This window comes from Saccopteryx bilineata, chromosome 9 (genome assembly GCF_036850765.1).
Source record: "Saccopteryx bilineata isolate mSacBil1 chromosome 9, mSacBil1_pri_phased_curated, whole genome shotgun sequence".
Classification (NCBI taxonomy): domain Eukaryota; kingdom Metazoa; phylum Chordata; class Mammalia; order Chiroptera; family Emballonuridae; genus Saccopteryx; species Saccopteryx bilineata.
This window is the reverse complement of record NC_089498.1, coordinates 15,586,182-15,874,539: the sequence shown is the minus strand read 5'-3', so window position 1 is coordinate 15,874,539 and position 288,358 is coordinate 15,586,182. Positions and strand designations below refer to the sequence as shown.

Sequence of the window (288,358 nt, the reverse complement as noted above, 5' to 3'; positions counted from 1 at the left end):
GCAAGCCCCCACCCGTGCCCGCGGGAGCTCTCATTTCTCCTCTACATGGATGCAAAATTGGCATAGATTCCATAATACACCCAGGTTTTAATAAAAAAAATACTGTACAGTGTGTCTGTAAAGTCATGGTGTACTTTTGACCGGTCACAGGAAAGCAACAAAAGACGATAGAAATGTGAAATCTGCACCAAATAAAAGGAAAGCCCTCCCAGTTTCTGTAGGATGAGGTGGCAGCATGTGCGCATGCGCACAGGTGATGATGTAAGAACGTGTATACGGCGGAGCAGCCCACGGCCATGCCAGTCAAGATGTGGACGGTACAGAGGAAAGTTCAGTGTGTTCTGTGGCTCGCTAAATTCGAATCCGTGACCAAAGTGCAACATGAATGTTGGCACGTTTATAACAAAGTGTCACCACATAGGAATAACATTACTCGGTGGGATAAGCAGTTGAAGGAAACCGGCAGTTTGGTGGAGAAACCCCGTTCTGGGAGGTCATCAGTCAGTGATGAGTCTCTAGCAGGCGTCCCCAAACTACGGCCCGCGGGCCGCATCTGGCCCCCCTCTGCACTTCCGGAAGGGGCACCTCTTTTATTGGTGGTCAGTGAGAGGAGCACTGTATGTGGAGGCCCTCCAACGGTCTGAGGGACAGTGAACTGGCCCCCTGTGTAAAAAGTTTGGGGACCCCTGCTAGAGGCTGTACGGGATAGCTACCTAAGGAGCCCTAAAAAATCTGTGTGAGCCCACATCGAACTGCACTGAATAGGTTTGAAACTGGGAGGGTTTTCCTTTTATTTCCTTTACAGACACACTGTATATTGGATAAATGAATACATAAATAAGTAAATACTGGGTCTCAAGAATTGAGTAAAACTGATATAAGAAAGTGCCTCAAGTTTACCCTGCAATTCTCTGTGCTCCCTGGCATATTGCTGTGTGTGTGTGTGTGTGTGCGTGCGTGTGCGCGGGCATGCATGCATGACCCAGTCTGTAAACATTGGATAGACCTTACTCCATTTGACCCTCACAACAATCTTGTGTACTGGGCACGTATTATCTGCACTTCACAGCAGAGGAAATGGAGGACTAGGGTGTTAAGTGAGTTGCTTAGACCTAGGCTGGCAAGGAGGTGAAAACCTCCTTCGGCCGCCAGACCAGGAGGAGCACAGGCTACAGCGTGGCTCCACTAGGCGCCCTCTCCGGGGAAATGGCCTCTAAGGACCAGAAGTCTCCGGGGAGGGGGTGTGCAGTCAGGCCTGTGTTTCAGAAAGATCCTTGTGGTGACTGCAAAGAAAGGATCAGAGAAGACCGAACTGGGGATGGGGCCGACAGCGGGGAGGCTGCCGAGACAGGTGCCCTGGCTGGGCTGGGAGAGAGGACCAAACCCAGCAGCTCCCACAGAGGAACTGGCAGGACCCGGGGTCACTGTCTGGCAAATGAGGACAGAAGGACGAATGTCCCGAGTGTGACTCCAAGGTTTCTGATCTGGAGAAAGGTCTAGCGAGGGGAGGGGTGCGCTCTCGGTGCATTGACCAATGACAAGCGAGAGGAAGATAGTGCCCACCAGCAGGGAGGGGTGCAGAGCAGCAGGTGATGGGACAGGCTGGTCCAGGCCTCGACGAGATGGGGCGGGGCCTAGTGATTTTTGTGGAGGCATAAAGGGGACATAAAGGGGCATGAAACTGGCACAAACTACACTAGGCTCTTACCTCCAGGAGGCAAGGTCACAGGCTTACTACTTATCCAGACAAGCATTTCTTTGTGCCACGGACTTTCAGATCAGGATCTGGTCTATCTGTTCTATTTCCTCTGTTTCCTAATTGGTGAAAGAACCACCACAGGTAATGGCCCTTCCATTTTGTCCTAGAATAGTTTGCCTTTCTCCTTTCCTGTTTGATAAGTAGAGATTATCTAACTAAAACAGTCATTTGTCCAATTGATGCTGGCTAGCTGGAAGCCCACAGAACAACAGGAATGCGAGCATCACTGTCCTTGGGGTCAAGGTGACCGTTGTGCCAGAATTCACCTGCAAGCATTTCAGTGCTGCCAAGCCAGGACTTGTCTCAGGATTCATGAAGCAATTATGCCACAGTAAGAAGACAAGATCAGTGAGAACTGAGATCTGCAGATTATAAAAGAAGGCTACACTGTACCTCTTCTACCTATCTCAGGAACGGTCCAACTTCTTGGCACAAAACTGGGACTGGTATGTGTTGGAAGACAGCCCAAATCAGAGAAGTATTATGCGAACCTTGCACTGGGATAGAAGGACTTTGGGCTTGAGAAGAGTGTGCTCCTCCCTCCTCTGAGCCAGGGTTAGGGTGTCACCAGTGGGCATCCAGAAGACTAAGTAAGAAATATGTCTGAGACTTTATGAGCCAAGGGCATCCCTGTTTCAAAAACAAAAACAGGTTTATTATTCTTATTGATGTTTTTTAATGACTTCAGAAGTACTAGGGGAGAAATAAAAATAAATAAGTAAATCCATTAGAGTGATAAATGATTATATGATCCTAAGTAACACACCTAATATACAAGAGACTTGCTTACGATAAATCTGATCTCAACATACTCTGCAATGACACGAGCTACTGTGGGGAACATGGCAACCCAGAAATCTCGCTGCTCAGCCTGTCATCTCTCTCTGATGAATGGGGGGTCTTATGGGAAAATTTCCATTAATACTCAAGAGGGCAAATAACATCAATCATTTCTGTCCCTCAGAGAAAATATTCAAATATAACAATTTTCAGGTAGAAATATTTGAATTTAGAAAAATAATAAAATTTTTTAAAATAATATGATACTTCATTAGACTGGCAGTAGCCAAGAATTCTGAGTCACTCTTCTCACTGTTGAACATGCAGCAGTCCAACAGAATCAAATTAGCTTTATTTTTAATCAAGGTGAAGAAAGCTGTAGAAATGTAGGTATTAACTCAGTCAAAGGATATATATATATATATATATATATATATATATATATATATATATATATATATATTAGTTAATGAGAGGTGGGGAGGCAGAGACAGACTTCCACATGCACCCCAATGGGAATCTACCCAATAAGTCCCTACTGGGCAATGCTCTGCCCATCTAGGACTGCTGTCTGTTGCTCTGCAACCAAACTATTTTAATGCCTGAGGCAAGGCACGAAGCCATCCTCAGTGCCCAGGGCCAACTTGCTTGAATCATTCAAACTATGGCTGTGAGAGGGGAAGAGAGAGAGAGGACAGAGAGGGGGGAGAGGAAGAGGAGGAGGAGGAGGAGGAGGAGGAGGAGGAGGAGGAGAAGGAGAAGGAGAAGAAGGAGAAGGAGAAGGAGGAGAAGGAGAAGGAGAAGAAGAAGAAGAAGAAGAAGAAGAAGAAGAAGAAGAAGAAGAAGAAGAAGAAAGAAGAAGAGGAAGAGGAAGAGGAAGATGGGGGTAGGGTAGAGAAGCAGATAGTCACTTCTTCTGTGTGTCCTGATTGGGAATCAAACCTGGCACTTCAATACACCAGGCCAATGCTCTACTGAGTCAACTGGCCAGGGCTAAAGAATACTTTCTTGAGGTGGTGGCTAATGAGGAATGAACATGTTGTTGATGAGCGTCTTTTATTTATAAACAGCTCAGCTCCTCCTCCAGGACTCATGCTGCATCTGATTTGCAGTTTTAAATCAGAAAATAAACAAGAAAGCTCTTTGTAAATGAAACTTTCATGCAACTTGAAGGTAGTGATCATGATGTTTGTAGTAGAAAGAGTAGCTGCAGCAGTAGTGGTAGTAATAACAATAATGGTTGTAGTGGTAGTCAGATAAGTAATAATAATAATAATAATAATAATAGGAGTGATGGTAACAATACAAGTAGAAGCTTATACAGTATTATAGAAACGGGGCTGAGAAGACTAGGTGGGTACCTTCTAGCTTTCCCCTTTCATTGTGTAGATTACGAAACTGATGTTAGGAGAGAACAAAGGGTTTACATAAGGTCTTACAATAGGCAGACGGTACACCCAGGAATGGAATTGAAATAAAATAGAACACAAGTCTGTAGGTCTACAATTCTCCAAGCTGTTCAAGAAGTAGGCAATCTGGAACTCTTGGCAGTCTTTGTAGAACATCAAGACATATTAGCATAGTTATGTCCTCACATAAACCAAGAATAGTCCTAGCAAAAAACAAAAAAGCAAAAAACATAAAACAAAAATACCACCATTCTGCTCTTTCTCCTTTGCCTACAGTGCATTCATTAAAGGGGGGAATTGGGACACTAAAGTAAGCCTAATTGACAATTTTTGAATCTTTACATTAATACTTATTTCCTTAATGTGCACTTATTTTGGATATTTTTAGGAGCTCATAGGACAATGAGTTGTAGAATATCTAAACAAGAGTATCGTGAGAAGTTGCAGTTAGGTGGGTTTTGCATATGTCAAAAGAGATCTTAAGTGTTCCATACATGCATCCAATAGAAGATATATTTCAGCTTGGTTCCAATTTTAAAATTACTCTTTAAGTCAAAGTTTTGGCACTGTGGCTGGGAGAGGAACCCAGAGCTCTGAAACGTGAGACAGAAACCTGTAAGACAGAGAAGAGAGGACAAACGTTTCCCAGGATGACTGGAGGGCGGCAATCTCATCCGCGAGCACATTAGAGCGAAGCAAAGCCCCCTTTGCAATGTAATGGACAAAGGGGGGTTTTACAAGAGCTCGGAGACAGGACTTAAACACAAGTTTGATTGGAGAAGTCAACCACTTACAGCACCAACTGACATGGCTGAGATCTCCCTGGAAAACACGGAAGGGAATCCTCAGAAGATGAACAACCCAAGAAGATCAATCCTCAGACTTCTGTTTAAAGCAAGTCCACAGTAAAGATGGGTTAGAGATCAGTATTAGAAACGCCCAGGCTTCCATCTGCAGTGTGCTGTATGTAATTATCCTCCCGTTGACGGTGCATTATATAGTGTCTGGTTCTCATTCCAGACTGCGGCTCGATCATTTTCAGCTAACCCTGCCATCTCTATGAAGGCTTGAATTTAAACATTCCTCTAGTGATGTTCACAGACAGGGAGTTAGGTTTAAGTGAACCTTCATTGACCATCAAAATCAAGCTTCATGTGAACAGACTGTAAGCATTGGACTGACAAGATGTTCAGGGATTCCATCCTAAATGTATAATAACACAATAACACAGCATTTGCCAGTAGATAAGCAATGGCAGATGTAAATATTTAAGGGGGGAAAAAAAGGAGAAAACAAAAAATAAATAAATTTACTATTTTCCTTGGTAATTTCTGTAGGGAAAGTATCACCATGATTCCATATTAACTCTTGGATCCCAGGAGCTGAGAGTTAGGGGACAAGATCATTTGGAGATAAAGTTTTAGATTATCAAAATACCTTCCTCCTACCCTCACATTATGGCTGCCTCTCTCCCCTCTCCAACGCTCCATGACCCTCCACTCCTTCCCTCTTCTTCGCCCCCACTCACTCCCTGAGCCACTGCCTCCTAGCTTGGCTTGCTCACCTGATCACCATGTCCCATCTCCTGTCGAGAGTCAGACTGCACTAGAACAAGTGCTGCTCTCATGCTTTTGAAAAGAAAGAAAAAAAAAAGAGAGGCACCAGCACACCTATTACTTCTAAAGATAAGTCCTGCATTGAAGTGTTTGAGTCGAGATTTTCTTTGCAGCCTTGCCAAATTAAGAGAGGTCACATTGCATCTGGTTTTAATGAGTAGAACAGGTAGACAGAGGAGAGGGGCCGCCATTGCAAGGTGTGCTGGGGCTGCCTACAAAGACTTCGGCAGTGACTTTTTTTTGTGGCTCACAAACAATGATGATGGAGCCAATTCGAGGACTGTAATTCAGCCCCCGGCTCTGTAGGAGGCTACAGTGGAAGCCTCGTGCTCAGAGCTAAAGACACTACTTGGCCTCGAGAAATGGCCCCCCTACCCCCCTAACCCCCCCAAGCTGAAACCCCTGGGGACTCGGGGTGTATAATTTAAGCACTAATATAAGCTAAGAGGAAAAGCAACAATACCAGTGCTCCCATAATGGAAAGATCATTATTTTTAGGTTTGTATAGAGAGCAGAGCTGGCAGCTGTGAGGGAAAATGTACCCTTTGAAAAGAACCTACCATTGTTATATTTAAACTGTTGGGATACAGCTTTTGACTTGGAGGCAATTGTAATATGCTGAGAATTGGCCCCATGCACAGTCACAGGCTTAATGGTTTTGAAGGTGGCAATACACAAACAAAGAAAGGTGAGGAGCCCGGGGCGAAGGCGTGTTCTGTGACCCATTATTTCTTTTGCCTGCTAAAGAATTTGTAACCATATTCAGAGCTGATGGAGAATGATAATGCCACCTTTTTTAATTTAAAAAAATTTTTTGCTCATAAATATTTACCTGTGTTTCTTGAGGCAAGGTAATGGGGGTTAAGTACTTGGTCAAACAGGCTTTATTTAATATACTAGATCTGCTACGTACTATGTGGCTTACGGATAAATTACTAACCTTTCTCAGTTTCCAGTTATTTATCCCAGAGTTGTAAAATGGAGAGAAAAACAACATCTGTGTCAGAGAAACGGTGAATAATGTTTTACTCACTCTGCACTGACGTACTGGCAGCTCCTCTGTCTGGCAGTGGGCAAAGGGGTGGGGACACAACAGTGAACAAGACAGACACAAGATCTCTGCCCTGTCAGAACCTTAAAATCAAGTGAATCAACTACAATAATGCACTGTGCCACCGAGCAAAATGTGGGGCAGAAAGTAGGTACTTCATTCATGTTAGCCTGTGTTCGATGGCACAGCGCACCGGAGGGGCTGCTGGCTGTGGGGTGAGTGGGAGACAAGTGGGCCACCCCCGGGGGCGCCTCTTTGGCATAAAGATTACACTGAGCTGACTGTCTTTAAGAAAGAGTAGTCACAGGAGAAACTGAAAACTGAATATGTTACCCTTTTGTAAGGGACATTTCGATGGATGAGGGGATCTCTCCATTTGTACCACATTCCCGTCCCCAGAAGAGGAGGGTAACTCATCTCTAGGGCTCTCTTCTCAATGGAGAAGGCAAGCGCTCAGATCCGTACCACAGCCCCACCTTTGTCCACCATGCCTTTCCTGGTAACCTCCCGGAACCAGCCTCCCTCTCCCCCTAGCGAACATCTCTCGTCTGTAGCTGAAGAAGGTATGGAAGGTTGTGATTGGCCCATTTCAAAGAGTAGTTTCCTTGCACATCTTCCTTGCATGCAGGAGGAATACATGTTTTTACTACAGGGTCTCAACCTGAGAAGGGTAGAGGGGTAATTATCCTTCCTGCCCTATGGGGGTTAGGTTCACTAGGCTATATGCTAGTTCCAGCACAAATGAATGACTTGGATAGGGGTGGAGAGGGAGGTGTTTTAAACATCTTGGACTTTGTTTTCTCATCTGCAAATCAGAGATAGTAGTAACACCTCCCTCCCAGGGCTGGAGTAAAGACAAAATGAGATTAACTCCCAGTTCCTGGATTCCTGGATTCAGGAGAAGTGTGAGAGTCAGAAACCCAGCAGACAGAGAAACTGACAAAGTGATAATGCCCAGAGAGGACTTAAAACCTTACTCTGGGTAACCAATTCTGGCCTCAGTCCCACTCGGTTACCCTTCATTAACACCTGCAATATTCCAGGCATCCCACTGCGGGTCGTGGAGGAGGCAGAAGTGAAGAGCATAGTTTCCCAGTCTATGGCCTGGGGGGAGAGGTTCTCTCATGAGACAGAGTGGTGAGAAGCGGACCTCTAAGGGTGAGAGAGTCCAGTGAGTGCCGTGGGACAGATCCCAGTGATGGCTGTGGGGTGCCATGGGGATGCAGTCAGAGCTAATCCCAGGAAGGATGTCTGCCTTGGTGGTGACCAGACCCCTAGAGCACTGAGTATACCGTAAACACAATGCACTGTCATTCTGCAGTCATGGATGCCTACCTGGAAAGACACCCACTGCTCCATCTGAGCCCCACACTAAACAGGGGGACGGGATGAAAATATATATAAGATCAAGGCAGTCCACTAGATACCAGGCATGGGGCCAGGTGCATTCAACATTATCTCCCTTGACCTTCCAACAAATCTCTGAAGGAGATGCCTTTGTATTCCGTTCTAAAGGTGAGAAAACTAAGATTGAGAAGGTCTAGTTTACTTAAGTGAGATCAAACAATCAGTAAAAGACAATACAGTAGGTGTACCCCTAGGTCTTATTGACTCAAATGTTCTGTTTCCTCTTATACCATGATGCTTTTTACTAGTCATGTATAGATCACAGTTTTCCTTCGGGGGAAAAAGCAAGTTAAGGAAGGCAGAACCAGTTCGATGAATTGATTCAAAGTGTCATCCAAGTGCAATGCACTATTTATTGTCAAAGGTCCAAAAGAAATACTGGATTTATCCAGGCAAAGGAATTTACCAAAGAAAGTGAGGTCTGTTCCAGGGCTAGCAGTCAAGTTATTTCTGTCTGTTGATTTTGCCTCATCCCTTTATAGGACATAATCTACTGTGACCGTATGCAGTAGATTTCTAAAGGGCATGAGTATAAACCCTGACATTGAGTAGGGACCCAGAACATGTTCTTGAAATCATTATGATGGTTAATGAGCGTATTAAAATGGTCATATTATCTAGAACTATCTATGAACTGAAATATAATTGGGTCAGCTGGTAGACATTAAAAGGAAATATAGATTCGGGGAAAGACTCAAGGTAACTAAGCAGTGTGTGGTCAAGGATCAGAGTCTTAAAGGAGGAGGCTGAGTTGTCCTTTGAGAGGTCAACTTATGAAATTCATGACATTAGCATATTAGTCATCTGAAGCAGTTTTCTTTATGAACCAGATTTATCCCAACTCAAAGGCGAGAATAGATGTGCTTAGAAATTCAGTCAAAGCTTGGCAGAATGTAAGAAAATCCTGTAGGCTGATCAATGGTACTATTAAATCTGATGAAAGAGTATGCTTTTTTATTTTTTTTAAATGAGAGGGGATTTCTGCATCCCAGGAGAATAATGGTGGAACGACACTTGGCCTGTGTTGAGTCAGACCTCTCCAGGGTAAGAGATGCTGCATAGAGCACATACTCATGTTCTGGCCCCAGGGAGAGGTCAAGAGGTGTCTCCACTACCACAGGATACATTTCTCAATACCACTCTTTGTTTTCTGCTCTCATTGCTATTCAGAATGAAATAATTAAAAAGCCTGATGTGGATTACTTAGAATTACACATGTATATATTCTGATCACTTGCCAGGTATAACTTGCAAATATATACTGATATAATTGTAAATTAATAGGTTGGCCTCTGAATTCTACCTTGATCTCTTGTAATTTGGGGTCACTGTGAGTCAGTCTCAAGGGGCCACTTACTTTTCAGTGCTCTGACATACTTGTTTCTGAACCCATACTGCTGAGTGAAGACCCTAAGTCATGGAGATTATATAAGGCCAGAGATAGCTTGTCTGAACATCTGGCCAGCACTTCCAGATGAAGGCTCTATTTCAGCACATGGTGAGTACTGAAACAACCCACATTTTTTTTTTTAATGTAGAAAGTTATTCCTTGAGCCTTAGTCTGGAAGACATTGCAGATAGCTCTTTTTTTTTTGGATGCTGTTTGCTATGTAATAGCCATTACTAACATCACCTAGGTTAGCAGGTACAGAAATCAGTAAAACAGAAGCACTGCCCATTAAGTAGTAAGCCAGATGGAGGAAACCATTCATGTACTCCAATTCACTTACGATTGCATTTCTCCATTCATTCATGTAGCCATTGAAAATAGACATACATCGGGTGTCTACAACATGCCAGACTCTACAACTATACTACAGGTATAAAAACAGACAAGTTCAGCCTTCCCTGTTCCATAAAGAAAGAAACATCTAGCATGTGAGATGCTGACCGGTGCTGTGGAAAATGGTAAACCAGGGAAAGTCGGGAAGAGAGTGCTGGGCTGGGAGCAGGATCAGCTGTGGTCACTATTTTACACAGAGTGCTAACAGGGAGCTTCCATAGTGAGGGGACGTCTGAGCTAAGTCCTAAAGGAAGTAAAGGGAGAAGAGTATTGCTGGGAAAAGAAAATACCAAATATCAGGGCTCCCTGAGCATGGCTGAGGGGCCACACGGGTGAGGCGACAGAGGAGGAATGCAAGGAGGTCACTTCGAAGGGCTCGCGGGGGCAGGATGCTGTAGAACATGGTCGGTCATGACACAGACTCCAGCTTTCCTTCAGGTAAAAGGGAAGCTAGGCGGAGGGGCGGAAGTAGGGGAGCGATGTGATCTGACATTTTACAAAGATTACTTGAGCTGCTGGGCGGAGACCAGGCTGTTGCAAAGCCAGGGAGAATGCAAAGGGACCGCAGGAAATGGCATGCAATGCTGGGAGCATCGATCCAACCCGGCAATTCAGGAATGATGAGTCCACGTGGAGAAATCTGTATCCGTCTCACAGGCCCGGCCCACAGGCCAGGGATGACTCCTTTCTGTTAGAGGGCTGGCCTTCAAGAGGAAAAGGAAAAAATATATAGTGGTGTGTGACCTCTGGAAAGAGCACTGGTCGAGCACTGCCTGCACGCCACCTGAGGCTGACTAATTTACCGCTCTAAACAAGGAATGAATAAAACAGGGTCAAGACTTTGTCCAGTACACAGAAGAAAAATCAGCTGACTCCCTTTTGACCCCCACTGTTCCTGAGCCCACTCTAGTCAGGGGCAGATATAAAGGCCCTCAAGTGGCGATGAGAAGACAGAGATTCCCAAGCGCTCTTGACTAGCCAAGAAGCGGAGAAGGAGAGAAAGAAACAGGAAACTGGAGTGTCCTTCTTGGAGCCACATGTGTGTCTTTCTCCAAAGGTTGAAATGGAGGCATCACTACCGTCTTTGGGAGAGAAAGGAGGTAGCATTGATGAGGATGCTGGCAGAGGCCACGGGGCCAGCTAAGAAACCAACATCTGTAAATACCGTGGCGGAGGGGAGGGCTGCAGGGCTGGCAGAGGCGGCTGTGAGGTGAGGAGGACGGCGAAAGCGCCGCTGTGCTCAAGCCGGGACTCCGAGGACTACGGACACACTCCCTCAGTGCCCACTACCATTCCGCAGAGAAGACAGATGCTGCAACAGGAGGTTCACAGGGGCAGAGAGAGCAGGGTGACAAGTTGAGCAGATGCTGACAGGAGTTGGCAGACGTGAAATGCGGAGCACGACAGAAAGGTGGCGGAGGTAGGCGGGCGTCTCAGCCCCTCTCCGCAAGCGGGTAGATGATCACACCTCTGCACGAGACGCCTTCCTCTCGGACCAAGCGGAGAAAGTCGAAAGGAGGTGGGGACTTAGCTATTTGTTAAAGTAGCAGAAGGGACACGTGCTCCCTGCTCTCCCCAGGGCTTGCTGTTTCCGCTGTCACTCACAGGGCACTAGAATAGACGCACGAGGAGATCGTGCTGTGGCAATGCCAGCTCCCACCAGGACTGGCAGACGGGAAGGGGCAAAGGCGCTATGGGATCACTCCGCCGCACAGGGACCTGGGGCCTTAGACAAGCTGCAGCGACGTAGAGGATGAACGGGCCTTGCAGTGGCTGGAAAACAAGGACGCAAGCCCGCTTATGCCAGGAGAGCAGAACCCAGGTCTCCTGGGAAGAAAGAGGCCGGGAAAGGAGACACGCGGGGGGTGGGGGGCTGCTATAAATCCCCTCTTCCACCAGGCAATCTAGCTGACGGCCACGCGCAAGCTCAGGGCTGGACGCAGGGGGGCCCAGAACACCCTGCGCTCTCACCTGCAGCGGCATGTCCGACCCCACTGGAGCAGGGAGTGAAGAGGGAGAGCGGCAGATAGGCTGTCCGAGCTCTGAGGAAGTGGCCCACACAGCCTGCAAAGAGCATCTTCTCTCTCTTCTCTTTTCTTTTTCTTCTACTTCTTCCTTTTTGTTCCCTCCAGGTAATGAAGGAAACGGTGGTCAAAACACCGTCTGATGGGTGAGCACATGGAACACAGACTCCAGCGACCACACACTGACCAACAACACAGAATTTGCAAAAGCAATTTAGAAAATCACCAAGTGAACAAGTAAACAAACAACAAGGAACCCCCCCAACAAGCAGATGCAGCAAACTGCGGGAGGGGGAGCGTCTGACTCTTCGAGTTGGCACGTTGCATTATTCAGAATGTCCAGTTACAACAAAAAATTACGAGGCATGCAAAGATATGAGAAACAAATGACCGTTTCACATATCAAAAAAAAATTAATAGGACCTAGAATGTGTGCAGTTTTTCCCCAAACTAATATAGGTAAATGAACAAGTAGGCTGTGCTAAAGCCCTATAATGTAACATTACTCAGCATTAAAAGGAAATGAACTATGAAGCCACCAAAAAAAAAAAAAAAATAGATAAATCTAAATACATATTACCAGGTAAAAGAAGCCAGTTTGAAAGGGCTATATATTATATGAATCTAACTAGGTAATATTCTGTAAAAGTAAAACTATAGAGACAGTAAAAACAAAACAAAAAAAAACCAGTGGTAGCTTGGGTTTGGGGTCTTGTGTGAGAGGGGTCGAGCTGAGCAGGTGGAGAATTTCATGGAGTAATGGAAGTCTTCTGCACGATACTGCAACAGGGGATACGAGACCCTGTGCATTCACCAGAACCAAGGGAACTGTGCAGCACAGAGCGCACCTTAATATCTGTAAAATTTAACAGTATCATTTAGGGGCTTGGGGGATCCTAGAATCTCACCATTTTACAAATACAGGAAATAACCTCACTGAGGGGGTGGAAGGGAAGGATGGAGCCTGAGTAACCCTGGAAGTGAGTGGAGTCTATGAGATGCAGGCAAAGGGGGCTATACACCAGCTCTGGACTCTCATCGATCAAGGTGTCCTTCATGGGGGAGGGGTTGTTAGTTCTCACACCACTGTGCATGTGCCCTGGTTAAGTAAGGAACAGTTAAGTAAGTGATGGGGAAGGGTGGCCCCCACGTTCACTGTTGACCAGAGGCTACACAGAAGGAAGGGGAAGAAGGTAGAACATTCTATGTGGTAACAGGTGACAGCTGAAGATAGTATAAATTCATGTTTAGTTTAATATAGATATAGATGGTAATAGATAGACATATTTATACACTCATGTATATATATTCCCCTACTCTTCCAGCTGTGAGGGCCTAGAAGCAACACCACCCCGTGACAATGAGCACACACAGCTCTCAGATCTTGGTTTCTAACACCATTCACCAACAACAGGAAAAAGGACTCCCTAGCAAATGGATTACTCTAGGACCGGGGCAGAAAATATACAAGATGACCTTGGGGTGTCTTGTAGTACCAGATAGTAATGAAGCGCTAAACTAAAATATCAACAATGGGGCCACATGAAACACCTTCCAGTAACCAAAGCTTGGACCAATTAGAGCAACAAAATAAAGTAGTATTGGGTTAATATTCTTAGTAGGAAGTAAACAACAATGGGTCCATACTGATACAAAAATAAATCATTAAATAAATAAATCAATGTGAGAGAACAGACAAATCTCCCATGAAAAAAGTGTTCCAAACAATTAGTATAGCTATTGCACACACAAGGAGGTGGAGCACAAGCCCCCACCCCTCCAGCATGGGCTGTGCGCAGCGGCCTCCGCCCAGAGATGGCAGCACGGAGGTGGAGCACAAGCCCCCACCCCTCCAGCACGGGCTGTGCACAGCGGCCTCCATCCAGAGACGGCAGCACGGAGGTGGAGCACAAGCCCCCGCCCCTCCAGCACGGGCTGTGCACAGCGGCCTCCACCCAGAGAGGGCAGCACGTAGAGGACAGCGTCCAGCATCACCCGACAGTGGAGAAGCCAGACAAGCACCATCTTAGCCAGGGGACTGAAATGAACGACGACAGTGATGAGTGATCCTGAGACCATGTGGCCTTGACGGGATGTGATGAAAATGGCACTTTACCTACATAGTCTTCCTCCTGCAAACACATAACCCCAGTCTAACCATGAGAAAAACATCAGCCAATTCTCAACTGAGGGGCCTGTCAGAACGTGTCTGAAGAGTACTTTTCAAAAATGTTAAGATCACCAGAAACAAGGAAAGTCTAAGCAGCTGTGGCAGCCAAGAGGAGCCTAAGGAGAAACAGGAACTAGATATATTGATAGTATGGTATCCTTAGTAACCCTGGGGCACATAGAAGACACTAGGCAAAAACAGGACATCTGAATAAAGTGTCGATTTTTGTTAAGAGTAACACATCAATATTGCTTTGTTAATTGTCATAAATGTACCAGCCTAATGCAGGACATTCATATTAAGAGACATTGGGTGTGGGGTATACAGAAACTCTGAATGCCTATCTTTACAAATTTAGGGTAAATTTAAAACTGTTCTAAAATAAAAAGTTTATTTAAAAAAAAAGAATAATGACTAAAATCATGTCACATTTCCCTAAAATGTTTTTCCTATTTCAGATACAATTAGAATTATTTTATATGCACTTACCTGTTTTTTCAACTACTTTATATATATGCATTTCTCCTTGTTATTAAAAACCTTTTATTTAATGCATTGCAATAGCAGCAAAAATTATAGGCAAAAAGTACCATTATTTATTCAATCTCTATTACTGCACATTTAAAGTGTTCTAAAACATCTCCCACACAGTAGACTATTTCTTAAGAACTCAGTATCGGTGGGTTCCGCCCCTCTCTTATTTTCAAGGATGAGTATCAGAGATGTGGCCATTTCAAGGGCAAAGAGTAGGGATCAGCAGTCGATGCTGAACACAAGGCTTCTCACATTTTCACATACGTCAGACTAGCCAACATACCTTGGTAGCTCACATGCAGATTCTGATTCAGTGGATCTGGAGTAGGGTTGGAGATTCTGCCTTTGCAACAAGTTACCAGGTGATGCAGCTGCTGCTGGGCCACAGACTACACTCTGAATGGCCGGGCTGTAAAGATCACTCACTGTACCTGGAGTTAGGTGAGCTGGATTGTCTGTTTTACCACTTCTTTCATGTGACCTTCAAAAATCACATGCCATCTAAGAAACACCCCCCCCCCCCGCCCACACACACACCTTGTTCCACCCTGCTTCTTTGGCTCTTGCAAATTGGCATGAATGTGAAAGTTCTCCATGATCCATAAAATGCCTAGTATAAGTTAGTTTGAGCTCACTCTTTCTCTTCCACAGCAGTAAGCCCCCCACAATCCACCTTTTCAAAAAAGTACCTCAATGAAAAAAATGGCAATATTAGCAACTAAGACATGCATGAAATATCTGCAGTGCCGTTAGGATTCTTACAGTCCGCGTTGCCAGGAGTCAGACCGTTTAATCTTCATTAAGACCAATATCATCAACAGGGAAGAAGTTAGGAGACATAAGTGGCAATAAAATCTGAGTCTTGTTTTCAAGGAAATTGACATTCTTAGCAGAGCTGGGCAGGGAGGGGTCGTTAGGAGTGGTGGAATCATCACTAAGCAAGAGCAAGTCAATCACATGGAAGACGGCAGGCGAACCTCGTGTTCTCCCAGAAACGATGCTCTCAGCAGCACATTTCCCATCGGGGCCACCGCAACACACTCCACAAAATGGACAGGCATGCTGGGGTTTGGGTTTCCGTTCCTGGGAGTGAGCATCAAGTCGTCAAGTAATGAGATCCAAGAGATGTAGGTTTAATGCAGACAGATCCATCAGAACCCCACAATAAAGGAAAACCCACTTGATTGCATTTAATTGACTGGAAATTAATCAAGTAAAGTACAATTTTATCTTATTGTAAAGACTTTGACAGATAGATGGAAGGGTGAATGGGTAAATGGGTTAATAAGTAAATGAAAAAAGAAGTGAATGAATAAGTAAAGGAGAGAGTGAATAAGGGTTGGACAGACCAAATCCATTTCAAATTTGGTGAATAATGCGATTCCATTTTTAACATGGCAGAAACCCCATTGAACCTAAGGTTCTAACTAGTACATGAAGAACACTAAAGCTATTGCAAAGCAGAAAAATCAAATGCATCTACATGCAAATTGTGAAATTGGGAAAGGAGAGAGAGAAATGAGCAGTCGGGTCTGAAAAAATCTGTGAGGGCAGGAACCAAACCTATCTGTCCACGGCTGCATGGCCAGCACCACACACAGTTCCTAACTCACAATGAGTGCTTGATAAATATTGTTAAGCGAATGAATGAATGAATGAATGAGCAGGTAATTGCAGAAACTGTGCTAAGACTTTAGAGTGTATGAGAATCACCCTGGCCTGGTAGCTCGGCTAGTCCCGAAGTACAGAGATTGATGGTTCGATCCCCAGTCAGGACACATACAGGAACACATCGATATTCTTGTCTCTCTCTCTCTCCCCCCCCCTTCCTCTCTTGCTAAAATCAATCAATAAATAAAAAATTTTAAGTGTATGAGAATCACTTGTGGAGTATGTGCGAAGGCTCCGTTTCCAGAAAGGATAGATAACTCTGCCATTTCCAGAAAGGATAACGCTGTAGGTTTAGGGTACGTCCAAGGTATTTACTTCTTTGATAACAGTCCCTAGATGACTCAGATAGAGGTGAGCCTCATCGAGAAACCCCAGCCCATTTTGTATAAGTTGTTATTTCTGGGTGGCCCCAAAGAGGTACCAGACATGCCACGTGACATTCTGATGTGCACAGGTGAGTAGCTCACTACTGAAACCTCACCTTTGCTGGGTCATTGGTTGAGCAGATCATTAATTCTGTAAATTACAAGTTACATTTCCAAATATACTGGATGTGCAAAGATTGCTATTCTCTCCCTTTCCCGAGACATCAGTTAGTACAGTTGGTCTTAACCTTGGACCGACATCAGAAGCACCTTGGCTGTTAAGAAGACCAATGCCTGAGGCGTACCACAAGCCAGCTAATCACAAATCTGGACACAGCGCTCAGGGGTCAATATGAAGGACAGGAGTCCTCATGACAACCGCTTGAAGGCCCCGCCTCTGCATCCACACCATCTTCCGTGAAGTTTCACATCGCCCCCTTATCTCTTTCCCCACCGCACGTTTCTAAAGCCTGCTGGAGTCAAAACATTTTTTTTTTTTTTTTCATTTTTCTGAAGCTGGAAACAGGGAGAGACAGTCAGACAGACTCCCGCATGCGCCCGACCGGGATCCACCCGGCACGCCCACCAGGGGCGACGCTCTGCCCACCAGGGGGCGATGCTCTGCCCATCCTGGGCGTCGCCATATTGCGACCAGAGCCACTCTAGCGCCTGAGGCAGAGGCCACAGAGCCATCCCCAGCGCCCGGGTCATCTTTGCTCCAATGGAGCCTCGGCTGCGGGAGGGGAGGAGAGAGACAGAGAGGAAAGCGCGGCGGAGGGGTGGAGAAGCAAATAGGCGCTTCTCCTGTGTGCCCTGGCCGGAATCGAACCCGGGTCCTCCGCACGCTAGGCCGACGCTCTATCGCTGAGCCAACCGGCCAGGGCTGGAGTCAAAACATTTTATGTCCTGACTTCTCATTAAAAACAAGGGAAAAGCCCACTGCATTAAAATGAACCGGGGCATAAATAAACTGGGAGAGAAGCCATTTTTGAAAACGCAGTTTCATGTCATTGGCTTTTATTTAGTAATTTCGTTTGGCCAGGCCACTGGTATGTACTGTGGTCATGAAGCTTGGATCTAGGAGTGGGGAAGGTTTTGCGACTCCAGTAAGTGACCTCTGTCTCACTAGCCTGCCCTCGAAATGACCTCAGGTGGGAAGGGAGCGTTCACAAACTCATGACCTCTCTTCATTACTTAAACACAGGTCTGTGCCTTATAGGTGTCCTGTCTTGTTCTGTAACGCATGTGAGGAAAGTTTAAACGAATCTGATATATCAGGGAAACACATCGGAAGTAGGTGAAGACAATGAAAGGAAGGGAGACAAGGGCACAGCCACATAATGAAGGTAAAAACATCAGTCCATGTCACCATCTGCAGTTCCCAGGCCTCCCCGAGGCTCCCGGGGTCTCCCCAGCCTGCCCAGAGCTCTCAGCTTGCCTGGTCTCCTCCTAATTCTATCTTGTTGGCCACGCCCCTCCCCACAAACCCCACCCCCGTGCCCAGTTCCCCGCCCCCACAGTGTTCCTCCAGCTTCAGCTCCTACCACAATCTCCTGGAGGGGCTCCCCCGCCTGAGGGCTTCATTCAGCAGGTCTGGGGTGGGCTTGGTGCATTTCCTCATCCCACAAGTTCTCAGTGATGCGGACCCTGCTGGACTGCACCCTGAAACCCACTGTTCACCCGGTTTCCTATTATCACGTGTGCTCTTGGGATCATGACAAAATATTTCTCCTGCCTTGCAAGACCTTGTAGCTCTGGTTTCTCTCTCTCTCTCTCTCTCTCTCTCTCTCTCTCTTTCTTTCTTTTCTTTCTTTCTTTCTTTCTTTCTTTCTTTCTTTCTTTCTTTCTTTCTTTCTTTCTTTCTTTCTTTCTTTCTTGTTGGGTCTGTATAAGAGCATTGTCTCCTTGGTCTCCAGCTCCTACTGCAGTGTGGCCTTCACCTAGTTTCTCAAAGAAGCCAAGCTCCCTTCTGCTATGAGCACATGCAGTCTCCTCTCACCATTAACCTAGTCACCTAAGCTCCGCCCCACCTCCATCTCCCATCTCCAGCACCCTTTTGTCCTGTTCACTCAACTCATGTGTCATTTCAGGGAGAAATCCTTTAGCTTAAATCGGGTTTTATATTTTGTACTCCCACCAAACCCTATTCTTTTCCTCTGAAACCCTTATCTCAGCTGGTGATTAAATATTCATGAGTGGGATACATGGATTAATGTCTTTCTCCTCCGCTAGACTCCAAACCCCCAGAGTGGGGGAGCCATGTTTGGTTTTTCTTTTGCACTGATTTATCCTTAGGCCCTAGCACACTACTCAGGCAGAGGAAAACCATTTGCTTCTAATGGTTTAAGACTGCATACACTTGCAAGGAAATCAATTTGTTCAAAATCATTACAACCATTTTTGATCCTTAAAGCTGGGGTGGAAGTGGAGAGTGACCCAAAATCCTGGTCCGCCAGAAGTAACAAAACCATGTGTTGATGTCATCCCAGCTGCAAACCCAATCTTCGGAGTCAGGGCTCCTGTCTGTCACTCAGTTCCCAGGTTGGGCCAGGGAAAGACTTCCAGAACATGCCATGGTGGTGACAGGCGGACAGAATGTATATTCTGCGTGGACATTGCTGATAGCTGATGGTCTGGCTTCATCCAGAGTTCGCGGCTCATTCCTGGAGGAATAGATGGACTCTATATACTCTAGGCCTTATTCCAATAATAGTGTTTCTGCCAAACCTTTGAAAAACCCTGGACATAAACAGTGTGTTTAAGACTTTACTCCCTGGCAAGTTACCGGAGAGCGGCTTGGGTGGGTTCCATGAAAGAAACGGAGAGCTGCATAAGCGAGCCCCGACGGGAAACCTGAGCTGTGGCTACGCTTCCCGGCGCCTCCTGGGACAGCCAGGGCTCTAGCTAGGGTTATTGTAATTCTCACTTTCAGACCTCCCTGATCTGCAAGCCTAAGGCTTTCAGGCTACACATTTGTTACAGGGAACAGTCACGGAAGCACAAAGATTCATGTGATGCTCAGAACGGAAGTTGAGCATGGATCAGCGTGAGCAGAGTTCAAATCCCACCCGTGCCGACAGCCCGCTGCGTCCCCTTGAGCGGATCAGGGAAACCCTCTCTAACCAACAGTGTCCTCAACTGGAAATGGTAGAGGGATTTTTTTAAAAACAATTAGAGGTAAATAAGATAATATGTGTAAAATGTCCAGCTTATAAAGTACAATAAATGCTACTTATGTTGCCCTCATGACTTCTGATTCTAATCAGCTATTATTTGAAGAAACCTAAAGGCTGACATACTGTCCCAAAGGAACGCCGCAGGAATCTTCACTTGTGAAGCAAAGCGGATTTGAAGCCGAGCCAAGCCTGGCTACCGGCCTTTGTTCTTGTTCCCTCCGATGCCTTGAGAAAAGCCCAACGGACGCTCTCTGAAAACACCAGAATAGAAGAAAGTGATTCCCCAGGGCCCAGTGGGATGATGGGGCCTCAGCAAACCAGGATGCCTGTGGCTCCCGGTCAGGCGGTGGCCGGGCAGGCACCCGGTGGCCAGGCAGGCACCCGGTCCCACCCCGGAGGAGGCTTTTGTTCACATCCGAGTCCCGCAACAAGAGTGCTCATGATCACCTTGTAATGCCGGTATTCACCCGGCTCGCTCCGCTGCCAGGTCCTCTCCCAGTGGTTTCTGCAAACAGTTTTCAGTTTGTCAGCTCATTTTTCACTTGCAGCATCTAATTCTGGAAGTGGCCCATGGTCTTGGGCTGCCCCCAACTCCGATGCAGGCACAAAGCGATGGCGAAGGCTCCTGCATGCGCAGTGCTGCTTGGAGCACCGGCGTCAGAAGTACTCCCTGCGCACCGGGAGACACAGTCTGGACCTGACTCTGCCTCCGAAGGGGCTGGAATGGCATGCGGGTAGCTGCAGAGCCCACCGAGGGGCCAGGGGTGTGGAGAGCCTTCGGAAATGAACTGGAGCTGCAGCCTCTGAGGTCAAGGCAGGCGGCAACGCAGACGGAGGTCGGGCAGATGCTGGACACAGGCAGCAAAGGGCCCGTTCTGGTCCGGGGCTCTTCCCGCCACCATCAGCCACAAGAAACAGGCACAAGAGGATAGACACGGAAGGGCTGGCGCGGTCAGATCACGTTTATGAAATGCCACCCTCACGCTGGCTTCATGAAGGGTGAAGAGACGATAACGTGGACACAAGGAAACAAAATACCAGTTACGATATTTCAAAGTATTTTTTTGAAGTAATCCAGATTAACAAATTTTTTTAAATATAATACATAATATGTCATTAGATATAATTTATACAGTATAATATACATTTATAAAGTATATGTAAATACATTCATTTATTTTATATCAACATATAAAATAGAATACATAGTCACAAATAATTGTGTGTAAATATAATCACAAATAATTATATATAATATACATGTATATGCAATTAAAATATATAAATATGTATTATTTCCAAAAATATATATTGATGTATATTTTTTTCTTATGTGAACATTGTAACCACTGCCTAACCATGCATACACGCGTGTGCACGCACGCAGCTCAGACAGAGAAATCACAGTGAGGATGGAGAAAGGTCATTGAATTGAGGAGGCGAGTCTAAGGAAAAATCAATTGGATGTGGGGAGAAATGGGGGAAAGAGCAGGTTTTCTGTTTTCCTGTTGTAGTGTGTCTGAGTGGATAAAGGAATCATCACGCGGGAAGCTTTACACAAACACCCTTCCCTCCAGCGTCTTGGTTTTGCCATTCGTAAGATTTTGTTTAAGCTTTATGAGATCGGAAGGCAGGACACATGGGGGCAGACGGACAATGCACACCCTCTGTGGCCACCAACACCATGCCCAGGTGGCCTTCTGGTCAGCAAGCAGCAGCTGCAGTTTGGAAGGAAGTTGGTGATTTGAATTTTCAGCATGAAGCTCTACATGCAAATATTTCAAGCCCAGGGTTGATGCTTCAGGGCTTGCTGCATCTTTGAATACTAAGATCAGTACACTTCATGAGTCCATAACCTGGGATGATAAATCTAGCCTCTCAGTGTGCCCAGGCTATTGATATGGAAAGTCAACCAAAGACACTATTTTTCAAAATGTTAGGTTCTCTGCAACATGAATCCATGAGCTGGTTCTATGTCCTCAATTTTTTTTAAGTTGTGTCAGCCTTCATTTCCTTAACTCTAAATGGGGTTATTAATACTGATCTCATCAAACTTTAGTAAGGATAGAATGAGAGTGAGATAAATGACCACCTTACTGTTTAATAGAGAGAGAGGCTCACTTGGCCCTGGCCTGGTAGCTCAGTGAGTTAGAGCATCATGCCGACATGACAAGGTTGTGGGTTTGATTCCTGATCAGGGCACATATAGGAACCAACCAATGATGGCATGAATAAGTAAAATAAGTCCAAGAAGTCAGGGTTTCTTTCTCTCTCTCTCTCTCTGTTTCTCTCCTTTTCTCTCTCTCTCTAAAATTATCAATTAAAAAATCAGAGAGAGGCTTACTTGAAGTTACCCTTTCCATTCTTCTGTTTAAAGGATACAGCCTCATGTCATGAAATACATGATAATTTGGAGTCAAATACACCTGGAGCTTATCTTACAAACTTGAGTAATTTAAGTTCCCTAAAGCCTCAATTTTCTCATCTGTAAAATGGAGCTAAAAAAAATAGCTACTCTACATGGGGGATGAAGTACACACAGGCCATAATCTGTTTTCATTTACCCTTGTTCCACACACGGTCTCAATAAATTGTATCAGCTTTTACTGAATGAGCCCTAACAGGGAGCAGAGCACTGTGAAAGCCAATCCAGGAGAGAGAAAAAAATGGGGACATTCTCTCTTTAACTAAGTTAAATGGTGATGAATGTGTGTGTGTGTGTGTGTGGGGGGGGGTATTGTGTGGGGAAGATGGAGGGCTAAGTGCTAAATCACTGGGAAAGAAACAATATCTACAAATGTTTCTTCTATTACATAACAAGGTTATAACACTTCAATTAACAGCAAACAATTTACTGCAGCATTGATCAAATACTATGTGGCGGACACAGTACTAGGTTTGGAAGGAAACAGAAGAAAATATTGATACATGCTCTCGCCAGCTGTCCATGTAAAGTACCCCACAAGCAAATTAGAGTAAGGGGTCGAATCAGCCTTCAGGCGATGGCAAAAGCACAGTCATGGCCACGCACAGAACCTGTTTCTCAGCTTGCTTGCTTTTCCTTACGTGACCAATTCTTGGCCTTTGCAGGGAGATAATTCCTCAGTGAGGAATAAGCCAACGATTTCGGCTGTTGTAAAGAACTGCATCACAGGAGTAACAGAAGATTACGCTCATGCTCAGAGACCCAGAAAGACCTTGAACATCTCTAAAACATGGGACTCCGTCGAGGAAATCAGAAGGCATTTTCTATTTCTACCCAAACTTGAATATTTTTCATCTGGAGTTATTTCTATACTGTCAGCAGAAAAAAATCTTCGCATGCGGTTGTGTATTTATGAGTGAGTTTTATCTCTAAACAGATTTGTAACTAAAAACAGAAATATCTTTTATGGAAGACAGCTGGTTGGGAGATTGAAGATACACATGGAGCTGGGGGGGGTGTGTGTGTGACTCGAGTTAAACATTTCTAGACACAGAACGTCTGTGACTATTAGGAATCTTTTAACTGCTGACCTAAAAAATATCTAACCCCCACCCGTTTCCCAGGATAGAGTTCAGCCTCTATGGCGTTTGAAAGACAGAAAACATCTCTTGGAAAGCCTAGTCACACAGCTATAACTCTTCAAAATCTGAGAATCCTAGATAACCTATACATTCTATGTGAACACGAAATTCCTAAATATGAAGTTCCATTTATGAGATTCAGAAAAAAAAAATTACCAGCCAAATTAGACCAACTCTGGGTTCCCTTTCTCCCTCTTGGAATACAAAAAAGATGCGCTTCTGAAATTTCGGATTGGATCTCCGACTTTCGAGCATCTGTCACACGTTTGTGCTGGGGGGGGGGGGTGCGCTATAATTGCAATGGAACTATTCTTGCCTTTATTTTCCGAAGGGCACTGGCAAACGTGAATTTTCCAACCTTTTTATTGAGGCTGGGTGAAACCTTTTGAGTTTGGTAAACCAATCTCCAAACTGGATTTAGGACACCAATGACCAAACCATCCCCAGTTATTATTATTATTGTTGTTTTTTGCCGCGTCCAGGAGATGTTAATATACATGAGCAGAACTCAGACTGGCTTCCTCGGAGGCTGTGGCCACTGCCCTGGGAACATGGGTGGGAGGGGGGTTGAGGACAATCACTGTCATGAGGGGAGATCCATGCTCCCACTCAGGAGTCACAAGTGTTCTAAACCGACTTAATTTTCGGAACCATCGGAATTAGACCAAGGTAAAAAAAAAAATGGCTATACTCACTGATTTTAACCGTAAACCCAAAGTAGCAATCATCAGGGTTGGCAGATGCAGGAGAAATTAATTAATTATTGCAAAGTCCATTTCCCAAACTTCCTCTGGTTTAGCTGGGTGTTTCTCCTCATTCCATTATTAAAACTGACTTACACGTGGTCATTTGTTTGGAAACAGACTGTATGTCCCTCTCCAGTATGGAACCCGATATTAATTGCCAAAAGTTAAAGGTTATGTAAAATACATATAATAAAAATAAAACACACAAAACTTTGCTAGATATTTTTGTTTCCTGCAGACTCTCAGCCTGATGCCTACTCCCCTTTTGTGGTTATTGTGTAAAGTGGGGTTAGAAAATTTCAATAGATATTAAATCCAAATTACCAATAAAGTCATTGAATGGACTGATCAAGTACTGAACAAGTTATACTTCTGCACCTTGTAATATTTATTGTCATGCACTCAGAGTACCCTGAACAGTCCTCCTCTATACTCTCAGTGGTTTATATTCTATGCTTTGGGAAATCCTTCCCCACTGGACAGCTGCTCCTACAAGGTAGAACCTGTATCACTTGATAAGGCTCACATTTTCGTTGCTTATCGATTATTAGCACCTGGAATGGACAAAGTTTAGATTCTTTCTTGATCTCTTTTCTGCCCATCAACCCTGCCTGCCTCTTCTTCATTCTAGAATTCAGACATAGGGTGACACATTCCCTTTCTCTTGCATATATCCACCCGTTTACATATATTACTTCTATAAGCTAGGACTACCTCCACTTAACGGAAGTTCTCACTCCCCAAAACATGCCTTTGTCCACTTAGACAACTTTCACTCACCCACTAAGACTCAAAAAACAGAGCAGTGATTTTCAACCATCAGTCTATAGACTGGTCAGCCAAAAAAATCATGCTGGTCCACGAAAGAGTCAGCCACCTTGATGTTGTATGAAGATTATAGAGAACCGCCACGAAGTTTCTGGTGAATCAGCAGGTGAAAAACAATACGTCAGAGAACAAGTTGATCACAGATATTAAACATGCTCTACTTTGAGGACACTAATAATCAGAAAGGCTTTTGTAAAGTTATAAAAATAGCAGTATTAGAGTGATTATTTAAGCAGTTTGAAAAAACATAAAAATGAAAGTAATGACAATATCCATAGATAGAAGACTAGCTAAACAACCATATCTCCATAAAATATGTTAAAGTAGTTAAAAATAATGGAGTTATCTATATACTCACATGGGAAGATAGCCACCTTATCTATGTAATTTATTGAGTGCCTCCTTGCTATTTACCAGAATTCATTCATTCATTGAATCTTCATAAAATCATCAAGTGGCAACAGTGCTACCCCATATTATAGATGAAGAACTTAGGACATAGAAAAGTGAGGTTCTTTTCCCAAAGTCATCTTGTTAGGATTGAGCCAAGATTTAACCCTAAGTTTTTTTTTTCCTTTTTTTATACATTTATTTATTTATTTATTTATTCTAAAATTGTTATTGACTTTATTGGGGTGAGCTTGGTTAATAAAATTATACTAGTTTCAGGTATGTGATTCTACAACACATCATCTGTATGTTGTATTGTGTGTGCACCACCCCAACTAAAGTCTCCCTCCATCACCACTGATCCCCCCTCTCCCCTCCTCGACCTCCCCTACCCCCTTGCCCTCCACTAATAACCCTAGTGTTGTCTGTGTCTATGAGGTTTACTTTTCCTTTGCTTAACCCCTTCACCACGTTCACCCCACCTCACTCCCATCTCCTCCTCCCCTCTGACGGTTCTCTGTATCTGTGAGACTGTTTCGATTTTGTTTGTTAGTTTATTTTGCTCATTAGCAAATGAAATCATATAGCACTTGTCTTTCTCTGCCTGGCTTATTTCACTTAGCATAATTCTCTGCAGGTCCATCCATGCTGTCTCAAAGGGTAATATTTCCTTCTTTTTCTGGATGAGTAATATTCTATTGTGTAAATGTACCACAGTTTTACTATCCACTCATCTACTGATGGGCACTGGGGCTGCTTCCAAAACTTGATTATTGTAAATAATGCTGCAATAAACCTAGGAGTACATATATTTTTCAAATTAGTGTTTAGGGCTTCTTTGGATATATTCACAGAAGTGGACAATCTATTGAATGGGAGAACATATTTGCCAATAATATAGCTGATAAGAGGTTAATATTTAAAGTTTATAAAGAACTTATAAAACTCAACAATGCCGCTCCCCAAAATACAATCCAATTAAAAAATGGGCAAAGGACCTCAAGGACACTTCTCCAAAGAGGACATACAGATAGCCAATAGACATATAAAACGATGCTCAACATTACTAATCATCAGAAAAACGCAAATTAAACCCACAATGAGATATCACCTCGCATCTGTCAAAATAGCTATCATCAATAAATTAATAAACTACAAGTGCTAATGAGTATATGGAGAAAAGGGAACCCTCCTGCACTGTTGGTGAGAATGCAGACTGGTGCAGCCACTGTGGAAAGCGGTATGGTATTTCCTCAAAACATTAAAAATGGAACTGCCTTTTGACCCAGTGATTCCACTTCTGGGAATTTAACCATAAGAATGTTAATGCCTTGGAAAGATCTTTTAACATCTGAGACTGCACTGTAAGTCTTGAAGAATATGCCTCCAATTGTTAACTTGACTGCCCTTGGAGGAAGTAGCAGATTCACAAGGTCATCTCCCATCCCCAGCAGAGAATACGGTGTTGTCGCTGCCTAGTGGGCTGGTGCCATTAAGCTCTCCTCAGAGGGTGGGAGACTAAGAGGGGACATTTCCATTCATGCTCTGGGTCCAGTACCAGGCTCAGAATGCTACTAAGTGAGCCCCAATGTCCAGGTGTTGTGACTCACCCCGCCGCCGGACTGGACCTCACCCCCATTGCCTCTGAATCTCACTCGGGCTTAGCAGCTTCCAGTCATGGCTCCTCGCCACGCCCCACCTCCTTGACCTCCTCGGCCCGGCAGTTCCTGTACCTAGCTCACCTAGCTCTGTTCCTGTTTACCTCTTCTAAGATTTGGGATTCTTCTTAAGGCTACCTGAACATCAGAGCTCAACTTATCCCTCCTTGTTGTGGTGGGTGTACTTTTCTTTCCAGAGTAACGCCGAGAATGCACCACTGCCCCCAAGCTAGCACGGGCAGGGCCGAAGGTGGCTGCAGCCTGTGGTTTCCACCTTTGGGTACCATCTGTCGTCTCAAGGTGAAGCACAGAGAAATGTTCTTGGGAGCTGTCGGCACGTCACTGAGGCAGGGGCTGGCTTACTGTCAAATACATTTATAACCACAACTGGAGAGTCCCTCTGATCATCTTTCTTTGAGAGCGAAAGCCCTGGGCAGTATGACAAGTATTGTGAAATACCACCCCCCTCCTGACAACATAATTATTATTATAGTTGTTATTATTCCACGGAGGTTTATTTGCAAACTTTAAATGGCTACTGTTTTTATCTGGTTTCTTGCCAGATACCAGGTGCTCCTCTCTCTGTCTCGGTTCATAAATATCAACTGGAAATCAGGCTGCCCTTCTGTGAGCGTTTCCGTGTAACACAAAGTGACAAAGATGACGGAACATCGAGGGACGGACCCACAGCAACGAGACGGGCATCCCTGCTGGGTCTGCTGATATGGGGCGGAGACTGCTATGGTCTCCACAGTCGGAATCTCTCATCTCCACAAGGAAACATCAAGGGGAACCCCATGAGCCTGTTTCAGACCCCGAGGTATTAAGACGTCATGCGATTTAACCAAAGGTCATCAGTAAGTGGCAGGGCCATGATTCAGATGTACAGTGTTCCTGACCTAAAACCCCCACAGATTGTCTCATTCCAGCTTCTGAGGCCACACCGCAGAGCTGTTTGGTAACCTCCCATCATTGAAAGGCATCCCTTGGACAAATTTGAACGCTCAGAAAATTGCTGTCTAATGTGTGGGTGGTGGCCACCACAAAGGGGTGGGGACTTCTGGGTAGGAGTTCGCTTTCCTCCTCCCTAATGACAGCTCAGCATGCTGGCAGCCCCCAAACCTCAGCCCTGGGCCGCATCAGCACACAGCCGGGGGACGTCTTCCAGGGAAGATGTTTATTTTCAGTGACCCTTCCTCTCCCACGACTTATTATTATTTTTTATGGTTTAAGTGTTAACAATCACCATCCACACGAAATCTTCCAGCTGCTTCTAGAGCTCTTTGGAGACCGAGGTCTGAAAGCCAACGTCTCCCCTGTATTGTTGGATTGTTGGAGGCACTCTCTGAGGGGAGAGACGGAGGCGAGGCTGGGAGGGACCAGGCGGGGAACGCCCAAGCCCAGGATGCCCCTGGACCCTCGGTGGCTGAGGGGTGATCGGCAGACACACAGAGTCCTTGTTGCTCCGCTCTTGTTTTCTTACTGGGCCTCTTTGTGGATTTGAGAACTTGCTTTCAAGTGATTTTCTTTTCTTTTCTTTTTTTTTCTTTTTTTTTTTTTTTTTGTATTTTTCTGAAGCTGGAAACGGGGAGAGACAGTCAGACAGACTCCCGCATGCGCCCGATCGGGATCCACCCGGCACGCCCACCAAGGGGTGATGCTCTGCCCACCAGGGGGCGATGCTCTGCCCCTCCGGGGCGTTGCTCTGCCGCGACCAGAGCCACTCTAGCGCCTGGGGCAGAGGCCAAGGAGCCATCCCCAGCGCCCGGGCCATCTTTGCTCCAATGGAGCCTTGGCTGCGGGAGGGGAAGAGAGACAGAGAGGAAGGAGGGGAGGGGTGGAGAAGCAAATGGGCGCTTCTCCTGTGTGCCCTGGCTGGGAATCGACCCGGGACTTCTGCACGCCAGGCCGACGCTCTACCACTGAACTAACCAGGGCTTGATTTTCTTTTCTTGCAAGGCAAGGGGCTCCACGCTTTGTATCAGGAGCTGAAACTTTTAACCGGATGAGAAGGCAACGAGACCGACTAGATGCATCTCAAGTGCGTGGTGTTCCATTATGCACTTTTTAAAAACTTTTCTTTTTTTTGAGCTAAAAATCGCATAACGTGAAATTCGCCATTTTAACCACTGTAAAGCTCAGTGCAATGGCTTCATTTTCAGAGTACTCAGAGTGTTGTGCGACCATCCCGACTCGTTTCAGAATATTTCCATCACGTCTTCTCACCAAGTCCCATCAGTCATACACGGGACAGAGGAGAAGCGGGGGTCTCAGAGACCCGGAGCGACAGAGACCACAGAGGTGCGGGCTGGGGAACTGCGCTCTACGTACCAGGGGGCCCCACTTCAGAACTCGGTTGAGCCTATCGCCGGAGGGCTGCTCACAGTCAGGCCTGCCGACACATGGAGACATTTAAGTGTCACCAAAAGCTGTGACTCACTTCTCACAAGCAACCCAGAAAATCAGATGGCGAAGAAATGGGTGGTGGCGATCAAGATTAAAAGCCTATTAGGAAAAAATTAGAGAGGAACCAGGAGATTGCAGTGTACAGCTTAGGATGGAGGCTGGGTGTTATGACCTCAGTGTAAATGGAACAGAGGGTATAAATGAAACACACACACACACACACACACACACACACACATGCGCGCACGCGCACGCTAAAAATATGAGTTCCTACCCGAAAGTCTACGTGTATGTTGGATTGGTACCTCACTATCTTGATTTCAGTCCTGTCTCTACAAGACGCTTCAGTACATCACCATGGTGGATAACTGTAGTCTACACTGTTACCTAGGTATCAGTAGCTTAGCCACCACACTAAGCAGCTCGTGTAGGGCAAGCCTGGTTAGTATAGTTGGAAACCATGAGGAAGGACGGTACAAGAATGAGAAAAGGGCATGCCAGACATGTGATTAGCCCTGGCAGAGATGAAATCAGACCGAAAAGACAGACAGCAGGTGAGACCCAGAGATGGACGGTTCTGGTCTTCTGAAGCAGGGAGGGCTTCCGGCAGAATTTTAGAAGAGAAGGAATACTGAGCAGCCTTTGAGGTCACACCCAGGGCTCTCATTCCTTGCGCAGCCAGCTTCCCCGATACTTCCCCTCTCTCGGTATTCATGTTTTCTCAAGATGCTTGTCCTGTATGGCAGAGTCTGGACCACATGGGCTCCCAGAGTAACACTCATGTCCTCTTCTCACCGAGTTGGAGGTGAGAACTGAATGTGGTCTTCCAGAAAGCCTATGCCTCCCTTTCAATCTAGGGGACTGGCTTCAATGTCTGAGGTAGAGCGTCTTCCTTCTCACTACTGGTCCATTCATACCCTGGGGTTCTCATTCTCCCAGTTTAAGTTGGTTTGGGGGTCGCAGGTGTGCAGTTGAGCCCCTCCATCTGAGCCCTCCTCATCAACTCTGCTTCCTCAATGACTCAGCTTTAATTACATATACCCCCTTTTAATCCGCTATCCTGCCGGAGTTTTCCCACTCGAAAGAAAATACTCAAAAGCATTGCCTTGAAGAATGAACACAGTAATAATGTCAGTTCTCCTCATAAGGATCTATAGGTTTAATGCAATTCCTGTGAGAATTCCAGCAAGACTTTTTTTCCCTGTAGACATGGACAAAGTTATTGTAAAATTTACACGGAAAGACAAAGGACTTAGAACAGGTCAACGGTTTTGAAGAAGAAGAACAAAGGCGTCCCCCCCACATGGCTGTAAGTGCTATTGTGCAACCACAGTGATGGAAACAGTATGGTGTGTACCGCCAGAGAGGGAGAGATGCACAGCAATGGGTCAGAGCAGACACCCAGCGGTGTGTACGGCCAGAGAGGGAGAGATGCACAGCAATGGGTCAGAGCAGACACCCAGCGGTGTGTACCGCCAGAGAGGGAGAGATGCACAGCAATGGGTCAGAGCAGACACCCAGCGGTGTGTACAGCCAGAGAGGGAGAGATGCACAGCAATGGGTCAGAGCAGACACCCAGCGGTGTGTACGGCCAGAGAGGGAGAGATGCACAGCAATGGAACAGAGCAGACACCCAGCGGTGTGTACGGCCAGAGAGGGAGAGATGCACAGCAATGGGTCAGAGCAGACACCCAGCGGTGTGTATGGCCAGAGAGGGAGAGATGCACAGCAATGGATCAGAGCAGACACCCAGCGGTGTGTACAGCCAGAGAGGGAGAGATGCACAGCAATGGAACAGAGCAGACACCCAGCGGTGTGTACGGCCAGAGAGGGAGAGATGCACAGCAATGGGTCAGAGCAGACACCCAGCGGTGTGTATGGCCAGAGAGGGAGAGATGCACAGCAATGGATCAGAGCAGACACCCAGCGGTGTGTACAGCCAGAGAGGGAGAGATGCACAGCAATGGAACAGAGCAGACACCCAGCGGTGTGTACAGCCAGAGAGGGAGAGATGCACAGCAATGGAACAGAGCAGACACCCAGCGGTGTGTACGGCCAGAGAGGGAGAGATGCACAGCAATGGAACAGAGCAGACACCCAGCGGTGTGTACGGCCAGAGAGGGAGAGATGCACAGCAATGGGACACAGCAGACACCCAGCGGTGTGTACAGCCAGAGAGGGAGAGATGCACAGCAATGGGTCAGAGCAGACACCCAGCGGTGTGTACGGCCAGAGAGGGAGAGATGCACAGCAATGGATCAGAGCAGACACCCAGCGGTGTGTACAGCCAGAGAGGGAGAGATGCACAGCAATGGGTCAGAGCAGACACCCAGCGGTGTGTACGGCCAGAGAGGGAGAGATGCACAGCAATGGGTCAGAGCAGACACCCAGCGGTGTGTACGGCCAGAGAGGGAGAGATGCACAGCAATGGAACAGAGCAGACACCCAGCGGTGTGTACGGCCAGAGAGGGAGAGATGCACAGCAATGGAACAGAGCAGACACCCAGCGGTGTGTACGGCCAGAGAGGGAGAGATGCACAGTAATGGAACAGAGCAGACACCCAGGTCTGGACTCCTGAAAATATACCCAAGTGATTTTTGACAAAAGCCCAAAAAGATATCCTTTCCAAAAAGTTACACTGGAGCAATTGGACATCCCCAGGCAAACCAAGCAAACACATACACAAACAAACAAAAAACCCCACCTTTACCTAAAACTTACAACTTGTCCGCAAATCAACTGGAAACACATCATAAACTTAAATGAAAAATGTAAAACTTTAAAACTTCTAGAAAAACAGAATAAACTCATCAGGATCTGGGGCTACACACATACACACACACACACACACTCACAAAAGGAATGTGTAGACTCATCACTAAACGTGTGACCCATACCAGGAAAATACATTACTTTGGGCCTCAGAAGGTTTTTAAACTGGCTCAGTGAAAGACCTTAATAAGAAGATACAAAGACAAGCTGCAGGCTGGGAGGAAATACTTGCAAACCACATATGTGGCAGAGGGTTGATTTCCAGACTATAAGGAGAACCCTTGAATCTCAACAGAAAAAAAAAAAGGAAAACACTAACAAAACAATTCAATTAGAAAATGCACAAAAATCATGAAGAGTCGTTTCACCAAAAAGACTATATTGATGCCACGTAAGCACCCGAGAAGATGCTCAATGTCACCAGCCATCAGGGAAACGCAAGTTAAAACCACAGCGAGATATCACTACAACCGCGCAAAATGACTAAAATAAAAAAAATCGGTAAAATACCAAACACCAACAACAATAAAGAGGAACTGAATCTCTCATCCCTTGCTGGTGGGAGTGAAAAACAGGACTGCCACTCTGAAGAACAGTGTGGCTGTTTCCTGTGAATGAAACATGCAACTATTCTATAACTCAGAAGTCACACTTTGGCATTTACCCTAGAGAGTTAACACTTACACTCACACACAAACCTGTACGTGAATGTTCCGAGAAGCTTTTAGTCACAGTAGGCAAATCTTATAAGCAACCCAAATGTTCTTCCACAGGTGAATGGTTAAGTAAACTGTGGTACGTATGTACTAACTAGTACACAAGAATAAACAAATGATGAACAATTCAAACACATAAAATGTTGGATGGCTCTTAGGGGGTTAAATAGTATACAATTCCACTTTTATAGCATTCATGGTATAACAAAATTAGAGAGATGGAGAAGAGGTGTGAGATGCCGGGCCCTAGGATTGGGATGAGGGAGTTGGGGGGTGTGGCTACAAAGGTATAGCGCAAAGAAGGCTTATGATAGTGGAGCAGTTCTGTACCTTGATTTAATTGTGGTGATAGTGACACAAATCTACACATATGACAAAACTGTATATAGTCATATACATACACACAAATATGCAACTGATGAGAACTGCCCAAGTCCTGTGAATTGTACCAATTTCCTGATACTGACATTGTACATAGTTATATACCAAATGTCACCCTTGGAGGAAATGGGGCAAAGGCTGTATGAAACCTTCCCGTATATTATTTTATAACTTCCTATGAGCCCCTCATTATTTCAAAATTAAAAGTAAAAAATAAAAATTTCCTTGTGCATATAGTATCTCTGCAAATGGTCCTCCTTCTTTTTCACGTGAAAAAGAGCCTACGTTTGCCCTACACGCTCTGTCTCTCATTAATTCTATTCCCTTACAACCTCCCTCCTCTCCTACCAATATATTCTAATTATTTTCCTTGAGGTTTCTGGTAATGGTCTGGTCTCTTCTTGGTCTCCCAGAGAGACTTGATCATGTGATGAATACTCACCCAACTCTGTCCTTAGAACACTAATTAGATTAGAGATATTTGGGCAGGGAAGTGGGTATCTGAGTCGGTTATTCAAATACATTTCTAAAATGTGGAGTGAAACAACTTGCTTTGCTGCTAAGTTTCTGAGAGCCCTAAATAAGATCATTTACTCTACATCTGTAAGAACCTGAAGAAACCCCCGCCTTTCTTCATAAGCTTTCTTTAAGGAGGGCAAATTTCATAGAACTGCTGTTCCCTACGAGGCCCCTTTTGGAAATGCTGCTATGTGGGTCTATAGTCTCCGTCCACAGCCCCACCCACCCACACGCACTCACACACCGTTCTGTTTATGTCTTCTTCCTCCGACCTCTCTGTGTCTTCAGGAGTCGTGTTATCTGTTGTATCGATGTCGTCCTGAAGCCTCATTACGGAGTATTTCTTCCTTGCCACCTCCCACCCTGCTTCCCCAAGGACGATCCTGCTGTGTCATGAGATTCAGTCTTCTGGAGGTACATCATGCTGTCCCGCCTGCCCTCTCCCGATGCCCACTTCCACGGTCTCATCTCTCTCCATGGGGCACCTTTCAAATTTATCTCAGTCAGACGTTGCCTAATTGCCACATCTCCAATCAACAACTGGGCGTTTCCGCTGGGCGTTGTGAAAGCAGCTCCAGACGGGCTTGTCCAATGACGAACTGAAGTTTCCAGACCCTCGTGGATATGGGCTGAACGTCTGCGTCCCCCACAGACTCCTGCATCGAAGCCCTACCCCTCAATGTGATGGTGTCTGAATGGGAGGCGCGTTGGGATAGAATTAGGTTTAGATGAGGTCCTGATGGTGGGACCCTCCCCCCCTCGATGGGATCAGTGTCCTTCAAAGAAGAGGAAAGTGACCTCTCTGCCATGAGAGGACACAAGAAGAAAGCAGCCCCCTTCAAGCAGGAAATGGAACCTCACCAAGAAACGCATCTGCTGGAACCTGGGTCTCAGACTTGCCAACCTCCAGAACTGCGAGACATAAATGCCTGTGGTTTGAGACTGCTGTGGTATTTTGCTACAGTAGCCTGAGCTGACAAAGACACTGGTTGTTTCCTCATTTCGGGAAAGGCCACCTCCCCCAACTCACTCACCAAACTGAGATACATGAAGGTAGTTCTAGACCCCTACTGCCCTCCTCTCCAAATCACAGTATTAGAGTTAGCGTTTAAAGAATGTTAGTACCTTCTGTACAAATAGGTCATATATACACACTCCCTGAAGGAAAATGTGCTTTAGATGTTGAGTGCATATTGAAACCAAAGTAATGGACATATATCATCAACCCATCTGCCAGACATCAAAATCCAGTCTTTCCCTTAACCATTCTACCTGCTTCAAATTCTTCTTTCTGACCACCTCTACTACTCATTCTCTTTTTTCCGTTTTCCCTGCCATTCCCCCCTGGCTTCTTTCTGAAACACCACAGTCTCCTTAGCCGGCTTTCACTTCCAATGTGTCCCTTCTCTCGTCAGTATTTCACATCACCTCCAGATTTTCATCATCTTCAGGAACATTTATTGGCTCCCACTCAATACTGAATTAAGTTTACAATTTTTCAGCTTATGATTTTAACATTATGTACGATATGTCTCTAGCAGTATATGTAAAATTGTACTATTTCTCTTTAAAAAAAAAAATCAAGCCCTCCCTTTTCTAACTCCTTATTTATGTCTATGCCTTTGGTTTAGACATTGGCCTTCTGCTATCAGAGTCTCCGGATTGGAAACCCTGGACCCTGGTCCCAGGGCAGTCTCTATCTCACTTAACATCTTTTTAACAAGTTATATAAAATCACCTAAAGAACTGTCCATAACATATGTGGGCAGGAAAGCAAATGGGAGAGAGTCTGACAGCAAGGAGGACGGGAGTGAACTCAGGCCACTGCCCACATTCCTGTCCGGAGAGAACCCCAGAGGACGGGCGGGAGGACAGCTGTCCTGATACAAGCGGACACGGGCGAGCGGGTCGCAGGTCACAGTGTGTGTTAAAAAACAAGGTTTTAGGCCCTGGCCGGTTGGCTCAGCGGTAGAGCGTCGGCCTAGCGTGCGGAGGACCCGGGTTCGATTCCCGGCCAGGGCACATAGGAGAAGCGCCCATTTGCTTCTCCACCCCTCCGCCGCGCTTTCCTCTCTGTCTCTCTCTTCCCCTCCCGCAGCCGAGGCTCCATTGGAGCAAAGATGGCCCGGGCGCTGGGGATGGCTCTGTGGCCTCTGCCTCAGGCGCTAGAGTGGCTCTGGTCGCAATATGGCGACGCCCAGGATGGGCAGAGCATCGCCCCCTGGTGGGCAGAGCCTCGCCCCATGGTGGGCATGCCGGGTGGATCCCGGTCGGGCGCATGCGGGAGTCTGTCTGTCTCTCCCTGTTTCCAGCTTCAGAAAAATGAAAAAAAAAAAAAAACCCCAAAAAAACAAAACAAAAAAAAAAACAAGGTTTACACACGTAGGGGAATGAAGAGTGACGTTCCTACATCACCCAGCCTGAGACACGAGCCAGGGAGAACTGCCTTTGCTCATCTCCCACATCTCCTATCGATGACGGCGTGACTGTCCCAGTGCTGCCCAAGCCCTGATTCTAGGAGTGCCACTGCCCGCTGACGCCACAGACACAAAAGGGACATCGGAAGGAAAACGTAAAACCAATGGCTGGTTACACTGTCCTGCCCCATCGCTGGATTTCCTACGGACTTGAGTCTCCTCGTCAGTAAATTGAGGCCACTGAATAAAGTTATGGAGTAGGGTCACCTTTGCTTTATTTTTTTTTAAAGATTTTATTTATTCATTATAGAGAGGGGAGAGAGAGAGAGAGAAAGAGAGAGAGAGAGAGAGAGAAGGGGGGAGGAGCAGAAAGCATCAACTCCCATATGTGCCTTGACCAGGCAAGCCCAGGGTTTTGAACCAGCAACCTCAGCATTTCCAGGTTGACACTTTATCCACTGCGCCACCACAGGTCAGGCTCACCTTTGCTTTAATATTCTCTGGGTGTTCTGCGTGTGGACCAGCTGTGATGAAAGCTTCTTGCCAGTGTGGCTTTCACCAGCCGGGTCTCAGAGAACCATGGACCACTTCCAGCACGAGCAGGATGGCCCTGTGCAGCCTCCGTAGATCACCTGCCTCTGTCCGAGCATCCCTTGGACAGACAGGCCACCTGTCTTGGTTTCTATTGCAGGGTCAGCTCCCTAAGATGGAGATCAATGGTGCAGGAACTTCAGTAATGAGAACCCTTGGGATCCAACCTGCGGAGGATAGGGAAGGAGGCAGGAGTGGACAGATGGAGAAGTCAAGGGCAACACAGTCTCAACCAAGGACTCAAATGACTTCATAAGGAGCTCTGAGACTCGATGGCCTTCTAGAGTTGTCTTAGCTGGAACAGAGAGATGGGCTTTGGAACCCTGTCAACCAGGCGTCACATGAAGCTGCCCCAAGTTGAGCAAAGCCGTTCCCTTCAGCCCACACACGTCTTGAGGTAGACGGACCGCAGAGGGTTAACTGGCAATGATACTTTCAGTAGCTGGATAAGCTTTTCCTTCCTTAAAGGAGGTCGGCTGGCCCACCGCACGATGGATTCGGTGCCCAGGTAAAGCACAGGGTCCGGATATCACGAATGCTGAGCAAAGAAGCAGGAAGGCTTTGTGCTGGCAGAGGCCTCGGAGAGTGGTCAGAATGCCTTCTGACTGTGTGGAGAATAATCTGGCACTAGTTATGGCTGTTTACAAATTCCGCAATGGGCTAAGTGTCGCTGACATGGGAGAGGCATTTACTGGTGGGCCTGTAACCCCTTCCTCTCGGTCTTCCGTTGCCTGGTGAACTTTATTATCTGAGTCTCAATCCACCCTCTGGCCAGAACACAGCATTTTCACTCCCGTCTAAATGAGGTACTTACTCATGGTTTTTGGAGATGGATTGCTTGAAACAGGTTGAGTCATATAAGGTTGACTTGATGGGAAAACAGTTTGATGGAAAACCTGAGTGAAAGAGATGAACTTCTGAATGAGCGGATGGGCATATTTGAGGGAAGACAGAAGCTTCCGTCTAGTTCTCCTGAGTTCTTCCCCCCTTGCCCTCTGTTGCAATCTCCAGGAGGAGGATGAGGTTAACACAGTAACTTTGGCTGGGAAGCAGGCAGGAAAGTAAAATAGAGCACCCCAGTGTGAAAAGGGATCGATCTCGTCCACAAGTGCACCATGTGCGGCCCCATCTCCACTCTCTGCACGTGTACCTACTTCTCACCATTTGTGATTCCTTAGCCTCCACTCTGGTCTCCTGAAAACCCTACCTATCCCTCCTTGTCCAAGAGAACTCCCCCAGATCACTCTGTCTTTGACGATCTCTGTGGTTCTAAAACAATTTAATACTCGCTGTCTGAATAACAGAACCTGAGTTAAGAAAAATGTATTGATCACACATTGTGTGTGGGGAGTACGTTATGACTTCACAATGAAAGAAAAATGGCCCAAACTTAGTTCTCCTCTCAAGAAGTTTGTTTCCCTTCTTAAGATAACTTCACAGCAGTATGATATAGTAGCTGTTATCACAGAAGATAAAAGAGGTGTTCAGAACAGATGTATGGTAATGCTCACTAATTTTTTAAATAAATGAATACACGAATAAAGAGGTTTGTGTTTCAGCAAACCATGCAGGGTGGATGGATAAGGTTATGATGCAGCAAGACCAGGTGGAGGGTGTTTCCTGAATTGAGGTCCTGAATGAGGAGAGTGGCAGAGAAGTCAGAGAGTTACCTGGATAGGCAAAAACATAGTCCCCAGGACACACACAGCCCCCCAGGACACACACAGCCCCTCAGGACACACACACAGCCCCCCAGGACACACACACAGCCCTCAGGACACACACAGCCCCTCAGGACACACACACAGCCCCCCAGGACACACACACAGCCCCTCAGGACACACACAGCCCCCCAGGACACACACAGCCCCCCAGGACACACAAAGCCCCTCAGGACACACACAGCCCCTCAGGACACACACACACAGCCCCCCAGGACACACACACAGCCCCTCAGGACACATACAGCCCCCCAGGACACACACAGCCCCTCAGGACACACACAGCCCCTCAGGATACACACACAGCCCCACAGGACACACACACAGCCCCCCAGGACACACACAGCCCCTCAGGACACACACAGCCCCCCAGGACACACACAGCCCCCCAGGACACACACACAGCCCTTCAGGACACACACAGCCCCCCAGGACACACACAGCCCCCCAGGACACACACAGCCCCTCAGGACACACACACAGCCCCCCAGGACACACACCAGCCCCTCAGGACACACACAGCCCCTCATGACACACACAGCCCCTCCCAGGGATCCGCTGTCGCAACACGTGGGATCAATGAATGAATGAAGACAGGTCTGCAGCTTGTCACATCCAGAGTAATAAATCCACAAATTTAAGAAGCGTTTATTTTCTTTGTCTTACTATTTTAAGTTTTCCTCTTTAATCATCACATTCTCCCTTTTTCCCAATTTGTAGCAAATGCATTTATAATTCCATTTAAATAATAAAGCATTTTTTTACACAGTGCATATTTTCACATTTAGAATAATACCTCAGTTGTTTACCCCAAACATATTTATATTAAGACATTTGGGGGCCCTGGCTAATGGCTCAGTACATAGAGCATCAGCCTGGTGTATGAACATCCCAGGTTCGATTCCCAGTCAGGGCACACAGGAGAAGCAACCATCTGTTTCTACTCCTCTCCTTCTCCCCCTTCTTTCCCTCTTCACCTCCCATAGCCAGTGGCTCAATTGGTTCATGCATTGGCCCCAGGCACTGAGAATAGCTCAGCTGGTCCAAGCATCAGCCCCATACAGGGTTTGTTGGGTGGATCTCAGGTGGGGTGCATGTGAAAATTTGTTTTTCTATCTCCCTTTTTCACACTTAAAAGAAAAACAAAGAAAGAAAGACATTTGGGGAGTAAATTTGAGTCTGCCAGCTATCAACATATATTAAAGCTGAATTTCAGCAGTGTACTAATGAAATAAAAGAGACTAAAATCTGAGTTGTTAAATTGCCATGCTTGGTTCAGAAATGACCAACTGAGGAAGTAAAGGGTTTCTGTTAAACTCAGGGCTCCGGCATTAAGCACCTCATTTATTGCCGATTGGATGTATACACAAAGTTTTGAATTTTGGATTTAGAAAAATGATGTCTCTGACCCATCCGCCAGCCACACAGGCACCCTCTCACCAGGCGCAAGCTGTCACCAGGCAGCTCATCTGTCCCTGCGCACCGTGCTTTTTCACTCTTTGTGCTTTTATTCATGGGTTTCTTCAGTGATAAATGTCTTCTGTAACACTTCTTTCCAGGTTCCTTAACTCCCAGATTTTCACTGTGAGGATTAGCCACTGTCTCCTCAGTGTAGCATGCATCATAAATAATATGTGTCATTACTAATGGTTGGCACAAAGGATGTGTCTATCGTAAACATCTACAGAATTCAGTATGCAGAGTCCACAAGAGAAAATAAAAGACCAGGAAAAGAAATGCATACGTAAAATCTAAGTAAATGTACACTTCAGATTTTTGCATTTCATTGCATATAAATGTTTACATATAAAAGACATTGCAAATAAATATTAAATGCTGGTTAATAGTACACACTGAAGTAGTTAGGGGAACTGGACAGGTGTCTACCATTTACTTGGAAGGGCTTTAAAAACCCAGATGGATCTTGGTGTATAGAGCAGTGGATAAAGGAATAGACACGTGACGTCTAAAACAAATAAAATGTTCAGGTGTGTGGGCGCTGACTGTAAAAGTCCTTCAACCTGGCTACATAGTTGAAAATTTTTATAATAAAATGTTGGGAAGAAAAAAAAAATCAAGGCGGAAAGGAAAGATTACCAAAGAACATATAAATGCAAAGTAATCAGTATAATCCCTCCTGACTCCGAGAATCAGCATTAACTCACTTTTTCCCCCCATTAACTTATTTTTAAGTATCCATTATGCTTTGCATAACAGTGTTCTGCCACAACATAGATAGAAGAGAACCTTTGTCAGATATTTCCACGTGAGAAAGAAACCAGTCAAGGTCACCCAGGCGGTCCCTTTCTTTATGTACACTCACCCAAATATTCATGCATCCATCTGAGATGACACTACAACTCATAAATGGAGAGGTCGAGGATGGTGTGTGTGTTCTTGAGGTAGGAGCAGGGCGTCCTGTGGAAGCGACCAGCCCGGGATTAGCAGCGGGGTCGCAGGGAGCTCTGGCCAGCAGCCCCTGCATGGTTCCAGTGCGGTCTTTCATTTATTAGGATTTCAAAAAAAATACATTAAGGACACGTTTAAGGGGTGAGAGTGAGGCTTTGGAAATCACATATATCCTTCGTCAGACTTTTGAGGTTGGTGCAGACTAATAAATAAAGGGCCGGGTTGACTAGATTTAAGGGAGGTGGAGAAAGCAGCAAGGAAGACCGGGGCTTGAGGCCAGAGTCAGCCAGGCCCTTGGGAAAAGCCCCTCATTCACAAGCTAATTCACTTTCTTTATGACCTAAGGGTACTAGAAACTCTCCATAATTTAACTGGCTCATCTGTAAAATGGAGCAACGGGCTCTACATGGGACTGTTGGTATGGTCTTCCTGCTGAACACGAACGTGGCCGACTGAATCTCCCGGTTTGTACCTGACGCCTCCTCACAGTTCACTACAGTAACAGCAGGAGCCTCCAAGAGGCACTGGCTGAAAAGGCAAAGAAGAACAAAGGAGAAAATTAAAGAAGAAAATAAATGAAAACACAGGTCTGGAATACAGAAGTAGATGGGGCAGTCAAAACTGACTTCACAGGAAGGGAAAGAGGTGGGAGAGCCGACAAAAGCAGCCCTGTTGCCTCTGAGAACTGGACCAAAGCTCTGACGTCAGACACTCCGGTGTCTCAGGAGGCAGAGTGAGGTGAAAGAGCGAAGTGTCTCTTTTCTGTCTTTGTGAGGTTGCTCAAGATCCTCTGGTCCCTTCCTACACTCCTTGGGACCAGGGGGCCATCATGCCCCAACAGCGAGGAGACTGAATTTATTGCCTGATTCACAAGCTAGGGAAAGCGAACCAGAAACTCCAGCCTCCAGGCCAGAAGGCGCAGAGGACGGTTTAAATGAGTCAGCATATTAAAAAGAAAAGAAAGAGATTAAGTGAACGTCTACTGACCAAAAGGTGAGAGTCCAACTCAAAGCCTGTTGTCATGTTTGACTCCTGAAATTTTGGTGAGACGCCTTAGAATTATGGCACATGTGAGGGTTCTTTACTGAGGAAACAGAATAGAATGGGAAGAAAATAGATTCAGACACAAGTGGAATCTGGAGAGACAGACGGAGGGACACACACACACACACACTCACACACAGAGAAATATTACATATATGAAGCTTTTTAGGACTGGGCAGAGAGGGAGATGAAATGTTTGACAAGGGGAAGTGGCTATAAAAGTACTGAGTCTCATCTTCATGCCAGGAAGTCAATAGAGGGAATCTAAAAATGAAAAAAGACCTATGAGAATGAGCATCTTATTGAGAAATAGGAAGGTAAATACTCGGTGAAAACAGCCAAGGGGTCTGACAGCAGCGGTTAGAAGTGTCAGGACAGGGAGGGTTTGAGACTGGCACAGTGGGCTTTGGAACTGGTGTTACAGAATTCTGTGATTTTAAAAAATGCACATAATTTACTTTTCCACATGCCTTCGGGCTTATTGATAACGTAGGCTACTGCACCTGGGAGCAGCGAGTCCTAGCGGTCAAGACGCAAGCTCCCAGCCAGGCTGTCTGCAGCCTTACTTAGTCAGTCTGGCTCAACCTCTTACAAACTGTGTGGCCTGAGGCACCTTACTTACACTCACTGCCCTAATCCTCCTGACTGTAAAATGAAGACAATTTCATAATAAAACAAAGGATTTATTTTGTAGCTTTGTTGTGGGGATTAAAGAATTAGTAAATTTCAGCAGATTGGGACTGTTTCCAGCCAGTAGGAAAAGTTCAATAAACTACAGCATCACTGCTACTCAGAGCCATTGAAGAATGAGGCTTATATGTGAACATACATAGTCAATAACAAAAGGATACTAAAGTCCGTATTGAGAAGCTGGTGAAATCTACAGTGCTCACAAAAATTAGAGGATCAGGGAATGTGCAGATACTCCAGTGCTTTCAGCCTTTTGTCTAGTGCATTTTCACCAATGAAATAAAAGCTGGTTTTGCATCTCATTTGCATAATTGAACAACTTTCTTTGACTTGTCGTTTGCTTTTCTGATGTTCTTGTTTAATTAAAAAAATCAAATGCTTTTTTTTAATCACTTTCATATTCATTTTGAAACATCTCCTAATTTTTGTGAGCAGTGTGTGTGTATATATATATATATATATATATATATATATATACACATATTTTTTAAATAGGAGAATCCTAGAAATAACAGCAGCAACAAAAGAGTGATTTTTTCTCTTAGTTAAGTTTTCTGTACTTCAATTTTTTTATTGCAAACATCTCATTATTAAAATAAAAATAAAAACATGATTTTAAAACACAAATAAGCTTTGGAAGGTAAGTCTGGCTGTCACAGGGAGAAATGATAAGACAATTAAATGAGAAGTGGTAACATCTGGCCCATCCTGACAAGATACTGGATTTGTCAAAGGTGATGCTCTGAAAGCAAGGTGACTTAACTAGTTTTGTCCAATCTGGGCTCCAGTTGTGACCTGGGGTCCTGGCTACACATATACCCATCTCTGCCAGTATTTGAAGAAATTCCTTTATTCATATGCATGTGCAACAATGATAAATCGTTTAGCCGAAAATGACTTAAACCATTCGTCATAAGCATTGCTATGTACCAGTGTTTGATAGGTAGTAAAGAATTTAAAAATATTTATTGATTGAACTGATGAAAAAATTGGAACAAGAACTACATACAACTTACTATGTCATTATCTCAAGTGTAATTATGTAAAGCAACCCACATGAGTTGCTGATTGTACTCCTGATGTAAATGTTCAATTCCCTACTCATTAGGGAAGTATTCAACCGCATCAACAACCATTATCACGGGGCAACTGTATCTGTTTTGAAGTTTCTTTGGAACTTTTTCCCTTGTGCTGCCCAAGTTCTGCTGATGTGCTTCTATTTACTCTCCTAGGTTCCTTTTCATACTGATCTGTGTCTTCACACTGACCACTCTCGTTTCAGAGTCCTTGTTACAATGCTCTGCATCAAATCCCTGGTTCTTGCTATTCCCATTAATGTTCACTTTATGTAACTTGTAATCTGAAAGCTGTCTTGTTTCATGTTTTAACACTGTTTCTCATATAGTAGGAGCACCATGGCTATTAGTTGAATAGATAAATTAATGAAGACACTGTAGAAGATAAACAACGTTCACTGATCTTCCAAGCGAAAGGGCTGGATGAGATGGTTACCTAGTCCTGATTCAGCTCAGAGATGCTGTAGTCATGTGTCTAATGGATCTTTTCACAAGAATGTTGGCCTCTCTCGGCTTTCCTTAACTTGCTTTCAACTGTTTCAAAGAACATGGGTCTGGGCCCCAGTCGGTTGGCTCAGTGGATAGAGCATCATTTGGTGTGTGGACAGCCTGGGTTCCATCCCTGGTCAGGTACACATGAGGAGCGACTACGGGCTTCTCATCCTCTCTCTCTTCCTTCTCTCTCTCTCTCCCCCTCTCACAGCCAGTGGCTTGATTGGTTCGAGCATCAGCCTGGGCCCTGAGGATAGCTCAGTTGATTTGAGCATCGGCTCCAGATGGGGTTGCTGGGTGCCAGGATCCCGGCTGGGATACATATGGGAATCTGTCTCTTTATCTCCCCACCTCTCACTGAAAAAAATGCATCAAAAAATAAATCAAGGGCCTTAAAACCAAATGCTTATGGGCCCTGGCTGGATTGCTCAGTGGATAGAGCATCATCCTACATGCCGAGGTCGCGGGTTCAATCCCCCATCAGGGCCACATGTGAGAAGCAACCAATGAGTGCACAACAAAGTGGAACAACAAATAGGTGCTTCTCTCTCTCTCTCTCTTTCTCTCTCTCTCTCTCTTTCTCAAATCAATGAGAAAAAATCAAATCAAATCCTTCTGGACCAAAGGTGTGGCAGAAAGAGTGTAGGTGTGGCAGAGTCGGACAGATGGGTTCTTCTGATCATGGTGCTGCCGGTCACTAATTGTAAAACAGAGGCAACCCAGATCCATTCTGGGGGCCTCAACTTTTACCTTCTCCAAAAGAGAACAGCAAGGTGCACATGACCTAGGGAAAGCACTGACTATGTGTTTGCTGGATGAAGGGACTCAACAGAGACCTCTACAAGAGAACCCATCCACATTGAGCGACCTAAGTGTTCACCATCTTCTCCCTCGCCTGTTACAATCAGGTATGTCAATAGAATGATAGCCAGGATGATGATTCCTCTGGCTGAAAAAAAATATGCACTACAACAAATCTTTTATTTAAAGGAATGAAACTGCATGACTTTTCTCTTTTCCGCAGAATTTAAATGGAAAAGAACAAGTGAAACGAGACAAGCAATTTATTAATCCATTTCACAGTGGGCCCATATTACATTATCTTTAAGGTCCTTTAACAAACAAAAATTAATTTCTAGGCACATAAGTTGTTGGCACATTGATAGACTCCTTAATTACAGGGTCTTTGGTTTAGAAAATAATGATTGATCATTTTAGACTGTATTTCACTTAGTTATGGATGAGACTCGGAATATTTGCACAGAGAAATTATTTCAAAATTATTATGATTAATAAGTGTTATAGACTGGGTGTCTGCGTTAGTGCAAAATCTGAGACAGTGAAAATAATTTCTGAGCGTCTCTGGAAGGGCTGTTCTGAAGTCGACAACGGGAAATTGGGAAAATAAATTGTGCTTCTGTTTATTTATTCCGCAAATATTTACTTGACGCTTTCTAAATACTGAAGCCTGTGGTAGAGATTAGAGATACAAAGTTATAGGAGACAATGACTCCTGCTCCCCAAGAAAAATGACTGTGGAATGGAGGAGACGAAATCTCACCCAGATAACGGCGACCCGGGACAGAGGCGCCACGGGCGAGTGCAGAGGGGAGTCTCCACGTGCAGATGTCTGATACGCTACACAAAGAAATAGCACCTCTCAGATGAGATGACACCAGCTGGAGAGAGAGAGAGAGAGAGAGAGATAAGGAGGGGCTTCCTGGGCAGGCGAGGGCAGGGACGACACGCCAGTCTGCTGAGAGAGCATGAGCAAAGGAGGTACGATGTGCTGAGGCCCCTTCCAGGGGCTCGGCTGTGGGGTGAAGGGTACCCATGCGTGAATGACAAGGATGAGAGTGGGGAGGTGAACTGTCCCCTGTTGGTTTGTACACAGCAAGGAGAGACGTCACCGTCACGTTTTAAAGAGACCACTGTGGTGTCAACGTGGAGGCTGAAGAGGGCTGAAATGACTCCATGAGGCTTTTTTGAAAAATTCTGTGGATACAGGGGAAGGAAAGGTTAAGGCTGGGGTCCAGAATGGCAATGGGAGGCAGAAAAGATAAGCTGACCCACAGGTTTCTGACTTAGGGTACCGCTTGTAGGGTAAAGGAGCGAGGCCATTCACGGAGGTACGGAACTCAGGAAGATGTAAGTTTCATGGTCTAGAGCAGGGGTCTCAAACTCGCGGCCCACGGGCCGCATGCGACCCGCCGAACAATTTTGTGCGGCCCGCAGACTAATCCACGAAGTTCAAAATATTTTGGATAAAATTAAGTAAGCCTAGGGGCCTACTTGTATTTTTCATTTCTCTAGCATCCTAGCTAGATATTAGCTTAGTTAACAGCAGTTGTGATGCGAACTACAGTTTCTGGTCATTTTGTGACACTGAGTAAACTGCATGTACGATCGTGCTTGTTGTACTGATTTTTTTGTTTGTTTGTTTTCAACTGTAGTGAGAAAAATGTTGCGTAACAGTTGCCTTTTGTAGACCTAGTGCAGCCCGCCGAACAGCTGTGATCTTGCTCTGCGGCCCACATGCTGAGTTGAGTTTGAGACCCCTGGTCTAGAGAGAATTCAAAGAAACAAGCAAGAAAAGATCACAGAGATCTACATGAATAAATGCTTGTTCATGAGAGATACCATTCTAACGAGATGTGGCAAACTATTAGGCAGAGATGAGACTTGGTTTTCAATGTAGGGACCCAGGCTCTTTCAACCCTCTCGCTCTACAATGTAGCCTGGCCGATGGCGTGCCCGGGGAGGCAGACTCACGGCAGTTTCTGTGGTGGTTGTTCCGCTTTGGGAGTCATCGTATATAATAAACAGGGAGACTCCTACGCTTTGGGAGTCATCGTATATAATAAACAGGGAGAGAGACTCCTACTCGATTTACAAGAGAAGGCTATCAGAATCTGGTCTGGACAGAGGTTAGGAAATACTCAGAAACCCATGGCTCCAGATGGGTTACCAGATGATGTTGATGTGTCATTACATAGGAATAAAATTACCGGAGAGTGAAAGCTAACCCCAGGGTGACCCGATATGCCTTCCACCTTCGTACCACGGGGGGATCCTTGATGTAGGGGTCTGATCCTATTTTCTCTGTCCCTTGTTTGTTTCATCTGCATTAGCTCTCGTGGTGGGATAGTTCAAAGGAGGCAGCGGTGATCACCAAGATGTCACTGGGTGGCCATCTAGGTGGAGGTGCACCAGGACAAATGAACTGACAATACGTTTAACTTCTATGTGAATGGACAGTGTGAAATGGCATTGTTCCAGGAACTGAAGAAAAAAAGAAAAAGCAAATGTTCTGAGAAGCGAATATAACACCCTGGACAGACTGAGACCATTTACTTCCAACTTTAGACCAAATCACTGGAGAAGAGCCTTGTGACCTAGGACCCCATCAAAATGGGCCGGAACACTGGCTCGGCCACTTGCTACCTACAGGACTGGGACAAATGCTCAGTTTTCTGACGCTCATTCATTCATGGAAGCAGGAAGAAACAGTGTTCATGTATCGGTCAGTAATGAAATGAAAAAGTGAATTCACCTTTTACAGGTGAGAAACATGAGGTGCAAAGAGAGATTAAAGGGGGTCAAGCCTGGACTTGACTCCAAGTCTCCTGATGGTCACCACAAGAGTTTTCTGTAGGAGTTGGTAAAGGAGGACATTACTGAGTGTCAGTGGGCCATGGGACTATCAACTTGATTTGGGTTCTCTGGAATCACATCAGCATTTTCCTTCTGTTCTCAGATCTATTTAGGGTTGTGGGGCTTCAAGGCTAACGTGGGCGGATATATTTGAGTAATTTATCAACACTCCACTTTGCTTAAGCTGTTCAGCTCTGGCCTGAGGGAGTCAAAACCACGAGCCTTGCTCACCAATGAAGTCCATCAATCATTCCATCCATCCTTGTCCCCAAACCACAGAGAAGGGGCTGGAGTAGCTAAAGGGATGTGTGCTATTATTTAGGGGATGGCCAGCCCATAAATATGGTCATTTAAGATGCATGGCTTTTCTAAAAGGAATTGTTTGGTAATAAAGAGGAGTAATGATTATCAGGGCAAGAACCATGATGTCGCCGATTGAAAATAAAGTATGCTTTTTATTAAGTCTCCATTCTATGGGGCAGAAAGGGAAATAAATAATAATGCAAAGCTGGGACCTGAGATAATACCACTAAGGGTGGTTTAATGGCCCGACTTTGAAACGAAGACCCAGTTCTAGAGAGAGTCAAACACGCGGGTGAAATCAGAACGAGTTTTCAAGCCCTCCACCGGCCTCACACACGATGCTTCTTTATTTCCTGAATTTGAAGCGCAAGATGGACACTTTCATTTCTTCCTTTCCTTTTGTCTTATCTCGCTTGATTTTATTTTAAGAAGTACTGAGCCATTGTTTGGCTCAAATAAATCCTCTGATTCATTAGGAGTCATTGAGATTTTATAATATGGTGTTTAAAATAATACCATAATTAACATTCCTTATGCTCAGTGTTTTTATTCTCTGGTAATCTCTCTTTTGTCTCACCTCTGCACACTGCCTTGAAGCTAGCACAGTCAACCAACTGTGATATATATATATATATATATAGATATATAAAATATAGACATACATACATATGTGTGTGTACATACATACATAAATACACATATATGTGTGTGCATATATATGTGTATGTGTGTATATGTGTGCGTGTATTCACACACACACACAATTTTACATATATGTAATTTTGCTGGTAGGTTACCTAGGCTAGATTCTGACTGCATTTACTTTGTAGGTCACTACAATGTCATAGTCCTGCTGAAGTCTTTAGTGAACTGTGCTTTTGTGCCAAGAGAAAGGTACCTCTCCTATCCTTAAAAAAGAATCTCATTTTTACTATCTTGATGAATTTATAAATCAGGCTTTAAGGTTTTATTAACTGTCAGGTAACAGTAAATTAAAATCTCATTCACAGCTGCTTCATTAATTTCATTTTTTTTCTTTTACCAATAAACGCATCCACATTTCTTGATACATCTGAATGTGTCCTATAAATATATATTAATAATGAATCCCCAGCAAGAAATGTAATGCATTGTTGTGTAAAGCGTATTATAATGACAAGTATTTTTAAAGTGTGTGTTTAATACATAATTCAAATTATCAAAATGTGGGAGTACAAATCACAGAAGAGTTGAGAAATGAACTTTTCAAATTTGTCTATGTAAATTTCTAGCGAGGATCTTTCTATTTTTCTTGTGAATGTGTGGGATGGAATAATGACTTGATAGACATCCACACATACTAATGGTTTATGAGCGCGTCTTCCTGAATGCAATGCAAAGATATTTTTTCTTCTTCTTTAAATTGCTTCCCTGGCTCCGGGGGAAGTGCCACAGCTTGTGTTTACCTGACAGGATATCCTGATGCTCTACCTGGTTTTCCTCTTGGTCCCACGAGCAGTTCAAATACTGGATAGGCTGGGTCATTATTTTTCACTTTTGTGTGATTTGGACTGAGAGCTGAAGAACTGGGGATTTAGACTAAAGAACCAAAGAAGCAGACACATCAAGCTTCCCTCTCTCCCTGGATGCAGCAGCGCCAAATATTTATCCTGAGGGTGTCGGCAGGATTGTTAGCAGGGAACGGGGCTGACGCGGGCTCCGCCGAGTCAACCATGTTCACTCGGTCTTGTCGCAGAGGATTCATTGTGAACCTCTGAGCCCAACTTGAGAAAGAACATTTGACCACTGACCGATCCGAAGCGTCCTGAGGTGAACGAGAAAGCCTCAGAGGTAACGAGTGCCCTGCTACCGGAGGTGTTCACGCAGCGGCAGGGAGCGCCCGTGGACAGGGACGGCAGTGTGCCCCTGGTGACCAGGAAGGGTTCTTTCAGCGTGCCACCGTCTGATTCTGTCCCTCGGCCGCAGGCTTCTGAGGGAAACCGAGAGTGCTTGCGGACTCTTCCCTTGGCAGGCCGAGCCAGTTTTGGCCACCTGGGCCGGTTTAAGTCTCTGTGAAATGAATTCCAAGTCGGGTATCTCAAGAGCTCAGAGCCCTGAAGCTCGAGACGCTTCTAGACATGTTCTGGCAAAGATGTATCAAGTCAAAGAAATGTGTGGCGAAGGACAGAGAGTAAAAATTATTTAATTCAAGTTACACAGTAAATCGAGGTAGGCCTTGTGATGGGTTGACTTGTGTCCCCAGAAATGCAGATGCTGAAGTCCTAACCTCCAGGACCTCAGACTGTGACCTTACTTGGAACTAGGGTCCTAACGGGTGTAATTAGTTAAGAGGAAGCCAGTGGGGTGGGCCCTAGTCCAACCCCACTGGAGTGCATGTTGAAGAAGAGGGCGGGGCGGGCAGAGCTCAGACACAAGGGAGAGAGGCACACTGGGGGCTTTCCACGCAAAGATGGGAGCTGGGCTGCAGCAACCCAGGGAACCGCTGGAAGCGAAGAGGAAGGCCCGAGATTCTCACCTTGAGCCGTCAGGGGAGCGTGGCTTTGCGACACTGTGACATCAAACCTCTCTCTCCTAGAATATGCCCAGTTCACACCCACGTCCTAAGACTGACCATGGAAGGGCAGACTTCCTTCACATCTAAAACGATATCCTCTCCCAGATGTGTGGCCACCTCCTTGAAAGCAAATGCTGTGAATTAAAACCCTTCCAGGAGACGAAGGACGAAGCCGGTCCTTGCTCCTTGCCTTGTCCCCGTGGCAGATGTTGCCAGGTTACCACACTGTGGGTCCTCCTGTCTACAGAAACCCCTCAGCCGGGAGGTGAGCAAACGCAGTGGCCTCTGAGGCCTGGCTCTCACAGGACTCTTGTTTGGCTTTTGATGTGCAAAACACTTTGACGCTTTCATACCTAATCCCTTCCTGTGATCGATTCTGGAACACGGGCCAACAGTTTCTCTGTTATAAATAAAAAAATTGCCGCATTTGTAGAGAAATTAATTGGACTGCTTAAGATCACACGGGGAATTAATGACAGAGCAGGGACCAATGCGTTGGTATTTGGTGCCAAGTCACTTTGTCTAGTAGATGCCTGTACGTGCTTCACTTCTCTCCTCTAAAGCTCCTCGTGCTTCCTGTGCTACGGGACTCTCAAGTGTCTATGACGTCTGCCTTGGCAAGGGTTAACTATTTTGGCCTTATTGTCTTCTGGTGTGGAGCTAGGACTTACATAGTGAATGAAATGTGAGTGGAAATGATTTTTATGTTCATATCTAAGTTACTGTGTAGTCCCAACATGCACCATCCCTCTGGCACAAGACTGGCAATATTCTCAGCAGAAAATTCTCTCTCGGCTTGAGTTCTGACGTGAAAGGGTCCTGGGGCTGGCCACATCTAATGTGTCGTGGTCATGCAGAGTGGATGGGAATAATAGTTGGTTGTAAACTATTGAAATTGGAGGGCACTTCCTTTTGGCATACTGTAATGTAAGCTGCCTGATTAACACGGATTTCAAAGAAGGTATTTTCTCCACTGTCCCTGGAGGGAAGATTTTAGTGTTGTTCAAAAATCAATACAGTAAAAAGAAATACTGAATTCTTTTATGCAGACTTTTAATTTATGATGTGCTCTCTTATGTGATTACAGATAAATACCTACCTGTGATGACTATAGGTGTGATAAAACCTAAAACTTATTGAAAATCTACAATGGGATTTTTTTTTTTTTATTAAGTGAGAGGCAGGGAGGCAGAGAGACAGACTCCCACATGTGCCCCAACTGGGATCCACCCATCAAGACCCCTATGAGGCAATGCTCTGCCCATCTGGGACCCCTGCTCTATTGCTCAGTAACCAAGCTAATTCAGCACCTGAGATGAGGCCATAGAGCCATCTTCTGTACCTGGGGCCAACTTGCTGAAATCATTTGAGTCATGGCTGCGGGAGGGGAAGAGAGAGGGGGTGGGGAGAAGGTGGAGGGGTGGAGAAGCAGATGGTCACTTCTCCTGTGTGCCCTGACTGGGAATCAAACCTGAGACTTTCACACGCTGGGCCAATGCTCTACCTCTGAGCCAACTGGCCAGGGCTACAATGGGACTTCTTATTTTTGGCACGTTATACCTCTTTTTCTCTAACACCCTCGTGTCGACCTGAGCTGTGGTGTGGGGGATTACAGAAGTGTCGACACTCTTGTCCTTCCTGCATCGCGCCTTCTCAGTGTGACACAACAGGTCTTCCGTGTAAATGTAAGAGCTAGTAAACAACTGTTCTTGTTTTCTTTTAATATTTTCTTCACTTTGAAATGTGAAAATTAGATCTCAAAGAAAGCAAGAAGCCTACTTAATGTTTCTTACTTTGTGAGAGAGGCAGAGCTGGAGCCCAGTACTCTCTGTATTAGTGTCGGCATAACTGACCACCTCAGAGGAGAGGCTCTCGTGGGAAATGTTCGGTCAGGGCTATCTCCTCTCATGTGTAACAGCATCCATCTGGAGTTCCTCCAGGTCTAGCATGTTGAATTGCTCCCACTTGGCACGCGTGCGCGCGCGCACACACACACTACAAAAATTTAATTATGAGCTATTTTCATGATTGGTATCGTTAGAACCTAAATCACAGACTCATTCTGAGATATGTGGAGAAGGAGCCTGGCACCTGAAAGTCAACACGGGGTGTCTAGTCGAGGACCGCGGCGCGGTGAGTTCCCCGCCGTGAAGGTCCCTGTGAAGATAACTGTCAGCACGCGGAACCGTTCGGAGGGAAACCAGGCACACTCAGAGGGAGGACCAGCTGCGGCAGGTAATACCTGGTGGAACTCCCGGAGGGTCCCGTGGGTGACCCCGCAGTTTTCAGAGCTCCTTATCTGTGAATGTGGCACTGGTGGAGCTGTTCCGGGTGCTGACTGTCAGCCACTCAGAGGGGAGAGGAGCTCTAGAGCCTGTGGTTTTATAGTGGCATCAATTACGGGGTCACCAAAGAAAGCGGACTTGCCTCCCTGGAAGGCTGCAAAATCGACCACGAGGCGAGCGTCCGATGCATCAGCGGCCATCACGGTGCACGTGAGGTGGGGGACAGCGGAGGGGTGAGGGCGCCTGTCCCCTCACAAGCAGGACTTGTGAAAAACAGGAGCGAGCCGGAAAAGGCGCCCGAGATCAAGCACACAAGTTGTACAACATAAATCACTGTTATGTTTCTTTTTTTCTTCTTTTTCATTTTTTTGGCATCCGTATTAAGCTACTTCAACAACAATGAAAAGAAAGTGACAAAGAAAGCTCGTAACAACCAGAAGAGAGAAAGGAAAAGTTTAGGGAAGAAGTGGGAAGGTGTTTGCGGTGTAGGAACAACGTGGACAAGCGTGCGTGTGGGTGACGGGCAGGTGACCCGGACTGGATGTGAGGGGGGCTGGCCAGGCGTGAGGAAGGACTGGCAAACTTCCGTACGGTTAGGTCTGTCTGACGGCCTGCCAACTACACCCACTCGCCTTCGCACCCCTTCTTGCTAAAATCACAGTTCTGCCGAGGTAACCCGGTGCGGAGGACCCGGGCAACGCGATACAATGAAGAAAGGGGCGTCTGCAGGAAGCCGTTCTGCCCCACAGAACGGACTCCACACTCTAATGAAGCTCCCCCACATCCCCTAAGTAGAACGCTAATGACTGAGGCCCTTTGACTCTCTCTCTCTCTGAACATTTTAAAGCTACGCTACAGTGCTTGATAATTCATTATCTTTCATTTGATTTCCTTTCATGGCATAGAAATAAGGGGTCCCATATGCAATTCTCGGAAGCGATGTGTTTCAGGAATTGAACCCAGCAGAGCGAAGGAGACTGTTTTAAAGAGAAAGCTCCCCGGAGAGTTCAGCATTTAGGTGCACATGTATGCTCACACCCACATGTAAGCATATGTACCCACACACTCACGTGTGTAACACTCATGACATGGTGACACGTTTCCAGGGAAGCCAACCCACAACACCTCAAAAATGAGGACTACCAAACTTTAAAATAAAGTAAGTATGTGGTCAATTACATAGGGAGAAAAAAAACAAACACACATACACAAGCCCTTAAAAAAAAAAAAAGCAATTCGGAAGAGCAACAGAACAGAAAGTAGTAGTTAATTATGATTTATAAACTTATTAACTTGCTAAGCATTGTAACGAAGCAAAGAACAAATTTAATTTTAAATAGCATTAAAGTAGCAAAGTTGCCCAGATGAAAACATGAGCCAAGAAAATGCATTTAAAGACTGAGAAATCACAATTTTTTTAGGAAACAGACCAAATGTCATCTTTTAATTCTGCTTTCATCCATTTAACATGAACACAAGTAGAACTAATACAAAATAATAATGATGCAACATTTCCTAGATAATTGCTATTGCATGAAATAACATGTGTATTTTTCTTTCTTTGACACAAGTTGCATATTATTTGCAAAAACAAATTACCATGGCAGTTTATAGTTTTGAACTCTAATATTCGTTGTATACCTACTTTGTTCAAATCATGGCCTAATACTCTACAGATCATGCATGTACTATTTAGCAGAAGAAAGCACCACCTTCTCTACTTGGGAAGCAAGAAAAACATTAAAATAATATAGAATTGTTGATATTATAGAAATCGCCTTCATAATATGTCATCACAGAGGTGACTCTGTTATATTTGATAACATAATATTATACTTTGGTTGAGTTGTAACTCTGAACTTCGCTGTTTTGCCCACTTAATGTGAAGTAAGAGGAAAGTTGTAGTGAAAAACAAATCACAACGTACTTCCTCAGCTACACCCCCACGTCCGAGTGCTTTAGCATCTGGGAAGCGACTCTATTCCTACACCGACCACTCCAGTTTTAACATGGATTGATTGTCAGAGATAAAGAGGAATAACAGCATGTGTCTCTATACTAAAAAGTTTTAAGGAGCTAAAATCTTAACAGTCCCTTACCCTTTTTTAAATGATGAACAAATTTCTTTCTACAAAGCCCTCACTTTTTAGGTTTCTTTTTCTCTGAGCTCCGCAGGAAGAGTTCATCTGTCCCCTCAGTGAATCTAGTGCTTTTTCTAATATATGTAATACAATTGCATGTGTGTTGAACACATATTCTATGTCAGGTGCCATGTAAAATGTTTTACAGAGACTATGTAATTCCTCAAAATATCCACTCACTGATGGCAGAACTGAACAGTAGAGGGTTTAAGAAACCTTCCTAAACACATCAGGCTCAACTGGTGGAGCTGGAATGGATCTCAAGTGCAATGGAGAGAAACAGCCCAGGAAATAGAGAATGCTAGTGGTTAGAAGGTAGAGGAGCTATTTTATAAATGGTGGTCAAGGAACGCTTCATAATACGGTGATATAATTCCAGGCGAAGGATCAGTTATTGCAAAGGCCAGGAAGCATGACAATATGAACTAGGTAAAAGAAAAACCAACAAGAGCAGATAGTCGCAGACAAGGACAGAGCAGCAGCAAGATGAGGGACATGCCCATCAGAGTCCGAAGAATGCATTAAAACCTTTGGATTATGTACACTACTGGTTGCCAGTCAATACGATCTAGTTTGTTTCAAGAATAAAGACTTGATCTTGACCCTACATGAGACACTCCACTCCTTGTGTCATTGATATAGAATCTTCATCAGATAAACAATCGGGCTGGTAATGAATTCCTTGACCTCTGAAAATCTGATTTTTTGTTTCTTATGTAGATTCATGTTAGTATAAAAATCGATTCTTTAATGACTTGATAAAATAATTCATTTTCAACCAAGATCAATAAAGTCCTGAGAGACAGGTAACCTCAGACTAGTCCTAGATACACTTCACTATGCTCAGGACTGTGATTTCTGGGGTAATTTACCATGCTAGAGAAGGAGGAGAAATCAGTCAGACCTCTGGGTTCAAACCCCAGACCCTCCATCCACTTGGGCATGAGATGACTGGCCACCTACTTGCAGACGGTCCCACTCCCCTTCTTTGTTCTTCTTGATTTTGTCTTCATTATCCTCGCAATGACCTCGTCCTCAAAGAGACTGAGCCCGCCACAGCGCCACGATCCGAATTATCTACCTATAATCACATTCTGGCAGTCTCATTTACCTTGCCAACTGAATGGTTTCGGTGTGTGTCGGTCCAAAATCTAGAGGAATCCACAGTGAGGATCTGGGGGAGCTTCTGGGAAAGTTTCCCTTGATCTTAAAGCAACACAAATCGGGAACGTTCCCTAAGACCAGTGTCCAGAAAAGGGAGCCGGCTGCTTGTGCCAGGCTGCTGTGTTTGGGCAAGTTACGAGTGAAGGGTGGCAAACTGTGAAACTGGCAGAAACCTGGTCAGCTGGGATGACGGTGAAGTACACTGTCTGGGAGTTGACAAGGCAAAGCCACATGAAGATGGGTTTTCTGTTTGTTGCAACTGAAAGCCAACTAGGTAACAAAATTCACGAGACAGGTGACCTCGTTTCATCCACATCCTCGTTTCAGTGAGCCCTACGGACCCTGCCAGTCGAGCTGGGCACAATGGCGGTCAGGTTTCCTCACCCTGCTGAGCCTGAACTGACGGGTTTGCAAAGGGGTGTTACTAACACTGACCTCACCATCTTGCTATGGAGATTAGGGGATTATTATCATTAATCTTGAGCTTTGGAAAAACTTTAGGAAATCACCTGAGAGATAGCTGTTGTCTAAGTGGAAAAGTTCATTGGATGTCTCTGGCCAGGAAAAAAAATGGTTCCCATTCCAGCTTTGGTCATTGAATGATGACCTCTCTTCAGAAGATCAACCCTATGTGAGAATGTGTAAAATGTAGATAAGTTTTCGTTTTTACCCAGAAGAAAGTGAGTCTCCCATTGTGGTGTCATGAAAAGAACATAGTTTGGAAATCTGGAGTCCAGATGGCTCTGTGATTTATTGCTCTGTGACTTGGGGAAAGAACATCATTTCTCTTGATTTACCGAGAAAATAGAAGCGATATCAGCAGAGCAATTCCACCTGCGTCCATCACCGAGTGTACCAAAGTCCCTGCATCTCTGGCCACAAGGGCGTGTCTTTCCTCTGGTTGTGATGTGTGGACTCAGCTTACTGCCCAGGCCTGGGCCCTCCATCACCGAGCCAGGGATATCTCCTTTACTGCTATCTTCTTTCTTTCTTGCATTATCAAGTTTCCCTCATTTACTCTCTTACTTCTACTATCACACAGAAACACTCTCACATCCACCATCTCACCAGCGCTCCCTTTGTCCCGTAACCTCCTTCACCTACTGCCCCGTATCTCAGTTTCCCTCTCCAGCAGAAAGCCCAGAACGAGGTGCACATCCACTGTCCTCACTTCTCTTCCCATCCCCCGGTACCAATGCCAGTGAGGCCCTGAAGCAGACCTCTCCTCTGGAGCCACGCCAGTCCCCAAATACCACGGCCATGCGATAGTCCTCATTGGATGAATCAAATGGGCAGCAGTCGACACAAACCCTCTTCATCTTTAGAAAGTTAACTTAGCTTCTGGTATGACACCCATTCCGTTCTCGTTCTATGACACCGGTCATACCCTGTCAGTTTCCTTTTCTTGCTTTCCCTCATCTTTCCCCTCTCTAAGTACTGAAGCTCCGGGACTGGTTCTTGGAGCTCTTACCTTCTGCTGAGTCCCCATGTTGTCTCATCTAGGGCTTTGAATGGTAAACTCAGGTGTTTATTTGCCTCCTTGACTAAACACCTCAGAATTCATTCATCCCAGACCAAAGTCCTGATTCCCTTCCAGCCCGCCTCCACGCTGGCTCCTCCCACAAACTCCTGTCAGTCGACAGTGATTTATCTGAACAGTGCCCTGCGCACCAGCCCCACTGCCAGGACCCTGTCCTCTTCCGTCCTCCCATCCCCTTTCCATACGCAAAGCCTGATGGCTTCATCTCGGAAATATTTTAAATTGAAACGTTCCTCATGTTCCCTGCTTCTATCTCTGAGACCAAGCCACTGATTCCTCACCTGATTCTGTTTTGCCTACTCTGCCAAGAGCTTTTTATCTCTTTCCATAAAAAAAAAAAAAAAAGCCAGAGTCCTGAAAATTGTCTACAAGACTCTGAGCTCCTCTCTTCTAATTTTCCTTTCCTATTGGAGTCATACTTATTCCCCCTTTTTTCTTTCTAGAAGAAACCAAGTCCCCCCAGGACCTTTGCATCTGCTGTGCTCGCTGGCTGAATGATTATCTCCAGTTACCGGCCCCTCTTTCCTCGGGCCGCTACTCAAATACCATCTTTTCCAACATACAAAAAAGAATCCCTCATTAATTGTGCTCTAGTCCCTTATTTTGTTTTGTTTTCTCCAAAGGTATTTCATCAACTATCACACTACAGGGAAGGCAAAAGGAGGTTTACAGTTGTTGGTAAGGAACAATACGTAACACAGGAATCAACAGTAATACAAAAAGAAACTCTTAATTTGTGTACTCACAATTATAGACCTATTTTGCCTACCGTTGTGTATGCTTATTTTTCATATATGTTTGTTTCTAGTATGTCCTCCCCCTGTCCCTCCACCTTATAATATAAGCAACACGAGATAGCAGTTGGGATGATTTTATTCACCGCTGTGCCTTCAATGTCACTGCCTCTCCAGGACTGCCCCCCGGAAGAGTACAGGACTGTTTGTCCTACTCATCTATGGTCACACAGACCATTCACACATATACGCATACCATATAAGTATGGATTGAGCATTCATGTCCACTTCCTTCTTTTCTTTTCCTCCACATGCATGTACCTTTGTTTGTTTTTCTGTTCATTTACCTTAGAGAGTGAAGCCCTGGTAATACACTTCATTCTGTATTCTAATTGTTGCCCTTGACGTGAAAGCCGAACCATCTCCACACATTATCCTAAGGTTGTCAAGAAGGAGTCTCTTAATGGTTTCTTCAAACAGACGGGTCACGCCGCACTTCCCCAGCTGTCTATCACTGGACATTTAGGCTACTTCCGTTCCTTTTGTCATTAACAGCACGATAAGCATTTGTACCAAATGGTTTTTTACTATTTCGAGTGCTTTCCCTCTAACTGGGTAAAGACGGAAGGGGCGGGCGGGTGAGTTTTCTGAGTGAGGGTTTAAAGGCTGTTTCCATAGCCTCAGGTGGGCTAAACCTGCTGGTACTCTAGCACTGGGTCTCCTCGGCCAGCCTTTGACTTTCCACTAATATGAATATATTGCCTTGGTGAACTCTTTTCTTGTATTGTTAATCAATTTATTCTTATTAATTCTCTACTCCTGGTTGTTTTTAGAAATACATGTTTTAGTCTTATTTCCAATGCTCCAGAAATATGGCAATTAAAACACACAACGTTTTTCTTGATGTAGCTGGATGGACCGCTCTTATTCATTTGCTCGGGGAGGCCCACATGTTTTTCATATGGAAAAACGCAGGATGCGAAGTCATCTTGCTATTTTCGGTACCTTCCTGCTTCTAGAACTTAACCATTTCCCTCCGCCATTACCTGCTGTGCTTTCCATTTTCCTAATCAATTCATACGAGGGCCGCGTTGCTGAAAAGTGGTTTTCACAATAGGGCTGTAGGCTTCCCGTTGTCCCCACATGAACAAACACACCCTATGTTGTCTTGGGAAGAGCAGGGACTTGAGGTTTGTTGCACACGGATGTGAACACCAGCTCTAACACATGCTAACTCTGGGACCTTAGGCAGGTCCCTGAGCGAGCCTGCTGCACTCAGCTTGTTCACCTACAAGAAAAGTAGAAGGAACAGCATGCATCTCATCGGGCTGGGGGGGCAAGCCTGAGTGAGAACTGAATGGGAACGGGACACAGAGTTCTTGCAAAACCCTAGAGCTAGTTGCTCTCTTTTCCTTTGTCCAATCACTGATAGACTACTCCTCTTTGCCAACTATTCCAGTTAGCTGTTGTGGCTGCAGGGGCCAGCCCAAAAGGAAGATTAAGTCTACCCTGTTTAAACCCGAAGAACCGTGTGAACTGCTTTTGCCAATACAATGCGGATATTGTGATGAGTGTCCTGTAGGCAGAAGAAGCGTGGCCAATCATGTCCGGTTGTACTCTAGGCTGGGGAAACCAAAAAAGACTGCCCCGTGAGCACAGGTCCCAGGGTGAAGGTGACAGAGGGGAGAGCGTGGCTGGCCTTCAATGGACGCGTAGCATATGAGAGAGCAGTGAACCCCTACTTTCTGAGTCACTAGAATTGCGGGACATTTATCAATATTATCACAGTTTAATCTAGCCCACCCTGACCACCTCCCAACTCCCAAAAAGATGCACCTAGAGTATGTCTAGGTGAAAATAAACGTAAAAGTTATGAACACCAAAAGCCTTGTTTAATTAGAACCTAAGTATGACGATGGCTCTTGATGAGATTTATTAAAATTATTTATAGATGCTACTTGCCCCCTAAGAGGTCATAATCCGTTATTTCAGCATTTGTTTTTCTAAACAATCTCTTTGCCATTCATTCACACAAGGGGAAGATGTGCTCTGACCTGGAAACATGAAAGAGATGTCAAAAAATGTCCTTCCGCCAAAAGGGCACAGAGCAAAGAGAGATTTTTCTCATTGTAAACCCATCATATTCTGCATATATCCCATAGTGACTAGCTCACTGCAGTGTCTGTTATTGTAGAAGGACAAAAAGCAATCCCACAAGCTATTTTAGTTTTCCTAATGGAAAAACTAGATGGTGCAGATGAGGGAGTTATTAGAAAAATAAGTCTTAGCTTTTCTATAAAAGCATCCAAAATGGGCTGCCCACCTTGGCCAGTCCATCAGCACTGTGAAGGTGTACATTAACAGACAGGACCTCGAATAAAAATCTCTCTCACATATATATATATCAATTTCCCCCCCTAGAAAGCACTGGAAGGAGGAGAGCCAGAAGATACCTGAAGTTGAATAAATGTGTTTCAGCCCCATTTTTGATGGGCCCTGTTTCCAATGACAGATCGAAGCCCTCGTATTGCCCCACAGAGCCCTCCAACCTGCTTTCTCTCCTTCCTGCCTGGGCACTGTGGGTCCTCATCTCCACCCTCAATTTCTGGGTTTTGTTTTTTTTTTTGTATTTTTCCAAAGCTGGAAACGGGGAGAGACAGTCAGACAGATTCCCACATGCACCCAACTGGGATCCACCCGGCACGCCCACCAGGGGCGATGCTCTGCCCCTCCGGGGCGTCACTCTGCCGCAACCAGAGCCACTCTAGTGCCTGGGGCAGAGGCCAAGGAGCCATCCCCAGTGCCTGGGCCATCTTTGCTCCAATGGAGCCTCGGCTGCGGGAGGGGAAGAGAGAGACAGAGAGGAAGGGGGGGTGGAGAAGCAAATGGGCGCCTCTCCTATGTGCCCTGGCTGGGAATCGAACCCGGGTCCCCCCGCATGCCAGGCCGACGCTCTACTGCTGAGCCAACCGACCAGGGCCTCAATTTCTGTTTTTGATGGTGTGCTTCTCTGTCCCAGATCCTTGCGCTTTCTTCTTCTTTTGTTGAAGGTTTTAATTGTGGTAAACGACAGGCAGGATAACACTTGCCACATTAATCATCTCTCGCCGATGGAAGTGTCCAGTGCAGAAGTGGTAAGAACCACTGAGCACTCTTGCCGCTGGGCAGCCACCCCTCTCCAGAACTCACTCTTCTTGCAAAACCGAAACTCTGTGCCGCCCGTTAAATTACAACATCCCATCTCCCTCCCCTCACTCCTGCGAATCACCACCACCACCCCCTTCTGTTTCCATGAGTTTGGCTACTCTGGATGCTAAGCTGTGGATCAGACCAAGCCAGAGCTCTTTTATTTTATTATCTTTCTAAACCTGAGAAGCAGGCCGAGTTCCCATAACTTAAGTCATCACCAACCCTGCCCATACTCCTGCCAGATTCCCATTCTTTGGAACACTGCTTTTTGTGAAAATAATTTTTTCCTGGTCTAATTGGTTGTGTAAGTGATCGGTTGGTCAGAGCTAAGCATATATTACTTGGGAGTACCTAAGAACACATGCTGGACGTGCCACGTGTATGGAGGGGCCGATATATACTATGACTCTGCAGGAGGTGGAGCCTGCAGTCTTTTCATATGTAAGCAAGAAAGCGCCTTGTCAAGGACAGTCTACCTCGGACATGGGAAATGCCTCGACAATCTTAGGGAGTGCATCTCAATAGGCTTTCTTAAAGAAGATGCACACGGCGTGCAAAAAGATAAACGGACTATATCCATGCTGCCACCACCTAAAAAGTAGTGTCACCACAGGGACTTGAACATAGCTCACTTGCTGCTCTGGAGGAAGAAAGTTTATGTTGCACGATTTAACATACTCCTGTTGTTAGCACCGGGCTTCATGCAGGATAGAGGGACAGAATGGTGTGTTACTGTTCACAAACCTTTTGTAGCTGATCAAGAAGTATCATTTTGCTAATTTCACTTTAACTTTCATAAAATCACCATGTAGAGTTGAAAGACAGGGTCAAAGCTGGCTTTCTAAGAAGGTGGGGAAATGAATTGAAACTGATTAATCTGAAGGCATGAACAAGGCTTCTCTCTCAGCATGATTATGGTGAAATCCATTTCTCTGGGTGAGGCAATGGAGAGGAGTAGCTTTATATAATTTACTGGCAGATCAGCAGTCTTAAGACAGCCTATTACATTGAGTAGATAAAGTTTATTGGTTACTCTCCATATGCCAGACCCTGTACTAAGCACTTAAGTGGATTATCATTTTTAATATATATGATGGGCCCATGAGGTAGGAATTATAATTACCCCCAGTTGGGTCAAGAGGAAATTAGGTTCAGAGAGGTGAAGACACTTACTAAACTCACATACCTAGTAAATAATGGAGCTTGGATCAGCAGTCTGACCTGAGTTGGCTCACAACCACTAGAGGCTACAACCTTAACACCTTTGCCTCCTACGTCTCAGCAGGCATTAAGCTGGCATCCGGCTGGAAGAAAATTCAGGTGGGAATACGAACTGTTCAGCCTAGGACCGACTTCAATAAAGCCATCTCAAAGGGATTAAAGCACAGTTAACAGAAGCCGTGGCAGGACCACCAGCATCAGTGTAATAGCTTCTCACCTTTCACGTGCCTACCAGTCAAAGAGGAGACAAGGAAAGCACACCACGATGCGGTGGAGTCAACACAGTCAGGTTATGACTTCCTAGGAAGACGGAAGATTGAATCTACCTATACTGCAATGTATCCACAAATCTTAGAAAGAAAGAGAGAGAGAGAGAGAGAGAGAGAGAGAGAGAGAGAGAGAGAGAGAGGAAGGAAGGAAGGAAGGAAGGAAGGAAGGAAGGAAGGGCGGGCCCTGGCCGGTTGGCTCAGTGGTAGAGCGTTGGCCTGGCGTGCGGGAGTCCCAGGTTTGATTCCCGGCCAGGGCACTCAGGAGAGATGCCCATCTGCTTCTCCACCCCTCCCCCTCTCCTTCCTCTCTGTCTCTCTCTTCCCCTCCCACAGCCAGGGCTCCATTGGAGCAAAGATGGCTTGGGTGCTGAGGATGGCTCTGTGGCCTCTGCCTCAGGTGCTAGAATGGCTCTGGTTGCAGCAGAGCGACACCCCAGATGGGCAGAGCATCGCCCCCTGGTGGGCATGCCGGGTGGATCCCGGTCGGGCGCATGCGGGAGTCTGTCTGACTGCTTCCCCGTTTCCAACTTCAGAAAAATAAAAAATAAAAAATAAAAAAAAGAAGGAAGGAAGGAAGGAAGGAAAGAAGGAAAGAAGGAAAGAAGGAAAGAAACAAAGAAAAAGAAAGAAATACTTAGAAGTAAATGATGCTCAAAACCTGACTGTGTCAAAGACATTCACTCTACGTCCAAAACCCGTGTTGTCCTCCACCTTTCTCAACTCCCTTCCAAGAGGGCCATGCGTAAATTCTGACCAATGGACTTGGCAGAGATTTAGGAGCTCATGTACAACCCCTTACCTATTCTCTTTTTCTCCTGCAAGGACATACACATTTCAATGGTAGAGTCAAAGACAGAGCGTCTTAGGTTGTTGCTGCAAAGAGGGCATCTTCTGAATAATATCCCATTGTGTATATACTATATCTTCTTTATCCACTCACCTACGGATTGATGAACACTTGGGTCGTTTCCATGTCTTGACTATTGTGAACGGTGCTACAAAGACTGTGGGAGTAATCCTGTTTTCATTTCCTTTGGGTATAGACCCAGAAGTGGGAGTGCTGCGTTATTTGGTAGTTCTATATTTAATTTTTCAAGGAACCTCCATACTGTTTTTCATAGTGAAGGTGCCAATTTACATTCCCACCAACAGCGCCTAAGGGTTCCCTTTACTCCGCATGCCTGTGGAATCTAAGTAGAACGGTGGTTATCGGGGGCTGCATGTGGGGAAGATGGGCAGATGTAGGACAAAGCATATACGCTCCCAGTTATAGGATGAATAAATTCTGGGGACCTAATGTACAACATGGTGATTATAGTTAATAATACTGTGTTATATATATATACTTGAAAGTTGCCAAGAAAGTAGATCTTAAATGTTCTCGCCACACACACACACACACACACACACACACACACACAAAGAAAGAAATGATCATTATGTACAGTGATGGAGGTGCTAGCTATCCTGTGGTGGTAATCACAGGACAATATATAAGTGTGTTCAAGCCAACACGTTGTACTCCTTAAACGTATACAATGTTATATACCAATTGTTTCCATAAAGTGGGAAAAAAATAAAATTAAAAAAGGAGATTGTCTCTATAGAACCATTCAAGCACATTAAACTTTAATGTGATATTCTGCGTCATTCATGGTTAATTTGTTACCACAGCACTGTATAACCTATCTTGATAAACACAGGGTCGCAGGATCACCTAAGAAGCATGCAAAAAATACAGAGTACATGCCCACACTCCAGTCTACTAAATCAAACATCTAAAGATGGAGCATGAACCTCTGTCCTTACAAAGCTAAGATAGTCTCATGATTAGCAGTTTTGAAAACCACTGTTAGAAACAGTGTTAGGGCTAGTCTCACTCAGCCTTCCAATCCGTTTCTTCTCCAAACCCTACTGTTACAGACATTAAAAAAAAAAGAAGAGAAGAAAAAAGAAAAGAAAGGAAAAGAAAAGAAGAGAAGAGAAGAGATAAAGAAAAGAAAAGAAAAGAAAAGAAAAGAAAAGAAAAGAAAAGAGCCCTGGCCGGTTGGCTCAGCGGTAGAGCGTCGGCCTGGCGTGCGTGGGAACCGGGTTCAATTCCCGGCCAGGGCACATAGGAGAAGCGCCCCTTTGCTTCTCCACCTCCGCCCCCTCCTTCCTCTCTGTCTCTCTCTTCCCCTCCCGCAGCCAAGGCTCCATTGGAGCAAAGATGGCCCGGGCGCTGGGGATGGCTCCTTGGCCTCTGCCCCAGGTGCTAGAGTGGCTCTGGTCGTGGCAGAGCGATGCCCCGGAGGGGCAGAGCATCGCCCCCTGGTGGGCAGAGCATTGCCCCTGGTGGGCGTGCCGGGTGGATCCTGGTCGGGCGCATGCGGGCGTCTGTCTGACTATCTCTCCCCGTTTCTAGCTTCAGAAAAATACAAAAAAAAAAAAAAAAAAAGAAAAGAAAAGAAAAGAAAAGAAAAGAAAAAAGAAAAGAAATCCACAAACACTGAAGCGAAGCCTCGGGCGTCCTAGCACAGCCTCACGAGGAGCATGGGTTGGACTACCAGCTTTCCTATTTACTACTGTGTGGCTTTGGGAACATTATTTAGCTCCTCTGAACCTACTTATTCTCATCTGGAAATCAGAACCAAAAAGAGCATCTGCTTCTAGGGTGACAGAAATATAAATATGATCGTCTTGACTGAAGTGTTGGGATAAATGTATATACATTTGCCAAACCTTGAAATCCTATAGCTAAAATACATGCGTCTCATTGAATGTAAGTTTTACAGTAAATAATAATAATAATAATAATAATACAAGTACCTGCTTGGCAGAGGTCTTGTGAGTATAAAATCAGATAACCACAGTGTTAGCGCGGTGTCTGGCATCTTTTGGGTATCTAGTTACTATTAGAAAATAGTAGCTATGATTATGTTTATATGATGTTTTATGTATTATTTACTATGTATCATTAGCAGAATATCTTCCAAAGTTAAACATGCCTAAAGCCATGGTAGATTTGGAAAGCTGGAAGGAAAACTCAGACTATTTTAGACTGGAAATTGTGTTCTCAACATGCATCTCTTCATGTTTTAAGTACACAAATTCTCTGTACCATAAATACTTCAAAAAGCAAATTTCATACTTACTCTGCAAGTTTCTTATAGAATATTTTGGATTCATGCCTCAGCTTATCCATGACTCATAATTTGCAAATGGTGCATGCTCAAACACACAATATACACTTTGTTATGCCTTTGTTGTAATTAATCAAGCAAAAAATGAATATTATATTTCCTAATGACAGTTTTGTGCCCGCAAAGAAATACCTTGCCACAGTGTTACTATATCTACATGGTTACCTGAGTCGAAATTCACAATCATTAGTTCTAATTTCAAGCTTTAATTGCTATAGGCAATAATAAAAGAATTTTTTTTTTAAAAAAAGAGAAAATACACTTTCCATAGGTATTCCCTTTAAGAAATGCAATGCAGGATAATGCTAGGTGACACTCAGAGGACACCAGGATAAAGAATACCTAGCACTTCAAATGTGGTTTCAGAGAGAGAGATTAAGCTGCTCCACATTTTAATCTGCTGGAACCCAAGAAAATTCAGTTAACAATAGCAGACTTTATAAATAAGGCAGAAGTGTTTGTTGTAGGAGATGTGTGAAATGTAACAGACTCCTCTGTCAGGGGGACCCCGGAACACAGGTACGGAACTTCTACGCCGTGCCGTGTCCTGTGCTAGGAATTCTGGGGAGGCAGACAAGGAGAAACGTGAGATTGATTCCTCTCCTGAGAAATGGATACTTTGTGTTGGGAACACTGTCTGCCGTGGTTGGGGCTTTGATAAGTCACCAGTCTCCTGTCTCCAGAACTCAGAACAATAATAGCAACAATAACAACAACAACAAGCTCTGAGATGAGAAACCTTAAAATATAGTCCATGATACAGACAATCATCACAAAAAGCCAATGACTCCTGGGCGACAGAATGTTTGGCTGTGGCGAAATGGCTTATATTAACATACTTGAAGAAAAGTGTGGCTTATCAAGAGGGCGGGAGAAGCAGGGTTGAGAGCAGTTTACATTGTGTCCCAGTCAGGGGTGGGGGAGAGAGAGGCCAGATGCTCCCATGAGTGCCTTGTTCCCCTTTGACGGGGCTCATCCTGTCACAGGCATGGTTGGGAGTCTGAGCCATTAACATTAACCACTTCCATCAGCCCTGAGCTCTCCTTCTTCATTAGTAAGGCTCCTCCAAGTCTGTAATTATACATTCCCAGCACGTGCACATGTGCTTAGACGTCTCATTGTTACTAACTTTATTAACATGTTTAGTTTTACTATGAGTAGTTCATATAAGTTGGCTTTCTTACGAGAAGACAGTAAACACATGTTAAGTATCTGCTATTTCCTGTTTGTAATTTTTTTGTATAATCTTCTTAACAGTCCCAAAAGCTAGCTATCATTATCTTGTAATGATGTGTCACCCAAATGTCTTCTCCTCCTTGAGTTTATAAACTGCAGAGAAAAGTACTATCTCACTGATAACAACTCAGATTCTTAATTCACTACCCTCCCCAAAATACCCAGTGTTACAAAGGTGTTATCAAATAGTATAAAACTGAATGAATGCATCTGGCAAGAAAATAGAGGACTTACACTATGTCTATACAGAAACAAATCCTCACTTGTCACAGCTTTTCTCCATAGGCACCTCTTAGATGTTTTTTAAAAGATTTTATTTATTGAATTTAGAGAGAGGAGAGAGAGAGAAAGGGGAGGGAATAGCAGGAAGCATCAACTCATGGTAGTTACTTCTCGTATGTGCCTTGACCGGCATACTCAGCATTCCAGGTTGACGCTCTATCCACTGCGCCACCACAGGCCAGGCATGCACCTGCTAGAATTGATGCCCGCGGTACCACCTGAAGTTGTGAGATGTAGCAGCCTTCCCCAATTAAGAGCTATAAAGTAAATAAGTCACGGGAATCTAACATACAGCACGGAGAATATTGTCAATGGTATTATAATAACCTGGTGGGGTGACAGATGGCTGCTAGTCACATCACGGTGATCACATCGTAAGGTATATAAATGTAGAATCACTCTGTTGTATACCTGAAACTAATATACTAGGGTGTCAACTGTGCTTCAATAAAAAGAAAAGTGAGGGAAAAACCTGCCTTGACTCTGACTCCCCATTTTTCATTCCTCAACCCATCAAGGTGCTCAGTCACAGCAAAAAATTCTCCCCGAGCTACGGTGTCCTTGAAAAGGCAATTTGGGAGCCATTTTTCTCCACTTGAGCATTTTCTTGCTGCTCACCATCCATTCCCTGTATTATTTATTTCTTCAGAACACATGCAGGGCTCCTCTTAGGGAGAAATTCCGGTGAGCACAGTTGTCTTCATTGCTTTACAAGCAGGTGGGATTGTGAGCTTCTGTTTTGTCCGGATCGCCTCCACTTCACATTCCGATAACTCAAGTGTTAGGAAAATTACAATGAACGCTCTCATCAATCATCATTGCTGGGATGCAGACAAGACGGAATTCTTGGACTTGCAAAGCTGAAAGAAGGGGCAGTGTGCTCTTCAAAGTGAGATTACCCTGTAAAGCTACGTGCAGACCTCCCTGTTGGCATCTCTAGTGATCACGCCGTCACCTGCAGTTTCTTCCCACTTGCATGGGAAAAGAAAGCCGACAAACACGGGGGCAAATTCACTAATACAAGAAAGCGGGTGATTTCGCATCTAATTTTGTGATGTAGGGGACAACTTCCGTAGGAGCCGGAGAGGGAACCCAGGAATCAGAGAAATGACAGAGACTTCATACTGGCAGTGGGTCTGGAAAGACGGCTGGAGAAGGTACGACACGTGACAAGGACATCGTGTTTGGGGGGGGGGGCAGGCACAAGCACTGTTGACATGCTTTCCACGCGGTGACCCCACTGAGGCTGCAGGTCTGTCTGCAGCAGCTCATCCAACCTGGGTCTGTAAGCGCTCTTGGGGGAAGAGATGATCTCTATCAAAACTGCTTAAAATCATTTGCTTTGGGATACTTGTTTAATTTAATTATTCTTGATGTGATGATGCTCTCCTCAAATCTTCTTGCTACCTTTGATCTCTCCATTCCCATTCAAGTTGTTCATCATACCTAAGTCCTCCTGATTTCTTTTTGAGATGTCTGTGAGTCACACACATAAACTGACCTGTTCTCGTGTAATTGTGAGGCAGCTGTTCCTATGAGGGGTGCGGTGGCCGCGGGACCAAATTGATTCGTCAGAGAAAGAATCACACAGATAAATCTGAAGTTGAAATTACAATCTCTACAACCAGCAGTGTGTAGCTAGATGCATAGAAATTAGAACATTTCAACCACAGGGCATCATCTTTTCCCAAAATAAATCAGGCTTAAGCCTAGGAGTATTTTATGTTATGTCTGTCCTTTGATTTCTTCTCCTCTCCTCTCCTTTCCTTCTTTCTTATTTTCTTCTGCCCCACCCTCTCTGTAAACAGAGATAACTGGTTTGTGGTCTCACACACACACATGGGCTTGAGTTGTAGTATCTGCATCACAAAAAGGTTACTTCACCTCCCAGACTCACAGCTCCCTCAAGTGCAACATGGGATGGATACCATCCCCCACTCAGGATGGCTGTGCGGGTTAAATAAAATAACGCACATGAAGTGCAAAATGTCTAGCAGATGGAATACGTACCTTTTAGACAGTAGCTATTCTGCAAATAGTACCTATTATCGGACTGTTAATAGTAATTGTAGCAGTAGTGATAGTAGTAAGAGTAGCTTTACAATTAGTAGAAACAAACTCTTGTCCAAGGCATATTTTATTCGACTAGACTTGTTACAATTTCCATTACAACGTCCACTTAGAGGAGATGGTGGCAGTCCTATGATACCCTCTCGCACCCTCAGCGGAAACAGCACAATCCCTGTCAGAGGGACGCCTGGCCTGACTTCCCTATTCCTGAAGTGACCCAACACTCTTTATTGTGAGGGGCCCAAGATCTAATGGCAGACACCTCTCTGGCCAGATACCCTACAGACCTCGAAGAATGTTCTCCCCCTCCCTGCAGTTTCCATCCATTAGTTCTAGTCTTCTACCCAAGCAAAGTAAACCTAATCACTCTTCTTCATGACAGCCCTTTAGATATTTGAACAAAGTGACTATGACACTCATCCCCGCCCTGCCTAGAGTATTCTCTGCTCAGAACTATATATCTTCACACCGCTTCTCCATGTGGCTTGCATTCCAAGCTCTGCAATGTCCTGCATGCCAACGCGACGCCCAGGACTGAAAACCACGGCACAGTCTGCGGCCGAACACGGAGGGCAGAGAACCCCTGTGCTCTCCTGGTCAAAGGCTCCAATCTCACATATATGAGGATTACGAGACTTAAATGAGTCTATTCATAAAGTGCTTAGAATGCTGCTCGACTCATGTAAGCAGTAAATGAACACTAGTTACTGTTATTTTATCCTCGCATGCATTGGTCCAATCCATTTGCCAAGGGCCATGTGACAGGTTCTGGGGAAACATATGATGTATAAAATATGTCCCTTATCCTTAAAGCAACAAGCACCTTGGAAGAAAAAAATAACTTTAAAGACAGTGAAGGTTCCACATTAGTATTAGGCACACGGCATGGTGCACGTAGCACAGAGGAAGGATGTTAAGTTCACACTGATGGCAGGGGAGTCAGAAAGGCCAGGAGTATTGGGGAAATATTTCTGGAGGACAGGACATCAGAGCATAGACAGTGTGAAGAATAAACTGGAATTAGCCAGAGCATGAAGAGGGCAGCTTATTCCTAGCAGGGGAAAAGTGTATGCAAAGATGATGGCGCTAAGGGCATTTGGAGATGGGCAGAGTTTGATAGGTTTCTGTGCATTTGCCTTTAGGATACAGAGACGTTATAAGATACTGAACATACCAGTTTATATTATCCCATCAGACTAAATGCTGGTCAGTTTGCGTCTCAGAAAGTCCAGGCATGAGAAAGCTACATGTAGACTCCCAAGCTCCACGGCATCTGAACTGAAGGAACTTGGCTATACAGCGTATCACCTGGCACTGTAGTCTCTTCACCAGCAAAAGGAGTGTAGCGATACTTAGCAGTAATACAGGGAAGGCACCTCCCTTCTTGTAACTGGTTAGGGTGCTGCTTCCCCTCCTGCTGCTGGTGGTTTCCATACATGACATCATATTGAAGACAGATATTAGCCGAATAAAACGTACAGGTATTGTAGAAGCCATGCCCTGAAAGAAAGGAGGAAAGAAAGAAAGAAAAAGAAAGAAAGAAAGTAAGAAAGAGAGAGAGAGAGAAAGAGAGAGAAAGGAAGGTAGGAAGGAAAGGAGGGAGGGAGGGAGGGAGGGAGGAAGGAAGGAAGGAAGGAAGGAAGGAAGGAAGGAAGGAAGGAAAGAGGGAGGGAGAGAGGAAGGAAGGAAGGAAGGAAGGAAGGAAGGAAGGAAGGAAGGAAGGAAGGAAGGAAGGAGGGAGGGAGGGAGGGAGGGAGGGAGGGAGGGAGGGAAGGAAGGAAGGAAGGAAGGAAGGAAGGAAGGAAGGAAGGAAGGAAGGAAGGAAGGAAGACAGGGCTGGGAGAAAGGGGTTGGAGAAGACACTGCTATTTTAGCCACCTTTCTGCTTTGAAACCCTACCTCCTTTTAAGTGATAGTCTGGCTAAAGCTCTCTATTTCTCCTAACAGAATCTTTTATAAATATACACACTTTTAGCTGAAAATAATAGTCTGACTTCATTTCATACATCTGCCACATTCCAGTTTTATCAGATGATTACTTTGTAGGACATCTTCCAACGTTTGCCTCTGTGACTCATTGGACTTAAAGAGTTAGGCTGGCTGGCTGCCTTTCCCCCCCTTCCACTGATGCAAGCAAAGTTATAGGAAGAGAGCTCTTCAGACGGTGAACACAGGGTAAATTTTGCTTCTTTTGATAAACATTTTCTTAGTCAACCGAGCATTGCTTGCACTAAAGACCGAATGATGACTATATGTCACATAGTTGACAACTGTCAATGCAATTTGGGCCAGCTCATGGATTCTGATTTTACTCTCTTTTCCCTTCATATTCTATACCAAAATCTTTCTTGAGGCCCCTACAGGACATAGAGAATTTCTCTTCCTCCTCTTTTGTCCTTACAACCTGTTCCAAGAGTCCTTTAATCATCCTCTCCGGCAGTAAAGGTAGCACACATTTATTGAACACTCACCGGGTGCCTGTATGCATACGATACAGTGAAGAAGTATTCATAATTATTGGTCTCTAGATACCTCTTGCAGAGACATGGGGGTGAGACAGATAAGCATAAGGAATCATACTCTATGGCAAGATCAAATTATGAACAAGATTCTCTGTGGGAGGAGCAAGGTCCAGGGATATTGTTTTGAAATGTTTGAGCCCTCAGCTCCGTTCTGGAAAATGAGAGATAATGAAAAGTAGTAGGGAGGAGAGGGGGGAGCAGAGGGGAAACATTCACTGAGTCTCTACTATATCCTGGGCACTGTGAACTGCCACCTTCTTAACTTACCATCATTCCCAGAAGTTGGCACAGACGTTATTACCATTTTACAGAGGTAGAAAGTGAGGCTCATGGCAGCAAAGGGTTTGCCCACAGCTCGCGGGGGCCACCACCAGAATCGCCAGTGCACCGGCTCCATTTCCAAGCCCATTCTGTGCCGTGGAGTTCTCCCTCCCCCGGCCAGAGCAGGGGAGAAAGTGGGGGTGAGCAATGGTGTGGACATTGTAGGCAGCAGGAGACAGAACAGGTGAAAATCCTTGGATGCCAAGAACAGCAACAAATTGTTGACAAATGGCCCTGCAGGGCAATATCAGGGGGCCTAGCTGACCTTCCCACTGAGCTCTGCGGTGACCTGATGTCTGGGTGTGACATCTGGCCGTCAGCACTGCCCCATGTCCTATCTCAGCTGTCTTCCAGGAGAGGACCCCGCTGACACGGTATCAGTATAAATGTCCCCTTTGGACATGGTTTGGGAAAACTGTCCTGGAGTGATCGCAGCCCAGAATCAGGGCTTTCCGAGGGAGCTGGGAACACACTGAGAGCTCCTCCTCACTGTAGACCAGAAGAAGTGGCCCAAAGAGAGGCAAGTGTTTGTCCCAAGTCAGAGTCCAGAGCCCAGGTCTCTGGCTCAGAGTCCAGTGATTTCTATTTTTAGCTAATGAACCATCAGGCAGCACTGCCTTCTGCACCCAGGAGGGTAATTGTGGGCACAGGAGAGGGGAGTCGCCTAGGGCTAAAACAGTTTCACAAAACTGCAGGTCAGGGAACCTTACCTCCCACGCCTGGTCATTCCTCAGACTTGTCCTAGTTAATAATGAGCAGCTATAACCACCCGAGCGCTTGAGTCAGTCAGGTGAGAATGATCCTTGACATCTTTCTCTCTCCCACCTGCCATCACCAGTTCAATATAAAGCCCTGCTTCCATTTCCAAGGCGCACCTAGAACATGTCCCCTCTTTGTGGTCACTGCCTGAGTCCGGGGAGCAGCCCGCCAGCCTCCTGGTGAGCTGCCTGTCTCCACATCCCGTCCTGCTCTCATAGCTCAGGGCCGCAGTGCTCTGCCAACAAACGCCCCAGATCCCTCCTTCCGCACCTGCCCATCGCGTTTGGGGTACAACTCAGGACTCTCTCCTTCTCCCACACTACAAAGCCCCGGTTCTTTGACTCGGCGGACTTCCTCAGAACTTCGTGAGCTCTTCCAATGCTCCACACCCCATGCTGCCTCGACGCCCTTCCAGTCTGCGCCTTCCACGGAATAGTCTCTCCCTACACTTACCCTAATGTCTGATCCTCACCATCCTCTTCGGCATATTTTAATGCTCAGCTTAAAAAGAATAACTTTAAGAGGGCCCTCACTGACCTCTCCCATGTAAATTAGTTCCCCAGTTATATTCCCTTATAGACTCTGGGCAATCCAGTCCCACTTAATAATTCACTGAGCAGCGAACTGTTTGCGTACGCTGTTCAATTCTCTGAGCGTTCCCACTCTCTCGACCTATAAAATGGGCAGAAGACGACTTACACTGCAGGCCAGTTGTGCGGATAGGAATTAAAGCACTTAACAGGCATGCAATGAATAGCTGTTCCCAGTGTTATTCTCTAATTCTACCCAGGCCAGAACAACTGGTGGGGAACCAGTCATGGCAGAATCAAGACCCAGAACTAGGGTGGCGGTCAAGGAGAAGAGAGAGACTTTTCTGGAATATTGTTTCTAAGACCGAAGTTCTTGAACCACCTGTGCCTAATACAGCAATGCGCTTTGACTTCCCTTCGCTTTATGGAAACATCCCGATGAGCCCCTAGCCACCAAAGAGGCAACCGACTAGGGACAGGGGCCACACAACACCGAGACAAAGGCACCGAACCCCTCACAGCCCCCAGCCGGGCGGTGTCAATCCACCTATCGTACGCTGAGGACGTCAAAGGAAGATTTTCTTAAAAAAAAGAAAGAAAGCTTTCTCCACTGGGTAAGGCTGGCTTCTGCCTTCCCATCCTCAGCGACAGTCCACGTGTCCACGTTCAGGAAAAGGGGAGCACAGAGCTCTCTTAAACCCCGTGGTCCCCACTGCAGACTATTGGCAAAGCAAGGCAGTCCCCATCTTAAATACCATTTCCAACGGTTCTCCCGGAGTGCAGACACATTTAAATGCGTCTGTTCAGAAGTGTAAGAAGGAATGAAACTGCATGCACATACAAACACTGGGCTAGGCTTCTGGGAAGCGCTGTACTAAGCCGGTCTCTCAGTCCATGCAGCAAACACACTGGAATGAGAAGCCAGGAGCAGAGCTGTCATTAGGCCCGCCTGTGATTCGCTTTAGGAAATTCACATGTTCTAGAAAAGTTGTCTGCACACTACCTCCCATTTTGAAAATTGGATTATACTTTTAAAAAAGAAAGGATGAGAGGAGGTATGTATTTTAACTGGTCTTTAAAAGAAATCTCTGGAAGGTGAAGAATCGCTGTTGGAGTGTGAATAATTGGCATCATTCAATTCACTGTGCAAACAAGGGACGCTGCACCGGGTTCAGATTCAAGCGGATGACCCATCTGCTCTCGGCTTTAGGATTCCTTCGTTCCGTGAGCCTTTTTCGTGCATTGTGCATTGACTGTTCATGTATTCCCTGCACGAAACAGGTCCTGAGTACTCACCATACGCCTGCTCCGTGTTCGATGCTCACGATTCAGGAGTAAACAGGGAGATGACGCACTTTGCTCTCCTGAAGCTCGTACCCTAGTAGAGAGTGATGTGACAAATAAAAATGGGGACGTAAAAACATGCAATACAATTTCAAGGGGACATACAAGGGGTGGGAAAAAGTGGGTTCATAATAAGCAATAATAATTATTAATACATAAAAAACAATACAAGAACAAACTCAGTTTCACATACTCATGACTCGAGGCCTAGTTCTGCCCACCCCTGTGTGTGTCATGAACACGAATGAAGATGTCTGAGGGGACAGGGAGTTAGGGCGAAAGGGGACTGGAGAGCCGCTGGGAGAACCGGGGAAGTGCTGGCTGGATAAGCAGAATGAGGGAATAAGCCACGAGAAAGACTGGGGGCAGGATGCTTAGGGCGGGAGGAGAAGCAAAAGCAAAGGGTTTGAATCTGAAGTACATGGTGTTTGAACGACAGCAAGAAGGCAGGCCTGGCTGTAGTGACCCAGGGAGAGATTAGCAAGAGAGTCCCAGGCTGGCTCATGGCGCCTCTTCTGGGCGGAGACAGGGAGGTCTGGAGGAGGCGGCTGTCTCAGCACCAGCAGAGGCAGCGAAAGTGTGACACTTAGAATCCACGGACTCCTGCACACCACAGAAAGGGACAGTTTAGCCCAATAGCTTGTCATGCTTATATATTTTCTCTTATATTGTCCTTCCTCGCTTCCCTTCTCTGCTTGTGTTGACCTTCTCTCTCTCCCTCCCTCCCTCCCTCCCTCCCTCCCTCCCTCCCTCCCTCCCTCCCTCCTTCCCTCTCGCCCTTCCTTCCTTCCACCCTGACATCTTACCCTTCCATCTATATTTCTTGTGCACCTATTATGTCCTGGCTTTGTGCCAGCGAACTGAGGGATGCCCTCTGCCTTGGCTGTGGAGAAAAGCACTTCTTCCTTTCCCACACTCCTACCCAACCCCCATCATATCAAGACTAGAATTTGTTGTGTGAGCTTCACCACTAAAATGGGGTGAGTGGGACAACTTGTGAGACAGGTTGGAATCCCAACTCCAGTACGTACCAGCTGTATTATGTCGGGCTGTGCAAGCAGTTTCCTTGGTGCCTCAACGCTGTCATCTGCAAAACAGAAATAACAATGCATACTTTAAAGGAATGTTTTGAGAACCCCTAACTTTACACAGAAGCTGGGGATTAACAGTATTACGTTATTATTTCTGCTTGCTCTTTTCCTTTCCAGCTTGAACCTCACAGCAAGGGGAGGATATAGTTATAGTGATTTAGTTTAAGGCTCAAGTTGCCTTCCAATTCTCTGTCTCCTCTCATGTTCTAGAATATTGGACTTATTGATTATCGGCTATCACCCACAGGACCCGACAGCCCTGGATGACCCAGAACGGAGGCATGATGGGAAACTCTTCCTGCCTGTGGAGAGTGCATTTCATGGCCCAATTCTTTATCCGTCCCTGTATTCACTCTAAAGGAGGTTTTTCCACAAAAGAAGCAGATTTTATTTCTCTGCCCCTCAACTTTTGATCCGGCCAATTGGTGTGCTTTGGCCAACAAAATAAGGTAGAAGTTTCTAGTTCTAAGCCTGCAACTAAAGAGGCTGTGCTCATTTCCACTTGACATCTTGTGCAGTTGACACTGTCACGAGAACATGCCCGAGGCAGTCCCAGGAAGATGAGAAAGAGGGTGAGGCGGCCCAGCCCAGCCGGGTCTACACCAGTCACCCTCAGTGACCCACAGATATGTGAGTCAACGATCGCTATTGTAAGCCACTTAGTGCTGAGGTCATTTATAACCTAGTAATACTGTGATGACATTTGACTGACCTACTAGCATTAATTTGATCAAAATATGTATCCCTGAACATTGTCAATTAATCAAGTGTATTTATTGGGCTTCTCTATTTAACACAGCAGATACTGGGGATACAGATATAAACTAGAAGAGTATCGTTGTTGCCCCTGGAGAACTTATAGTCTAGGTGAAGGGGAAAGACCAGAAATGCTACAGACACAGTGAAGAGGGTGTGTTTCAGAAATGGGGATGCCTGGAGTCAGGGCTTGGCTTGAGATAATGGACTGACTGCTCCTAGTGGCAAAAAGGAGAATTGCATCTATGCAATGCTTTCATTTTAATAAAAGAAGGGGTTCTGAAAACTCCAGAATTTCAGCTCTGGAAGGATCCTCCCCAGAACTTAGCTTAGGTAAACTCTCACTTATAGTTAGACCAACTGAGGCTCAGAGAAAGAGAGTAAGTTATTCAAGGTGACTCAATGAGTTCCTGGCAGATCAAGGACATGAACCCAGGGCCCCTGTCCCCAAGGTTGGCACACCTAATTCTCTATGACCTTGAAGAGGACTTACAGTGTCAGTACATTTTGAACTGCTATAATATTCTTGACCAGAAGTTGTATTGCTAATATCATTTAAGATGAGATTAGACCATCATTTTTACAATTTATAATTGTAACATGACTCCTTTCTTGCTCAGATCATTCAAGGTGGGATAATAATCAGATCTTATAATTAATAATAGTAATTAATACATTTCATTTATTGAGCCTCCACTCTAAGCATAGTGCTTATGGCCCTAGGTGTGTGGGCACATTTTCTCCTGGCCGGTCTAGCCACAGATAATAAGCCCCTTTTGACAGAACTGGAAACTGAATCTCGCAGAGATAAAAGTCTTTGCCTAAAGTCATACAGCTACTAAGTGGCAGAACCAGGAATGGGACCCAGATCAAAGGCCTGTGGTCTTCCCACTTTTCTCTACAGACCAAACTGTGGGAATGTCTATCCGAAACGTCTGGTTCGAAAATGGCATCCCCGTCCCGTCCCATCTCCCTTGATGCTCTCTGGATTGTGCTAAAACCATCTCCCTGCTTGGATCCTGGCTCCCTTTTGCATCATTTAGCAAAGGATGCCTCCGGAGTGGGCGGCTCTGAGAAGGCCTGGGGGAGTCTGGAGCTGCGGAGTGCAAACCAGGAACTGACTCAGCAGGGTCTGGCTCTCTTCAGAGTCTGAGGACAGGTACTTCAAAGGGCCGAGAGCCTGGTACCTTTTGATGAAGGGACCAACAGGAAATTATCAGCCCAGTGCCAACAAGGACACAGACAAGAAAAAGCCAGTCCTGTAGGGGCCTCATCATTGTCTGGATTGGAACTGGCAGGAAGCAGAAGGGACTGTTTAATCTCGGCTCCAGAGCAACCATGAACCCTGCCTTCCTTCCTTGAAGAATGAGGTGAAGGAAAGGTGAGGCGAGTTCAGAGAAACACCCAAACTTTTGACTGCCTGGATGAACTGAATCTTTTCATTGAAGCTGTCAGTTGGTTCTTTTTTTCTCCCCCCTCTTTTCCTTTTTTAATCTAAACTATAATCACACAATACTCCACCCAAGTGCTTGATATGGAGTTCTAAGACAGATCCTAACATAGTCATAAAAAAAGAATTCCCCTCTGAAATGTGCACTTTGTACTGTGTCTATGTGTAGGTGTGTTTAAAATGTCACGAACTGGAATGCCTAACTCTAGTTCCCTGGAATTAATCCCTTAGAAGAGTGAAAGGGGGGAATTAACTTGCTTTAACACTCACAAGAGTCCAAACAGTCGCCAAAATAGAACTTGCTGAATAGAAGTATGGTTATCTTTCCAAAAGAACTGGAACTCTCTCTCTCTCTTTTCTTCTTCTTCACATTTTCCTAAAACTGCATTGCAAAAAAGATTTCCTCCTGGGACTCAGCTACAGGTCACTGATAATCCGGGACTAAGGGCGTACAGGATATTGTCTTTCTTTGGTTACTATTTGATCATTTTTTGTACATCATAGATTTGTACAACCATCACCATTTGAGAACATTTCCATCCCCCAATACAGTTTCTTCTTCATGCCCATTTGTAATCAATTCCTGTTCATACCCTTCACAATGGTCTGCTGTCTGTCTCGATACATGTGCCTTTCTGGACATTTTAAGTAAATGGAATCATACAATAAGTGTTTTTGCTTCTGGCTTTTTGCGTATGATTTTAAGGTTTATTCATGATGTCACCCGCATCGGAATTTCTTCTGTTTTTAATGCTGACTACTATTCCATTACATGGATATACCACATTCTGTTTGTCTATTCACCAGCTGATAGACATTTGGCTTGTTTCCAGCTTTTGGATATTATAAATAATAATACTATGAAGATTCAGGTACACGTCTTTGTGTGGATATGGACTTTCCGTTTTCTTGAGTAGAACACTGGGCGTCGAATTGCTGAGCTGTGCAAAGGAATTCGGATTGCCGCTGTACACGGGGCTCCTTCCGATCCGGTTGCACAACGTCAATGGAAATCTACCAGCGATTTGTAACTTACCCTTTAAAATCCACCATCATTCATGAAAGGGATGGTCTACCCCCCAATACACAAGCCAAGCCATCAACCAACAGAAAATCGCTGTTGTCATTGGATGAATTCTGAAAAGACAGCCAGAAAGCAAAGGGCACCTGCAGCTACTGTCAGATCACAGGTGAGCAGGCTCATCCTCCGACTTGTCTCCGGAACGGAATTCAGGCAACTTTTTCCTGAATCGAGAGCAGTCTCAAACCATCCCGGATCCTGCACACCGCTGTGCATGGGTAATTAGATTGACCACAGGTTCACATTCCCCTTTATGCCCACGTGGAAGGGGTAAGAAAATAGAGACAACGGTTAGTAGGCAAACAAGGGCAAAATCCAAGTCTCTCTGAAGGAGAATGGGGTCCTATCTCCTGCGTGACTTAATTTCTAAGGGGAAGTGGCCGCCAGAGCTCCCAGCACCGCCGCTGGGCCCGGTCAGGTGAGTGGGAGACTTGGCGGTGGCCTATGACAACCAGAGCTTCAGGGCTTAAAGCAGACGCCCGTGGCCGAGGAACAGAGAGCCAACGACGCGGAGAGCCGCGGCCCGGCGGGGCGGGGGCGGGTGAGGTCCGGGACCAACCTGCTGGGGCGGGAGGCGCACACCCCGGCCCCACGGAAAAGCGCGCGGCCTCATCGGCCTCCAGAGTGCCCGGCCCCGGCGTGCGTGCTGCTGGGTGTGCGGTACCTGGACCCGGTGCCCAGAGGCCTGGCACCTTGGAGGCCTTCGCTTGTGCGGAGGGAAGCACAGGAGCGCGAGGACCGGGCAGCTGCAAACTTAGCGCCCCCTTCCCAGCCGGGAACCGCGCAGCCTCAAGGCCACGGCCACACGGAGGACGACGGGGCGCCTGCTCAGCGCAGGCCGCGGAGTGCGGGCGGCACGCGGCGCCTCGGGGACGCCGCGCCGCGGAGGAGAGCGCGGGCGCGCGGCGTGGGGGCGGGGCGGGGCGTGGCCCCCGGATCGCCTCGCCCCGCCCCCGCGCACGTCGCCCGCGCCGCACGGAAGCCCGGGGAGCCCTGTGCGCACGCGGACCCCGGGCTGCGGCCCCATCCCGAGGGCCGGGCTCGGCCGCCCCCTCCGCTCCCCGCGCACGGGTCCCTTCTCTGCGCCCTAAGGCTTCCTTCTTCGGCCTCTTTTTCCGTTAACTCTTTGGCCCCTCTCGCCCTGCTTATCCCTCCGAGTCTCCGAGTCCTCCCAACGATTCTTCGCGGTCCCGCAACTCCTTCCCCTTCTTCCCCATCCTCAACCCCGTTTCCCCCACTCCCCTGGCGGAGATTCCATTTTCACTTTAATTATTTCCTTTTCACCTTCCCCCTCGCGTCCTCCCCGCCCCTTCTTTTTCCGGCACCCCCACCCTGCAAACTTGTTCTCGCCTGGAGTCCCCACTGGGTCACGGTCGTTCTCCCCCGTAGCCGCGGAATGTGCGGTCCCATCTCTGCACCCTGAACCGCAAGCGCCCCGCCCAGTCCCCGGCGAGATGCCGAAGCCCCGGCCCCGCCAGCCTCTCCTACCGGCGACTCTGCCCGGGCAGGAAGCGGGCCCGGGGCTCCCACCCTCTAGCGGGTTAAGGGGTAAAAGGGGAGAAGGGAGGGAGGATACGGGCACGGCGCATTCAGACCCCTCGCTCCTGCAGAACCTCACTCTCCAGCCCGGGCGAGTGTGAGGCCAGGGGGCCTGAGGCAACAAGTGTCGCTACAGGAGGGGGCCAAGGCACCCCCCGTGGGGCGCAGGGGTGGTGGGCCCCAGGCCGACCTTGGCAAAGCGATCCCCACACCGCTCGAGGCATTGGAGGCGGGGGCGAGGCGAGAGAAAAACTAGAAGAGAACAGAGACGTGGCTCTTCCCAAGTCCGAAGTCTCCCACCCCAGATTTCGCAGCCCAGCCCGCGCCTCAAGCACAGTTTGCAAGGAACGGGGGACTGAGGCAGGGCAGCAGCCGCCGACGTGGAGGGCTTCATCGAAGGTGGGGTGGCAAAGTGAGAAAGCACAATGTCCAACTGCCTCCCCCACTTGGCCGAGGCTTTCATCCATCCAGCATCCAGGCCTCCCGGGCAAGGGCCCAGCCTGGCCAGCTGGAGTGGATTGGGGCGAAGGAGGAAAAGGGGCGCCCACCCCCTCCCCAGCTTCCCTTCGCCGCCCTCCCTGATTGGCTGTGCGTCCCTGGAGCCCAACTTCTGTAGCTCCAGACTCCGTCTGAACCCCAAGGGAGCCAGAGTGCAGCGACCCGGGGCGGGAGGGGCGGCCACGAATCCAGGGGTTGGCATCTGTGGGGCCCCTGGGGGGAGGGGCGCGGACGGCTCGGCCCCTGCAGCCTCCACGAGGCCCGGCTCGCCGCGTCTCGCAGCCTCGGCTCCTCTCCGCCCCCCGCCCTTTTCCTTTCCTCCCAGCGGCGGCCTCCCTCCTCCGCCCCCCCCCCCCGCCCGCCACCTCCCCCCGGTTTCTCATTCCTGCCACTAGCGCGCTCGGCGGCTCATTCCGCGGCCGCCGCCAGCCGAGGGGAGAGTCGCTCTCAGAAGCCGCGGGGGCCGCTCGCTGCCGCCGCCGACTTGTGAATGGGACCCGGACTGGGGCCGGGGCTGACTCCGCGGCGGTCGCCCAGCGCTAGGGACCGACGGCCGGAGCTCGCGCCCACCCTCCAGGGCCCCAGGTGAGTTGAGCCGCCTGTGCCTTTCTCTCGCCTGGATGGGGCTTTTTGGGGAGGGGGGTCTCTGGATGATAATGTTTGGGGGGGGATTGAAAGGAGGTCTGACTAGAGGAGGTTTCACTAATGCAAAGGAAATTGGGGGGCGGAGATAAGAGAAGATTTGTATAAAAATAAAAAAGGGAGAAGGGAGCCAGCTGTGGGCGCGGGCAGCGCAGGGGGCACGGGCGCCAGATGTGCGCTCCAACCTCTCTCCCCGGCTCCGGCCTCGTTTGTCTGCGCCCAGGCCGCGGGAGAGAGGGTTTGCCCCGGCTGGGGTAAGAGGCTGCAGAGCTGCGTCCCGGACCCGCCGGCTGCCCCCGGTCAGGTCTCTGGGGAAAGTCGCCCACGGGCAGTGCCCGCCCGCCCGCGCTGCGCCTCTTTCCGAAAGCAGCGAGAAGACCGCGCTCTGCAGGGTTTCTACCCCTTTCCCCCTTCCTCCCCGAGGCTCAGCCCTCCATTCCAGACTGCCGGGGAGGCCCCAGAAAACGGAAGGAACCCAGCTTGCATCCGTGATCCCCTCCGCACTTTAATAGCTTGGGTTTGGGTCCGCTGACTGCGGCTCCCGGCTGCCGACTGCGGCGCGCGCTGTAGCCCTCACCCGGAGTCTCCGGGGGAGAGCCGGGGGCGGTTCGTCGGCTCCCGCCAGCCCAAGGGGAGGTCCGCGAGCGGTTCAGATTCGGGCTCTGGCTTGGGCTTGACGAATCCCGCCAGGGTCAACGTTAACTTTGCGAACCAACCCTTTCCCGAAGCCTGCGCCTCCTCCCGGAGCGGAGCGCGCTAAGCCCGCACAGCCTTCTTCCCTGAGCTTTGCCCCAGAACGCGAGCCGCGGGTGGGAAGCGCGGAGCAGCGGGCAGGATGGGGAGGGCGACGGGCATGGCACCCCTTTCCCCCTGTACCAGGTGGAACTGGAGGAGAGCCCGCCTCGCGCTGTGAAGAAAAGAGTCCCTAGGGAGAGTGGGGTCGCGGAGGCGGCCCCCGGGTCGTTCTTCCTTATCCCTTTCTTGCCAAGGCTCTGCTTTCGCCGGGGGATTGGGAGTAGCGGGGAGGGACGCCGCAAGCCTCTCTCACCCGGGTGAAAGGTTTTCTAGATGCTAGAAAAAGCCCTGTTGCTTTTGCTGATAATGCAGCAGGAATTTCACGGGCCATCGCGCCGCTATTAAGAAATTGCATCTTTTAATTATTTAATAATGCCATCCCTGCTAGGTGAGGGGTCGTCCCTAAGGGGTGTGTGTGTGGGAGGGTGGAGTGTGGTTCCTGAAACCCTGCTGCTGGAGGGTACAGTGCTGCTTAAAGTCTGCCCTCCCATTTCCCCCTCCCCCCTCCAAAGAAATCGTGTTCGAGTGGCTCTAAAATCTCTCCTTGTTTTCCTTTTCCTATCATTCCTATTGGTTTCAAATGAGGCAGGGAGTAAGTTTTCAGTTTAATCACAGGGAAGCCACAATAATGAATCTGACAAGAGGATGGATCAATTTCTTTATCACTTAGGCTTGCAGCAGACATGGATGGTTTTGCGGGGTGTCTGGATTTTCCGGGGAGGGGATGCAGAAGTATTATTAGAGGAGTGAGGACCCGGGAGCATCGCATCAGCAGGCAGGCCAAACTGGCTTTTGAGCGCTAGAGCCTAAGACGATGGGAAAGAAGAGGCTGACCTTCATTTTATTAGTCCTGGAATTATTTTTCCTACGAATACAAAGACGCAGACACCAGAACCCAGAAGTAGTGATTGCCCAACCTCAGCTGCAGGGAGTCTGGTCTTCCTTCTGTAGAACAAAGGAATAAAAGTTGCGGAAACAAAGGGACAGATAGACACCCCCCCCCCCCCCAAGCTCAAGATCACTGAAGTTTATTAATGGTGAGATCTGATTCAAAGTTTGAGAGTTGGCCAGTAGGCCCCAGAATTCAAACCTCTGAAATCCTGCTTTAGTACAAAGGAATGTGAGGAGTGTTCAAGTGTAGACCAGGGAAAGGCATCCGAGAGGCCCGGGAAGTTGTCTTCAGTGAGAATTATCTTTGCATCTTGCTTTGGAAACATGGCAATTTAATGCATCAAAAATGTCTGACTGCCACGCTTTATTACTACTACTAATAATTTCTATCATTATTTACATTGTTATTTTAGAGTCTTCCTAAGCTGGCCATTTTATTACATTGTTTGAAAAAAATAAAATAAATCACCTCCGCCCCACCCCTGGAGGAAGGGAAATGAGATGCATTGGAAGGTCTGAGATAGAATAATTTGTTGGAGGCCCAGACATGGAGATTTACTCAGACTGGGTTTATTGCTTACTAGGAAAAAAAAAAAAAAAAAAAAGGCTTTTAAAATAGTTCTAATTGAAGCAGTGGACCATCTTGATAGCACTTCAGAACTTCTATTATGTTTTACATTCTTATCAGAACACCAGACAGTAAAATTACTAGAAACCTGAATTTATTTTCAATTAAGATGCAATCTTGTGTTAATTAGAGATTAAAAAAAAGTTCTTTTTTTTAAATTTATTTTTATTTTTTTTATGACCCAGAACTCGCATTTTCTCTTTGTCGGGGTGGCTGTGCCAATGTATGTTTAATTGTTTATTTGTGCGAAGAGGAGGGGCAGGGCTGGAGGGCCATGCCATGATTTGGGAGAATACAGATCAATTTCATGCTCCTTGAATGCACTTGTCTTCATAATTCATGGTTTTTCTTCCACTTTGAATGGAATTACATGGCTACTTTGTAAAGATTCTGGTTTGGGGAACCTCGTATGGGAAATGCCATGACTTTGACCTCAAGGCTGGGCTGGCAATGCCGGCTCTACAGTCCCGTGAGCATAGTGTGTCTCCCAACCTTGCCTGTGGCTGTCTGTGACTTACGAAGTTGACAGTTCACGTAAACTTTGATCTGTGATGTTCAAATCTATTTTCAGAACCATCTAAACAGATCTGCAAATATGACTTCAGCCTTCCTTTATTTTTAATATATATATTTCTATATGTAGGCAGATGTTCAAGAAGCATAACCATACCATTTAAGTTTATTTTTAATATTGACTTTTTTTTTTTTACTTTGATCATGGTCATACCTAATAATGAAATAATAACGGTAGGGCAGTGGCGTATACAGTTTGAAAGTAGGTGGCAAATGTATCTTCTTTTTAACTGTCACGTTTGCAGAGGGACTGAATTCCTAGGGGTTTTTTTTTTTCCCAAAATCTGAGCAGTGTGTAAATGCACCGGGCAATGATGTAAGAGACTGAAATGTGTTTGCGGTGCTTTCCTCCCTTATGAAACAGGTTATTGTTTCATAAAAAGTTACCTAACTTGTCAAGACCCCTCATTCTAGATTCATCAAGCATTGTGAGTTGTCTACCTTATTAATGCAAAGCTAATGCCTCTGAAATATGCACAGATCTTGATCTCGATAAATGTGTGGTTTAATTGACTGGAAGAAGAACATCAACAGGTCTGTTAAAACGGAAAAAACAAAACTGGAGAGAGTTGGACTAATTCTGGTGCACGAGGAGGAGAAAGGATCAGCTTTTGCATCAGGATTACTGTGATAACCATCCAGAGCCTCCTCAGTGAGCGGGAAGGACTAAAGAAAACACTCCAGGAGGATAATTAGACATCTTTCTGCTATAATTTTGCCCTGACATTGAGAGCCTTGTGCTTCTCTGGAAATGCACTCCTTCGCGGAAGATTGCACTTCTGGCCACTAGAGGGCAATGGTGCCCTTCTCCAACTTTGTGCATGGGGCCCATCTGCTTTTGGAGGGCACCATGAAAAGCCGCTTTGTTACCCACCACCCACCAGCCTTGCTGGGCTCTCTCAGGAGAGACCGAATTCAATCTAGTTGTGGTTCAGGCTACTGCTCGAGCAGTTTGTCAGGATTAACATCTTTCTAGTCGGTGGATCCTGTTACCTTCAGCCTCTTCTTCCCACCTTGGAGTTTACTAGAAAGTTGGAGAATTTTATAACTTGAGATCCAGCAGAGAAGATGGGGGCGGGGTGGAGGGCTGTATGCCTATAAACAAGGTCAGCTCTCACTAGGCAGTAGTCTGGGAGGATTTTCTGGCTCTCTCTCTTTTTCCCCCCTGCTAGAAAGAGCATCATTTCAGACTCTGAGGGGAAGGAATGGATAAAAGAAGGGAAATATTAGCGAGATTGCTGTGATATCATTGCGTATGCTTTCAAGAGGGGTTTGAAGATGTCTACAAGACATTTCTAACTTGCAAAACAAGAACAACAAAAAACAGAATTACAGTTTGATCTTTGGTAAACACTTTGGGGCATGGGGTTTTAATATAACAGTAAATGTTTTCCTGTTACCTTTAAGCCGTTCTTGACATTGGAGTACAAAACCTAACTTGAGCAGAGAATAAATTTAATTCAAGATTGGTCCTCATGCACTGGAGTTTAATCATTTGACTTTTTTTTTCCCCTTTCCCTCCTCAGTGATATGGAAATTACTGCTTATGATTAAATTGCATATTTCAGGCTGCACAAATTTATATTTGTTACTGTTTGATAGTGTCATTATGAAAGTTCAGGAGCATGAAAAAAAAACATGCGATATTATAATTAAGGGGAAAGCTCTATTTAAAAAAAACAACAAGCACTGTTGGAAGTGGATTCTTATTTGTATCTTTTTGTTTTTTTTCACTGAATACCGTGGCCTCCCCCATGAATGGGCCGTGGAGTCCTTTGCAGCACAGGGTGCGCCGGGACACTAGGCAGCTGACCAAGAAGGAATCGGTGCCCATGGGTGAGGGGAGGGGGCACTCCGTAACTCGGTGGAAAGGGAGACAGGGCCGTCTTGTAAACCAGTGCTGACTCACCACCGGATAGTTTCTATGTCATTTTAAATTTTTTTTATTGTTATATGGTTTAGTTAGTCGCAGACAGTTCCAGACTTCAGAATTCTTAACTGAGATAAGAGGGTTGCTCTCCGTGTGGTCAAGGGCTCCATTCAGGCAGAACATCTGGTATACCAGGGCAGTCAGTGAGACAGGAGCATTGGGGAGGAGAAGAGAGAGAAGGAGGAAAGGGAGGAATGGAAGAGGGAGACCGATGATGCCGTTTCCTATGGCAGGTCACACACTGGGCTCTTTCCCCCCCCCCCTCTCTCTCTTTCTCTCCCTTTCCCCCCTCCCCCACTTCTTCGCCTTCTTTGGACCATGGGAGGTGCTGAATCCAGAAAGTTGGCCTCAACAGCTGTGCAGGCCGCAGTCAGCAGTGACCAGGGACTCACTCTCCTGCCCTCCGGCACGGGGTGCTCCGCAGAGGAGCTTGTCCAGGAGCCCTGCCTTTTCGCCCATGTTCCTGGTTGTCGCAGGCGAGGAGGCCTTCGCTCTCTTCCTCCACGCCCGCTCCGATCTGCCAGAAAGCCTCCTGACTGGTCCTTTGCCCTGGCATGGTTCCACAAGCTTAGGGTCCGTCTCCAGTTTCCTGGAAGAACATGGCTCTGGGCTCAGCTTCTCCCTGATGCTCTGATGATCACCTAAGGTAGCCACAGGAGCGGGCGTGGCATAGAATTCTCTGCTCAGCCTGGGGTAGGCTCCCTCAGGGAGAGCAAACAGTGAGAATTTAGAGTAGCATCCCTGCCAGTCACACTGACACCCCCCTGTTCTCAACAAGAACCAGCAGGGATGAGGGCAGGCACAGACCCGTCAGTCCGATCACTGTGCGCCACCCTGCCCTGGCTCTCTGGGAACCTGACTCCACCCTGGAGGCTCGGCCTATTTCCATCATCCCCGGGGGGCCGACCAGCAATTCCAACTTGGAGGCAGCAGTGCCTGGTGGTGGCAGAGCCCGTATGAGGCTGAAGAGAGTGAGGCCAAGTCTTAGGTGTAGAGTTAGATCCTGTCTCTACTTAACATTTTGATATTTGACTCATCTTGGATTTTCTTCCATTCATCTTGACTTTTTTTTTTAATATGGCATTAAAATAATATTTATCTTGATTACTGAGCTATATTTTGGCGTTTCCTTACATTTTGTGTCTCATCTGACTCGCCCTGGTCCTATCCCTGCCTGTCCTCAATTCCAGCGCCGCAGCCTCGACAGTGTGTGACATAGGAGAAGCAACCTCGCTTCTCTAAGACCCAGGGCCTCAGCTGATTTAATAATAATAATAAAAAAAAGCGGAGCTAAGGATAGTGTCTGTCCTTGGGATTGTTGTAAAGATAGAACAAGCACCCAGTGCAGCGCCTGCTTCGTGATAAGCACCCAGTAAGTGCTCGGGCCTCCGGGGTTTCGCTTCATAGACTAATGGTAGCGGGTAGCATTTCTTTCTCCCTTACCATTATTAGGCCGAGATCCTGCACCGAACTTTCGCTTTTAGATCGAGGCCTCTCCCAATTAGTGGTTGAATTGTTTATTAGTGCCTGCCTTTAAAAAAAAAAATTGTTTCGTGAGTTTAAGTGATCCGTTCCTCTTCCCTTTAAAATATTCAAGAGGCAGTTGGAGATTTGAGAGACCATTATGGCTTTTGCCAAGGGCCTGGCTCCTACCTTGGCGCTTTTCTCTCTGTTCTTTGCTCTCTGTTCCGTCATTCCTGAGGCTTTCTGTGACACGTCGCCTGGAAGTCATGTCTTACTGGGGAAGTTGACCACGCAAGCCGTGTTGAGATATTCATCACGGGGTTTGCCTGCGTTGAAAAGGGACTCGTTACTATTCCAGATGAGCTTAAATGATAGTCTCTTGATAAATCATCACCATTTCAAGACGATTCCTGTTTGTTTTGCCCGGTGACTGGGACTTTAAGGGGGTTGAGCAGTGACAGTTTTGACTCGTGGAGGGGCGTCCGTGAAGAAGCGTGGCCTCGGCCGTGGTCTCCCCCAGGTCCCCGCAAAAGTGCAGCGGGTTTGGCGTCGTGTTAAAAATAAACAGGAACCCTCACCCGGACACAGCCCTTAACGGCTTCCCAGCTGTTTCCACACTCAATACCCCAGTCAGGCTGGGCTTCCTAAGGCCCTTGGACCTTCTGGGCTGTCCTGCTGTGTCCCCTCTGCAGCCTCCTCGTGTCATCTGAGCATGCTTTGCGATGACAGGAAATATCTGCCCATGTTTGTCTGGACAAGAAGAGGGAAGAGAGCCAACTTCCTGAGATGCTGCTGTGTGCGGGGGTGTCCCCAACACCTCATTTATTCTGCGAGGTCACCCAGTGAGGAGGGTGCTGTCATCTCCACTTTACAAGCGGGGAATCTGAGGCTCGTCAAAGCTCGTGAGGCTGGAGGAAGGAGAGCGGGGTGCCCAGGCCTGCGACTCCACATGCCCACCCGTTTTCCGCCGAGTGGGCAGTGTGCCACACGCCTGGGCTGCCCGAGCTTTCTAGTGAAGGGCGGCCATTCGGAGCACGGAGCTGATGGTTGGACCTCGTTCTCCTACGGGATCCCACGTCTTAGCCATTGAAGGAGCCCCCTGAGGTCTTCTGGTCTGGCTCCTCTCAGCGGGTTTTCTGTTTGCCATTCATCCCACAGCTTCTTAAATGTCCCACGACGGCGTGCTAACTACCCGTCAGGGTCCCCGGGCCACTAGAGGTGATGCATGAACTCCGTTCATTAAACAAAATCCCCCATCGAACGGGGAGCGGACACACGCCTCTTTCGTCCCTTTCTCCCAAGAGTGGCACTTCGTCTCTGCTCCCCATCACTCTTCCTTTCCCTGCCCTGCAAATATGTGACGCTGGGTGTCGGGGAACAGTTCACGTCTATCTAGCGTTCACGGAGCGCCGCACCTGTTTCAGGCACCGTGCTGAGGCCGGTCTGGGCAGCGTGAGACTTATTCACAGCGATCCTGGGAGCTGGTATGACTATTGCCAGCATCTTACAGAAGGAAGGGGGAGAAAAACCCACCTTGACGTTCCCAGGCTCCCACCACAAAAATGGGATGCAGAGTCAGGCGTCCGAAACCTGACCTCAGCCCCGGGTCAGGGGGCCCCGCCGCTCAGCGCCTCGGCCAATCTGGTGAGATGGTTTCCAGGCCTCACGTCCCCCTCCTCTCCCCCATCTGCCACCAGGCCGTTTTGTCATTGTCCCCTCTAGCGGGTGGCCCCTTTAATCAGGTTCCTTATCGGAGACGGTCACTGCTGCCCTGCTTTCCGTCCTGAGGGCTGGACGGTCTCCTTTGTCCGGTAGAATTCTTCGGAATCAGAGGCCTGAAGCCGCGAACTGAATTCTGTCCATTGAGTGAGTTAGCCGCTATCCCAGTCACCCTTCGCTTAGACACGAGGCTCTAGGGACCCAGAGGAACCAGGACTCGCCTACAATCACACTGGCCTACAATCACACGGCAGTTTAGGCGCTGGGGGGGGGGGGGATAAAACGGGTGGTCTTGGCTCTTAACTCAGACTCCTACCACCACGTACAAACTAAGGATGCTTTGATTTTTGTTTCTTTTAGAATGGATATACCTGTGGGCTGATTGTCATGTAAACATATTAGAGAGAGAGAGAGAGTGTAAAGGCACACCTGTGTGTCACTGAGCAGTTAAATTGTCAGACCTCAACGTGAGATTTTGCATGAGTCTGCATTGTTTGGAAATCGTGGTCAGCACATTCATTTGATAATATTTTGCAGAGTGTACCATTTAACCCTGGGCTTCAGCTCTGTCCTACTTAACAGTCACCCTCCGGTAGTGTCTCCCCCCCCCCCCCCCAAGTTTCGCAGGCAGCAGTGCGAGACCAGAATCGTGTCCTCAGGTAGCCAACCCCACGCCTTTCCAGGGCCCTCTGACGGGATTCGGTTCGAACTCAACTTCAGGCCTGTTTCCTTGTCACCTACTTTCAGGAAAGGCCCTGTGCTGGGTCCAAGACATGGTCGGATCCCAGGGCCTTCCCTCGGGGAGCTGCCAGTCTCACCGGGGCCTCAGGTACGAGGTCTGCCCAGACAAGGCTGCCGAGGAGGGGCGAGCAAAATGGGTTCCATCCAGTTCAGGGCTCAAGGGCGCTTTGGGGACGGAACAACAGAGTAGCACTCCTGCGTGGACGGAGGGATGGTCGAGGCCACCGAGACCGATACGGCGCGTGCTGGAGATGGCCGGGGCGTCCCTAACCGCGGCCCGGCGACATCGGGAACTTCCACTGTCGGGACTACTTCCCGTTGCTGAGCCCAGGTCCGCCCCCTCGAAGGTGGTCTCCTGTGATGCAGACTTCCGAGGCCGGGCGGGGTGGACGTGCCTCTTCCCCCACGTCCCTGCGACTCGGTGACTCGGTGCTGGGCCTGTCTCCCGGGGGGCCGTCTTCCTGGCCTTCGCATCTCCAGAAGGAGCGCCCCGTTTCTCTGTGCTGCTGCCTCCCCGCTTCCAGAGGACGGAAGCCAGAAACCAGTCAGGCAGACTCTAGACTCGGACTCCCTTCTCCACGCTTCCGTTAGCGCTGCCCGAGGCTACAGCCCATTCCCTTCTCTCTCCGGCCCCCTCACCCAGAGGACGTGACACCACAGTTTTTTTATTTGTTTTTCCTTAGGTGCGGCCTGAACTCGCATTTCCCCGTCTGTGCCCGTGCGAGCGAGCGAGCCTGTGAGACGGCAGGAGGTGCCCGCGGTGGCACGGGTCCTCTGGCCACACTGCCCTGCCTCCAGGGGTGGCCTGCCAGGCTCCAGCCAGGCTGCCCACTCCATCTGTTTTCCCCCTCACGTGGGGTCTGCCCTGTAGGGTGGCTCTGCCGGTAAACCATAGTCACATGTACAAATGCTTAACAGCGCACGGCACAGGATGGCAGTTGCTGTGATCTCTGTTGTACTTCATATCGTGAGGTTCAGTCCATGGACCCCATCTCCCCAAACATTCTTAAATTAAAACCTTTCATCTGTTACCCAGAAGACCTGCCATTCCTCCGGTCCTCCTATCCTCGTTGCTAGGGGTTGGTTTCCTTCCATCACCAACTTTGCTTGGTTAAAAACAAACAAACAAACAAACAAAACAAAACAACCACCAGAAAAAAAAAATGCCCACATAGGACTGAGCAGAAGGCGGTGACACCAGACAAGACACGTCCTGCTGAGGGTCCCCACGCCCTGGAATACAATGCCAGTCACTCCTTCTAGTGCTTGCTAGTCATATTGTTTGCTGGCTAGTTTGTTGGGCTGCAGAGCAGTGGAACCCCCTTCCTGTGTTTGGAGAATAACCCACAATAAGATTCTCTATAGAAAGAAGAGCCTGTCTTCTACCCTAGAGGACTGAGGGGCTAGAGAGTGGCTTCTCTCTTCTCCTGGAAGCCAGAACACTGATTCAGCGCCATCTTCTCGATGCATTTTACATTTGGAGTCCCTATCTCATGTATGAGGGCACACACACACACAATCACTGGAAGTCGCCTGGTCCCGTGGCAGGGTCTGGTCTGTGGTCCTGACTGGCCGGGTGTCTGTCTCACCTGCCTAGACATTTTCTGAATCTGCTTCTCTAGTCTTCCTGCAAGAACTGTGCTGCCCAGAGTCTGTTTCCATTGCTTTGAACTAAAACCCCCAAAAGACTTCAGTTCCCTGCATATCCTTGCACCACTGCTGGGAGAAACCCTGCCCACTGTGATCCTGGGGGGCGGGGTGGGGCGGGGCGGGGGGGGGCGGTAATCTGGCTTTCCAGTTCCTCTGGAATGCTGAATAGAATGATGATAGCCAGGCAGGCAGACGTTGGAGTGAGAGGTGGAGCAGCGGGGAGACTGTATGATACGCTGAACAGTCCGATGGGGGTTGAGCAAGCACTGGGCAGGATGCAGGACCTGGGCCAAAGCCTGGCGAGACAGCTCCGTGGGTGAGGCGGGCTCTCCGTGGGCCACTGTGGCAGACGGCGGCATACATAGCAACTAGATGGGTGAAGGGCAAATGGTTTGTTGGAAGGGACAGGGCAGGTTGTGTGGGGAAGTGACCCATGGATACTAGCTTGTGGAGCCAATGCAAAATTCCAAAAACATATAATGCAGTGGAGGCTAAGGCCAGATTCAGAGACAAGAGGCCAAGTTGGGTCCTGATCCAAGGGGTGCTATATAAAAAGGAATATTCTGAGCCAAACATCTTGGAGAAGCCAGGCTGGCATACATAGAACTCTCCAGGCATTGATGAAAGATACACCCACGAGAATGGGCAGATGGGCCCTAATTACATCCCACCTTCTGGAGGGCAGACTGCCCAAACCCTGGCAGCATGGCCGCTGAGTTGGCCCGAGGACGGGGATGAGCAGGTGAGAGTTGGCAGTGCTTACCACCTGGGCAAGTCGGGTCAACAGAGGATGGACAGGCCAGAGCTTGCCCTGCAGTGTGTCCCGTAGCCTCCCGGGACAATGTGACTGCCCGGCACTGAGAGGAGTCAGCATCATCCTTTCAGCGAGCAGAGTCTTCAGGGGAAGTCAGGGTTACGGAACTCCCGAGACTCAGTAGCCTGTCAGAGGCCAGGCAGCTGAACCACAGAATGGCTTTGATTTTGTGGCCGTTGGAACCTCTTGCACAATCACCCAGGTGCACAGAACTTGGAACCATGGTTTCAATTTCTATGTGCTACTCTCTGGTGGGTCACAATGGACACAAATCTGGACCACAAACCCAGGATGACCTCCCCCCTACCACAGGTGAGCCTGGCCTAGCAGCTATGTCACTAGTTATCGACTTCCCGTTGTCTTATTAAAGCGTGCATAGTTAAAACTTTTAAATTTTTAACAAACATATTTAAAGGTTTTATAAAGCATTTCATCAATGGTAGCAGCAAAACTGTACTTAAATCCCAAACCCAAATTGAAAAAGCAGGGTTTGTTGATGCAAACCATCCCTGTTCACAACACTTGGCCCTAAAATATCTTTACAGTCCGGGAGATCGCGCTCCGACGGCCTCGCTCCACTCTGTGCTTTAGACAAAGACACGGCTGTAGCAGAATATAGCATTCACTCTTATTATTCTTGGAACCTAAGAAGCACTATATAAATGAGCTGTCACTATTAGTATTATTATCTTAGAATAAAAATTGCAATTGAGCAGTTAGAGCCGGGCACACGCGCCTTCAGAGTAATGCATTGGTGACTCTTGTGTTTTATTCATCACCGTTCCTCCGGCAAACATCGCCGAGAGAAACTTGTGCTTCAGCAAATCGAGGCGGCGCACGTGGGCGTGTGGGTTAGGAGGCTGACGCACCCTGAGATCACCCATCTTTGAAGAGAGGGATGGATGCCGGGGAACATCTCAGCTCCCCGCTCCCCATCAACCCCCTTCCCTCCGCGGTGCCCTGCATTGCCAGCCGGAGGGACGTGCCCTGTGTCCTTAGTCGGCGCAGAACTTCCGTCTCATTTCTCACGAATGGAGAAAGACCACCTGTCAGCAAGTTCCTGGCCAGTTGCTGACAAATTTTCCTTAATAGGCTGCCCTGTGGTCCCCCTCCCTCTGAGCAGACCAGCCCGTGCAGCCCTGGCATTGCTGATAAATGGCCGTGTGGCCGCGGGCAAACCAATTAACCTCAGTTTCCTCATCTGTAAAGTGGCCTTTTGGGTTCTTTCCAGCTCTTAAAATGGTCTGGCTCTCAAATCTGCTTCCACAGATCGCTTGGCTTGGTGCTTTCTGACCGCCCCAAGTCAGCATTCTAGAGCAGCATGCAGAGAAAAACGCCGGTGTGTCGGTGTGCAGACTTGGCTTTGCCAAGCAGGAGGTGATAGTGGGCAAAATCCGCCTGCAGGGTGATAAGTTTGGGACCCGTGATGTGATGGAATATGCTGAATGCCAAACCCAGGGCTTTGAACTTCCTTCCCCGGGTCCTGGGCAGCCTTGGCAGAGTGTGTAGCAGGGGAGCGATGTGTTCCATACTTAATTAAGTGATCACGGGATCAGCGCGGAGAAGGACTGATAGGAAGGGCCAGAGGCCTGAAATGGGGAAGCCGGCAGGGAGGGCAGGGTGGGGACGGCAATGCCCGGAAGAGGGTGGTGTCATCATTGTCGTGGCTGTGTACACAGAGCGTTCCTGTATGCACACGCCGCGCTCAGCACTTCCCATAAATTATCTCCATTCATCCCCACTACAACTGCAATGAGGTAGAAGCTGTATAATTATCCCCATTTAGGAAACATGGAAACCGAGATTCAGGGTAGTTAAACAACTTTCCCTAGCGTTAGGCAGTTAATAAGGGGACCAGCAGGGGTTTGAGCAGAAAGATTAGATTCCCTGTCCTTCGCTGCTGTGTGGGGAGACAGATGGCAGAGGCCTCGAGGGGAGCTTCCTGAGACTTGCTGCGGACCGTCGGAGAGGAAATGGGAAGGGATGCGCTGTGACGTGCTTACCGAGTGCCCAGCGCTGAGCTTCCCGGAGCCTGTCTCCTTGCCCGTAAATAGGAGCCTCGAGATCACATGGATGGACGATTGCAAGAGATGTGCACTCAGAACCTGGATGAAACAAAAAGCTTTTCCTGTGACTCCTCATACATGCAGAACTAATGGACCATGGCTTTCTCCCCACCTAGGATGATGTCAAGATCACATCGAGTATTAGTTTTTCTCTAATGTGCATCTACGAGACTAAAATATTTAAAAAAGATGTGTTAGGCAGAAGAGAAGTTATGTTTTCAAGGTCCCTGTTTTTTCTTGAAATTTTGGTTCCTGTCCAGCCCCCATATAGATGAATTGAGGATGTCGCCAAGAGCGTCACAGCAGAACATGTATTGTGTACCCTGGGTTTACAGTATATTTCAGGAGGGTCTTGAGAGAAGACGTGCAAACTCAATCTGGGTTCCATCAATGGGCACTGCCCACTTGGGACAGCACCATGACCTTGTACAACGAATATATACATATAGTAGAGGTAGGAGAAGAAGGTGACATCCCCGCTGCCCTAATGCATATTAATAAGGACCCAGGCTTCTGAGAGGTAAGAGAATGATCTACACTGGATTTTAAGAGGACATGAAGAGGCACCACATTTGTTGCTCGAAGCTAGGACTTCAAACCAAATGTAGTTGCTACCACCGGCTTGGCAAAGCCTTTTTCAAAGAGATTGAGGCCACAAGGTCGCTGTACTTTGTATCTCTTTATCTGCTCTAATGTCCTTGGAGCATTGTCATCTGTCCGCCACTTGCCTCCATCCTATGAGCCACCCCTTTGTTGCTAACTCACTGGGGGACGAGGGGACTTGCTTCCCTTGCCCGGATTCAAGTCTCCTCTTTTGTGGAGGAGGGTTAGAACGGAAAACTGCCTCCCCCCACAGGGGGGATCTGGAGGAACGGCTGAGCTCTGTCTACAGAGTCCAGAAACAAAGTTCTGGTCCCCCTGCTTGACCCGAGAACACGTGCATTATTCTCTTCTTCAGGTTTCTGGGGGGGGGGAGTGCGGGGGGGGGGGTCAGATCTTTATTTGAACAATGAAAACAAAATTGATGGTAGGCTCTTGGGAACTCGGGATGCAGTTCTCAGTTCTGGCAAAGGGCCCCCCTCACCTGTCTCCTGACTCATTTAAATGGAGGGTTGAGAAAACAAAGCAAGGAGGAAAAGCTCTGTGGCTCAGAATGGAAATTGATTAAATTCATGGAAATAGCATCACCCTTTAAGGATCTGCTGTCTTTGCCGACTGTTGAGAATATTGATACTATCTCAGGTATTGTCTCCCTTATTTTCGCATTTGCATGGGAAACGATTCGATTAGCATTTTTGTTTGGTGGGGAGGGGGGGATGATTTTCTTCTGAGAAGGTGACATTGAGCGCACAGGCCTGGCCCGCTGCACGCCTCCCTCGCCCTGCAGGGCTGACTGGGGTGCAGAGGGGCTATTTGGGAGTTGGTACCTTGACCCACACCGTTGCTCCTCCGATCAGGGCTCAGCTGGGTTTGCTGTAGGACAGCGTGGAGGATGCCATCCACACACTCTCGAATGGGAGAAATCGTGCTAATACAACTTCAATTTTCATATCGAATTGAACAAGAAATGGGTTTGTCAGAAATAATTACGTCTCGTGCAGAGGTGCCACGTTGGAGCGTGACCGAGAAGTGGCCGCTGTTCTTGAGGTGACCTTGTGCTGTGGGGATGTGTAGCTGGAGCTCGTCCAGGATGCTGGCCGCCATGACACCCCCAGGGGCGCCCAGAGGGGCCATTCCTGGCGGCCGCTCACCTCCTTCCCTGGTCTCCCGCTCTCTCCGCGACTCAGCCTGTGCCTCACTCTCTGGGCCCTGCTGGGCCCCTTACAAAAACCAGACCAAATGAAAAACAAGCAAGCAAGCAAGCAAACAAAACCCCTTATCTATAATTCATTCTCTATGAAATGTATGCTTTAACTTAAATAAAAAAGTATTGTGACTTGGTGCTGGGTCCGCAAAGGTGGGCCTGGCGACTGCACGCGCTTTGGGGGAGGACCGAGAAGACCTTACTCACTCCTTACACTGGACGTGTAGACGCCGATGCTAAGCCTCTTAGTTTCCTGGGAGGCCAGAGTTCTTCTGCCTTTGTAGTTCATACATGTTTCCTAGGTTAACCTTTGAGTACATCTCCCCCAAACACTCATCAGTTCTTGTGGGATCCAGGACACTCCAAACCCATCTGAGTTTCCAAAGCCATCTGAGGTGTCCCCTCATCTTTCGGGGTCTCTCTGTTACGCTCACGGGGCACAGAGGGGTTAAGGTCCTCTATCCTCCCTCCCGTTGCTCTGCTGTGCCTTCACAACAAGGCTAAAGACCATGTACCCTCCCTTACTGAACTTGGCACGTGTCACCTTCAGTTCCCGCGACCACAGGGCGCGTCTGATCGGAGTGTGGAGCAGAGATGTGCCAGTGCTCAAGGGGTTCGGGCTCAAGGGGCTCCAATCCCCCCCCCCCCGCTACCAGTTTTCAGCTGGGTGGCCACGCAGTACGGCCACTTAGCCTTCTTGTTGGCTTCAGTTTCCTCACCGGTCCCAGGGGGATGATGGCCGCACCTACCAGGAGCCAAGTGCGTCCCCAGTGAACGCTAGCGACCACCCCGTGAGTCCGAGGTGTATTTGGAAGTGGAGGCGCAGTGAACACAGGCCTCGTGCCCCGGCTTACACAGCTGGTGAGAGACTGCGCGGACTCAGTATCCAAGTTCAGTGACTCAACAGCCGTTTGTTCCTTTGTGATCCCTCTACTGAATTTCACTGAGCTATTGTTACTGTCTTCCACACCAGGCTCTCACCTGGATTTGACAGGGAACCACTTCCCATTGCTTAGGAAGCTTTCAGCCTTTTCCTTTTAAAGAAATTGATGCAAATAATGCTCTCTCTCCCAGCATGAGTTATATTTGCATCACTCCAAGGATGTTAAGAACTCAATTTCCTCCCCCCAACCCTTTGTTTTTGGAGCTTTTATACGTTTATAATTGAAGTTTCAGCACGATAGCTCTCTAGGCCCGTGCTGCCCGCCAGACCATGTGCCGCAAGCCACGTGCGCGCCATTTCAAGTCTTCTACGGGTCTGCCCGACCAGGTGGTGGCGCAGTGGATAAAGCGTCGGACTGGGATGCGGAAGGACCCAGGTTCGAGACCCCGAGGTCGCCAGCTTGAGCGCGGGCTCATCTGGCTTGAGCAAAGAGCTCACCAGCTTAGACCCAAGGTCGCTGGCTCCAGCAGGGGGTTACTCGGTCTGCTGAAGGCCCGCGGTCAAGGCACATGTGAGAAAGCAATCAATGAACAACTAAGAAGTCGCAACACGCAATGAGAAACTGATGATTGATGCTTCTCATCTCTCTCCGTTCCTGTCTGTCTGTCCCTGTCTATCTCTGCCTCTGTAAAAAAAAAAAAAAAGTCTTCTACGGGTCTGATTAACAAAGCAAAAAGGAATTAGGTGACGTTAATTTCAGTAGCGTGGTGTGCATTAAAGTCAGATCTTCTCTGTTGGTGAGAGGTGTTCGCTGTAAGCGGAAGGACAAGGGACTTGCTCAGAGGGCATTAAGCACAGCAAGTGTCCCCCTCACATGTCGCCGACAAACGCCGTGCCGGTGGGAAATATCCAGGATTGCCCTCTCATTCCAGGCTCCTGGAGTCACCGTCTCTTAGTGTTTCTTCAGATACTTTCCTTTCTCAGGAAAGAGAAACTTCTTTTTTTTAGATTCCTTGGTTGGTTCCTCATCTCGGCTTTTTCTCCTAGATCCTGGCGGGTCTCAGCGCCCCCTGAGTTAGTGTCCCCGCCAGGCGTCCCCTCCCGGTTACCCTGCACCCTGGGGTGATTCAGAAACTGCACAGTGTCCTCCACCATCCTAATTTACACCGGCTACTTCTCAGCCTGCGTTCCAAACTTCACTTCGCAAACCTTCAAGGAGGACCCCTGCCCTATATTCCATATTTCAGTGACAGCAACACTGTCCACCCAGTTATCCAAGTGGAGGCAGATGAACCAACAGACCTACCCCATGGGGGCCCCATCTCTGAGAACTCGTAGCTAGTCCACGGCCAGTTACTGTGGATTTTATTTCTGACTTTTCTCGCCCAGTGGGTCCATTTTTCTATTTTTGCTGTTGTCTCCATTTCATCTGTTGTCATTTCTCTTCTGGGATTTGAGACACATCCTTATTCTCCTAACTTCTCTTTCCCTTTCCTTTCCTAGATCAGAGCCCTCTGATATCCTTCAGCTCCAGCACTGGTTATCAAAAGGTATAGTCCCTGGCTGGTTGGCTCAGTGGTAGAGCATCAGCCCGGTGTGTGAATGTCCCAGGTTCAATTCCCAGTCAGGGCACACAAGAGAAACATCCATCTGCCTCTCCACCTCTTCCCCTCTCGCTCTCTCTCTCTTCCTCTCCTCCAGTCATAGCTCAATAGGGGCGTGTTGGCCCTGGGCACTGAGGATGGCTTCATGGCCTCAGCCTCAGGCACTAAGAAGAGCTTGGTTGCTGAGCAATAGAGCAACACCCCAGATGGGTAGAGCATTGCCCCCTTGTGGGCTTTTTGGGTGGATCCTGGTCAGGGCACAAGTGGGAGTCTGTCTCTGCCTCCCTTCTTCTCACTGAATTAAAAGAAAAAAAAAGGTATAATAAGGAGTATAACATCACATAATGTCCACTGCATCTCTTTGAAGTATAAAAATGTGTTTGGCCGTACCCAGCTATCCAGAGCTTGTCAGTTCTGTGTTTGGGGACATCTTTCTGTACAGCCAGTGGTTGTGATTCTGTCTGGAAAATCACTATGACATCATGCTGAGAAGCAATACAGAGACTGGAAAGAGCTGGGAGTGAGGCTGACCTGGACCCAAAGCCTGGCTCTGCTGGGTAAGGGCCATGGGACTTACCTGCACTAGAGGTCATAACACACTCCCTTGTAGGTTCAGTGAGATGCTCAATATGGACACATGCACACCTAGATATACGTGTATATGTTACACACACGCATGCATACAGTAGCTATTTTAATGAGCACCCATTTATCCAACAAAATACCTACTATGTCCTGTACCACAGTGCTAGCTACTAGGCATTCAGACATGAAACTATCATAGTCCCTCCCCTCAAAGTGCTCATCTTCTGGAGGAGGTGGATGTAATTAAATCAACAATTGTAGGATGTCCTGATACATGCTGTAATGCACACATTTAGAACTGTAAAAAGGTCTCTTCAATGTTGAATAAGCGAAAGCAAAAATAATTACCTAGAAGTCTTATTCTTGGAATATATGCTCCTTGGATGGACATTAGGACCGGCTCTCCCTTAATAAAGGAATTACCGTGTGTGAGGATTTAGCCGAGTTCCGGGCAGGCTGCCAGGGGAAAGGTGATTGGATTCCTCGCGGTTGGCCATGTAAAGAGCTCCGACAGCCTGGCCTGTTTACTTGTCCAGTTATTTACGGCCTCGCCTGTCCTTATGAGCAGAGGAAGTGGCCTTCAGAAATACCGGCAGTGCACTGCGATGGCAACAAAGGAAGTTTTAAAGAAATCAGGATGATGAGAAGGTAAGAATGAGGTTCAAAGGTATAGCCAAGGACTTCACCAAAAAACAAAGCACACCGTGATTGATGACACAGAGCATCGCTCCCGGTAACCAAAGTAACGGGAGAAACACCAAGAGTTACGCAACCACAAAATAAAACTGCACTGGCACCCAGGTGAGACAACCCGGTCCCTGGCACTGACGCCAGCAGAATTTCTCCCGAAGAGCCTCCCAAAGAGACAAGAGCTTGTTAACAGTTCCCGGGACACAAACAGAAAGCTACACACACGGTGCACGTGTGCTCACACACAGCCCTGTGGATGTATATATGGGAGCATCTCTCGACTGCTTAATTCAAGGAGGAGCCCAAGCGTGCAAGATGCCTACCGAGTGGCTTCCAGGGCATGTGCGGGCTCCGGCCTCAGCCCAGCCCCTCCCCCGCCCTGTTCTTCATGTCCCCATCACACAGGAGCTGGGACAACACGGACTGAAAATAGAGGGGTGTAATCTGGTGGGCCCGAGCTGCTGGGTGGTCTCAGAGACCCCGGGAGCCCTGAGTCCTGGACACCTGTCACCCCTCGCCTCTAGTAACTCCCGACAGGGCACTTCCCCTTGTGGCTTCAGTGTTTGCCTTCCTGGAAGTGGGTCACAGGTCTTTGGGTCTCAGAAATACAGAGCGGTCGGTTTGGGACGGCCTCCGAGTTTCTGGCCTCTGGCTTCCCGGGAAGGACCAAGGAAAGAGAAGCGTTTAGCTTCTGTCATTACTCGAAGTTTGAAGACCCTTTTGCAAAGCTCATCACATCATTTCACAGATGACATTCTTTTTATTTATTATTTTCCTCTAAGGAAAAGTCTCAACATGGGAAACCACAGTGTTCACTGTCCATCTCCGCACGCGGGTCCGCACCTGAGTGGCACAAGGCGCCTGTGATTTGAGCTGAGTTACAAGGAGACTCAGGACACACCTCTGTGGCCTAGAGGACTGGACACTGGGCACTTGGCCTTGGTCATGTAACTGTAGCCATGTGTTCCATGTGTCCCTACCAGTAATCAGAACGTAGTGACTGCTACCCGTCGATACTAAGGTTAATGTGCACATGGCGGTATAAGGATGGTACTGTACTTAGGCAGGGCCTGGGTAGTGCCAACGACAGCCAGAAATAGAACTTCCTATCCTTCTGGCATCTTCAGCTCCCTGGGTTCCTCATCTCTCTGCTCCGGGCTCAGAGGTGGCTGTCATGGGGCTGCCGGGAAGAAACACTGGCCCAGGAGTCAGAAGTTCTGAATTCTCATCCAAATTCTCATTATTAGTTAAACCTTGGACACATAATGATCCCTTTGGGGCATCTGTTTACATATTTTTAAAATAATGGAGCTACACTTGGTGACTTCTAAGAACCTTTCCAATTCTGACAGGCTACAATATTAATCACAATGTTACAACATAGAGATATTCAAGTGAACAGGACAGACCCTGCCATCCACTGAGAGTTCTGTCAGAAAAGAGAGAGAGCATCCAGGATAGGACAGTCTCAGACTGGGGTAACTGTCATGAAAGAAATAAACAGACATATAACAGAGAGGTGAAATGGGTCATTCTAACTAAGGGGGCCCAGGAAGACTTCCCTGAGAAGGCAACATTATTTGATCTTTCTTTTCATCCTTGCAAACTAAACAGTTAAGATAGCATCTGACAGAATAGCTTTCTTTGTCCTTTGCAACTCCATCTCGGGGATAGTAGTAGAAGACAGAATTGATTTAGGAGAGGCCTCCTGCCCTAAATTCTTTGTGAAATGTGCCAGAGTATAAAGAAAGAAAAACAGAAAAAAAGATCTTTGAAACTTGAGCAAAAGATGCATGTATAGCTCTGGGACTTGGCGGAGAATTTTTTGAGATGCATTTGTCAGTTTGGTGAATGTTTATTGAGCACCTACTATGTGCCTGAGCTTCAGCAGGAAACTAGAGGCGAGGGCGTTTAATTTTCTACCGTATTCCTGAAGAAAAAAAGCCTACTCTCGTGGGAGAAGAGGTATATAGAAACCTATCTCTCCCTTTCATTAGAACAGTGGTGGTGGGAAGGGACACGGGATGCTCAAGGGACATCGGTAATGAGGCTGATTTCCTGAGATGCGATCAAAACAGTCCACAGATGGCACAAAGGATGAGTGCTTAGGGGAAAAATAAACCACCCACATTTTAAAGCATTGTTATTATTTCTGCTGAAATTTTACAATTTTTTATCTCATTTTTTTTTTGGAATTAATATTAAATAACTGGAAACGTGAAAAAGTTAGGCGCACAAAAAATTCACCGTAGGAAATAAAACAGTAAAGAGTACTTGAGTGTCTAATAGGAGATTGGTTAAACCATGGCATATTTTTATGATGGACTTTGTCACTGGACATATTCCCTAAGAAGGTATATCCAAATGGATGTATGCTTACAATGATATGTTAAGAGGTACAAAATAGGCCACTGAATTATCTATTCAGAGTGATTTTGACTTTCTACACACATGCACATGCATGTGTACACACACATACACACACACACACACACACACACACACACACACTGGAGTATAGAAAGGAATAATTCTCCAATTCCAGCAGCAATTATGAAGGGATGGCATGCATGATTCATTATTTTCTTTTCTCTTAAAAAGGTTATTTCTTTTAAATTTTTTATTACTGCACATTAGTACCTGAGAAATAAACACATGGAAAATAAGCTCAAACCTGGGTATTTGGAGAAGAATAGAAATAGTGGTTCCTCCTAGTGGGTTCTGTTTCTGATGAATTCTTTGTTTGCAACAGAAGCTAACCCTTGCATTCAAAAATGAAGTTTACATTTTGTTTTTAAGTCTAAGCTTTTGCTAATTGCAGTGTATTTTTACTGTCCTCATTTTTTTCTCTCTCCAAATTTAAGTGAAGCAAGAATAGAAAGCATATGTGAATTTCGAAAACCTGGTTGTATTGTGTTTCTGTTGGCACTGGGGGCGAGGATGGCAGAATATTGGAAATAAAAAGAACCTTAGCACAGCCATTTTAGAGCTGAGAGCTCTGAGGATTAAAGATGAGGATGGTTTGTCCTGGTTTCATGGCTGCTTTATCGGGCATTAGGCATCATCATCATGATAGAGATCAGAAGAATAAGGTTAAAAAGTGTTTGGCCCAAAGATTCACCGTTAAGTTGTTGTTAGTGATCGTGGTATTGGTGATAATGGTGACCACAGTATTTATAACTAGAATGAGGACTAGAAGTCATGCTCAGTTAGATGCCACAATGTGGTCATCATGGGAGCATAGAACCTTCAGGATACACTCTTCTAAAAGCAGAAGCTCTATGTCAGAAAGGGAGTTGCAAACCCACTAGTAACTTAGGTGGAATTTAAGGTCCATAGTTAATAAGCTTTGCTATTCCATAAAAACAGAGAACATGCCAGTTTTCAGGATAGAAGTGTTTATCACCATATCTAAATTTTAAAATTCATTGTGCATATGTTCTGTGATTTGAAAGTAACAGTCTTTTTCATTTTTCCTCATTCTATTGCAAATTATAATCTCACCATGTCATCAGAAAGTTATTTAGTGACAAATTAAGGGGAGTCAAAAAGTTTCCTGTAATTTTCATGTATTTTCCATATTCAGAATGTTAGTGATTACATTTGTGTGCGTATATGTGTCCATTTAAAATCATATATTATTATTGAAAATAAATATAATAAATGCAAAATGTTGGTTCTAATAGCATATGCTAAATATTTTCACAGTGCAATGCAGCATATGCTCAGTTCTTCATTAAGAGGTTTTAAAATAACTTGTATTTAGCAAGAATACATTATCTTTTATTCAGAATTTATTATATGCTGTTTTGTGTATCATAATTTAAAGTGCCCACTTCTAATATGTAATACGCAAAATAAACTATGGTACAATCATTAGAATACACTTCTTTCCTTTGCAATTCAGTGGCATAATGAACATATAGAACTGAAATGTTGTTACTTGAATCAAAAGTTACATGAAGTGCTGATAATAGTTACAAATCCTTCATCTTTAAAAAATAAATAAATAAATAAGATAAAATCTCAGCATGCCTCAGGAGAATGGAAAAAGTCATGAGAGTAACTCATGCATCATTATTGTATTATTCTTTTGTTAGTTTTTAAACTTTGAAAGTTTTTAGAAAGGTTGTCAGAAATAGAAGGTAGAAGAGCATTTAGACACCTTTTTTGTATTGTTCAGCATGTTATTCAGTTGTTTGGTGTTTTCAGACAGATACTGCTTTGAAAGCAAACTATGACTGTGTCAGGAATTTGATGCTAGATGTCTGTTATATAAATGTAACATACCTTCTTAAAAGTAAAATCCCATCTCCAACAATGCCTGGAGATATATTACTTGTCTGATTAAGTTCTGCATCCTTTGTTTGATTGTCTTCTGTTTCAACTTTTTATTTTTATTTTTTAAATGATGAGGAATAGGCCTTGGCCGGTTGACTCAGTGGTAGAGCGTTGGCCCGATGTGTGGAAGTCCCAGGTTCGATTCCTGGTCAGGGCACAGGAGAAGTGCCCATCTGCTTCTCCACCCTTCCCCCTCTCCTTTCTCTCTGTCTCTCTCTTCCCCTCCCGCAGTCAAGGCTCCATTGGAGCAAAGTTGGCCCGGGTGCTGTGGATGGCTCCATGTCCTCCGTCTCAGGCACTAGAATGGCTTCGGTTGCAACAGAGTGACGGCCCAGATGGGCAGAGCATCACCCGCTAGTGGGCATGCTGGGTGGATCCCAGTTGGGCACATGAGAGAGTCTGTCTCTCTGCCTCCCCGCTTCTCACTTCAGAAAAATACAAAAAAAAAAAAAAAAAAAAAAAAAAAAGATGAGGAATATGATCGCCCAAGTAGCTAACTCCTCATCTAAGGTAGTAGAGCTCATGACCGGGAAGCCGGAGTGCAGCCTGGCTCTCTGCTTTCGGGAGGGCTGTTATCTGGGCCACGTGCAACTTGCTCAAAGTGTCACTTTCATCCTTAATTATTACGAGAAGCTCTGTAAGGGAGGTCTATATCAATCATTTGTTACTTGACCAAGAATGAAAGGGAAAAAAAGCAGTCATGTTGAAAGTGTATCGGAAGTGAATAGGAAAATTCCAAAAAGCCGTTCCCATTTTTTAGCTATATGATGATGACATCTTGACTTGTGTGTGTGTGTGTGTGTGAGAGAGAGAGAGAGAGAGAGAGAGAGAGAGAGAGAGAAATGACAGAGCCTTAAATGGGGGAACGGAACGAGTGCTAATACTTCACCGATGGTGGTGCAGGTCAATCCTGGGACCTAAACAAATACAGACGCCGCGTCCTAGTTGTTTTACTGCTGCTTCTATGGGCGTGGGCAGCACTTGGAAACACAACGATTGAATTCCGACAGATTATTCTTCCAGGGAGGTTTCTTGTATATGTAACTTGTGCCTCAATAAAGCTGCTCAAAACTGCTCGTCACGTTTTCCGTTCTCGGAGTCTAAGGTGTAAACCTCATCAATGACTACCCCGTAGACCCATAGAGGGAATCTTCAGTAGAAGTTCATCCATACAACTTACATTTGAGAAGTCATTCGTTAGATTGATGGAAGATATTCTTTTTTTTTTTTTTTTTTTTCATTTTTCTGAAGCTGGAAACGGGGAGAGACAGTCAGACAGACTCCCGCATGCGCCCGACCGGGATCCACCCGGCACGCCCACCAGGGGCAACGCTCTGCCCACCAGGGGGCGATGCTCTGCCCCTCCGGGGCTCGCTCTGCCGCGACCAGAGCCACTCTAGTGCCTGGGGCAGAGGCCAAGGAGCCATCCCCAGCGCCCGGGCCATCTTTGCTCCAATGGAGCGTTGGCTGCGGGAGGGGAAGAGAGAGACAGAGAGGAAAGCGCGGCAGAGGGGTGGAGAAGCAAATGGGCGCTTCTCCTGTGTGCCCTGGCCGGGAATCGAACCCGGGTCCTCCGCACGCTAGGCCGACGCTCTACCGCTGAGCAACCGGCCAGGGCCAAGATATTCTTAAATAATGTGGAAAACTACCTGTCGTACGAGATTTATCAGCGGATGCATGATTTAAAAAAAAAATTGTGGAAACCACAATTTCTACTTTGAAAAGTAAAGATGAAAATAATTAGAAATAAATCAACATGGTAAATAAGGAGAGTGATCCTAGGGTTGTAAGATTATCTCTCTGTTCATTATCCACTCATTTTATTCCGTCGTCTTTATTTGGAACTCCTGCATTTTCATAATGCTCTTTCATGTGGATTAATTGCCATTAAAAATCATGAAAAGGGATCTGTAAAGGTCAGAAGGAGGACTCCTCACACACAGGCATCTTGGCTCTGCCAAAGGGTGCCCCGTGCTGCAGAGTTTTTAGTAGATTCTTACACTCTGGCCCAAGGAGAGTCCTTTCCTGGGAAGAGGACCCGTTAAATAGGAACGACAGTTCATTCCCATTTCCCTTTCTCATCATAGTAAGTAGTGCCATCATGTAGAACAGTCTGCATCCCAATCTACCTGATGTGGTTAATTTACATGCCCCCCTCTTTCCATTCAACCAGCAGTGGGGTTCACATGGCCATCGCTTGTACGGATGGGAACTCAAGTGTTCAGAGCGTGGGATTTGGAATTGGCTCACCACAGCCACGTGTACAGAGTGATGGGCATTAATGAGCCGGCCCTTGCTGCCTGATACCATCTCACGGACAAGCCCCAGGTTGCGGGCCAGGATGTAAACGTGTTTCCTGCAACTTGTTAACTCAATGACACAGTCCTCTGCATGGCCACAAACATGTCTGAACACAAAGCCACTCGCATAGTCCCTGTGGTAGCTGACACTTCCTCATTCCTACGGGAAAGGCATGAAGAATTAGCCCAAATCCGCTGGGTTCAGAGAGAAAGGGAAAGTGATTAAGACACTGGAGTTGTTCGGGCTGTGCTGCTGCCCTTGGTGGAGGAAGCAATCCCATGTCAGGTACAAAACGGAATCGTTCTGGTTGCCTGGGACCTATCTGTCCGAGGCCTTCCCGATGCACTCCTAACTGTGAAGCTGCTCCAGATCAAATGATTCCAGAGTGCCCTGGTCTGGGGTGTTCTTTCATCTCAAATGATACATTATTTTTTCTCATTTAAAATTCACTCTGAAGGTCCTAAAGTCAAATATTTGACTTAGATGTTTCCATGAAAAAAATTTTTTTTTCCATGCACGTTCTCTCTCTTACTCCCTGTGGCGGAATATCTAAGAGTATCCAGTTTTGTGGGGTGTCCGATCCGTAGACCAGACCCTGGCCTGACGAGCCAAGGGTCCTGAGGATTGCTTCCGTACATGCTCTGGGACTGGCCTTTCTTCTCTAAGGCTTTTATAGAGGTGGTCCGCTCCCAGGTTACCTGGGGCCCTGGTTTTAAAGGAAGTTTTCAAGACCCTACCTACCCCAGGCCTTGTGCAGCAGGCGGTGGGCTCTGAGAAGCTACATTTAGAGCAAGCCTCCGGGTCCTCTGAGGCTCTCTAATGCTGCATTAGCTCTTGGCCATTGTCAGAGAGCTTTCACCTCCCCCCCCCCCTCCGCCCCACCCCGTTCTTTACTTCCTAACAGCTTTCTTTACAGAGACATGTATACTCAGAAAGGGTCCATCGACATTCTAACTTCCCAGAGCCAACGAAGATGCTTCTAGACTTGACTTTCAATATGTGCTCCCTGAACCAGCCCCATCGATATGATCTAGGGAAGTGAACAATGCATTCTGGGCGAGGCCCGCCCCCCACCCCGTGATGTTCTGATTCTGAAACACGGTGTGTGGGGGTGGGGCTTTAAGGAGCCGCCGAGGATGACTGTGATGGTGAATAAAGTTTGACAACCGCTGGTCTAAAATAGAGGTTTTCAGTTTCCCAACACTAGCTGTGTGCCTCCGTTTTAATCAAGTTGTTCACCTTACCAATTTCTGTAAAGGGTAAGAAGACAGGTTGTTTTGTTTTTCCTTTGGACCCCAGTTCTTTTAAGAAAAATCTCACAGACTTAAAAGTTCTAGAAGAGATTTTAGAATCCATGTCACAGACAAACCATGCCTTTTAAACAGGTTAAGGGTCCTACCAGGAAGGTAATGATTTGGTCTCTTAAAAGTGGCATCAACATAGCATGACAAGACCATTGGGTTGTAAAGCGGATGATAGGCTCTTCCGTTAAAGCCAGTTCAGTTGAATCTTGGTTTTTGACATTTACCGGCTGTGTAGCTTTCCAGAAAGCTAAGGATTATCTGGGAGCCTTACTTCTCATATCTGCTGAAGGGTCTAAATGGTAGTACCTTCCTTCCACAAGGCAATGCTGGGAAGGCTGTTTGCTGAGGACTTGGTAATCAGCAAACGCTCAAGGGATGTTATAAGGCGTGTAACCATGGACATGCATTCCAGTTTCCTGACCGTTAGCCCCTTCATTGCAAATTGGGAGTCCTTACAAGTAGTAGTGCCTAAGATTGATGAGTTTTAGTAATAAAACAGAACTGGGTGAATCAGAGAATCCAAGGACTGCCAATGGAAGATGGAAGGACCGCTCTGTATCCCCAGCCTCCAAGGACTGGTTTCGACACGTTTAGCACTTGACGAATAGACATGGAGCAAGTGATCAATAGCTAAATTTTTACCAAAGGAGCTATTTCAAGTTCTATCCATTGTTTGGCTGGCACTCTCAACGACCCCAGTTAGGAAGTAACTCATCTCAGTTTACAGAGGAGGGGCCTCAGACCCAGTGAGCTGGAGCAGTGGACGAAGGTGGGAAGGTGGAGGGGGTGAATGCGCTGAATTAGTCCGCGAGGCTGCATTATCGCCGGGGCGGGGCGTCGTGGGCTGCGGTCTGGGCTTCTCTAGCGCTAAGCCACAGGGATGGGCCAGGTTAGAAACAATTTTGCAGGCACCCGTGGAAAATCCAGTAACGGAAATGGTGCACTTGGATAAATCAGTAATACTTTTTAAAAGTTTAATTTCACAGCTATAAGCTAATTACCTCCCAGCCCAAGTGAGGAAAGAGAGGCTCTTTATTTTGTTGTTAATATTATTTTAAACTGCGTTCTTGTTAGATCTAATACAAAAGAATCATAAAAACAATTGTGCATCCAGCTGACCTGTGGTGGTGCAGTGGATAAAGCATCGACCTGAAGTGCTGAGGTTGCCAGTTTGAAACCCCAGGCTTCCCTGGTCGAGGCACTTATGGGAGTTGATGCTTCCTGCTCCTCCCCCCTTCTCTCTCTCTCTCTCTCTCTCTCTGTCTCTTTCTCTCTCTAAAAATGAATAAGATCTATAAAACAAAAAAGGAATGAAAACAATTGTGCGGCCAGATGCACGATGGTGGGGTGAGCCCCTGGCCCCTCCCACCCCGTGAGGGGGAGGAACCTAGCCCGACAGCCGGTTTCCTTTTGCTCTTTGTATTTTTAGATATAACTTTCAAGTTTCTTTTGATCTGTAAGTGCTCCCATCATTCCTTGTCACCGGAAAAAAAATGGAACCATTTCTTCTAATACAGAGTTTTTCAACCTCAGCACTGTTGACGTTTTGAGCAGGATGATTTCTTGTTGGGGGGGGGGGGTTGTCCAATATGCATTAGGGGATATTTAGCTGCCCCCCTGAGTTCCTCCCACTAGATGCCAATAGCATCCACTCGCCAGTTACGACAACCTAGATGTTGTCACGTGTCCCCTAAGGGTCCAAAATCACGTCTAATTGAGAATCATTGCTATGGGGCCTCCCTCTGTCCCCTTAATTGTCTGAAATTAGATCTTGAATGAGAGTCTTAATCGGAATCTGGTTCAATATTTGTATTTATTTTATTCATTGCTAAGACTACTTCCTAGGTGGTGGTGGTGTGTCATCCCTTGTGGCGGCACACATGTGGGCAATTTCTCTTTCTGTGATGTTAGTCACCATCGATGCCCAATGCCCAGATCCTTTATAAGGGGCTACAGCACGTTGCTATGACATTTCTGACTCCCCTTTGTCATTGGTTTGTCAGATGACATGGATAAAGCGAAGCCGGCCTCAGCTATGATTTGGTTGCCAGTGTGCTTTGAATGGGAAAAATGTGATTCAAGGTTCCCATTTTCCTGGAATGTCTATCACCTGACAGCCAGGCAGAGGTTAAGTGGCCTGTCCAAAATTTCTAAGCTGATGTGGGTTGATTCTGGATTGAAAATCACACCTTCATTATGCCAAAACACATTCTATTAGCCACTATGCCTTCTGCATTTAATTGGGTGTTCAACTTGGAATGGATTCGTGGATGAAGGACTCCATGAGTGGCTAGAGGGGGATGAGGCTAGCTTACTGGAAATTATTCTTCCCTTCCAGAGGGCCCCCCATTTCTGGAAGTCCGCTGAGTCTGGACTCTGCGTGTCACACCTGGGCTGAGGCAGGAGCGAGCAGAGCGGTGACTTGGGTGTGGACCTCGGGGGAAAGCAGAACAGCAGCCGTCTAGTCTGGCCTCTGCGACCGTCCCGTGGTGTGGTCTGCGTGCCCCGCACCTGTGCTCAGACACTGCTGGGCCCCTGTTTCTACCCAGCTGGTCCCCCTTTGCGAGGACGGACTCATTAGTCTATTGAGCCCTACGGGCAGCTTGGGGAGGCCTGAGTCCCTGCTTCTTTCTCTCCGCACAGCTATTATCTGTGAAGGTGTGAGGTTCCTGGTTGGCACCTGGGCAGACAGAGCTCAGCGGAGCCCCGCCCCTGGCCAGCTGTCAGGGTCAGGGTGACAGTGGGGAGGAATTTAACCTGGCATCGCTCAGGAAGGCGAACTCTTGGGAAGGATGTGAGTGGACAGGCAGCTCTGTGACTTACTCCACGTCATGGGGATGTCCTGTCCACAGCCTCTGGATGGAACTTCACCAAGATGGGAAGGGCAGAGACCATCAGGCAAACTCCAACTGAAGTGGAACTCAGCAACGCTGGAGAAGCGCTTGCACCGTGTGTGGGCTGGAGTGGGTGGTCGGCCTCTTCTCTCTCCTTTGAGCCTCCTTCTCGGGCATCCTATGTAGACCGTGTGTGACATTTCCTTGAATTATTTCTGTGTTTGCACTACAAGGCATATCGATCTTTCCAACACAAATTGATTTCCGAATATATTGTATCAGTAAATGGTACTGCCATTTGAAATGGGTACAATTTGTTTCAGGATATAATCAGAGCAAAGACTTTTGAGTGATATGATGATGTCTTTCTGGTTTGTGAAAGACAAAATCTCAGGCTCCCTTTGGAATGTTCTGGGTTCTGACACTGACAATACATTCTACTCTGATAGACAAAGTGACCCAGCATTCTGATAGGCTGTCTTGCATTTTAGCCAGTAGCAGATACTCCCTATCCATCTCGTGTGAGCTAGTCTCTCATTACGTGAGATAGCTCATCCTTGAAATACTGTGAAATTCTAATACGCATTTTTAGAATGTGTGGTTTGATAGATAAATTTAAATATTTAAGAGAAATATTAAAATATTGAAGATAGAGAAGCATATAGATGTGGTATTATCCAATATTCAGTATATTCCATATGTATAAATTATAAATATGTGCATTTTAATACACAAAAGCACATCATTTAAGACATAACTTTGACTAAGGAATTACAGTATACTACAGTCTGGCAAGGAGTTACTGAGTGGTGATTATATTCTGAGCACTGCCACTTTATAAAAATGCTGGCGACACAAAGATGAATAAAGCGGACAGTTGTCCTCCTGAAGGTCATGGTACGGCAGGGAGCCAGGCATGGGAAGACACAGCCATAAAAGAACAAAAACACAGAGAAAAGAATGGACAAATTACACTGCCAACTTCTGGGCCTCAAAAATGCCATAAGCAAAATTATGACAGAAGAGCAAATCTGGGAAATACTCAAAACAAATATGACCTAAAGAAGTATTCTAGTATTTGAATAAAGAACTCTTACAGCTTTACCAGGTGGTGGTGCAGTGGATAGAGCATTGGCCTGGGACACCGAGGACCTAGGTTCGAAACCCAAGGTCACCGGTTTGATCGCGAGCTCACCAGCTGGAGCGCAGGGTCGCTGGTTTGACCATGGGATCAAACCCATGGTCGCTGGCTTAAGCCTGCCAGGCCACTGGCCTGAGCCCAAGGTCTCTGGATTGAGTCCAAGGTCACTGGCTTGAGCCCAAGGTGGTTGTCATGAGCAAGGGGTCACTGGCTTAGCTGTAGTCCCCCTCCTCCATCAAGGCACATATGAGAAAGCAATCAATGAACAACTAAAGTAATGCATCTATGAGTAGATGCTTCTCATATCTCTCCCTTCCTGTCTCTCTGTCTCTGTCTCTCTGTTTCTCTCTCGTGCGTGCTAAAAAACAAAACAACAACCAAAAAAAACAACTCTTACAAAGAGATAAAAAAAAAACTATCACCACCCCAGTGGAATAAAGGGGAAGGATGTAACCATACAATTCCTGGATTCGTCTGTGACTCTAAGCATACACGTGCACACTCCCGTGCTGAACACAACTGTGGGACTATTCAAAGAAAGAGAAATTCTGATAACATGCATTGATCCCTTTTATGAAAAACCAGAGGGTGAAGGGATGGTGCTCTGATGGGGCGGGGAGTCTAATGGGCATTCCATTATAATGCTAGTAGGCATGCTAATTAAAATATCTTTTTCTGGAAAGTAATTTGCAATATGTCTGTAGAGGTTTAAAATCTCACCTATTTTGACCCAGCAATTTTGCTTCTAAGCTTCCTTTCTATGAGAATAAACAGGTAGGCGGACAGAGATTAATACACAATTAAGTAGGTTGCATTGTAACTTATAAGAGGAAAAAATTTAAATGATCAGGTAGCTCAATGGTAAGGGGTTGAACAGCTATATAGTTCGTCGTACATCCTGACAGGCAATTATGCCACTATTACAAGCAGGGTCCAAAGACTGTTTAGTGGTGGTGCATGCTGAGGTCATGTACTAAGTCAGGTATAAAGAAAGAAAGACCTCTATTTTTTAAAAATAGGTGATGTGCGGGGGAAGGAAAGAATAGGCAGAAATGTTTATTTTCTCACACATTTTATTTTCCAAAATTTTGACATTGAGTATGCATTATCTGGTAACCAGAAAAATACCAAGAACTGAAACCTAAGAATTGCATTGGTAGTCAGTCACCATGCAATGCTGGTGAGCATGACACAGAAGGGACGAGAGGTTTCCAGGAGGTTGACCAATGACTTTCGCCGGATGACTCAGGCAGAAAAAGCAAGAGAAGGGAGATGGATTTTAAGGTCTGAGGTGCAGTGTAATCTGCCGGGGAAAGAGGCAGAGAGGGAAGGAAGGGCGTCTTAGGGCCTTCAGGAGCATGTGTTGTGCAAATGACAGAAGCATAAACATGCCTGGCACGTGGCAGGAAGGAGGCTGACCCGGTGTGGCCGCACTGTGCGCTCTGTAGGGCAGGGGGCTCCATCGAAGCCAGAAAGATGAGAGACACCAGGTTGGGAGAGGCTTTCCGTTTTGCGGCCATACCAAGGAGTGAGCATCAAAACCCAATCCCAGCCTGACCTGTGGTGGCACAGTGGATAAAAAGCATTGGCCTGAAACGCTGAGGTCGCTGGTTCAAAACCCTGGGCTTGCCTGGTCAAAGCACATATAGGAGTTGATGCTTCCTGCTCCTCCCCCTCTTCTCTCTCTCTCTCTCTCAAATGAATAAATAAAGTCTTTTTTAAAAAAGAAACAATCCCAGACCCTGGAAGACTCACAGCAGAATGCTGATTGGAAAACACACATGCACACGTGCACATGGACGAAGTGAGATGACTCTCATTATAAGAATCAAAACGAAAGCATACATATAAATACATGTGCAATACTCTTCAGAAAACATTGGGGTGTGTGTGAAATAAATGTTTTCTGCATGATAAAATTCCAAGCAAACCATGGTAGGAAAAAAAATGAACATACTATACTTAAAGTACTATCTCTTTTCTTATGACTCCCCTCCTTTGAGGCTTCTCACCCTTAACGAGATTTGTTGGAGAGGCTTTTCCTGACCAGCTATTTATTTGTTTATTTATTTATTTACTTACTTATGTTTAGACCAGGGGTAGTCAATCTTTTTATACCTACTGCCCACTTTTTTTTTTTTATCTGTTAGTAGTAAAATTTTCTAACCGCCCACTGGTTCCACAGTAATGGTGATTTATAAAATAGGGAAATAACTTTATAAAATTTATAAAGCAGAGTTACAGCAAGTTAAAGCATATAATCATAATTACTTACCAAGTACTTTATGTCGGATTTTCACTGTGTTTGGCAGGATAAATCTTTATAAAACAACTTACTATAGTTAAATTTATCTTTTTATTTATACTTTGGTTGCTCCGCTACCGCCCACCATGAAAGCTGGAACGCCCGCCAGTGGGCGGTAGGGACCAGGCTGACCACCACTGAGACACACCGTTGTCCATGCTTGCTCATAGTTGATACCTCGATGAATTTCACAAAGTTCCTGGACAGTAAAGGCTCAGTCACCATTCATGAAGCAAATGGCATCTACAACTTCTCGTGACTCGGGCCACTCCTAGGAATAAGCGTAGGCATACCAGGCTGGGATGCTGATACTTTTCACATCAAAGCTGTTCCTTTTGAACTTGTTCAGCTTAGTGACGAAGGACAGCTGGGTGCTCCACTGCTTAACATCAGTCAGCCAGTGGCACTGGGTTCTAGCGTAGCCTCGGGCCCACATTCCCCAAATGGTACTTGGTTCCATGTTGTTCCTGCAGTTTTCTCCCCTGTGCTCTGGGGATCTAATTTCAGCCTGAGTGACTGATTCCAGTATCCCAGCACAGGAACCCTTTATTTCTTACCTGACTCATCTCATGATTTCTAGTGCAAAGTTCAGCAGAAAGCAGCACCTGATAAATGCTGGATGGCTCATTGCTCAAAATGTCTATCTGATCAGAAGTCTTTCTATGTTGAGGTTGAAAACAGCATTCTATTGGAAAGAAAGTACCTCGGTGTGCTGGGGAATGCTTTTCAACTGCATTTCAGTCCCTGGTTTCCTCTGCGGACCCCCCGCTATCTCTGTGAGGGTCAGTGCCTAATACGAAGTCACGTTGTCCCTGATGCTCACACCGAAGATAGGCTGTGACCGCTGATAATATTAAACGTGCCTGCTGCCACCAGGAACACTAAATGCATCACCACCACGCGTCGCAAGCAGAAGGTTCCGAGCTCAGTAAATACATGAATATTTACTCACAAGGAAGGATCTGCGAGTTGTTTTTCTACACGTGCAAACAGCAGAGCTAGGGCAAGAAACTGTCAAGTCTTGTAGATAAACACCATCGCAGATTTAGCGTGCTCGACTTCACTACAGGCGTCAGGCCGATTTCTTTGACTTTTATATATCGTCAGAATATCTATCCAGGAAAGAGATTTCCAGAAGCATATGCAGACGGTGCTATCATTTGCATTCTCTGACCACGCATCTATCTCCCTGAGAGGGGGTGGCAATGGCCAGAGCCCATGATGATAGTCTGGGAAGCGAGAATCAACCTTCTGCCTCAGAAACAAACCCAACGTCTCCGTGTTTCCTATCTGTGACTGTAGTCAGTGCGGGTGTTAGGCACACAGAGAACGTGCAGGTAGAGGCATTTCTAGCATCCATCGCAGCAGAAATATTTGAGAGGCGTCAGCTTTATCATCCTTGAGAGGGGATGCGCCGCTGCAAAGTCTTGAAGAAGCGCGGAAGAGCGAACTGTACGATGTTACGGCCGTCTTACGTTTGCCGCCCAGTGTGTGTGAAATTCAATGTTGCCGCATTGTGTCACTGTGAGATGACAATATTTAATTTGAAAGGATTTCCTTCTTTAAGCATATTGGGTTGATTAGAAAACCTGTAGTTCCTTCTCAGGGGCCTCATCATTCACTGTTTCCTTGTCCTGACTACAGGGAATGCATTAGGATGCTGGGGGCCGGGGTGGTGGTGAGAGGTTGGCCTTGTCCGATTTTATTTTTCCTTTTTCTTTCCTCAGCCGCCGTTGTGTTTCTGCATGCTAGTGGCACCGGCACAATTAGACTATGCAGTCTACTCATTCCTGTTGTTATTAATGGTTCTCTTTACGCCTTTCTGCCATCTGAGCCTGGTAATAAACTTCTGTTTTCTGGAGCCGAGAAAGAAAGATGCACACTTGTAATAAGCTTCCATAGCGTGCCGAACTCTTTGCTCCATCGTCTGATGCTGTCCCCGTGAAATCACCAGTGAAGATGCTTGTACCCATTCCCCCCCCCCGCCCTTCCGATAAGAACACTGACCTTTGGAGAGATTAAGTGATTTTCAGGTGTTCAGATGTTGGAATGGTACAGGCGGAAGTTACCTCTGCCTACTTCTTCTCTGTGACCTTTGCAGGAAGTGTTTGCTAAGGAATGAGAGCCCACGGGGTTTTTTTAAATAGTTTTTCCCCCACTTAGAAACAACATGGTGTGATGGATAGTGTGCAGTCAGGCAGGTCTGGGTTTCACTGATGTCCCCGACAGTCCCTAGATGGCTGCTGGGACAGTTGCTTAGACTCTCTTGAGTCTTAGTTGCCCCTTAAAATAGTGGGGTTAGCCAGAGTCTCCCCCCAGCGTCTGGAAGGTGAGAAACAGCACATGCTCCCAGGACGGGCTGGCGCAGCACACGGGGGATTCCGCCTGCACCAGTCCCTGTGCGTCTGGGCTGCGCGCCATAGGGGGCGGTTATCGATGGCTTCTGCGGGTGGACGGGCAGCGCAGTGAGCCCCCGACGCGGAGGGTTATTTTATTTATTTTGGTCTGCGAAAGGGAAAGAACAAGCGCAGGCAGCCTGCCTTTCAAGCTGGGATGCTGAAGTCGGAAGAGGGGTTTCTAGGAGATAAATCAAAGAGAATTGTCTAGAATTGGTACAAACAAAATCTGAACTTAACAAGCTCTGGAGTGGCGAGGATGGATGTGTGCTCTTCTGGCTGAAACACGATTACTGCTGCTTGAGGGGGGAGAAGGGAGGCGTACTACCCTCCTCCTGCCAGCGCGGGCGCCTGGGGAACGGCCCCAGTGCAGAGCGTTAGACCCAGTGCCACAGGCCTTAGCACACCCCTTCCCCACAAGTAATAGGGACTGTGCGTGAAGCCCCGCCCATACACCAGGTGTGGGGTATCCCAGTACTTGATTCTACCGGAGGAAATGTACAAACACAGGTACATCCATGGAACTTGTTATTAATATTCAACTTCTTGTGTGCTTATTTTGGACTTTGGGAAAAGCAATGTTATTGTTCATGTGTCATACATGCCTATAATGCAACAATTATTTTTTTCTTCTTTTCCAAGTGAGAGGAGGGGGGGATAAAGAGACAGAGGCCCCTATGCGCGGGACTGGGGATCCACCGGCAACCCCTGCCTGGGGCAGATGTTTGCCAATCTTGGGCCATGCTACAACCGAGCTATTTTTAGCACCTGAAGCTATTCTACAGGGAGCCGTCCTCAGTGCACGGGAGGATGCGCTGGGACCAATCCCACGGTGGCTGCAGGAGATGGGAGAGAAAGAGAGAGCACAAGAAGAGGAAGGAGGAGGGGTGGAGAAGCAGATGATCACTTCTCCTGTGTGCCCTGACTGGGAATCCAACCTGGGACATCCACACACTGGGCTGATGCTCTACCACTGAGCCAACAGGCCAGGGTACAGTAATAAGTTAACCTTCATGACAGCTTCAGGAAAAGACCTAATTATTTCCATTTTTATAGATGGGACAGCTTGTTCAGAGACGTTGAACAACTGCCCCAAGGTCACACAGCTCTTTGGGATAGAGCTAGTGCATTTGATGGCATGTTGTCTACAGTGGCTTTGCGGCAGAGCCTTGTCCAGGGACAGTGTCCTGGGAGCACCCGGCCGTGCCTGTTTCATCAAAGCAGATAAGTCTTCAGGGACAGATTGCTTGCTCGAGGTAGATTCCCCTGAAACCCTCTTTTGTGATACTGTGATAGCCAGTGATTCAAAGACCTTCGCCACGGGATCATCATAAATCCTGTTCAGACGGAAAAACCCTGAAGGAGGAAGGGTGCTTTGTGGTGGCCCACAGCCTGGAGCAAGAGTGTCCTGCCGAAGAAAACGTGCCTGTGTGAGAGCAGAGAGCTTGCTTACACAGACAGGCACAGCTGGTCGGATTTGATGGAGAGTCCCCCTCACCCGGCACAGAGAGTGGGGAAAGGGCTTCTGGACAGTGCTGTCTGAGAGGCCACTGTCACATGTGGCTGGCTCTAATCCTCTGCCTGAGTTGCTGAGTCATTTTTCAGAGACAGGCAAGCTAGTCTGATATTCTGTGCCGGACGGCGGTGAAAATGAAAGGCCTAGCCCAGAGCCATTCCTCTTGGCCCTCTCTTGTCCCTTTAGTCTGGTCTGGCCGGCAGACCAGCCTGGCAGTGCACACCCCCAAATGCTGGGGAGATGAGCAGACTACCAGCCATGTGAGTGCTTCCTTCTGTGGGCTAAGTCCGCTCTTATGTGGCCGGACCCACCCTGTGTAGGACACGGTGCTTTGTGCTGGAGGGTGTGGGTGTGAGGAGGAGGAGAGGAAACTGGGTGTGCACGTGTGTGTGTGTGTGTGTGTGTGTGTGTGTGTGTAGGCATGCCTTCTTCCTTCCACAAGGATATCCCCAGGTACATACATGTGCATAAAAATATTCACCGTTTCTTCCACCCAAGAATAGACTATGATTTCATATTGCCCTAATTATCGTTGCACTTTTCTGTACAATAACTGGGAAGGGTTCAGAAGGAAAACCCTGTTTTGGACACAAACACATACACACACACTCTGAGAAAGGCTGGTATTGGAACTAGAAGGGAAAGTCACACACACAGGTGCATCCCGGAGAATGTCTTATTAATGTGCGATGTCCGGGTGCTTTTTATTTTGAACTTCGGGAAATTAATGTTATTTTTCATGTTTCTTAGGTAGGTATATGGGAATTATCTCACAGCAAATATCCTGTAAAGTAGACACACTTAGGGTCACATTCGGATGGAGAAACTAAGGTTTAGGGAGGTTACGTCACTTGCCTGTGGCCACACAGCTAGTCAATGATGGAAACTTCATCTGAACCCCCGGTGAGTCTGAAGCTCTGTGCTCTAGCGCCTCCCTGAAATGACACTGAAGGGCGGCGGAAGGGCTGATGCGGGTTTGCTGACCACGCCCTATTTTATGACCCTCCTCCGCCACACGTTCCCTTTGGAGTCTGGGTGTTTCTGCAGCGCTAACCCAGGCACAGCCCAGTTCTCTGTAGCAGCCCTGCCCCTGCTCCCATGCAGGCAAAGGAACAAGGGAAATAGAAAGTTCAAGTCCCCTAAGGGCAGTCACCAGGAGTCAATGGGTATTTTTTTTTTAAATCTGTTTGATTTAGGACAAAACAGAACAACAAATGTTCCCTGCCTCTGGGTCCAAGGACTTAGTTGCAGAGTTAACCACAGCGGTTCCCGTGAATAATGAGCGTCCATGTGGTCTGAGAACAGCCATGATGTCAAAGAGACACACCAAAATGAAACTCGGGTGTTCACGTCCAATCCCGGTGTTCCGCCTGGGGGTGGGGGGCATCACAGCCATCTCCGGGGCAGTTCCTTCATACAGAGAACCTCTGCCCCCAGCCCCAACCCTGCTGGAGCAGGACCTGCATTTTCATGAGGTCCCTAGGTGACTGCACAGCACAGTGGGAGGAGCCTTGCTCCAGGGATGCTGGGAAGGAGGAGGACTTCCCTCCCAGCCAGGTCCAGGGGTAGGATGATAGGATGAGATGCGTGAGTCACTCCCTCTGTGTCCAAAACGCAAGCATACCGAAAAGTGCGATCATCAACCTAAGCAATATCGAATGTGATATTTCAAAACATTTTAAAAAAACATTTAAAGGTATTTGGACATCAGCAGTCTTCTCCTTTCTGGATCCTCGTGAGAGAGGGCAGGAGAAACTGCTCGAAAAGCTCTGGGAGCTTTGGTTTCTCATTTTCTCCGAATATTCTGAACTTTTCCGCAGGTGAAATCGGGCATGGAGTCGTTCCCATGTTGGCCTGCACACCGCTGTATTATTGGATTTTCAAACCCTGTGATTACACACGAAGGATCTAGCATGGCCATCCGAACATTTAAACTCCAAATTTGGTTTAGCCGCAGAGCACTGATGTTAATATGTTAACGGTGAGGGTGACGGTGACGGTCACGGCACCTTAACTTTTCTCTACATGCTAAGTGCTTTACATAAATTAATGTACTTCATATTTACAAGAACCCTGTGAGGGAGAGAGCCTTGTAATTTTCATTTTGCAGATGAGGAGAGGGAGGTGTTGAGAAGTTAGGGAACTTGGATGAATAGGGTAGGACATGCAGGTAGTAACTATAGGAGGGAGACTCTGGGTACAGGCAGTGCGCCCCAGCGTCCACACTCTGGACTGCCTCAGAAATCTACGGTGCAAGAGTAGGAACTGAATCCACACGGCGTCCATCATTCCTAAGCAGATTCATGCATGCTTTTCCTCCCTTCGATGGGTAAGCGTTAGGTTGCCAAGCTTTTTATTCTGAAAATCTGTCCCTTTTTACACTTTCTTCCCCCTTTAATGTTAAAATGCTCTTTTAAACAATGAAATGACAGTAATAGATGACGGCCGTTGCCTTTTACAAATCGCGTGCAGTTTGGTCCACGCTTCCTTTTTAATTAGGCCAGGATGGAGGGGTGCAGATGCTTTTGGTTCTAGGGAAAACCAATGTTGCAGGGTTTTCCTGGAGCTCGGGGCGAGTCTGTGAGCCCAGGTGGGCTGGCAGGGCTCTGCCCTGACTCTGCTTCTGGTCTGCCTGTTGGCAGCAGCCCCTGCACTGGCCCCTCTGGCTTGTGTCTGTGTGGGACTCATTAGCCGGGGGTGTGTGTCTCATCACAGTGGCTCATTCACAGGGCAGCCGGCAGTGCCAGGGAGCGGGGCCGCCTCTCTGGCCGGCCGACCGGAGCGGCCGCCGCTCGGAGCTGTCCAGAACAAACCCTTTTGCGGCCCCGTTGCCCTCGGTGTCCCCATGGGAGACACCCTACGATCGGAGCGGGACGCTGGCTCTTGCAGATGGCGTGGTCAAGGCGGCATCCTGCCTGTCCAGGGAGACGCTAGGTGGCCAGCTGCTGTTTGGTGACCTTCGTGATGATGGAGTGAGTAGGCACTGCATTTCACGAGCCTGGCCTCTTCACCTGTCGGCCTGAGTGAGGTACCAGGGACACTGCCCAGCCTGGAGGCGGGGCAGGAATGGAGACGTAGAGCTCTCCAGCAAAGGGAATTGGCTTCTGTGGACACAAGCTCCAGGTGGGTCGTGGTGTCTCCTGTGTGCCCCACCCACCCCGGAGTGGCTGCCCACTCCCCGCCTCTGTGCTGCTTTGCTGTTTCTGTGCTTTTGACTCGGGTGGCAACCACCGTCCGATTCTAGGTTTGTTTTCCATTCCGGCCTGGTTATGGCTGCCGCCTGCACTGGGATCCTAGGTTAGGGGTCCCCGAACGTGTGCATGAGAGAAACGGCCTGGGCTGGGCCCCACTGCCAGAGTGTGGGGTCTGGGGACACACGCTTGGGCACCGTTTTCCTCTCCTGTCTTTGTCCGTCTCCTCCTCATTAAATCTTCCTGGGTCTGTGGAGTTGACTACCAATTGGTGCCTGACCTAGTTACAGAGAGCCACTCTGTTACTCCTCGCTCATTGTAATAAATGGGTCATCACGGTGTGTTTACTATAACTTGAAGTGGACTCTGTTATTTTAGAGTCATTTCTATGTCCTTGGAGTGTGTGTATGTGCGTGTGGATGCAGATATGAATGTGTATGTACATGTATGTCTCTGTGTGCATGTATGTCTATATACATGTGTGTGTGGGGGGGTACAGCTCCCTACATGAAGACTGACATTTTCTGTTGCTATGTTGGGGCGTTGCCCTTGGACACCAGTCCTGGGGCTCCTGTATCTGGTAGTTGATGGGCTTTGCTGGGTGTCCTGCATTGACCTCCTTTCATTTTCTACGTGGAACACTTCCCCAGGAATGGGGGTCCTCACATTTTCTGCTCTGGGTGTCAGCTCTGTTTGCCTCTTTGCTGCCAAAGGGCGCTGCGGTATCACTGAAAGGATCTTTTGGACTGTTTATTCAATGAGTGAAGAGGTCATTGGGGACAGTTACGGGGACAGACATGCTTCCCACTGGTCCCTGCCGCAGCACCGCTGGGCCACGACTCCCGCGCTTGGCTGTAGCTCCTGCGGACCTCAAGGCCACATGGAAGGGTGTGGCCCAGCATCAGTGACCGTTACAGTGCCATTCTACCTTGCATGTTGAAAGATAGTCCCCCCCTTCCAAACAAACTGTATTTATAAAGTAATAACCCATCTGTGTTCTCATGTTTAATTAATCATACATACATAATTGCCAATCAGCACTTCTAATCAGGAGGAATTAATCAGAGTTAACATTTATTTTATTGACTGAGTATCTTCTATGTGACTGACCTATGCCAGGTGTTGGGAACAGAAAAGCAAGTGACCTAATGTCTTAGCAGGGGTTGCCAATGTATGATATTATTGTTAACTCGTCACGGTAGCTTGGGGAAAAGTGACTGAGCACCCTGTGTGTGTTTGGTGTGGGGCCCTATCACCTCCTTTCGTCATCATCAGCGTGAGCGTGTGAGTTAGGCGGTAGACATGCCACGTTTTACACGAGCAACTGACATTCACAGACTTGAGTCACTGCCGCCAAGTCACACACCTGTCCGCAAAGCAGAGGCAGGATTTGAACTCAGGACTGTCCGATTCTAAAACTTTCCTGTGGAGATCATAGTCACCAACTCCTTGCATCCCTCCCCTCTCTTTCCCACTGGTTAGGTTTTCGCTCGGGGGAGGAGGGTAGTAGAATGCCCTCTGTTCTCGCCATATCCTATGGCTTCTGTTGTTGGGTTTTTTTTTTTCAGGTTTACTGAGATATAATTAAGTTATAACGTTGTATTAGTCCAAGGTGTACAACACAATGACTTGATACATGTATATATTGCAAAATTTATTACCACAGTTAATTTAATTAACATCCATCCCCTCTGTAGTTAGAAATTCTTTTCTTGTGATGAGAACTTTTCAGATGGTTTCTCTTCTCAACTTTCAAATACATAATGCATTAACTGTGTGAAGTGTCTGTTGATAGGTTAGTTTGAAGTGTCTGGAAACCCTGAGAACAAATGAGCCTATTGTTCCATGGAGTAATGGAGCTGCTAGCTTTCTAAGTATTCAGTTTGCCTCCTGATTGGTCGATGGGGAAACGGACGCTCTGAGCGGCAAAGGGATTGGCCTGTGGTGGGTCGCACAGTGTCAGAGGCTGGGTTTGGACTCAGCACCCCTGATGTGCAGACCAGCCGTGTTGGTCATAGAGCATTAACTTGTTACTGGATGCTGTATGCTGAGTTACATAGCCAGTCTCAATGGATCTTCTGGGTAATTCCATCCAGGTTAGAGCAGCCAGACTAGATTATGATGCACGCTTATTAAGGGCAGGGGTCTAATTTGGTGCATTGTGGTGTCCCTAGTGTCCAGCACAGCCCCAGGTTCACGGGAGGTGGTCCGCAGGCGGGAGGTGGGAGCATGCAGGAGCTGTGTGAAGTGAAGGGACCTCCAGGGATAATGTCCTGCTATCTGTTTGGCAGTTGCTGGCTTCCCTTCTTGGGTTTCCCCACACTGGAGAGTATTTTAGAGTCAAATGGGTGGTATCAGTATTTAGTTTGACACTTCGATGATTCAGTCATGCAGTGCCATCCACTATTTTCCCGTTTCTGTTTTGGAATAACTGGACTGGTTCTTTGGGCATCTTTAGGGAGAGCAGAAGTGCATATGGCCACACGGTACCATGATGGCGGGGTCGCAGACCACTGGTTCATTTGGGGCTACCCTGGCAAAGAGACACTTGCAGTGGCGATGATGAGATTGTATCAAGTTACATATTTGTGTCTAGGACAGATAAATATATATATATATATATATATATATTTAATTATGTAAGAACTGAGGAGGAAGAGAGGGAAAAATTCACCTGCGGTTTATTTGCTGCGACTCACGAATTGCCTTATTTCTCTCCTCCTTTCAGCGCCCAGGGTGGGAATATGTTTACATGATCGTGATTGCATTGATGTCCAATATCAACATTTATATTTTTGTTTCATAGTGAGCCGTTCTGAACTATCCCGGTGTTTATATCCACATTCCTTTACAATTCACCGAATGGCAACTGTGGGGCAGCCCGCCGTTCCGTGCAGGGTGCGCGCCGCGTCTCACTTAAACGTTCTCCTGTAACAGCCGGCTAATGTGGACCTTCTGTGACTAGAGGGATATAACTCGTGCTGGGAATCCGGGTGAAACAGACTGGGATTAGACAAGATCTGCTATACCTAGGAGATTCTGTACTGCACACGATTGATTGCCTACGAGCCTCGCCTCGTTAAAGCTCGAACACTCCACTTCCCTGACCAACAAGGAGTACCGGAAATAGGCATAGAAACAACCTAGAGAGTCAACTTCAGAAGCTGGGGTGGGGGCGGGGTGGTTCTTTTCCTATTTATTTATTTATTTATTTTTTAATTTAAAACACTAAGATGACATTAAAAGCAAGCCTCTTTCCTGTTCAGAGCATTTTCTTTATTTCTGAAAATGGGTGGCCTTTACCTGGCAGACCAAACAACCGCAGCAACTGAAGTTTAAAGCGATCAGCTTTAGGGAAGCTCAGCTGGTCCCTGAACTTCAGGGAAACAACTGGAAAGGCAGAAAATTGTCAAAGCAAATCCTGTTAGGGTTGGTCCTTCCGCGAGGTTAGCGGTTCGAGGGGAGGCGGCCACCGACACCATCTGGCGCTGAGCTGACTTGGAAGAGAAGGTTGAGAGAGCTCTCATTAACTGTGTTTGCATCATAATTTGGCAAGGTCCCTGGAGAGAGTCTTCTTCAGGACTCTAAAAATAGACGGACTCCTAGATCCAAGCATGCCATCATCTCTCCTTTCATTTTCTTTAGTCATGTCTAATTTTGGGAACTCTCCTCATCCTCCTCATCCACCGACGGCCTTTGTGACCCTGCATTTGTTTGAGGGAAGCCATTGACCCCCTATGTGTCGTGGAAGACAGGGAAGGCGGGAAATTTCAGGACCCGCCACTCAACTCTCTGCTTTCTATTGAAATAACCATCCCCTCCCCTCCCTCCCTCCCTCCCTCCCTCCCCTCCCCGCCCCTCCCTCCCTTCTTCCCTTCCTCCCTTCCTTTCCTCTTTCCTTCCTTCCCTCTCTCCCCCTTCTCTTTCTCCTCCCTCCCTCTCTTTCACCTTAACATGGCCCCAATTCTATGGCTTTATCTCTGCAAAGAGAACAGCACATAGAAACGGTCAGTGCATACCTGCTGAATAAGGGAGAGGAAGAGTAAATAAGGGGCTGGGCAGTGCTGTCCAGAAGGCAACCTACTAGACTGGTCGGGCCGGGAAGACCCCTGCCTCCTAGGAAGGCATGTCCCATTGCTGTTTGAATACCTCCTCTGGCCACACCCACGTGCCTCAGCTTCCTGACACGGAGTCTGTTACCTGCGCACGCGCGCGCGTGTACCACGCCATCTAGTTGTCTGTCTGTTGTTTATACATCTGTCCCTGTCTAAACATGCACAGCTGTTCAGGATGAGGTTCCGTAAAAAAAAACTCAGAGAAGTCATTTAACTCCTGGATCCGTTAATTCTTTCCTCTTGAGTCTGTGAATTTCATGTAGATTTTAATAAATAAAAGCTTGCCCCAAACCCCTACTGTGTAAAAGACAAATACAGCAGAGCTCCTGTGGATTAAACACAAGGAAGCAGGAAAGGTGGGGTCCCCAGAATCAGCTTCCCACACTGCCTTCACGCACCCTCGCCCCTCTGGCAGCCTTGGGGGTCCTCCACACAGCCCTGTCTCTGTCACACACGGCTAGGGACGTCACTGGATTAAGTCACCACTGAATTTCCATATGGTGCGTACTGCCTGTGATTTTGTGCTGTCGCTCAAATGCCAAGTCTGGGTCTCTGGGTGGGTTCCTGGTGTGCAGCAGGTTCTGGTAGTATTCAGGGGTCTCCAAACTTTTTACACAGGGGGCCAGTTCACTGTCCCTCAGACCATTGGAGGGCTGCCAAATACAGTGGTCCTCTCACTGACCACCAATGAAAGAGATGCCCCTTCCAGAAGTGCAGTGGGGGCTGGATAAATGGCCTCAGGGGGCCGCATTGAGGCCCGCAGGCCGTAGTTTGGGGACGCCTGCAGTAGGTGCTGGGGGAGCCGTAAAGAATGCTGATGACAGATCTCCTGCCCTTCAGAAGGGACCGGGGGCGGCTGGCACATGGTCGGGAAGGTGATTCCCTCAAGCAACAAGGTGTCCTGGCACTTCAGGTCCAAATGACTGACAGAAGGTTCTCAGCAGTAGGTTCTGCCTCTCCTTCCATCAAATCCTGACTGAGCGTCGGTTCCATGCTCGGCCACCGTGTGCTACTGTAACAAGGTCCGAAGGAACGGACACTGCTTGCTTGCTGCTCACCTCTCTGCTCGTTTTCCAGTCCAACCCTCTGCATGGGATGGAAGCTTGACGTGACTGGCAGCCCGGCCTGTTGGATGCTCTAGAGCGGTGTTTTTCAACCTCCGGTCCATGGGCCGGTCTGCCAGAAATTTTGTGCCGGCCCACAAAAGAGTTAATCGTTCTGGTGTTGTATGCAGATTATAGACCCAATGATCTTAGCTGAATTCGCTTATACTCAGGGTGATTTCTGCCTTAGCGGTCTCTGAAATAATTCTCCTGATTTACCATTCCCCAAGGGTAAAAAGTTGGAAAAACATTGATCTAGTGTCTTGACCAGTGTCGGCACATGCTCGATGCCCCAGAAACACTGGTTGACGGGATAGACGGTTGAGAGAGGTGATCCCACGGGGAGGTGTGTGTGCAGTGTTGGGAGAGGGGGCAGGGTCTCAGGTGGTAACACTTTGGCCAGGGCCTGAAAGAACAGAGAGAAGTTTACAAAGAAGAGAAGAGGAAGGGGAGTTCCGTGTGCAAAGGCAAACGCAGGAACACAGGCAGGGAAGAGAGACAATGTGCCGGGGAAGAGAGAGACAGTGTGGCGGGGAAGAAAGAGACAGTGTGGCGGGGAAGAGACAGTGTGGCGGGGAAGAGAAACAATGTGCCGGGGAAGAGAGACAGTGTGGCGGGGAAGAGAGACAGTGTGGCGGGGAAGAGATCGTGTGGCGGGGAAGAGAGACAGTGTGGCGGGGAAGAGAGACAATGTGGTAACGGCCTGTTCCTGAGGGAGCTGCCCCAGGGGAAGCGGGGCTCCCCCACAAAGGGCCTTCCCTAGGGGAGGAGCAGGCCTGGTTCCCAACGGAAGCTCTGGAGTTCACCTGCCTGCCAGGGTCTGAATCCTACAAGCCGAGTGGGCTACTTTATTCATTCTCTCTGTCTTAAATTTTCCAACTTCCAGATGGATACAACGGTCCATTTAAGCACAGGACCTAGACCAAAGGGGGCTTGGTTATTGTTTAAAAAACAGAAGAGGCCAACCCAAGGAGACCTGAATGCCTCAAAACCAGGAATGGCGCGAGCAGGCTGTGGCGCGGAATGAGCATAGAGCAGTGTGTGTGGGGGGGTGCCTGGGCTGCCTGCATCGTCCCCAACCGCTTCCCTCACCCGCTGGAGACACTGGGAGTGCTTCCTCTGCCCCTGCTGCTCTAAATGCCAAATAATTCTGCTTCCATTATGTGTACTTTAAGGGTGTTGCCCGTTGCCTACGGCAAGACCACCATTTCTCCTTTCCTCACTTTCATTATGGAAAGCAGGACTGTGTGTCTGTACTCTGTGCACCTTTGCAGGCGGCCTTAGGAATAAGACGGGGCCCACGTAAAATGTACGTGCACCGTGCATGGCACGCATTGTCAGGAGAGGTGCGCGGTGGTGGAGGCTGGCCCTGCTCAGTTTCCAGCCTAGTTTCTTCTCCACGAAGACCTAGATTCCTGGAGAGTCATTAGACTCTGCTCCCGCCTCCATCACCACATCGACACTGACATTTGTCACCCCCTGTAATTCTCTCTCTGCCCTTGGAAAAGAACCGAGGGCATTCCTCAGGGTCCCCTCACATTCCAGCCCGGACATGTGGTATTCATGCGGTTCCTAAAGAGAGACCTTGGCACCCCGGAGCCAGGGCCTCCGTGGGCTCACCCCCTTCCCCTCGGGGCCTCTCTGTCCCTAAAATAATAATCACAGTTCAACAGATCAGTCCCTCCCCTTCAGGCATTCATGTTTGTCTTTGCAATACTGTTATTTCTTTTGACTCCTTCTGCTTTTCTTAAATATTTTGAAGAAAAGTATAACATGGATAGAAAATTAGTACTTTCCTTCTCACCTCCAAATAGATAAAATTAAAGGGAAACTATATAACTGAATTTACTTTGAGCCCCCAAATGCCTCCTGTGTTAAAAGAGAGATTGCTTCAGGAATCACTGCAAATACAGACTTTCTTCTTCTTGAGATCAGGACGGAGAGAAAATTGAAAAGGGACTTCTTCCTGATTCACTGTCACTTCATGCCAATAATAATGACAACAGTAACTTTTGAACTCCGGCGGTAGCAGACATTTCATGAACTTCTATATATTTTTTTCCTATTGAATCCTTATAACAGAAAATGGATACGTTTCTGATGGTGGCATTGACTAATACTTAAGAAACAGTACATTTGTGCCAGAAACATTAGCATGTATAATTTTCATGCATTGACTCACCTGTCCCCATCCCTCTGAAGGCTCTATGAGGTATCACAGTGTCTTGTTTTACAAATAAAGAAGAGAATCCGAAGTCACAGATCTGGCACGCAGCAGTGTCCCAGTGGGCACGGCCCTCTGGACTCAGAGTTCCACACCCCAGCCAGGCGGCACTTCCTGCCAAAGTCTGTCTAATTCCACAGCGCGCCCCCGGCTCTCTCCTTGCTGGCTCGGTGACACATACACTTAGTCTGGCTCCTGGAAAGGGTCCTCTGGCTTTCCCCAGGCGACCAGGACATCTTGTCAAGGAGCTTCTGCCCATGCGATGTCCTCTGAAAGGTCACAGTCACTGTGGTCGCAGGTGTAGCCCTGAAATCACAGGCCCCAATTGAGTCCTGGGGGGGGGTGGGGGGCAGAGTCTCCTAGAGACCCTCCAGCTCCCTGCTTCCTCCTGTGTGCTTACAATTCCACCGAGGGTGGCGGGCTACTTGTAGCCGGGCACCTGACTGTTCTCTCAATTACGGAATTCTATAGGCTAGAACAGGAAAGACCCTTATGTGACCGTCAGAGCCATACCAGTACCCGGTGTCCAATTGATTTTTTAAGTTGCTGGATAAGAAATGCAGTTTAAATATTTCCAGAGATGAATGAACAACATGTGAATAGTGTGTGTGTGTGTGTGTGTGTGTGTGTGTGTGTAACTGACAATACTGGACAGCAACAGATATAGCAAAGCCAAGATGATGTAAAGAAAACCTTCTGAAAATGCAGCCCGGCTTTCTTGGCTGATGCCACAGGTGGAGATTTAATAAGTGGGCGCGGCCGTGGAAGACCTCACAGAACCTCTGATTCGAGTGCGAATGGGGCCATTTGCCCATCACCTTCACACTGATCATCCAGGCCGTCTCGTGAGACAATGACCCAACTCTACCCAACTATTATTGACAGTGTTATATTTGTCCCCATTCTCGGTAAAAGTAAACTCCACTCTATCATTTGAGGAATTTTTCTAAAAGATGAAAAAGGAGAGAAAGAAATGGACCTGCGTGTGTGAGTGTGGGTCTGTATGAGTGTGTGTGTATGAGTGTGTGTGAGCGTGCGTGTGAGCGTGCTTGGGAGGAGTCCTGAGGAAACAGCCTCAATAAATCTTCCTCTGAGAACATTAGATTCTCGAGACCAGCACTTGATTTCCCCCCAGATCTTCAAGAAGGTCAGAGTCGGTGCGTGCAAGCGCCAAGTGTCACTCCACCAGGAAGTGCAGCAGACTGACGGAAAGACTGCAGTGCCCACCTCCCCTGCCGACCCTGCAGGGATCCAGCGTGGTTAATGAGGGGTGGTGAGGGTGCAGTGGCCCGCCCGCCAGACTCCCTCCCCGGCTCGCTGGTCCACGTCAGCCCCCCTGCAGCCAGACTCGCATTTGTGTCGGAAGAGAATTACAAGTCACCGCTCACTGCAGGCCTGAGGCACGGGCACACAGGTGAGACCTCCAAGTCAGGGACTTGCTTTCTACTAACTCATCTGTTCATAAGCTCTCTGGGAGCGTTAGTGTGTGCCTTGGTCCACCCGGGATGCAACAGGCAAGAGGACATTCCTGCTCCTTGCCCTGGTGGAGCTTGCAATGTGAATTCATATAGCCTGTCTCTATAGAATAAGTGTCTAAGAACATGGAAATAAGAAAATGGCGGCCCTGGCCGCTTGGTTCAGCAGTAGAGCGTCGGCCTGGCGTGTGGAAGTCCCAGGTTTGATTCCCAGCCAGGGCACACAGGAGAAGCGCCCATCTGCTTCTCCACCCCTCCCGCTCTCCTTCCTCTCTGTCTCTCTCTCCCCCTCCCGCAACTAAGGCTCCATTGGAGCAAAGTTGGCCTGGGTGCTGAGGATGGCTCCATGGCCTCTGGCTCAGGTGCTAAAATGCCTCAAAGCCACGCCCCAGATGGGCAGAGCATTGCTCCCTGGTGGGCATGCTGAGTGGATCCCGGTTGGGCGCATGCGGGGATCTGTCTCTCTGCCTCCCTGCTTCTCACTTCAGCAAAATAAAAAAAAATAAAATAAAATAGCATCTTTCTTCCTAACTAAATTTTACATTCTAAAAGGACAGTCTCACTTAATTCTGTGAAACCTTCTTTTGTTTCTTTCTGAGCCTGGTGTCCCCAGAGAGAACCCCTTTCTATCATATCATAGATTGGTTGTGTTGCTATGGATAGTGACACTTACTTTTCTTTCTTTCTTTCTTTCTTTCTTTCTTTCTTTCTTTCTTTCTCTCTTTCTTCTTTCTTTCCTTCCTTCCTTCCTTCCTTCCTTCTTTCTTTTTTTTTTTTCAGTGAGAGTAGGAGAGGTAGAGAGAGAGACTCCTTCACATGCCCTGACTGGGACCCACCAAACAAGACCTCTATCAGAGGACGTTCTGCTCATCTGGGCTGTTGCTCCATTGCTTGGCAAGCGAGCTAATTTTAGCACCTGAGGTAAGGCCACAGAGCCATCCTCAGTGCCTGGGGCCAACTCGCTTGAACTAATTGAGCCGTCACTTTGGGAGGGGAAGAGAGAGAAAGAGAAAAGAGGGAGAGGGAGGGGTGAAGAAGCAGATGGTCACTTCTCCTGTGTGCCCTGACTGGGAGTTGAAAGTGAGACATCCACATGCTGGGCAGACACTCTACCACTGAGCCAACTGACCAGGGTTGCTCACTTTTCTTACTATGAGATAAAATTAGCAAGCTGGGCTTGGTAATGCACCAGGGCCTGGGCTATAAGTGCTTTCCTATAATATATAATGTGATCTTCTAACATTCCTAAGAGCCAGGTAGTATGACTTTTCTTACCTCATAACTAGGGAATTGAGGCACAGGAAGAATGAGCAATGTTGCCATCATTGACATGAGCCACTAAGCAGGGAAGACAGGAGATGGACATAGCAGCTGGAATCTATATTCCTCCCAGAGCTGTTCTCCGCTGCTTTCTCAGTTTTTGCTAGCTCTCAGCAAAAACTGTGTGTGTGTGCGCGCAATACCCCGACTTTGTGAATATGGAGATTTGCAAAAAGGTTGATTCCTATTTGTCTGGAGGTTTTCCAGATTTATATACATATATAAAATCACACACACACATACACACACACACATACGTATATTTTTTTGTATTTTTCTGAAGTGAGAAGCATTTTAGGTTCATTCTTCTCTGCTCTGGGTCAACACACTGCTGACCCTCTTTGGGGCATGGCTTACTGGAGAAACAGATGAATGGCAGTAGTTAAACAGGGAACCACCGTAAACCTGTAATTTTTTTCAAATTTTAAACATTAAAATTTGACTGCCTTTTTAGTACTTGAGGTCAAATGACAAATGTAAAATCTGTACTTTTATAATTGTATAATTCGTCCCTTTATTTTAAGGACTGTGATAATGTACTCACTTGGCCCAATGAGTCAGCCTTGAGAAAAGCCAGGGCGAGCTGGTTGGTTTGTTTTCTAAATTAGTTAAGATCAGTGAAACAGGCTATCTTTCTGCAAACAATTGGCATGACCAAGGGCGGGTAACCTATAGGCACTACTTGACTAACACGTGTTTGTGTAAATACTGAACCTGAAAAGGTGTGACTAGTATGTCCCAAATCCTTCAGATGCCAAGCGAGGCATTTAATCATCTTCAAGATCTATGGGCATGACCTCTGTCACGTGCACATGATGCTGAGTCTCTCAGCAGTCCTATGCCTCTAGGAACTAGGTGTTCATCCAAACAGGCAAAAATGATTGCTCACATTATTGAGAGATGGCAATGTGCCAGGGCCTGGGCTATAAGTACTTTCCTATAATATATAATGTGATCTTCTACCAATCCTAAGAGCCAAGTAGTAGGGCTTTTTTTTAATCTCATAATTAGGAAATCGAGGCACAGGAAGGATGAGCGAAGTTGCCATCATTGACATGAGCCACCAAGCAGTGAAACCGGGAGATGGACACAGCAGCTGGAATCTATATTCCTCCAGGAGCTGTTCTCCGCCGCTTTCTCAGACATAAACTGGGGCACTCATTTAGTGAAGTAGCCCAATGATTCTTTTTTTTTTAATGACTAGGATGACATCACTTTACCAGGCTACAAACTATCCAGAGAGAGAGAGAGAGAGAGAGAGAGAGAGAGAAAGATAGAGAGAGAAAAAGAGAGAGCAGCTCCGAAGGAAATAAAGAACAGCAAAGACCTTGGACCATGTCCCAAGGTCTGAGACAGCATTTCTTAACATTTTATCTAATCTGGGAAACTTCCAGCCCTGGCTGGTTGGCTCAGCGGTAGAATGTCGGCCTGGTGTGTGGAAGTCCCAGATTCGATTTCCAGCCAGGGCACAAAGGAGAAGTGCCCATCTGCTTCTCCACCCCTCCCCCTCTCCTCCCTCTCTCTCACTTCCCCTCCTGCAGCCAAGGCTCCATTGGAGCAAAGTTGGCCTGGGCGCTGAGGATGGCTCCTTGGCCTCCGCCTCAGGTGCTAAAATGGTTCCGGTTGCAACCAAGCAACGCCCCAGATGGGCAGAGCATCGCCCCCTGGTGGGCATGTGGGGTGGATCCCAGTTGGGGCACATGCAGAAGTCTGTCTCTCTGCCTTCCTGCCTCTCACTCAATAATTAAAAAGAAAAAAAAAAGGAGTTGATTTTCAAGGAGCTCAGAGCTTCCTAGGCTGTAGCAGTAGAAGGGGCAGATAGCAGTACTATCAAGGAGCCCTGCCCGTGGGCAATACGGCATGCTTAAGGGGATCCGGAAGCTCTCCAAGTCCACACGGGGGTGGGTGAGGGAAAGGCCCCCCACCCTGATACTAACAGTGAATGAAAGGAGAGTTCAGGTGAGCAGGTAACATGTGCAGAAAGGTCCATAGGTATAGAGCCTGTTGGGCTCGGAGACAGCAGGCCTTACCTGGGCAGGAGGTGAGGCTGGGGGCAGACCAGGGAGAGAGATGCAGAAGCTGCGTTAACATGGGGCATCTCCCGACCTGATAGGGAACCACTTAGAGTTTCAATAGTGCCCCCCCTTTTTTTTTTACTGTAAAGAGAACCATCCTTCTAGTAGTAGGTGGCTTTCATTAAGAAGGGAGTTTCTGTTTTTCCATATGCATCACTGTCAAATGTTGAGGTATGTGTTCATTCACAACAAGGAGACAGAAAGGTAAAATAAAATGGGATAAACCACAGACGAGGAGGTGAACACCGTCGAGCAGTGTGACTGTGCCCTGCTTGCTTTGTTTGCCACAGGGATTCCTTCGGACACTGGACCAGCTGACCCAGGGGACATCCTCACAACTTTCCTGGAGTTTGGTTACATTTATTTTGTTTGCTTGCCGCCCAATTCCTCCCCTCCAAAAAAATATTAAAAATGAAATTTCTGACATTTTAGAACAAAAATTAAATATGCTCCTGAGGAGAAAGGTTTTTTCTATTTTCCTTCTACTCGGCATTCTCAGGTCCCGTTAACAATATAAAGAGACTCAGCGTATTTTTGTGACTTCTCGTGTGGATGCGCTTAGATTTTTTTCTCTTATTCAGACGTGTTATCCTTTTCTTTTTCTTTCTTTTTTTTGTTCAGTAGAGAAATCATGGCAAGGTGCAAAGGCAGAGTGTTTAGAGCAGGGGAAATCTAGATTTGAATTTCCTTCCTGCTGCTGCTGGCTTTGTTAAATTGGGCAAGTTATTTAACTTCTCTGAGGTGGATCCTCTTCTCTCTTAGGAGGTAGGTACAGAAGGAAACCAGCCCCTCCCAAGGGCTGTTGGGAAGATTTTTAAAAAAATGCACATAGCAGTACCATGGCAATATATATATATGTTGGGGTATGTAGTAATTGGCAAATAAAACTGGAGCCTCTAATATTGCAACTGTTAATACGTTCAAGGGGAGAAAGCGAAACTCCACCATTTGAGCGAGAAATAGGACTAAAACGAAGAGTAGCAGTTGGTTCGCTCATATGCTAGATGACTGTTTGTTTATTCATTTCCCAAAGATATTACAAAGGCCGTGAATATTTATTTAGCTCTGCTCCCAATAGCTCTTCTAATAAGGAATTATTTGGGTACAACGAAAGACATTTGTAAATGTGGCCGATAAGACGGGCATTGGACAAGGAGTGTGTTGTTGGACACAAGAATTCTATTGTCCCCGGCTTCAGTTGTCAAGTGCCCGGGGAACCCAGAATTTATGGTGGCAGCACAATGGCCCTTTCAGGGCCCAGCAAAAGAGCTGTGAGATCCCGCTCCCTGGCTTTTCAGGGCTTCTAATCTCTTTATCAGGCCCGGACAATGCCGGATTCAGCTGCTGCCTGAGCCTCCTGACTGTCCAATGGCGGTCAGGTATTGTGCGGTAATTACCATGGTGACAATGGGCTCTCTCAACGCCCGCCTTCGGTGCTTTGCAAAACGGTGGAGGTTGTCACTTTGTGTTAGGTGCCTCTGAAGGCATGGCTTACTTAGAAAAATGATTAAAGAGAAATAAAGATAATCGTGTTTAGAGTTTGATTTAAAGGGCCACTCTGTCAAATCCATTTGGAGCCCAGGAACTCTTTACGGGTGTTTTCTTGTGATTACAGTTAGACCCTGGGTGTCACCCTGCACAGGCAGTGAGGAGACTGTGCGAGCTACGGGCAGCCGCAGCCCCTAACATCCTGGCGGGAGCACAGACTTAAACTGAGCTGGTGAACTTTGAGACTTAGAGTCCACATCTGGAAAAAGAATGGTGTAGGCAATACTTATAGATTAACATGAATTATGATTATATATTAACATATGCAGATAATTCATATTAGTTCTATATAAATGCCTATCCATTTACCATAGGGCTTTGTGAATATCATATATACAATACAAGGTAAAATTAATGACTTAAATATGCACCGTGGAAGAAAGCACAAGCTATATTTTTTTTCATAATCACACCTACTGATTATCAAGTGTCTCATCTGGGGGTAGTATCACATCTTCTGTACCTGTTCCTCACAATAATCCTACAAAACAGTTACCTGCGTTTTATAGTGAGGAAACTGAGGCTCCACGGGTTCTTACTCGTCCAAAGTGAAACTGCTTGGAAGAGGCAAAGCATGAAATTTAAGTCCTGTTTCTTCTCACTCAATAGCTTACTGCTGCCCCATTTAAAAAAAAAAAAAAAGATAATCTAGAAACTTGTCTTATATGCTTCGCCATATGGCTTTGGAACTTTGGTACTAACAGGAAATAAAAGCTCTCAGCGGTGACCATTAATTGGGTTTGTTAATCCCTTTGACAATATCAGCAAGATGTGACAGCTGCAAGTGGACAAGCCCCCCTGCTGCGGGGCACCCAGGGTCTCCTACCCACGGGCTGCCCTTCGGAGAAAAGCAACGTCAGCAAAATAACTCGGTATTTCTCAAGCGATAAAGAAGTGTACGCCACTGCATGACTTCTTTGTCTAAAAAGGATTTCAGAAACCCAGTATTTCATTTGTTTATTTAATAGTAACATTGTTAACAATAGTTTTAGTCTACTTTGTCCCAGAATACTTGAAATTCCTTTTGTGTTATTATACCAGAAAGGTAGAAACTATCTGTGGACACCCACCAGAGGAAAAGCTGTGATTTACCCTGGGAGGTGGGTCTTGTTGTGGGTTCTTAACGTCAGTGGGAAAGGTCGGGACTGGTTAGTGATTCATTCCAGCCATGCTGTTTCCTTGCTCTGTGCACTTGGGCATTTGCCACTCAGCCTCAGTTTCTTCATCTGTAACACGGAGCTGTCCCTGTCTCCACAGGCTACCCAGCTGCCCTCAGTTGTAATTCTTTTCTGTTCTTAACCCATCACCCTGTGTCATACCTATGCCAGCACTGTGCACACAGGCCATGGCCTGAGGATCCTGGACCCTGCATTGATGGAGCCATGGGGCGGGCTGTTTTTTACCCGATTCGCATACAGGGGGTCCTCGGGTGACGACGATCTCGGCATATGATGTTTTGAGTTTATGATGCTCACTCCCATAAAAACTTAAAAACCATGGAGACCTGAGTGTTTCAGCTTACGCTGTTAGCGTTGTACTTATGGACTACGCCAGTGCACTGTTTCGTTTTGCATGGCAGAAGCATACGCAGTAACGCGGCATGTGAGTGAGGGGGTTGGCGCCCCCCAGTCTGTTTACCTACGCCATGTTTGGGTTAGTTGTGTTTTTATGTTACTAGATTATGATTTTACAACTCTCTTAGGATAGGTAAGTGACTTAGGTTAGGGTGTGTTTCGAGTTACACCCAAGTTCAGGTTACCTCACTCTTGTAGGAACGGAACTGTGTTGTGACCCGAGAACCCCCTGTATGCCTTCAGCCCTGCATGTGCCAGACCGTGTACACAGGTTCATAACTCAGCAAAGAAACCTGCTACCGTCACATCCCCATCCTTTACTTAGTTTTCTCCTTGATTTTTGTATGTTTCCCAAGTGTTTTCTCAGTGTTCTTTCCTGATTTCTCGATATCTTTGACATAATACATGGCACGTAGTGTCTGTGGCTCTAAGAAGCTCGGAAGGTGGGTGGTACTCACAGTGATGGGAGGGGCTGAGAGAGGGCGTGGCCTGTACTTAAAGGGGCCTGGGTGGCGCACAGGCCTTGGGAAATCAAGAGGGTGATTCATCAGAGTAGATTGGGGTGGATGCAGCTATGCTGGGTTGTATTTTTGTGGCTCAGAAGGGACCACAGGACTCCAGGTCTTTGGGAGTCATGAGATGTGGGGAGAGGAGGGAAAATGAACATTCCAGCAAGAACACCGACTTAGAGAAAGGCTTGCCGTCTAACCACCCAGCCCTCGTAGACCCAATGAGCTCTTTTCTCCCGTCAATCCTGCCAAAAGCACAAAAACAACTTCGATTTTGTCTGCTCGTTTTTTGTTTTTTTTTTCTTTTCTTAGAAACGTGGCTCCGCTGCAATATCAGCATTTTCCACAGACTCTGCAGGCCCCCTCTCTCTCGTGTGTGCAGTGGTCGGAGCTCACAGACTTTAGCCACCCGCCTATTTTTTGCTTTTCTTCCCAAGCTCTCAATTGTTTTTGCAGGCTCTTGGCAAAAGGCGTCTTATAGGAAACATTTTTGCAGGGAGGGAAGGAATGCAAGGTAGAGTGGGAGTTCAATTTTATTTTATTTTTTTATAGATTTGAGAAGCAAACTTTTAAACAGTCCTTGGCTACAGGTACAGCCGTGTTATTCACTGCCTGGAGGAGGAAAGCAGAGGCCACGCGGGCTGTGAGGTCTGCCCTGCTGAGTTCTGTCTGATTGGGTGTTACTGGCTGTGCACCTCGGGCAAGAGCCTGACCCCCTGGAGCGGAGTGGTGAGAGGGGATCATGGTACTCCGAGTGGTATATGTGTATTTAAAGAGAAAGTGGTGAGGCCCCACGGCAAATGTCTGTTCCGTTTCTGTTTATAGCGCTTTAGTGATTTACTTCTGAGTCAAATACCACCCCGCAGATGCTGATGAAAAACAATTTATTACTTCTTACAGTGGAGTTGAGTGAACTCATCCCAGTGGTTCTTGTTAGGGTCTCTCTTGCTGTGTAGTCAGATGGCTGGAGACGCATGAAGGTTTGACTAGGTTGGAGGCCCAAGATGGCATCTTCACTCACCATCTGGCACCTCAGCTTGGATGCCCGCGATGGCTCGAGGTGACTGGGCATCTCTCCGTTCGGGCAGCTTCTCCACATGGCTAGCTGGGGCTCCCTCACAGCGTGCAGGTCTAGAGCCTTCAGACTTCTGACGTGGCAGCTGACTTCTCCCGCAGCGAGGTTTCCAAGAGCACCAGACAGGCTACAAGATTCCTTATGACTCAGCGTCTGGAATCATATTATTGTCCCTTTCGCCGTGTTTCATTGGTGACCCAGGGACAGCTCAGATTCACATGGAAGAGGACGCCACAAGGGCAGATATCTAGGGTGTGATTCATTGAGGACAGAGGCATGTTTGGAAACTGGCTACATGGAACATGCTGGGGCCCATCCTCCAGGGTCTGTACGAACTGCCCCGGGCGGCTTCTTCCCCGTGACTCTCTGCGCATCTAGAAATAACCTCAGTGCTACTTGGTCTCTGACATCCTAGGAATAGCACACCATAGGACAGTTTTATTATTCTTGCTTCAGTCACTGAATCCAGGTGTTATGAACAAATTTGGGACTTTGAAGACTTCGTCTTCATCTCTTCATCAAGAAGGGTTTTTGCTTGTTGCTGTTGTAGTTTTTGTTATAATTGTTCTGTTATAATTGTTCACATATGATAAAGGTATCGTATGTGAGGAGCTATTGGATGGAACCAAGATGAGACAAGGAAAAGTGGATTGGGGAAAAAAAATAAAGTATAATAAATAAAGTCAAAGTAAGAAGCTGTTTGAGCCCTTAATGCAGGCTGAGCTGATCCTAGAAGGTAGACGTTCTAGAGATGAAGGACGTTCGAGACATCCTTTACGCTTGTTGCATTTCGGGGGGTTTATGCCAGCCGCCACCTTCCATGGTTCAGAGCCTCGGTTTTCAAAGATAACAGCTGTTCAGACACTCCACATTCTTCTCTTCATTCATTCAACAATTATACATTGAACAGCTGCTCTGGGCTAGGACATGTGTTAGACACTTCGGGAGATATGAAGATGAATCAGACCAGACTCCAGGCAGAACACAGCCCCCACACAGACTCCAGAGGGTGAGGTAGTGCAGGGAGGGGGCGAGGATGTCGTCCTGATAAAGAATCGCAACACTGTCAGCCCAGGGCGCTGCTCTGCTTGCATGGGCATGACATCTCCTAGCACCACTGCCACCCGCATTCATTCTTTGCCCTCAGGCCTATCATTCCGCAAGGATGTGGCAATGACAGAAGAGCGCCTCTTACTTTAGGAAAGTACTTGCTTTGGATGCTGATGACACGTGGGTTCCACCGGACACTGGGTCTAAGGCTTTCTACCCTCTCCTTCAGGTCTGTTGCTAGTTGTCTAGCAAATACATGGGAAATACATGGCGTAGTATAAGAAGTTGGATGGATGGATGACTGCTTTTATTGTTGTGATTCAAGTACCAAGTGCACTGATGGCTAATCATACCATGCTGCGGTACCTTTAGATTCATGGCTGGTTTTACCTGGTGTCGCATGTAATTGGAATGATTTGTTGACATCCCTTTCTCCACCCCTGGACTGTTTATCTTCTTAGAGAGAAGTCTGTCTTATGCATCTGTGTCTCACAGTGCATCACTTTATTAGTGTTATCTTTAGGTTACTAATGATCCTTTTGCTCTTTTGCAGAACTTACTGTGTTTTCGGCTAAGTGGCCCTGGGGCCATCATTCCTGTTGCCATTTGCTGAGTGAGTGACCAATCAGATGGGTGGCGTGTGTTACAGAAACTGGCAGCAAGTATCCAATGGGTGAGGAAGGTAAGACAGGCCGACGTTTCTGACCGATTCAAATGTTACAGTGTAATTAGGGGTGGAGTGGATGCCTCCTGGGTCCATTGTTCCAACCTGCCTGGGTTTGAACCTTCACCAAATCCACGATAGACCTTGAGAAGGAAGGAGGCCTCTTTGCTTGGGCTTCGAGGAATGTGATTGTTCTCTGTTGCTACTGTGTTCTCTTTTTGAACTCACCTTGCGTGCCAGTGTGAGGATGCTAGTTTTTGACTGTAGAAGATTCAGAGAAGAAGGAACGAAAGGGGATTCTAATTCTTTAGCAAGGACTCGGCTGAACGGAATGATTAAGATGACTGCTTTGTTGCTATTTCCCCCTTCCCTTCTTTTGAAAAGAATTCTTGAAAAATGAACAAGGTGGCTTCCATCCCAGAAGGGAAAGAGATTACTAGCAGGCTGCACCTGTTAGACCTCCAAGGACGGAGCACTAGAGACTGTAAACTCTGAGGCCCAGCCCTGTCCTCCGCTGTCTGTGAACCCTTAGCTCAGTGAGATATCTCCTGGGCCACCAGGGTGGTCGGACTAGTCTTTCTAACAGTTCTTATAGGTTAGGATTCTATGAATCCATTGATTTCTTCCTTCTGCTTGGTAGTAATGAGCTGTTTTTATAGAATGTCCAACTATCCAGAGAGAAAGTTAATTATTGATACCAGCAGGACTTGCTACACGTTAGGCGTCTAGACCTGTCTATCCAATTGTCTCTAGCTCGTTTCCACGTGGATGTCCAACAGGTACCTTAAATGCCGATTCGAAACACACGTTCTGGTTCCCTCCTCTGACCCTGCACCTTGTCCTGTGTGCCAGGTTCCGGGGTGAGCACCGTAGTTCACCCAGAGCAGAATCATGGAGGGTTCCCAGATGCCTCTCAGCCCCTTACCACCAACAGCACTTTATTCCTGTTGGTTCCTTTTGACTCTACTCTCTGATCACTTCTGGAATGTGTCTATTTCTTTCTGACTCCACTACCACCATTCAAACAGAAACCAAATCCCCTTCCTCCCAGAGTACTGCCATTGCCACCTGACAGATCTTTCTATCTCCGGGGTGACGGCCCCCTACTCAGCTCCAGCAGGATTCTCCCTCCCTGTAGGACCTGAACAATGTCTCCGAGTCCAGAGAGGATTCTGTTACTTCCCCACTGAACCCCCTTCCACTGACCGAGGCCTGAACTCCTTGACAAGCGTCTAGGGCCCTCCCTGCCAGGAGGGGGCGCTGTTCTGCTGTCCAGGCCCATGTCTCAGACACTCTCTGCACCCCCAGCCCTCGCTGTGCCCACCGCCCTAGGATCTACCACATGGCACAACCGTCATTTCCCTGGAGCCCCGTACCCCTCTCTCCTCATGGGCTAACCCTTCCTCATTTTATATCTTGGACTTCGCTATCGTTGAGTTTTTCCTGATCCCTAAGACTGAACCGTGGGCATCTCTGCTAGACAATGCATCGGTGGTCAGAGATACACCATTTATTGCCATTTCCACATTGGGCTACAACTATCCATGTAGCCGTCTGTCTTCCCAGCTGGACGCGGAGGTGGCTGGGGGTGGAACTTATTTGGGGAACCACCATGTTTCTAGCTGCTGGCACTGAAGCTCACCCCTAATAGACTCTCAATAAATTTTTCTTAAGCATGTGAATAGAGACCTTAAGTCTATTTTGCACACGAAATGAGGAAGGGGAGGAATGGTACCCCGGAGGAAAAGTCACAAAAACGGCAGCTAACGGGTATGAAGCGCTTACTGTCTGCAAGGCACGTAAGGTCTTTCAAGATATCCTCTCCCTTAATCCTTGCAAAACCCTCCTGTGACAGGTGCTGTTCATGAGAAAACTGAGTTTTAGAGAAGATGAGTAACTTGCTCACGGCCACATATCTTTTTTTTCCCCCCCATTGGAAATTTTTATTCTTGGGAGTCTGACTTTCGCTTCTGTCTTTTACCACACCCCCTCTTTCACCTCCTCCCTAAATGAATCTGCCCCCTCTTGACAATAAGTTTTTTTTCTCTACATGAGGCCTGAAGCGTGTGCTGCAGCCCACATACACTACTGTCACACGGAGGGACATCCCCTGTGACCGGGACCCATAAGTCTTTGCTGAGGTCCCAGGTGTTTTACACTCATAGTTTAACATGGATCTGTTTTGTGACAAAAGTTTAATTTGGGGATACCCTTCCCCACCCCCTGCAATCTTTCTCCCATGCTTTGGTCAGCATGTGCCATGGGAATACGCCAATGAGGAAAATCACTCTTCCGGGAAGCGGAGCTGCACCTCCCCGCAAAGGCCCTGGTTTCCCGTGGAAACCCTGTGACTGGTCCTCTTTCATTAGCATACTGTGCACTCCGTGGCTCTGAAGCCTGGCTCAGCAGATGACAGGCATCCCTGCTGGGGCGGTGCCTGTGAACTGGGAGCATCTCATTTCTGCCGAGTCCAAAGGGTGTCTCTTCATTTCATCAGCAGTTCAATTCCTCCCCAGGACATGCGGCTGGCATTTCCTATTTTCCCAGGTAGCAGGGACAATTAGAAGGAGGTGTCAGCCACACAGAGTCAGAAGTTAAATGGCAAGCCCTTGAATTTGATGTCTCTTCTAGGAAATCTGCTAGATTTATTTTCCACTTAGAAATGCAGAACAGCCTATTTTGAAGGGGCCCACATAGCTTTCCTGTCAAGGAAAAGAAGGTAAACCACTCTAAAGCCGTGTAGGACCCTTCAGGAAAAGCTGAACACACACATGCGCATGCAAACACACACACACACACACACACACACACACCACAGCATGGCACAGTGGGGCAACCTCTGGTCTTTTAGGATAAGATTCTTAATTTGACCTGGAGAGTTTTTTTGTTTGTTTGTTTATTTTTCTGGTTTGTTTGTTTGATTGTTTTTGTCTAGAAGGAGGAAATAACTTGTTTGTGATTGTAATATAAGGTTATGGAAAAAATGAAATGAAACAAAACTAACCAACAGCTTTGGCTCAAGATTCTTGCTCTCACCAGTTTGCAACGCTCGTGTTTCCTGCTGGGTGTCTCTGTCCCTGCCAACGCTCAGGCGGAGAGGAAAAAGTACTTTTCCTTTCCTGAAGGAACTACAGTCAAGTCGCTCTGCAGAAGGCACTGAAAACCCAAGTAGGAAGAAAGAGAGAGAGATGGGGGAGCAGGGGAGAGAAAGAGACGGAGAGATGTTTAACACATGGTGGTGACGTGGTTGGGGCTTACAGGACAGCTCGCTCTCTGGCTGGTTCCGGAACCATCGATTCACTTGAGCTTCGGTTCCGGGCAGGCTCCTCTCGCTTGGTACCCACACAGAACGGGGGAGGAGTCACCGGAGCAGCCACGGGACAGGGCCTCTGCTCCCTCAGTCCTGCCTGGCTCCCCACAGGGCCCGGGGGCCCGGCTATGAATGACTTGCAGTGAACAGTATTTGTCCTCTCCTCTTGAAAAGCAGACGCACATCGGGACCCTTCTGAGTGATCATCCTCAGGGGCTGCTGTTTACTAGGTACCCAATTATCCCTCATTTGCATAAAAGTCAATCCCACGGAGCCACCAGGGGACGGCTCACCTGGCTCCGCCTTGTCCCTGCTGGTTCCGGTTCCGGAATGTTGGCCGCCTGCCTGCCTCCTAGCCCCTGTGCCTGCTGGGTCTGTCTGTCTGTGTGAGCACATTTCCTATTTCGGGATGTAAGCCACTGTGGAGAAAGAGCCCAAGTATCTGTCTGCAGCTGTTGTCACCAGAACCCCAAACAGACACTCACTGCACTTGCTGACTACTTTGCGGACCTTCAGAGGGTACGATGTGATTGTCTTCACCGTGATCAACTAAGTACGGAGTACAGGGAGCTCTGAAATGCCAGGCAACGTGACCATCCTACCTTTGCCCAGATCAGTACCTAAGGAAAACCTTCAGGGAACTCAAGTGGTGGTCCTTTGATCCTGCTTTATTTAACTAACAAGGAGCAAAATGCAGTGACCACCCTTGATCATAATAAGGAAAGCTGAGATTTAATGTGCGCGGCATTCTGCTCCATGCTTAACACTCACGGTCCTGTCTGATGTCCTCAGATGTTTGACTAGTGTGTGCCGTCATCATGTTTCTTTCATAGAGGAACACACTGAGGTTCAGAGAGGTTAATGAACTTGCCAAGGGCCACATGATGAACAGTGGGTAGGGCCAAGGTCTCCATTCCTACGCACTGTCTCTTCCAGTTCTTTTTCTTTTTTTTCCTAGTCTTAACCAAGTCACTTTGAGGACAGTTATAGCCCAGTACTTCTGAACAGCCATGTTCTGAATTTCCACTGCCGTAACAGGGAGTCCGGGTGACTCTGATCAGTGCGTGATATGCGGCTGAACGTGTACACTGAGCAGGAGGCACACAGGGGAGAGGAAAACGGGGTCTTGGATATGTTTACTCATCAGCTCAACTCTTGAGAACCATTCCTGTGTTAGCCCTTGGTCTAGCTACCGGAGCTGTCTAACACGGAACCAAAGGCACATGCAGCTGGAAAGTCAACAGTGAGACTTCCAGTCACACCTTCAAAGAGACCCCTTCTTGTGATGGAGCCGGGCTGGCAGACAGATGACCGCAGCACAGGCACAGTTTCCTCTCGGCAGCTTCAGGTCCGCAGGAACACAGAGGGGCTGAATCCAGTAGAGGATATCAGGGGAAGCTTCAGGGAGGAGGTGACCCTCGGGTTTAGACGTGCAGCCTGGGTAGGAGCTCACCAGGAGAAGATCAGAAAGGATTTTTCAGGCAGAAGAACAGTATAGACATTCTTGAGCCAGGGTTTGTCCTGACTAGGAAGTTTGTTTTCATTTTTAATCTCTAAATAGATAAGCTAGCTAAACAGACAAAGACGGTTTGAAATTCCAAAGGTGAAAAAAAAGGTCGCAGAGAATTAAGTCTCCATCATTCCCTAGTTTCTAATCCAGCAATTTTCAATAGGTGTGCCACAAGAATTTTTAAAACATGCAATGCCTATTTAGTCAGGGGCACTGACCTATTTTCCCTTAGACTGTCAAGTAAAAGAATGACAACAACCAACACAGCAATAGCTGTCTGATGTGAGTGAATCAAAATTATACCTATTTTTTTGTGAGATTGGAAAAAAAATATATCTATTGGTATGCCACAGATTTTTAGTAATTAGTTTGTGTGTGCCATGATATGAAAAAGGGTGAAAATTGCTAATCTAGTCCATGAATTTCTTTCTCCGAGGCAATTACTATGTTTGGCTTTCTCTGTGACACCCCATCCCCCCCCCCCCCCCCCGTAGATTTCCTGGGCAGTTACAACCACATACATCCATATAGTTACTTCCGACACAGCTGGGCATGTAAACGATATGTAGCACACTATTCTACTAGCCTTGTTTTTAAAAAAGGAAACTTAAGTTTTCCCCTTGTTTGTTTTGCTTGCTCTCTTGATTTTAAGCTTCAAAACATTTTCAGCATATAGGAAAGTTGCAAAAATAATACAATGAATTTAAACCTTTCATCTAGAATCACTGCTATATATATATATATATATATATATTTTTTTTTTTTTTTTTTTTTTTTTTTAAATCACTTTGCCATGTACTGTGTAACGATTTGTATGAATTCGATCCCTAATCAAGGTACAGTGTGGCTATCAGTTACCCAGAGACCCGGGTGAGAGTCCTCTCCCCAGCGCTGAGCTAGCATGATAACCCAGGTGTCCTTGAAACCGAGAATATGTTCCCGCCTGTGACAGTTTCTCTGAGATCCCATGAGTAGCGTATCCACCCCTGGGTCAGGGATGGCAGGAGAGGCCCCTCTGAGAGGCCACTTCATACGCACTTTATGCCCAGCTTTGGGAAAAGGGTTTGCCCTGTCTCTCTCAAGTGCTCACTCAGCAAGTAGCAGGTGTCCTGGGTGAAGAGAGCAGGCTTCCCTGCACCTGTCCTGTGGACCCGCTGGTCCAGGGTGGGAACAGACAGCCCCAGGGAAATCTAATCACTTCATTTCCGACAACCGGCCATCCAGATAGTGTGACGCTTCTGTTCCGCTGGTCGGAGTCCACTGGCTCGGCACCTCAGAGGCTGGTGTAGGGTTCCCTCCGTTTTAAAGATCAAAGCGCCCGCACACTGCTCAAGTTCTCGGCCCACTTCCTCCGGGCATTACATGGCGAGGAATAGCGTGCCCTCCCCGGGAGAGGGACGCGGATGCCGCGGCGGGCAGGAAGTAACCCAAGAAGACAGTGATGAGAGGTTTCCCCAGCTAAGGGCCTCTGGGCCCACGAGGATGGTTTTCAGGTATTCCCCTGACTCATTCCTGCAGGCCACAGGTAATTCCTGACAGCCGCGGCGGCTCTCTTTCATGCTTTGTGTTAAGACATGTGCATACTCTTTGCAGGCAGGGTGCTCAAGATCTCTGGGGAGGGGGCAGACACAGAGATGTATCTCCGCAGAATAGGGGTATTGAACCTGAGAGTGGTGGCTGGGAGGGATCCCCATCGAATGACTTCCTGGCCAGTCCATCGCTGGCTCCTTCACACATCAGACACGCTCAGTAAGTTGCCTGCCCTGTGCCAAGTCCACCTGTGCCCCTTGAGTGAGACCATTAGGGTTCCCATGGTCATGACACTCCTGTGCCAGGGTGGGTGGGGGTCCCCTGACCCCCTGCCAAGTCTTCCTGGTTCCTTAATTTGATTTCATCAGAAAGGTTCAGCTGCTCCCACGGCACCTTAGGACAAAAAACCAGGCCATTGCCCATCAGCTGTCCCTGGCCTCATGTGACTCCAGTGCCTCCGAATCACCATTTTCTATGGAGGTTCCTCATCCAAATTACCCTATGCCCTGTGGGGGACTCAGAGCTCCGGGCACTGTGACAGAGCAGAGGAAGCAAGATGACAAGACAGACTCAAATTAACTCTGCCTGCTGAGGACCAAGCAGCCAGACACCTGGCAGAAGCCGTCCTTTGGAAGTTCTAGAAAAATTGTGGAGGGGCCAATAAGTTCGTCTTTTGAAGAGGTTCTGAATTTTAGAATCTAAGCACCATTCCAAATGCCTTTAGGTTGCCATAGCAACAGTTCTTCCACCTTTATTTTTTTCTCCCCTAAGGAAACTAATTATTTTTTTTCTCTTTAAATCAACTACATACTTGCAAGGGCTAAGGGAGAAGTTACCTCTCTAAATATCTAACAAGTTTCCTGCAGGCCCATATTTCTGCCCATAACAGATCCTCTTTTGGACCACTCAGCACTCCCAATTTCTCTCCAGAATTTTCACGGGAAAAATGGACCCCGGAGGATTATCATTCATTGCCCCTAAACCCTTTACATCACCCTTTGGGCGGAGAAAGAAAAAAGCCTTTGTTGCTTGCTTAGTTTTACTGAGGCCGCCAGCAGCTGCCGCTCACAGGAGAACCGCCAGGCTGGTTGGTGTCCAGGGTCGTGGGAGCGTGGCCTGGCCCTTATCCCCTTCCCCAGGCCTTGTCTGCCAGGGGCTAGCACAATTTCTCTAAAAACTCGAGTGGCATTGAGTTCCCTCAGTCTAAAACCCCAAGTTTCAGCGGCTTGTAGTCCTGCGCAGGGTAAACCGCCGGGTCCTCCGCCTGGTTTGTAAGACTGACTGACGTGCCGGAGCCCCGCCCCCTGTCACCGCCTGAGGCCTCTATGCCATCCTGCAGCCTCCTCTCCACCCAGGTCCTGTTGCCGCTTGTCCCTGAACACTCCTCGATGCCTCCACACTCTCGCTTGCCTTGCACGAGGTTTTCTTCTCTGTCTCCATTTGCCTGGGGATGCAGAGATGGGGTCTCTCCTGCAGGTGGGGCTCCCTGGCTCCATGAGCCAGTGTGTCACCGCCTCCCGCTGGGTGCCTGGGTGCCTTGGAGGTCTCAATGTGCCTTCCTGGGTCCCGGGAACTTTTGCCTTCATAAGCTCCCTTTTTTCCATTAAAAAATATTCAATACTATATTTTCTGATTGCTTTGGTATGAAGGTGAATATAATTTTCTACCTGAAAAGAAGTTGATTTTCCTTCTGACTTTAAAAGAAATTAAGGCCCTGGCCGGTTGGCTCAGTGGTAGAGCGTCGGCCTGGCGTGCAGAAGTTCCAGGTTCGATTCCCGGCCAGGGCACACAGGAGAGGCGCCCATCTGCTTCTCCACCCCTCCCCCTCTCCTTCCTCTCTGTCTCTCTCTTCCCCTCCCGCAGCCGGGGCTCCACTGGAGCAGGGATGGCCCGGGCGCTGGGGATGGCTCCTTGACCTCTGCCCCAGGCGCTAGAGTGGCTCTGGTCGCGACAGAGCGATGCCCCGGAGGGGCAGAGCATCGCCCTCTGGTGGGCGGAGCGTCGCCCCTGGTGGGCGTGCTGGGTGGATCCCGGTAGGGCGCATGCGGGAGTCTGTCTGTCTCTCCCTGTTTCTGGCTTCAGAAAAATACAGAAAAAAAAAAAAGAAAGAAATTAAAACATTTCCATGCGAGGATGTGGAGAAAAAGGGAACCCTCGTGCGCTGTTGGTGGGGAACGTCCATTGATGCAGCCACTGCGGGAAACAGCATGGAGGTCCCTCCGAAAAATTAAAAATAGAACTTCCACGTGACCCAGCATTCCCCCTGCTGGGTGTCCAGCCACAGAAAACAAAACCACTACCTCGAAAAGATATCCATACGCCCATACTTATAGCAGCGTTATTTATAATATCCAGGGCGTGGAAGCGAACTGCGTGTCCACAGATGGATAAGTGGATGAAGATAATGTGAGCTCTCATAGAAGAATGATATGCAGCCATAACATGAACGGACTCAGAGAAGTCAGTCAGAATAAGTCAGATAGAGAAGGACAAATACTATATGCTAACATTTATACATGGAACTTTAAAAAAAAAGGCAGCAATGAACACAAACTTACGGATACAGAGAACAGATTGATGGTTACCAGAGACAGGTGGAGGGGGTTCAGAAAGTACAGGATTACAGTTACGTAATAAATTCTAGGCGTGTAACGTACAACGAGGTGACTATAGTTAATACTGCGTTGTATACTTGAACGTTGCTAAGAGCATAGATCATAAAAGGTTTTATCATACAAAACTAGAGAGAGGCATGGGGACAGATGTTAACTAGACTTGCTGTGGTGATATCGTCTCACAATATATACAAATACTGAATTGCTCTAATGTATAGTTGAAGCTGATGAAATGGTCTATGTTAGTTATATCTCAACAATAAAAAAATGGTCCTCTAAAAGTACTGTGGGTGCTGGGCCATGTGCTTGATGAGGGAAGTCAGTGACCTCATTGCCATTTTTTTTTTGCGTACAAGTCTGCAAGGTTTTAAAGGATGGAATGGGGTATTCAATGCCATGCCTTCCATTGCAGTGGGCGGTATACACGTGCACGCTTTAGAAGCAGGCTTCCTAGGAGGAAGACATGGTCTCCATCCGCCTGAGCCCTCTGCTGCCGACAGTGTGAGCAGGCGCCTCGGACACCAGCGCGCACTGTGCAGAGTCTATTTCCAAAAGGGACGACGTCTTCCCTTCCCGATTCGGACATGGCCCTTCCCAGTTCTCACAGAGTGTCCTTGTGCATTATTCCCTTAGAATCCTGTCAGGGTTCCCCCTCCACCTCACTCTATGAGAGAACCCACTGAGGCTCCATCTAGAACACAGAGTGGCCTCACAGGTGACACATGGCAGAGCCATGATCCCCCCAAGACCAATGTTTCTTTTTTAGCAAACCCACGGAGCTACCTACCCAAACTGAGGCAAGATTACTTCATTTTCCTTGAACGTTTTTGGAAGAACCAAGACCTGTTAGAATCCGTAGGTCCAGTGCAGGTAGAATTGCTTCTACAGGGAACATGGCTGTACACTACCCGGTTCCCACGCCACTGGGGGACTGGTGGTCCTAGCTACCGGAAGTCCTCTCGGCCAAGAACCTTCAGCATTCAGACCCTTTGGGGTTTGCCTCAGTGGCAGCTGTCCGCCTCAGCCAAGGTCACGCCCCTTCTATGGCCAGCCCACGTCTGATGGCTGATCAGTAAAAGTTTGGCCATCTCAGCTCTACCTGAGGTCATTTTGAAGGGCCATCCTGAGCACCACCCAGGGTGGTCTGAGGCTGGTGTGGGGCCTGTGTCACTTCTCAACTTGTTTGTCCACTCTGCTCCCCCCATCCCCTCCCATGTGTTGCTCCCCAGGGCACCTCCTGATAATGTCCCAAGCTCGGAGTTGGCTTCCCAGAGAACCCAACCTACCACAAACCAGACTGAATATTCTGCAACAAGCTTTCTTGTGTCTGTGCACGAGTGCACCAGATTCATCTGTCCCTTCCTTGTTGTCACTGAATGCCTATTCATTGGAGGCTTAGCACTTCCTGGGTACCAAGATATGGAGGGGAACGAGACAGGGAAGGACCTCTGGGCGCCTAGAACTCAAATCTCTTCTGCTCTGAAGACAGAGTTAAAACCTGCTTCTGCCTTCAACTGGTGCCTCTCCCAGAGCGTTCTGGCCAGCCCCGCACTTAGGTGGATGGAGCACAAGACAGTCTCTCATTGAGCCTTGAGGGCTGTTTTGCAGAACAAGTGATGCTTCTAAGAGGTCGGAACCAGTGTCTGAATGGCCTTTTCTTTATCCATCTCTGGACTCCTGTGTTCCCTTTTCTTGGCCGGCTCAGAGGGTCCAGAGTCAAATCGGGCCGGGAGGGCTGTGGGCTGGACCTGGAGAACCAGGGATGAGACGGCTGCGTGTGGATGGGTCAGGCCGAGGTACGGATGAGAGGGCCGGTGGGAGCAAAGTCCGGGTCAAAGTGGAACTGGAGCGATGACATGGCGGGGAGACAGGTCTTGATTCAACCTGCAGTATAGTGGACTAAGGGATGGGGGTGTGTGTGCTGAAATGGAGGTTTATCGGCAGTAGTTTTTACTGAAGACTATTTCACAATGTCTCCTCTTACTCAGAATAAAACCCAGACCCTAACTCTGTCACCATGCTTGTCCTATGAGGTCACCCAGTCCAGCTGTTTCTGCCCCTTGCACGGCCCAGCCTCTTCTAGCTCTAGGGGCGTGGCCCTTTCTGTTCCGTCAGTGTCAGCCTCCTCCGACCCTGCTGCTGCTTATCATTGGGGGTTCAGCTGGATCATTGCCCTGTAAAAGGTGGGCCATTCCTGATGTCACAACATCTAAAGCCCTGAAGCCACATATGCCACCACTCCCCACCCAGTTATATGACATTTCTATCATCTATCCTATCCAGGGGCGGTCAACCTTTTTATACCTACCGCCCACTTCTGCATCTCTGTTAGTAGTAACATTTTCTAACCACCCACCGGTTCCACAGTAATGGTGATTTATAAAGTAGGGAAGTAACTTTACTTTATAAAATTTATAAAGCAGAGTTACAGCAAGTTAAAGCATATAATAATAATTACTTACCAAATACTTTATGTCGGATTCTCACTGTGTTTGGCAGAATAAATCTTTATAAAACAACTTACTATAGTTAAATCTATCTTTTTATTTATACTTTGGTTGCTCCGCTACCGCCCACCATGAAAGCTGGAACGCCCACTAGTGGGCGGTAGGGACCAGGTTGACTACCACTAGGGGGCGGTAGGGACCAGGTTGACTACCACTAGGGGGCGGTAGGGACCAGGTTGACCACCACTAGTGGGCGGTAGGGACCAGGTTGACTACCACTGATCTAATTCTTTACACCAGTCATCCCAATTTGTGAATATCATGTCTATTTCCTCTCCTGGTTTAGTTGATCATCTTCCCTTTCCCCCACTAGAGTCTAAGCCCCCCAGGGTTCAGAGACATAGTCTGCCTGGCCCACCCCTACATCCTCAGCATCAGGAGCGATGCCATCTACACTAGTCGTAGCCCAGGAAACAGGTCTTGAATGGACGACTAAGCCGTACCTAACTTTGAAATGTTTCCCTTAATGCTCAACAAGAATATGCCAGTTGATTGCCCACCTTAGAAAGTTGCGTGGAGGCAGAGGGGTGGAACGTGAGCTCCTCCATGCAGTCCTGTAGAGCAGAATCTTGAGCTATCTCTCTCCATCCCTCATTTTCTCTTTCACTCTCTCTCTCTCTCTCTGAGCTCCTCCTGGGCCAACACTTAGATGTGAGTGGTATTGGTTTCCCGAGCACGCCGCTCTTGGGATGCTGACCGCCGCGTCACAGCTTCCCTGCATCTGTGTGCATCTGTGCGTGAACACACACACGGCCTGCTGCAGCATGCCTGACCCCTCTCCCCGCCAGGAAAGAACATGCATCTTGTAACACTCCGGAAAATCGGGGCTGACACGAAGCCTGGTACCCGAAGTGGTTTCACTCAAACAAAACGCAGAGAACAATAGCTGCGCGCTTCAATGCCTGAGCAGCGATCAGTTGGAGGAGCGTTCCGATAATCCGTGTGTAGAGAGCCCGTGAGTATGCATTTCTGAAACGGCACTCACCCGGCTCTATTCTTGACAAATAGCGTTTGCAACCGTGGAGATATTTTATTTCAATTATGCGCCAGTGTTGGAGAGAGACGGGGTCTGACACTAGCAAAGGCGTAAGCCTGTTATTATTGGGCTTCTATCACTATTCCCGTTGCTAAACTAGACTGGACAGTTCATTAGGATGAAAAATTAACAGCACATGCTTTGGGGAGAACGATCATGGAACATGACAGCTTGTGGAGGCATTGGCATTCAACGAGGCAGGCAGATGACAATCGCGCCGGCCTTCGGGAGACGTGGTGATTGGCCACTCAGTCAGGAGCCAGGCGATTACTAGGCACCCACTTGTGTGGTTGGCCCTGCGCTGAGGTGCTGTTGGGAAGAAAATGCAAGGAGCATGGCCGTTCCCCTCCAAGAACATAGGATCTATTTGGGAAGGCTGGGGAGATTCCAGCTGTTAATCTGAGGGCCACAGAAGGGTGTGCCTCAAAGGCTTGACACTCGGTACTGACTATAGTAAGTTCAGGAGCAATTTCGTGCGGACTTGAAGAGATTTCTTAGCCCCTGAACAATAGCTGGATATTAATTAACAAACTATATTCTAAATATGGTAGCCGCTCATGGTTATGAGTTTCCTTTTTTTTGGGGGGGGGGAGTAAGGAAAATGTTCTGGAATTAGAGAAAGGTGATTGATACACAACTTTGCACACATGCTAAAAAACACGGAATTGTACACTTTACAAGGGTGGACTTTATAATATGTGAGTTATATCTCAAAGCTGTTATTTTAAGTACTCTACAAACTTGAGTAAATTTTATTATATGTTCAGAGAATTGGGGTTCAGTCAGGAAGTGAGAAAAAGGGGGCGGACTAACATCAAGAGGAAGGATACACATACCCATTTTACAGATGCAGAAATGAAGGGATGGTTCATGCCTGGCTCAGGAAGCCATGGGGCGGGGAACAGGCCTGGGACCTCACCCCCAGCCCTCCTGGCCCCAACGCTCAGAAGCTCCCGCCCCGCCCGACCAGTGGCCGGAAGAAAGCAGTGTAGGAACAGCAGAGGACGGCAGTGACCACAACGATCTGCCAGTGTAGAATGTCCTTGCCCTCTGTCTCATCTGTCCCTAAGCATCCCCATGAGGCATGACCGGTACGGGTGAGCGTGCAGCTGCGGAGGTGGGTGTCCCAGAGGAGAAAAGAGACCCAGGGATAGCAGGCCGGCCGAGCCTGTCTTTCCCAGGCAGTCCAGGCGCTGACAGGTCCATGGAAGGCTCCTGTCTCCCCCCTGGGTTCTCATATACATCCTCCTCTCCCCACGCAAGCTGGACGTCTCTGAGTCACCAAAGGGATGCGGGCTCCGGGGAGGTTTAGAAACAGGACTCAGAATGAGACGTCCCGGTGGCTACATCGGAAAGGAAATGTTGCTTCTTCTCTCCTCTGTGGAAGCAGATATACCGGCTTCTATTGTGAAGCACACGTATGGATTAAAGCCACTTAAATCATTATCTCCCCCCCGCGGTTCATGAGAGAGCTTTTGATGTCATTCTCGGCTTACGAGTGTAAATAGTGGGTCAGCGGCTCATCCTGTTGGACAGGATGGAAATCTGACTCAGGGTTTGTAAATACGGCTGCATTTCACTTATTTCCAAGGGGATATTTTATTCCCCTGCAGACAGTGGAATAACAGCATCCTGGGAAGCAGCCCGTGGGGGGATCGCGAGGCATTAACCTAAGCAGCAGAGATCAAAACAAAAAGCTCCTCCCTGAGCCATCTCCCCCTGGAGCCTGGATCCGGGCAGTCCCCACTGTTTGGCTGCATTCAGGAAGTGTAAATAAAATTAGATCTTCGAGGGACTGAAAAGGGAACCGGGATTAATGACATGGAAATCTTTCTCAAGCTGCAGACACCCTGCTTCCCATCTCGCGACAGTTTTGTTAGCTTTAAAGGAGTTAAAAGAACACTTTTGAAAAATTAATGCTTAACGATTACTCTCATGGCCCAAATACTCAGTGTCTACGCTATCAGGGTTTTGTGACAGTATTACCTCTAGTGCGCTTGGACCCGTGCCTGTCATATCGCGAGACCTCTCTGAACAAGGACTCAAGGTGGTGGTCGTGATGGAGATGCACCACTTTCAAACACCCAGGTGTCTCTGCCATGTGGGGCCATGTAGAAAGGGGCCGGCGGTGACTGAGCGAATCCAGGTCCCAGCCAGGAGCGTGCAGCCTGACGCTGGAGAGCCAAGGTCCTGATGAGCTGGCCTGGGTCTCAGCTTGTGAAGGTGGTGACAGGCACAGCCATGTCCCAGTCCTGCCAGGGCTCTGCTGTGGGCCCACAAGCCGGGTCCCACGGGTATAGAGTGCTGCTCTTTGCAGAAGGGCGGAGCCTGTACGGAAGGTGCCCCAGGAAATACAGGAGCAGCACAGTGCACAGGGCGGGCGTGGTGTCACAGGAAGGGTCAGGCGACCTGGGTGGGCATTTTGGTTCTGTCCCCGTCTCACGGTGTGGCTTTGAACAGAGCGGTTACTCTTTCATGCTCATGTTTTGTTGTTGTTCATGTAACTAGAACCACATCTGCAAAGTCCTTTCTGCTACATATAAGTTAACACATTCACAGGGGCTGGGAGTTAGGAATGTGGACATCTTTAGGGAGGGGGCAGTATTCTTATTCCCAGGACTCTTGCAAGGATTCAAGGAGCTAAGGCCTACGAAGTACCGACCCCAGCTCCCAGCACGTAGCCATCACTTGGGAAGTGGTTATTCTCTTCCTTAGAATGGCTGGTAATCACGTTTGTTTGTACAGCCCCGGGACAGCTGGGGATTACTACAGTTGTAATTCCCGCAGCTCTCCACTCTGGCTGGACCCGTTTCCCGGGTTGGCAGTGGCTGGAGGCTTCCACTCATCTGAGCCCTGGAAGGAAGCCAGTCTCTGCAGGGAGAGTTTTGTCAGAATCATGCTCCGTTCCACTGTGCTAGGCTGGCCAAGTGTTGCCTTTTCCCTCTTCAAGCTTCAGCTTTCTTATTCGTAAATTGAAGTAAAGGGGAGGAGCTTGACTCTGGGGTTCTCGTTTCCATTGAAAATCTAGGCATTGCGACCACTGATCACAGGCGACTCAAAAAACACGCATGTTGATGTTAAGGTATATTTACAGGCTTCTCAGGGAAAACTGCCCATTGCACGATGACCGTAGCAATGGAAGCAGCTCTCACCCTTTCCAGCCACCCATGAGCCCACACCAGGGTTCCTAACTGTGGGTGCTGCTGGCTCGGGCTGTGTTATGCAGTGAGGGGTGCGGGAGCTGGCACTGGGCACTTTCTATGATGAGTGGCTCAGTAGACAGGTGCAGATTCAAGCTCAGACTTCCAAGCTTAAGGCGGGGGCTATATGGGCTTGCTTGTTTTTGTATTTATTTTTTTTCTTGTGTATGTGTGCGCCCGCGAGAGAGAGAGATGAGAAGCATCAGCTCGAAGTGGCAGCATTTTAGTTGTTCATCACTTGCTTCTCATACGTGCCTTGACCAGAGTGACCCAGTGACCCAGTGACCCCTTGCTCAAGCCAGCAAGCCGGTGACTTTTGGGCTCAAGTCAACAACACTGGGATCATGTTGATGTTCCCAAATTCAAGCCAGCAACCCCACGCTCAGCCTTGAGCTGGAGGAGCCCACACTCAAGCTGGCAACCTCAGGGTTTCCAACCTGGGTCCTCGGCGTCCCAGGTCGACCGACGCTCCATCCACTGCACCACCGCCTGGTCAGGCCTGAATTGTTCTGTGTTGAAGACAGTGTTACTCAAGGATCTGGGATGGAAGAGAAAACCGTGGGAAGGGGAAGAGGCCTACTATGTGCCCACTGCTACCTTTATGTCATTGAATTCCTGCCACTTTGCCCTGGACGGGGGAGGAGCATTTTATCTCCCTTTTTCCAATGAGAACATGGAGCCTAAGAAACATCGGGTGATCTGCCTGGTGCCTCCCAGCTGGTAAGCGGCAGGAGGAGATGGAAATTGAATGAACACTTCAAATCCAAAACGGAGCCCCTTAGCTGTCACAGCAGGCCCGGCCTCCGCCCGAGCCGTCGGGTCCTCCTGTCCCTGGGACAGCCACACATCCCCGGCCCCTGGTCAGCGCCTGTCAGCCTCTCCACCTCCTCTCCCAGGTGGACAGGGACCGGGGTCGCCATTCATTCTGGTTCAGCGTTTTCCCTGGCGCCCAGAGTTCTTGCAAAAATCATCTCTCCCTGTCCTGGCTTTTTCTTTTCAGCACCCCCCCCCATCTTTTCATCTCAGAGCCCCTGTGTTCCAGATCACTTCTGATGGAGAGCCGGGTCCTGGGCGATGACACACAGATTGAGACGTCCGCATCCCACACGATCCCTCTTCCCCCTCGGAGGTCACCTCCGCCGGGAGCAGGACGCTTGCCTGTAGCCTCATCTTCACTGATGATCTTTCTGGAACCATTTCTCTTGAGGGGGGTGAGGGGGGACACGGATCTGTGTTTGGAATCATTTTTTAAAATTGCCGGCGCCCCGTCTTGGGAGAACGGGAAGCTGAACCTGAGGACACAATGCCGTTTCTCACGGGTGGTGGTGAGCAGTGGCTCGTGGCTCTGGCGGGGTGTGTCCGCATGGCTTCGGGGACTCGGAACCTTCCCTGTCAGCACGGCTGGGTTCAGGTGTTGGCGCACACTCAGTCTCTCGAATTGCAAAATACGGCCCCTGAGGAGGGGGAGGACCAGAGCAGGCACTTACAAGGGGGCGCACTGTCGGACTCAGCGCCTCCGAGAGTCCCGAGGCGCGGAGTCAGCCTGGAACCCAGCACATTTCCCGTTTCTGACCTGCTGCGAGCCGCGGGGGGGAAAGTCAGGAGGCCCTGGGGGTGGAGGAAAATGTCCGCACACACCATAGAACGTTCTTCTCTAAGACAGTGGTTCTCAACCTTTCTAATGCCGTGACCCCGCAATACAGTTCCTCATGTTGCGGTGACCCCAAACCAAAAAATAATTTTGGTGGCTACTTCATAACTGTAATTTTGCTACAGTTATGATTCGGAATGTAAGTACCTGATATGCATTATGTATTTTCCGATGGCTTTAGGCGACCCCGCCGGGGTCGTGACCCACAGGTTGAGAACCACTGCTCTGAGAGAAAGGCTGAATGAATTGGGCAGTCCACCTTCAAGTGAGATGGTTACGAGTGACGTCTCTACGATCAGATGGCCGGGGTCACTAGTTGTGTGACCTGGGGCAGGTCCATCGCTCCGAGCTTCAACTTCTTCATCCATAAAGCGGGGAGGATTATGGTACCAACCCACAGGGCCCTGTGCAGATTCGCGGGACAGGGCACACGGCGTGCTCAGCACGGTTACGCGGCGAGGAACAGACATGCGGTAACTGTGAGGCGCGTGGTCACCGGCCGCTGTGTGTGAGTCAGCTTGTGTCCCCTCCACGGAGCGCCACGCCCAGCTGGCGAGGACAGGGTCGGGGCTGACTGTGGAGGGTCGGGGCTGACCGGGGAGCTGCCCTCTCCCAGACAGAAACGGTGTTCCCCCTCAAGGAAGTTCCTCCCCTTTCTCGGGGCGGACTCCCCGGCTTCCAGAGGGCGGCCTTCCTCGTCAGGACGATCTCCGTGAACAGTGAGAGTCCCACTCACTCCTTCATGCTCCATCCACAGAGCGAGGACGATGACAGCCCTCACCTTTGTCGGCCAGAGCGTACACTTGGAGCTGACGTTCCCGAAGCCCTTTGTAAATGACAGAGCGCTGTAAAGTGTGAATTACTGCGACTGCCCTCCTCCCGGCGTGGCATAAACAATGCTGAAAATTAGGATGCCTGCGACTGAGATTCCAAAAGCATTTATGCCTTTTGGAATGTCTAGCTATAAACTATCAGAGGATGGTTTTGACAACACTGTCTTCAATCTGGTTTAAATATCATATTTGTAACCCCCCCCCCCCCCCCCCCGCTGAGAGCGACTTTCTAACAGGGACAGCTTAGCGGATGCCAGCAGCCAGTGGGGCATAATGGTTAGCTCTGGCAGCTCTGTGGTCCCAGGGCGGGGCGGGGTGGGGGGTGGCATTGCCCTGACACATCAGAGGTCTTCTGAGCCTCGTTTTTTCTCAATTGTAAAAGAAAGATGGTAAGACCTACCTCGCTGAGTGGTTGTGAAGGGCCAGTACGATAACGATCACAACGGCCTGGGCCTGTTACCCGGTACAGGGGCCCTGGGAACCTCCCACGTTGCCACTCCCCCTCTGTCACCTTAGGCCACTCATGGAAACCCTAATGAGGCTCAGAGCCCTCACCGCCAGCTGGGCTCCCGGGAGCCTCCCCATGGTCACCGCCACCACAGCTCGGCAGTCCACCTCCCAGCACTCCGCTCGCTCTGCTGACCGGCAGGCCTCCGAGGTCAGTTCCGGCACGGCCAGGTCTCTGCGGCCTCTGCCCCCTCCCCTTGGTAGCTCTCTGTGTGGGAGGTGGGCAGGGGGTAGAATGGACTGCAAGGTGACCTCCCAAAGCCTGTGGGAGCTGCCAGAAGTCCTGCCACGCTCCTCACATGGGGGGGGGGGCTGTCTGCACACCAGCAGCCCGATGTTAGTGGCCAGCTCCACTGGGACAGTCCAGATACAGCCATGTCCACACTGCCTTGATGACAAACAAGAAAAATTTAAAATTGAACCGAACCCTATTACATTCTAAAGGCCAAGATTTAATGTCGATCATAATAGCAGATAGGATTTATGGAGCACTTACTACATGCCACAAAGACGGGTCCAGCGCCTCACAAGAAAGATCTCATTTAACCTGCACAACCACCAAAGGAGAGGAGAGATGTTCTCCTATTGCTCTCGCCTTTTCCAGATGAGGCTACATGGCAGGGGAGAGCGGAGGCTGGCTTTGAACCCAGTACCCATGGCCACCGCACAGATCCCCCAGCTCGCAGGGCGCAAATGTCTTGGGGAGGGTGACTAGGAAGAACTGGCCGATCACAGCGGGCTCTTCTCCAGCCTGGCTCAGCCTGCACTCTGACCTTCCCCGGGTGTCCGTGTCCTGGGTTTGCCTTAGTGACGAAGCACCACACACTGCGTGGGTTAAAGCAGCGGTCCCCAACCTCCGGGCCGCGGACTGGTACCGGTCCGTGGGCCATTTGGTACCGATCCACAGAGAAAGAATAAATAACTTACATTATTTCCATTTTATTTATATTTAAGTCTGAACGATGTTTTATTTTTTAAAAATGACCAGATTCCCTCTGTTACATCCGTCTAAGACTCACTCTTGATGCTTGTCTCGGTCACGTGATACATTTATCCGTCCCACCCTAAAGGCCGGTCTGTGAAAACATTTTCTGACATTAAACTGGTCCGTGGCCCAAAAAAGGTTGGGGACCACTGGTTTAAAGGACAGGGATGTCTTGTGTCACAGTTCCGGAAGCCAGAGTGCACCAGGTATCAGCAGAGCGGGCCTCCTCTGCTTCCTGCAGGGGGCTCTGTGCCTCGCCCCCGTCCTCGTGTCCAGTAGCCTCAGTCTGCCTCTGCTGAGAGATGCATGCCTCCTGTGTTCCTCCTTATGACAACAGTCATACCGGCTTCAAGTCCATTCTCATGACTCATGGTTGTCTTTAAAGACCCTATTACCAAAAATAAAGTCACCATCCCAGGTACCAGGTGGGGGGGTAAGACTTCAACATTTTTGAGGGAACACATAATGAAACCCCTAACACCATCCGAGCTCATTCCTACATTCCGTTAGACATGAATGTGTCCGGCTTAAGTCTTTTTCCTCAGCATTTTTTTTTTTTTCCTAACAAGTACTCCTCGAACGCTTCCCATGTGCTCTGTATGGTGCTCCCCACCAGAGAGGCGACGGTGAAGAAAAGTCATGCTCCTCCTCGTCACGGAGCATTGGTGGTGCCCTCTGGGAGAGCTTCAGTCAGCAGACCATTACCGTGCTGCCGCGGAGCCTGACACCAGTAATGCCAACCGCTCATCTGAGGGAGAAGCGACGGGGAGCCTTATTACTCTGGGCGAATCCAAAGAGAGGATAACTGGAAACAAGTATTATGGATGAACTTTATTTGCTTGTGCATATTTCCAGTTCATCCGCTGCTTTGCAAAGTGGCCTGTGATTTCTTAAAGCCTAGATGTGTTTTCTTTTCCCTCCCTGGTTTTCTGGAGGAGGCTCTCAGCACGGGTCTCCCAGACCAAGCCCTGCAAGTAGCATTGATTTAACCAGGCTGCACCCCTTATTAGATGGAAGAACTATGAGCCCACGTTCTGTTTAATTAAGCTTCACTTAATGGGCAGACTTATTTATTTATTTTTTTAAACGGGTTTACTGTCACCTCATCAGTTATTTAAGACACTTCATTTCACAGCAGGGGGGAAGAGGAACGGAATTTTTTTTTTTTTTCCTCATTTGCTTTAACTCGATTGGGCTGCGAAAAAAGCCTGGCTTGTCTGGAGGATGCCTAATTGCCGCTGTGATCCTGTGCTTTTTCTCCATTTAGTCCCCGGGTTCTTATTGAAACGCTCATCACGGGGAGGTCTCACCTCTTGATGAATGATTTTGTGAAACTTTGCTATTCCTCCGCTTAGCTAGGCATGTCTGCGCGTAAGCCTGGTGCCGCTCTGGCTGAATGGGAAGATAACGAATGCCCTTAATTTTGCAAAGAGGCCTGTGATTTGGTTCCCACAGTACAGATCAGGGGAAATCAGAAGAAATTAATTTTCCTTCTTTGCATAGGCAACCCCCTCTGTTGTATTATGAGCCTCATTTCTTTACCTTTTTATGCCAGAGACTTAGAGAACTCTTGGCACCTGTACTTGGGCTCACGTCTTATAACTGGGGTCAAACTTAGGTTATGCTCTTTTTTTTCTGATGTCAGGAGTTGGGGAACTGAAGTTCCCTGAATTCTGGTTGCATCGGTTTGCCTCTCAAGACCGGAAGGAGTATCACTCGTGTTCAAGGTCTAACACTGTAGGCAGGCAGTGTGAGAGTCTTTGCCCCTTCTTCCCCGCCCCCTGGCCCCTTCCACTGACCCTTGGAGGTGGGACACAGGTGGTGGCTTTCGTTTTGTTTTTCCCCCGCAGCAGTCACACACCGGCGACCTACGTCTCAGTTGCAGGCACGCTGCTTCTTCTAAGTTACTGTTATTGAAAATGTAACTCATTCCTTGTGTGTGCTGTTGACCATCTGCCCGCATTTCCTGCCACACCCACTTCCTGGCTCCTGAGCAGGTCTGAGTCTTCACAGTCCCCAATCCCCATGGGTACCTGAACGTGGGATCCGATGTCGCATCTTAGATGTTTGCTCCTGTTGTTCCACCCGCCCGGGGGAGAGGGGGAGGCTGTCCCCACCCTGGAACCTCTGATTCATTCACTGCTTCAGGATTGAATTCAGGTTCATCATGGAAGCCTTCCCCGTGCCATCCTTGCCGCGCCGCTTCACGCGAGTCCCCTCTGCGCTCTCTCAGCTCTCTCAGCTCCCTGATGCTGCCGTCAAGGCACCTTCCACATTATAGTTACCAGTTTCTGGGCTGCCTCGCGGCCTGCCACCAACACCATTAGCCTCTCAGTGACTTGAGGACCGTGACAACATCTTCTTGTTAGTTCCTCTGCTTAGCTCAGTCCCCAGTTCTCAGCTCATGCTGAGGGCATGTTTGGGGACTTCTTTTTATTAATGTTTTTGTGCAGGTATGTGAGCAAACACTCGTGAGTGCTGCATTCTGGAAATAGATAAATAAATAAATAAATAACCTTGCAAGGTGCCTACTAATCTGGCATGGCACATGCTTCTCATATAAATAATCCTGACTCCCAGACTTTAGTGTTGGCTGTTTCCTGAGAACCCGTGTCAACTTAGAGGATGAAAGAGAACATTATTCCTAATGCCTCCGTCAATTAGCACTAGAGACAATCCTTTCATCTTTAGGCCTGTTACATTGTAGGTCACCTGTCAGTAGTCCAGGGCCTTTCCTGTCTCCTCCGGGGGAAATCAAAGATCCTCCCTGAGTTTTCTCTGAACTTCATTCCATTGATGTTGCAAGTTCTCAAACTGTCAACATTTTCCCAAATGCGATCTCTCCTGCCCAATGATGTTGCTTCCGTGGGGACGGGGGAAAACATTCTTAGTTCAGAGAGAAGATTTTTGGAGACAAAATGATGCTGGGATTTAGGAAGAGATTACCTTGAAGCTTGACGTTTAAGTCCAGTTCTTTCTTTTGACAGACGAGTCCCTCCTTTGGCAGACAAAATGCAGGGCTTCCAGTTAAAACCGAATGTCAGATAAACTGTACGAAATTGTTTTAGTAGAAGTGTGTCACCCAAAATTGGGACATAGTTATACTAAAAATAATTCTTTATCTGAAACTCAGATTTATTTCCTGTAGTTTTATTTGCTAAATCTAGTGCCTCCGCTTCCTGCTGAAGTTAGTGATTTGCCCATTATGACCCCAGGGGCGTGAGAGCGTTTAAGACAAGCCTGCTTTCTGAGCCGCCAGCGCCCGTCCCTTCCTAAATCCTATGCTGAGGAGTGGACATTTTTCTACTTTAGCATAAAGTGCTTTCTGTAAGGGTGTGATGCTTATTTACAGACACCTGTACTCTGTAAGCAAAGCAAGAGTTGGTTTAACACGGGACACAACTAGAGAGAAATGAGCCAGGTTAAGACAGTTTGATCAAAGGTAACTGCAACATAATTTTGTCAATGCCGGATCCCACAGGCTGATTGCGAATGCCAGGGGGAGTTTCCACTGAGGCCGGGTCCTCTCTGAAAAAGCGCTGCAGTTTTGCTGTTGGGTAGGACATTGAGAAGGGAACGAAGGGAACTGTCCTGTGGATAATCAAAGCCATAGATGCGAAGGAGGGAAACAACTTCCTGTGAAGCTCTCCGTTTAAACAGTGTATATGGTGCCTGCAGGTCTCCCGTATAAACTTCCAGTTCTCCAGGCTCACTAAGGAACTAACATCAAGTACTTTAGCCAGGTGTAAGTGAAAGAATGATCACTCTCCTGCTATCATCTCAATTTCTCCTCTTTATCCTGTTTTCAAGTGTTGCAAGATGGTTTCGCTGGGGAAAAAAAAAACTCACATCTTTGCATTAAAGCTGCTTATTCTTCCTTGCATGTACAAGGATGTATCTGTTCTCATCTGCCTGCTCAAAGTTCAGTCTCAGTGCCAGGTTTGCGATTTGTGATTATTTGAAGGAGACATTGTTGCTTCTTTTAAGTATGTTCAACAAAACATTTCTTTGAGACTGACCCCAGGAAGCTTCTCTGGCTTTCACTTTGGATACCACTGTTTCCCTCTTGAGGTTTGTTAGAGTTGAAACCTTCGTCCCCACCGCATGTCAAGAAACACATTACTCTGCTCAAGTTATGGAAGTTTCACTTCTCAAGCAGGATTCCATGTGAAAAGGTGCCCCCTTTTTTGTGTAGAAACATAGTTACCGGGCATATCCTATGTAACATTTAAACCTTTCTTTCTCAGCAGGAGGATACTGTTGGTTACCCGAGCATGGCGGGGTGGGGGTGGGGGTGGGGGTGGGGGGGGCTCTGTGGAAGGGGATGTACAAGCTAGTGAAATGCTGAGAGAAGAAAAATATTTGACTCATATAGTGGCTAAGGGCTCAGCTCACTCTGCGCAGGGCAAAGGGTGAAGCAGGGTTCTGCAGCAACTTGCAGAGACTGAGCCAATGGGCCTGCTGGGCAGCCTCAGCTGCAGAATAGGGAAGGGAAGGATGCTGAGGCACAGGTGTGTGTGTGTGTGTGGGGGGGGATGTAGCTAGGATAACTCTAAGGCAGTAGAAATTATTAAGATTCCAGAGTCCTTGATGTGGGTTGGTACAAAGAGTCTCCATCCAGGGTAAGAGCACAGTCACCCCCAGAGATACCTACAAACAGGCCGGAGTTAGCATCATCGACAGTCTCCTTTGCCCAGCGAGAATTTGGACCATGAACAACAGGGAAAATGAGGCCAGACCCTGGGAAGAAAAACCTGGCGTGGCCCAGTTGGAGCCTCAGAGCTCTAGGCAGTCCAGCCAGGCATCTCCAAGAGCAGCAGTGACAGTGAGGACCAGACCGTGGAGGCACCTGGGAAATCAGGCATAAACTCGGGATGTGGCGAGCATGGCTTCCGAGGAGAGAGGAGGAGGCTACAGTGTCATCCTCTCGGTTTTGACTTTCACAGTGGTACTCATCTTCTTCTAGATCTATGTCCTATCTCATTTCTTCGTGAAGTGATCAGGCCATCCTGAGTATATCTGACCTCTCTTGATTTATCACCGATTTTCAGGAGCTAGCTTGATCTGGAGCTATTAGCTACTTTCTGAGTGCATATACTTGTCAGATCAACTAGCTTTCAAATTATGAATCCCCCCCCCCCTACACACACACACCCTCCTTGTGAGTGCGTGGTGAGCTAGATTAGGTTGCTGGAGGTTTTAAAAAACTTTTTTTTTTCAATTAGTTTACATTCAGTTACTCTGTATTAATTTCAGAGGTACAGAAAAGCAGTTAGATAATCATGTAGTGCCCCCACCCCGTGCTTCACGCATCCTCCTGGCCCCATACGTGGCTATCACAGTATCAGGGATGATATCCCCCACGCTGCCACCCACATCTCTGTGACCATTCTCTAGCTACCAGTCTACACTGCTTCATCTCGGTGGCTGGAGTTTAGATCTGAAAAAGTCTAGCTGTTGGAAGTGATGGACGATGGAGGCGCAGATCTTGGGGATGCAGAGGGTTCACGCATGGGGCAGCCAGTGTCCTGATGGGATTTGGAAGCAGGAATAGATTCTGAACCAGGAAACGAAGCCATGATTCCATGACCTTGAAGGCAGCCAACCTTGAGATGCAAGAGTGGGCACTCCTGCCATGGCCATCTCGCCAGGAAGTCCTTGATGGCAAAGTTCATGCCTTCCAGTGATGCTTTCTTATGCTTCCTCTGTCTGTTCCTTGTTTGGTTGGAGCAGCCGTGGTCCCCAAGGGACTTCTCCTTCCTGCATGATGCTGGAGTGCCTTTCTACTGTACCGGTGGTACCATGGATTGCAAATTTTCCCTTCCACCAAAATCTTTTTGGTTAGAAGTACTTGGTCGGCGGATGCCAGACCCCTGAGAGCAAGGGCAAAACCCACCCCCAGTTGTACACGCTTTGTCTGTTTATGTAATTTTGTAACCATAACAAAAAAGCCAGTGCCACCTCCTTTTCATTTGCTGCTGAGCACAGGATTGACTCTTCTTTGCAGTGTGGGTTCCGCAGGGACCGGGGGTGTGAGCAGTGGTGAGGAGCAGCCGTTCTTCCTGTTGAAGAATAATTCCGGACCTTGCCTTCATGCCCTTGGAGGAAATGTTGGTTTGTGGGACTTGCCTCCACGCCACGTAACTCCTCCTTTTGTGAGTGACGTACCTAATCGTCTGACCGTGATGAGCTCACGAGATCGCACCGAGCTGTCTCGTGCTGGGCGGGCTCCTTTCGTTAGATGGTATTTCTGGTCTGGCTGCCGTCCTATGGCTCCCGGCCCTGCTTGCATTTTATGACTCATTAGCACCTTTGGAGGCTGAGCCCGGGAAGGATGTAGAGCAAAATGTTGTTCTAATGCGGAAAACGTTCTGAGGGAGAGGTTCGAACATCATGATTCATTCATCAAGGTCCACTTGGAAGATCTGGACAGCCTAGAGCACGCGGGGGGGGGGGGGGGGCAAGGGGGGCGGGGCTCTCTCTCCAAGGAGGCATCAGAAAGGACCTGCCCGGGTGGAAGTGCGGGATGCAAGACCCTCGGGGGAAATGCCCAGCTTTTCTAAAAACTCCAGGAACCCGTGCGTTCTCCTTGAGGCAAAGAACACATTTCACCCAATCCATAGCATTTAACTACCGCAGAAATCCTAGTCTCCACAAATATTTCTTAAATGGTTGCCAGGTAGACTAAAATCGGGCTGAATGCTGTGCATCCCCGGAAAGAAAAGTGAAAGCCTTCACGGGAGAATCACGGGGAAGTTCAACGCGAAGGGAGGAGAGGCGAGAGCCAGCCGCTGGAGGGGCCACCTCCGGCTTACACCCCATTTCCGGCGCTAACTAAACGTAAAGACCAAACTGAGGGCTCCCCAAGCGAAGTGCCCTGGTTTCCCTATCTGGGCAATGGAGGCGATACTTTGATATATATACAAGTGCCGAGGAGGCTGGAGGGGAAGAGGTGGTGAGGAATGTGTGGAAGGCACCTCGCACAGGGCCTGCGGCATGTGCAGTAAGTACACAGGCGCACGTCCCGACACACCGGGCTGGGTCGAGCAGGGAGGGGATGAATGGAGAAGGAGAGAGGTTTGCAGAGATGGTCTCCTGGATCTCCCCCGGTCAGGAAAGCCTGCACTGTCTCAGGTGACAAGTTCCTGTCAGCTTTGTCCACATTCTTCACGACTGCCCCGTTCTTATCCCGTGACCAAGGGTAACTGAAAGCCCCATGGCCTCGGCAGACGGACTTCTTCTTCTGGTCTGCAACCTTATTCAGTCTGAGCCCTGTATATTGTCACAGGTTCCTTGTCAGAGTCAGCCATCCCTAATTCTCCCCACATCGCCATACCATCCCCCAGACCAGGAGCCGCCCCTGAAGTCAGCTCTCCCCAAGTCAACACGACAGACCCGCTGTGGGTCCCTGGGCCAACGGCAGGATGGGTGCCCGTGAACATGAAAGGAAGTCATCTGCAGCATCAGGCAGACTATAGGTCCCTATCAGAGACCAGGAGTGAAATCCTGTCTCCTTTCTGTAATCATAACAAGCCATCTACACGGCTGTACAACCTATGTTACCGAAGGTTAAAAGCCAGAATTTTAAAAATTACCCAGAGAAATGCAAGCTGCCCCTGCTGTTAGCATTTCCTCATCCTTCTCCTCACCCGGGCAGCCCGCAGGGCGCTCTGACGAAGGGCTTCCCAATCCATTCTCTCATTCGACCTCAACTTAACTGGGGAGCCAGGGAGGTCGGGCATCCTTCGTCCTTTTCTTCTTAAGAGTAAACAGATCGACAGGGGAAGTGAGTTGTCAGTTGTCAGCGGTCCCACAGTCTCCTGAGCTGGGGCCTCCTCCCTAAACCGGGAGATTACGGGCACTGAAGCAGGAATTTACGGCCTGCCCCTGGACCGAGACAGCAAGGCTGTTCGCCATCAGCATCTCAGAAGTGGTTTTTTTTCTCCTTTATTTATTTATTTTTTAATGCAGCCGAATTGCCTTTTAAAGGACGATTTCACTGAATCTATTTGCGTCCCCAACCATGTTAGCCCCCCATTCCTCCATTTTTTTAGGACCCTCTACTGCAGGCCTTTGGAGAGCCACCCATCGTATCCAGCCCTTCGTTACACAGGTAGGGAAATGGAGGTCTAGATTGTTGGACATTATGCAGCGAGTTTACAGCAGTGCTTTGGATGTCTAGTACAGTGTTCTTGGTACACCTTCATTAATTGAATAGATGTTTATGCTTCAAATGAGCCTGTTTTAGAGCCTGAGACCAACGACACCAGCCAATAGAACGCTTTTTTCGGTGATTAAAATGAACATGGAGCACTTGACATAGGACTAGCGCTCTGAGGAAGTAAATTTTCCATTTTATTTATTTTTAATGTATTTAAAATTAGAAAGCCACACGTGTCTAGCTTGCCACCATATTGGAGAGTGAGGCTCTAGACCAGTGGTTCTCCAGCTTGAAGGTAGAACCCCCCTGGAGAATTTCAAAAATGCTGGTCCCTGGTTTTCACTGATTTTAATGGGTTTAGAGCCCTGGTCGGCAGACCGAGGCTCGGGAGCCACATGCGGCTCTTTGGCCCCTTGAGTGCGGCTCTTCCACAAAACACCACATGCGGGCGCTACCTCGATAAGGAATGTACCTACTTGTATAGTTTAAGTTTAAAAGATTTGGCTCTCAAAAGAAATTTCAGTCGCTGTACTGTTGATATTCGGCTCTGTGGATTACTGAGTTTGCCGATCACTAGTTTAGAGTCTGGACAATGGGATTTCTAAGGCTCCCCAGTTAATTCTAAAGTGCAGTCAAGTTCTACAGACGCCGGCCGAAGGGACAGAGGCCGTGTCAGCTGTACCTGTCACTACTCGCTGGCAAGGACTTCAGTGAGGAGTTAGCTGTGTTTCCAAATCTTAGGGAACTTCCTTCATCCTAGGAAAGAGGAAATCCCCTTATTAAATTATTTCAAAAGACAGCATGATCCAAAGGTATGCAACGGGTCATTTCTACCTGTAGGAGGGAGAACAGAGAGGGTCTCTTTATGGTAATGATTCTGGTCACGAATTCTAAATAAGGTATTTTTTTTCTCCCAGAAATACATTTGTTGCAATAGATGTTTCTGCCAGGCAAGGCAAAAGTCACGTCTGTAAAAACTCACACGTCTGTAATTCACAATAGGATTAACCTGAGATTATGGAAAATCTAATTAAGTGAACCGTATTATCTAAAACCCAGAAAAAGACACTCAGCGTTGCCTTCGAAAGTTCTGCGGGTCAGAGAGGGTTCGGCACGCGGGTTCGGGAACGCTCCGCGCGTGGGCCAGGCCCTCGACCGCTGTCCTGTATCCCCTTCCTGTTCTTTTCTGCTCTAACTCGTTAAAACATCCCGTTCCTACTGATAGATGACGTGCACACCTTTGAAAAGAAAGACTTGGGCTTCTAAGATTGGGTTATTTGAAGCCACCAGGAGGTCATTGCACAGCTGTTGTGGGTGTGTTCTTTTAGGTGTGCAGGGGTGGGTGGGCAAGACGCTCTGTGGTCGACGAGAGACGCAAACAGAAAAGGTCATCGAAAAAATGGGGCAGGGTTTCATTTCCTCGGCAGGACAAGGTGGTTTGGGGAGATACATCAGAGAGAGACCTCCGGGACAGCCCACCCACACGCTCTGGTAGAAATCAAGCTTCCAGTAATTGAAAGCAGTTTGCACGCAGGCCTCCTCCCCGTCCTGGCTGATTGGGCTGGAGGCACGCATGCGGGCCTTGCTGCGCAGCGTGGGGTCACCGGCTGAACTTCTCAGAATTCTAAAGGCGCTCGGAAGCGGTGATTTGAGGTACTGTCTGCCCTCGCTTCAGTAATTATTAAAAAAAAACCCACCAAGCTCTTGTCAGTTATTAATGCCACATTGGGATAATTCCTCCTCTTATTGTTTATACTTAAAAAAAAACACACCCAGACTTTGTGGAAAATGGTTCTCTGCAGGATGTCAGACTCCAGCGAGACTGTGCAGATTAATTATTTTCTCTCTCTCAGTCTCCCCACTGACAATCTTTAAAGAGAGCTCCCAGGTCCTTATTTATGAATGTCTTTTCCCTGGTAGAACCTGCAAGGGCTGTTTCCATAGAAATAGTCTGAAAGGGAGAGTCCTCCCTTGAAAGCCAGGGAGTTTTTTCTGGGTTTATTTTTGGGAGGGGCGGGGGTCAGATGCTATATAAAGTATCAGATGCTTTGCCCTCCCCTCCTGTTTTGCTGTATCAGAATCAGACGAGTTTATGTTCTGTCCATACCATCTTTTATTTTGTGCAAGTTATTTCTCATCTCTGTATCCCAGTTTTCCCATTAGTCTAACTGAAGAGGGACTAACAGCAGCAGGTCTCTGGGTTTTCATGCAATGCTGAGATCCGAGCATTGAATAATGCAACCAAATGCCCAGACTTGAAACAGACACGGTTTCCACAGATGATACCTGCTCTTGGCAGAACTGCATGCTGCTCTGAACTTCCCACCCGAGTGTCAGACAGTCTACTGGCTTCACAAGCTTAACATGTTTAAACCCGCGGACATGCTCTCTCTCCCCAAACCAGCCCCTTCTCCTTGGGAAGCCCAGAGAGGCACCTCTGTCCTCTCAACCTCCCCGGCTGCAGCCTCATCCTCTGGCCCTCTCCGTCGGTCCAGTTCCTCCGGCCCTCTGCCTCTGCGTGGTTCCTACCGTAACCCCTGTCTCTCCACTGGGGCTCCTCCTTCTAGTTCAGAAGCCTGTAACCTCTCCCCTGAACTGCTGCTGCAGCAACAGAAACCTCCCATCGCTATCCACCCTCCTCTCCAAGGTGCTCTAGCATCCTCTCGTTCTGGGCTGGCCGACATGGTAGCCACCGGCCACATGCAGCTTCTGTGCTCCTGAAACGTGACTGGTCCAAACCATGAGTTTAAAATACACACCAGTGTTTGAAAACTTATTGAGACAAAGTATCTCAATATTTGTACACTGTTTACATATTGAAATGATACAATGGGGGTACCGTAGGTTAAATATAAAGTGTTATTGTTCTGTTTTTAATGTAACATTTAAAAAATTTAAAATCATACATTGTATTTCTATTGGGCAACACTGGTCTACTTTATCTCATCTCCCTCAAAGGTTTATACTGTTGCATTTAGCAATTCCTGTTACAGAATTACTTTGGGTCCCTCTTAATGGACAGCCTCCCAGAGACCTTGGGAAGGCCTGCACCTTATTGCACGTTGTATGTTGTATTGCGTGTTGTATGTATATTTTATGTTGTATATCAGTATATCTAGGGCTTGTAGTACATATTTTTGCATCTCTGTTGAAGGAGCAAAACTCCTAATTTACCCTCCTGATCACCTACTGTGTGTAAGGTCATGTCAAGGACTATATACTAAGTTTTCTCCTTGTATCATTGTTTATTTTAGCACTCCTTCTTTAAGACCACTCCTAATGTTTTTCACATTGTCAACGTGGCAGCCTAGAGACTCAGGGAGGCAGAGTCGTACACTTCCTGAGCTCTAACTCTCTCAGTCCTTCTGACTCCTGAGTCCATGCCCTTAACCACTTTGTCAGAATTGCCATTTCTAGTGTCAGTTTCTCCCTTATACCTCTGACAGCTCGGACTCCATCAGCCGTCCAACTAGAGTCCTTAACAGATCGCCACTGTCCATTAAAGGAAGTCCTGATCCCTGATGCTGGGATTCAAGACCTGTCATGTGAGCGGGCTCTGCCTTGCCTGCACGTATAGGACACCACTGCCATTCCATCTGATGGAAGTGGGGCCTCCTAGAGTTGTGTGCAGAGCAGTCCTGGCCGCTGGGACCCAGACCTTCTAATGAGGTGGAGGCCTGCCACCCTGTCTCAGCACAGCACAGCACAGCCTCCCAGGCTCCTGCAGACGTGGCAGACCCTTAGTAAGCTATTTCCAGCCTCCTCTTTTATAGAAGGGGAAACTTAGTCCCAGAGGAAGAAGTATTTTTCTAAGGTTATACAGCTGTTCAGCAGCAGAAACTCTGCAAGTTCATAAGGGTCTGGACTTCTGTTGTAAAGTCCTCTCTGTTGCCCCCAGTCTTCACTGGAAATTCAGAGAAGAAAAAGGCACTTTCTACATCCCAACAAATATCTCCACAGCTACAGTCCTTCACGCTTGACCAAAAGTACCACCTAACCTTTCCCTCCTGATCACTGTAGTTTACTAGTTTGCTGTTTGATGATAAAAGGAAACACCTAGGTTAGCTCAGCACAGGAGGCTCACTGCCACTTGATGCACAGGGCATTGCCAATGACATGGACGTTCAGAGATGGAGATTAGTGGGGTAGGGCCCCATAGGATGGCAGCTGGAGGGCAGTCTTCAATTGCCAAGGTCTTCAGAGAGCAGGCCATGTTTAGTGGCTCAGGGACAGAGGCCGTGGTGAGATTCAAATAATTTCACAACCGGTTCTCTGCCCTAATGATAGCTTTAAGTATAAAAAAAATATATACCCAAAGGTAGTTTGTTATTTCATTCATTTAATTACTTGAATAAGAACAATAAAAGAGGTACACAAAACTAGATTACACTATAAGAGTTTTAAAATATTAAAGAAAATTAAAAAAAAATATTAAAGAAAATTATTAAATAATATTTGACAAAAAACAATAAAACTAATATTTAAGATATTCCCACATTGCTGCTGCTTCTTTTTCTTTTTCTTTTCTTTTCTTTTTTTTTTTTTCATTGAGAGGAGGGGAAGAGAGGCAGAGAAACAGACTCCCGCATATGCGCCAACCAGGATCCACACAGCAAGCCCGCTAGGGGGGCAATGCTTTGCTCATCTGGGGTCATTGCTTTGATGCTCAGCAGCTGAGCCATTTTTTAGTGCCTGAGGCAGAGGCCACACAGAGCCATCCTCAGCGCCTGGGGCCAATTCACTGGAACCAATGCAGCCATGGTTGCAGAAGGGGAAGAGAGAGAAGGTGGAGGGAGAGGGACGAAGAAGCAGATGGTTGCTTCTCCTATGTGCCTTGACTGGGAATCAAACCCAGGACATCCACACACTGGGCTGATGCTCTGACACTGAGCCAACTGGCCGGAACCTCATATTGATTCTTGATTGGCGTCCTCAGTTGCAATTTTTTTCACTTATGGATGGAATGAGCACGCTGTTGCACATATGAATGTTAAAGAAGAGTAAGGAATGTAAATTTGTGATTTCCACATTGGGCAGCTGCTCAGGCACCTACCTTAGAGAGAACCTTGTTAACAAGTGACATATTAATAGCCAGTTCGCTGAACTCAACAAAAAATTAGGTATCAGTCCTACCGAACCGTTGCGAACCGCCTGAATCCCACCACTGGACAGAGGCCATGTTTGTTTCTCTTTGGATTCTAACTGCCTTGCTCATAACTTTGCTTTCACTGAAAAGCACTGGCTATAGGATGTAACTTTGTGGCTACTCCACTCCCCCAGGGGCCTCATAACCTTCCCTCATTACCTGGCAGGTGCTTCCTCTTTTCTTTCCCTCAAGTTCTCAAGTGAACCTGGCTCCCCCAGCTCATCATTTTGAGCCATGTTACACAGGCTGAAACAATCGGTGTGGTTATTGCTGGACTAGATGCTGGCGATCGTGGATAGAGTTGTTCACTTAGAAAAGGCTGGAGGAAGCAAGGGCTGGAAAACTGGAGCGAGAGGGTGCAAATTCACCTGCAGAGAGATGGTCCCGGCTTCCCCTGTGGTCCTGCACTGAGTCCTGTTTGCATCAACTGAGGCCCACCGTCCTTCATCTGCTTAAACAGCTGTCACCATTGCTGGAGTTATTCTACAGATCAGAGAGATTCCGGGAGGCCATGAACCCCCAAGACCCAACCCAGGGCTGGCACTGTGGAAAGTCATTGCTGAATGAAGAGACAGGCAAATAAAGAATGCTTTATGGTTATTTACTGCTCTGAGGCATAGGGAGACTTAGATCCAGGCTTCGATACCACGAACGGCGGTTCATTACGTGGAGCATCTGTTTATCATTGCCATTTTTCGCCCCGATCTTTCCTCAGGTATTTTAGCTCATTCAAAAGAAAACCTGAACATAAGAATCTCTCCCTTTCCACACATTCATGGAGCATTTATTCATAGTCTGAGATGGCACTGCAGGCAGCGTTACTTCCTGCGTGTGTAGATATGTTATTTATCTTAATTATTGACATTTAAAAATATTACCGGGAGAAAAACCCTACCTTCAGGATTGCGTAAAGCATACCTAATAAGTTCTTCGTTGCACACATTGTATTTAACCGTCTCATCATTTGAAGATGACTTAATTAGCTGAAGAGGTAAATAAATAGTCACTGAATGATGCTAAATGTTTGGGGTCTGTAGACTGAAGTGGGATTTCTATGATACTTTGTGGCCACAAGAACCTGAGGATGATACTCAGATCTTAACAAAGAGGCTATTCAGTACTGAACACAGTTTGGGAACTGAGCTGATCCTTGGAGATGGATCATGCCGTCTCTTTGTACTGAAGATGAGGAACGTGGACTCCCCGAGTCTGGGAGCCAGGTAAAGCCAAAGCGTGGGTTTTACAGCTTCATAAACTAGGATTTGAGTTGCCGCCTTTGCAGTGATTCAGTGTGTGCCCATGGGTGCTTTACTTAACCACTGTGAGCCTCAGTTTCCTCCCAGATAAAAACTGGGCGATGTTTACATCAAGTTGTGAAAATACAACACAGTGGTGTGTACCAAGCACTTAGTACCCTGCCCAACACTAGAAAAATCAAGCATCTGGTCAAGAATAATCCTTACTATCATTAACCAATCAGATGTAGCCTGTAAGTGATAGAGCCAGGATTTGGACCCCAGGTCTGCCCAACACCAGGCAGTGAGTGAACTCTGCATTTCTAATGTTGATCTGGTGTGGTTCCTTTTCTCCAGAAGCAAGACATCAGACTCACGTTGAAGCAGTTTTAACATTTCCTACACTCTTAGAGAATGCCGCGGCCATTGATAAGGGGCCGTCTATGCTGCAGTCCTTTAACACCTGAATTTGCAAGGCCGCGAGGCAGCACAGACAGGGCCCCTTTTGCTCGGGCACCTGCACCAAAATGACTGTTACCCTGCACTCGTGCTTTGTTCTGAGTGTAGAAGTCGGAGAATCAGAAATGTGACTCAGGAGGTCTCTTAATACCTCCTCTCCCATTCTCTATGATTTCCACAGACATGGCATAATTCCTGTGATTTGATTTGAAACTAGAGACCAGCAGCTCAAGGGCTGAGTGATGAGATCCGAATGGGGAATAAACTATGCTTGAATTAATTTGCATAATGGAATCCGATTGGTTACAAAGCTGTGTTTGTTGAAGTGGAGACAGGAGCCCCTAAGCTCCCCAGACAAGGGGACGCACTGCACTGGCAGGATGGAGTTTTGCGTTCTGGTGTGGGCCTCGATGGTATTCTCGATGTAATGATACCGTGTCTTAAAACTGTAAATTAGCTCACTGGAAATGAAAAGAACAGGTCAGCCTGCCTGATCCTTCCAGCTCTGCGGGGAGGAGAGGGCTGGAAAAAGCAAAGCTGCTTGCTTTCTGCTAAGCACTTTCGTCTCTTTCTCTACCCAATAACAATCTCCAGCAGGAGTCCAAATATACTTAAACACCCATATATGTCATTTTCTTTTACGGAGACAAAAGCAGGCACAGCAAGGAAGTTTTATGCTCAAGGCACAGTAGCTTATGACGGGCTATCTGCTCTCAAGATGGAAGGGTGAGCCTTCCACTTAGAGCTGGTGGTTTTGCAAATTCATTTTCCTGTCATGTTATTACTCCTGTGACTTTCAACAGCATTTATTTTTCCTTCCAAGCAATATGCCCCAATCATAAAATAAAGTTCTCCTATATGTTTTCATGGAACCCAGTGCTTGGGCATCCTGGATACTGTTAGAAAGTGCTTTAATGGAAGGAGTGTTCAAGGACTGCCTTGGGTGTCATTATTAAAACCAGTTAGAGCACTGACATATTTCCTTAATTACTACCAACGTCAGGGTCCTCTCAGGAGGGTGGCCTCCTGTTCATTCTCAGGCATGATTCCTGTACACTCTCTACCATTGAATGCATCAATCAGATCTCTAGATTTTAGGAGTATTTCTAAAAGTAATAATAATAATAATATATCTCCCTGAACACAACATTTTTAAGCCATGTATTCAGAAATTCTGAAACAGGCTTAAAAATAAATAGCAAATTAATTTTTGTTTAAGGGTATTGTTTAAGGACCTGGCTGTACGGTGTTGTGATGAAGTGATGAAGACACTATCTAGCCCTCTTCGCTTTGGTCACTGCTATACAATACTTCCATCTTCCTACTTCTGGTTTGGTTTTAATATTTTGATCACAGCATTATTCCCGTCTGCTTGCCCCTCCCACATTTCCGGTGCCACCCAAACTTAAATGATTTTTGTCATAAGACTATTGGATGTGTGTTGGGACGTGTGTCTCTATTTGATAGGCAGCCTTCCCTTAGGTGTTGCTGCAATAAGATTGTAAGGGATACGAATGCTGGTCTTGAAGCCAAGCATCCAGGGCACATATCCCAGCTCCGTTGTGTGCTGGCTCTGTAACCGTGGGCAAGTTTCTTAATCTCACTCTGCGTCACACTGCTCCCCTGTAAAATGGAATAACGATACTACCACTTTGCAGGGTTATTGTGAAAATCCAATGACTCGACTCATTGAAAGCACTTAGAAGAAAGTTAGGCAGATAATAATGAACAGATGCTTGTGATTATTATTATTTTCATCATAGTTATATTATTAATAGACATCCAGTCTTAATATTAGTCTACTTTAGACCAGTGGTCCCCAACCTTTTTTGGGCCATGGACCAGTTTAATGTCAGAAAATATTTTCACAGACCGGCCTTTAGGGTGGGACGGATAAATGTATCACATGACTGAGACAAGTGTCAAGAGTGAGTCTTAGACGGATGTAACAGAGGGGATCTGGTCATTTTTTAAAAATAAAACATCATTTGGACTTAAATAGTATAAATAAAATAGAAATAATGTAAGTTATTTATTCTTTCTCTGTGGACCGGTACCAAATGGCCCACGGATCGGTACCAGTCCGCGGCCCAGGGGTTGGGGACCACTGCTTTAGGTGGCTTCTAGGTTACTGTTTTTATCACTATCACAGTGTCCATAGCCTTTCCCTGTGAATTTCATATACAAACAAGATAAGAGTTGGTATTGATCTCTTGTTAAGAAAACAGACTCCAGAGCCAGGTGTCATGAGTTCAGATTTTAGCTCTGCTATTTACCTGAAGCATAACCCTGTACAAGTTGTTTAATTTATCTGGGCCTCAGTTTCCTCATTCTTTAAAATAAGAACACTCCGAGTTCCTATTCATAAGTGTGTTGTAGAAATTAGTAGATGAGTTACTACTTGTAGTTTTTAGAACAGTGCCTATAAAAAGCTTTTGCTGAGTAAATTTTCATTCTGAAATTGAATACATTTAAAAAATCAAGTCCTAAAAAATTAATCTTATATAATATACCTGAGATTGATCACTAAAATAACTATGTATCACATAGTCACATGCACTTATAAATAATGGGTCCAGTGAATTACTTTTTTTTTAAGTGGGAGGAGGGGAGATAGAGAGACAGACTCCTGCATGCATCCTGACTGGAATCCACCCAGCAACCCCTGTCTGGGGCCAAGGCTTGAATCAACTGAGCTATTCTCAGTGCCTGGGGCCAACACTCAAAACAATTGAGCTACTGGGTGCAGGAGAAGTAGAGAATGAGAAGAGGGAGAGAGGAAGAGAAGCAGGTGATAATTTTTCTTGTGTGCCCTGACTGGGGATCGAACTCAGGACATCTATATGCTGAATCGATGCTCCATCCACTGAGCCAACTGGGCAGGGACCAATGAATTACTTTTAAAAGCAGGTTGGTTTTGCTGGTATTTCCGACAGAAGAAAGTATACAATTTCATCTTTACTAAAAAGGGTTTAGTATTTATTGGTCATGTGGAAGCTTTTAAATTCATTAGTACCAAGCCAGGATTTTTTTTCAAAGGAAAAAAAAAAGTTATCATCTAGTAGCAACACTTTTAGTGTCAGAAATAATTGTGCTTTATAGCAAAATGGCAGCCAGAGAAAAAGGTGCCGAAATATCAACTTTAATTAAAGCCTTTTTTTCAGATGCACTTCACAGTTTATATGCGAGAATAATTTATCGCCATGTGAATGAACGCTTAATCCTCGGCACGGTGTAAACGAGCAGGGATTTTGTTGAACTATATGTTCCTTCCTCTCTATTTCTTTTTGAGATTCTACGGTGGCAATGTCAATGTTGAACCTGAAGCATGTGGTTCAAACCAGACTTCCTCCTTTTATGAATGGCCAGCTTCAAAGAGCTCACTCACCAGACATATAAGCATGAGCAGAGATATCATCCCAACCACTAAAATGCATTCAGTCTGGGAAAGAGACAGTGTGTGCATCAGAAGAAATGCCCTACCATCTCTCACCAGAGCTCCAGCCATGACTATGAAACTGGAAGCCACTTAGAGACAATGGCACTCAATGGCTTTATTTGAGAGAAAAATGAGGCAGAGCCACCTCAAAGGGGACTGATGAGGTCTTGTGACAAGCTAGTGGCAGATTGGCGACCCTATCTCCAGCCTCCAGACATAACTGCAGGGACCTTCCTGTGGCTTCCCGTTGCCTCATGTTAGGATCTAACCCCCTCCTGGCTCCCTCTCTGCGCTCTTTTAATGCAGTCAGTTGGGCTTGCATAGAATAGCGTTTGATATATTATTAAATGCCCGAGCCTGCAGGTGAAACTGTGAAATGATGACCTTGCCTTTTCAATCTTCCTCTTCCGCCGCCCTGTACACATCCCGAAGTGTCTGTCTACAGCAAACATATCCCTATATATCTTGACAAGGGACAAACATCACACATCACTGAGTGGTGCTGGGGGCAGTGATGGACACTGGAGACTAACACTGGAGACCTCTGGGTCTCCTCGGCTGCCATGTTGCCCATATGAGAAAGGAAGCAGTGAGGCCTGGGCTGGTAAAGTTCAAGGACATCAGAAGGAAAGGGGTTCTGCACCAACAAGTTAAAATTCCATTAATCCCCTTACTTTCTAGACTCCGCTGGCCAGACGGCTCCATGGAACTCTTATTCCTAACCCCTCTCTTGGACAGAGCACCTCACCACCCTCTTCTGGGCATCTTCACCTGCAAGTTAGGAGCAGCTCCTTCTGAGTGACGCACGCAGTCTAGGAAGAGCCCAGTTCACGCTCTGTGCCCGGCCCTGTACACGTGCAGAAATCCTTGTCATGCTGCTGTTTAGAGGAAACATGGAGGCCCAGCCTGTGGGACCGACCTGCCTGTGGTTCCCCAGACTCTTAAGATACAGAAGCAGTGTTCCAATCCTGTTTATCTGATTTCCACATCTAAGTATAGTCCACTATGCCAAGATCCACACTTCCTCCTCCCTGTTCCCCTCTGCCCCCCACCACATCATCTAAACCACATAGGGAAGAAGGAGATGATAGTACCTATTTGTACAATACTCAGGAATCTCACCAACCTCATTTAAAGCTGCCGGTGTGGAAATGACACGTCACCCTCCATAACAGTGTGTCACCCCCCGTGCCCAACAGTTTTCCGAGAGTCCCTTACATTGATGGTGGGGCTGGTACGGGGGATTGTCTGGTTTTGGGAACTAGGACTCCAAGTGGAGTCGCCGCCGGGGGAGAGGATGGTTGTCCAGGAGGAAGTGTGGGGTGCTCAGAGGGGAAGCAAGGACCAGGAGTTCCGTAGGGGAGAATTAAGTCTCCAGCACCAGGAAGACTAAGCTCAGTGAGGAAGCCCAGGAGCCTGAGGCAGACATTGAGGGCTAGGGAGAAGGGAGGACCAGCGTGCTAGGGAGAGGACTGGAGTGACCCTAGATCAGACACCTCCAAGAGTCTGGACACGGTGTCAGCGGCGCCTCTTCCTGTTGAGGCTGTTCCTGTCTGCGTGCCAGGGACAAGGTGTTTGGACTGCTTGGTAGGGCCTGCTGTTTTATTTTGCTTCTCCTGGTTGGAAGGAGCTTGTGTAAAGTATCCTTTGACACATTGCTCGGTTCAGGTGGGATCTTCAGCTTCTCGGGTGGCCCTTTGACCAACAAGAGCAAATCTTGCCCACTGAATTGACATTCTAGCTGTCAGTGACCCACCAGTGAGAAGCTGACCCCGGATTTCACTGACAGAAGTGTAAGTGACCTGCCCGTCAGTGATGTTTCAGGATCTGCCTGACCTCCCTTCTCTGGCAGGCTCTATAGTTGCCTGGGTCTATAGTTGCCTTCTTCCTTAAATACTCCAGTGGTGCTGGACGTCTTGGGACCTGCTGGGCTAGAGACCAGCTCTGGGCTTCAGGACGTGTTGCTTCCTATGCATGGACATCGCATCCGCTTCCTCCTTATCACAGTGACTCTCATTTCAGGCCATCCTGTCTTCGAGGAAGTCTCCCCTGACTGTCCCCACTGTGCGCCACCTCCGTTCTCCCCTGATTGTCCCCACTGTGCGCCACCTCCGTTCTCAGTCCCCATCAATGATACGTTTCTCTCCTGGACTCCCACGGTGCCCTAAGGTGTTCTCTTACGGAAACGTACCCGTGCACAATTACGATCAACAATAACATAGATATGGAGGGGTCACTATGTACCAGGCATTGGGCTGAGACTTCGGGACATTAACCATTCGCACACACACCCCGTGTCCACTTGCAGTGAGTATGAGCCTCATCGCCATTTCATAAACGAGCAAACCGCCCTCAGAAGAGCGGCAGTAAGCAACAACACTGACACTCCATGGGGACACTGGGTTCCCCAGCGCACCCGTTTTATCCTTAGCTAGACCCCGAGGGGTTTCCCTGTGTGTGTGCATCTCACCTGCCACGCAGTAAGCTGTGAGAGAGGAGGGACCATGTCTTAGGTCCGCCTCCTCGGTACCCGCAGCGAAGCGCTCACGTGGTTCAGCAGGGACAGAAAGCGAGGACCGGGGCGGAGACGCAGTAGGGACGCAGCCTGCAGTAACCTGACCTCTCTCTCTGCCCGCAGAAGCCGCCGGGGGACGTGGGCAGCCCTGACGTGATGCGCTCAGCCAGCAGAGACGCCCCATTCCAGGAGAGGTCTGCGTGACGCGTCTGGGAGGCCACCCTCGGCCGGCCGCCGCCCGGTTGGTGGAAGGGGTGACAGCCGCGTTCTCCTGCGCCTACCACGGAACCAGACATGAAGGAGAACTACTGTTTGCACGCCGCCCTGGTGTGCCTGGGCGTGCTGTGCCACAGCCAGGCCTTCAGCCCCGAGCGGAGGGGCCACCTGCGGCCCTCGTTCCACGGCCACCACGAGAAGGGCAAGGAGGGGCAGGTGCTGCAGCGCTCCAAGAGAGGCTGGGTCTGGAACCAGTTCTTCGTGATCGAGGAGTACACCGGGCCCGACCCCGTGCTCGTCGGCAGGGTGAGGCCGCTTTTCCTGCCCAGTTAGTTCTCGCCCCCCCACCCCCACCCCGGCCCGATGGTAGAGAGCTCACCGGAGAAATTCTGGGAGGGAAGACACTGTCGGTCTGGCCGTCCCTGAGAACCACAAAACCATCCGTTCATACGTCCTTCCAGCCTCTTCTAATTCATAGACTTATCCTTCTGTTTCCCACTTAATATTATACAAAAAAAAAAGCTGTGTATTTTTTTAAATGGCTGCACAATCGTCTGCTGACAGAAATAGTGATTATTTATTTAGCCATTCTCCAGCTGGGGCATTTCTCTGGCCACACCCCACCCCCACCACGTGGATGGCCTTCCATGGGTCCTCATAACCCTCTCTACCCCATTCATCACAGCTTCCGGTTTAGGGTTACACACATCTGTTTACTTGTCTCTCTCCCTCCCTGGAGCCTAAGCTCCGCCCCGCCTGGCGCAGTGTCATCCTTGGGCCCCAGGTCCTGATAGGAAAGCCCAGCTTCCGGGAAGCCCCTGTAAATAACGAGTGTGTCATAGAGTGGGTGGGATTCTATCAGCCTTGGCTTTGGCCCGGCCGCACTCAGGAGGTCTGGAGGGTCCTTTGCACTACTGGGACTCTGCTTTCTCTGGGTACACCCTCCAAAAAAAATGCAAGGAGAGAAAGAGAGTCCAAAAATATGTTTGAAAAACTGCCCGCTATCACTTATGGGAAGACACACAACTGTCTTTCAGAGAATAGTGACATTATTTATAAAGAGATAGGTGTTCACACACATAAAAATCAAAAGCCTGCAGAGCTGGCAAATGGTACACTAGAATAAAGAGCCCCTGACCTTGCCCTGGCCAGGTAGCTCAGGTGGTTAGAACATCGTCTCAATACACCAGGGTTGCGGGTTTGATCCCCGGTCAGGGCAAAAATCAATCAGTGAATACATAAATAAGTGGAACAGCAAATTGATCTCTCTCCCTCCCTCTCTTTCAAATCAGTTAATAAATTTAAAAAAATAAAATAAAAACAAGAGTCCCTGACTTTATAGGGGTCTTACCGAAGCAACGAAAATCTAAACTGAGGAGTAGGGTAATGACAAAATTCAATACAAGTGATTTTTTATTTTGAATTTACATAGCAACATTGGGGAGGGACAAAGAGAGATGTGATGGGGGGGGGGACCATGATAATAACCTGTGACCCAGAGGATGAGCAGGAGGGTGAAGGGACAAGAACAGATTTGAGGGTGCTAATTTTTGAGCCTCATAATCCCAACACAGTTATCTTAGCTGCTCCTAGACATCAGAACAGCTTCTCCCGTTTAAAAAATTGACCTATTTGGAGGAGGTCCTTATTAGTGTCTCCATAATACTCTTCAAGCTTAGAGAAGAGTTGTTGTTCTTTTAAGAGATGTACTAATGAAGTTCAATCATTTATGCCCAAAGTGGAAAGATTATACCCAAAATAGAAGTTGACACTGGAGATGGGAACACGGGGAAATCACTGTAGAAGTCCCTCCATGGAAGAGCCAGGCTCCCAGCCCCGGGAGGAAGAGGGGACTTGAGCTCCGGCAGGGGCTGTGCTGCTTGAACAGTGTGGGGAGCTGAATTGTTCTGGAACAGCAGACCTCTGCCGTCCACTTTCTGAATGGGGAGTAGCCCTGGTGGGGCCCCTAGTGTGTGGTGGGGGCAGGGAGGCTGCAGAACAGGCAGGACCTAGAGAGCCAGGCCAGCACCGGACCCAGCAGTTGTCACGCCCACTACAAGGAAACACAGCGGACAGGGGCGGGGGCGGGGCGGAGAGAAGTGGTGAGCGATGATTAAAATCTAGGCCCACGGAATGAGTCTGATGGCAGGTTGGATGGGGAGGAATAAAGAGTTAGACTCTATAGATCTTCCTTTGAGACACTGCTGACCCACGGGTTCCAATCAAGAGGGAAGCTAGACTCTAGATGACTGCTTCTCTAATAACCTTTGAGTTGACGACATTCAAGGTTGAGTGACTTCAAGATGCTCTGAGAAAGTGGGATTTGGCAAACTGTGGGCTGTGGGATCCCGTGCGGGAGGCGCAGTCTGTCCCATGCTGCGCTGGGCCGAGGGGTGGCCATCGGCCTTCAGTTATGAATTGGCTGTGTGTGCCTCTCTCCTGGGCTGGGCCCCTTGAGAGGGCTGAGTGGTTTCCCCAGCGGCTCTCTGTGTCCAGCCTAATAGATACTGTTGTCAATTGTGTAGATCATCTTTGTTGGTGAGAAAAAAAAAAAGGAATTTGAGATTTTGAAATCTGAAAACAAGGAAAAAATTATGAGCAATGTCTTTTAAAATCTTTTAGGGTTTTTTTGTGGTTTTTTTTTTGGTTGATCATGAAATAAGACCTATTTCATTCTCAAGAGTCTTGCCAAAATCATATATATCTACAGGGATCCCCCTGAGCTGAAATAGCTCCTGGCTCACTGCGGCATTGCAGATCAATTAGATGAAAAAAAAAACCAAAACCCAAAAAACAGGATCGGCACAAAAAAATTTGAAAAGCGCTGTGTTCAGTCTTGCTTTTGTGACTTAGACCAAGCCTCAAGGCCTTGGTTTCATAATAATAATTAAAATGGCATTGATCGTAAATGTAACATATTATAATATAAAAAAAATATGTTATTATTATATAATAATAAGCTGAAGCTTTTTAGTTTATACTGGGCTTTCTCTTGCGGTAGATAGAACCAAAAGTTTTTTATCCCGTCAAGTGCTCTTGAAACCTGTGAGAGTTGTAAAATAATGCTCACCTTTCCCTACAAAGGGCGCAACAAGTGCAGAGGAATTCAGAATAAGAAACTGAAGTTGGGCGACAAGGAAGGGGGGGTTTATTTATTGGTACAGGACGATCAGACGTGGTGTTTGGGGAGTTCCATCTGATCAAATACACAGCCAGTGTTGAGGCCAAAAGGAACAGGAGGGGTAGTTGGGCGACTTGGATGACTTCCGGCCCTGCCGAGGGTGGATTTAGGCAGGTACCATAATTCCCCTGGGTTTTGTCAAAGGAGCGGGGAGGGGGGGAACTAAAGATATTTAAGATTCTTCCTATGGTCTGCGAGGCCGCCTACGTCTCAGGCCCCCCCATTTTCTCATTCCTCATGTGCCACACAGCAGAACTTCTAAAAAGGTCTAATCCGTGAATTGTTTCCAGTAACAAAATCCTGGAAGCAGTTTTAGTGTCTTTTGGGAGAAAGCTGCTAGAAGCAATGAGAACAGCATCCAGACAGTAGACAGACCAGGCCCACCTGTATGTGCCCACGTGGGAGGAACACCCACATTCACTCTTGGAGGAAGAGAGAGGTGGAGAGTGAAGTGTGCAGTGTGGCACGTTGTTGCATAAAAATGAACGGTATTCATGTATCTGTCTAGAGACATTCTAGCTCGTGCACGGAATGGGGCACAGAGGACTCACAGGAAATGGCGACACCAGTAGTGTCTGAGGAGGGAAAATGAGGGAACAGGGACTCAGAGCTGAGAACACTTATTGCATCGACGTTTGTTTTTTATTCTCTGTAACATGCATATATTTCTTTTTACGTAACTGTTAATGATATGTATGCGTATATATAGGATATGTGTGCCTCTGTGTGGGGAGGAGGGAGAGACCGCAGGAACCTTTGAATTTTAAAACACTCGTCATTCAGGTGGAAACCCTGGCTTCTCTGTTCCTAGCTGTGTGTCCTTGGACAAGGCAATAATCTCCTCTAATATAACATTTCCTCATTTGTCAGATGGGGTGGGAGCATCTCCCTCTCATTGTGCGTGTGTGCGTGTGTGTGCATGTGTGTGTGTGTGTGCGTGTGTGTGTGTGTGTGTGTGTGTGTGGTGAGTTGCAGCAAACAGCATGTAAGCAGGTCTCTATCCCCCCATGCAGCCTTCATGGAATTACAAATCTCAATTTCTCTTTTTCTAGCTTCATTCCGATATTGACTCTGGTGATGGGAACATTAAATACATTCTCTCAGGTGAAGGAGCCGGAACCATTTTTGTGATTGATGACAAATCAGGGAACATTCATGCCACCAAGACATTAGACCGAGAGGAGAGAGCCCAGTACACGCTGATGGCTCAGGCGGTGGACAGGGACACCAACCGACCGCTGGAGCCACCGTCAGAGTTCATCGTCAAGGTCCAGGACATCAATGACAACCCTCCTGTGTTCCTGCATGAGACCTATCACGCCAATGTGCCCGAGAGGTCCAATGTGGGTGCGTACAGCGGGGGAGACCCATTCTGCCTCTGGGACTGCAGTTTCCGTGGCGGGGAAGGGGTTTGGTGAACATTCTCCCAGATCAGGAAGAACAATTTCATGCTGCATTTTCTGTGGCGGAATAACAGATGAAAACTTTGTATCTGCAGTCTTAGATGTTCAAGACGGATCTGAGGTTTTAAAATCTGAACTTAGAAAATAGAAGGGAGTGTGAGGGACTGAGTAGGACAATATTGAATCCAGGTCATTCCTGGCTCTGGCGCTTATTGGCTGTGTGACTATGAATCAGTGACATCTGTCCTCTTAGCGTTAGTTTCCACCTCTGTGAAGTGGGAATAACAATTCCCAGCCTTGCAGGATTAGAGAGGTAACATGCATCCAGTCGCCAGTGCACGTTGATGTTCAATTAGTCATTGTAGTGGTAACATTTGTTGCTTGTAGCTATCGCATTAATTTATGATGTACATGCACTATCGCATTTAACTTTTGCAATGACGCGTCTTTGCAATAAGGTAGGTCCTATTTGACATAATTTGCAGACGGGCAACCCAAGCTATAAATAGGTCACCTCATTTATTCAAGGACAGCTGGCCTATTAAGTAGATCCAGAATATACACTTAAGCCTGATACTATGTCACCACCCATTAGAACAGTTCAGAAGCAGGTGTGTCTTCTCGTCATTCATCAAGATCTGCCGCATGATTCCCTGAAGGAGTTCTTGAGCGAGCCACCTTCTGCTGGTGGTAACTTTCATTTGACTTCATGGAATGCACGTTGTTGTGGGTTTTTTGGGAAACGTATCTCGTGTCAGGGAAGGTCTACCTTTCAGACAGTGAGCAGGGCTGTTCTGATCAGGGACTGAGTCTGGTTATGTGAATCAGAGATTTAGAGGGCAGATGAATTTAACCCTTTGAGTAGTGAGGTTTTTTTTCATGCTCGCTGATCCCTGGGGAATGAGGTGTTGTTTTTTTTCCCAAAAAAGGAAATTAGTTCCAGTTCCAGTTTTATTAACTTAAAATCATGTTTGTTTGATAATCAATTTATGAAAACAAGAAGAACATACATTTGCCTTTTTTGTAAATGTTGCCTTACACATTTTTAAAATAAATCGACCGTCCTCTGGATGGTCAGGAGGCACGAGGACGCACACGAACGTCCGTACTACTCAGAGGGTTAAGGATCACCAGGAGCAAACCACCCGTTCTGTACAGACGACAAAACCAAGCACTGAGAATGGGAGGCAACCTGCTCCAGAAAGTTAGATGCAGAAGTGACTCTAGAGCACCAAGCTCCTTCCACATTGCATACAGAGCTTGTGTTCCCCCAAAAAAGAAAAAAGGAAAAAATAGTCTCCTCCTCTGCCTCCAGGTAAAGTCAAACCCTTCCCATTCTTTACTTTATTTATTTATTCATTCATTCATTTTAGAGAGGAGGGGGGAAGAGAGAGAGAGAGAAGGAGAGAGAGAGAGAAGGGGGAGGAGCAGGAAGTATCACCTCCCATATGTGCCTTGACCAGGCAAGCCAGGGTTTTGAACCAGCAACCTCAGTGTTTCCAGGTTGATGCTTTATCCACTGCGCCACCACAGGTCAGGCCGTTCTTTACCAAAGCCAGGTAGAGCCGCTACTCGCTACCTTCTCTCTCCCCTGTGCCCCGCCCAGCCCCTGAGTCTTGCTGTGGTCATCGGGGGATTTTAATGGGAAACGGCAGACAGCAACTAAATCCTTAGAAAGGAGACAATAGTGTCAGCAGCTAAACCACAGACAGAGAGGTTAAGTCACCAGAAAGAATTCTCCAAAGGGATTTTCACTGCTGGCACCTTTGGGGACTCCCGGATTCTAAGGGCTAACACCTGGACTTTCCATCATGGCCTGTGAGAGTCGTCTGTTGTCCGGCAGCCCTGGGTTTGAAATATGGCCATGCCACTGACCAGTGGGGTGAACCCAGACACTGTCTTGCATTTTCTCAGTTTTCGTTTTGTCATTTATAAAGTGAGGGAATGTCAACTCTGGTGAGGGCTAAATAACACAGTTATCAACAAATGCGTTGTCATGGACTTAGTAAGGTTCTAGGTGCAAATTAAGCTTAAAAACATCTAATCATTTCCCTAGAGGTACCATGACGGTGGAAAATAGAGCCTACTCTACTGTATAAACTTACACTACCGAGAATAGTGCCTGGCCATGTGGGCAGAGCTCAGAATGGTTGTTTGCATGACATAATGACTTACAGAAGAGGAACTGGAAGAAAGCGAGATTGACTGTCACACCAGGTGGAAATCGCTGACAAACCTGTGTGTTACAGGGTGGGCAGAGGTGGTACAAACGGGCTCCCACACGGAACCTGGCCCCTGTGCAGAAAATGTCACGGAAAGAACTTGGGTCTGGTTATTTGCTGGATGGGGGTTTAGATTCTTGACTTTAGCCATAACCCAGTTTGCATGATAGACTGCAACACTTCATACCTTTCACACACGGGCTGTGCCCCAAACAGTGCCCGGCAGGCATCGAGGAGTTTGGTGATTGCCAGTTCTCTCCCTTCAGCATCCCTGGTCTGAGCCCAACACTGCATGTCCTCAGCTACTTGTGACCATCCAGGAACAGAAGCTTTTCTAGGAAAAACAGAATCTCATCTTCCTGCAATTCCCTGGTTCCCTTCCATCCTGACCCTCACGTGCTCACCTTACATCTCGCCAGCTGTCAGCTGGTGGCTTCTGTTGTTTGACTACCAGACGTGTTAGAGCTGGGAAGACGCAACTGTCCTGCCAGTAGGGAACGGCATTCTGGATCATATTTATCGCCGTAAATTAATTAAAATGTAGCATTAGCAGCCATTTTATTACATGCAAAGCAACAATGAAAGGATGTATTTATTGCCTGGCTACAGATGGGAGGCTGCATTGTGTCCTTTCATGAGGAGCAATTCATCACTAATTATCCTTTATTGGGCTCTTTGGGGAGATTTTTATTTAATTATTTGTTAGGTTGGACATTTCAATTGCATGGGTCCTTATGCATGTCTTTGCAACAATGTTTCTAGTATTATTTTAACTGTGCAATATTTTCATAATATTACGTGCATAGTATTATTTAACTATTTTAATTATTTAACAAGATAGCAGGATGTGCGATGAATATAGAGAATTCATTTTTAAGGTATGGGAATTAAGAGGGAGGGAGGGAGGAAGGAAGGAAGAAAGGAAGGAAAGGAGGTTACTTTATATATCAGCCTCAGGAAAATGAAAGCATGCTAATAAATTCTCCTCAGTTTTCCATTTTAAGATGAGAATTCTTTGTAAACCAGAATAGAGTTTGAATGCTGCGGGGCCGTTGCTAATGAGTTTACTTCACATTTAAGGCACATCCGTGATCCAGGTGACCGCCTCCGACGCAGACGACCCCACCTACGGAAACAGCGCCAAGCTGGTGTACAGTATCCTCGAAGGACAACCTTACTTTTCGGTGGAGGCACAGACAGGTACCATGAAATGTCATTGTGATTTGTGACACGCTGTGGATAAGGAGCCCAGACCTGCTCACTCAACCTAATTGATTCTCCGTTTTCTCAAATATGACAGGGTCAGGGCGAGTCCCGGACACTCTGCACGTGCCTTATAGCCAGCAAACCACATTTCTGATTGCTCCTGTCTGCATTTCACTGTGTCACAACAATAAATGTAATCTTAAAAATACTACTTTCAGCTGAAAATCACATCCTAGAAGTCAACTGAAATTTAAGAATTTATCTTCAAATATTTAAATGTTGTCTTAAAACTCAATGGTGGATCCAAACTAAGAGACCCCAGAACTTGAGGGCTGACATAAAACTGGCAGCTCCCAGGGGGCCACAGTGCAGAGTGGTGGGAGGGGTCTGGATGCGCAAGTGCGTTGGGGGGATGACGCCTCACCAGCCCCCCCCCCCCGCACTCCCAGCACGGCCTGAGAGATGCCGGGGGGGGGGGGGGGCTTCGCATCCAGGAGGGAGGGTCGGTGGGTTTCTTACAGAACACAGATAGCAAAACCAGGAGAGTGAACTAATGTAACAACCAAAACCACAGTGTTTCACTTCACTTATCCCATATTTGATTGTAGGATCCTTTTATTAGTTTACACACTAGCCTGGGTGGGTAGAGAGAGCATCATCCTGCACGTTGAGTTTGTGAGTTCAGTCCCCAGTCAGAGCACAGAGGAGAAGCAACCAATGAGTGCACAATGAAATGGAACAACCAAGTGGAACAATGAGTTGATGCTTCCTTCTCTCTCTCTCTCTCTCTCTCTCTCTCTTCCCCCCCATCCCCTCTCTCACACTCTCTCCCTTTTCTCTCTGACCCAAATCAGTGGAAAAATAAAACACACACACACACACACACACACACACACACTAAAATCCTGTGGAACTGCTTGCCCACAATATTACCCACTAAACCCCTTTCTTTTTCCACAATATGCCCTGTGTATTTGAAAGATGTTCACAAATAATTCACACTTATTATTACAGTTAAACTTTATCTAATCTATCTCTGCTTCTATGTACACACGTAATCCACCAATCAGATCTTTCGCTCATCTACTTGAGATGATTTCCACTGAGCTACGGCATCACCTATTGGTTGCCACTTTGCTTCAGGTCACAATGTATTTGGTTTCATAAAAAGTGTTTGCATTTAGCCTTTCCATTTTAACCAAGGTTGAACGTGGGATTTCATCTCAGCTTTAGAACTGGTGGGGGACTTCTTTGTTTCAGGGACTCTTAATTTGAATCTACCCAGTTATTTGCAGATCAGGAAAACGAGGCCCAATGAGCTCAAGGTTGTTTCTGAGAGACATGGAAACATTGTTGGGGGGGAGGCTAGGAGAGGGCTGTGGGCTCAGGCTTCCACAGTGCCTTCATCCTTCTGTTATAGATGTTGCCATGTGGACAAAGAAAAAGCTTACACGTGTTCCAAGAGGTTTAAGTGAGCCTGGTTTCTATATAAATCATGTAGTAATATTCAGGGATCATGTCTAGTCAAATCATTAATTTATCGTTGTTATCAGTAATGGGTCACAGCAGAATCAGTGCTTGTATAAAGCACTGTGTATATTTTTAACCCATCTGGTACACTCTTTGAAATTTTACTATTAACATTTTAATGTATTGCATGAAATATATGCCTTCTGCTTCTAACGTAATATGGACCATAGTCATGTTCCCAAGAATTTTATACAGGGATAGATTTTCAAAAGATATGACTGGCAGTCCAAAAGCATGGCTTTAATCATGGGCACCCATGCAGCGGGCCCTCGGATATTTCAGTAATTAGGATCTTTAAGTGTTACTCCTGAGAATAGGAGGTTATTACTTGCATTTAAAATGTAATATATAAAACTTTAATGCTCTATTAATAATGGTGACAGTTTGCTGGAAAATCCATCTGTATGATACTCCAGATCTGGCCGCTCTGGGTTATAATGACCATGCTGAAGTAACGCTCCTGGAGGGCTAGGTGCTGTTTCATTCATCTTTGTATTTCCCGGCCTTGGGGCTTCTTTTTGTTATAAACCTGTGATGTCTTCTGCTCCCTTGTCCAGGTATCATCAGAACAGCCCTTCCCAACATGGACAGGGAAGCCAAGGAGGAGTACCACGTGGTGATCCAGGCCAAGGACATGGGGGGACACATGGGTGGACTCTCAGGGACAACCAAAGTGACGATCACACTGACCGATGTCAATGACAACCCACCAAAGTTTCCGCAGAGTAAGTAGGTGGGCTTGGGTTTCGCTGGTGCATGGTGCCCCAGCCGGCTGTCTTCTCTGACCCGTTCTTGCTTTGCTCAACTTTGACGATTAAGTCTAGAAAAATGGAGACTCTTTATATCCTTCTTGCAAAAGGCAAAAGCAAGACAGCAGCAACAACAACAATGAAAGAACCAAAGGAAACAAGTTTCAGGGGAATAGATCTAGTAGGAGAAACAGGAGACATAAGAAGTTCTGTGATCCCAAAACAGAAAATCTATTTTGTTAAGTATTTTACCAGATGCTAATGATGTGCTCTAGCAATTAATGAACCTGCCTCTGACTCGGTATTCTTATTTCTAACCTGGGTATAATAGTCCCTGAATTAGTGACCTACTGCTATGTCACAGACTGCCCCAAACCTTTGTGGTTTCAAACAATAGCAATAGTTTATTTTTGTCATAAGTCTGCCATTCGGGCAAAACTTGGAGGAGACGGCTTGTTTCTGTTCCCAGCACATCAACTGAGGACAGTTCACGGGGACTGGAGGATCCACTTGCAATGTGGCTCACTCACAGGGCTGGGGCTTGGTGTTGGCTATTGGGTTTTCTCCACGAGGGCCTCTCTATGGAGTGGGTTGGACGGGTTCTGACAGTGAGACCCCCAGGTCACCCATACAGACACTGTACTCTCTGTTGTGACCTCCCTTCAGAAACCCCATCACATCATTTCCACTGTGGTCTTAAGACCACCCAAATTGACATGCAGTTCTTGTAGACCCCCACCTTATAGTAGAAATAATGGCAAAGTCATGTTCAAGAAAGAGCAGTGGGGACAGGAGATGTTGTTTTGGCCATGTTGGGAAAATCCAGTCTTCCATAAGACCTAACTCACAGGACATTGTTAGAACTGAATGAGCTAGGATAACATCTTACGGTGATGGCTGGCATCAATTGTCAACAAATGGTAGCCATGATTATTATCTGAGGGATTATGGTCCGTCCTTCTACAAAATGGATAATAGGATTGCTGAGGAAAAGAAAACTTGATTTTGAAAGGTTGCTATGAAAACCATAACGGCAATTACCATCATTAACGAGCCATTACTACTATTGCAAGTCTCCCTAAGAGCCCGCTCTTTGCAGCTAAAACTGGGTTCCGCAAAAGGTTCAGTTAACTTGCCCAAATAACGTAGCAAAGCCAGTATGTGAACAGAAATCTATTTCTGTATGTCTAGGTATATAGACAGCGGTACAGTATGATGGTCATGACGCGGGAGCTGCCGGTACACTGTCACCATGAATGTGCCTTCTCTATTGGGATAGGAGAGTAGCTGGGACAGCCTGTGAGTTTATCTCCAGAGAGGAGACTTTTCTTTTTGCAAGTAAGGGAACAAGGGAGACAACCAAATACGGCCCTGTGAAGGCACTATGGTCACTCATAGGACTCCGGAGACAGCAATCTAGGCAACTAGGCAAGGGAGACACTGAGATAGGGGATTACAGGCAACCTGCAGTCCCAAAATAGATGGAGAAAGTCTGCTTCACCTGACGGGGCACAAGGTTCAGCCCTCCAATAGGCTTAAGGCTTATATAGCTGCACGCTCCGTGATCCACACTAAAACTGTCCCGTGTGCTGGAAGGAAGCGGCGGAGCCACCTTATTAGCGGGCAGTCGTTAATGCCCTCGCTCTCGTACAGTCACGTGGTCAGGGACGCGTTGCTGCCTTGCACTCACCAGTTCCACGGCCACAAACACAAATGGGATTTGGAGAAAATCAACTCACAGCACGTGTTTCTAACCCTTCATGTAAATTAGTATCTACAGACTCCCAGTTACCACTTGTCCTTTAATATGGACAGTATTTGCTTTTCCGTATCGCCTCACAGAGAATATTTTTGAAATGTGGATGTGGCCCTGGCCAGATAGCTTGGTTGGTTAGAGCATTGTCCCGAACTGCAGAGGTTGCTAGTTCAATCCCTAGTCAGGGCACATAGAACTGATCAATGTTCCTGTCTCTCCTTCTCTTCCTCTCTCATCTTCCCTTTCTCTCCCTTCTTCTCTCTGCAATCAATAAAATAACCATTTAAAAAATAAAATAGCCCTGGCCGGCAGGCTCAGTGGTAGAGCGTTGGCCTGGCGTGTGGATGTCTGGGGTTCAATTACCAGCCAGGGCACACAGGAGAAGCACCCATCTGCTTCTCCACCCTTCCCCCTCTCCTTTCTCTCTGTCTCTCTCTTCCCCTCCCATAGCCAAGGCTCCATTGGAGCAAAGTTGGCCAGAGCGCTGAGGACGGCTCCATGGCCTTCGCCTCAGGTGCTAGAATGGCTCCGGTTGTAACAGAGCAACACCCCAGATGGGCAGAGCATCGCCCCCTGGTGGGCATGCCGGGTGAGTCCAGGTTGGGCACTTGCAGTAGTCTGTCTCTCTGTGTCCCTGCTTCTCCCTTCAGAAAAATACACACACAAAAAAAAGAATAAATAAATAAAATAAAAATAAAAAATAAAATAAAATGTGGAAGTGCCGGTAAGATCATCTCACATCACACATCTCACTGCGCCTACTGAAACCTTCCAGTGGCTTCCCAGCGAGTTTAAACAAAACCTGTAGGGCATCTCCTCCAATGCTCTTTTTTTATACAATTGGGTTCCAATCTACCTACAAACCCTTATCTCATAACAGAGGGCTCCGGTCAGCTGTCTTTTTGCTACTCAGTATGTATCTGCATATTCTCACCTCAAGGTCTTTGCCACCTGCTGTTCCCTCTGTGTGTGATTTTTATCCCTACGTAGTCACATGATGTGTCTTTCTCCATCCCGCAAGGGAAGCTCAGTTGCCTTCGGCTGAGGATGGTTTTCCCTGCCCACCCTATTCAAAATCAGTCTCTCTCTCTCTGACCCACACGTACCTAATGCAAGGGAACAGTCACACTCACTGACCCGTCTCACACACGCTGACACACACACACTCAGGCACGCACACATTTCTGCCACGCTGTCACACGATTACACGCACAGTCCCATCTCGCTGCCTCGTGATCCTCTGTCCCTTCTCCTGCTATGCTTTCCTTCCCCTTAGCAGTGACAGCGGAGTGTGGCTTCGCTCCGTGGAGTCTCTTTGGGGTGCCTCACTCAGGAGACAACGTTGATGATTCCATTTCCTACTGAGTCTCCAGGAGCTAGGACAGTGACTGGCACAGATTAAGTTCCCCATAAATAGGAAATAAACGTTCATGGAAGGGTCACATGGTGGGATACCTTTCCAGGGAAGCTAGTGTTGGATCAGCTGGTGAAGGAGATGAAGTAGGAATATGGTCAGATAGAGAGTTAGAAGAATCACAACCCCGAAAGATAAAATTTTCATTTGTTTTTAAAAATAAATATGGAAGCTGCGCGGAAGGCTTTTAGAGAAGGCTTGTCTGTCTGTTTTTCCTGGGAATCTGGCAGTGACATATGTGAACTTTAGAATTACCTCGAGGACCATCCCAGAGATCTAAGATGCCTTGGTTGTTGGAGTGTCGAATGAGGACCCGGCCCACCATCATTTGCTGTTGGGAAATGTAACCAAGCCTTGTTTTCCTTTCCTCGCAGTGGGCAGGTGACCCCGCTGTAACACCCTGGACCCCGGTATTGTTTCATCATTCTTTGCAGAACACATTTCTCTGACAAGCAGGCCATGCGGGATCCCCCCTCACCTATTCACGTCTTTCTTTTCATGTTTTCAATCAATAGAAAGTTCAATTTCAAACCCTTTGAGAAATGTATTGGGATTCAATGAAATCTAAAGTCTTACAGCTGACAAGTAAAAGGGAAAATAAAAATAGATGTCTTCTTTCTTTCTTCTCTCTCTCTTTTTTTTTTTTTTTTTTTTTTTTTTTTAAGGCGTCTATCAGATGTCTGTGTCCGAAGCAGCCGTCCCCGGGGAGGAAGTGGGGAGAGTGAAGGCGAAAGACCCAGACATTGGAGAAAATGGCTTAGTCACATACAATATCGTTGACGGAGACGGGATGGAGTTATTTGAAATCACGACGGACTATGAGACACAGGAGGGCGTGGTGAAGCTGAGAAAGGTGAGCGGTCAGACCCAGCCCTGGTGTGGCCAGCGGGGCCAGGCAGCATCTTGGGAAGCAGGGAGCTGGAGGTTGAACAATGCAAATCTGTGCATCTGGGGGCTGCCCTGATTTTGCGCCTGAAGTCTGGGGAAACAGCAGAACTGTATTCCAGAGGCGGGGGCCGAGCGGCTGGCTCCAGAGACCGGCGATGCCAGCCCGAGATCGCCTGTTTGTTCTTGGCACGGTTTCGTGATGGAAGGCAGGACAGCTAGGTCGGTCTGCATTCTGGAGAAGCAGCCCTGAGTGTGTACGGAGTCCCCGTGTAGCTCTGCCGAGCTGGGCAGGTTCCTATAGGCTGATCGGGACTTGGCTTGTCTCAGACATCCAGTCCCACGACGCTGCTGTGATTTTTCTCTCAAAACTGAACCCAAGAAACAACAACAACAACAACGGTCCTTCTTCCGTCGTCGGCTCAACTGTCCTTAATAGTGTGTCCTTGGGATGAAGTCACTACAGTGGGGAGGGGAGGGTATTGTTTACTTTTTCTTGATTTGTTTTTAAACTCAAACGTTTTCTCAATACTCAATATTGGCCAGGCCAAAGCCTGCGCCTCTTCCAAACATTTGCTTGTTTATTCTTCACAAAAATCATTAAAAAATAAAAAAAAGAGTAGATAGCATGATCCCGAGGGACAATGGGACCTCTACTTAAATGACCAGGACACTGGGGCTCAGACATTAAATCGCTGGACCCCGTCCCCGTCACACAGCTAGGCAGTCACAGACATGGAAGTCAAACCTCGAGTCTTCTTAAAACAGCTTCCCTCTGCGGACATTTCAGAAACAGCTGGCCCAGCCAGGGCTTAGAGAGGCGAGCCCGGCAGGACCCACGTTCGGTTACAGTGTGCTCTGAAGCCATTTCCCCCTCCCGATTTCCCACCTGAGAAATCAACCCCTCTCCATCATCAGCGTGCGCGGAGCATTACATCCGAATGGGATGAGGGGATTACCTTGGCTTTAATCACGCATTCGTTTTCAACTTGGTTTTTGTGGCATGAATACAAAGCCCCTCAGTGCGCTGGGAAGGAGAGGACTGTCATACTGCTAAAAAAAAAAATTAATTTGAAGAATCAATACAGAGGCCGGCAGCTGGGGAGAAAGCGAGGGCGGGTGGGGGAATTCCTGGGAGGACTCTTTCAGGAAGAGGGGCGGGGAAGCTGCCTTGTCACATTTGAAGGCATGGTTGGGTTCAGGAGACAGAAGGCTGGGACACAGAGCAAGGAGAAGAGAGGGGTGACTCTGTCATAAAAGAACATGGAATTGGGGTGAGCTTTAGATACCGGGAAAAGTCAACATGAGTGACAGTGAATGGTGTGGCCATGGAAACCTGACCCTCAGCCACGGGGGCTGGGACAGTCATTGCCTCGGGTTTCTCTGTGTGCACGGTGGGGAGCATGGAGCTGTCATCTTTGCACGTTAATTACTAATGTGACTATCCCTCTTGCTGACGTATGGCTGTCGACATCAGTGATTTTTTTTCTTCCATCCTTTGCTGTGCAAGTAATTGGGTAGTTGGTGATGCTGAGGTTGTCACCTGTTTCCTGTGTATTCAGGACGTAAACAAACACACTGTCTCTAAAATCCTGAAACATTTAAATCACCCCATGGAACTCACACATCGCAAATGAGCTCTCTGCATAAGATTACTTTGCACATTACCTCCCATTTCAATGTGTTTATTTCAAGCAAAAAGATCATATCCTATAAAGCCCTGCTGTTTAGGAGTAAAGCAGAGTAAGATGTTGTTTCATGTCTTAAACTTAACAGCACAAAGTTCCCAATATGCTCTAAAAAAAAAAAAAAAGAATTGAGAGGTGAATTTAACAGAGTAAATGGATGGGTCCACGTGCAAGTCATTATATATGATTCAATACTATAAAAGGGTATGGAGAGAGCTTGGAAATATTTTTGTCTTTTAAAAATATTCTTTAGGCCCTGGCCAGTTGGCTCAGTGGATATAGCACCAGCCCAGTGTGCAGGTGTCCTAGGTTCAATCCCTGGATAGGGCACACAGGAGAAGTGACCATCTGCTTCTCTTCCCCTCCATCTCCCCCTTCTCTCTCTTCCCCTCTTGCAGCCAGTGGCTTAGTTGGTCCAAGGGCCAGCCTGAGGCACTGAGGATAGCTCAGTTGATTCAAGCATTGGCCCCAGATGGGTTTCCTGGATGGATACCAGTCAGGGTGCATGCGGGAGTCTGTCTATCTCCCCTCCTCTACCTTAAAATATTTATATATACAAGGGGTCCTCAGGTTATGACAGTCTTGACATATGATGTTTCAAGTGTCTGGAGCTCACTCCCATAGAAACTTAAAGAAATTGAGATGTGAGTGTTTCGACTTATGCCAGTAGCTTTGTACTTAATAAACTACGAGGGAAAACTAGTTTTTATGTGTGTGCGGTGAAAGAACTCACTGTGTTCATTTTCTGTGGCTTAGTTGTATTTTTATGTTCTAGATTATGATTTTACAACTGTGTTAGGATAGGTAAGTGACTTGGGCTAGGGTGTGTTTCGACTTACACCAAAAGTCAGGTTATGTCACGTTCGTAGGAAAGGAACTGTGTCATAACCTGAGGGCCTTATATATATTCTTTAGTATACCTGTAGGGTGTTTTTTTTATAACTTATTTCTTGATTTATTAGCCAAGTTTTCTACCAAGAGTTATTGAGTTCTTATTGATCAGGCAGGCCCTTTTTGAGAGGTTGGGCATCTAAAATGGAAGTGACAGAGTTGTGGCCGCAGGGAGATCATGACAGAACTGGACAGCGATGTGAAACAGTTAACACAGCGTGGGCTTTCTCGGCCTCCGTCCGGGTGATGTTTCAGGACAGGTCATTTCCCCGGCAGGGGCTGCTCTGTGCATCATACGATGTTTAGTAGCATCCCCAGCCCCTCCTCACTGGAGGGTAAGAATACACCCAACCCCACCCATCGTGATCATAAAAAATAGCTCTGGACATGGCCGAATTCGCCCCAAGCTAAGCTAGAACACAATCACTCCCCAGCTGAGAACCAGCGGGGATAGAGCCGGATGAGGTCTATGAATGGGAACATGAATGGCTCTTATAGGGGCATTTCTTGAGCTGAGTCTCTAGGTAGATGAGTAGGAACTTACCGGATAGACAAGAAGAGGAAGGGCGGGCAGGCCAAAAAGAAAGAGCTCGCAATGGACTCGGAATAGGGCATCATCGATGGGAAACACAGCAGGTTTAAGGACCTTGAACGAGTTCAGCCTCGAGGGTTTTGAGACAGATACAATGGGACCCATCAGAAAAACTGTTGTTGGAATTCGAGGGAGAAATTATGAAGATCTGAAGCAGGCTGAAGAGGGGACGATGAAGCATTCGAGGGATGTTTAGGGTGGCACAGCCATTCATTTATTAAAGAGCTTAGGCGGCAACAGATATTTCTTGGGTACTGACTCTGCGTCAGACCCGGGACGCGTCCGGTGGGACAGGGGTGCAGGCAGAAGAGAGAAGGAACTGCCCCCCGGACATTCAGACAGCCTCTGTGTGCTGAGCTGAGGAAGAACCAATGAAAAATAAAGACAGGACTTATTGCTGGCTTGATCGCATTCTGGAGGAAAATTCAATCTGTTCAGTGCAAACACCCTTGACCCAGTGGGGACTCCTGTTTATCACAGAGACACCCTGGCACCGTTTCTGAGTTAGTTACTTTCAACCAAATAAACTCCTTGTAAAACAGTGTGAGAGCAGCAGTAGAAAACATTTTAAATATTCCCCATTTTAATAAAGCCACGTTTACATCTAATTATTGCTTTATATTCCTCGCCCGCATGTGTTTCGATGTGGCTGTGTAACATTTAACACAGTTGCAATCATTGGGCGATCTGATTTGTTAACTTAATGTCACATCATAAACATTTGACATGCTGTTATATAATATACATAATCATTTTTAATGACTCCATAACATCCCATCCTATTGACGGACCATTATTTCCTTAATAAAATCTCGCAGTTGGATTTGGTGTTTTTTGTGGGTACATTTCCCCGGATGAGATCCAACCCTCTACTCTGTGTTAACAGACAGCATGCGTTTTTGAATATTGTTTGTTTTGGTATTATCTTGAATTCATCCCTCAGGGAGAATTTTCAGAGGTGGGATTAGCGAATGAGGGGGTATTAAGGTTTTTATGGCTTATGAAGTGTGTTGCCTCATTTAGCTTTACTTCAGCTACTCACCACACGGATATAAACGTTCACAGGGGAAACAACCCTAAATCCTCTTTGGAAGGAGGCAGGGAATGTGTTTTAGGTAAATGTTTACATGTTATCCCTCTACTCTGCTTCCCATGTAGTCAGAACGATTGGTGCCATATGATCACTTGGTGCAGCCCTGCCTGGGCCTCGGGGAGGGAGGCCAAGATTAGCCAGAGTCAACAAGCCCCAGGAAAGGCCTGTGGGATGCGCCCCAACTTCCAGGGGCAGGAGTTGGGCTGCAGAAGGCCAGCGAACGGACCACACTCTTCTGTCTGGGGGAGTTGAAGAGGACTTTATAAGGCAGTGAGGCTTGGGCAACCACCAAAAAAACTTAGTAAAACCCCACCAGAGTAGGAAGGGGCATTCCAGACAAATGTTGGCTAAGATTTAGGGCGTTTTGCTTGGGATCTGAAAAGCATCCAACTGCACATAACTGTGCAGTATCACAGTATCAACCGGGCTTGCCACGGGCAACGAGGCTCCAGCATGTGCCTAACCCAAGCTGGAAGGTTCTGCTCCAGGACTGTCCAGACTGCCCGAGGCTAGACGTTTTCTACTGAGCATGGCTCTGAACTATCACATTCCAACTTTAAAATAAATTTTTTAAATAATTCAGAGACTTTTGAGAAACTTCAACCATCTCCTACCTTCAGCCTGCACATGCATTCTTTTCTGCTGCTGAGTAACCCGGCGAAGGATGGAACTTCCGGTGAGTTTGAGGATGCTGGAGCCGCTGGGTGCCGAGTTTGCTTCAAGAGAAGGGAGTGTCTCCCCCGCTCTGGGGAACCGGAAGGCGGGGACAATGACGGTCACCGTGTCAAGGATGTCGAATGTGTTTAACCTTCCGGAAACTGGAATCATCCTTCCTTCGGGGAGTTTTGTAGAATTAGGTCAGAACCGAACCCCATGATTGTGCGCTCATTCAGACTAAGTGTCTGCCAGGCAGCCGACAGCAGCACGGCAGGCAGATGTTTGCCTTAAAAGACCCAAGTCTTTCCAAACATTTGGCAGGGTGGCATCCTCCAGAGTGCTAATTAGAAAGTCCTGTTTCCTAGGCGTGAGGACTTGCTTCTCTGCTGCGATTTTACTTCTGACCATGTGCCCGATGATTCGCTGACCCCCCTCCCATTCAGAATTAAGGAGTGTTTGCCATCAATTTCCTTCTTGCTGCAGCCATTCAAATGCTCCTTCCTAATTTTTTTCATATATGTGTAAAATCTATATTGTTTTTTCTTTTTTTTTTTTTAGCAAGAGAGACCGATAGGGACAGACAGACAAGAAGGGAGAGGGATAAGAAGCATCAATTCTTCATTGTGGCACCTTAGTTGTTCACTGATTGCTTTCTCATATGTGCCTTGACCAGGGTGGGGGGTGGAAGGGGACTCCAGCTGAGCCAGTGACCCCTTGCTCAAGCCAGCAATGTTGGGCTCAAGCCAGTGACTATGGGGTCATGCCTATAAACCCATGCTCAAGCCAGTGACTATGGGGTCATGTCTATAAACCCATGCTCAAGCCAGTGACCCCATGCTCAAGCTGGTGAGCCTGTGCTCATGCTGGATGAGCCCGCACTCAAGCCAGCAACCTCGGGGTTTCAAACCTGGGTCCTCTGCATCCCAGGCTGATGCTCTATCCACTGAGTCACCACCTGGTCAGGCTATAATTGTTTTTTTTTTTAATTGGACTTTTTTGCACATACACAGTCTTATTACAAAGAAGCATTAGTCTTATTTTCTTATCACTTGTTATAAATATGAGGTATCCTAAAAATGAACACAATTAAAACAATATAATGTCACTGTCGTCTGACTAGCAAGTTATAGTGTAGTCTCTCAAAAAGGGGGGTCAAGAAGCATAACAGGCATGCTAGAAATCAGCAGCATACTGAGATCTTCAGGATGTGTTCAGAAGTAGAAGAATCGGAAAAGGAATAACTATGTCAATAAGTATGTTAATGTGATTCAACAAACCCATATCACCCATAAACCATCTTAAGTCATCTTAATGGGCCACTGCTGGTCAGGGTCCCAGACTTTGGAAAATGCTATGTGGTTGGAAATTTTTAAAAAATGAGGCTGTCAACATGATTCAGCCAGATGTGTTTATGTATGGAGGAGAGTCATCATTGAATAAAACACCTCGGGCTGAAATTCTGTGGGTATTTTTATTCCTGAGATTCTCTGTACTTTACAAAAGAGTCTTTAGCATTTATTTTTGTAGTGTTTTAATTCCCTCTCATCCTTAGATGATCGTTAGGGACTTCCAGCAGCCTTAGCATTCTTACATAGAAGAGGTTCATGTCAGGTCATGTGCTCCTTCTGTGCCCGTTGTGTTTCTAGAATTACCCCGTAAGCATATTCCAGGTCTCGGCAAAAGACCTGTCTGATTTTCTGACCAAATGGCTCAGGTAATTGGATATCGAACAGACACTGTTTTTCCCTCTTTCAGAGGCTCTTCCCTGTGCCCCGTACCACACAGCCAGACCTTTCTCTTCTGTAGTTCATTCAAGGAACTGGTTACCAATCTTCTCTTCCTTCCTGTCAGCCCGTAGATTTTGAAACCAAAAGAGCCTACAGCTTGAAGGTGGAGGCGGCCAACGTGCACATCGACCCGAAGTTCATCAGCAACGGGCCTTTCAAGGACACCGTGACGGTCAAGGTCGCGGTCGAGGACGCTGACGAGCCCCCCATGTTCTTGGCCCCAAGTTACGTCCACGAAGTCCAGGAAAACGCAGCCGCCGGCACCGTGGTCGGGAGAGTGCATGCCAAAGACCCCGACGCGGCCAACAGCCCCATACGGTACATAGGGAGTGGTTTTAAAAGCCGGGATGGGGAATTTTACAGTCGAGGGGGTCTGGGAAAGTCCTGCAGGAACCACAGCCTTTCATTCCAAAAGGGTCCGGGAGAGTCGGGGTCAGTGCACGGTGCAGGAGACTAAGGCTGAGAAGACAGAGGTCTGCTTCGCCTCCGCTGCTGACTTTTTGGACAGGCTCCTTTAAGGTACACAGTGTCTCTCTGGAGGAGATTTCCCTGTGACGTAACCCTGAGCTGGGCCTGTGCGCCTCAGGGACCTGTGGTGACGTGTCAGTAATAATTGTAAAATAAGAATGGTCATTATCACTGATCCGGACACCCTCTTAGGCTCCAGTTCTTCCACTGGGTGCGTCAGGCGTATGAGCTAATAATGTATGAGGTGCACAATTGTTATCCGTCCGTGGAGAGGGACTTGGGGCTCTGCAGGGCAGGGTGACTTACCTAGAATGACACAGCCAGTGAACAGGAGGCTAGGAAAGCAGGCTCCTCCATCTGTCCAGCTGCTGCTGAGTAGTTACAGCGTGCCAAACAAGTTAAGGATGCTTTACTGAGTAGGGACATTTTTTGTGTGTGTGACTTAGAAAAGCAAGCTGGAAAGTTCATTTAGGACCCTGCCTTCCCCCGACACCCCATCCCGGCTCTGAGTTAATGAGCGATGAGGCTGAGAAGGAGGCTTGAGTCACAGATTCTGGACGTTTACAGGACGGAAGGTTACGGTTGCCGAGAGCTGTCCTGTTCTGGATTCTAGCAGACGCTGCTTTCTGGGGCCGCTTCCCTAACTCTCTTCCCCCCGGTTTCTTCCCTCTGCCTCCCCTCCCCCCACCCTTACCCTTCTGTCATCAATCCTGCAGTCAATCCTGCAGTCAAGTGTGCATCAATCCTGCACACTTAATAAGGGACAGGGACATACATGTCTGTCTAGTGCAGGGGTTGACAAGGTCCAACCCACAGAACAACTTCAGCTGCCATCTGTACTCTGAGGAACCTCTCTACTGTTGTCCACGATGTCTGTATTGTGAAGAGAGAGCTGCACCCCACGTTCACTGCAGCGTTATTCACAATAGCCGAGACAGGGGAACCACGTAAGGGGCCGTCAGTGGGTGACTGGATATGCAACACGTGGTATGTGCATATATGTGACAGAATGTCATTCGGCCTTCAGCAAAGGAAATCCTGCCGTTTGTGATAATGTGGATGAGTTTTGAGAAAAGGAAAATAAGCAAGACACAGAAAGACAAATAAAGCATGATATCACTTACATGTGGACAAAAATCAAGTGAAGAAAGAGAACCGAGAACCGTGGTGGCCAGGACCAGGGGGTGAGGATAACGGAGAGATCTTGGTCATGGGGCACAACTTTCAGTTAGTTGTAAGATTCATAAGTTCTAGAGAGCTACTGTACAACATGGTAACTATAGGTAATAATCAATTATTTTATACTTGAAATCTGAGAGTAGATCTTAATGTTCTCACAACACACACACACACACACACACACACACAGTTTCTAACTCTGTGAGGTGTTGGATTTGTCAATTAGCCTGATCATGGTAATCATTGCACAGAGTATACTTATATCAAAACACCATGCTGTCCACATTAAATATATACATACAAGTGTTTATTTGTCAATTATACCTCAGTAAAGCAGAAAGAGAAAGTAAACGGACCCGAGTAGGAAAAGAAATTGTCATGGACACTGGAATTTTCTGCTTACGCCAAAGCAAATGCTGAGAGAGCAGAAGGAAGTTGCAAATGTAAACACTGTTCCATTGCCTTCAAGCCCTTAAATGTGTTTCCTTCTGGGAGAAAGGAAGAGAATTACCCTTTGCTGAGCATCTTCTCGGTCCCAACAACATGCTGTGTTAGTTTACAGTCAGTCCTCAGACAGTTTTGGAGGTTAAAACAGCGTTAGGATTCAACAGAGGGAAACACTGAGGCTCGGAGGGATGACGCGAATGCCTCAAAGTCAAGTTGGACAGTCAGCATTGGAGGCGGGATTTTGGTCTCTGTCAAACCTGAGTCCATTTTGATCCTTTTACTCCAGCCCGGCCTCCACGAGGACAAGATTTCCCCGAAAGGTTAGAGTACTGCGTTCTCTCTGTGCGGGAAGATAAGTTACACGATGACTGAGGGTCACCGTTACACCTTTAACTATTCAAACGTGTTCATGGCCTGGATTTTAAATGATGTCACTTTGGTCCAGAAGCTCCAGGGGCTTGAGGAACTTCACAGAAGCATGATGACGCAAACATGCACGGAGCCCTGCGTGCAAGGGCTCTGCACCTGTCTCCAAGGGCCCACTTCTGTAGCCAGTTGCCTGGGCCACGTCTTCGAAGGCAGCTCTACCATACGCGCAGGCAATTTGCATGTCCGTAATTATCCAGAGATGAGCAGGGAAATTCTTGAACAACCCCCTTCCACCCACTTGGGTCTCCTTTTATTCACTGGGTCTCCTACCCTCACTGTCTACTTTTCTAATTGCTTATCTCACCTCTAAAAGAATTTGTGTTCTTGGACATATAGGTACGGGAGGCTTTGCCGTGTCACCCACGCTCTTAGCTGCATGAACATTTTGCGTAACTTTTCTTTTCCCTCCAACCTCCGTGGCATCAGGCGCCCTTTCGTTCGCCGCCGCCTTCCTGAAATACTCTCTCCTCTCGGCTTCCTTGGCAGTAATCTCTCACGCCTCACACTCCACCGCTCAAGGTGTCTCTGCTAGCTGCTGACCCCTGCCCAGGCAAGGGGGGGGGGTCCCTGAGGCTCAGCCTCTTGACTTTGGCCTTTCTCCCTCTGTGTCCACTCGCCTAGAGAGATCTCCCCCATGCCATCACTGAATTGAGTCAGTGTTGCAGCTTCTCTGCCTCCAGGCAGATCCTCTCCCTGGTGCTGATTCTGTACTAGCTCCATGGCAGGGTCGGGAACCTGTTTGGCTGAGAGAGCCATGAACGCCACATATTTTAAAATGTAATTCCCTGAGAGCCATACAACGACCCGTGTACGTTACGCATTATCCAGTAAAAATTTGGTGTTGTCCCGGAGGACAGCTGTGATTGGCTCCAGTCACCTGCAACCATGAACATCCGCGGCAGGAAATGAATGGATTGCAATACATGAGAATGTTTTATATATTTTAACATTTTTTTTTTATTAAAGATCTGTCTGCGAGCCAGATGCGGCCATCAAAAGAGCCACATCTGGCTCGCGAGCCATAGGTTCCCGACCCCTGCTCTGTGGTGTGCTGTGTGTTTTCACGTAGTTGCTTTGTCCGGTACTGGCTCACTCATTCATGCAAAACAAAATTCTTAGCTAAAGCTTACTGTGACATATTGTACTTAAAAAAGAGACTGACCCCTCCTCTGACTCTAGAACCTGGGATCAAGTTCAATCTTTGACCCCTTCACATTGGCAAAATACCCCTCATTGAATTTCAGCCTCTTCTTCCCGCTAAGTTGACTTGGTCTTGTGTTCGCCAATGTCTCCCTCTCTCTGGTGCACAGGCTAGAAACTCTCCGGGTCTCTTCCAGCCTCCCACAGATTTCAGATGTCACCTGAATCCTCTTGGTCCCCTCTTCATCACGTCGGTTTCTATTCCCTCGGTCACCCCAACATCTAACTTTCTTATCACCTCACTCATTAAATACTGTATCAGACCCTGAAGTGTCCTCTGTCCCTTCCTCAATGCTGTCTTGCTCAGGCTGTCTTACCCACCCTATTCCTCTCCCTGATAACATTTCTCTGATCCAAAGCCTTCCAGGATCTTCCACTGGCTGTGGGATGAAAGGCACACTCTGTACAGTGGCATTTGAGAGCCACTCTCTATCCACATCTATCCACAGTTGGTCGCAGCAGCAGTAACAACAAAAATAAGAGCAGCTGTTACCAGCTGTACCGCTAGCCAAGTGTGAGGCACCAGGTTGTATATTTTAAGCACTTATGATGCCATGTAATTCTCACAGACAACTCAGAAGTTAGGTGCTATTCATATGCTAATTAAAAAGATAAATAAGCTAAGATTCAAAGAAGTCAAGTGGCCTTTTCAATACCACTCAGTTTCTATGTAGTGGAGCATGAACTTCTTATATACACCTAGGACGTGACAAAACCAATTCACTTCTGTAGAATCATGCTTCGAATGACTGTATTTCTTCCTACGAGTGCATTTTGTATGTTAACTAGCTAGTCAACTTCCTGGTGGCAAGACAAAAAAAGAAAAGTCTTCTATTATTTTTGCCTCCTTTTTACGTAGGGCCTCTGTTGAGGGCTCAGTTACTGATCCTCTGCTGACATTTGTGAGATGTGTGATGGTTTACCCTGGGTTTCCTCACTGGGGAAGGGGACTGATCATTCCATTCCTGCGGGGAGCTGCACAGTGAAATGCTATCATGGAGGAGCTCATGTTTTGCACACCGTGAAGTGCTGCCTGATGCACACGGTCCCTCTCTCCTCGGAAGACCAGGATCTGGAATTAGAAGATCCAGGTTCTCATACTGGCTACCCCAAGAACTAGGAAATAGACCATGGTCAAGCCCCATCCTCGTGTAACTTGAAGATATTAAACCCTGAGACATCCCTGGTCTTTGCTACACCTAATATTTGGTTTTATGACCCTCGATGAATGCTGTCAGGCATATGCAATCTTTAAACTTCAGGAAAACGCAGCTAGGCTCTTGAAGAACAGGAAACCACCCAAGTATAAAGCCCTGCATGCTACCCGAGTTAACATAAGCATCTGGGCTAGTCTCATTAGGAGTCAGTGTGGTGGAGTGGAGAGGTACAGGGGCTTGAGAGTTCAAGACTCCTGAAAGCCAGGACTCCAGCACTTACAACTCAATATCCCGGGCAAGTCACTTTACCTGTCATCCCAATAAAAGCCACTGCTCCTGCCCCATTCCCTGCCTCTCCTTGCCACAATACACTGCAATAATATTTTGGGAAGCATTTCATCTTTTGTTTGGAAAAAAAAAAGCAAATTTTCTAATGGACAGAGGTAACTAATACCTTTTTAACGATGCTGTTAGGCACAGCCTGGCATCATTCAAGCGTGGGAAGCGTGCTCGCCACAGGAAGGGGTGGGCCTGCCTTGCGCATTTCGCCCTGGAAGTCAGAACCACGCTCCCTGAGAACCCCTAAAATTCAAGTAAATAAACGAAGTAAATTGGCTCAAAAAATTGCAGTTAGCATTTTTCTTTAAATAAGGAGAAAACTGATTGTTTAGGACCGTAAACGATCCTTGATGATAAATTTAGATAAACTTGAAACTGTTTAATATTTCATATGCAGAAATCTGGCCAAGGTTTGAGACGTTTATGACTTTCTGAGTCGTTTGGAAGCGAGGCAAACTGACTTCCCAAATGCAATAGCATAAATATTCAGAGGGTGGATGATTGTAGTAAATATGGAGAAATATGCAATGTGTTATTACGCTTCTCAATCAAATATGCTAAATAGCCCTTCCATTCATTGTACTGAATAAAGAATTCTAATGCGGCAAAATGATTCCCATAAAAGATTCATGTACAAAGTTTGAAAAGTAAATTTGACTGAAAAGGAAGCCTAGCTCAAGCAACTCATTGAAAAAGATCCTTTAGGTAGGGCACGGGGAAAATATTCACATATTAAGCTGCTTGGAATGTCTCCTCTAATTGCCTGATTTGCATTCTGCTTAGGTATTCGATTGATCGTCATACTGACCTCGACAGGTTTTTCACTATTAATCCGGAGGATGGTTTTATTAAAACTACAAAACCTCTGGACAGAGAGGAAACCGCCTGGCTCAACATATCCGTTTTTGCGGCAGAAATCCGTAAGCGTTCTCCGAAGGGTTTTGATTCTCTTTTCACCAAATACTCCTTCTTCTGACTCTCCAAAGCCTGGGAAGTGACAGCTGAGATGGAATAAAGTTTTTCAGAAATTCTAGGAAGTCACTTACGTTGGTACATAGCGACGTTGGTGCTTTCTCTGGCAGGACTGGGTGCAGACTCGGCCAGTGAGCCGATGGCCCTCAGCAGCCTGAAACTCACACCCGTCACCCAAGGGTCCCACACCTTATCCTGTCACTCAGATTTGTTGAAACCCAGAGCCGTCACATCCTTAAGGGCCAAGATTTGTGGGGTCCCATTTACCTGAAGGCCAGTGACTCTCAAACCCGATCATGTGTTTGGAATATTGTGGCGGGGAGGTGGGGAGGCTTGTTATAATCAAAATCCCTGGATCCCGCCCTCGGGGCCTCTGATTCAGAAGGTCCTGGGTGGGGCCTGAGCGTTCTTTTATTTCCAACAAGTTCCCAGATAGCTGTGCTGCTGCTCTGGGGAACCCCAGTTTGAGAACTGCTGCCATGGACTCTACCCAAAGGTGCCAGGATCTATTTGATGCCTCTAGAACAGTGGTCCCCAACCCCCGGGCCGCGGACCGGTACCAGTCTGTGGGCCATTTGGTACTGGTCTGCAAAGAAAGAATAAATAACTTACATTATTTCCATTTTATTTATATTTAAGTCTGAACGATGTTTTATTTTTTTAAAAAAAGACCAGATTCCCTCTGTTACATCCGTCTAAGACTCACTCTTGACGCTTGTCTCGGTCACGTGATACATTTATACATCCCACACTAAAGGCCAGTCCGTGAAAATATTTTCTGACATTAAACCAGTCTGTGGCCCAAAAAAGGTTGGGGACCACTGGTCTAGAGGATAACGTGGGCATCAGAGTCAGCAGGAACGGGAAAGTGGTTTAGCTCTCACTGGTCTAACGCTGACATTTATTCCCGGGCATCCCCCTCACACGGAACATCGTATACATCAGGTGTTAGACGGCTTTTGTGCCCTTTTTTGGCGGCTTTTTCTATGCCGCCAAACTCGTGGCTGCATTTTAGTCTTTCCGAAGAGTAACCTTGGACCAGGGTGGGTTCCTCCCAGGCACTGACTGAATTTTTTCTTTCCAGACAACCGGCACCAGGAAGCCAAAGTCCCAGTGTCCATTAGGGTCCTCGATGTCAATGACAATGCCCCCAAGTTTGCCGCCCCTTATGAAGGCTTCATCTGTGAGAGTGATCAGACCAAGCCGCTGTCCAACCAGGTAAGGAGGCTTCCCCCTCCCCCGGCTCTGAGCGAGGCCTTTGGGACCGCGTTTGGTTTTGAGAGCATCAACTACCCACCCACGGAGGCTTCCGAGCCTTCGTTCAACTCCGGAACTTTGCTCACTAAGATCTAAACCAGGTTTCCCAGCCGGCCAGAAATGTTTATAAATAAATGATGTGCCAGTGTCAGTGTGACTTATTCATGGGCCACCTTTCTCTTTCAGCCAATTGTTACAATTAGTGCTGACGACAAGGATGACACAGCCAACGGACCAAGATTTATCTTCAGTCTGCCCCCCGAAATCATTCACAATCCAAACTTCACAGTCAGAGACAACAGAGGTTCGTACCGAGGTTCCTGTGCGTTCAGGGAAGTCAGAGTGGGGAGCCAGTGGCTTTTCTGTGGCAAGCACAAGTCCTTTCTCTGCTCTTAACAACGCCTTTCTGTTGAAGGGCAAACAGAAAGAAAAAATAATAATAATGCCATCTTTAGTTTTGAGACATGGGCGGGCTCATTTGGCGCATATGACTGAGTGAGTCTAATTTTATTTGACTTTTCTGTTGCGGTTGGCTTTGATATTCATGAGGCAGAGGGGAAACCAAGGGGGGATGCTTATAGGGTCAATATGCAAACAACTTCCATTTATCTTCTTTTTAAAGAGGTTGATGAACCCTCAGGGGAGGGGGGAGTGTGGTTTTATGAATATTGATAGCACGTGGAGCATTCAAACAGATCGGTTCAACTTTGTAAGGCAATGGGATGTTTCAGCCGCCCTTGTCTTCCAGGGCAGGGTTTGAAGGCAGCGGGGTTGGGTACAGAGCAGGACATCTGACCACCGTGACCGCCATGGATCGCCGGAAGGGCGTGACCAAAGCAGGCCGTGGCCACGGCGCGTGCACGGGGAAACGAAAATGCTTTCTGCTTTTCCGGTGCAAATTCTTCAAATGGTTTTTGTTGTATAGATCCAAACGGACGCTGTCCCTTGACAAAGTTGGTAGCAGAACCAGGGTCAAAACATAAGCTTCTCAAATCCCAGCCAGACTGCTTTGATCTGTAGCTGTTTCTACGTGACAATACAGGTCTGTAAACACAGGCTGACAAATGCCATCATTTGACACAGGAATAAAAGGTGGCCCTCCCGAGTGCCTATGCCACACGCTAGCTGGGAACGAGGTTCTGTTGTAGGTGGGTTGCTTTCTTAGTGACTGGGATCAGGCTTGGAGGAGCTGAAGTTACTCTAATAATTAGTACTGCTTTTCTCGTCATTGTGACCACTGTCAGCTGGCACAGCGCCAGCAGGTATATTTCAAACGCCATGCCAAGATCCCTCTCATACTCTCTCCATTGAATTCTCTTAACACATCATAGCTACAGATTACTATTATTATTATTCCCATACTGCAGATGGGGGAAACGAGGCACAGAATTATCAAGTAACTTGTTCAGAGTCAGTCAGCGACAAAAGGTGAAGGGATTAAGAAGAGCAAATTGGCAGTCACAGAATAGCCCCGGGGGTGGAAAGTAGAGCACAGGGGATGGAGTCAATAACACTGTAATAGCTGTGTATGCTGCCAGGTGGGTGCTGGATATATGGGGGGGGGGGAAGGGGAGGACATTGTAAATGCTAGGATTGTCTAACCACTATGCTGTACACCTGGAAATAATAGGAAATGATATTGAATGCAAACTTTAATTGAAAAATAAAAATGTTAACAAGTCAGTCAGCTACATAGGAGTTAGAACTAGATTTTAAACCCAGGCCCTCAAGAGACTCAAGGTTCTAGTCTTAACGTCTGTACCCTACTGGGCTGATTACTAACACAGAGGCGCGTTCCCCGTGCCGCTTGGATTGGGCAGAGAAGACCTGGCCTACTTTATTATTCCTTCTCGCACTGATCTGAGCATTTGCTTACGGCCATGTGAAATCAAGCCCGTATTAAATGAGACTGGGGCAGACTGTCCCAGGTGCTGTGATGTTGACTTTCTCTCCTGCCACCTTGCTTTCTTCAGTGGACATGCTTTTGAAAGCCTTGGGGTGAGGGGGTTACAAGGAGAGAGATGTATTTCAAAGGAACCCTAAAAAACAAACTCTGATTTCATTATAAATTATTTCCACCGTTTCAGAATGGAGACATTACTTGGAGCTCTTTAATTTTATATTCAATCTAGGATTATTCTTGTACTTGTTGGCTTGGGTTCATATGCACGGATGAGCGTGTTAAGCCCTTAAAAGAGAGAATTCTGCAAAGTACTGAGATAGATGAGTAATCTCAACCAGGGGCACGTGGACCTCGGTGGTGCACAGATGTAACATAGGGATTTCCTTTCGTAAGGGTCGATTTCTCCAAAGCAGGGAGACCTTGGCGTGTGGTGAACATGAACGTTTACTGAGCCGAACTGAACAAGATGGTGGAAACAGTGTTTTTATAATACCTTCTAAGATAATGTGCGCATCTTTGAGTTTACGAGTATCCCTGCCTCTACTTCCGTAATTTTATTTTTTTAAAAAAAAATTTTCCATTGGTTTGAAAGAGAATAAGAGAGAGGGGAAGGGAGAGACAGAGAAAGAGAGAAGCATCAGCTCATTGATCCACTGCATTGTTCCATTTCGTTGTGCACTCATTGATGGCTCTCGTAAGTGCCCTGACTGGGGATCGAACATGCGACTTCAGCACGCCTGAACAGCACTCTATTTATCGAGCAACCAGCCCTGGGTTGGTAGGTTGCTACACTGTTCCAGCCTCAGCTTATGGCAGTTTTCTGATGAAAAAAAAAATACTATAACAAAAAACTTCAACGTAACAATTAGTTTTATTGATAGTAAGACGATCTGTTTTTCTGTCCAGAAAACTCTGGTGTTCTCGCCTGCCTCTTATGCTACTACCTTTTATCATCTGTTTTCTCACATACTTGTGATCAAGCATTGATCTGTGTGTTTACATAATCCACAACTTAGATGTGAGACCCAACAGCCAGATTTACTCCCCACGTCCATCCTCTGCGTGTCCTCGGACACCCCCTGAGAGAGCAGGGGTTTGCTAAGCTCTCCGCACCCTGCCTACGCCACCTCCCTCATCTGCCTTGCCCTCTCTATTTTTATGGGTGCAATAATATTTAGTTGCTGTTAACCCTCTGAAACATTATACCAAGACCTATTGTTCTCTAGGGAGTTATAAGTATGCTACACTGTCACAGTACCTTGAGGATGCCATCTCTATTTTTCATGGAGAATCTATTACCGCAGATGAACCAACCTACCACCCAATCTGTGTCTCCTGCCCTTTTCTATGAGTCTCATCTTACATTGGAGCTATACTGCTTTTGCAGGAAATTGCTACTTTTCAAGAAAAATGACTTTATTAACTATGGCAAACAGTTAATGAAAACTCCCATGTTTGGAGCTATTACAAAACCTTAAAGCAAATACAGTCCTATAATTATCATTTAATAGAGTTTCTTTCTACTAGCTCCAAAAAGTAATTACATATTGAAGTAATCCAAAAGGAATAATCACTTTCCACATCCTATTAATAGCCTACTGAGTTACCAAGTTTCTCGGCTGAGACTGTTTTCCATAGAAAACATGAGATAATGGTTTATATCATGCTGAGTAAAAGCATCAGATTTCTTTCTCCTTGAGTGTTTACTTCCATTATGTCATGTAAATAATCGGGATTGTGTTTGCCTAAACTCAGCGTAAGCACTGGGCATCTTTTTCTTTTTAAATTTTTTATTGAATTTATTGGGGGTGACTTTGATTGATTTTATAGGTTCATGTGTACAATGCTATAATACATCGTCTGTATATTGTACTGCATGTTCACCACCCCAAGTCAAGTCTCCTTCCGTCACCATCTATCTCCCTCCTACCCTCTCCTACCTCCCCTCTCCCCTTCTCTCGTATAATCACCGTACTGTTGTCTGTGTCTATGAGGTGGTTTTGGTTTTTTTTGGCTTAATCCCTTTACCATCTTTCTCCATCCCCCAACCCCCTCCCCTCTGACAGATGTCAGTCTGTTCTCTATCTATGAGTCTGTTTCTGTTTGGTGTGTTTGTTTATTTTGTTCATTACATTCCACATATAAGTGACATCATCTGGTACTTGTCTTTCTTTAAAATATAAGAAACAAAGCCATCTTCATACATTCTAATCCTTCAGTTTATTTTATCCTGCTCTCCATTCTACCACCCGAGCTTTGAAGGTGACTTGGCAGTTGGCAGGAAAGCCAAGCACTAGATGACTTTTCCACATCAGAGTCCATCGGGGGCTATTAACACGCAGAAGGGCGCTGTTTGGGCAGATGAAGAACTGATCCACCCGGGTTTTGAGATGCAGTTACTTTGAAAATACCAGTTTTAATGGCTTCTCTAAAAGCACAAGAAATGTGTGATAGATAAGAACAGAGCTAAGAGAAAAAATGCCAAGACTAACCCCTCTCTCATCTGTCTAGTCTTCATTAATTTATAAAACCTTCTCATGGCGATTGCTTTACTTAATTTCTCCAAACAGCCCTATAAGGTCGACATGTTGAATTCTTTTTTTTTTTTTTTAAGAAATTTTTTTTTTATTCATTTTTTTAGAGAGGAGAGAGAGAGAGACAGAGAGGGAAAGAGAGACAGAGAGAGAGAAGGGTGGAGGAGCTGGAAGCATCAACTCCCATATGTGCCTTGACCAGGCAAGCCTAGGGTTTCGAACCGGCGACCTCAGTATTTCCAGGTCGACGCTTTATCCACTGCGCCACCACAGATCAGGCCAACATGTTGAATTCTTTTATCCTTATTTACATGCTAAGGAAGGGATAGGAGACATCAGAAGCTTCATAGACTTGCTCACGGTTGTGATACCGAGAAGTGAAATACCAAAGCGCACACACACATTGTATTATGAATATAAAGCTCCTGTCTTTTCTAGTTCATTCTTTTTTTGCAAAAATTTGTTTATCCTCACATCAAATAACAACAGTCTTCAGGAAAGGAAAAAAAATCTGAATTCAAGTCAATTTGTCAATCTAGGTTTGCAGGAGAAGTGTGAACAGACAAAGACAAACTGTACTTGGATTTCAATTTTAATCACGGTCATCATAATCGTGGCAAAATATATTTGCAAAGAATTTTATAATGTTCTTCAACTGCATAATTAATATATATTCCTTGAAGGAAAATGAGCAAATACAAACAAGCAGAAATAAAGTCTAAAATAATACAATCACATGATGCTAATATGTATAGTGTCCAGAAATAACCACGGCTCTTCTGCATCCTTCCAGACCTGTTCTCAGTATACATTTTGATCTTTAAGAAAGGCAGCCATAAAATTCATGTTCATTTTTTTCCCTTTGCCTCGTGTCAACATTTTCTTCTCAACAGCTTCCTAATTTCCATCTTAAGAATGTCTGATTGATCTCAGTTGACTACTGTTGGGAAAGCATATTTTCACAGTATCTAATTATCCTTTTAGGATAAATTCTGAGAGTGGAATTACTTGACCAAAAGCTTTTGATGCTTAATTGACAAACTGCCCATCAGAAATATTTATAATAACCATTAATAAAATTGGTGAGGTCCGATTTCCTCACCTTCAAGCCAACTCGAGACATTATTGTTTTGAAATCATTGACAGAGTGATAGGTGAACTATAATCACAGTTTACAGTATCAGTTTCTTTCATTACTAGTAAAGCTAGGAGTCTTAAATACGTATTAATAATTTCTTCATTTTGCTTTGCCAATCAGCTATTCATGACCTGAACCATTTTTTGAATTGTATGCATGCTCATCAGTGTATGGCTGTGTGTAACGTCCTTTCCTCTGTTAGTCTGTTAACATTCGAGCCGTCAAGTGTCTTTCGTAGATCTCCTCAATGTTTCCATGCCCTTTGAGTTGTGATTATGCTGTGTTCTTAAGTGTAAATGTTGCACTATTTATATCTTGTTTCTTGTTGTTGTTTAATATGATCCTCCACAAAGATCTTCTTATCCAAAATTGACGTCAACATTCACCTACCTCTTTTTTCTTTCTCATACACCATGCTTCCCACTTCCAGTGTCTATTCGTGTGAAATAAATACACAACCCCCAATCATTGTCCATTTCCGAAATATCAGTTAAAAAACAATCAGTTATTTCCAATTGCTTTGCAACACTATCTTTATCATCACCTATGTTACCTACTCTATGATTTGGAGGGGGAACTTTCATTCCTTCCCATTCTATTAACTCTAGTGTTAGAATCATATTGTTTTAAGGGTTACATACATATACATGTTAAAATCTGATATATATTTCTCAAGGTTATTTTTATTTTATTACTCTTTCTTAAATGTTGGTTTCTTTGTTCCTCTAGATATAATTTAGAATTGTTTTTCTTACATTTATTGATTGATTTTAGAGAGTCAGAGTGAGGAAGGGAGGAGAGAGAGAGAGAGAAAGCGAGAGAGAGAGAGAATAGCATTCATTTGTTGTTCCACTTAGTTCTGCTTCCTTCCTGTATGTACCTGACTGGGGATCGAACCTGCAACCTTGGTGCATCAGGATGATGCTTTATCCAACTGAACTAACCGACCAGGGCTAGAATTAATTTTTAATGGGCCTAATAAGTACCTTTGTGAATATTATTGAGTTTACCTTAAATTTATAAGTTAACTTAAGAATTAAAAAATTTTAAATATTCTTTCCATCTAGAAGCATGGTCTGACTTTTCATTGAATCAATTCTTTTTTTTTTCTTTTTTTAATTCCATTAGAGATGCTTTGTAGTTTCCTTCATTTTGTTCTATACGCTTCTTATTAAGTTTACAGCTAGTTACTTTACATTTGGATGCTGTTACGAAGTGGATTTTTAACTTGGATTTTCCAGGTGACTATTTTTAATACCAACTACAGCTATTTTAATTAATTAGTTTATTATTCTAAAGTGATACAGCTTCTCAGTTGATTTTCCTGGGAATTTTAGGGAGACAAATATATAAAAATAAAATGATCATTTTACTTCATTCTCTTTAAATATTTAGTTGTTTGTTTTTTGGTTTTTTTTGGTTTAATTGTATAAATTCGCGCTTTTGGAATATGTGTCAAATAACAATAATAATGGATATTCTCGCTTTACTTGTTACTTTAATAGGACTGTTAATTCTAGGGTTTGTGTTGTGGTGTATGTGTGTTTGTGTGTATGTTTTAGGGAATTTCCTTTGCACTGTTTTATTAAATATTGATCACAATTTTTGGATTCTAACAATAACATACTCTTATTCTGTCTTTTGACCTAATGGTTGGATAAAGTTATTAAATGGAAACATCCTAATATTGAACCTAATTTTTTTTTTAATTTTTTTTTTCTTTTTGTATTTTTCTGAAGCTGGAAATGGGGAGAGACAGTCAGACAGACTCCTGCATGTGCCCGACCGGGATCCACCCAGCACGCCCACCAGGGGGCGATGCTCTGCCCACCAGGGGGCGATGCTCTGCCCCTCCGGGGCGTCGCTCTGCCGCGACCAGAGCCACTCTAGCGCCTGGGGCAGAGGCCAAGGAGCCATCCCCAGCGCCCGGGCCATCTTTGCTCCAATGGAGCCTTGGCTGTGGGAGGGGAAGAGAGAGACAGAGAGGAAGGGGGGGGGGTGGAGAAGCAAATGGGCGCTTCTCCTATGTGCCCTGGCTGGGGATCGAACCCGGGTCCCCTGCACGCCAGGCCGACGCTCTACCGCTGAGCCAACCGGCCAGGGCCAAACCTAATATTTTTAATTTCCAAATCTCTTATTCCAAAAAAATAATCATACAATATAGTAGAGAGGACAGAGCAAGGGTCAGAGACTAAATGCTTGCCTTTATTTTTTATTTCCAGGAAGGTATCTATCTTAATATTAATACATGATCATTTGACACATAATTCTACTACAGTCACATCTTAAAAAGCATCAGTGATTAGACTTCTAATTCACGGACTGAGCTGCTATTTTGAGAAGTGAAGGCTCTGGAATACCGGAGTCCGGCGTGATCGGAACACATCCCAGGGTCCCAGAACCCCAGGCTGTGTGCTGCACCATGCAAAGTAAATCTGTTTCAACTAGAGTCTCAGGCCTCTCCGGCCACAGAGTCACTGGGCTATTAAAACATTTATCAATTGGAGCAGCAGAGATCAATTTTAGGAGCTGCCAATACGTTTCTGGTAGAATAACAACAAAAATGCGCTTGGGATTTTTCACAGCGACAGATGAAAAGTGTAACCCTTTCGACACGCCCTCCCCAGGTCACATGCCTTCCCCATGTCGCACGCCCTCCCCATGTCACACGCCCTCCCCGTGTCACATGCCTTCCCCATGTCACACGCCCTCCCCAGGTCACACGCCCTCCCCAGGTCACACGCCCTCCCCATGTCACACGCCCTCCCCAGGTCACACGCCCTCCCCATGTCACACGCCCTCCCCATGTCTCACGCCCTCCCCATGTCGCACGCCCTCCCCATGTCACACGCCTTCCCCATGTCAACCACCTGCGCTGCCTTTGATGTTTCTTCCACATTGAGTGGCGGCGGGACCCTCATCACACGCTAGGGATTTTCTAGTTCTCCTTTCACAGTCTCTTCTCTCCATCCTTCCATAATCATGGACCAGCGAGCTGTTCTCCCGTGCCCTGGGCCAGGACATGTCCTAGGAGTGGGACTTTACCAGTGAATAAGAAGGACATAGTCAGTCCCCGATGTCAGGGACTTCCCAGAAGCACAGGGGGCTACGTCAGTCACAGTGTGAAAGCACGGCTGGTGTTTGCGATGACTCTGTCTGACCTCTGCACGGAGCAGCTGTGACTGTCATGTGGGTCCCCAAGCAGGCCTGTCTGCCACCACTTCAGTCAGTCCTTACTCGGAAACATGGCTGAGGGTATCTCTCTTCTTACAACTCTCCCCTGGGTCTCCATCTCCTATGGTTTTAATTGACAGTTCATAGTAAGGAATGATGAGACTGCCCCTGCCCCCAACCCTGTAAGCTTGGCCTTTATGCTCCTTCTCTGGCTACCTTGTGCCCCAAGCTCCAGAAACTTCAAACCACCTCCGCTCTGCCATGGGCCGTGCTGTCCTATGTCCGTGCTCCTGCTCTGCTTGGAGTGGATCCCTCTGCCTAGCCTTCCTCTTTAAAGTCCCACAGTAAATGACTGCTTTTAGGTGGAGCCTGGTGGGGTAGCCCCTCCCCACACGATCTTAGAGGCTTCCTCCTCTGTGCTCGGAGTGTGCTGCCCTGACCATTAGTATTTTTCTTAACACTCTTTGTTCTAGGCCAGGGGTCCCCAAGCTATGGCCCAGGCTGCATGCAGCCCCCTGAGGCCATTTATCCAGCCCCGCCGCACTTCCGGAAGGGGCACCTCTTTCATTGGTGGTCAGTGAGAGGAGCACTCTATGTGGCGGCCCTCCCATGGTCTGAGGGACAGTGAACTGGCCCCCTGTGTAAAAAGTTTGGGGACCCCTGCTCTAGGCCATGATTTCCCTGTTTCCCACTAGACTATGAACCCTGAGGGGCATTATCCCAACATTAAGAAAAATGGGTTGACCAAATGCAGGAATTACAATGAAAGAGTAAATAGGAAAAAAAAAATGCAATGTGCTTCAGAAATTGCAGGGATTAGTGACTATTGTGGGGGGGCAAATGATGATGTTATGACATAAGCCTCAGGCTGAAAAAGAAAACCCATCTTTTGATGGTTCTAAAGGAGTCCAAGTCATTTCACCCACCCTTCCCACCCATGCGTTATTTTTCTACAGAGTTGTGCTGGATGTCTAGGGTTTGCGTCCAGGAAGAGCTGACCTTCACATGAATTTCTTTTGCAAGTACATTGTCCAAGATGAGCTGGTTTGCAGTTCAGTGGTCTCTGACGTGTGATACATTTAAAGTTTTGTTTAAACTGCTAAAAAAAAATCACACATAAAACAAAACAAAACAGAATAAAAAATAAAAGTTTGCAAGAAAAGTCAATTTGGCTGACTAAGGAAGACAGCAAGACAGATACACCTGATTGGACCAAGTGGCAAACTTCTATTTTTTATTTCCCCCTTAGTTTTGTTTTTTTTTCTTTCTTATGAGCAGTACCAAATACCATTCAAATACACTTCTGGCTTTTTTCACTTTTATAATTTAAAGTTATCCAAACAGATTTCTGTGGGACTTTTTCCCCCCCTTTAATTGCTTTTGGCAGATCAAAATGGCAGATGTCTTTTAATGCCCTGCCATTTTCTCTGTGTAAATAATTATGTTCCCTTTCTGCCTGCAATTCACTGCTGCAGTTTGTCCAACATGGAATCTAGTTTATCTGGGAGCCCGCCCTGGCCCGAACCAGATGGAAAAATAAACGGATCTTCCTGATGGATAGGGTAGGTTGTTCTCTCAAGCTTTCCTGCTGTCACTGGCTTAACGACCTCCTGGGATTTGTCAACTCACTAAAAGATCCTAAATGTTTATATGTCACTGAATGCTTTAGAGGTTTTAAACCAAGAAATAGGCAGTATGTTTTTTTTCTCCTTCCCTATCACCAAAGAAAAAATGACCCCACACAGAAGTGGGGGAGAGTGGATTCTTAGGGATATGACAAATTATAACAATGAAAAATCTATTAACACCAACAAACAGGGCATAACACTGAGAGAGCTTACACACACACATATACACACACACATATACACACACATAAGCAATTATTCCTATGATGCTATTTATTGTATTTCACATGTTGGCCATTCCTCAGTATCAAAGGTGTTAATTAAAAGGTCACAATCACCCCTACTTGATCGTGTAGAGATCCTTGATTTAGGGGGAGACATGACAGCCGTCAGAGTCTCTGGTCAAACTCTTTTCTTCATGAGCATGTTAAGACCAGCGTCTTCTAAAGTTATCTTATCGCAGCTTTTCCTTCATTGCTAAATATTGGGGAAATAGTAGATTTCTTTTTGCCTCTGGCACGTTGGTTTGCCTCTGAGAGTGTGCGTGTGTGTTTCAGGAACTGTCACGAGAGGAGGTGTTATATGTGGGTCTCTCCACCATGAAATTCTTAGGTTTCTAAGAGCAGTTCTTTTTGAGGGAGACCTGAGACCCCTGGATCTTTCTGTAGGCTATGATGGAGTCCAAACAATTATGTAACTATATAGGAGAAATTTGGGGAAAAAATTATATTCTGTGTGTGTGTGTGTGTGTGTGTGTGTGTGAACCAATTAAATGGTATGCTACCATTACAGGATTCTAGGGTTGGCTGTGTGTTAACAAAAATATAGTGAAACCTAGAGGAGTCTGACTCCAGTTTTGTGTTTTCTGTGTTATTGTGAATAATCGCTTTCCCCTTTCTCGGTTCCCTTTCCTTTTTATAAAGTAAGTGTAATTATAATTTCTGCACATAGTTTCAAGAATTCTTTGGGATGGATAAGGTCTGTGGAAGTCACAAGAATCAAATTTGCACATATTAGCAGCTCCATAAATGTTGCTAAGTTGAATCAGACCCTGCTCGAATAATGGAAAATAACAATGATATAAACAGAGGGAGATATTGAGCAGGAACGCAATCTGCAGTGTAGACATAGGCAGGTTGACCAGGTTGGGTTCAGGAGTGAGGAGAAGATAGAGACTGGAACTGGCTGCAAGCTAAGGAATGGGGAAGATCTGACTGCGGACAAGCCAGGTTGATGCTGAGATGTGGTGGAAGGAATACCATTAAGCTCTTTATTCTCTTAACACAAAAAACACTGCTAAATGCACAAGATGACCAAGGTAAGGTCCCTGCCATCAAGTTGAAGAGGAAAGACATTCAAGCAATTGCCTTAGACCAACACATGCAATTATGTGTGGTGACAACAGGTGGACAGAGATTCTTATGATGTTCAAAAGGGCGAGAAAATAAATCTATCTACCCAAGCTAGTATGCTCATCTTGAAGCATTAGTAATAACAAATATGAATAATACAAACTTTAAAAGTATTATTTGAAATGTCTATTATTTCGGTCCTTCAGATTGGAGATGGCAAATACTGGCATCAATCATTAGAATTGATTTTTCAAACATCACAACTCCGGGTATAAGAAAAAAATCTAAATGAACTTCCCATCAATGTCTTCTGTGACTGTTTAGCATGTATACTTCTGACATTACTAAAGCTGAAAACTCCACCTAGACTTTGGGACACACACACTATCTATACATTTCTCATATTTGTATATATACTATATATTCCATTATCCTGACAGTGCTATTGACACATTTCTAGGAAAAGTAGAGAGGTCCCAGAGGAAAGAAATCAAATAATGAGCATTCTGCTGGTGACTGCGTAGCTAACCGTCTTCAAGCGTACAGAAACGTTTTATGCAGTAGATAGATCTGCTTTGTCTCTGGAGGTCTGAACAGAAAGGACAGGTAGGTAGATTTGGGTCAGACGTGAACAAGATAAGAGCAAGGATTGGCCTAGATTCTTCAGATCTTTAATAACCTTGAAAACAAGGCCCCAGATAGATGCACCCAGGATGTTTCTGGATAGCCTTAAGTGTCTCAGATCAGTTCAAGCAATGGGGAAGCTTTAGCCTCGGCAGAAAAGGACCGAGGGGAAGGGGCGGTAAGAAAGAGCATCTTCAGAGCTCTCGGGAAGCTTGCCCGCCTGGTCAAGCCTCTCTACTGACTTCAGGGTAAGAGCGGGATGCCCTCATCCTTTGTCACAGTGCTTCCTCATTTCATGGTCATTCGCAGGGGCTGTGCCCATATCCCACCCACCTTGTTCTGCCCCACCCCCTTTATTTGCTAATAGAGGTTGGCACCCGGTCAAGGACTCTTTCCCCATTGATAATTTTCCTTTTTATATGTATTCATTTTTAAAAATATGTAGAATAAATGGCGACTTTTAATAACCAAAGACATTAACAAAAATTGAAGATATTGCTTTAAAAACCTTTGTGGATTGTGGAAACCAATTTGTCAATTAATATCAAGAGTCATATTCTATGAACCAGTAATTATAATCAAAGGTCATATCCAGTGAACCAGTAATCATCAGACATTTATCTTAGAAAAGAGTCAGAAATTTTAAACCACTATGTAAAAAAAAAATATATATATATATATATAATGTTAACATTATATGAGTTGAAAAAATTGCAAACAATCTAAGAACCCAAGAGTAGAATATCATATTATAGAGAAATTAATGATACTTCTTTGGAAAATTTAATACCACTGGGGAATTCTTAACACCTAAAGGTAGAGGAGGAAAAACCATGACATTACAGTCTTGCTGTCCTTTTTTTTCTTACTTTTTTTTAAACTGAGGATTACATCACCAAAATGTCCCAGGTTATTCAAATATAATTCCCCTTTTCAGTGTCAATTGTACATATCCCCCACTGGGCCACATCAGCATCATTTTCCTTATACCTGTACTTGCACCCCTAAATGGGTGCCATGGAGACCATCATTATTGGGAGCTCTTAAATCTTAGCGTAACGACAAAATGCACAGGTATGAATAGCATATATTTGGAAACCAGGTTGTAGACTTAAAATATCTGAATCCTGAATTTGTTTGTCCATTAATAGAACACTATAATTTGCGCATGACATATCCTAGTCATTAATGGCCCCCTTTGCAGGTTTTTGCCTGAGTTGGGGGTGGGGGTGGGTGGGGACTGGAACAGGTTACGTGTCTGTGACCAAGGATGAGAACACTGGGTTGTCAGGATGAAAAACCGAGGTGCTTGAAAAGCATTTTCTTACCTTGGGAAGTGTGCTGCCCGGGACTGATGGCACGAACTGCTTTCTTACCTCAGGATGACGAGCCCTCCGGGGCGGGTGGGCGGGCGGGCGCGCGGGCGGGCGCTTTCCAAACTGCGCTGACATTTCCAGGAATTCATTTTTCTCTCTCTGCCAATAAGCTCCTCTTCCTCAATAGTCTGCGGCTGGAAAAGGAGCGATTCCAGAAAAGAATTAATATTTACCGCACCTCTCCGACAATCTGGCACTGGGCTAAGTAACTTCATGAATGTAATCAAATTTCATCCAAAAATTATTACTTTCTTCGATGAGACTATGGGAACTTGAGTCGTGAACTTAATCTGTCTAAAGTAAGGCAATCAATTTGTAGATGATTCAGGACTCAAACCCAGGTCTTTTTGACCCTAAATACTAAGAGACTTGCTCTTTGGAAGCTTTATAAAAGGATGGATGTAAGAAAGCTCTTGATGGAAACTTAAAGCTCAATACATTTGCCTTTTCCTGTCTCATCTTATTAACCATGGAGCCAATTTGACATGTCGCTTTAAAATGTGTTACAGTGGAAACTCTGTTTTCCCTTGGGTCACCCATAAACCTTAGGAATGTGTATGTCTCAAGGGAGGGGACCCTCTTAAATACAGATAGAGAATGGCTGGTTAATTAAAATACTTTATTTGAAAGGGAATCTGTAGTCAAACTTAAAATGCAAAATTGATTTCCAGAATAGGGGCTTTGTTAGTATTGCTAGGTTGTTTCCTTTTCTATTTGTTATCCTAGATTTGCTTTTCATAAAGTGCCTGCCCATAGTGACTCTTTAGTGACAAAGGTCAGTAGTCAGAGTGGACGACATGAGGGACTCTCAGAGGCCACAGCACTGAATCCCCTGAAGTGTCTTCTCCCGAAAGGAAACTCATCCTCCCATTGACTCTGGGGCCACTTGGATCTAGAGAGGAACTATTTTATCCACTCAAGCAGCATGGAGCTGTTGGGTACCATGCCAGGCTGGTTAAACACGTTTGCCATCCCACATTCACCTTTCACCAATCCTCTAACCCTGGAGGATCCCAATACTGGGAGCCACCTTTTCTGGTAGGATTCTTGAGCCCTCTGGAAGCACAGCTCAGAGGACAAGCACCGGCTTTCATCACAATATTTGGTTTCAATGACAATCCCTTGTGGCATGCTTGATATCAACTAGTGTCCTCATTTTAATGATGATCAAGGGAGACTCTAGATGGGACAAATGACTCATTCTAAAGCATATAATTAGTGTATGCCCAAGAATACACACTCAGTTCATTGATTCTCCACCTCTTGAGCTCATCTTAAAACCCATACGTAAAACACACTTGACTAGAAGAGATTTAAAAAAAAAAAAAAAAAAAAGAGTTCTTGAGAGTCTACTGATCTACCACTCAGAGACAATAAATGCTGCAGTCAGCTGGGCACTTTCATGAGCTTTTATGTAATCATTTTGGTACATCTGAGAGGACTCAGCTGTTCAGAATATGAAACATCTTGAATTCACACGCTGGTGTCCTGCTCAGATCCGTGTTTTCCATTAGTGTTTGATTTTCATTTACTTTCATGTGGAAGCCAACTGCTGCGATCTGGAGGGACAATCTTGATGGCAGATTGAAGAATAGCTTTTAAATGATGGCTTCTATGGGTTTAAAAACAAAAACAAAAACATGCAGTTCGCATTTCCTCCAAACCAACCCCCTGGGCAATAGGGTGGGACCAAACAGATGAACTAGGTACATTGGGCCTGTCATCCTTGTCGGGGAGTTCTATTTAGTCAAGCAGTTTTACTAATTTGCTTTTCCTCTTAAATCTTTCATTCTCATTTTTACTCATGATGTTAGGAACATTTCAAATCGTTAAAGAGTTGGTAGATAGTGTAACTGTTAACTTGTGAACATCTTACTGAACTCCAAAGAATTTATAAGAAAGAAAAAAGCATATTTTGAAGTAATTAATTAAAGATATGTTAATTCTAAAAATAAATAAATAAATAAATAAATAAAGATATGTTAATTCTATTTTCTAATTGTTAAGCATAGAATAGTGTTATGTAGCCTAGAAGACGTAAAAAATACTCAGGAAACTGAATTTACAGTTAATATTTTTTTTCACCCATTTATTTTTATTTTTTCATGATTTTCCATAGTATAAGTAATTTGTTCTCCAGTAATAAGAGTAATACAGTGTGTCCGTAAAGTCATGGTGCACTTTTGACCGGTCACAGGAAAGCAACAAAAGACGATAGAAATGTGAAATCTGCACCAAATAAATGGAAAACTCTCCCAATTCCATACCTACTCAGTGCAGTTCGATGTGGGCTTACACACAGATTTTTAGGGCTCCTTAGGTAGCTATCCCGTATAGCCTCTACAGACTTGTCACTGACTGATGGCCTACCAGAGTGGGGTTTCTCCACCAAACTGCTGGTTTCCTTCAATTGCTTATCCCACCGGGTAATGTTATTCCTATGTGGCAGCGCTTTGTTATAAACGCGCTGATATTCACGTTGCACTTTGGTCACGGATTCGAATTTAGTGAGCCACAGAACACACTGAACTTTCCTCTGTCCTGTCCACATCTCAACTGGTATGGCCGTGGGCTGCTCTGCTGTATACACGATGTTACATCATCATCTGCACATGCGCACATACTGCCACATCATTCTACAGAAACTGGGAGGGTTTTCCTTTTATTTGGTGCAGATTTCACATTTCTATCATCTTTTGTTGCTTTCCTGTGACTGGTCAAAAGTGCACCATGACTTTACGGACACACTGTAGATGCCAGTCACACACAATTCAGAAAATGAACAAAAGAGGGCTGGCTAGCTCATCAGACTTGTGTTGACTGAGATGTTGGCTGCAAAGGGCAGAGACTCTGTCCCCACAAGGCAGGCTGAAGGCCGGTGCGTACGCCCCTTTCTTTCCATGCTGCTCAGATTATCTGCTCACCCCTAAAGGGAGACCAGGTCTGCCTTTTCTGTATGTATTTTCTCTCACAGAGAATAAATTACATCTTCTTTAACCTAAAATATATCAGCATGATTTTGAGATTCTAAGGTATTCTTTTCTTGGGACGAGAGCTAATTCATGGTACTGTCAGTGCATTTAAAGCCTGCAAGCCATTGAACCACTGCATTGGCGATAACAGTCAAATTGCTATAAACTGCTGATTCTTAACTCACAAAGGGAGACAGGCCACTCACCCAGGGTGTGTGTGTGTGTGTGTGTGTGTGTAATTTGATGGAGCTTATTCAAAACGTCAACTGTTCTATAATCCCAGTGTTCCACACCCCTCTTCCCCCTCAGAGCATACAGCCTGGGAAAAAAATATTTTTGGTGTGTAGAGATATGCAGAAAACATGATGAGGACGCATTCGGGGTCATAGGTTACACAAGGCTGACAAACGCATGAAAGCCAGCATCTGGAATTTGGGTTAAACCTTTCCCAGAACAGAGTTACGTCATTTGTTCAACACGGTTTATTGAACGTCTGCTGCGTGTCCAGCCCTGGAGAGGCCGAGATGACTCAGATAAAATCCCCTCCTTTCCCAGAAGGTCATCGTCTAGGAGACGTCAGACAACGACAGCAGAGTGAGCGGGGTGCCAGTTTCGGTAGGGAGGCACGGTGCTGGGGGTCACCCAGGAGGTGCTGGCGGTCACCCAGGAGGCGCTGGGAGAGGTCCAGAAAGGCCGCCCTGACGGGATGACTTCCGGATGCAGTGCTGAGGTGCCAGGTGCTCACGGGCTGTGGTGGAAGCAACCACTTTGGGGGCATTAGGTCAGCGAGTGAGAGGACACGGCCCAAGACAAGCATTGTGCTTGGGACCGGAGTGACTTCGGCATGGCGGGATGCGTGGGAAGGGGCTGGGCGTCAGCCCAGAAGGCAGGATCACATCTCTCTAAGACCCAGGCACTGCCTGGCTGCCGCCTGTGCACAGGGCGCTGTGCTGTGTGGGCAGCAGAGCAACTTGGAAGGATTTCATAAAGCAGGAGGGGGTGACGTGTTCGACTGTGTGCCTGATGGTGCTTAGATTTCAAACAAGCTATAAATTGGCTGTTGGGTTTTATAAGATATTTCCTCTTAAAGGAGAGATTTTCCTTTAGGACTCCCCTGAGTTTCTAGTTGCAGCAAGGGTAGGGGCGGAACAGGAAATCTCTGGAAACAAACACACAAAAACAAAAAACCTGGCCACAGGCTTGTCACAAAGTCGGGAAGTACAAAGAAGGGAAAGAAAGGGTTTTTTTGTTGTTCATTTTCACACTCACTTGTGTATTTATTTATATCCTGTCCAAATACAGAACGTGTGGTGGAGGGCCGCACTGGCTTGTATTTGATGAAAAGGACAATGTCCCCCCCCAAAAAAACAAAATGGCGTGGTTGTCTTGCCAGTGATGGTGTTTCTGTATCCACCAAGTAAAAAAGAGTCAACTTCTGAGATTGGTCCCAAAATGGAGAGAGGTTAGCCTGTGATCCTGTCGCACTGCAGTCTCTAGAGGCAGTAGACAGAAGGGCGAGTGGGGGAGATGCAGTCTGTGACCCCTGGACATTAGCAGAGGGCCCTCCGAGCGGCCGGGCTGTGACCTGAGTGTCCCCATTCTGAGAGCGCACCGCGTCTCCCCTGATCTGAGTGTCCCGGTTCTGAGAGTGCACCGCGTCTCCCCTGTTCTGAGTGTCCCCATTCTGAGAGCGCACAGCGTCTTCCCTGATCTGAGTGTCCCGGTTCTGAGAGCGCACCGCGTCTCCCCTGATCTGAGTGTCCCGGTTCTGAGAGCGCACCGCGTCTCCCCTGATCTGAGTGTCCCGGTTCTGAGAGCGCACCGCGTCTCCCCTGATCTGAGTGTCCCGGTTCTGAGAGCGCACCCTGTCTCCCCTGATCTGAGTGTCCCGGTTCTGAGAGCGCACCGCGTCTCCCCTGATCTGAGTGTCCCGGTTCTGAGAGTGCACCGCGTCTCCCCTGTTCTGAGTGTCCCCATTCTGAGAGCGCACAGCGTCTTCCCTGATCTGAGTGTCCCGGTTCTGAGAGCGCACCGCGTCTCCCCTGATCTGAGTGTCCCGGTTCTGAGAGCGCACCGCGTCTCCCCTGATCTGAGTGTCCGGGTTCTGAGAGCGCACCGCGTCTCCCCTGATCTGAGTGTCCCGGTTCTGAGAGCGCACCCTGTCTCCCCTGATCTGAGTGTCCCGGTTCTGAGAGCGCACCGCGTCTCCCCTGATCTGAGTGTCCCGGTTCTGAGAGCGCACCGCGTCTCCCTTGTTCCCACAGACAACACCGCGGGCGTGTACGCCCGGCGCGGAGGCTTCAGTCGGCAGAAGCAGGACCTGTACCTCCTGCCCATCGTGATCAGCGACGGCGGGATCCCGCCCATGAGCAGCACCAACACCCTCACCATCAAGGTCTGCGGGTGCGACGTGAACGGGGCGCTGCTGTCCTGCAATGCCGAGGCCTACATCCTGAATGCCGGCCTGAGCACCGGGGCGCTGATCGCCATCCTGGCCTGCATCGTCATCCTCCTGGGTAAGGGGCCCCCCTGACCAGCCACCTGCAGGAAGGGCCTGGCTCCGGCCCACCAGAGACCCACAGCCATATCTCAACATTGGGCTCGCTACCGGAACTGTGCTACATACTGGGGATACAAGTTGAGACAATGAAGCAGTTCCTGCTCTCATACACTTTATGAGACCGGGGGGGGGGGGGGGGGGGGGGGTCAGGGGGAGCGGTAGGGGGAGCAAGCAACTTAACAAGCAGGTGGAGCAGAGTGGGGTGAAGGCTGATGAGAAGGTTGACAGGCATCAGGGGACTGCATAGCAGGAGCCACCTGGGGGTGCCATGGGGAGGACGCCAGAGAAGGTTTGCAGAAGAGGAACCTAGGCAGAGAGCTAGGATATAAGCAATGGTTTGCCTTACAAGAGGAAGGAGAAGGGTTAGAGGCAGAAAGAATAATCACGAGGCCAAAAGCATGTGAAGGGGCTCGAGGAACTGGACGAAGGTCACCCGGCTAGAGCTGGATCTGGACTCGTCTTCTACTTATCATATATGGTATCTGGGGGCACGCTGCGGCTTACAGGGGCACCTGAGCAGCTCATCCTGCGCCTGCCAACTGAGGGAGCTGCCCCCCTTCTGCGTTCGTCTGCTGTGTAGTAACCGGGAGTGTCCTGAGGCTGATAACATCTACCCTTGTTGGGCCTCAGGGAGCTTAGATCAGTTCTCCCCAAGTCTCAGAACTTGTGAGTGACACAAATCAAGGTTCAAATCCAAGCATGTTTGACACCCAATTTATGCCATTCCCATGATGCTTAGTTCTCCACTGAATGGATCAATGGGGTTCGGCTGCATAGGGAAGAGCCACTGAGTTCAGTCCCACAGGTAGGTCCTGACTGTGGCCTGGGTACCAGGTCCTCCCTCTGGCCCCGGGGAATGAAGAGATGACTTACACAAACTCTCAGGGCTTAATCAGGTCGTCGCCTATGGAGGAAAGTACGCCTGGGCAGCTAAACTAGAGAGGCACATAGTGAGTGCCAGGATCGGGACAGGGACCATCCCTATGGGGGCGCAATGCATAGAAAGTGCCTGGCATTGACTGGGAAGGTCAGAGACATCTTCCTAGAGGATGGGACATACAGCTCAGGTTCTTTAAGAGTTTCCCAGCTGGCGAAAGAGGCTAGGCTAGATGGATAATACAAGTGGAATACAAAAGAGCGCTAAGAAATTCCTAGTCTAGCTGGGGAGCCCGGGGTGGTAACCCTGGGCTAAGAATTATGATGAGGGTAAGAATGGGGGCAGGTGGGTGCATTGGAGCAGGTGCTCATAGCTCTATGTGGTGTCAGGATGGGATGCCAGGAACGGCTTCCCTGATGAAGGATAAGACAGAGTCTGTCCAGCAAAGGAAGTGACAGGGAGGGGTCCGGGTGACAGTGTCCTCAAGAGTGAGGCACAGAGGAAGGACACTGCTTAGTGGCCAGGGACAGCTTGGGCAGGTGCAGGATCTCTGAGTGGTGCTGGACCCAGAGGGGCTCTCAGACCACTTGCCAAATTCAGCCACAAACATTTTCTCCAGTGTTGCTGAGTTGGAAGAGGGGAAGGGGGTGGGGGGAGTTCTAATGGAACGTTGTAGAAGTCCTCTGAGAAAAGGCACTAGATAAAGAATTGAGCCTTGTCTGAACTTCCCTTATAAGCAGCTCTGCTCTCTCATCCCAGGTTGCCTGGCATTAGCGGGGTTCCTTCTGAAAGAGGGGAAGAGACAGATTTCCTTCATGGGGAGCTCCAGCTGATGCTGTTTTCCTATATTCAAATAAATAAGAGAAGTTTTGTGCTTTGAGATCTTCACAAATGTTCCCTCTTCTACATAGTGGTTTGAAGAGGACCCTACCATGCTTATGGTTAGATTTTTCATTAAGGTCGAGTAGGTCAAGGCTGACCGCCCCCACCCCCATCCCCCAGAGTTCTGCCCAGGAGCTGGACATCACCTTCTATACAGAGACAGGACCCGAAGTCACTGAATGTGCATGGCCCTGACCTGGGAGAGGCAGCCATCTTCCTTTGTGTAAAGGAAATTGGTGTCAGCCATGTTTAAGAGGCTGCAGATCACACAGTTAGAATCTTCCTAATTCTTAGGAAGATGACTTCCAAAATAGGGTCAGATTCATTTGTAAAAAGGTCAACGTAGCCCCAACTTACCAGTGTGTCTAAATAGGACAGCTCCTGGCAGCGTTCTGCCGAGGAGGGCCAGGTGGAAGGCAGTTTTCCACGCGCGTGTGGGGGTTCTAGGTAGAGCTCTTATCTCCCAGGCGGGGCTCAGTTCTGCAGTGCGCACGCTCTGTGCTTTACGGTAAGCAGAGTTCTCCCAGGGTGAGGACCCGGGAATAAGGGGCTTGACCTGTCCTCACTGTCCTTTTCCTTTCCTCGTAGTCATCGTCGTGTTGTTTGTGACCCTGAGGAGGCAGAAGAAAGAGCCGCTCATCGTCTTTGAAGAAGAAGATGTCCGTGAGAACATCATTACCTATGACGATGAAGGGGGTGGGGAGGAAGACACCGAAGCCTTTGATATCGCCACCCTCCAGAATCCCGACGGGATCAATGGGTTTATCCCTCGCAAAGACATCAAACCCGAGTATCAGTACATGCCTCGCCCGGGGCTCCGGCCAGCGCCCAACAGCGTGGATGTTGATGACTTCATCAACACGAGAATACAGGAGGCAGACAATGATCCAACCGCCCCTCCTTATGACTCAATCCAAATCTATGGTTATGAAGGCAGGGGCTCGGTGGCCGGGTCCCTGAGCTCCTTAGAGTCTGCCACCACGGATTCAGACTTGGACTATGACTACCTACAGAACTGGGGGCCTCGTTTTAAGAAACTAGCAGACTTGTACGGTTCCAAAGACACTTTTGATGACGACTCTTAACAATACGACACAAGTTTGGCCTTAAGAACTGTGTCTGGCGTTCTGAAGAATCTAGAAGATATGTAAGCAGGTATTTTTTTACATCAAGGAAAGGCTCATTTCAAACAAGCAAAGTTTTACAGAGAGGATACATTTAATAAAAACTGCGAGGACATCAAAGTGGTAAATACTGTGAAGTACCTTTTCTCCCAGAAAGGCAAACATTGAAGTTGTTTATCGGCTTGGCTTCGCTGGAGGAAAACCACTTGGCATACAAAATATTTAAGTGAAGGAGGAGTCTTATGGGGAACTTAACAATGAAGGGAAATCGTTTCTGTGTTATGGACATTCAAGTCCTTCTTTCTTTCTTTTCTTTCTTTCTTTTCTTTCTTTCTTTTTTTTTTTTTTTATCAAAGAAGCTTCCACAAAATTAGAAAGGACAACAGTTCTGAGCTGTAATTTCGCCTTAAACTATGGACACTCTCTACGTAGTGCATTTTTAAACTTGAAATATATAATATTCAGCCAGCTTAAACCCATACGATGTATGTACAATACAATGTACAATTATGTCTCTTGAGCATACTGCTGACTCTTGTAAATCTTTTTGCTTCTCCTTCCATCTTAAACTAATACGTGCCAGATATAACTGTCTTGTTTCAGTGAGAGGCGCCCTATTTCTATGTCATTTTTAATGTATCTATTTGTACAATTTTAAAGTTCTTATTTTAGTATACATACAAATATCAGTATTCTGACATGTAAGAAATGTTACGGCATCACACTTATATTTTATGAACATTGTACTGTTGCTTTAATATGAGCTTCAATATAAGAAGCAAAAACCTTTGAAATAAAAAAAAAGATTCTTTTTTAATTCTGGGTTTGATTCTTAACATTGGCAAAATTCAGGATTTCTAGTGACCCATTTATATTTCCAATTCAAGATGTCGTGATCTTTTAATAACCCTATTTATGCTCTGTGACCGTCGGCTGCTTTAATTGTTTATTTAAAATCAAATGTGTTTTGCACGTGTGTTTTCGGATGAGATTCTGTAACATCGTGTGAACATTTTGTGCGTTCTCAGCCTGAGCTTCCTGGCTTCTCTGCACACACGTTTTTCTGGAAAAGCAGGATGCTAAAGATCTAGGTCAGTCAGTGGTTTTGCAATACTTGTTATATAATATGCATTTATCTTGTATATCAGTAATTTGATAGTTATGGGCGATGATTTCATGAGGGAGGGAATGAAATGATCAAAACTCTGAAGTGCAAGATGTAGATTTTAATGACCCATACCAAGCATTTGGGGCCCGGGGGTGTGAAGAATCAAAAAACAGACATTTGCCACGAGTGCTCATCAGACCTCCAACGTTATTCTATCTTTCCTTACTTTGATCTTGCCAAGCTATCATAATGACCCTGACAGTTAAAAACTGCTTCCTTTTCCTCCTGATGTTAACTCCTATTAAAACAAGGCAGTGTTTTTAACTTTGATAAAAGAAAGAGCAATTCCTTTTCAGTCCTTTGTTATAAAATAGGCTTTGGGCCATCAGCTCAGAAGGAGGGCAGGGACCACTGTGGGTTCTGAGGGTCACTGCCATGGGATGCCTGACGACGCCTGGTCTCCTGCGGCCCCATCCAGCGGCCTGGGGATGGGACTTCCATGAAGGACGCTTCACCTGCTCAGTTGGGCCAAAGGTCAAAACGTAGCAATACTTGGGGAAAGACCGCACAGCGTCATGCAGTAAATGCTTCCCCTCTTTCCCCCCTGGACACAGGGCATATGCTTTCTCTTGGATTGCAGACAATTTTTAGACTAATCTTTTTTATTTTTCTTAGTTTATTGTTAAAGTTTCTTTTAAGCATTTCTTGATATCTTGCTACATACTATTTTTATGACTGAGTGAAAATGCATACAAAGAAAAATGTTTCTGTGAAAGTGCTCACTTCCAGTTTGGTTTGCATTTAAATCAAACTGAACACTTCAAGGGAATACATTCTGTGGACAATGTCACTTTGGAATCTTTCATTTCAGGGAGGGATTGCACATTCTTAATACTTCCATAATTGCAGGTTTTATTCATTTTTATGTAGTTTTTGGAATCCAAAGAATATTTTGCCAGATTTGTGCAGCTCTCCAGGTGAATTTGAAATGAAGATATAACTCAAAAGGTAGATGGGTAGCGCTTAACCAAGTCTACAGCTCTAAGTACCCCTGTCAGCATGGATGATCTTCTTTTCTATAAATGTGTTTGGATTACATGTGACGAGTAAGTTTTCACGTTTCTATGTTCAATTTTTTTTTAAAAGGCTGTCTACTTTTCAATAGTTAAAATATTTGTTTTTCTTTTTATCTTTTCTCTCTCTCTCTCTCTCTCTTTTTCACTTTAAGCCTCTGTTGTTCATAGAAGCTTGGAAATAAAATGTCTTTTCTGACTAGTGGAGTGCTTTTTCCTTTGGAACATATTACCGAAAAAAAAACCCCAATCTTAGTTCAAGTGATCCTTCATAATCACTGCTTTATGGCATCCATTGGCTAAAGGAAGGAGCATTGCTCTGTTCGTCTTGTCCTGGAGTAACAGGTATTACTTATACTCATCATTCATTCATTCATTCACACATTCATTCGTGCCAATTACTTAGGATGCAGAATGGATCATGCTACCTTCCTTGACATTGTTCAATTTTCCCAAACCTATTCCAAAATATCTATTCTGTCGACCTGTAATCACCTTTTTTTTTTTTTACCTGTATGCTTACCCACCTCCCCAGACAATGTAACAGGGCATTTCCTCTTCTTCAGGATTGAGGGAACAAACTAAATACAAGATACGACAGGAGATGGTGCGATGCGGACCATGTGTGGAGGATAGGCCTCGGGCAGCAGTTCCTAAATCGATCTGGTGTTTAGCTACATTAGATCTTCTAGGCTGTTATTCCTGGGAATGGTAGGAACATAGGAGAGCAGATTATCCACTTCACTTGGAGAAACTTGTTAAAAATCCATATTCATAGTGCCCAGAGAGGATCGCCCTGCATGCCAGGTGGGACCTGGTCAGGAGTATTTGAAATTGGATAATTGTGTGACATCCTTCACTTCGTTTTGAAAGACTTTGTAGGTCAGTGACAAATGCATTGGGATCTCTGAGCGGAAGAGTAGCCAGGTCAACCGGACAGGCAGTATGGTGGACAGAGGAGTGGCGTGAAACCCGGAGGCAGCCTGGGAGGGTTTCAGTGAAAATCAAAACGCAGTACAAGGAAGACTTAGAATCATTCAGTGAATTAAGAATGGAAAAGAGGCCCTGGCCAGTTGGCTCAGTGGTAGAGCGTCGGCCTGGCATGCAGAAGTCCCGGGTTCGATTCCTGGCCAGGGCACACAGGAGAAGCGCCCATCTGCTTCTCCACCCCTCCCCCTCTCCTTCCTCTCTGTCTCTCTCTTCCCCTCCCGCAGCGAGGCTCCATTGGAGCAAAGATGACCCGGGTGCTGGGGATGGCTCCTTGGCCTCTGCCTCAGGCGCTAGAGTGGCTCTGGTCGCAGCAGAGCGACGCCCCGGAGGGGCAGAGCATCGCCCCCTGGTGGGCAGAGCGTCGCCCCTGGTGGGCGTGCCGGGTGGATCCCGGTTGGGCGCATGCGGGAGTCTGTCTGACTGTCTCTCCCCGTTTCCAGCTTCAGAAAAATACAAAAAAAAAAAAAAAAAAAAAAAAGAAAAGAATGGAAAAGAGGCAAAGCTCCTCCTTTTTGCACTGCCATCGGCCCGGTCCAGACCTTCGTCATCTCTGACCTGGAAGACCAAAGCAGCAGCCCCGTGGCCGCTGTCTCTCTCTCTCAACTTCTCCTCCCAAAGAAGCTGGAGGGAAGAAACTCACAACTCAGGTCACGTGACTCCAGAACTGAAACCTCTTCAGTGGCTTCCCAAAGTCTTCAAAGAAATTCCAATTCCCCTGCTTTATGGCTAGACATGACCAGGGCCCTGCTAAACTCTCCAATGTCATCTTATTCCTGTCTCCTTCCAGTGCCCTGAGCTGCATGCAGCCACAGGAGGCATCTGTCAGGTCCACGTACAAACAAAACGTGCTCACCTGTCCGTCTAAAAGTAGGTCACCCATTGTTGGTTTCTTTTGTATCCGTTACAACTGTTTAAACTTACTTTGCTTATTGGTTTGTCCTGTGTCTGTGTGCCTGACTGCTCCACCAGGATGGAAGCTTCTAGAGGCAGGGATCTGCTTGCCCTCTGCCACAAGACCTCACACTCCTCACCCTTCCTTTCCAAGCTGGGCCCTGCGGAAAGGCTCCCACAAAGAAAGGTAGCAAGGAGAAAAAAGCCTGTCTGCCACCCATGAGTGAGTGACCAGAGACTACCCCATCAACATTCACAGGCGCATGTATGGAGTGGGTTCCAGGAAATCTGCTCCCCGGGGAACTCAGAAAGATCTGGAAATTTGCCATGGAGGAGACGTGACCTCCAGATGTGTGTGTTGTCACCAACTGTCTGGACCAAAGATGTGGACAAGGCCCGGGGGGGGGGGGTGTGAGGACGACGGAGACGCAGAGACCCGACTCCGGGGACCAGGTTCAGTGACGCAGATCCGCTTTATTCAGGAAGCAAGCTAGCTTATATACATGGGTGCAGCCAATGGGATGTTATAGTAAGACAAATGGCCAAAAAGGGCCAGGGGGCTGCCCGGCTGGCGCTGAGTCATTTCCGCACAGCGGGCGAGCTTCCTTCCTGGGTGTGCCCAGGAGGGTTCCGGGAGCTGGAGTGTTCTCACAGCATTGCGTCAGCCACAGCTGCTACGTAAATGCTCTGTGCTCTACCTACACGAAGGCATAAGGAACGTCCCAGCCTGTTTCCGGCTGCGCTTGCTCAGAAAACAGAGTGAGGGTGAAGATTCACCAAACGAGCTCTTTGAACACCAGTCGCTGGTACCACTACTTTCAAAAACATCTCGAAATGGTTAATGTGGATGAGCACCTACTGCAGATTGTTGAATAAAGTTATATATAAAATTGCCAAAAATAAAATAAAATAGAATATAAAATAAAATAAAGAAAGAGGCAGGAATCTTGTTGTTTTGTTGTATGCCGGGTTTTCTATGGTACCTGAAATACCATAGGCGCACAATCCATGCTTCTCGAATGAATGACGGCAGATTTGTCAAGACTTGATGACTGATCAGAGAAGGCCCATGTGATGATGTTAAGCTCCCTTAACTGAGAAATTGAGTGGATTGTGATCTTGGTGCCTGGGATGGTGAATTCAAAAGGAGAAATGGGTTTAGTGGAAGGAAGTTGAGTTGATTTTAGGTTGGATGGATAAGTCAGGGTTGCTGGTGTGGCAGCCAGTTGGAACTGTCAAGGAGCTCACCAGAGCTACAGACTTGCTAGTAGCTCACTATAGAAGTAGGGCTGGGCACGGAGAACGAGTCAGCAATGGCAGCTGAAGTCTCATGAGTGACTGTGTTTCCAATTGGGTCTCGCGGCTCACTCCCGGTTCTGAGGGAGCGTTTCTGTGGTAAAGTCGGTCCCTCTGGTGTTGGAAGAGTCATGCTGGCTTTAGTTTTGTTAATCCAAATAATGAGTAAGCATAAACCTTGTCCTTTATGTCCAATACCTTGAAAAATAAGAAGGGAATATTAATTAACCCATTAACACTTTTCTTCAATTAGTGAGACTTCTTCCAGCTCATACTGTGTTGGGAGGGGATGTTCTAGGTACAAAACACTGACCTCATTACTTGGAGGAGAGAAAGTATGTGCTGCCATCCCCATGTTACACTGAAGGAAACCATATATCAGAGAGGCTAAGCATTTCTTCAAAGCATGCACAGGATCCCACTTCCCCCACCTTGGGCAAGGGAGGTACTGGCAGCAAGAAGTGGAGGCGGACAGTCCCCCGCCTCCATGGGTTCAGTTAATTGCTCTGAGCAGCCGTTCACCACAGAGCCAGAGGACAGGACCTCACCACATGTCTGAATGCCCCGCCTCCCATCCGAGTCCAAAGCAAAACATGGAACAGCACTGCAAATGGTTTCTGCTGGAGTTTGCATTTTTCTGCAATATGAATGTTGAAGATCAAATATAAAAGAAACCGATTAGGCATTTCATAGCTGTTTGTATTATGTTTCCTGGAGAAAAAGTTTGATGTTTATTTTCTTTATGGGATTTAAATTGTATTTAGAAACAAACAAAACAAAACAACAAAAAACCGGTCAATGGTGGGGCCTCTTTCAGGCCCCGATGGCCTAAGAGTAAGAACTGAATTTTCACCTTGTAGGCTCACTCATCTAATCCTTTTTCATAATTAAATGCTACAACCTTCTTAAAAGGTCTTCTTCATTGAAGGCGTTATTATACATTTTAAATATGATTTGACAGTTCTCTGTCACTTTAATCAACTGACCGCCATAACGTGCTCATCTCACACAGGCTCGTGGAGGCAACACTGGTCAGGGGTTCATCCTGTGAGGAGCTCAAATCTCCAGCCCAAGAGGGAAAGCAATATACCCCTGGTTGAGTGTGACATTCAATACATCCTTACATATAAAGCCTGGCTCTCATTCCTACTCGCTGTGTGACTTTGCACAGGTATCTTGATCTCTCTGAACTACATTTCCCATGATCGGGCAATGCAAATAATAGCAGAGCTTATCCTGCCAGTGAGGAAGACGAATAAATGAGCTCATGTTTCTAGAGACACTAGCAGTTCCTAGGACAGGGCAACCACTGAATGGAAGGTGGCAATTATATTGTCAGTGTTAGTATTCTTTGAGCAATCCCAGGTTGAAGAACAAACGTAGGGAAGAAGTTACACCTCGTGACTCCCTTTACCTCTGCAGGGCCCACTGTCCCACTGCTCTCTCCTGAGCCGACGGCAGGATGGAGCTTAGCACACGGTCATTTAGTTACGGAGAACTGTTGATCAACAGTTTCCTACCACTGAAAATTTTTTTTAATAAAACTAATTAATTGATCAATGAATTAAATTATATGGACTACAATATATAGCATAATGTTAGCAAAGAAACAGGTAATATAATTCTTTTTTTTTTTTTTTTTTTTTTTTTTGGTATTTTTCTGAAGTAAGAAGCGGGAAGTCAGAGAGACAGACTTTTGCATACACCTGACTGGGATCCACCTGGCATGCCCACTAGGGGATGATGCTCTGCCCATCTGGGCCATTGCTCTGTTGCAACTGGAGCCATTCTAGCGCCTGAGGCAGAGGACACGGAGCCGTCCTCAGTGACCAGGCCAACTTTGCTCCACTGGAGCCTTGGCTGAGGGAGGGGAAGAGAAACACAGAGAGAAAAGAGAGAGGGAAGGGTGGAGAAGCAGGTGGGCACTTCTCCTGTGTGCCCTGACCAGGAATCAGACCTGGGTCATCTATATGCCAGTCCGACGCTCCACCACTGGATTCCCCATGGTGAATCGAGGGTCCAAATTTTATGAATAATAAGAGCCTAGTAGCCATCTGCAGACAGGGGCTCCTCACCTGCTCTGTGCATGGGAAAGAAGCTCAGGCTGAATTCTGGCTCACTATTGACAACGTATAATTCAACCACTGCAGGAGAACCCAATCTAGATAAGATTGACCTAGAAGAAAAAGATTTCATCTTTCTACCAGCAGAATTAGATGTGTTCCACCCAAACAGAACTATACAGATTGCATCCTCATTTGCATCTACACTGACCAATTGGAACTGCACATTTTGGATACCTCATTTACATAAAATGGACCAAATTGTGAACCTGGACAGGAACTTTCCTATAAAAGGCAGCTTCCCTTTGTCTTGATAGAACACAATTTAAATTGCTCCTTTTGCCAGAAGAAATGCTTTTTATTCTTTATTGAAGGCTAAAATTCATTTTGGTTTACAGCTTGTCAAGAATTGCACAAATGTTGGCATTTCTAATATAAGGAATTTCAGATTTAATACATTTTTGCTCATTTGTTAAAACAACGGTACCCCTTTTATAGACATAATTCTTTGAAAATATTTAGATTTGAAGACATATCATTTCATTAGAATACTTTTTAAAAATAATATTTCTGATGAGTTTAATTTAACCACATTTTTACTTCATTTAGCACTCAGGAAATTGGAAATTATTTTATGCTATGATAATTTTCTTCCTTTTTTTTTCCCCCCAAGCACTAACTGGATACGAAAGAAATAGTGGTGCCTGGAAATTAATTTTTCAATTTCTTTCTCTCATGAATTAGTAAAGCGGTCTGTGCGATGGTGCTGACCCAGCATACTGGACCAGACCTCCTGTGGGGTGCTCACATTTTCTCTCTCTTTTTTTTTCAGTATATACTCCCAATGCAGAATCAGCGAGGAGAAAATATTAGGGGCAGAAATAGAGGGATGAATGGATAAAGGAAAATGAATTCTTCATTTTATGTTCTATGTTGTATAGAATTCCAAACTACCAGAAATGCCATGAGAATTCACCTGGCTATCTCCCCTCCTCCCCGCCCCCAGGCTGTAATAGTATTTTCATAATGCTTTGGGTTTAGCCATGGCGGAACTGGTGATTCCTCTCTGGATGTTCCCGTATTACACGCTCACATCAAATTGGGCCCCTATGCACCAAGCAGATAGATGAAAGGTCCATCGGATGAACCTGACTTGCTAGCTCTGAAAAGTCTGCTTATTTTGCTGGGTGTCCTTTCTTTACCTATATGGGGGACATCTGTATCTCTGTCTGGCATACCTCTAAGAACACTAGAAAAAGATTGAGGCAGAATGGGAAAACAACGAAAGCTATAACTTGTCACATAGGGGAATGATCTTATTGTTGTTTTTTGTTGTTCTTTGGGATTCTTACTATGGTAAACTGGATCTTTCTGGCATCGGGAAATAATTCAGAAGACAACCTCAGTTCCAAAGCAAATTTAAGGAGCTCTGGCTTCCTTTGCCTCTTGGAAGACTCTGCTCCAGTAGCTCCAAGGCGGGCTCTGAACTGCCTCTAAGAGGTGGATGCTGCCTCCGGGTGCTTGAGGACCACGCCCCCCGGGCTTGAGGGCCACGCCCCCCAGGCTTGAGGACCACATCCCCCGGGCTTGAGGACCATGTCCCCCAGGCTTGAGCACCACATCCCCCGGGCTTGAGGACCACGTCCTCCAGGCTTGAGGTCTACATCCTCCGGGCTTGCGGACCACATCCTCTGGGCTCCTCCCCACCTAGCCCTCAATCCACAGCAATCTCATCACCAGCATGGAGATTTCTAAGCCTGGGCTAGGAGGACTCTTGATCCTGTAGTCTACTGTTTTTTCAAGTGTGAAAGTGTATTTCTGCATCTTGTTGGTTAGACAAAGTGGTTTTAAGTGACACTGAATAACATCATACTTTAAAGGGCAAAAGGTTGTCCATTTTCAATTACTAAGCAGATAAACTGCCCCTATTCTTCCTGTCTGGAATCCACTTCCTCCTAATGTGGCTCATTTCCTGACCAACCAATCTAAAGTAGCCTCCTAGTCCCTGTCTGCCATGTGGCCCTCGGTCCTTCTTTGCAGACTGACGAAGATAGTCTTCTTTGACTGTTAAGCAGATAAAATATATTATGCTCACTTTCTTAAAGATGGCACTGCCCACGTGGAAGCTTGTCACCCAGGTGATGGTATTGGTTGCCCTTCTTGCTTGAGATGGGCGTGATTATATTAATGTGTTTTGGGGGCAGGCTGTGGGCAGGCAGGATCCTTGTAGCCTGGGGCTTGGTTTTGGGACTAAGCCTTTCCCACCCTTTTTGATGTGGGTGGTGCACTCTCATGAGGAATCCCATTATGTCCCAGATAAGTGATTTTGTATCAGAGACTTCCTTGTTTATATATTGGATTAAAGGTTTTGGTTTCTACACTATAAAGTGGGGCAGACCGGGAGCTTGCTCTCTCTCAATTCCTGAGATTAGCATTAGAGAGGAGAGCAGAATAAGGCCACATGGAGGAGAGAAGAAGCAGCCAAGATGGTGGAATGCTGAAGGAGAAGCCAGTTTGTGCAGAGTTTGTGCAGAGAGAAGGAGATGGGGAACGGAGGTGAATAAGGCTGATGAGGTTAAAAACCTTTGATTCTAGGAAACTCGGATAAATCAGTAGCTTTGTGAGCACTGAATGAGTGGGTTTTGAAGCCGTGTGTGTTTTTACTTGCCCGCCGGGTGCAAGCTAGGATTAAAGCTAATGATCCACCAGTTCTTGGCTCTGTTGTTTCATTATTATCTGTCCAAATCTAATGCGAACCTGCATAGGCCAGGTAGCTGTGATGGTGGCCGTGGCTACTGGCTTTACATTGACCAAACTTTAATGAGGCTTCTCTGAGACCTCTGTTCTACTGGCCCCAAGTCAGCCGTCCATCTCTGTCACTGCAGTATCCAGTTTGAGCAAGAATCCTGCTAAGTCAGTTTGCTGAAAATTCCCCACCCTTGACATCTGACTACTCTCATATCTTAATCACCCTGGTCTGCCTTAGCAAGAATTCTGTTGAGTCAGTCTAGCAAGAATTCTCTTACCACTGATGTTTCCTCTTAGTAATCTTGCATAGTCTGAACCCCCATCTGCTCCTGGGATACAAATCCTAGTTTGTCTTTGTTGAAGCTAAGAGTTGAGTCCAGTCTCTCTCCCCTGCTAGAAAATCTGACTGTAGCAACTCCACGTGAATGAAGAGAGCCTACTTACCATCTTTAACAAGTCTTATGACATACTTTTTAGAGTACATATCACATTCTGATTTTCCTTTTTTCAATGTTTGCTCCGGAGTATGGACCAACCAATTCTCTGGTTTGATGCATTCAGCCCAAAGTGGGCGGAGCTGCAACCACCAGCTTTGACCCAGAATGCATACGGGTTTTCCATCTCAGTCCACAACCTTAGTGCTGCAAAAATATCACTGTCATTTTTTCTTTTTCTGTTTAATCTCCACAGGCCATGCCCATCTTGCCAAACTAAAAGAATTACACCCAGCCATTAGCCTCAGAATTTTCTAATCAGGGCTGCACTGGAATTTAGAAACTTTCTAGAAAATGAAAAAACCATCCTTGTGGTTTTGTCATTGTTGTTTTGTTTTGTTTTGCAACAGAGACAGAAAGAGGGACAGATAGGGACAGACAGACAGGAAAGGAGAGAGATGAGAACTATCAAGTCTTTGTTGCAGCACCTTAGTTGTTTATTGATTGCTTTCTCACATGTGCCTTGACTGGGGGGCTCCAGCAGAGCTAGTGACACCTTGCTCAAGCCAGCAACTTTGGGCTTCAAGCCAGCAAGCATGGGGTTATGTTGATGATCCCACGTTCAAGCCAGTGACCCCATGTTCAAGCTGGTGAGCTGGCACTCAAGCCAGATGAGCCCACACTCAAGCCGGCAGCCTTGGGGTCTCGAACCTGGGTCCTCTGTGTCCCAGTTCAGTGCTCTATCCACTGCTCCCCTTCCTGGTCAGGCATGAAGAAACTGTCTTTGATCTCTATCTCAATACAGTCTTAGCAGACAACTTGCTTTTGCAAGCCACAGTGGTCTGAGGAATTTCTGGGTCTTGTGGCTCCATAGAGCAGAGAAAATATCAAATGTCTAGGGCAGGGGTCCCCAAACTTTTTACACAGGGGGCCAGTTCACTGTCCCTCAGACTGTTGGAAGGCCGCCACATACAGTGCTCCTCTCACTGACCACCAATGAAAGAGGTGCCCCTTCCGGAAGTGCGGCGGGGGGGGGGGGGGGATAAATGTCCTCAGGGGGCCGCATGCGGCCTGTGGGCCATAGTTTGGAGATACCTGGTCTAAGGTCTCACTTTCTTAATCACTCTGTAACCCATCTCCTCTGACTGAGGTTCAGTTCCTTGGGGTCGTGCCAAAGGGCCACCTGGGAGTCAGCCTCGTCAGATGGACATCACACCTCCTTGTCTTGGGTGAGAGTGGAGGTGGAGAGTTAAACATCTCCCCTGTCACTGTCACACTTCAGTGGGTTTAATCTTTTCTAAAACAGTTCACAAAGCTATTTGACTTCAGGCTATGTCTGCTTTCTCCAGGGCACATATCCTGGAGGCTAGAAGTCCAAAACATTCTGGCAACCTTTAAAAAAATTGAATGAAGGAGGACAGAAAATCTAAGGAGAATCAGGTTTGATTAATATTTAGGAAAAGTATTTTGCTAGGTCATTCTGGTGGTGGGAGGGGGCAGACAAGAAACGGGGCAGATCAATGAATATCTATATGGTTAAAGTTTTATATATATTTATATATATTTTATATATATATTTATGTATGTGTGTGTGTGTGTGTGTGTATATATATATATATATATATATATATATATATATGGCTGTATAGTGATAAGCAGTAAGGAGGAAAACATGTATAAACTCGGGGGATGTAGAAAGAAACCGTCAGATGGAGGAGAAGTGGCTCAGGTTTCGTGGTCTGACCCGGGAAGGCTCAGCAGGGAGGTGATATTTGAGGAGAGCCCTGAAGGGAATGAGCAGCTAGCCACACAGACATCTGGTCTACAGGCGTTCCAAGCTGTGGGAACTGCAAGAGCAAAGCAAAAGAGAATGAAGGGAAAATATTTACGTGAGATGTGGCCGGTAAAGGGGTTGTATCTTTAACAACCAAATGGCTCATATAAATCAAAAAGGTGCTAACAGATAAAGGAGTACAGATTATATACAAACTACAAAAGAAGAAACGCAACTAACGATGGCCCAGAGAGGTCATGTCTATAATGCCATCAACTAGTAACCAAACAAATGCATACTAAGCAAAGGTAACATTTAAAGTGCTATTTTTCAATGAAACCAAAACGTAAAAAAATAGTTAAAATTTTAATACTAGCACTGGCAAGAATTCAGAGAGATCAACACTTTCATGTTTTGATGACAGAAATGTAAATTGGCATACTTCTTTGGAAAATTACTTTGCCAGTGTGTTTCATGAACTGAATTGTCACAAGAACAGTCTTTCTCCCTTTGAGAATCTACCCAGGATGTCATTCAGGTATGGAAAGCTATGTGCATGTGTATATCCACAAATGGTCAGTGGTGTCAGAAGCAACTCACATGTCCTGCAACATCATATGAGTAAGTAAGTGATTGTGGCACACTGTCTCAGCAGGTTAATAGGTAGCTTTTAAGCATGATGGTTCAAAAATGATTTAGTAACATGGTGATATGATAAATCCTTACGACATTGTTAAATGGGAGTGAGTGGATCCAGTGTACACCATTATACGTGTATCTTCATTATGGTTTAAACTGACAACCTATTTTCACATGTGCATGTTTCTGTGTTTATGTATACTTTATTTTTAATCCATGTGGAGGAAATGATGGCTTCTGTATTAGTCAGAGTAATGCAGAGAAACAGAACTGCCAGGATATATAGACGAGAGAGAGCGAGAGAGAGAGAGAGAGAAAGAGAGAGAGAGAGAGAGAGAGAAAGAGAGGTTTATTGGCTCACACACTTGGGAAAGCTTTGCAAGTCCAGAATCCGCAGGGTAAGCCAGCAGACTGGAGGCCCAGGGAAGAGTTACAGTTTGAATGCAAAGGTGATCTGTTGGCAGAATTTCCTCTTGTTTTGGAGACTTCATTCCCTTTCTGTAAAAGCCTTCAACTGGTTGAATGAGGCTCACCCACATTATGGAGGGTAATCTAATTTACTCAGAGTCTACTAATTTAAATGTGGTTCTCATCTAAAAAGTATTTTCAGCCCTGGTAGGGTAGCTCAGTTGTTAGAGCATCATCCTGAAATGCCATGGTTGGGGGTTTGATCCCTGATTAGAACCCATACAAGAATTAGCCAGTCAATGCTTACATAAGTGGAACAAAAATGGTGTTTCTCTCTCTCTCTCTCTCTCTCTCAAATCAATGAATAAATAAAAAATTTAAAAATATCTTCACAGAAGCATCTAGAATAATGTTTGATCAAATATCTGAGTACTGTGGTCTAGCCCAGTTGATACATAAAATTAGCCATTATAGCTTGACGCTCCAGGTTTACATAATGTGTCAAGTCCACACTTCCAGAGAACCAAGAAACTAACAAATAAACAAACAGAAAGTACCTTCTTGATGGGTACAGGAAAAATCCAAGAGGTGACTGAGCTGGCTTGGAGTACACAGCGATCCCTAAACCAACCCCAGTGGGCAGGGGTCAGGATATTACGGTTGGACAAGTGTAGGTCACACAGCGGGTCCAGAAGGAGACAGCTACAATTGGACCACATGCAATGGATTTATTAGAGGAAAGGGATGCAAGAAAAAAGAGGACAAGATAGGCATGTTGAGCAAAAAGAGGTTCTGACTCGAGTTTACCGAAGGCATTGTCTTACCAACCTACACAGAGCTTTCTGTCTGGCATTAATATCTTCTGCTTAATCTTTTTATTTTTCAACTACCACCCTTAATTAGTTCAAAGAATACAGGGGAAAATAACAAATTTTCCTGCCGTAGTCACATCCCAACTATCGAACTGTTTCTGGAAATGAAAACCCATGGATAAACTATTGTACACCCAATAAAAGAATGGCCTATCGACTCACTTCACAACATGGGTGAGTTTCAAATGCATTTATCTTCAGTGAAAGAAGCCAGGCTCAGCAACATACATATGCTCACTTCCACTTATATGACCTTCTTGCATATACAAAATTATTGAGACAGTAATCAGACTAGTGTTTGCTAAGGGTTGGGGGTAAGGGTAATATACTGACTAACACAGGGGAATGGGAAAAGTTTCTTTTCTCCTTAATTATCATATTTGTCAAAAAGTAGCAAAAAATCAAATGACAGCAAAACAAAACAAAAATCAAAAATAAACAAATAGGACAACATCAAACTAAAAAGCTTATGCACAGCAAAGAAAACCATCAACCAAATGAAATGGCAACACTATTGAGTGGGAGAAAATAATACAAATCATATATGTGGTAATGAATTAATAGCTAAAATATACAAAGAACTCAACAGAAAAAAAATCTAATTAAAAAAAATGGGGCCCTGGCCGATTGGCTCAGTGGTAGAGTGTCGGCCTGGCGTGCAGAAGTCCTGGGTTCGATTCCCAGCCAGGGCACACAGAAGAAGCACCCATCTGCTTCTCCACCCCTCCCCCTCTCCTTCCTCTCTGTCTCTCTCTTCCCCTCCCGCAGCCGAGGCTCCACTGGAGCAAAGATGGCTCGGGCGCTGGGGATGGCTCCTCGGCCTCTGCCCCAGGCGCTAGAGTGGCTCTGGTCACAACAAAGCTACACCCCGGAGGGGCAGAGCATCGCCCCCTGGTGGGCAGAGCGTTGCCCCCTGGTGGGCATGCCGGGTGGATCCCAGTCGGGCGCATGCGGGAGTCTGTCTGACTGTCTCTCCCATTTCTGGCTTCAGAAAAATACAGAAAAAAAAAAAGGGGCAAGCACGGAATAGACATTTTTCCAAAGACAACATGCAGATGGCCAACAAGCACATGGGAAGATACTCAATAGGAAAAGGAAATCAAAACCACGTATCACCTCACACCTGTCAGAATGGCAATTGTCAAAAAGACAAGAAACAAGCGCTGGGGAGGATGTGCAGAAAGGGAACCCTCCTGCACTGCTGGTGGGAATGCAGACTGGTGCAGCCACTGTGGGAAACAGCATGGAGGTCCCTCAAAAAAAGTAAACATACAACTACATACAGTCCACCAATTCAATTCTGGGGATTTATCTGAAGACAATGAAAACACGACCTCCAAAAGATATAGTATGTAGCACCCTATTCATTGCAGCATTGTTTACAATAGCCAAGTGTTTACATATGGAAACAACCTAAGTGTCCATTGGTGCATGAATGGATAAAGAAGTTGTGGTATATATAGTATTCCATATGCACAGTGAATAATATTTCATTGTGCATGTATATATATATTCAGCCATAAATAAAAAAATCTTACCATTTGCAACAACATGGATGGACCTCGAGGATACTATGCTAAGGGAAATAAGCAGAGAAAAACAAATACCCTATTTTCCCTCTTACATGCAGAATCTAAAAAAAAAAAAGCTCATAGATTCAGAGAACAGATTGGTGGTCACTAGAGGTGGGGTTGGCAGAGTGAGATAAATAGCTGAACTCTGTTTTTTTAGTTTGAATAAAAAGAATAAAAATTAAATGAAAATAAATTGATCATACCACCCTCTGCATACACCCCCCTCCCCCCGTGGCTTCCAATATCTTTCAGAGTGAAAACCAATGACCTTCATTTAAAATAATAACTTAGAAGCTATGGTCCCAATTGAGACCACTTTAAGCAGGAAAGGAGATGCTAACAAGATTTTTTTTTCCAAAAAAAGACTACCAGAACTGTGTGCTTACAAGTGTGAAGTTTACTGTAAATAACACCTCAATAAACAAAGGGACAAAGAAGTATTAGGTTACACAACTTTTTTTGGCCTTAATAAGCAAGAGCATCTCCATCGCGTGCCATCCCCCCAGCAGGCTTCCTGGTCCAGGTCCCACATCCCGCAAGGTGGGGACTCAGCCACTTGGCATTCCTCTGTGTACTTATCACAGGGTGGGCCCCCTGCCAATGCCAGCCAAATTCTCAAGCTGCCGGGATACAGGGATACAGTCCTCAACTCCCATTAATCCCATCAAGAACAAGCCAATGACTTTAATTTGGATTCCTGATTGAACTATAAACGGCACTCCATCTGCTTTGTAGTCTCAACAACAGTGGGGCCAACACTTCCCGGGCCAGGAATGAACTTCACTATTCGAAGCAGTAAAATGGACATTTGAGGATAGTGCCAAACGCTCTGGTGTTTGGGGTTGGGGAGGTATCCCTCTGTCTGAGTAGGAAGCAGGACACTGTTGATGTGTCCGTTCATCACTCCCAGGTCCGCCTGGCACTGGCCGGGGTGCGGGAAGGTACCACCTATGTTAACACAGCGGATCCATGCACCTCTCCATCCTCGTCTGGGCAGCATCCCTTCCGGCTCGCAGACCTGCCCTGATGTAAGCAGGAAGGGTTTTTTTCTCCAGTGGGTGCCTATGGTTGCATCTTAGTCCTTACCTTTCTTTTTTTTTTTTTCCCCGAAGCTGGAAATGGGGAGGCAGTCAGACAGACTCCCGCATGTGCCTGACCGGGATCCACCTGGCATGCCCACCAGGGGGCGATGCTCTGCCCATCTTGGGGCATCGCTCTGCCGCAATCAGAGCCATTCTAGCTCCTGAGGCAGAGGCCACAGAGCCATCCTCAGCGCCAGGACAAACTTTGCTCCAGGGGAGCCTTGGCTGCAGGAGGGGAAGAGAGAGACAGAGAGGAAGGAGAGGGGGAGGGGTGGAGAAGCAGATGGGCGCTTCTCCTGTGTGCCCCGGCCAGGAATCAAACCCGGGACTCCTGCACGCCAGGCCGACACTCTACCACTGAGCCAACTGGCCAGGGCCTCATTACCTTTCTTAAGTTTCAGAAAATGAAGTATTTCGGTAGAGTTTGGGACTTTGCTCTGTGACCAGCACAGGAGGACTTTGGGAGCCCTAGGGGTGCTAAGTGGTTCCAGGGAAGTGGGGACAGCTAGGGGATGCAAACAAATGGGTGTGTGATCATATCAGCTCGATAGCTTCTGTCTTTGTTTGCTCAGTTTGTGTTTGTATAGTTTTGATTTTTGTTTTTGTTTTTTTTTTTTGTTTTTATCTCAGCCACTCTCCAAAGCAGAGCCTGCATGGCAAGCTGGTTCTTTGGGGGCGTGTGAGGTGCAAATTAAGGAGAAGAATGGGACAGTGAAATGCAGTCAAGCTCTCTGGGGAGCCCAGGGCAGGGGGGGTTGGTAAGCACTGAAGAGGGAGGTGGTGGAGGAGTCAGACTACGCAAAGAGAATGGATGGAAGACAAGGTACTATTTTTAGCTTCATGGCTGTGATCTTCATGGAAGGCATGTCGGATAGAAACCTCCACTAGTTCGTAATTAATTTGGGTTACACAATCTTTGCTGCTTCTAATTCCTTCTCTTCCTCTGCTCTATATTTCGCCAGCTGTCAGAACTTGGGTCACGACTAGGATGAACTCTTTGCCTTTGACCTGGGAGAAAGTCTTGCCTTTCTCCGGTTTCTCCCTCCTGTATATAATGGATCACCAAAATATTTGTTTTTACCTTAGACGTTCTTGCCTCCTCTCCATTCAACTGCCGGAAAAAAAATATTTTTTTTTATGTGAAGAAACCGTGAAAACAGCCTCCTCAACTATCTCTCTACCTCTCTCATCTATCCTTGTTACTCCTTTCTCCACCATGTTGCCTGAAAAGTCTTTCTAGAATGCAAATCTGAGGATGCTTGCTCCTTGCTTGACCCCCAGTAATTCTGCACTGCGTACAGGAGGAGATACGGCCCTGTCTCTATCGAGATACTTGAGACTTTCCATGGCCTCGGTCAAATCTCCTCCATCCCCATCTCCCAGCGGCCACGGAGACGTGTTGATCGATGAGACGTCCTCAGATCCGTCCAAGCTTCGGTTATGGCATCTTGATATCTTTGGACACACGTGTCTCCTTTGCTTGGACTGTTCTCCCTACGTCTGTACTAGGTCCTCAAGTTTCTGCTCTTTCTTCAGTTCTCACTTCTAATCCTCATCCCTTTCTGGAATCTGCTCTGTGCTCCTTGGCATCCTCAGTGTCAGACTCGCCTCTCTCCCACCACATAAACACAGGAGGCCATGACTAAATTCACGGTTGAAAAAATGGTTCTCCTTAAATGAACATTATGTTTGATGCGGAATACATTACTATCACGTTTCTTTGTCTCAACCCCCTGATTTCAGAATAAGATTTTTACTGCTAACAAAACGTCATTAAAGCGTTATACCTGATTTTATTTTTCCTAATCATTTCTCCCTCAAAGCAACCAGTGGCCGCCCCTAGCCCAGTGAATTATGTGGCCACCTTATATAACGCAACCAGCACGGATTATAGCCTACTTTGTAAAAACAACGGTGTTGATATAGAATTCACATATACCGTTTATGTATGTATAGTTCACATACAGCTCAGTGCTTTTTATATATTAACAGGGTTGTGTGCAGCCTCTGATATCCTTGCTCAGATGTTCACCCTGGTTCTTAACCTGTTAGCCTGGCTGCCTGGGCTCACCTCCGACTCAGCATAAGCCACTTATTGGTCCAAGGTTAGGCTTAAGCCCCCGGCCCACTTACATTTTCACCCTTCACCACTGGACGCACATGGCTTGGAGGATGCTGTCACAGCTGAAGGAGTTTAAGTTTCGGTCCCACATTCAGCCAGGGACTAGTAGATGGGAGGTTCCCTCTCTGACCTCTCTGGCGAAGGATGAGCCATGGGCTGCACAGCCTTGCACACGGACAGGGAAGAGCATGCTTTCATCTGTAAACCTGACTTTCTCGCCGCTGTCCTTGCATCAGTGTGAGGGCAGAGGTTGTATCAAAGCTGCACGCGCTCGAGAGGTTTCTGCTCTGTGTCGGTGGGTCTGTGTGTGGTTCGGAAAATATATACAGTCGAATCCCCTGCGCTTCCCGCTTGCCCGAGTGGGTTCCACCTCGCACAAGAGCACAGCCTTCCGGACTCTCAGAATCCACTGCGAGCTCATCTGCCTGTATCCTTGGTTCTCCCTGCGAAACCCAGCAGTGCTGTGGTGTTGCTTCTACCGGGGAGCTATCAGCCTCCCCTGGATTCCTCTCCACCAGGGTCTCCTCTGCTTTCACTACACCCATGGTCTCAACCGTTTGGGGCTCTTACAACAAAACGCACAGGCTGGGAAGCTTATCAAGAACATGCGTTTATTCCTCACAGTCCTGAAGGCTGGAAGTCCGAGATCAGGGTGCCAGCACGGTTCGGGGAGGATCCTGTTCCCAGTTCATAACTGGCACCTTCTCATTGTGTCCTTATGTGGTGGGAGGGGCGGGGCCTCTCTCTGGAGCCTGTTCTTTAAAGAACTACTCCTATTCCACCCCGCTGACTTAAGCATCTCCCAAAGACCCCACTGGCTAAAACAATCACATTTGAGGGTTACAATTTCAACTCTTGGGGGGACACAAGTATTCAGGCCATCGGAGCCATAGACAAGGAAGCAGAGTGTGAAGCCCTTGTCCTCTGGCCAGACTTTCCCCCAGCTACCCGGGCATCGCACAGGAGCTGGGGATGTGACCCACTTTCCCTGAGTGATTCCAGTCTTCCGTTAGTGGGGAAGTGGATGCCCGTGATCTTCCCAACCTGCCTCTCCCAGCACGAAAGATCGGGAGCTGACTGGGATGGAGGTGCTGAGGAGGAGTTGATGGGAGGCAGGGTGGGAAGCATTCTTGACCTGTGGCCCTTAAAGTAGAGCTCCCAGCTGCGGAGTGAGGATGGGGGGGATGGAGAGAGCCTCACAGCTGTCAGCACTGCTGAAGCGGAGCATGAGTCTCTGTGGCATAGGGCTGGGAGAAGCACCGAGGGTGGCCCGCCCCTCCCAGCTGGACCAGTGGCCCCACACTGTGAGCTGGGGAAGGGGGAGCCTCCACCTTCTGGGGTGCACTGCCCAGAGCGGAGCACCTAGGGTGGAGCTTCTATAATGTGGGGTCAGGGCGGGAAGGAAGTGGGTCTTGGCTTGCATCTCATGGACTCTGGCTTTCCATATGGAAATATAGCAAATTCTCTTGAGTATCTACTTCTTCATTTGAGAATGTCCTTGGGACAATTCCCAGACAGTTTAAATAATGGCTTTTTGTTTTGTTTTTTAATAATTTCACCAGTTAAATTGTTCTTTTGCTGGGGAAAGGGTCCACTGAGCTCCTTACTCCATCATTTTAGAAGTCCTGAATTTATTTTCTTCCCACACCAAGTGCATAATGCATCGAATCAGGGAATAGTGGATGCTTTGTGCATACGTGATCTCAATCAGCTTATTGCTTTGATTTTATCCATATAAACTTCTCTCTCTTAAGTCTGGGGTTTTGAAACTTTGCTCTAAATCCCCCCCTCCCTCCACAGACTTGGTTTTCACGTGTCTTTATGTTCTTTCTATGAAAGTGTTTGTCAAGTTCTTTCAAATCCTTGGCTTTATTTATTTCTCTGTGGCAGATTTCCATGTGCTTATTATATGACAGGGTTTTAATAAATCTTAGGATCTTAGTTTGTTCCCTCCCTCCCTCTTCTTTCCCTCTCTTCCTCCCTTCCTTTTTATCTCCCTCCCTCCCTCTCCCCTCCCTCCCTCCCTCTCCCCTCCCTCCCTCTCTTCCATTCTCTGTGTCCTTCCTTCCTCCCTCCCTCCCTCCCTCTCCTCTCCCTCCCTCTCTTCCATTCTCTGTGTCCTTCCTCCTTCCCTCCCCTCCTCTCCCCTCCCTCCCTCTCTTCCATTCTCTGTGTCCTTCCTCCCTCCCTCCCCTCCTCTCCCCTGCAGCCCTTGCCCGCTGTGTCTTAGGCTAAGGTGCTAACAAAACGTGCCTTACCTCCTTTGCTAGACTGACTGACTACTCAGTCCCCGAGCGCAAGGGCATCCGTGTGTCTTTCCCTGAACTTCCCACGGAGCTGGCACTATTCTTTTCGTGTGGGAGGCACTCAGTACATATCTGTTTATAAGTGAAACTGCCCATGCTGGAATTCTTCCAGAGGCAGGAAAAGTAGAGAGAACGTGGCAAGAAAGATACGGGCATCAGATTATGCATGTATGCACATTCTAGCAGCGGCCCGGACTGTGGAGGAGGCTGTCGGGCCATCTCAATCACTTGGACTGAGTCTCATGCCGGATGCTCAGGGTGCATGAGAGTTGTAGGCAGTGGACGACCTGGGGCAATGAGGTGCATTTCACCACTAAAGGTAAGAAAGAGTCCGTCCAACGTGAGAGGAACGCACTGTCTTTGCTCAACACAAGATTGCGGGCGTTTGTGGAAATCCCGAGGTCAAACTTTGCTGGGATAGCAGAAGGCTCACGGTGGAGGGTGCAGAGACCTTCCCAAGTGAGCAGGCATGGCCACCTGTGGGAAAGCAAACCACGGGGCAGGCCGGAGAGAGGCAGATAGGAGTCAACAGCTGGATTCGAGCAAAGCTTGCACCGAGCAGATTGGGATTTTCTCTGGAGCACAGCGCAGGGGTCAAGAGCACCAGGCAAGTAATAGAAATACACATGCATATTAAAATAGCCAGAATCTCTGTGTTCTGTGGGTGGGCTAGAAATGATCCTGGCCAGGGAGGGTGCCGGGCAGCCTCTGTGTCTGATGTTGCAGGGGTGGGCCGAGAGCCTCTGACAACTGGGAAACTTACGAGGGCCCCAAGTGTGATGATGCAGGAGGCCCAGGGAGACATCCATCCGGCTCTGCCTATGCACAAAGCATTGCCCTGGCAGGGAGGAAGGGAAACCTTGTGATAAGAAGGTGCTTTTAAAAATGTACTGCCAGTTTTATACATTTAAATACAAATAATGCCTTTCCATTTGAAGAATTCCTAGACTACTTGGGAAAGTGGACACAGAGGATAAAAATGATTCACATGGACTCCGGCTGCCCACGTTTCTGCCCTTTTCCTGTCGCTCACTCCACTCCTCTTTGCTTCTACCAGTGTCACACACAAGCTTTACATGCCACGATCAGCCTGTGCATTTCTCTGCACTTGCATCTTTCTCCCGCCGATAGATCATGTGCATTTTTTGCTAGCTGTTTTCCATAAGCACCATTTTACTGGCTGCCTAACAGTCCATCATATGGATGTGTTATCATTTAATACTTGCTTTCATTATCTATTTAGTTTTTTTTGTTATCATTATTATGTCAGTAGAGTGGGACACTGTGTTGTGATAAACAGACTTCTACAAATACATGATGCGTATTTATTTCCCCCCTATGTTCTAGGTTATTTCATTTAAATGGATTTCCAGAAGTGGAATTTCTGGCCCATAACAAGAGTGTATGGACCTTTTTAAATTTCTTGAGTCATTCGTGCCAAATAGCTCTGCAAGACTTCCTCATCCGTTCACACTTCCAGGTAGTGAATGGGAATTCTTAGAAAGATAAATATTATGACACAGAAAGAATAGGCCACAGTCTCTAGGTAGGAATTGATGGAATGAGCTGCTAGGTATCACCTAGGAGAGGAAGGGAAATCAATTCTTATCAATGATGTACACATTGAGAATAATCCTGGTGCATGCCCAATTAATAAGTGAGTGCCTATTTTCTAACAGTCAACTTTATTCCAGAGCCAACATGTATGGTACCAACTCCAGGACACCTTCTCACGGTGCTCCAGTCAACACGGGCTACTCTCGTCCTGTGGCTATTCCTTCAGAACCCATCCTGTGACCTCTGTTATTAAAGTGAGTTCCACCGGTAGTACCTGCTCAAGGTCAGGCTCAGCACAGGTACTCGTGCAACGCTGACTGAATGTATTTGTAACTCGTATGCCCAAGGTCCATGGGACTGTGGACAGAAAGGAAGCAGGATGAAAGATGAGCTGTGACTAATTAATAGAGAGATGGGATGAAGTCAGCAAACCAGCTTCCTGGGCAACGCTGGCTTTCTCTTTGATCATGATGAAGAAAATACTGGCGTTAGGAATTTCTGGAGCCATTAGGGAGGAGAGACAAGAGAACGGGTATGGGCTGAGGTCCTCCCACGCATGGGCGTGCAAGGCCGAGTACTCAGCCTTTGAGAAGTGTGCTGTCTGTGTACCGTGGTCAGGTCTCACGGGAGTCACAGCCAGAATTTTATACGCCTGTAGATCATACTCCTGTAGTTTGTGTTGGGGATGCAGGTGGGGAAAGTGTTTTTTAAAGGCGATGGGTAACCCCGACTAGCAATCACCTTGGGAAGAAGTCACCTTGAATAGGAAAGAAGCAGGCTGAGAAAAAGCTCCTGTAGAGGAAATCCGTGTGGCCTATGTCCCAAAGACAGGAAAAGTAGCCTGTACTTCCTTTTGCTGTAATAAAATTCCCAGCACAGACTTCCCATCCCATGCCAGCCTGTCTCAGCAGCCCTGTGGGGACCTCAGGGTGGGTGCTGGTCGCAGGCCTGGTGGGAAGGAAGCCAGAGGACCCCGGGGGTGGGGGAGGGGAGTCACCATGGAGACGCAGCTTTGCCCAGGTGAACGGTGACTTCTTCAGAGGCACAATGGAAGTGTGAGCTAAAGCCAGCCACTTGATGAGGTGCAGAACAGGCCTGAGGACCTGCTCCTGGGCACACCTGAGGCATCACCTAGGGGACCAGCCCAGAATCACCTGTGGTTGCCTTAGGCAGGGCCCGTTTCCAGACAGAACGGGCGGAAGGAGCTGCGGCCATTGTAACTCAGGTCACACAGCAGGGCAGCAGGGACGAGGCGATTGCTCTACCTAGGATTCTCTCGGCCTCCTGCTGCGTGACTGTCACATAGGTAGACTTAGCAATTTTTCACATTAACCTTATATATTCAGTGGATAGCCATACATTTTTTTCAAGGAAAGGGATGGCATATATAACTTATACTAAACATATGTGTTAAATTCTGAATCAGCAAAGGCAAAATCTGGCCATCTTTAAAGAAATGTTCAAAAGAGAAGAAGAAAACTTAAAGAGGGAGAAGTTGATCCTTTTTTTTTTTTTTTTTTTTTTTTTATTTTTTCTGAAGCTGGAAACGGGGAGAGACAGTCAGACAGACTCCCGCATGCGCCCGACCGGGATCCACCTGGCACGCCCACCAGGGGCGACGCTCTGCCCACCAGGGGGCGATGCTCTGCCTCTCCGGGGGCGTCGCTCTACCGCGACCAGAGCCACTCTAGTGCCTGGGGCAGAGGCCAAGGAGCCATCCCCAGCACCCGGGCCATCTTTGCTCCAATGAAGCCTTGGCTGCGGGAGGGGAAGAGAGAGACAGAGAGGAAGGAGGGGGGGGGGGTGGAGAAGCAAATGGGCGCTTCTCCTGTGTGCCCTGGCCAGGAATCGAACCTGGGTCCCCCACACGCCAGGCCGACGCTCTACCGCTGAGCCAACTGGCCAGGGCCAGAGAAGTTGATCCTTTTCTCTTTAACCCAACCCCAAAAAGGAAAAATGAAAACCTATGAAACCAATTAACCAAGAGACTGGAGGTGTGGACATCTGGGAGCTCTGAACACATGTACAAAGGACAGGGAAGGTGTTTTATTAAAAGGTTTATAAATGGTCTTTGAGTTAAGGTGATTAGACTACAGGTGATTGAATCATTTTAATTAATATTGATTTGATATTTTCACTGCTAATTAAGCACTGCTTAAAAAAATAAAGCAAGTTATCTTGAAATGGAAAGATAAAGCAAAATGTGGAGAACAGGCTTTTCAAGACATCAGAAAAGCTAACATCTTTTGTGTGTATATGTGTGTGTGTATGTGTATGTATGTGTGTGTGCACGTGCATGCACATGTGTGGGTGTGGGTGAGTGAATTTGATCCAATAAGAGACCAAAACACACCTTATGGAGACCAGAAAGGGAAAACTTGAAGAAAAAACAGTCTTAATAATATGAGCGTCATAAAAAAAATAGATAAACCCCATCTATTCAATAGCTTATGCTGAGGAGTGAAGAATCTTGCCCATGTGATATAAAACATGGATGCACCTTGAGAACATTATACTAAGTGAAATAAGTAAAGCAGAAAAAGGTAGGAACTGTATGACTTCACACATAGGTGGGATAGAAAACTGAGACTCATGGATATAGACAAAAGGGAAGTTGTTAGGGGGAGTAAAGAGGGACAAATATACAGTGACAGAAAATGATTTGACTTTGGGTGATGGGCACACAATACAATCAACAGTTCAAACGCGATAGAAATATTTATCTGGGGCCCTGGCCGGTTGGCTCAGTGGTAGAGCGTCGGCCTGACGTGCAGAAGTCCCCGGTTCGATTCTCGGCCAGGGCACACAGGAGAAGTGCCCATCTGCTTCTCCACCCCTCCCCCTCTCCTTCCTCTCTGTCTCTCTCTTCCCCTACGCAGCCAAGGCTCCACTGGAGCAAAGATGGCCCGGATGCTGGGGATGGCTCCTCCGCCTCTGCCCCAGGCGCTAGAGTGGCTCTGGTCGCAACAGAGCGAGGCCCCGGCGTCCCGGAGAGGCAGAGCATCGCCCCCTGGTGGGCAGAGCGAAGCCCCCCTGGTGGGCGTGCCGGGTGGATCCCGGTCGGGCGCATGCGGGAGTCTGTCTCTCCCCGTTCCCGGCTTCAGAAAAATACAGAAAAAAAAAATTAATAATAATAAAAAAAAGAAATATTTATCTGAAACCTGTGGTGTACTCTTATTGATCCATGTCACCCCATGAAATTAAATTTTCTAAATAAAAATAAATAAATAAATACCGGTAAATAAATAGATAAAACATCATCAGGGTGCATTTAAATGCCATAAAAGAGGACAAAATGAACTCGAGAAATTGCCATGATTATTCATCTAACTTAGGTAAACGCATAGCTCCTTCTACCAAGAGACACCCTTCATCTCTGATTGTGCAAATGCTCCCAACCTCTGGTAAGTTCCTAATCAAAGATACCTCTTCCTTGATCAAGAGTGCTTGATATTTCTGTGTCACTTCATCACTAAATTATTTTCTTTTTCTTAGACGGAGTCAGTGTCTCCCCTAGAAGTTCCCACTGCAGCGTTTTTTTTTTTTTATACTTAGTGGGCGTTTGAGAAACGGCCGAATACGCGGAGGAAGAAACGCGGTCATGTCGAAGGGCTCTCCCTGAGCGTCCGTTTCAGTAGCGTGTTGGTCGTGAAAGTCAAGTCTCCTCCGCACATGTCGAGTGAAGTAGACTTACCTCGGTCCCCTTCAACTTCCATATTTGACAGCCCCGTGAATCAAATGGGAAATAAATAGCCCCACCGGTGAGCTTTCATTGACACAGCTCATCTATTCTGGGCAAAGTTCTGAGCTCAGCAGGGGCACGGCTGAATCAATAGAACGCTAAAGCCTCAGACCCGCCTTGGAGATGTCTGAATGCCCGAATGGAAATGGTGACCTTTGCCGGTTGGAAACTCACTCCCCCGTTTAATGAAGTTGCAGCTGCAAGGAAAAGTGCGTGGTCAGCTGGAGCTGGAAAATAATTTCATACTGATTGGATGTTGATCGTTCCCGATATCGGACCCCCTACCCTGGGCCCTGCTCCTGCAGACCCTTATTAGGGGGCATAACTCTGAACGGCCAGGTCTCTAACTCCTCTCTGAAACACAGCCAAGACAAGTGAGATTTCAGAAAGACCCGGCGAAGGGACACGTCATCCCCCCCACCCCCACCCCCCACACCGTTGTCCAAGGGACTGAAAGATGAATCAAACCAAACATTGAAATGCTGTCACCTGAGAGATAAAAGAATGCTGATTTGAAATTCTGGCTCCCCTCCGGTTTCCAGAGAAAGAAAAGATGACATGCTGGTGGCTCACAGAGATCTCAGAGTTAGACCCTGAGGACACAGCTTCCCGGGGGTGCCGGGTGAAGCCCGGGATTTTTGCTGCAAAGCCTTGTTGGCTGGGGGAAAGCTAGACCCCCTTTCTACCCTCCTCCATAGGAAGGAGGTGGCCCTTTGCAAAAGAGACATGACAGGTTGAGTCCCTAACTGTGAGGATACCAGAAGGGTGTCCCTGCCTCATGACATGCCGAGACTGTCTCTCGGGGTTGTGGTTGGTCTCTTTGATCTCATGCAGTTGTATCTTAGCAGAGAGATAAGAACTTGTTTCTTCCTGACTTCAGAAGACTTAAGGAGAGCCTCCGATCAGAACACGAGATCAGAACACGAGGGACACTGGAGCTCTTCTGATAGACAGTGTCATCTTTGTTTGTTTCTTTGTTTCTTTTTTAAATGGTCAGACCAGAGTCACCCCAGAAGAGACGGAAGCACCTTTTGGAAAAGATATGTGAGCTTCTTGCCCTTAAAGGTGTTTGGGTGTGTTCAGAAAGACTCCTCTGTGCTGTTATTAAGCTGTTAGAGACACCGGTGAGCAAGGAACCGGCAGGGCAGTGGCCTGGGTGTCCGCTGAGGCCCACAGAATCACCACAATCGAGAAGTTCATTTCATCCCCTGTAAATTGGGAATTTAGAAACATCCCTTCCTCACAGAGTGCTCAAGAAATTTGAGGCCCTGGCTGGTTGGCTCAGTGGTAGAGTGTCGGCCTGGCGTGCAGGACGCCCAGATTTGATTCCCAGCCAGGGCACACAGGAGAAGCGCCCATCTGCTTCTCCACCCCTTCCCCTCTCCTTCCTCTCTGTCTCTCTCTTCCCCTCCCGCAGCCAAGGCTCCATGGGAGCAAAGTTGGCCCGGGCGCTGAGGATGGCTCTATGGCCTCTGCCTCAGGTGCTAGAATGGCTCTGGTTGCAACAGAGCGATGCCCCAGATGGGCATGCTGGGTGGATCCCAGTCGAGTGCATGCAGGAGTCTGTCTGACTGCCTCCCGGTTTCCAGCTTCAGAAAAATACACACACACAAAAAAAGAAATTTGAATGTGGCGTTGGCTGTGCAGTGCCTAACAAAGGGCCACACCTATAGAGGACCTTCATTAATTTTTTCTTAGAAAACAAGAGAGAAAAACTCATGGACCCAGACAGCGTGTGATTGCTGGGGTGGGGGAACGGATGGGAGATAAATGGTGATGGACAGAGACTTGACTTGGAGGGTGAACACATAATACGGAGTACAGATGTGTTGTAGAATTGGGCACCTGAAACCTGTATAATTATGTTAATGTGTCATCCCAATAAATTCAATTTAAAAAAAGTTTTTATAAAAAAAAATTCAGCTGAAACCAAAGTTTCACTGTTCTGGAAGTTGTGATTAAAATTTTTTTTTTTATTTTTTTTTATTTTATAATTTTATTTTTTTAATGGGGTGACATCAATAAATCAGGATACATATATTCAAAGATAACAAGTCCAGGTTATCTTGTCGTTCAATTATGTTGCATACCCACCACCCAAAGTCAGATTGTCCTCTGTCACCTTCTATCTTGTTTTCTTTGTGCCCCTCCCACCCCCTATCCCTCTCCCATTCCCCCCTCCCCCCCGTAACCACCACACTCTTATCAATGTCTCTTAGTTTCACTATTATGTCCCACCTACGTATGGAATAATATAGTTCCTGTTTTTTTCTGATTTACTTATTTCGCTTCGTATCATGTTATCAAGATCCCACCATTTTGCTGTAAATGTTCCGATGTCATCATTTCTTATGGCTGAGTAGTATTCCATAGTGTATATGTGCCACATCTTCTTTATCCAGTCATCTATTGATGGGCTTTTTGGTTGTTTCCATGTCCTGGCCACTGTGAACAATGCTGCAATAAACATGGGGCTGCATGTGTCTTTACGTATCAATGTTTCTGAGTTTTGGGGATATATACCCAGTAGAGGGATTGCTGGGTCATAAGGTAGCTCTATTTTCAGTTTTTTGAGGAACCACCATACTTTCTTCCATAATGGTTGTACTACTTTACATTCCCACCAACAGTGTATGACGGTTCCTTTTTCTCCACAGCCTCTCCAACATTTGCTATTACCTGACTTGCTAATAACAGCTAATCGAACAGGTGTGAGGTGGTATCTCATTGCCGTTTTGATTTGCATTTCTCTAATAGCTAAAGAAGATGAGCATCTTTTCATATATCTGTTGGCCATTTGTATTTCTTCCTGGGAGAAGTGTCTATTCATATCCTCTTCCCATTTTTTTATTGGATTGTTTGTTTGTTTGTTGTTGAGTTTTATGAGTTCTTTGTATATTTTGGATATTAGGCCCTTATCTGAGCTGTTGTTTGAAAATATCATTTCCCATTTAGTTGGCTTTCTGTTTATTTTGTTATCAGTTTCCCTTGCTGAGCAAAAACTTCTTAGTCTGATGTAGTCCCATTCATTAATTTTTGCCTTCACTTCTCTTGCCATTGGAGTCAAATTCATAAAATGCTCTTTAAAACCCAGGTCCATGAGTTGAGTACCTATGTCTTCTTCTATGTACTTAATTGTTTCAGGTCTTATGTTTAGATCTTTGATCCATTTTGAGTTAATTTTTGTACAGGGAGAGAGACTGTAGTCCAGTTTCATTCTTTTGCATGTGGCTTTCCAGTTTTCCCAGCACCATTTATTGAAGAGGCTTTCTTTTCTCCATTGTGTGTTGTTGGCCCCTTTATCAAAAATTATTTGACTATATATATGTGGTTTTATTTCTGGACTTTCTATTCTGTTCCATTGGTCTGAGTGTCTATTTTTCTGCCAATACCATGCTGTTTTGATTGTCGTGGCCCTATAATAGAGTTTGAAGTCAGGTATTGTTATGCCCCCAGCTTCATTCTTTTTCTTTAGGATTGCTTTGGCTATTCGGGGTTTTTTATAGTTCCATATAAATCTGATGATTTTTTGCTCTATTTCTTTAAAAAACGTCATTGGAAGTTTGATGGGAATTGCATTAAATTTGTATATTGCTTTGGGTAATATAGCCATCTTGATTATATTTATTCTTCCTAGCCAAGAACAAGGTATATTCTTCCATCTCATTATATCTTTTTCGATTTCCCTTAACAATGGTTTATAGTTTTCATTATATAAGTCCTTTACATTCTTTGTTATGTTTATTCCTAAGTATTTTATTTTTTTTGTTGCAATCGTGAAGGGGATTATTCTTTTGAGTTCCTTCTCAGTTGTTTCATTGTTGGCATATAGAAAGGCTATTGACTTCTGTATGTTAATTTTGTATCCTGCGACCTTACTGTATTGGCTTATTGTTTCTAGTAGTCTTTTTGTGGATTCTTTGGGGTTTTCGATGTATAGGATCATATCATCTGCAAAAAGTGATACCTTTACTTCTTCTTTTCCGATATGGATGCCTTTTATTTCTTTGTCTTGTCTGATTGCTCTGGCTAGAACCTCTAGTACCACATTAAATAAGAGTGGAGAGAGTGGACAACCCTGTCTTGTTCCTGATTTAAGGGGGAAAGCCTTCAGTTTAGTGCCATTTAATATGATGTTAGCTGATGGTTTATCATATATGGCCTTTATCATGTTGAGATATTTTCCTTCTATACCCATTTTGTTGAGAGTCTTAAACATAAAATTGTGTTGTATTTTATCGAAAGCCTTTTCTGCGTCTATTGATAAGATCATGTGGTTTTTGTTCTTTGTTTTGTTGATATGGTGTATTACATTAACCGTTTTACGTATGTTGAACCATCCTTGAGATTCTGGGATGAATCCTACTTGATCATGATGTATTATTTTTTTAATATGTTGTTGTATTCGATTTGCTAGTATTTTGTTTAGTATTTTAGCATCTGTATTCATTAGAGATATTGGTCTGTAGTTTTCTTTTTTTGTGCCATCCTTGCCTGGTTTTGGTATGAGGGTTATGTTGGCCTCATAAAATGTGTTTGGAAGTATTGCTTCTTCTTCAATTTTTTGGAAGACTTTGAGTAGAATAGGAACCAAGTCTTCTTTGAATGTTTGATAAAATTCGCTGGTATAGCCGTCAGGGCCTGGACTTTTATTTTTGGGGAGGTTTTTAATGGTTTTTTCTATTTCTTCTCTACTGATAGGTCTGTTTAGGCTTTCTGCTTCTTCTTGACTCAGTCTAGGAAGGTTGTATTTTTCTAGGAATTTATCCATTTCTTCTAGGTTGTTGAATTTAGTGGCATAAAGTTTTTCATAGTATTCTACAATAATTCTTTGTATATCTACGGTGTCCGTGGTGATTTCTCCTCTTTCATTTTGGATTTTGTTTATATGAGTTCTTTCTCTTTTTTCCTTGGTAAGTCTTGCCAAGGGTTTGTCAATTTTGTTGATCTTTTCAAAGAACCAGCTCCTTGTTCTATTAATTTTTTCTATAGTTTTTCTGTTCTCTAATTCATTTATTTCTGCTCTGATTTTTATTATCTCCTTTCTTCGGCTGGTTTTGGGTTGTCTTTGTTCTTCTTTTTCTAGTTCCTTAAGGTGGGAAGTTAAGTGGTTCACTTGGGCTCTCTCTTGTTTGTTCATATATGCCTGAAGCGATATGAACTTCCCTCTTATCACTGCTTTTGCTGCATCCCATAGATTCTGATATGTCGTATTGTCATTTTCATTAGTCTGTATATATCTTTTGATCTCTGCACTTATTTCTTCTTTGACCCATTCATTTTTTAAAAGTATGTTGTTTAGTTTCCACATTTTTGTGGGATTTTTTTCCTCTTTTTTGCAGTTGAATTCTAGTTTCAAGGCTTTATGATCAGAAAATATGCTTGGTACAACTTCAATTTTTCTGAATTTGCTGATATTGTTTTTGTGGCCCAACATATGGTCAATTCTTGAGAATGATCCATGTACACTGGAGAAAAATGTATACTCAGTCACTTTGGGATGAAATGTCCTGTAGATGTCTATCATATCCAGGTGCTCTAGTGTTTTGTTTAAGGCCACTATGTCTTTGTTGATTCTCTGTTTGGATGACCGATCTAGAGCCGTCAGCGGTGTATTGAGGTCTCCAAGTATGATTGTATTTTTGTCAGTTTTTGTTTTAAGATCAATAAGTAGCTGTCTTATATATTTTGGTGCTCCTTGGTTTGGTGCATATATATTAAGAATTGTTATGTCTTCTTGATTCAGTGTCCCCTTAGCCATTATGAAATGGCCATTTTTGTCTCTAAGTACTTTTCCTGTCTTGTAGTCAGCATTATCCGATATGAGTATTGCTACACCTGCTTTTTTTTGGATGTTATTTGCTTGGAGTATTGTTTTCCAGCCTTTCACTTTGAATTTGTTTTTATCCTTGTTACTTAGATGAGTTTCCTGTAGGCAGCATACAGTTGGATTTTCTTTTTTAATCCATTCTGCTACTCTGTGCCTTTTTATTGGTGAGTTTAATCCGTTTACATTTAGTGTAATTATTGATACTTGTGAGTTCCCTATTGCCATTTTATATCTTGCTTTCTGTTAGTTTTGTGTCTTGTTTGATCCTTCTCTTTCGTTTTTCTATCTTTTGTTTTTATTTGGTTGTATTCCATACATCTTTCCTCTGTTGCTATCTTTTTTATCTCATGTGCTTCTGTGGTGGTTTTTTCAATGGTGGTTACCTTTGAGTAATGAAAAGGGTCCCTACCCTGTTCATTGTAGCGAACTATTTTGTGAGTACTTTTGCACTCCATCGTCCTTTGCTACTGTTAATCTCCGTCTTCTCCCCCTCTTTCTTTTTGTTGTTGTCACAGTTTAAATTTGGTTTTATTGTGTTCTTCTTGGAGCTTTTACTTGTGGCTATGTTTTTTTTTGTTCTTTGTATCTGATTTGAGAACCCCCTTTGTAATTCCTGGAGTGGGGGTTTTCTGATGATAAATTCCCTCATCTTTTCTGTATCTGTGAATGTTTTTATTTCTCCTTCGTATTTGAAGGATAGCTTTGATGGGTATAGTATTCATGGCTGAAAGTTCCTCTCTTTCAGGACTTTAAATATTGGGGTCCACTCTCTTCTAGCTTGTAGAGTTTCTGCTGAGAAATCTGATGATAATCTAATGGGCCTTCCTTTATATGTTGTATTCTTCTTTTCCCTGGCTGCCTTGAGAATTTTTTCTTTGCTGTTGGTTTGTGTCAATTTCATTATGATATGCCTTGGAGTGGGTTTGTTGGGGTTAAGAAAACTTGGAGTTTGCTTCTTGAACTTGAGGCTTTAGTTCTTTCCACAGGCTTGGGAAGTTCTCATCAATTATTTGTTTAAGTATGTTCTCCATTCCATTTTCTCTCTCTTCTCCCTCTGATATACCTATTATTCTTATGTTATTCTTTTTGATGGAGTCAGATAATTCTTGTAGGGCTATCTCATTTTTTTTAATTTTTGAGTCTCTTTCTTCTTCTCTCTGTTGTGCCTCAAGTTGCTTGTCTTCTATTTCACTAATCCTCTCTTCTATCTGACCTGTTCTATTAGCTAAGCTTGTTACTTCGTTTTTCAGCTCGTGAATTGAGTTTTTCATCTCTGTTTGATTTGTTTTTATAGTTTCAATTTCCTTGGACATATATTCTTTGTGTTCATGGAGTTGTTTTCTGAGCTCCCTATATTGCCTTTCTGTGTTTTCTTGTATATCTCGGAGGATTTTTAGGATTTCTATCTTGAATTCTCTGTCATTTAGCTCCAAGGTTTCCAATATATTAAATTTTTTCTCCATAGATTTTTCCTCATCTAGCTGTGTTACCTCTCTTTCTTTTGTATCCATGATATTCGATTTTCTCTTCCTTAATGGCATCTGAGGGTGGTTTTGTTGATAGTATTAATGAGATTTAATAAAGAATAAAAAGTTAAAAAAATAAAAAAATAACAAATCAAAAAGAGTTGTTTTTTTTAAAAAAAATTAATAATGAAATAAAGAAAAATAAAATAAAAATTTTTTAAAAAAGGAAATTATTCCCCCCCTCTTTTTTTCCTCTCCTCTCCTCTCCCCTCTTTCTTGAGAAAATCTTGTGGTGGACTGTGAGTTATAACAAACAATGCCTGTGATGGAGGGCCTGAATTGGGGAAAAGTAATAAAGGGGCAAAAAAGAGAGAAAGAAAAAAAAAAAAAAAAAAAGGAAAAAAAAAAAAAAAGAAAAAAGAAAAAAAAAAGAGCGTATGGACCCACAAAAAGCAAATAAGGAAAAATTTGAGTCAAGAATAAAATGATTTGCTTTTAGGTGTTGGTTTTCTAAGAGTTATGATGAGAGGAATAAGAGGAAAATGGAAAAATGGGGGGACAAATTAAAAACTTACTATTGTATTTAGTGGAACAAGAACTAGATAATATGGAGAGCCAGGGATGGGAGCACTGCTAGTGAGTTAAAAAGGTGAAGTAAAAACCCCCCAAAATGCCACAAACATAGGTTTGAGTCCCAGATAAGATAATTTGTTTGTTATTGAGGTTTGAATGAGAGGAGATGTAAAGGAGAAAGGAAGAAACTAATATAGAGGGAGAAAAGAAAGAGAGAGAGAGAAAAAAAGAGGGAACCACTAAAAGAAGAAAAAAGAAAGGAGAGAGAGAGAGAGAGTTAAGGGTTTTGGAGTGCAACCCTCATAGAGAGAAAGGAAGAGAAGAGAAATGATAATGGGAGATGTAACACTTATGGGTAGTGTAGTTCAAGGAGAGGAGAGAGTAAGACCGGTAGAGAGTTAATCGGCCAAATTGGAGGAGGAAAAAAAAAGTCTCAAGAATGAAGATAAGAGAAACAAACGAACAAATATAATAAAATGGGATAGGTTATAAAGTCTGCAGATTATTCTTGATTTTGAGAGGTTATCTTCTTGCTTTTTCTTTTCTCTCCCTCTTCCTGGTCGGTGACTCTGTACCCCGGGTTCTTCCCCTTTGGCACGCTCAGGTAGGGGTTTGCAGTTGATAAGTCTCTATGGCAATGTCATGTATTGTGCTTTATTCTCGTTGGGAGTCGAGGCTCATTAGCATTTATAGGCTCCGACAGTGAGAGAGTCCGTGTTCCTGGAGCCTTTCTCCTAGTCTTTCCTTCCTCAATTAGTAGCCTGATAGTCCAGGTATGGGGTTGCTGCTGCCTCTGCCTGGATAGTAAGAGGCTCAAATTGCTGGCAACTCCCCACTCTATTTCCACTCAGCACAGGGCTCTGGGTAAGGCTCAGTCAGTCAGAGCTGCTAGCATAGTGATTAAAATTTAAGTATATATCGCATGCCAAAGTGTCTACCCGAAAGGTCTGCAGAAAGAAGTTTTAATAAATACACATGCCTACCACGGTGCTGCGCTGACATTTGAAAGCAATAATATTTGAACTGAGCCAGGGAAGAGGCTGGCCCCCTCACGTGACCGCCCTGCATTAGAGCCGGGGCCCCTGCCTGTTGGAGAGGGGAGACCGCGCCCCCGCGCTCAGCGGGGCACTGCTCACTCTGTCTGCGGGGGAATCTAAATCCAGCGCCAGCCATCGACTCATCATTGTTTAATGTTGCTGTCAGAAAGTATAAATAGAAACCTCACGGGTTTTCTCCAGGACGCTCATCCTCAGACCTCTGGTCGGCAAGAAACTCAGTCCTTAGGGAACATTATCAAAATGAAGTCCTGAGTAGAGACACCAGTTGATTACCTTTCCCTTTGATGCCCTAAGGGGTGGCTGTGAGGATTACGAAATTTCACAAAGTATCCAAAAAAAGCCATTGATTTATATACCTTTTGTCCACATTGATTCATGTACAGTATTTTTCGCTCCATTAAGGCTCACTCTCTTCCCGCCCCCAAAGGGGAGGGGTAAATGCCCATGTGTCTTATGGAGCAAGAAATATGGTATTTTATTAAATATTTTAACACACCATTTGGTTCCCGGATATTTTTTTTCTTATTTTCCTCCTTAAAACCCTAGGTGTGTCAACCAAGGTGATTCCCTCTCCAAGGGGCCTCACAGCGCCGTCTTCAGGAAAGTAGCAACTTGGAAGAAAGTCTGGTGTGCCTCAGGTTTTCAAGGGAGAAGATCACTTCCTTTGCCTTCCTTTGGCTGCCTACATGTATATTTGTATCCCAATTCCACCTGGGTACTCACGTATTAGTGCTGAAATTGTTGGCTTCTTGCCGAAATAAAAAACAACAACAACAAAAAAAAAAAACCCTAGGTGTGTCTTATGGTCAGGTGCATCTTATGGACTGAAAAATATGGTAATCCTAAATAGAACATCAAATGGAAATGCCCTGAGTTGAAGTAAAATTATTATTATTATTATTATTATTATTTTCATTTTTCTGAAGCTGGAAACAGGGAGAGACAGTCAGACAGACTCCCGCATGCGCCCGACCGGGATCCACCCGGCACGCCCACCAGGGGCAACGCTCTGCCCACCAGGGGGCGATGCTCTGCCCATCCTGGGCGTCGCCATGTTGCGACCAGAGCCACTCTAGCGCCTGGGGCAGAGGCCATATAGCCATCCCCAGCACCCGGGCCATCTTTGCTCCAATGGAGCCTTGGCTGCGGGAGGGGACGAGAGAGACAGAGAGGAAAGCGCGGCGGAGGGGTGGAGAAGCAAATGGGCGCTTCTCCTGTGTGCCTTGGCCGGGAATCGAACCCGGGTCCTCCGCACGCTAGGCCGACGCTCTACCGCTGAGCCAACCGGCCAGGGCGAAGTAAAATTATTATAAAATGTAATAGGACATAGCCTGACCAGGCAGTGGCGCAGTGGATAGAGCATCGGACTGGGATGTGAAGGACCCAGGTTCGAGACCCCGAGGTCACCAGCTTGAGTGCGGGCTCATCTGGTTTGAGCAAAGCACCAGCTTGGACCTATGGTTGCTGGCTTGAGCAAGGGGTTACTCAGTCTGCTGAAAGCCCATGATCAAGGCACATATGAGAAAGCAATCAATGAACAACTAAGGTGTCGCAACGAAAAACTGATGATTGATGCTTCTCATCTCTCTCAGTTCCTGTCTGTCTGTCCCTATCTAACCCTCTCTCTGACTCTCACTGTCTCTGTAAAAAAAAAAAAAAAAAAAAATATATATATATATATATATATATATATTAGGATATAGACATGTCAAGCAATGATTTAAAGAAGTAGGAACTCTTTTGGATAGGAAACAATTATTACCCACCTTGTATAAAATCAGAAAAATGGGTCAATGGGACAGATGGAAAAAGTTATATGCACATGTACCCACATGACTTCCAAATAAGGTCTCATTGAAGGGAAGAGACCATTTTAAACATGACATTTATAAAATTCATTAATTTTTGAGGGGAAAATTTTTTTAATAAATCATTTGGAACTATATAGTAATATAAGTTCCTTATAGAGAAAGGGCTTTTATGTAAAATACTCTAATCACAAAATATTAAAATAAAATCATTATATGAGATGTTTCAAGGAGAAAATACTTGCCAATTCTGAAGTGATTAAAAATTCTTAAGGGGAAAAATCCAAGAGTTTTGTCGGCCATAAAAATGGAAATTTTCTCTGCAGTAATGTAAAACAAAATAATTTAAAAATATGATTCGGAGAAAAATTCTTAAAATCATCAGTGAAGGAGACAATATCTAAAATACCAGTAGGATTTATACACATTTATAATAAAAACTATCCTAGTTTATAATGGATATATTAGTAAAGAAAAATTCACAGAAAGAACAAATTGTAATCAAAAATGAGAAAAAAAAATGTTTTCAATTGTTAAATAACCAAGTACAGAAAAATGAAGTCATCTAGCATTTTAAATACACCCTGAACTGGTACATTGTTATGCTATGGGGGGGGGCAATGAAAATCTATAGGAATTTTTTGAAAATTAATGTATTAACACACTGAGTCATAAAAATATTCATGTCTTCTTGAAGCACTAACCAAAGAATTAATATTAAGGAAGTTATTCAATGGCAAACCATATATGCAATAAAGACTTAATACCCAAAATATATAAGAACTCCCACAATTCAATGACAACAACAACAACAAAAAATCAATTTTAAAAAATGAATAGAGGAACTGAATAGACATTTCTTCAAAGACAATATATAACAATGGTCAACAGGTACATGAAGAGATGCTCAACTTCCCTAATCATCAGGGGAAATGCAAATGCAAAGCAAATGCCCATGAGCTCTCGCCTCCCCCAGTTAGAAAACCTGTCCTCATGAAGAGCAGAGACAAAAGATGGCGAGGATGTGCAGAAAACGGACCTGTGTGCATGGTTGGTACGGAATATAAATTGGTGCAGACACTACGGACACAGTATAAAGGCTCCCCCTAAATTAAAAGTAGTATTACTCTATGATCCAGGAATTTCCACTTAGGGCTTTGTGACCAAAGGAACTAAAAATATCAGGGTTTTGAAAAGCTCTCTGCTCTTCCATGTTCATAATAGCAGTATTCACACTAGTCAAAATATAAAAAACAACCAAAGTGTTTGCTCACAGGTGAATGGATAAAAAAGGATATGGTATATAGACTTACAATGGAATATTATTCCTCCATGAGCCGGAAGAAAGTCCTGCCATTTACGACAACATGGATGCTTTGTGTGAGCTGGCACCTGCCTCCTCACACACACTTCCACTCCATGGGGTGCGGGCTAGGCGATCTTCCCCAGCAGCAGCAGGATGGTGGGAGGGCTCGGGGGCTGTGCCCTGTAGGAGGCACTAGCTGTGGCCTTACCCTCCTGCAGTGGAGCTCCACAGTACAGTAAAAAGCCATTCACTTGTTCCGTTGGGCTTTTATACTGCCCCTCGTGTGGTCTTAGGAGGGTTTCTCACCGTCTGTGGGCCTCTGAACAGGGAGCTCAGAACACTCAACGTGCGGCTAACTTGTCCCCTTCACAAGTTTATCTAGAATGGAGGGAGGCTCACCCGGGACAGTGACCAACCAGCCAAAAGAAAAGAATACTTTAAAAGCAAGATCAAGAGATATTTAGTAGTTTGGTTTAAATTACCTGCTGCTGAAATGTATTTTTTTTTTAATTTCTTTTCTTTTTATTTATTCATTTTAGAGAGGAGAGAGAAAGAGACAGAGAGGAGAGAGAGACAGGGGGGAGGAGCTGGAAGCATCAACTCCCATATGTGCCTTGACCAGGCAAGTCCAGGGTTTCAAACCGGCGACCTCAGCATTTCCAGGTCGACGCCTTATCCACTGCGCCACCACAGGTCAGGCCTGAAATGTATTTTTTAAGGACCAGTTTTCTTTGAACAGAACTACTTCCTGAAACTGGTCTCTGTTTCTCCAGATCACACCATATTCAAGAGGGTATGTTTTGTTTGGGTGGGTGAGTAGGAACCATAAATACCATGAGCACCCCACCCAGCTAAAACATGGCTCCATTGGACTAAAATCGGCCCATCTATTTGCCTGTCTCTTCCAAGAAACTCTGAGCCTCTCGGGTAGACCCTAAATTATGGTGATCATTGCAACTCTAGCATCTCATGCGGAGTTGTAAGTATTTATTCACAGAGCTGTTATTTTGTAATTTATAGTTATTTTGTAATTTACAGATTACAAAATAACCTGTAAATAAGTATTTATTGAATGATGAATGAATGAATGATGAGACCCTGCCTACAGTCCCAGCCCTCTGACAATGAAGTTAAAGGTCAACATTTTCTCCCTCTGACAAATATGTAATCTCAAACAGACCAAAGGTCTGAGAAGTTTATAGCGGGGAGAGACCTTTAAGAAATGCTATGATCAGGACCTTTCCTTTAATAGACGTCTAAGAATGATGGCGAGAAGCATCTAAAGGACAGGGTACCCTAGAGCAATACCTGGGTAGCTAGCCTGATATTGTCTGTCTCAGCCTATAAGTTTAACCACACACATGTGCTTACATGCCCCTATGGTACACATATATATATGCACATATACATATTTATTTAAACTAGATTGCATTTAAAAAGTGCTCACTGGCTGCTGGCCTGACCCTCCCCACCCCACACCCCTTCCCCTGGTCACACGTACATGCTAGCCTCTGAGGATCACTGATTGTAGACACAAGCTATGAGGATACTGGGGATGTGTCCTCAGTTGGGGAGGATACATCAGATGTTGAGGAGACCAACCAGAGGACCACTGTGTTAATCCACACTGCGAGTGACAAAGGCCTAGGCTAAGGCAGCAAGCAGAGGAGAGCTCTGAGGGGGACAGGGGCAGCATTTGGGGTGAAATCAAAGAGACGCAATCGTGCTCCTCGTCTTCCGGGAGCCGATCCCGCCTTGAGTTTGTCAGAGACAGCACTGTTTCTGGCTGCAGATGTACACTTGGGGGATGATGTGTACCGTGGGGAACACTGTTGGCAGCTCTTGAAAACCTAGAGCTGCAATTTATCAAAAGGTCCTGTAATTTGAGGTGTTCCTGCACTGAACAGATTACCCCCCCCCCCCCCCGTTCCAAGCCAGCAGGCCTACCGGCCGGTGACACTGAACAGTCTTCCCTCTGACAAATGCAGTTATGCATTCCAGAGACAGTCCCCAGGCACCTTCTGCTTCACATATCAGCAGAGTCTTCCTCCTGTCTCCGGTCTCCCTTTTAACACCCTCTGTCTTGTCTCTTGTCTGTCGCCGAGTACTCAGGATGACCTTTCACTCTCTCTCGGTCCTCTGCAGGCCAGCATGTGCCCCAGAGGAAGTTCTGAGTGCTGTGTTTTGCGGTGGACTTCCGGATGTTTTTGACCTTGGCCTCACTCCTCTGAAGCAGGGCTTTCTGGCAGCCTTGGCTGGGCTCTTATCTCTCCCATCCATTCCGGGGTGTCAGACTATCCCGGGGAATCATTCATCAAGGGCCCCATCCTGACGTCAGCTCTTTAGAATCTCTCTCCGGTGCCTTGAGTGCATGTGGAGGTCTGGGCAGACCGCACTGGGTGGCTTTTACCCGCAGACCCCGGAGCAGGGGGCTGATGGATGGCAGAATGGAGGATTAAACATTTATGTATGGAAGACCAGAATGGCACAGGAAGAAAGGGGTTTAAGTGCTTGCCGGAGAAACATTATCCATACCAGGGCTGTGGTTCCCCGGGGCCACGCCCAGGGCTCTCATTACCGTTTGCCTCTGAGGAAAAGCACCTCCACGGAACTTCTGTCCAGCTTTGACAGATCGCATTAGGCCATCGAGCTGCCTCTCCATCCAAATGATTGCAAAAGACCGGTAATGTCCTTCTGTTTGTTTCAGATTTGTGGACTCCTTTGCAAATTGTTCTCGGACCTCTTCTCCCACCTGAACTGGACAATAAGTCTTTTCTCTCAAAATAGTTGAGAAGCAGCCAACTCCCTTCAAAGAATACTCCGGGGTCAGGGCAGGGAGGGTGCTGCCCACCTTCTCTCCCAGTGAACGTGTGTCTTGATCAAGAGCGAGTCACACTCACTGTAGGCGAGGTTGGAACTGGGAGAGGCAAAATTCACCTCAGTAGAGGCAAGAACTTTCTAACAACACTGTTGCCGAACAAGTCAGATGCCCTGTCTTGGCAGAGGTGATGGGATCCCGTATATCTGGAGGTTTTTAAGAAAATATTAGATAACTGTCTTTGTAAGAATGGGGGGGGGTTCTTATTTTTGGTATGAAACCTTGTGACATTTAAAGGGCTTTTCAAAAATCTAAGATTCTAGGAGTGTCTTCTGCCCTTTGACACTCTGCAGTCTTTTCCCCATCATATTTCAGGATCAATAAGCTCTGTGTTTAGACTTGAATCTCTTACAACGATGGCAGGTGTATCTTTCATGGAATCTTGACCAAGGCTCCCGTTGAGGGACAAGACTCTTTAATGTCGAACATGTCTGTGCTTCCATTCCCCCAAAGAAGCCCGACAGTAGGGGTTGGGGTTCAGATGCCCAGTTCCCCAGGTTTCTAAACTGGTTTAGAAAAGCCACCTGCAAACTTCAGTAGCTGCCTGGCTCTAAGTAGAGAGGTCAGCTGCAAAATTTTACAATAGGATACCTGTTACATGTGAAAAAGATCTTTTCTAACAAAAGGACAGCATTCTTGGTATAAGAGTGACAGGGAGGGCACCTACAGAGTCCCCAGTGCCCCTAACCCCTGCTCCTCCCTGCCTCACTCTTCCTGTTTCTGCCTCTTTCTCTTTTTCCATCTCTCTGTGAAGCGGGATCATCCCCCTAGATATGCACCACCAGGGCAGATGTCGGGAGTGCCATACACAACATGGGAAGTAATGGGAGGAGCCAATCAGAGAGCGGGCAAGTTGCTGGGAGAGCATTTGGGATTTAAAGCCACAGGAGACAACACAAGGTGTGAGCACAGGCTCTGGAGTCTGTTGAAAGTAAGTCTTAACTCTGGTTTGACCGCTATACTTTTAAAGGTAGTACTTTTGTAAATAAAATAGAAGCGATAATATCTGTTGCTTCCAAAAGATCCAAACTGATAGGTAAAAACAAATCCTACAATGATTCCAAAAGATCCTTGAGACTAGGTAAGTCTTGCTTTATTATTAGTTATGGAGATCATAACTGTCATAAAAAGAAAACCACAGATTTTTTTTTAAACTAAAAATATCAGTTTGATATATTTGTCTATCTGTTTTAAATTTGATACGAAAGTGAGCCATTTTGTAGGAACTGAACTTATGAAACTGGTGCGAAGAGGAGAAGTGAAAAAGGCTCACATTTTCAGGAAGAATAGCCTTTGGAGCGCAGTGACCCTCTGCAGTGGACACGGTGAGCCGGAGGCATGGTCAGGCGTAGCCTACGTGGCTGGAGAGGATTTGTTGTTGATAGAGTTTGATTTTTCACACAGCCTGTCAGAAGGGTTGGAGGACACTACAGCGCTTCGCTATCTTTGGATAAAGATCCACTCTTACAGGTTTAGTTTCCCCACGTGGTCACATGGCCTTGTAGGGGCAGGACTCCTGGGCAGGACTCCTGGGCAGGGAGGGGAAGGGATCACATTGACTTTGAATCAATGGTCACTGCACACCAGGCACTCTGTTACGTTGTGCACACGCGCAGGTTGGTGCGGTGTGGGTGAAACTTTGTTTTTTTTCAGGAAGCATCACTTTAGAGCAAAGAATGTTCTCAGAATTGCTAGCTGCTTTGTGACATGTGCCTTCTTTTCTTTCCTCTGTCCTAAAATACATCCATTGAGCATCCTTGTCTTGACACGCTGAAGTTCGGTTTATTCTAGCCAAAACCTCGGTGACTCCCGGTCTGTGTTCCTATTGCCTTTTGTGCTTTGCAATTTAAGTAAACTTTATCATTCTTATCAGATATATGCACGCACGCATGCACACAAGCACTATAGGCGTCATCACACTGCATGATAACTATCGAATTATGGTCTGCCCACTTCTTGAGAGCATGAACAAGGTCTTAATCATCTTTGTATCCCAAGATTTTACATAGTTGTTGCATATGGATGTATTCGAATAGCCAAGTGAATGAATTTATAAATAAAGCCTGACTTCTGTCTTTGATTCTTCTTGGCAATGATAATTTTTAGTGTCAGCATAGACGATGCTGGGTGGGGAGTAATGGGATTGCAAGGCCCACCATTCCCCACCAGCACAAGAGGAACCTTTATTTTATTTTAACAATCATCTTTCAAGAAAGAAATTTCAGATTACTGCAATGCTTTCCTGCCAATCACATTCATCCTCAGAGAAATCAGAACAATTTATAAAATTTTCATCTCGGCTCTACCAATCATCCTAAGCGCAATTGAACCTGAAGGCATTTTTTGATGCTCATGCGTGTGGGTGATGAGGGGAGCCTATAACTCAGCCTGATGAGGGAGTACCACCCTTCTCAGAAACTGCATCAGCACCAATGTCACAGGGGTCCCCTAGAGACACTGGCCCCTCCTCACATACGTACATTATGTAGGTCCTGTCCATCCCTCTGTCAGATGGGCTCATGGTGAGCCATTTCAGTCTTAGTGAAAACAACCCTTTGGTGTGTGATCTCATATATAAATAACTAGCTGTGCGGGGCTTTCCTCTTTGCCAACCCATCAAACCGCACCCCTTAGAGATTTCTCATTGGGTTTTAATGTGTTATCAGAGCAGATGTCATCACGGGGCAGAGGAATTTTCCTCTACGTGCTGCTATCTGTAATGCTACAGTCTTTCCCTCACTGCCCATCAAGCTGCACACACACGTATGACTGCATTATAGCAGCGTCTGTGTTTCTTGACGAGTTCTGAGACAAATGGTCTATTTGAACAATTATTTTCTCTCTCTCGCTCTTTTTTTTTTAAAGTCTCGGAGTTCAAATGTGGATAATAACAATAACCGGGAGTTTGGTTTCTTTTCTCCTCTTGCTGTACTTTTTCATCAAAGAGACGACATGGGGCATTTTTTTTAAGAGTCACAAATGCGGTCCCATTCATCATGTAGAGATAATTCAGAAAGGCAGTGAGCTTTGCGATCCTGCTCAGTGCTGGTATTCCACCTTGCGTCTCTCTACAACTGGTATATATCATATTATGTTCAGTAAATAATAACGAACACTGTCCCTGCTGTCAGGCCAGTTCCAGGCTTGGTGACATGGCCATGAGCCTTAGCCAGTCCATGCCCTACCTGACGTACGTACTAGCCCTTCTTGGCTCATTCCATCTGCTAGAAGCCCGTTATCTGCTGTTGTACTGGAGCCGGGTTTTTATGAACTCATGGTTTATATTGTAATGCAAAGGGTGCTTCATGTTATACGGCTCCCGACTTTTCCCGCATCCTCAGATACGACTTTCCCCTTCTCCTGGTCTATACGCCTCCATGGAGGACGAGGCAGTGGTGGGATACAAATAATTTCACAGCCGGTTCTCTGCCCTAATGACCGTTTTAAGTAAAAAATAAACAACGATATACTGAAAGGTAGTTTATTATTTCATGCATTTAATACTTAAACAAGAACAATAAAAGAGGTATGCAAAACTGGATTATGTTATGAGCTTTAAAATATTAATGAAAAATATTAAATAATACCTGACAAAAACCAATAAAACTGTTACTTAAGATAATTCCGTATTGTGTAACACAAAGCTGAAACAAATGACAGCTTGTCACCCCCTGGTTGTTTGGCACTTTTTCTCTTTACGTTACATGTTTGTTTAGTGAAGTAGCAAACGCGAGGGAATTAAAGTGTAGTATTTCATCAAAGGTATAATGAGTTTTATGAATAAATAAATATTACAAGCATAGTTATGTCAATTTTTCACCTTACAGACGGAATGAACATTACCACGGGCACTTAAAATACACTGTTGCGCAGATGAACGTTAAAAAAGAGCGAGAAATATAAATTTATGATTTCCACATTGGGCAGCTGCCCAGGCGCCCACCTTAGAGAGAATCCTGATTACAGGTGCCATTTTAACAACTGGTTTGCAGAGCTCAGCAAAAAGTTAGGTATCAGTTCTGCTGAACCAGCGTGAACCGGCTGAATCCCAGCACTGGGACTAGGTAGAGGCAGAGTGATTTTAGACAATTTTCCTAGAATCTCTGAGCCACCTTACCTGTGAGATGGCGGTGAGCATGGTACCCACCTAAGGGCTGAGGGAAGAGTGATTGCATTTATGTATGCAAAGTGCTTATGACATTTCAGGCTGTCAGTAGTGAGAAGAGGTTGCCTGGACAAAGAAAGAAGTCCAGGTAGGAGTGTATTATAAGAAAGACGGTTAGAACCCACACTGGAGAAGCGTTAGCAGTGAAAATACTTAACATGCATCGGCGGTCGACATGTCTGGGGCAGGACCAAGCTAATTTTACTTGAATTGACACCTCTGTCCTGAGGAGAACCCTGAGATGTAGTATGCTTATTTTGAAAACAAGGAGATGGTTTTTCTTAGAGCTAAAAACTAAACAGAGAAATCCTTTTTGATGGGTCGAGCCAAGGATTTGATCACCGTTTATGGGGAGCAAAAAGTACCGGTCTATTTTTAAAATAGAAAAGAAACAGAAAACTAACAGCTTGCGCTGTGTTCATCGCTGACACAATGCTCCCCAACCTTTTGACCCCTGTGTGTCCAAATTACACAGTGAAATCCCATAGAACCACATTTAAAGTCAGATATAAACAGAGATGTTATGGTTTAAGGAGATGAGGAACCAAAAAGCAGGGGAAATGGCTCATGCATGCAACCACTGAAAAATGATGGTGAAGCCTATTCTGACTTTGAAACGAAAGTGCTCCACGTGCTGTTGACTGATGGGAGCCGTTCAGGAGCTGCGTGCATGGTGTGAGGCAACGCTTAAGAATGAGCACACAATGGTGCCACTGTCAGAAAAAGCCAGTACACCATTTAAATTTTCAAAATAAAAATTAACTCCTTTCTCCACACTGGCTAAAACCAAACTCAAACCCTCACGGCACAGTTAGCTAAATGACTGTCTCCCTTACCGACCTGTAGGCTCCATGGCCCTTGTCTGTCCATCACTGCACCCCAGCACCTAGCACAGGGCCTGGCAGAGAGTGACTTCTCAAAAGAAAAAGTTTTTGTTTCTTTATGTTAGCAATGGATGTGGGCATGTACAGTGTGACATGTAATCGAGGCTTTGTCATTTAGAGTTACCTGTCCTTCGTTTTCCCAGGTACCAAGTGCCAGATAGAAGTTTTTATTCGCCAGTCTGTGGTCCGTGGGAAATTTTTGCTCACCTGATAATGTTTTACTTGAAGTTTCTTCTTAAAATGAATAAATAATGGAAAATTACCCACAGTTCTGAGTTCCCATCTACCCACTATCACAGAGAATAAAGCTTGCTCTTACTATGCCAACACAGATCGATGTCCCAGCACTCTGGGGCAACAGGTGCCAGGTTCTCCCCTTGACAGGGTCCCTGGAAGGCCCCCAGTCACCAGCTTTCAGGACTCAGAACGGTCTAGCAGCCCAACCAACCCTTCTCCTAGTTGTCTGCTAAGCCTATTTTATGTACCTATGCATTTTGACCCATCTCACCTTCACTCCCAAAGAGGATGTGATAGACTTTATTTGAACTAGTCCTTGTGCAATTTTATCCCCTGATTGATAGGAAAAGTCCCTTCAAAGAGAGGCACAAAGGTAAGAGTAAAACAAGCGCTGTGCTTTTTAACCCAGGGCGGCAAGAGGCGGTGCAATTCGGCGGAATCCGAATCCTAGTTCAGGAGTGAAGCAGGAGAGCGCAGCAGAAAATAGCGGACTTAAGGAGGCAGTTGTTACTGAGAGCACGCGCACATGCCCAAATACACACACACACACACACACACACACACACACGGGCCAACAAATGATGGGACGGAATGAGAAGGGTTTAGAACTACTTGTGAGTTAAGCAAAGAGAAACCATTTCATACAAAAATGTAGGGCCAGTATAATTTTCTTTTCTTACTTTTGAAGTTTCTTCTTAAAACAAATAAACAAATGATGTCACCCACAGTCCTGAGTTGTGCTTCTACCCCGCAGCACAGAGAATAAACCTTGCTGTTACTCTGATAATGCAGATGACAGCAGAATTGTCCCAGCACCCTCGGCAACAGGGGTCACGTTCAGAGCGGGTCTTTCCTTTGATGCTGTCAAGGGCAGACTTGATAACTCACGCTGTTCAGAATAAACGGAAAGAGTTAAAAGGAGGCAAAGCCGTGTTTGACAAAGGCTTTGTTACACATAGGCTCTTCTTCTCCCCAAATCTATTTCGGATACACCAAGCAAGCAAGTCTAATGCAGAGACTGAAATACTGCTGTTCCATCCTTCTCCAGATTTCAAAGGAATTAAAAAAAAAAAAAAAAAAAAGGACAGTTTGGGACATGAAAATTCTGGACTAGAATTCTTCCAAGATACTTTCTACTTTCTTTTATCTTTTTAACTGGCCCTCCTTAAGACCCCCATTCTGTTTGCTCCTGAGTGCTAAGTTTGACAGACACCGCCCAACAGTGTTCTGGGTTTGCCTGGACATCAATCACCTGGATTCCACTTGGCAGGCTGCGCGACGGCGTTTGGAGACATTCCGAGGAAACGCAAATGGTACCGGGATTTTTATTGATCAGAAGGAATGTGTTTAGACAATCCTCAACAGAGGCACACAAGGGCGGGGCAGGGGGCTCCCTGCGCTAGAATTTCACTCTGCGAGCGCGGCCTTCTCTTTCATTGCCCGCTGGCTTCCTCGTTGGGCCGACTCTCTCTCACCACGCTTAAATGCTTAAATGCCGCAGCTGTTTCTCCCGGGCGCTGGTCTCTTTTAGAGTAAACCATTAACTTGCCATTTCCGTTTACTGAAAAAAAAAAAATGCTTATGATTGACAAAACTTTAAGAAACAGTGGCAAATTGGAAGGAAATGAGTGCCACGGACAAGGAACAAGGAACAGCGAAGTGGCACCCTGAGAGAAATTTGTCATTGGGGGCTAACAGTGTAATCGGCTGGTTAAATACAGTATAAACAGGTTCTGCTTTATACCCCCGCCCCTCCCCTCTTTTTTTCTTCTATAGTTTTTGTGTACCCCAAGGCTTAAAGTGGTACAATTTCATGTCATTCGGATTGGCAAGAGTTTTCCAAATTCTACCCCTTCCCCTCCAAAAAAAGAGTTGAGACCTTTTTCTTTGGTTCATTTGAAAACAAGTGCCATGAATATAGGAGGTGTTATGTGCTAATGATCTTTTTATACATAAAGTGGCAAAATTGCTGTGTCCTCACCAGCAACTAGTGGCTCTCTTAATCACCAGATACCGTTAAAATGATCAACCAGGCCAGGCATCTAGATAAACTCAAGTTCTTTTTTTCCCCCTCTAATATTTGTTTATTTTTAACTGAGGCATAATTTGCATACAGTAATACACATATATTTAGGTATAGTTGTGACTTCTGACATAGATGTATATCGCTGTGATTGTCACCCGAATGGAAAGAAATCGGAATCCTTTCAAAGTAGAGTTTGAAGAGTTATTTTATAGTTTTCCAACTCCCCTACCCCTCACAATATGGAAAAATCCTTCGTGAAGCCTGCGCCTTTAAATCTGTGTAAAAAACCCACAGTTCTAGGTCTAAAATAAGCCTTGTTCAGAAGACCTTATTTTTGAAACAGCAGCTGGGTGAATGAATGAAGGAAACTCAATGGGATATGATGACTAGGGGGGAAAATCACTTTTTTTTCCTGGGCTGAAATGTAGGTCCTACAAGAGGCACCGGATTTAGTCCTTCCATAAGTGCCGCTTGCGCCCCAGTTCACAGCTCCGCCTTCCAAAATAGCGCCCCACCATCAGATGGAGCCAGAGAGTCACTGGCACGCTTAGTCCTTCGCGTTATTTCATTTTATTGTGTCTGCGGCGGCTTCGCTGCGAAAGTGCCTGGGTAAGAAGCGCTAGTTAAAATTGCTTTTAGACATTATATTTTCCAATTAAGGTGCCATTTGCTATACCAATCAATGAGGAGTTAAGAGGAAATTTCAAAGGTGCCTTAAAACGCAATAGCACATTAAGAATGCATCATTTTGCTCAGAGGGACCACCGATCTTGATTTTGAAGTGCCAATCAGCGAACGGCGTATACTCTCCAAAAAGGTGATGATCATGTCTACTCCCTTCCCGTGTCTGACCACATATTAAAGTAAGTTAAAGAGGAAATGTAGAAATATGCCTCTGAAGTGGCCCCCACATTATTAATTCAATGACAAAGAATCACCTTCTTTAGGCCAGCCTGCCACAATCCATACCAATGGTTTTCAACAGTCGGTCTATAGACTGGTGCCGCTCGGCCAGAATTTTCCAGTCAGTCTGTGAAAGAGTTAACCACCCAGATGTTGTGTGAAGATTATAGACCCAGTGATCATAGACCCGAATAGCGAACACCAGTTTTTGGAAAAGAAGCAAGTCATTAGAAAGGCTTTTACTTCTTTCAAATTTGGTAATACACCCCTGTGTGGACCCAGATGTGGACATGCACGTTATTCTGGTACATTCTTCTCCTGACAGAAGCTCCAAGTGGGGGAATTTTCATTAGGTAAGAGCTGCTGGGGCGTCATTATAAAAGAGTAGGATTAGTATTGACTGTGGCAAGCAGAGGTCAGAGAGGGGCCTGCCTCTCCCATTACTGTTCTTTTTCATATGTATCTAATCATTTCAGGTCCCGATGAGTCCTTTGCGTGCAGAATGCTTGCTCTAAATGTTGTAATACATCAAGCCAAGGTTCAAGTAAAAAAAAAAAAAAAAAAAAAAAAAAGATGTGCTTTAGAGGCTGTTCCAATTTTGCAGCTGTAAATTTATTATTTAAAGAAAACGCTGTGACATACTGTATTTTAGTATCTTAAACGTGCAGGAGGGCTGGCGCAGAGGACAAAGGCGGGAAGGGGAGGCGAGTGCAGCCCGCATCAGTTGTTATTGGAGCCGGGCTTCCCAGCGTGGCCGGAGATCAAAAATGCTGGAGGCGCCAGAAATAACAGAGCGGATGAGAGGAGGCACCGTGGCTGCTCTGCGCTGCGCTGCTCCCAAGGCGGGGTCTGCGGCCCCGGCCCCAGGAGGCAGGTGCTGCAGGACAAGGCCCCATCAAGAGAGACCTCTTCTCCTCTTGCAGGGCCAGCAATGGCAACGTTAGCCTCTAGCTGCGCCCTGTCCTCCCAGGCACCCTGCCCAGAAATGCATACCCAAAGCCCTCCAGTTAACTCCATCCCCATCTCCCATCTTATCTGCCTAACAGAGTGTGGCTGGTTATTGTCTCTGGTCACTTCTCAAATCCCCAAGGAATCAAAAAAAAAAAAAAAAAAAATGAGTGTAGTCCGCTTGGGCCAAGGCCTGGAGTGCAGGGGCATGGTGCCGTGAGACACAGGCGAGCTGCAAGACAGCCTGGGCTCCCAGCTTTCCCGTCATGCACTTGGGCAAGTCCTACTCTTTCTGCGCTCAGGGGCCTCGCTTGTAAACACAGAGGTCCTGCCTTGTGATGACTGCGCAGATCAAGTATGTAATGCAGATCAAGTATGTAATGCATGCGACTTGCTAGACACAGGCCTACATGGAGCGAGGACTCGGTGTTCCAGCTCCTTCTGCTACTCCTCCAGGGCACTTCCCAGGTACTCCTTTCCCTTCCACCTTTTAATTGCTCTGTAGCCCTGATTTGCAGGTGCCCTCAAAACACCCTTGGGAGAGAGGTTGGTTTCTCTCGCCCAAATTGCAAGGGTCCTGATCTCTGAGGAATGCATCTATGTTTCTTTGTCTAGGATTGCATATCTGATGCTGCCAGGTTCCTATGGGCCTCCCCTTGCAAGGGGGATCCCCCTCTGGTCTCCTGAAGCTGCCAGGTTCCTATGGGCCTCCCCTTGCAAGGGGGATCCCCCTCTGGTCTCCTGACGCTGCCAGGTTCCTATGGGCCTCCCCTTGCAAGGGGGATCCCCCTCTGGTCTCCTGATGCTGCCAGGTTCCTATGGGCCTCCCCTTGCAAGGGGGATCCCCCTCTGGTCTCCTGATGCTGCCAGGTTCCTATGGGCCTCCCCTTGCAAGGGGGATCCCCCTCTGGTCTCCTGAAGCTGCCAGGTTCCTATGGGCCTCCCCTTGCAAGGGGGATCCCCCTCTGGTCTCCTGAAGCCACCTATAATGGAACACCTGGAACGGCACTGTGACATACCAAGAACTGTCCCCCTTGACGGCAATCATTTGTTTGCAAATATATTAATTTCATTGTCATTTCCTTTGCAAGGACTTACTACCAGCTTCCTCTTGGGCTCAGGCATAATCTCTTGCTTTCCAGTTAACATGAGCGTGCTCAGGCCCCTCCCAGATGGAGAGAGGCTTCTCTCCCATTTCCCCACACTCCTTTTAACAGGAGCTACTTCCTTCTCTCTTAGGCTCAGTTTCTCTCTTACGCGTATCATGCTTTATGGTGGTGTGATCCTGATGCAGACTGATTACTGCAGGACAGATGTTTCTCCTGAGGACATGGGCTACCTTTCCCTCAGCATGGGTGTGGCATCTGATGAAATCCTCCAACTCTGCCTATGACGAGCTGTGTGTCTTTGGCAAGTTGCTTGGCCTCTCTTAGCAGGACTTTTTTTTTTTCTACCAAAATTTAAATTTGAGCTAATGATGTCTCCTCTCATAATTCAGTGAAATAATCACAGAGGAAGTATCTAGCGTATGGAAGTTCAGTGTGAGGAACGTTAGTGTCCTCGCTTTAATCATGGAGCTCATTTTCCCCCATTTAAAAAAATTATGGAAAAAGGCACATAACATAAAATTTACCAGCTTGACAATTTTAAGTATATATAGAGCTCAATGGCGTTAAGTGCATTCACACTGTTGCGTAACCATCACCACCCAATGCTGTCTTCATCTACCCAAACCGAAACTCTGTAAACAATAATTCTGCATGCCTCCCTTTCCCCAGACTTTGGTGCCCACTGTTCTACTTTCTGTCTCTATCAACCTCTGTCTCTACTCTAGGAACCACAGGTAAGTGGGATTATATCGTATTTGCCTTTATTTATTATTATTATTATGACTGGTTTATTCCACTTAGCATCATGTCCTCAAGATGTATTCCTGTAGTAGTGTGTGTGTCATAACTGACTTCCTTTCTAAGGCTGACTAACGTTCCATTGTAATTGTACATCGGATTTTGCTTATGCATTCATCCATCGATGGGCACTTGGCTTGCTTTGGGGTTAATGCTGCTACGAACACGCATGTAACAGATATCTCTTTCAGACCCTGCTTTGCTGTTCTGAGTGGGTACTCGGAGTGGAATTGCTGGATCATATGGTAATTCTGTGTTTAATTTTTGGAGAAACCTCACACTGTAGCTGTACCATTTTACATCCCCACCAATAGTGCCCACAGGTTTCAATGATCCCGTATCTCTGACAACACTTATTATTTTCTGCTTGTTTGTTGTTGCTGTCGTTTGAGAGTGCCCGTTCTAACGGGTGCGAAGCCACATCCCGTTCTACTTTTGATTTGTTTGTCCTAATGATTAGTGACGCTGAACATCTTGCCATGCACTTACTGGCCATTTGTACATGCTCCTTGGAGCTCCCATTTCCTTTCAAAGTTTATTATTCTCAATCCACAGTTTGGTGGAGCTAAGCGATCCACCGTATCGCTGAGCTAAGACACAGCTGAGTTTGGCCCCGCTTCGGCCACCTGCCGCGGTGTGAGCCTGAGCAGCGTGAGGAACCTCTGTGAGACTCAGTTTTCTCTTCTGCAGAATGGGGATAAATGGAGTATTTCCCCTCGAGAAAAGCTGTGAGCTACTGGCCATGAAACAGGCATCTGTGCCTGCCCCCATTAGAACAAGAGATGAGGGGGGATTGTCGTTATCATTGATTCCATCTCTACCATCATCATGGGGAAAGTCAGCTCCTTGATTGCTCTGGTTAGCGGCAGCTAAATGAAGTGAGGACATGTCCTTCCCGCCAGAAAAAAGAGCGCTGGATAGCTGTCTAAGTGAAAAGAATGTGGGCAAAACACTGGGGTGATTTGCAATACAATTTTGACACTTCAGCAATCCTTCTCTCTCCCTCTGTCATCCTCTATTGTCCGTCTCAGAACCCCCCAGTGCCCAGGAGAGCACGCAGCAGAACCTCTCCCTGCGCCCACTGTGTGTGGCAGCGGCGTGAATGATCCTCGGGTCTGCCCTTTCGGGAGTGGCTCATGTAGGTGATGTCAGTGTCGGTAAGGAACATAAGCTTCCGGATGCCTCCCAAAGATGTGTCATCCAGGTGTGTGTCCCGTGTACACACGTATGAACCAGCGTGAGCCACCTAGGAACTACTAACTGTGTCACTGCTTCATGCTAGAGAGCAGGAACTATACACATAGCATCCCTTTTCCCACTCGGGATGAACTTGTGATGTAGATGACGTCCCCATTTCAGAGACTGAGCCTCCTCAGGGGAGTGAACGTGAGGATTTTAGCTCACACAGTTTTCACAGCGGCATTGGGGTTTGAGTGAAGCTCCAGTTGAGTCTAGCTGGCTCATTTTCCTCTAGGACAACTCGGAAAGTGTTGTGTGTGGTGGGGGAAACTATCTGTTGCTTGCCTGTATATTTCGTAATGAGTAGAGGGCAGGGATACTTTAAACATGAATTTCTGGGGGAACTGCGAATCCAAATGAATCCTGCCATTTCCGTGAGAAGGAAAAAATGTTAAATTCCCAGTCTGGTGTTAAAGTGAACGGACGGGACCATCACTGAATTAGATGGATGAATAACAAAATTTAAAAAAAAAAATTAAAAAAACAAAGCCCTCTCTGCAATATGTAGAATTATCCTTATTTTTACAGTCCAAAACATTCCCCTCTCTGAAAGTATAAGTAAAAAAAAACCTGGCATTTGAAAGTGTGATGTGCACAAGCTTCAAGAATCCTGCAGTATTTAAATACCTTTCTAACACCTCTGATTTCCACTTCCTCCATGAGGGAACCAAGGCTGAGGACACACAGTCAGCTGGAAGGAGCGTGGTCTGTCTGGGATCAGGATGACCTTTCTGGGTCCAGTCCCTGCAACAGCTCAGCACTCTCCTTGGGCTCCTTCAGTCCTCTCCACAGCTCCTTTTGGCTGAGTGGGAAGATCATGGGCCCAAGTATTAATTCAGTGCTGGTCCTAGTCCCAGTCCCCCCTTATGTCTATAGGACCTCTCTAAGCCCGGTCATCCCCGGGGACGACAGTTTCTCCGTCTGGAAAGCAGAAATGACATCATTTGCCCCATAAAGCTTTAGTGACTGTGAGATTGGATAGCACTTATGAGAATGAGCTTGGCACCTGCTTCATGCTTTTAACAAATGCTGCTTTCAACTTCTTTCTCTTCAGATAGTACTTTTGACAAATCAAGAAAACCTTACCCCATTTCTCAGAGTCAGCTGCCCAGGCTGCAGCTGCTGATACTTGCATGGCTTTATGTTCAATAAAGAGGCACATGGGGCCCTGGTTGGTTGGCTCAGCAGTAGAGCGTTGGCCCAGCATGTGGAAGTCCCAGGTTTGATTTTTGGACAGGGCACACAGGAGATGCCTCCCAAAGATGTGTCATCCAGATGTGTGTCCTGTGTACACACGTATGAACCAGCGTGAGCCACCAGGGTGTGTCCATCTGCTTCTCCACCCTTTCCCCTCCCCTTTCTCTCTATCTCTCTCTCTTCCCCTCCTGCAGCCAAGGCTCCAGTGGAGCGAAGTTGGCCCGAGCACCGAGGATGGCTCCATGGCCTCCGCCTCAGGTGCTAGAATGGCTCCAGTTGCAAAGGAGCAACCACAGATGGGCAGAACATCACTGCCTGGTGGGCATGCC

The 288,358-nt window shown here is 46.5% G+C and overlaps 1 protein-coding gene and 1 non-coding gene across 3 annotated transcripts; both read left to right on the top strand.

Moving 5' to 3' along the window:
• The first annotated feature begins 82,310 nt into the window (after nt 1-82,310).
• Nucleotides 82,311-233,740, top strand: CDH11 (cadherin 11). 2 transcript variants are annotated; one of them, XM_066242949.1, is made up of 13 exons: nt 82,311-82,469; nt 141,314-141,442; nt 182,187-182,585; nt 186,513-186,807; nt 190,166-190,285; nt 192,379-192,546; nt 196,406-196,593; nt 203,398-203,651; nt 209,336-209,472; nt 210,609-210,742; nt 210,968-211,085; nt 229,747-229,998; nt 232,390-233,740. In XM_066242949.1, the coding sequence occupies exons 3-13, from the start codon at nt 182,358-182,360 to the stop codon at nt 232,884-232,886; spliced, it is 2,391 nt and encodes a 796-aa protein (XP_066099046.1). In that variant the 5' UTR covers nt 82,311-82,469; nt 141,314-141,442; nt 182,187-182,357; the 3' UTR covers nt 232,887-233,740. The 2 variants fall into 2 exon arrangements, with proteins under 2 accessions (XP_066099046.1, XP_066099047.1); XM_066242950.1 differs by lacking the exon at nt 141,314-141,442.
• Nucleotides 233,741-269,084: 35,344 nt separating this feature from the next.
• Nucleotides 269,085-269,221, top strand: LOC136313783 (small nucleolar RNA SNORA67). Its single transcript, XR_010727220.1, has one exon. It is a non-coding gene; the product is annotated as a small nucleolar RNA SNORA67 (small nucleolar RNA).
• The last annotated feature ends 19,137 nt before the right edge of the window (nt 269,222-288,358 follow it).

Excerpts from the sequence above, each read along its gene's own strand:
- CDH11 (XM_066242950.1), top strand. The coding sequence starts at position 182,358 with ATGAAGGAGAACTACTGTTTGCACGCCGCCCTGGTGTGCCTGGGCGTG. Across the intron at positions 190,286-192,378 it reads TTCGGTGGAGGCACAGACAG|GTATCATCAGAACAGCCCTT; the intron begins GTACCATGAAAT and ends TCCCTTGTCCAG. Across the intron at positions 229,999-232,389 it reads CTGCATCGTCATCCTCCTGG|TCATCGTCGTGTTGTTTGTG; the intron begins GTAAGGGGCCCC and ends CTTTCCTCGTAG.